Here is a 288,358-nt window from a genome sequence, read left to right as displayed (position 1 = left end):
TCAGGAGTGCTGTGAAAGTCTATAGGTTGACAGATAATGGCGTATCGCTTCAGGTGAACTGGCCAGAGTAAGCTTGTAGATGTGACTGTTGTAAAACGGAGAGTAACTGACAGGAGTAACTATGACTCTCTTAAGGTAGCCAAATGCCTCGTCAAGAGGCGAAATACATCGGCAAACTCGAGAAGCTCCCGGCAGGAGTACTGTGACAGTCTTTATGTCGACAGATAATGGCGTATCGCTTCAGGTGACCTGGCTAGAGGAAGTTTGAAACTGTGACTGTGGTAAAACGGGGAGCAACTGACAGGAGTAACTATGACTCTCTTAAGGTATCCAAATGCCTCCTCAACAGGCGAAATACATCGGCAAACTCGAGAAGCTGCCGGCAGGAGTACTGTGAAAGACATTAGGTTGACAAACAATGGCCTATCTCGTCAGGTGAACTGGCTAGAGGAAGCTTGAAAATGTGACTGTGGAAAAACGGGGAGCAACTGACAGGAGTAACTATGACTCTCTTAAGGTAGCCAAATGCCTCGTCAACCGGAGAAATACATCGACAAACTCGAGAAGCTCCCATCAGGAGTGCTGTGAAAGTCTTTATGTTGACAGATATTGGCGTATCGCCTCTGGTAAACTGGCCAGAGTAAGCTTGTAGATGTGGCTGTTGTAAAACGGGGAGTAACTGACAGGAGTAACTATGACTCTTTTAAGGTAGCCAAATGCCTCGTCAAGAGGCGAAATACATCGGCAAACTCGAGAAGCTCCCGTCAGGAGTACTGTGACAGTCTTTATATCGACAGATAATGGCGTATCGCTTCAGGTGACCTGGCTAGAGGAAGTTTGAAAATGTGACTGTGGTAAAACGGGGAGCAACTGACAGGAGTAACTATGACTCTCTTAAGGTATCCAAATGCCTCCTCAACAGGCGAAATACATCGGCAAACTCGAGAAGCTCCCGGCAGGAGTACTGTGAAAGACATTAGATTGACAGACAATGGCGTATCGCGTCAGGTGAACTGGCTAGAGGAAGCTTGAAAATGTGACTGTGGTATAACGGGGAGCAACTGACAGGAGTAACTATGACTCACTTAAGGTAGCCAAATGCCTCGTCAACCGGAGAAATACCTCGGCAAACTCGAGAAGCTCCCATCAGGAGTGCTGTGAAAGTCTTTAGGTTGGCAGATAATTGCGTATCGCTTCAGGGGAACTGGCTAGAGGAAGCTTGAAATTGTGACTGTGGTAAAACGGGGAGCAACTGACAGGAGTAACTATGACTCTCTTAAGGTAGCCAAATGCGTGGTCAACAGGCGAAATACATCGGCAAACTCAAGAAGCTCTCGTCAGGAGTGCTGTGAAATTCTATAGGTTGACAGATAATGGCGTATCGCTTCAGGGGAACTGGCTAGAGGAAGCTTGAAATTGTGACTGTGGTAAAACGGGGAGCAACTGACAGGAGTAACTATGACTCTCTTAAGGTAGCCAAATGCGTGGTCAACAGGCGAAATACATCGGCAAACTCGAGAAGCTCCCGTCAGGAGTGCTGTGAAAGTCTATAGGTTGACAGATAATGGCGTATCGCTTCAGGTGAACTGGCCAGAGTAAGCTTGTAGATGTGACTGTTGTAAAACGGGGAGTAACTGACAGGAGTAACTATGACTCTCTTAAGGTAGCCAAATGCCTCGTCAAGAGGCGAAATACATCGGCAAACTCGAGAAGCTCCCGGCAGGAGTACTGTGACAGTCTTTATGTCGACAGATAATGGCGTATCGCTTCAGGTGACCTGGATAGAGGAAGTTTGAAACTGTGACTGTGGTAAAACGGGGAGCAACTGACAGGAGTAACTATGACTCTCTTAAGGTATCCAAATGCCTCCTCAACAGGCGAAATACATCGGCAAACTCGAGAAGCTGCCGGCAGGAGTACTGTGAAAGACATTAGGTTGACAAACAATGGCCTATCGCGTCAGGTGAACTGGCTAGAGGAAGCTTGAAAATGTGACTGTGGAAAAACGGGGAGCAACTGACAGGAGTAACTATGACTCTCTTTAGGTAGCCAAATGCCTCGTCAACCGGAGAAATACATCGACAAACTCGAGAAGCTCCCATCAGGAGTGCTGTGAAAGTCTTTATGTTGACAGATATTGGCGTATCGCCTCTGGTAAACTGGCCAGAGTAAGCTTGTAGATGTGGCTGTTGTAAAACGGGGAGTAACTGACAGGAGTAACTATGACTCTTTTAAGGTAGCCAAATGCCTCGTCAAGAGGCGAAATACATCGGCAAACTCGAGAAGCTCCCGTCAGGAGTACTGTGACAGTCTTTATATCGACAGATAATGGCGTATCGCTTCAGGTGACCTGGCTAGAGGAAGTTTGAAAATGTGACTGTGGTAAAACGGGGAGCAACTGACAGGAGTAACTATGACTCTCTTAAGGTAGCCAAATGCGTGGTCAACGGGCGAAATACATCGGCAAACTCAAGAAGCTCTCGTCAGGAGTGCTGTGAAAGTCTATAGGTTGACAGATAATGGCGCATCGCTTCAGGGGAACTGGCTAGAGGAAGCTTGAAATTGTGACTGTGGTAAAACGGGGAGCAACTGACAGGAGTAACTATGACTCTCTTAAGGTAGCCAAATGCGTGGTCAACAGGCGAAATACATCGGCAAACTCGAGAAGCTCCCGTCAGGAGTGCTGTGAAAGTCTATAGGTTTACAGATAATGGCGTATCGCTTCAGGGGAACTGGCTAAAGGAAGCTTGAAATTGTGACTGTGGTAAAACGGGGAGCAACTGACAGGAGTAACTATGACTCACTTAAGGTAGCCAAATGCGTGGTCAACAGGCGAAATACATCGGCAACCTCGAGAAGCTCCCATCAGGAGTGCTGTGAAAGTCTATAGGTTGACAGATAATGGCGTATCGCTTCAGGTGAACTGGCTAGTGAAACCTTGAAAATGTGACTGTGGTAAATCCTGGAGCAACTGACAGGAGTAACTATGACTCTCTTAAGGTAGCCAAATGCCTCGTCAGGAGGCGAAATACATCGGAAAACTCGAGAAGCTCCCATCAGGAGTGCTGTGAAAGTCTTTATGTTGACAGATATGGGCGTATCGCCTCTGGTAAACTGGCCAGAGTAAGCTTGTAGATGTGGCTGTTGTAAAACGGGTAGTCACTGACAGGAGTAACTATGACTCTCTTAAGGTAGCCAAATGCCTCGTCAAGAGGCGAAATACATCGGCAAACTCGAGAAGCTCCCGGCAGGAGTACTGTGACAGTCTTTATGTCGACAGATAATGGCGTATCGCTTCAGGTGACCTGGCTAGAGGAAGTTTGAAAATGTGACTGTATTAAAACGGGGAGCAACTGACAGGAGTAACTATGACTCTCTTAAGGTATCCAAATGCCTCCTCAACAGGCGAAATACATCGGCAAACTCGAGAAGCTCCCGGCAGGAGTACTGTGGAAGACATTAGGTTGACAGACAATGGCGTATCGCGTTAGGTGAACTGGCTAGAGGAAGCTTGAAAATGTGACTGTGGTATAACGGGGAGCAACTGACAGGAGTAACAATGACTCTCTTAAGGTAGCCAAATGCCTCGTCAACCGGAGAAATACCTCGGCAAACTCGAGAAGCTCCCATCAGGAGTGCTGTGAAAGTCTTTAGGTTGGCAGATAATGGCGTATCGCTTCAGGTGACCTGGCTAGAGGAAGTTTGAAACTGTGACTGTGGTAAAACGGGGAGCAACTGACAGGAGTAACTATGACTCTCTTAAGGTATCCAAATGCCTCCTCAACAGGCGAAATACATCGGCAAACTCGAGAAGCTGCCGGCAGGAGTACTGTGAAAGACATTAGGTTGACAAACAATGGCCTATCGCATCAGGTGAACTGGCTAGAGTAAGCTTGAAAATGTGACTGTGGAAAAACGGGGAGCAACTGACAGGAGTAACTATGACTCTCTTAAGGTAGCCAAATGCCTCGTCAACCGGAGAAATACATCGACAAACTCGAGAAGCTCCCATCAGGAGTGCTGTGAAAGTCTTTATGTTGACAGATATTGGCGTATCGCCTCTGGTAAACTGGCCAGAGTAAGCTTGTAGATGTGGCTGTTGTAAAACGGGGAGTAACTGACAGGAGTAACTATGACTCTTTTAAGGTAGCCAAATGCCTCGTCAAGAGGCGAAATACATCGGCAAACTCGAGAAGCTCCCGTCAGGAGTACTGTGACAGTCTTTATATCGACAGATAATGGCGTATCGCTTCAGGTGACCTGGCTAGAGGAAGTTTGAAACTGTGACTGTGGTAAAACAGGGAGCAACTGACAGGAGTAACTATGACTCTCTTAAGGTATCCAAATGCCTCCTCAACAGGCGAAATACATCGGCAAACTCGAGAAGCTGCCGGCAGGAGTACTGTGAAAGACATTAGGTTGACAAACAATGGCCTATCGCATCAGGTGAACTGGCTAGAGGAAGCTTGAAAATGTGACTGTGGAAAAACGGGGAGCAACTGACAGGAGTAACTATGACTCTCTTAAGGTAGCCAAATGCCTCGTCAACCGGAGAAATACATCGACAAACTCGAGAAGCTCCCATCAGGAGTGCTGTGAAAGTCTTTATGTTGACAGATATTGGCGTATCGCCTCTGGTAAACTGGCCAGAGTAAGCTTGTAGATGTGGCTGTTGTAAAACGGGGAGTAACTGACAGGAGTAACTATGACTCTTTTAAGGTAGCCAAATGCCTCGTCAAGAGGCGAAATACATCGGCAAACTCGAGAAGCTCCCGTCAGGAGTACTGTGACAGTCTTTATATCGACAGATAATGGCGTATCGCTTCAGGTGACCTGGCTAGAGGAAGTTTGAAAATGTGACTGTGGTAAAACGGGGAGCAACTGACAGGAGTAACTATGACTCTCTTAAGGTAGCCAAATGCGTGGTCAACGGGCGAAATACATCGGCAAACTCAAGAAGCTCTCGTCAGGAGTGCTGTGAAAGTCTATAGGTTGACAGATAATGGCGCATCGCTTCAGGGGAACTGGCTAGAGGAAGCTTGAAATTGTGACTGTGGTAAAACGGGGAGCAACTGACAGGAGTAACTATGACTCTCTTAAGGTAGCCAAATGCGTGGTCAACAGGCGAAATACATCGGCAAACTCGAGAAGCTCCCGTCAGGAGTGCTGTGAAAGTCTATAGGTTTACAGATAATGGCGCATCGCTTCAGGGGAACTGGCTAAAGGAAGCTTGAAATTGTGACTGTGGTAAAACGGGGAGCAACTGACAGGAGTAACTATGACTCACTTAAGGTAGCCAAATGCGTGGTCAACAGGCGAAATACATCGGCAACCTCGAGAAGCTCCCATCAGGAGTGCTGTGAAAGTCTATAGGTTGACAGATAATGGCGTATCGCTTCAGGTGAACTGGCTAGTGAAACCTTGAAAATGTGACTGTGGTAAATCCTGGAGCAACTGACAGGAGTAACTATGACTCTCTTAAGGTAGCCAAATGCCTCGTCAGGAGGCGAAATACATCGGAAAACTCGAGAAGCTCCCATCAGGAGTGCTGTGAAAGTCTTTATGTTGACAGATATGGGCGTATCGCCTCTGGTAAACTGGCCAGAGTAAGCTTGTAGATGTGGCTGTTGTAAAACGGGTAGTCACTGACAGGAGTAACTATGACTCTCTTAAGGTAGCCAAATGCCTCGTCAAGAGGCGAAATACATCGGCAAACTCGAGAAGCTCCCGGCAGGAGTACTGTGACAGTCTTTATGTCGACAGATAATGGCGTATCGCTTCAGGTGACCTGGCTAGAGGAAGTTTGAAAATGTGACTGTATTAAAACGGGGAGCAACTGACAGGAGTAACTATGACTCTCTTAAGGTATCCAAATGCCTCCTCAACAGGCGAAATACATCGGCAAACTCGAGAAGCTCCCGGCAGGAGTACTGTGGAAGACATTAGGTTGACAGACAATGGCGTATCGCGTTAGGTGAACTGGCTAGAGGAAGCTTGAAAATGTGACTGTGGTATAACGGGGAGCAACTGACAGGAGTAACAATGACTCTCTTAAGGTAGCCAAATGCCTCGTCAACCGGAGAAATACCTCGGCAAACTCGAGAAGCTCCCATCAGGAGTGCTGTGAAAGTCTTTAGGTTGGCAGATAATGGCGTATCGCTTCAGGTGACCTGGCTAGAGGAAGTTTGAAACTGTGACTGTGGTAAAACGGGGAGCAACTGACAGGAGTAACTATGACTCTCTTAAGGTATCCAAATGCCTCCTCAACAGGCGAAATACATCGGCAAACTCGAGAAGCTGCCGGCAGGAGTACTGTGAAAGACATTAGGTTGACAAACAATGGCCTATCGCATCAGGTGAACTGGCTAGAGTAAGCTTGAAAATGTGACTGTGGAAAAACGGGGAGCAACTGACAGGAGTAACTATGACTCTCTTAAGGTAGCCAAATGCCTCGTCAACCGGAGAAATACATCGACAAACTCGAGAAGCTCCCATCAGGAGTGCTGTGAAAGTCTTTATGTTGACAGATATTGGCGTATCGCCTCTGGTAAACTGGCCAGAGTAAGCTTGTAGATGTGGCTGTTGTAAAACGGGGAGTAACTGACAGGAGTAACTATGACTCTTTTAAGGTAGCCAAATGCCTCGTCAAGAGGCGAAATACATCGGCAAACTCGAGAAGCTCCCGTCAGGAGTACTGTGACAGTCTTTATATCGACAGATAATGGCGTATCGCTTCAGGTGACCTGGCTAGAGGAAGTTTGAAACTGTGACTGTGGTAAAACAGGGAGCAACTGACAGGAGTAACTATGACTCTCTTAAGGTATCCAAATGCCTCCTCAACAGGCGAAATACATCGGCAAACTCGAGAAGCTGCCGGCAGGAGTACTGTGAAAGACATTAGGTTGACAAACAATGGCCTATCGCATCAGGTGAACTGGCTAGAGGAAGCTTGAAAATGTGACTGTGGAAAAACGGGGAGCAACTGACAGGAGTAACTATGACTCTCTTAAGGTAGCCAAATGCCTCGTCAACCGGAGAAATACATCGACAAACTCGAGAAGCTCCCATCAGGAGTGCTGTGAAAGTCTTTATGTTGACAGATATTGGCGTATCGCCTCTGGTAAACTGGCCAGAGTAAGCTTGTAGATGTGGCTGTTGTAAAACGGGGAGTAACTGACAGGAGTAACTATGACTCTTTTAAGGTAGCCAAATGCCTCGTCAAGAGGCGAAATACATCGGCAAACTCGAGAAGCTCCCGTCAGGAGTACTGTGACAGTCTTTATATCGACAGATAATGGCGTATCGCTTCAGGTGACCTGGCTAGAGGAAGTTTGAAAATGTGACTGTGGTAAAACGGGGAGCAACTGACAGGAGTAACTATGACTCTCTTAAGGTAGCCAAATGCGTGGTCAACGGGCGAAATACATCGGCAAACTCAAGAAGCTCTCGTCAGGAGTGCTGTGAAAGTCTATAGGTTGACAGATAATGGCGCATCGCTTCAGGGGAACTGGCTAGAGGAAGCTTGAAATTGTGACTGTGGTAAAACGGGGAGCAACTGACAGGAGTAACTATGACTCTCTTAAGGTAGCCAAATGCGTGGTCAACAGGCGAAATACATCGGCAAACTCGAGAAGCTCCCGTCAGGAGTGCTGTGAAAGTCTATAGGTTTACAGATAATGGCGCATCGCTTCAGGGGAACTGGCTAAAGGAAGCTTGAAATTGTGACTGTGGTAAAACGGGGAGCAACTGACAGGAGTAACTATGACTCACTTAAGGTAGCCAAATGCGTGGTCAACAGGCGAAATACATCGGCAACCTCGAGAAGCTCCCATCAGGAGTGCTGTGAAAGTCTATAGGTTGACAGATAATGGCGTATCGCTTCAGGTGAACTGGCTAGTGAAACCTTGAAAATGTGACTGTGGTAAATCCTGGAGCAACTGACAGGAGTAACTATGACTCTCTTAAGGTAGCCAAATGCCTCGTCAGGAGGCGAAATACATCGGAAAACTCGAGAAGCTCCCATCAGGAGTGCTGTGAAAGTCTTTATGTTGACAGATATGGGCGTATCGCCTCTGGTAAACTGGCCAGAGTAAGCTTGTAGATGTGGCTGTTGTAAAACGGGTAGTCACTGACAGGAGTAACTATGACTCTCTTAAGGTAGCCAAATGCCTCGTCAAGAGGCGAAATACATCGGCAAACTCGAGAAGCTCCCGGCAGGAGTACTGTGACAGTCTTTATGTCGACAGATAATGGCGTATCGCTTCAGGTGACCTGGCTAGAGGAAGTTTGAAAATGTGACTGTATTAAAACGGGGAGCAACTGACAGGAGTAACTATGACTCTCTTAAGGTATCCAAATGCCTCCTCAACAGGCGAAATACATCGGCAAACTCGAGAAGCTCCCGGCAGGAGTACTGTGGAAGACATTAGGTTGACAGACAATGGCGTATCGCGTTAGGTGAACTGGCTAGAGGAAGCTTGAAAATGTGACTGTGGTATAACGGGGAGCAACTGACAGGAGTAACAATGACTCTCTTAAGGTAGCCAAATGCCTCGTCAACCGGAGAAATACCTCGGCAAACTCGAGAAGCTCCCATCAGGAGTGCTGTGAAAGTCTTTAGGTTGGCAGATAATGGCGTATCGCTTCAGGTGACCTGGCTAGAGGAAGTTTGAAACTGTGACTGTGGTAAAACGGGGAGCAACTGACAGGAGTAACTATGACTCTCTTAAGGTATCCAAATGCCTCCTCAACAGGCGAAATACATCGGCAAACTCGAGAAGCTGCCGGCAGGAGTACTGTGAAAGACATTAGGTTGACAAACAATGGCCTATCGCATCAGGTGAACTGGCTAGAGTAAGCTTGAAAATGTGACTGTGGAAAAACGGGGAGCAACTGACAGGAGTAACTATGACTCTCTTAAGGTAGCCAAATGCCTCGTCAACCGGAGAAATACATCGACAAACTCGAGAAGCTCCCATCAGGAGTGCTGTGAAAGTCTTTATGTTGACAGATATTGGCGTATCGCCTCTGGTAAACTGGCCAGAGTAAGCTTGTAGATGTGGCTGTTGTAAAACGGGGAGTAACTGACAGGAGTAACTATGACTCTTTTAAGGTAGCCAAATGCCTCGTCAAGAGGCGAAATACATCGGCAAACTCGAGAAGCTCCCGTCAGGAGTACTGTGACAGTCTTTATATCGACAGATAATGGCGTATCGCTTCAGGTGACCTGGCTAGAGGAAGTTTGAAACTGTGACTGTGGTAAAACAGGGAGCAACTGACAGGAGTAACTATGACTCTCTTAAGGTATCCAAATGCCTCCTCAACAGGCGAAATACATCGGCAAACTCGAGAAGCTGCCGGCAGGAGTACTGTGAAAGACATTAGGTTGACAAACAATGGCCTATCGCATCAGGTGAACTGGCTAGAGGAAGCTTGAAAATGTGACTGTGGAAAAACGGGGAGCAACTGACAGGAGTAACTATGACTCTCTTAAGGTAGCCAAATGCCTCGTCAACCGGAGAAATACATCGACAAACTCGAGAAGCTCCCATCAGGAGTGCTGTGAAAGTCTTTATGTTGACAGATATTGGCGTATCGCCTCTGGTAAACTGGCCAGAGTAAGCTTGTAGATGTGGCTGTTGTAAAACGGGGAGTAACTGACAGGAGTAACTATGACTCTTTTAAGGTAGCCAAATGCCTCGTCAAGAGGCGAAATACATCGGCAAACTCGAGAAGCTCCCGTCAGGAGTACTGTGACAGTCTTTATATCGACAGATAATGGCGTATCGCTTCAGGTGACCTGGCTAGAGGAAGTTTGAAAATGTGACTGTGGTAAAACGGGGAGCAACTGACAGGAGTAACTATGACTCTCTTAAGGTAGCCAAATGCGTGGTCAACAGGCGAAATACATCGGCAAACTCAAGAAGCTCTCGTCAGGAGTGCTGTGAAAGTCTATAGGTTGACAGATAATGGCGTATCGCTTCAGGGGAACTGGCTAGAGGAAGCTTGAAATTGTGACTGTGGTAAAACGGGGAGCCACTGACAGGAGTAACTATGACTCTCTTAAGGTAGCCAAATGCGTGGTCAACAGGCGAAATACATCGGCAAACTCGAGAAGCTCCCATCAGGAGTGCTGTGAAAGTCTATAGGTTGACAGATAATGGCGTATCGCTTCAGGTGAACTGGCTAGTGAAACCTTGAAAATGTGACTGTGGTAAATCCTGGAGCAACTGACAGGAGTAACTATGACTCTCTTAAGGTAGCCAAATGCCTCGTCAGGAGGCGAAATACATCGGAAAACTCGAGAAGCTCCCATCAGGAGTGCTGTGAAAGTCTTTATGTTGACAGATATGGGCGTATCGCCTCTGGTAAACTGGCCAGAGTAAGCTTGTAGATGTGGCTGTTGTAAAACGGGTAGTCACTGACAGGAGTAACTATGACTCTCTTAAGGTAGCCAAATGCCTCGTCAAGAGGCGAAATACATCGGCAAACTCGAGAAGCTCCCGGCAGGAGTACTGTGACAGTCTTTATGTCGACAGATAATGGCGTATCGCTTCAGGTGACCTGGCTAGAGGAAGTTTGAAAATGTGACTGTATTAAAACGGGGAGCAACTGACAGGAGTAACTATGACTCTCTTAAGGTATCCAAATGCCTCCTCAACAGGCGAAATACATCGGCAAACTCGAGAAGCTCCCGGCAGGAGTACTGTGGAAGACATTAGGTTGACAGACAATGGCGTATCGCGTTAGGTGAACTGGCTAGAGGAAGCTTGAAAATGTGACTGTGGTATAACGGGGAGCAACTGACAGGAGTAACAATGACTCTCTTAAGGTAGCCAAATGCCTCGTCAACCGGAGAAATACCTCGGCAAACTCGAGAAGCTCCCATCAGGAGTGCTGTGAAAGTCTTTAGGTTGGCAGATAATGGCGTATCGCTTCAGGTGACCTGGCTAGAGGAAGTTTGAAACTGTGACTGTGGTAAAACGGGGAGCAACTGACAGGAGTAACTATGACTCTCTTAAGGTATCCAAATGCCTCCTCAACAGGCGAAATACATCGGCAAACTCGAGAAGCTGCCGGCAGGAGTACTGTGAAAGACATTAGGTTGACAAACAATGGCCTATCGCATCAGGTGAACTGGCTAGAGTAAGCTTGAAAATGTGACTGTGGAAAAACGGGGAGCAACTGACAGGAGTAACTATGACTCTCTTAAGGTAGCCAAATGCCTCGTCAACCGGAGAAATACATCGACAAACTCGAGAAGCTCCCATCAGGAGTGCTGTGAAAGTCTTTATGTTGACAGATATTGGCGTATCGCCTCTGGTAAACTGGCCAGAGTAAGCTTGTAGATGTGGCTGTTGTAAAACGGGGAGTAACTGACAGGAGTAACTATGACTCTTTTAAGGTAGCCAAATGCCTCGTCAAGAGGCGAAATACATCGGCAAACTCGAGAAGCTCCCGTCAGGAGTACTGTGACAGTCTTTATATCGACAGATAATGGCGTATCGCTTCAGGTGACCTGGCTAGAGGAAGTTTGAAACTGTGACTGTGGTAAAACAGGGAGCAACTGACAGGAGTAACTATGACTCTCTTAAGGTATCCAAATGCCTCCTCAACAGGCGAAATACATCGGCAAACTCGAGAAGCTGCCGGCAGGAGTACTGTGAAAGACATTAGGTTGACAAACAATGGCCTATCGCATCAGGTGAACTGGCTAGAGGAAGCTTGAAAATGTGACTGTGGAAAAACGGGGAGCAACTGACAGGAGTAACTATGACTCTCTTAAGGTAGCCAAATGCCTCGTCAACCGGAGAAATACATCGACAAACTCGAGAAGCTCCCATCAGGAGTGCTGTGAAAGTCTTTATGTTGACAGATATTGGCGTATCGCCTCTGGTAAACTGGCCAGAGTAAGCTTGTAGATGTGGCTGTTGTAAAACGGGGAGTAACTGACAGGAGTAACTATGACTCTTTTAAGGTAGCCAAATGCCTCGTCAAGAGGCGAAATACATCGGCAAACTCGAGAAGCTCCCGTCAGGAGTACTGTGACAGTCTTTATATCGACAGATAATGGCGTATCGCTTCAGGTGACCTGGCTAGAGGAAGTTTGAAAATGTGACTGTGGTAAAACGGGGAGCAACTGACAGGAGTAACTATGACTCTCTTAAGGTAGCCAAATGCGTGGTCAACAGGCGAAATACATCGGCAAACTCAAGAAGCTCTCGTCAGGAGTGCTGTGAAAGTCTATAGGTTGACAGATAATGGCGTATCGCTTCAGGGGAACTGGCTAGAGGAAGCTTGAAATTGTGACTGTGGTAAAACGGGGAGCCACTGACAGGAGTAACTATGACTCTCTTAAGGTAGCCAAATGCGTGGTCAACAGGCGAAATACATCGGCAAACTCGAGAAGCTCCCGTCAGGAGTGCTGTGAAAGTCTATAGGTTGACAGATAATGGCGTATCGCTTCAGGTGAACTGGCCAGAGTAAGCTTGTAGATGTGACTGTTGTAAAACGGGGAGTAACTGACAGGAGTAACTATGACTCTCTTAAGGTAGCCAAATGCCTCGTCAAGAGGCGAAATACATCGGCAAACTCGAGAAGCTCCCGGCAGGAGTACTGTGACAGTCTTTATGTCGACAGATAATGGCGTATCGCTTCAGGTGACCTGGCTAGAGGAAGTTTGAAACTGTGACTGTGGTAAAACGGGGAGCAACTGACAGGAGTAACTATGACTCTCTTAAGGTATCCAAATGCCTCCTCAACAGGCGAAATACATCGGCAAACTCGAGAAGCTGCCGGCAGGAGTACTGTGAAAGACATTAGGTTGACAAACAATGGCCTATCGCGTCAGGTGAACTGGCTAGAGGAAGCTTGAAAATGTGACTGTGGAAAAACGGGGAGCAACTGACAGGAGTAACTATGACTCTCTTAAGGTAGCCAAATGCCTCGTCAACCGGAGAAATACATCGACAAACTCGAGAAGCTCCCATCAGGAGTGCTGTGAAAGACTTTATGTTGACAGATATTGGCGTATCGCCTCTGGTAAACTGGCCAGAGTAAGCTTGTAGATGTGGCTGTTGTAAAACGGGGAGTAACTGACAGGAGTAACTATGACTCTTTTAAGGTAGCCAAATGCCTCGTCAAGAGGCGAAATACATCGGCAAACTCGAGAAGCTCCCGTCAGGAGTACTGTGACAGTCTTTATATCGACAGATAATGGCGTATCGCTTCAGGTGACCTGGCTAGAGGAAGTTTGAAAATGTGACTGTGGTAAAACGGGGAGCAACTGACAGGAGTAACTATGACTCTCTTAAGGTAGCCAAATGCGTGGTCAACAGGCGAAATACATCGGCAAACTCAAGAAGCTCTCGTCAGGAGTGCTGTGAAAGTCTATAGGTTGACAGATAATGGCGTATCGCTTCAGGGGAACTGGCTAGAGGAAGCTTGAAATTGTGACTGTGGTAAAACGGGGAGCAACTGACAGGAGTAACTATGACTCTCTTAAGGTAGCCAAATGCGTGGTCAACAGGCGAAATACATCGGCAAACTCGAGAAGCTCCCGTCAGGAGTGCTGTGAAAGTCTATAGGTTGACAGATAATGGCGTATCGCTTCAGGTGAACTGGCCAGAGTAAGCTTGTAGATGTGACTGTTGTAAAACGGGGAGTAACTGACAGGAGTAACTATGACTCTCTTAAGGTAGCCAAATGCCTCGTCAAGAGGCGAAATACATCGGCAACCTCGAGAAGCTCCCGGCAGGAGTACTGTGACAGTCTTTATGTCGACAGATAATGGCGTATCGCTTCAGGTGACCTGGCTAGAGGAAGTTTGAAACTGTGACTGTGGTAAAACGGGGAGCAACTGACAGGAGTAACTATGACTCTCTTAAGGTATCCAAATGCCTCCTCAACAGGCGAAATACATCGGCAAACTCGAGAAGCTGCCGGCAGGAGTACTGTGAAAGACATTAGGTTGACAAACAATGGCCTATCGCGTCAGGTGAACTGGCTAGAGGAAGCTTGAAAATGTGACTGTGGAAAAACGGGGAGCAACTGACAGGAGTAACTATGACTCTCTTAAGGTATCCAAATGCCTCCTCAACAGGCGAAATACATCGGCAAACTCGAGAAGCTGCCGGCAGGAGTACTGTGAAAGACATTAGGTTGACAAACAATGGCCTATCGCATCAGGTGAACTGGCTAGAGTAAGCTTGAAAATGTGACTGTGGAAAAACGGGGAGCAACTGACAGGAGTAACTATGACTCTCTTAAGGTAGCCAAATGCCTCGTCAACCGGAGAAATACATCGACAAACTCGAGAAGCTCCCATCAGGAGTGCTGTGAAAGTCTTTATGTTGACAGATATTGGCGTATCGCCTCTGGTAAACTGGCCAGAGTAAGCTTGTAGATGTGGCTGTTGTAAAACGGGGAGTAACTGACAGGAGTAACTATGACTCTTTTAAGGTAGCCAAATGCCTCGTCAAGAGGCGAAATACATCGGCAAACTCGAGAAGCTCCCGTCAGGAGTACTGTGACAGTCTTTATATCGACAGATAATGGCGTATCGCTTCAGGTGACCTGGCTAGAGGAAGTTTGAAACTGTGACTGTGGTAAAACAGGGAGCAACTGACAGGAGTAACTATGACTCTCTTAAGGTATCCAAATGCCTCCTCAACAGGCGAAATACATCGGCAAACTCGAGAAGCTGCCGGCAGGAGTACTGTGAAAGACATTAGGTTGACAAACAATGGCCTATCGCATCAGGTGAACTGGCTAGAGGAAGCTTGAAAATGTGACTGTGGAAAAACGGGGAGCAACTGACAGGAGTAACTATGACTCTCTTAAGGTAGCCAAATGCCTCGTCAACCGGAGAAATACATCGACAAACTCGAGAAGCTCCCATCAGGAGTGCTGTGAAAGTCTTTATGTTGACAGATATTGGCGTATCGCCTCTGGTAAACTGGCCAGAGTAAGCTTGTAGATGTGGCTGTTGTAAAACGGGGAGTAACTGACAGGAGTAACTATGACTCTTTTAAGGTAGCCAAATGCCTCGTCAAGAGGCGAAATACATCGGCAAACTCGAGAAGCTCCCGTCAGGAGTACTGTGACAGTCTTTATATCGACAGATAATGGCGTATCGCTTCAGGTGACCTGGCTAGAGGAAGTTTGAAAATGTGACTGTGGTAAAACGGGGAGCAACTGACAGGAGTAACTATGACTCTCTTAAGGTAGCCAAATGCGTGGTCAACAGGCGAAATACATCGGCAAACTCAAGAAGCTCTCGTCAGGAGTGCTGTGAAAGTCTATAGGTTGACAGATAATGGCGTATCGCTTCAGGGGAACTGGCTAGAGGAAGCTTGAAATTGTGACTGTGGTAAAACGGGGAGCCACTGACAGGAGTAACTATGACTCTCTTAAGGTAGCCAAATGCGTGGTCAACAGGCGAAATACATCGGCAAACTCGAGAAGCTCCCGTCAGGAGTGCTGTGAAAGTCTATAGGTTGACAGATAATGGCGTATCGCTTCAGGTGAACTGGCCAGAGTAAGCTTGTAGATGTGACTGTTGTAAAACGGGGAGTAACTGACAGGAGTAACTATGACTCTCTTAAGGTAGCCAAATGCCTCGTCAAGAGGCGAAATACATCGGCAAACTCGAGAAGCTCCCGGCAGGAGTACTGTGACAGTCTTTATGTCGACAGATAATGGCGTATCGCTTCAGGTGACCTGGCTAGAGGAAGTTTGAAACTGTGACTGTGGTAAAACGGGGAGCAACTGACAGGAGTAACTATGACTCTCTTAAGGTATCCAAATGCCTCCTCAACAGGCGAAATACATCGGCAAACTCGAGAAGCTGCCGGCAGGAGTACTGTGAAAGACATTAGGTTGACAAACAATGGCCTATCGCGTCAGGTGAACTGGCTAGAGGAAGCTTGAAAATGTGACTGTGGAAAAACGGGGAGCAACTGACAGGAGTAACTATGACTCTCTTAAGGTAGCCAAATGCCTCGTCAACCGGAGAAATACATCGACAAACTCGAGAAGCTCCCATCAGGAGTGCTGTGAAAGACTTTATGTTGACAGATATTGGCGTATCGCCTCTGGTAAACTGGCCAGAGTAAGCTTGTAGATGTGGCTGTTGTAAAACGGGGAGTAACTGACAGGAGTAACTATGACTCTTTTAAGGTAGCCAAATGCCTCGTCAAGAGGCGAAATACATCGGCAAACTCGAGAAGCTCCCGTCAGGAGTACTGTGACAGTCTTTATATCGACAGATAATGGCGTATCGCTTCAGGTGACCTGGCTAGAGGAAGTTTGAAAATGTGACTGTGGTAAAACGGGGAGCAACTGACAGGAGTAACTATGACTCTCTTAAGGTAGCCAAATGCGTGGTCAACAGGCGAAATACATCGGCAAACTCAAGAAGCTCTCGTCAGGAGTGCTGTGAAAGTCTATAGGTTGACAGATAATGGCGTATCGCTTCAGGGGAACTGGCTAGAGGAAGCTTGAAATTGTGACTGTGGTAAAACGGGGAGCAACTGACAGGAGTAACTATGACTCTCTTAAGGTAGCCAAATGCGTGGTCAACAGGCGAAATACATCGGCAAACTCGAGAAGCTCCCGTCAGGAGTGCTGTGAAAGTCTATAGGTTGACAGATAATGGCGTATCGCTTCAGGTGAACTGGCCAGAGTAAGCTTGTAGATGTGACTGTTGTAAAACGGGGAGTAACTGACAGGAGTAACTATGACTCTCTTAAGGTAGCCAAATGCCTCGTCAAGAGGCGAAATACATCGGCAAACTCGAGAAGCTCCCGGCAGGAGTACTGTGACAGTCTTTATGTCGACAGATAATGGCGTATCGCTTCAGGTGACCTGGCTAGAGGAAGTTTGAAACTGTGACTGTGGTAAAACGGGGAGCAACTGACAGGAGTAACTATGACTCTCTTAAGGTATCCAAATGCCTCCTCAACAGGCGAAATACATCGGCAAACTCGAGAAGCTGCCGGCAGGAGTACTGTGAAAGACATTAGGTTGACAAACAATGGCCTATCGCGTCAGGTGAACTGGCTAGAGGAAGCTTGAAAATGTGACTGTGGAAAATCGGGGAGCAACTGACAGGAGTAACTATGACTCTCTTAAGGTAGCCAAATGCCTCGTCAACCGGAGAAATACATCGACAAACTCGAGAAGCTCCCATCAGGAGTGCTGTGAAAGACTTTATGTTGACAGATATTGGCGTATCGCCTCTGGTAAACTGGCCAGAGTAAGCTTGTAGATGTGGCTGTTGTAAAACGGGGAGTAACTGACAGGAGTAACTATGACTCTTTTAAGGTAGCCAAATGCCTCGTCAAGAGGCGAAATACATCGGCAAACTCGAGAAGCTCCCGTCAGGAGTACTGTGACAGTCTTTATATCGACAGATAATGGCGTATCGCTTCAGGTGACCTGGCTAGAGGAAGTTTGAAAATGTGACTGTGGTAAAACGGGGAGCAACTGACAGGAGTAACTATGACTCTCTTAAGGTAGCCAAATGCGTGGTCAACAGGCGAAATACATCGGCAAACTCAAGAAGCTCTCGTCAGGAGTGCTGTGAAAGTCTATAGGTTGACAGATAATGGCGTATCGCTTCAGGGGAACTGGCTAGAGGAAGCTTGAAATTGTGACTGTGGTAAAACGGGGAGCAACTGACAGGAGTAACTATGACTCTCTTAAGGTAGCCAAATGCGTGGTCAACAGGCGAAAAACATCGGCAAACTCGAGAAGCTCCCGTCAGGAGTGCTGTGAAAGTCTATAGGTTTACAGATAATGGCGTATCGCTTCAGGGGAACTGGCTAGAGGAAGCTTGAAATTGTGACTGTGGTAAAACGGGGAGCAACTGACAGGAGTAACTATGACTCACTTAAGGTAGCCAAATGCGTGGTCAACAGGCGAAATACATCGGCAACCTCGAGAAGCTCCCATCAGGAGTGCTGTGAAAGTCTATAGGTTGACAGATAATGGCGTATCGCTTCAGGTGAACTGGCTAGTGAAACCTTGAAAATGTGACTGTGGTAAATCCTGGAGCAACTGACAGGAGTAACTATGACTCTCTTAAGGTAGCCAAATGCCTCGTCAGGAGGCGAAATACATCGGAAAACTCGAGAAGCTCCCATCAGGAGTGCTGTGAAAGTCTTTATGTTGACAGATATGGGCGTATCGCCTCTGGTAAACTGGCCAGAGTAAGCTTGTAGATGTGGCTGTTGTAAAACGGGTAGTCACTGACAGGAGTAACTATGACTCTCTTAAGGTAGCCAAATGCCTCGTCAAGAGGCGAAATACATCGGCAAACTCGAGAAGCTCCCGGCAGGAGTACTGTGACAGTCTTTATGTCGACAGATAATGGCGTATCGCTTCAGGTGACCTGGCTAGAGGAAGTTTGAAAATGTGACTGTATTAAAACGGGGAGCAACTGACAGGAGTAACTATGACTCTCTTAAGGTATCCAAATGCCTCCTCAACAGGCGAAATACATCGGCAAACTCGAGAAGCTCCCGGCAGGAGTACTGTGGAAGACATTAGGTTGACAGACAATGGCGTATCGCGTTAGGTGAACTGGCTAGAGGAAGCTTGAAAATGTGACTGTGGTATAACGGGGAGCAACTGACAGGAGTAACTATGACTCACTTAAGGTAGCCAAATGCCTCGTCAACCGGAGAAATACCTCGGCAAACTCGAGAAGCTCCCATCAGGAGTGCTGTGAAAGTCTTTAGGTTGGCAGATAATGGCGTATCGCTTCAGGGGAACTGGCTAGAGGAAGCTTGAAATTGTGACTGTGGTAAAACGGGGAGCAACTGACAGGAGTAACTATGACTCTCTTAAGGTATCCAAATGCCTCCTCAACAGGCGAAATACATCGGCAAACTCGAGAAGCTGCCGGCAGGAGTACTGTGAAAGACATTAGGTTGACAAACAATGGCCTATCGCGTCAGGTGAACTGGCTAGAGGAAGCTTGAAAATGTGACTGTGGAAAAACGGGGAGCAACTGACAGGAGTAACTATGACTCTCTTAAGGTAGCCAAATGCCTCGTCAACCGGAGAAATACATCGACAAACTCGAGAAGCTCCCATCAGGAGTGCTGTGAAAGACTTTATGTTGACAGATATTGGCGTATCGCCTCTGGTAAACTGGCCAGAGTAAGCTTGTAGATGTGGCTGTTGTAAAACGGGGAGTAACTGACAGGAGTAACTATGACTCTTTTAAGGTAGCCAAATGCCTCGTCAAGAGGCGAAATACATCGGCAAACTCGAGAAGCTCCCGTCAGGAGTACTGTGACAGTCTTTATATCGACAGATAATGGCGTATCGCTTCAGGTGACCTGGCTAGAGGAAGTTTGAAAATGTGACTGTGGTAAAACGGGGAGCAACTGACAGGAGTAACTATGACTCTCTTAAGGTATCCAAATGCCTCCTCAACAGGCGAAATACATCGGCAAACTCGAGAAGCTCCCGGCAGGAGTACTGTGAAAGACATTAGATTGACAGACAATGGCGTATCGCGTCAGGTGAACTGGCTAGAGGAAGCTTGAAAATGTGACTGTGGTATAACGGGGAGCAACTGACAGGAGTAACTATGACTCACTTAAGGTAGCCAAATGCCTCGTCAACCGGAGAAATACCTCGGCAAACTCGAGAAGCTCCCATCAGGAGTGCTGTGAAAGTCTTTAGGTTGGCAGATAATTGCGTATCGCTTCAGGGGAACTGGCTAGAGGAAGCTTGAAATTGTGACTGTGGTAAAACGGGGAGCAACTGACAGGAGTAACTATGACTCTCTTAAGGTAGCCAAATGCGTGGTCAACAGGCGAAATACATCGGCAAACTCAAGAAGCTCTCGTCAGGAGTGCTGTGAAAGTCTATAGGTTGACAGATAATGGCGTATCGCTTCAGGGGAACTGGCTAGAGGAAGCTTGAAATTGTGACTGTGGTAAAACGGGGAGCAACTGACAGGAGTAACTATGACTCTCTTAAGGTAGCCAAATGCGTGGTCAACAGGCGAAAAACATCAGCAAACTCGAGAAGCTCCCGTCAGGAGTGCTGTGAAAGTCTATAGGTTTACAGATAATGGCGTATCGCTTCAGGGGAACTGGCTAGAGGAAGCTTGAAATTGTGACTGTGGTAAAACGGGGAGCAACTGACAGGAGTAACTATGACTCACTTAAGGTAGCCAAATGCGTGGTCAACAGGCGAAATACATCGGCAACCTCGAGAAGCTCCCATCAGGAGTGCTGTGAAAGTCTATAGGTTGACAGATAATGGCGTATCGCTTCAGGTGAACTGGCTAGTGAAACCTTGAAAATGTGACTGTGGTAAATCCTGGAGCAACTGACAGGAGTAACTATGACTCTCTTAAGGTAGCCAAATGCCTCGTCAGGAGGCGAAATACATCGGAAAACTCGAGAAGCTCCCATCAGGAGTGCTGTGAAAGTCTTTATGTTGACAGATATGGGCGTATCGCCTCTGGTAAACTGGCCAGAGTAAGCTTGTAGATGTGGCTGTTGTAAAACGGGTAGTCACTGACAGGAGTAACTATGACTCTCTTAAGGTAGCCAAATGCCTCGTCAAGAGGCGAAATACATCGGCAAACTCGAGAAGCTCCCGGCAGGAGTACTGTGACAGTCTTTATGTCGACAGATAATGGCGTATCGCTTCAGGTGACCTGGCTAGAGGAAGTTTGAAAATGTGACTGTATTAAAACGGGGAGCAACTGACAGGAGTAACTATGACTCTCTTAAGGTATCCAAATGCCTCCTCAACAGGCGAAATACATCGGCAAACTCGAGAAGCTCCCGGCAGGAGTACTGTGGAAGACATTAGGTTGACAGACAATGGCGTATCGCGTTAGGTGAACTGGCTAGAGGAAGCTTGAAAATGTGACTGTGGTATAACGGGGAGCAACTGACAGGAGTAACAATGACTCTCTTAAGGTAGCCAAATGCCTCGTCAACCGGAGAAATACCTCGGCAAACTCGAGAAGCTCCCATCAGGAGTGCTGTGAAAGTCTTTAGGTTGGCAGATAATGGCGTATCGCTTCAGGGGAACTGGCTAGAGGAAGCTTGAAATTGTGACTGTGGTAAAACGGGGAGCAACTGACAGGAGTAACTATGACTCTCTTAAGGTAGCCAAATGCGTGGTCAACAGGCGAAATACATCGGCAAACTCAAGAAGCTCTCGTCAGGAGTGCTGTGAAAGTCTATAGGTTGACAGATAATGGCGTATCGCTTCAGGGGAACTGGCTAGAGGAAGCTTGAAATTGTGACTGTGGTAAAACGGGGAGCAACTGACAGGAGTAACTATGACTCTCTTAAGGTAGCCAAATGCGTGGTCAACAGGCGAAAAACATCGGCAAACTCGAGAAGCTCCCGTCAGGAGTGCTGTGAAAGTCTATAGGTTTACAGATAATGGCGTATCGCTTCAGGGGAACTGGCTAGAGGAAGCTTGAAATTGTGACTGTGGTAAAACGGGGAGCAACTGACAGGAGTAACTATGACTCACTTAAGGTAGCCAAATGCGTGGTCAACAGGCGAAATACATCGGCAACCTCGAGAAGCTCCCATCAGGAGTGCTGTGAAAGTCTATAGGTTGACAGATAATGGCGTATCGCTTCAGGTGAACTGGCTAGTGAAACCTTGAAAATGTGACTGTGGTAAATCCTGGAGCAACTGACAGGAGTAACTATGACTCTCTTAAGGTAGCCAAATGCCTCGTCAGGAGGCGAAATACATCGGAAAACTCGAGAAGCTCCCATCAGGAGTGCTGTGAAAGTCTTTATGTTGACAGATATGGGCGTATCGCCTCTGGTAAACTGGCCAGAGTAAGCTTGTAGATGTGGCTGTTGTAAAACGGGTAGTCACTGACAGGAGTAACTATGACTCTCTTAAGGTAGCCAAATGCCTCGTCAAGAGGCGAAATACATCGGCAAACTCGAGAAGCTCCCGGCAGGAGTACTGTGACAGTCTTTATGTCGACAGATAATGGCGTATCGCTTCAGGTGACCTGGCTAGAGGAAGTTTGAAAATGTGACTGTATTAAAACGGGGAGCAACTGACAGGAGTAACTATGACTCTCTTAAGGTATCCAAATGCCTCCTCAACAGGCGAAATACATCGGCAAACTCGAGAAGCTCCCGGCAGGAGTACTGTGGAAGACATTAGGTTGACAGACAATGGCGTATCGCGTTAGGTGAACTGGCTAGAGGAAGCTTGAAAATGTGACTGTGGTATAACGGGGAGCAACTGACAGGAGTAACAATGACTCTCTTAAGGTAGCCAAATGCCTCGTCAACCGGAGAAATACCTCGGCAAACTCGAGAAGCTCCCATCAGGAGTGCTGTGAAAGTCTTTAGGTTGGCAGATAATGGCGTATCGCTTCAGGGGAACTGGCTAGAGGAAGCTTGAAATTGTGACTGTGGTAAAACGGGGAGCAACTGACAGGAGTAACTATGACTCTCTTAAGGTAGCCAAATGCGTGGTCAACAGGCGAAATACATCGGCAAACTCAAGAAGCTCTCGTCAGGAGTGCTGTGAAAGTCTATAGGTTGACAGATAATGGCGTATCGCTTCAGGGGAACTGGCTAGAGGAAGCTTGAAATTGTGACTGTGGTAAAACGGGGAGCAACTGACAGGAGTAACTATGACTCTCTTAAGGTAGCCAAATGCGTGGTCAACAGGCGAAAAACATCGGCAAACTCGAGAAGCTCCCGTCAGGAGTGCTGTGAAAGTCTATAGGTTTACAGATAATGGCGTATCGCTTCAGGGGAACTGGCTAGAGGAAGCTTGAAATTGTGACTGTGGTAAAACGGGGAGCAACTGACAGGAGTAACTATGACTCACTTAAGGTAGCCAAATGCGTGGTCAACAGGCGAAATACATCGGCAACCTCGAGAAGCTCCCATCAGGAGTGCTGTGAAAGTCTATAGGTTGACAGATAATGGCGTATCGCTTCAGGTGAACTGGCTAGTGAAACCTTGAAAATGTGACTGTGGTAAATCCTGGAGCAACTGACAGGAGTAACTATGACTCTCTTAAGGTAGCCAAATGCCTCGTCAGGAGGCGAAATACATCGGAAAACTCGAGAAGCTCCCATCAGGAGTGCTGTGAAAGTCTTTATGTTGACAGATATGGGCGTATCGCCTCTGGTAAACTGGCCAGAGTAAGCTTGTAGATGTGGCTGTTGTAAAACGGGTAGTCACTGACAGGAGTAACTATGACTCTCTTAAGGTAGCCAAATGCCTCGTCAAGAGGCGAAATACATCGGCAAACTCGAGAAGCTCCCGGCAGGAGTACTGTGACAGTCTTTATGTCGACAGATAATGGCGTATCGCTTCAGGTGACCTGGCTAGAGGAAGTTTGAAAATGTGACTGTATTAAAACGGGGAGCAACTGACAGGAGTAACTATGACTCTCTTAAGGTATCCAAATGCCTCCTCAACAGGCGAAATACATCGGCAAACTCGAGAAGCTCCCGGCAGGAGTACTGTGGAAGACATTAGGTTGACAGACAATGGCGTATCGCGTTAGGTGAACTGGCTAGAGGAAGCTTGAAAATGTGACTGTGGTATAACGGGGAGCAACTGACAGGAGTAACAATGACTCTCTTAAGGTAGCCAAATGCCTCGTCAACCGGAGAAATACCTCGGCAAACTCGAGAAGCTCCCATCAGGAGTGCTGTGAAAGTCTTTAGGTTGGCAGATAATGGCGTATCGCTTCAGGGGAACTGGCTAGAGGAAGCTTGAAATTGTGACTGTGGTAAAACGGGGAGCAACTGACAGGAGTAACTATGACTCTCTTAAGGTATCCAAATGCCTCCTCAACAGGCGAAATACATCGGCAAACTCGAGAAGCTGCCGGCAGGAGTACTGTGAAAGACATTAGGTTGACAAACAATGGCCTATCGCGTCAGGTGAACTGGCTAGAGGAAGCTTGAAAATGTGACTGTGGAAAAACGGGGAGCAACTGACAGGAGTAACTATGACTCTCTTAAGGTAGCCAAATGCCTCGTCAACCGGAGAAATACATCGACAAACTCGAGAAGCTCCCATCAGGAGTGCTGTGAAAGACTTTATGTTGACAGATATTGGCGTATCGCCTCTGGTAAACTGGCCAGAGTAAGCTTGTAGATGTGGCTGTTGTAAAACGGGGAGTAACTGACAGGAGTAACTATGACTCTTTTAAGGTAGCCAAATGCCTCGTCAAGAGGCGAAATACATCGGCAAACTCGAGAAGCTCCCGTCAGGAGTACTGTGACAGTCTTTATATCGACAGATAATGGCGTATCGCTTCAGGTGACCTGGCTAGAGGAAGTTTGAAAATGTGACTGTGGTAAAACGGGGAGCAACTGACAGGAGTAACTATGACTCTCTTAAGGTATCCAAATGCCTCCTCAACAGGCGAAATACATCGGCAAACTCGAGAAGCTCCCGGCAGGAGTACTGTGAAAGACATTAGATTGACAGACAATGGCATATCGCGTCAGGTGAACTGGCTAGAGGAAGCTTGAAAATGTGACTGTGGTATAACGGGGAGCAACTGACAGGAGTAACTATGACTCACTTAAGGTAGCCAAATGCCTCGTCAACCGGAGAAATACCTCGGCAAACTCGAGAAGCTGCCGGCAGGAGTACTGTGAAAGACATTAGGTTGACAAACAATGGCCTATCGCGTCAGGTGAACTGGCTAGAGGAAGCTTGAAAATGTGACTGTGGAAAAACGGGGAGCAACTGACAGGAGTAACTATGACTCTCTTAAGGTAGCCAAATGCCTCGTCAACCGGAGAAATACATCGACAAACTCGAGAAGCTCCAATCAGGAGTGCTGTGAAAGTCTTTATGTTGACAGATATTGGCGTATCGCCTCTGGTAAACTGGCCAGAGTAAGCTTGTAGATGTGGCTGTTGTAAAACGGGGAGTAACTGACAGGAGTAACTATGACTCTTTTAAGGTAGCCAAATGCCTCGTCAAGAGGCGAAATACATCGGCAAACTCGAGAAGCTCCCGTCAGGAGTACTGTGACAGTCTTTATATCGACAGATAATGGCGTATCGCTTCAGGTGACCTGGCTAGAGGAAGTTTGAAAATGTGACTGTGGTAAAACGGGGAGCAACTGACAGGAGTAACTATGACTCTCTTAAGGTAGCCAAATGCGTGGTCAACAGGCGAAATACATCGGCAAACTCAAGAAGCCCTCGTCAGGAGTGCTGTGAAAGTCTATAGGTTGACAGATAATGGCGTATCGCTTCAGGGGAACTGGCTAGAGGAAGCTTGAAATTGTGACTGTGGTAAAACGGGGAGCAACTGACAGGAGTAACTATGACTCACTTAAGGTAGCCAAATGCGTGGTCAACAGGCGAAATACATCGGCAACCTCGAGAAGCTCCCATCAGGAGTGCTGTGAAAGTCTATAGGTTGACAGATAATGGCGTATCGCTTCAGGTGAACTGGCTAGTGAAACCTTGAAAATGTGACTGTGGTAAATCCTGGAGCAACTGACAGGAGTAACTATGACTCTCTTAAGGTAGCCAAATGCCTCGTCAGGAGGCGAAATACATCGGAAAACTCGAGAAGCTCCCATCAGGAGTGCTGTGAAAGTCTTTATGTTGACAGATATGGGCGTATCGCCTCTGGTAAACTGGCCAGAGTAAGCTTGTAGATGTGGCTGTTGTAAAACGGGTAGTCACTGACAGGAGTAACTATGACTCTCTTAAGGTAGCCAAATGCCTCGTCAAGAGGCGAAATACATCGGCAAACTCGAGAAGCTCCCGGCAGGAGTACTGTGACAGTCTTTATGTCGACAGATAATGGCGTATCGCTTCAGGTGACCTGGCTAGAGGAAGTTTGAAAATGTGACTGTATTAAAACGGGGAGCAACTGACAGGAGTAACTATGACTCTCTTAAGGTATCCAAATGCCTCCTCAACAGGCGAAATACATCGGCAAACTCGAGAAGCTCCCGGCAGGAGTACTGTGGAAGACATTAGGTTGACAGACAATGGCGTATCGCGTTAGGTGAACTGGCTAGAGGAAGCTTGAAAATGTGACTGTGGTATAACGGGGAGCAACTGACAGGAGTAACAATGACTCTCTTAAGGTAGCCAAATGCCTCGTCAACCGGAGAAATACCTCGGCAAACTCGAGAAGCTCCCATCAGGAGTGCTGTGAAAGTCTTTAGGTTGGCAGATAATGGCGTATCGCTTCAGGGGAACTGGCTAGAGGAAGCTTGAAATTGTGACTGTGGTAAAACGGGGAGCAACTGACAGGAGTAACTATGACTCTCTTAAGGTATCCAAATGCCTCCTCAACAGGCGAAATACATCGGCAAACTCGAGAAGCTGCCGGCAGGAGTACTGTGAAAGACATTAGGTTGACAAACAATGGCCTATCGCGTCAGGTGAACTGGCTAGAGGAAGCTTGAAAATGTGACTGTGGAAAAACGGGGAGCAACTGACAGGAGTAACTATGACTCTCTTAAGGTAGCCAAATGCCTCGTCAACCGGAGAAATACATCGACAAACTCGAGAAGCTCCCATCAGGAGTGCTGTGAAAGACTTTATGTTGACAGATATTGGCGTATCGCCTCTGGTAAACTGGCCAGAGTAAGCTTGTAGATGTGGCTGTTGTAAAACGGGGAGTAACTGACAGGAGTAACTATGACTCTTTTAAGGTAGCCAAATGCCTCGTCAAGAGGCGAAATACATCGGCAAACTCGAGAAGCTCCCGTCAGGAGTACTGTGACAGTCTTTATATCGACAGATAATGGCGTATCGCTTCAGGTGACCTGGCTAGAGGAAGTTTGAAAATGTGACTGTGGTAAAACGGGGAGCAACTGACAGGAGTAACTATGACTCTCTTAAGGTATCCAAATGCCTCCTCAACAGGCGAAATACATCGGCAAACTCGAGAAGCTCCCGGCAGGAGTACTGTGAAAGACATTAGATTGACAGACAATGGCATATCGCGTCAGGTGAACTGGCTAGAGGAAGCTTGAAAATGTGACTGTGGTATAACGGGGAGCAACTGACAGGAGTAACTATGACTCACTTAAGGTAGCCAAATGCCTCGTCAACCGGAGAAATACCTCGGCAAACTCGAGAAGCTGCCGGCAGGAGTACTGTGAAAGACATTAGGTTGACAAACAATGGCCTATCGCGTCAGGTGAACTGGCTAGAGGAAGCTTGAAAATGTGACTGTGGAAAAACGGGGAGCAACTGACAGGAGTAACTATGACTCTCTTAAGGTAGCCAAATGCCTCGTCAACCGGAGAAATACATCGACAAACTCGAGAAGCTCCAATCAGGAGTGCTGTGAAAGTCTTTATGTTGACAGATATTGGCGTATCGCCTCTGGTAAACTGGCCAGAGTAAGCTTGTAGATGTGGCTGTTGTAAAACGGGGAGTAACTGACAGGAGTAACTATGACTCTTTTAAGGTAGCCAAATGCCTCGTCAAGAGGCGAAATACATCGGCAAACTCGAGAAGCTCCCGTCAGGAGTACTGTGACAGTCTTTATATCGACAGATAATGGCGTATCGCTTCAGGTGACCTGGCTAGAGGAAGTTTGAAAATGTGACTGTGGTAAAACGGGGAGCAACTGACAGGAGTAACTATGACTCTCTTAAGGTAGCCAAATGCGTGGTCAACAGGCGAAATACATCGGCAAACTCAAGAAGCCCTCGTCAGGAGTGCTGTGAAAGTCTATAGGTTGACAGATAATGGCGTATCGCTTCAGGGGAACTGGCTAGAGGAAGCTTGAAATTGTGACTGTGGTAAAACGGGGAGCAACTGACAGGAGTAACTATGACTCACTTAAGGTAGCCAAATGCGTGGTCAACAGGCGAAATACATCGGCAACCTCGAGAAGCTCCCATCAGGAGTGCTGTGAAAGTCTATAGGTTGACAGATAATGGCGTATCGCTTCAGGTGAACTGGCTAGTGAAACCTTGAAAATGTGACTGTGGTAAATCCTGGAGCAACTGACAGGAGTAACTATGACTCTCTTAAGGTAGCCAAATGCCTCGTCAGGAGGCGAAATACATCGGAAAACTCGAGAAGCTCCCATCAGGAGTGCTGTGAAAGTCTTTATGTTGACAGATATGGGCGTATCGCCTCTGGTAAACTGGCCAGAGTAAGCTTGTAGATGTGGCTGTTGTAAAACGGGTAGTCACTGACAGGAGTAACTATGACTCTCTTAAGGTAGCCAAATGCCTCGTCAAGAGGCGAAATACATCGGCAAACTCGAGAAGCTCCCGGCAGGAGTACTGTGACAGTCTTTATGTCGACAGATAATGGCGTATCGCTTCAGGTGACCTGGCTAGAGGAAGTTTGAAAATGTGACTGTATTAAAACGGGGAGCAACTGACAGGAGTAACTATGACTCTCTTAAGGTATCCAAATGCCTCCTCAACAGGCGAAATACATCGGCAAACTCGAGAAGCTCCCGGCAGGAGTACTGTGGAAGACATTAGGTTGACAGACAATGGCGTATCGCGTTAGGTGAACTGGCTAGAGGAAGCTTGAAAATGTGACTGTGGTATAACGGGGAGCAACTGACAGGAGTAACAATGACTCTCTTAAGGTAGCCAAATGCCTCGTCAACCGGAGAAATACCTCGGCAAACTCGAGAAGCTCCCATCAGGAGTGCTGTGAAAGTCTTTAGGTTGGCAGATAATGGCGTATCGCTTCAGGGGAACTGGCTAGAGGAAGCTTGAAATTGTGACTGTGGTAAAACGGGGAGCAACTGACAGGAGTAACTATGACTCTCTTAAGGTATCCAAATGCCTCCTCAACAGGCGAAATACATCGGCAAACTCGAGAAGCTGCCGGCAGGAGTACTGTGAAAGACATTAGGTTGACAAACAATGGCCTATCGCGTCAGGTGAACTGGCTAGAGGAAGCTTGAAAATGTGACTGTGGAAAAACGGGGAGCAACTGACAGGAGTAACTATGACTCTCTTAAGGTAGCCAAATGCCTCGTCAACCGGAGAAATACATCGACAAACTCGAGAAGCTCCCATCAGGAGTGCTGTGAAAGACTTTATGTTGACAGATATTGGCGTATCGCCTCTGGTAAACTGGCCAGAGTAAGCTTGTAGATGTGGCTGTTGTAAAACGGGGAGTAACTGACAGGAGTAACTATGACTCTTTTAAGGTAGCCAAATGCCTCGTCAAGAGGCGAAATACATCGGCAAACTCGAGAAGCTCCCGTCAGGAGTACTGTGACAGTCTTTATATCGACAGATAATGGCGTATCGCTTCAGGTGACCTGGCTAGAGGAAGTTTGAAAATGTGACTGTGGTAAAACGGGGAGCAACTGACAGGAGTAACTATGACTCTCTTAAGGTAGCCAAATGCCTCCTCAACAGGCGAAATACATCGGCAAACTCGAGAAGCTCCCGGCAGGAGTACTGTGAAAGACATTAGATTGACAGACAATGGCATATCGCGTCAGGTGAACTGGCTAGAGGAAGCTTGAAAATGTGACTGTGGTATAACGGGGAGCAACTGACAGGAGTAACTATGACTCACTTAAGGTAGCCAAATGCCTCGTCAACCGGAGAAATACCTCGGCAAACTCGAGAAGCTGCCGGCAGGAGTACTGTGAAAGACATTAGGTTGACAAACAATGGCCTATCGCGTCAGGTGAACTGGCTAGAGGAAGCTTGAAAATGTGACTGTGGAAAAACGGGGAGCAACTGACAGGAGTAACTATGACTCTCTTAAGGTAGCCAAATGCCTCGTCAACCGGAGAAATACATCGACAAACTCGAGAAGCTCCAATCAGGAGTGCTGTGAAAGTCTTTATGTTGACAGATATTGGCGTATCGCCTCTGGTAAACTGGCCAGAGTAAGCTTGTAGATGTGGCTGTTGTAAAACGGGGAGTAACTGACAGGAGTAACTATGACTCTTTTAAGGTAGCCAAATGCCTCGTCAAGAGGCGAAATACATCGGCAAACTCGAGAAGCTCCCGTCAGGAGTACTGTGACAGTCTTTATATCGACAGATAATGGCGTATCGCTTCAGGTGACCTGGCTAGAGGAAGTTTGAAAATGTGACTGTGGTAAAACGGGGAGCAACTGACAGGAGTAACTATGACTCTCTTAAGGTAGCCAAATGCGTGGTCAACAGGCGAAATACATCGGCAAACTCAAGAAGCCCTCGTCAGGAGTGCTGTGAAAGTCTATAGGTTGACAGATAATGGCGTATCGCTTCAGGGGAACTGGCTAGAGGAAGCTTGAAATTGTGACTGTGGTAAAACGGGGAGCAACTGACAGGAGTAACTATGACTCTCTTAAGGTAGCCAAATGCGTGGTCAACAGGCGAAAAACATCGGCAAACTCGAGAAGCTCCCGTCAGGAGTGCTGTGAAAGTCTATAGGTTTACAGATAATGGCGTATCGCTTCAGGGGAACTGGCTAGAGGAAGCTTGAAATTGTGACTGTGGTAAAACGGGGAGCAACTGACAGGAGTAACTATGACTCACTTAAGGTAGCCAAATGCGTGGTCAACAGGCGAAATACATCGGCAACCTCGAGAAGCTCCCATCAGGAGTGCTGTGAAAGTCTATAGGTTGACAGATAATGGCGTATCGCTTCAGGTGAACTGGCTAGTGAAACCTTGAAAATGTGACTGTGGTAAATCCTGGAGCAACTGACAGGAGTAACTATGACTCTCTTAAGGTAGCCAAATGCCTCGTCAGGAGGCGAAATACATCGGAAAACTCGAGAAGCTCCCATCAGGAGTGCTGTGAAAGTCTTTATGTTGACAGATATGGGCGTATCGCCTCTGGTAAACTGGCCAGAGTAAGCTTGTAGATGTGGCTGTTGTAAAACGGGTAGTCACTGACAGGAGTAACTATGACTCTCTTAAGGTAGCCAAATGCCTCGTCAAGAGGCGAAATACATCGGCAAACTCGAGAAGCTCCCGGCAGGAGTACTGTGACAGTCTTTATGTCGACAGATAATGGCGTATCGCTTCAGGTGACCTGGCTAGAGGAAGTTTGAAAATGTGACTGTATTAAAACGGGGAGCAACTGACAGGAGTAACTATGACTCTCTTAAGGTATCCAAATGCCTCCTCAACAGGCGAAATACATCGGCAAACTCGAGAAGCTCCCGGCAGGAGTACTGTGGAAGACATTAGGTTGACAGACAATGGCGTATCGCGTTAGGTGAACTGGCTAGAGGAAGCTTGAAAATGTGACTGTGGTATAACGGGGAGCAACTGACAGGAGTAACAATGACTCTCTTAAGGTAGCCAAATGCCTCGTCAACCGGAGAAATACCTCGGCAAACTCGAGAAGCTCCCATCAGGAGTGCTGTGAAAGTCTTTAGGTTGGCAGATAATGGCGTATCGCTTCAGGGGAACTGGCTAGAGGAAGCTTGAAATTGTGACTGTGGTAAAACGGGGAGCAACTGACAGGAGTAACTATGACTCTCTTAAGGTATCCAAATGCCTCCTCAACAGGCGAAATACATCGGCAAACTCGAGAAGCTGCCGGCAGGAGTACTGTGAAAGACATTAGGTTGACAAACAATGGCCTATCGCGTCAGGTGAACTGGCTAGAGGAAGCTTGAAAATGTGACTGTGGAAAAACGGGGAGCAACTGACAGGAGTAACTATGACTCTCTTAAGGTAGCCAAATGCCTCGTCAACCGGAGAAATACATCGACAAACTCGAGAAGCTCCCATCAGGAGTGCTGTGAAAGACTTTATGTTGACAGATATTGGCGTATCGCCTCTGGTAAACTGGCCAGAGTAAGCTTGTAGATGTGGCTGTTGTAAAACGGGGAGTAACTGACAGGAGTAACTATGACTCTTTTAAGGTAGCCAAATGCCTCGTCAAGAGGCGAAATACATCGGCAAACTCGAGAAGCTCCCGTCAGGAGTACTGTGACAGTCTTTATATCGACAGATAATGGCGTATCGCTTCAGGTGACCTGGCTAGAGGAAGTTTGAAAATGTGACTGTGGTAAAACGGGGAGCAACTGACAGGAGTAACTATGACTCTCTTAAGGTAGCCAAATGCGTGGTCAACAGGCGAAATACATCGGCAAACTCAAGAAGCCCTCGTCAGGAGTGCTGTGAAAGTCTATAGGTTGACAGATAATGGCGTATCGCTTCAGGGGAACTGGCTAGAGGAAGCTTGAAATTGTGACTGTGGTAAAACGGGGAGCAACTGACAGGAGTAACTATGACTCTCTTAAGGTAGCCAAATGCGTGGTCAACAGGCGAAAAACATCGGCAAACTCGAGAAGCTCCCGTCAGGAGTGCTGTGAAAGTCTATAGGTTTACAGATAATGGCGTATCGCTTCAGGGGAACTGGCTAGAGGAAGCTTGAAATTGTGACTGTGGTAAAACGGGGAGCAACTGACAGGAGTAACTATGACTCACTTAAGGTAGCCAAATGCGTGGTCAACAGGCGAAATACATCGGCAACCTCGAGAAGCTCCCATCAGGAGTGCTGTGAAAGTCTATAGGTTGACAGATAATGGCGGATCGCTTCAGGTGAACTGGCTAGTGAAACCTTGAAAATGTGACTGTGGTAAATCCTGGAGCAACTGACAGGAGTAACTATGACTCTCTTAAGGTAGCCAAATGCCTCGTCAGGAGGCGAAATACATCGGAAAACTCGAGAAGCTCCCATCAGGAGTGCTGTGAAAGTCTTTATGTTGACAGATATGGGCGTATCGCCTCTGGTAAACTGGCCAGAGTAAGCTTGTAGATGTGGCTGTTGTAAAACGGGTAGTCACTGACAGGAGTAACTATGACTCTCTTAAGGTAGCCAAATGCCTCGTCAAGAGGCGAAATACATCGGCAAACTCGAGAAGCTCCCGGCAGGAGTACTGTGACAGTCTTTATGTCGACAGATAATGGCGTATCGCTTCAGGTGACCTGGCTAGAGGAAGTTTGAAAATGTGACTGTATTAAAACGGGGAGCAACTGACAGGAGTAACTATGACTCTCTTAAGGTATCCAAATGCCTCCTCAACAGGCGAAATACATCGGCAAACTCGAGAAGCTCCCGGCAGGAGTACTGTGGAAGACATTAGGTTGACAGACAATGGCGTATCGCGTTAGGTGAACTGGCTAGAGGAAGCTTGAAAATGTGACTGTGGTATAACGGGGAGCAACTGACAGGAGTAACAATGACTCTCTTAAGGTAGCCAAATGCCTCGTCAACCGGAGAAATACCTCGGCAAACTCGAGAAGCTCCCATCAGGAGTGCTGTGAAAGTCTTTAGGTTGGCAGATAATGGCGTATCGCTTCAGGGGAACTGGCTAGAGGAAGCTTGAAATTGTGACTGTGGTAAAACGGGGAGCAACTGACAGGAGTAACTATGACTCTCTTAAGGTATCCAAATGCCTCCTCAACAGGCGAAATACATCGGCAAACTCGAGAAGCTGCCGGCAGGAGTACTGTGAAAGACATTAGGTTGACAAACAATGGCCTATCGCGTCAGGTGAACTGGCTAGAGGAAGCTTGAAAATGTGACTGTGGAAAAACGGGGAGCAACTGACAGGAGTAACTATGACTCTCTTAAGGTAGCCAAATGCCTCGTCAACCGGAGAAATACATCGACAAACTCGAGAAGCTCCCATCAGGAGTGCTGTGAAAGACTTTATGTTGACAGATATTGGCGTATCGCCTCTGGTAAACTGGCCAGAGTAAGCTTGTAGATGTGGCTGTTGTAAAACGGGGAGTAACTGACAGGAGTAACTATGACTCTTTTAAGGTAGCCAAATGCCTCGTCAAGAGGCGAAATACATCGGCAAACTCGAGAAGCTCCCGTCAGGAGTACTGTGACAGTCTTTATATCGACAGATAATGGCGTATCGCTTCAGGTGACCTGGCTAGAGGAAGTTTGAAAATGTGACTGTGGTAAAACGGGGAGCAACTGACAGGAGTAACTATGACTCTCTTAAGGTATCCAAATGCCTCCTCAACAGGCGAAATACATCGGCAAACTCGAGAAGCTCCCGGCAGGAGTACTGTGAAAGACATTAGATTGACAGACAATGGCATATCGCGTCAGGTGAACTGGCTAGAGGAAGCTTGAAAATGTGACTGTGGTATAACGGGGAGCAACTGACAGGAGTAACTATGACTCACTTAAGGTAGCCAAATGCCTCGTCAACCGGAGAAATACCTCGGCAAACTCGAGAAGCTGCCGGCAGGAGTACTGTGAAAGACATTAGGTTACAAACAATGGCCTATCGCGTCAGGTGAACTGGCTAGAGGAAGCTTGAAAATGTGACTGTGGAAAAACGGGGAGCAACTGACAGGAGTAACTATGACTCTCTTAAGGTAGCCAAATGCCTCGTCAACCGGAGAAATACATCGACAAACTCGAGAAGCTCCAATCAGGAGTGCTGTGAAAGTCTTTATGTTGACAGATATTGGCGTATCGCCTCTGGTAAACTGGCCAGAGTAAGCTTGTAGATGTGGCTGTTGTAAAACGGGGAGTAACTGACAGGAGTAACTATGACTCTTTTAAGGTAGCCAAATGCCTCGTCAAGAGGCGAAATACATCGGCAAACTCGAGAAGCTCCCGTCAGGAGTACTGTGACAGTCTTTATATCGACAGATAATGGCGTATCGCTTCAGGTGACCTGGCTAGAGGAAGTTTGAAAATGTGACTGTGGTAAAACGGGGAGCAACTGACAGGAGTAACTATGACTCTCTTAAGGTAGCCAAATGCGTGGTCAACAGGCGAAATACATCGGCAAACTCAAGAAGCCCTCGTCAGGAGTGCTGTGAAAGTCTATAGGTTGACAGATAATGGCGTATCGCTTCAGGGGAACTGGCTAGAGGAAGCTTGAAATTGTGACTGTGGTAAAACGGGGAGCAACTGACAGGAGTAACTATGACTCTCTTAAGGTAGCCAAATGCGTGGTCAACAGGCGAAAAACATCGGCAAACTCGAGAAGCTCCCGTCAGGAGTGCTGTGAAAGTCTATAGGTTTACAGATAATGGCGTATCGCTTCAGGGGAACTGGCTAGAGGAAGCTTGAAATTGTGACTGTGGTAAAACGGGGAGCAACTGACAGGAGTAACTATGACTCACTTAAGGTAGCCAAATGCGTGGTCAACAGGCGAAATACATCGGCAACCTCGAGAAGCTCCCATCAGGAGTGCTGTGAAAGTCTATAGGTTGACAGATAATGGCGGATCGCTTCAGGTGAACTGGCTAGTGAAACCTTGAAAATGTGACAGTGGTAAATCCTGGAGCAACTGACAGGAGTAACTATGACTCTCTTAAGGTAGCCAAATGCCTCGTCAGGAGGCGAAATACATCGGAAAACTCGAGAAGCTCCCATCAGGAGTGCTGTGAAAGTCTTTATGTTGACAGATATGGGCGTATCGCCTCTGGTAAACTGGCCAGAGTAAGCTTGTAGATGTGGCTGTTGTAAAACGGGTAGTCACTGACAGGAGTAACTATGACTCTCTTAAGGTAGCCAAATGCCTCGTCAAGAGGCGAAATACATCGGCAAACTCGAGAAGCTCCCGGCAGGAGTACTGTGACAGTCTTTATGTCGACAGATAATGGCGTATCGCTTCAGGTGACCTGGCTAGAGGAAGTTTGAAAATGTGACTGTATTAAAACGGGGAGCAACTGACAGGAGTAACTATGACTCTCTTAAGGTATCCAAATGCCTCCTCAACAGGCGAAATACATCGGCAAACTCGAGAAGCTCCCGGCAGGAGTACTGTGGAAGACATTAGGTTGACAGACAATGGCGTATCGCGTTAGGTGAACTGGCTAGAGGAAGCTTGAAAATGTGACTGTGGTATAACGGGGAGCAACTGACAGGAGTAACAATGACTCTCTTAAGGTAGCCAAATGCCTCGTCAACCGGAGAAATACCTCGGCAAACTCGAGAAGCTCCCATCAGGAGTGCTGTGAAAGTCTTTAGGTTGGCAGATAATGGCGTATCGCTTCAGGGGAACTGGCTAGAGGAAGCTTGAAATTGTGACTGTGGTAAAACGGGGAGCAACTGACAGGAGTAACTATGACTCTCTTAAGGTAGCCAAATGCGTGGTCAACAGGCGAAATACATCGGCAAACTCAAGAAGCTCTCGTCAGGAGTGCTGTGAAAGTCTATAGGTTGACAGATAATGGCGTATCGCTTCAGGGGAACTGGCTAGAGGAAGCTTGAAATTGTGACTGTGGTAAAACGGGGAGCAACTGACAGGAGTAACTATGACTCTCTTAAGGTAGCCAAATGCGTGGTCAACAGGCGAAATACATCGGCAAACTCGAGAAGCTCCCGTCAGGAGTACTGTGACAGTCTTTATATCGACAGATAATGGCGTATCGCTTCAGGTGACCTGGCTAGAGGAAGTTTGAAAATGTGACTGTGGTAAAACGGGGAGCAACTGACAGGAGTAACTATGACTCTCTTAAGGTAGCCAAATGCGTGGTCAACAGGCGAAATACATCGGCAAACTCAAGAAGCTCTCGTCAGGAGTGCTGTGAAAGTCTATAGGTTGACAGATAATGGCGTATCGCTTCAGGGGAACTGGCTAGAGGAAGCTTGAAATTGTGACTGTGGTAAAACGGGGAGCAACTGACAGGAGTAACTATGACTCTCTTAAGGTAGCCAAATGCGTGGTCAACAGGCGAAATACATCGGCAAACTCGAGAAGCTCCCGTCAGGAGTGCTGTGAAAGTCTATAGGTTTACAGATAATGGCGTATCGCTTCAGGGGAACTGGCTAGAGGAAGCTTGAAATTGTGACTGTGGTAAAACGGGGAGCAACTGACAGGAGTAACTATGACTCACTTAAGGTAGCCAAATGCGTGGTCAACAGGCGAAATACATCGGCAACCTCGAGAAGCTCCCATCAGGAGTGCTGTGAAAGTCTATAGGTTGACAGATAATGGCGTATCGCTTCAGGTGAACTGGCTAGTGAAACCTTGAAAATGTGACTGTGATAAATCCTGGAGCAACTGACAGGAGTAACTATGACTCTCTTAAGGTAGCCAAATGCCTCGTCAGGAGGCGAAATACATCGGAAAACTCGAGAAGCTCCCATCAGGAGTGCTGTGAAAGTCTTTATGTTGACAGATATGGGCGTATCGCCTCTGGTAAACTGGCCAGAGTAAGCTTGTAGATGTGGCTGTTGTAAAACGGGTAGTCACTGACAGGAGTAACTATGACTCTCTTAAGGTAGCCAAATGCCTCGTCAAGAGGCGAAATACATCGGCAAACTCGAGAAGCTCCCGGCAGGAGTACTGTGACAGTCTTTATGTCGACAGATAATGGCGTATCGCTTCAGGTGACCTGGCTAGAGGAAGTTTGAAAATGTGACTGTATTAAAACGGGGAGCAACTGACAGGAGTAACTATGACTCTCTTAAGGTATCCAAATGCCTCCTCAACAGGCGAAATACATCGGCAAACTCGAGAAGCTCCCGGCAGGAGTACTGTGGAAGACATTAGGTTGACAGACAATGGCGTATCGCGTTAGGTGAACTGGCTAGAGGAAGCTTGAAAATGTGACTGTGGTATAACGGGGAGCAACTGACAGGAGTAACAATGACTCTCTTAAGGTAGCCAAATGCCTCGTCAACCGGAGAAATACCTCGGCAAACTCGAGAAGCTCCCATCAGGAGTGCTGTGAAAGTCTTTAGGTTGGCAGATAATGGCGTATCGCTTCAGGGGAACTGGCTAGAGGAAGCTTGAAATTGTGACTGTGGTAAAACGGGGAGCAACTGACAGGAGTAACTATGACTCTCTTAAGGTAGCCAAATGCGTGGTCAACAGGCGAAATACATCGGCAAACTCAAGAAGCTCTCGTCAGGAGTGCTGTGAAAGTCTATAGGTTGACAGATAATGGCGTATCGCTTCAGGGGAACTGGCTAGAGGAAGCTTGAAATTGTGACTGTGGTAAAACGGGGAGCAACTGACAGGAGTAACTATGACTCTCTTAAGGTAGCCAAATGCGTGGTCAACAGGCGAAATACATCGGCAAACTCGAGAAGCTCCCGTCAGGAGTGCTGTGAAAGTCTATAGGTTGACAGATAATGGCGTATCGCTTCAGGGGAACTGGCTAGAGGAAGCTTGAAATTGTGACTGTGGTAAAACGGGGAGCAACTGACAGGAGTAACTATGACTCTCTTAAGGTAGCCAAATGCGTGGTCAACAGGCGAAATACATCGGCAAACTCGAGAAGCTCCCGTCAGGAGTGCTGTGAAAGTCTATAGGTTGACAGATAATGGCGTATCGCTTCAGGGGAACTGGCTAGAGGAAGCTTGAAATTGTGACTGTGGTAAAACGGGGAGCAACTGACAGGAGTAACTATGACTCACTTAAGGTAGCCAAATGCGTGGTCAACAGGCGAAATACATCGGCAACCTCGAGAAGCTCCCATCAGGAGTGCTGTGAAAGTCTATAGGTTGACAGATAATGGCGGATCGCTTCAGGTGAACTGGCTAGTGAAACCTTGAAAATGTGACTGTGGTAAATCCTGGAGCAACTGACAGGAGTAACTATGACTCTCTTAAGGTAGCCAAATGCCTCGTCAGGAGGCGAAATACATCGGAAAACTCGAGAAGCTCCCATCAGGAGTGCTGTGAAAGTCTTTATGTTGACAGATATGGGCGTATCGCCTCTGGTAAACTGGCCAGAGTAAGCTTGTAGATGTGGCTGTTGTAAAACGGGTAGTCACTGACAGGAGTAACTATGACTCTCTTAAGGTAGCCAAATGCCTCGTCAAGAGGCGAAATACATCGGCAAACTCGAGAAGCTCCCGGCAGGAGTACTGTGACAGTCTTTATGTCGACAGATAATGGCGTATCGCTTCAGGTGACCTGGCTAGAGGAAGTTTGAAAATGTGACTGTATTAAAACGGGGAGCAACTGACAGGAGTAACTATGACTCTCTTAAGGTATCCAAATGCCTCCTCAACAGGCGAAATACATCGGCAAACTCGAGAAGCTCCCGGCAGGAGTACTGTGGAAGACATTAGGTTGACAGACAATGGCGTATCGCGTTAGGTGAACTGGCTAGAGGAAGCTTGAAAATGTGACTGTGGTATAACGGGGAGCAACTGACAGGAGTAACAATGACTCTCTTAAGGTAGCCAAATGCCTCGTCAACCGGAGAAATACCTCGGCAAACTCGAGAAGCTCCCATCAGGAGTGCTGTGAAAGTCTTTAGGTTGGCAGATAATGGCGTATCGCTTCAGGGGAACTGGCTAGAGGAAGCTTGAAATTGTGACTGTGGTAAAACGGGGAGCAACTGACAGGAGTAACTATGACTCTCTTAAGGTAGCCAAATGCGTGGTCAACAGGCGAAATACATCGGCAAACTCAAGAAGCTCTCGTCAGGAGTGCTGTGAAAGTCTATAGGTTGACAGATAATGGCGTATCGCTTCAGGGGAACTGGCTAGAGGAAGCTTGAAATTGTGACTGTGGTAAAACGGGGAGCAACTGACAGGAGTAACTATGACTCTCTTAAGGTAGCCAAATGCGTGGTCAACAGGCGAAATACATCGGCAAACTCGAGAAGCTCCCGTCAGGAGTGCTGTGAAAGTCTATAGGTTGACAGATAATGGCGTATCGCTTCAGGGGAACTGGCTAGAGGAAGCTTGAAATTGTGACTGTGGTAAAACGGGGAGCAACTGACAGGAGTAACTATGACTCTCTTAAGGTAGCCAAATGCGTGGTCAACAGGCGAAATACATCGGCAAACTCGAGAAGCTCCCGTCAGGAGTGCTGTGAAAGTCTATAGGTTGACAGATAATGGCGTATCGCTTCAGGGGAACTGGCTAGAGGAAGCTTGAAATTGTGACTGTGGTAAAACGGGGAGCAACTGACAGGAGTAACTATGACTCACTTAAGGTAGCCAAATGCGTGGTCAACAGGCGAAATACATCGGCAACCTCGAGAAGCTCCCATCAGGAGTGCTGTGAAAGTCTATAGGTTGACAGATAATGGCGGATCGCTTCAGGTGAACTGGCTAGTGAAACCTTGAAAATGTGACTGTGGTAAATCCTGGAGCAACTGACAGGAGTAACTATGACTCTCTTAAGGTAGCCAAATGCCTCGTCAGGAGGCGAAATACATCGGAAAACTCGAGAAGCTCCCATCAGGAGTGCTGTGAAAGTCTTTATGTTGACAGATATGGGCGTATCGCCTCTGGTAAACTGGCCAGAGTAAGCTTGTAGATGTGGCTGTTGTAAAACGGGTAGTCACTGACAGGAGTAACTATGACTCTCTTAAGGTAGCCAAATGCCTCGTCAAGAGGCGAAATACATCGGCAAACTCGAGAAGCTCCCGGCAGGAGTACTGTGACAGTCTTTATGTCGACAGATAATGGCGTATCGCTTCAGGTGACCTGGCTAGAGGAAGTTTGAAAATGTGACTGTATTAAAACGGGGAGCAACTGACAGGAGTAACTATGACTCTCTTAAGGTATCCAAATGCCTCCTCAACAGGCGAAATACATCGGCAAACTCGAGAAGCTCCCGGCAGGAGTACTGTGGAAGACATTAGGTTGACAGACAATGGCGTATCGCGTTAGGTGAACTGGCTAGAGGAAGCTTGAAAATGTGACTGTGGTATAACGGGGAGCAACTGACAGGAGTAACAATGACTCTCTTAAGGTAGCCAAATGCCTCGTCAACCGGAGAAATACCTCGGCAAACTCGAGAAGCTCCCATCAGGAGTGCTGTGAAAGTCTTTAGGTTGGCAGATAATGGCGTATCGCTTCAGGGGAACTGGCTAGAGGAAGCTTGAAATTGTGACTGTGGTAAAACGGGGAGCAACTGACAGGAGTAACTATGACTCTCTTAAGGTAGCCAAATGCGTGGTCAACAGGCGAAATACATCGGCAAACTCAAGAAGCTCTCGTCAGGAGTGCTGTGAAAGTCTATAGGTTGACAGATAATGGCGTATCGCTTCAGGGGAACTGGCTAGAGGAAGCTTGAAATTGTGACTGTGGTAAAACGGGGAGCAACTGACAGGAGTAACTATGACTCTCTTAAGGTAGCCAAATGCGTGGTCAACAGGCGAAATACATCGGCAAACTCGAGAAGCTCCCGTCAGGAGTGCTGTGAAAGTCTATAGGTTGACAGATAATGGCGTATCGCTTCAGGGGAACTGGCTAGAGGAAGCTTGAAATTGTGACTGTGGTAAAACGGGGAGCAACTGACAGGAGTAACTATGACTCTCTTAAGGTAGCCAAATGCGTGGTCAACAGGCGAAATACATCGGCAAACTCAAGAAGCTCTCGTCAGGAGTGCTGTGAAAGTCTATAGGTTGACAGATAATGGCGTATCGCTTCAGGGGAACTGGCTAGAGGAAGCTTGAAATTGTGACTGTGGTAAAACGGGGAGCAACTGACAGGAGTAACTATGACTCTCTTAAGGTAGCCAAATGCGTGGTCAACAGGCGAAATACATCGGCAAACTCGAGAAGCTCCCGTCAGGAGTGCTGTGAAAGTCTATAGGTTGACAGATAATGGCGTATCGCTTCAGGGGAACTGGCTAGAGGAAGCTTGAAATTGTGACTGTGGTAAAACGGGGAGCAACTGACAGGAGTAACTATGACTCTCTTAAGGTAGCCAAATGCGTGGTCAACAGGCGAAATACATCGGCAAACTCGAGAAGCTCCCGTCAGGAGTGCTGTGAAAGTCTATAGGTTGACAGATAATGGCGTATCGCTTCAGGGGAACTGGCTAGAGGAAGCTTGAAATTGTGACTGTGGTAAAACGGGGAGCAACTGACAGGAGTAACTATGACTCACTTAAGGTAGCCAAATGCGTGGTCAACAGGCGAAATACATCGGCAACCTCGAGAAGCTCCCATCAGGAGTGCTGTGAAAGTCTATAGGTTGACAGATAATGGCGGATCGCTTCAGGTGAACTGGCTAGTGAAACCTTGAAAATGTGACTGTGGTAAATCCTGGAGCAACTGACAGGAGTAACTATGACTCTCTTAAGGTAGCCAAATGCCTCGTCAGGAGGCGAAATACATCGGAAAACTCGAGAAGCTCCCATCAGGAGTGCTGTGAAAGTCTTTATGTTGACAGATATGGGCGTATCGCCTCTGGTAAACTGGCCAGAGTAAGCTTGTAGATGTGGCTGTTGTAAAACGGGTAGTCACTGACAGGAGTAACTATGACTCTCTTAAGGTAGCCAAATGCCTCGTCAAGAGGCGAAATACATCGGCAAACTCGAGAAGCTCCCGGCAGGAGTACTGTGACAGTCTTTATGTCGACAGATAATGGCGTATCGCTTCAGGTGACCTGGCTAGAGGAAGTTTGAAAATGTGACTGTATTAAAACGGGGAGCAACTGACAGGAGTAACTATGACTCTCTTAAGGTATCCAAATGCCTCCTCAACAGGCGAAATACATCGGCAAACTCGAGAAGCTCCCGGCAGGAGTACTGTGGAAGACATTAGGTTGACAGACAATGGCGTATCGCGTTAGGTGAACTGGCTAGAGGAAGCTTGAAAATGTGACTGTGGTATAACGGGGAGCAACTGACAGGAGTAACAATGACTCTCTTAAGGTAGCCAAATGCCTCGTCAACCGGAGAAATACCTCGGCAAACTCGAGAAGCTCCCATCAGGAGTGCTGTGAAAGTCTTTAGGTTGGCAGATAATGGCGTATCGCTTCAGGGGAACTGGCTAGAGGAAGCTTGAAATTGTGACTGTGGTAAAACGGGGAGCAACTGACAGGAGTAACTATGACTCTCTTAAGGTAGCCAAATGCGTGGTCAACAGGCGAAATACATCGGCAAACTCAAGAAGCTCTCGTCAGGAGTGCTGTGAAAGTCTATAGGTTGACAGATAATGGCGTATCGCTTCAGGGGAACTGGCTAGAGGAAGCTTGAAATTGTGACTGTGGTAAAACGGGGAGCAACTGACAGGAGTAACTATGACTCTCTTAAGGTAGCCAAATGCGTGGTCAACAGGCGAAATACATCGGCAAACTCGAGAAGCTCCCGTCAGGAGTGCTGTGAAAGTCTATAGGTTGACAGATAATGGCGTATCGCTTCAGGGGAACTGGCTAGAGGAAGCTTGAAATTGTGACTGTGGTAAAACGGGGAGCAACTGACAGGAGTAACTATGACTCTCTTAAGGTAGCCAAATGCGTGGTCAACAGGCGAAATACATCGGCAAACTCAAGAAGCTCTCGTCAGGAGTGCTGTGAAAGTCTATAGGTTGACAGATAATGGCGTATCGCTTCAGGGGAACTGGCTAGAGGAAGCTTGAAATTGTGACTGTGGTAAAACGGGGAGCAACTGACAGGAGTAACTATGACTCTCTTAAGGTAGCCAAATGCGTGGTCAACAGGCGAAATACATCGGCAAACTCGAGAAGCTCCCGTCAGGAGTGCTGTGAAAGTCTATAGGTTGACAGATAATGGCGTATCGCTTCAGGGGAACTGGCTAGAGGAAGCTTGAAATTGTGACTGTGGTAAAACGGGGAGCAACTGACAGGAGTAACTATGACTCTCTTAAGGTAGCCAAATGCGTGGTCAACAGGCGAAATACATCGGCAAACTCGAGAAGCTCCCGTCAGGAGTGCTGTGAAAGTCTATAGGTTGACAGATAATGGCGTATCGCTTCAGGGGAACTGGCTAGAGGAAGCTTGAAATTGTGACTGTGGTAAAACGGGGAGCAACTGACAGGAGTAACTATGACTCACTTAAGGTAGCCAAATGCGTGGTCAACAGGCGAAATACATCGGCAACCTCGAGAAGCTCCCATCAGGAGTGCTGTGAAAGTCTATAGGTTGACAGATAATGGCGGATCGCTTCAGGTGAACTGGCTAGTGAAACCTTGAAAATGTGACTGTGGTAAATCCTGGAGCAACTGACAGGAGTAACTATGACTCTCTTAAGGTAGCCAAATGCCTCGTCAGGAGGCGAAATACATCGGAAAACTCGAGAAGCTCCCATCAGGAGTGCTGTGAAAGTCTTTATGTTGACAGATATGGGCGTATCGCCTCTGGTAAACTGGCCAGAGTAAGCTTGTAGATGTGGCTGTTGTAAAACGGGTAGTCACTGACAGGAGTAACTATGACTCTCTTAAGGTAGCCAAATGCCTCGTCAAGAGGCGAAATACATCGGCAAACTCGAGAAGCTCCCGGCAGGAGTACTGTGACAGTCTTTATGTCGACAGATAATGGCGTATCGCTTCAGGTGACCTGGCTAGAGGAAGTTTGAAAATGTGACTGTATTAAAACGGGGAGCAACTGACAGGAGTAACTATGACTCTCTTAAGGTATCCAAATGCCTCCTCAACAGGCGAAATACATCGGCAAACTCGAGAAGCTCCCGGCAGGAGTACTGTGGAAGACATTAGGTTGACAGACAATGGCGTATCGCGTTAGGTGAACTGGCTAGAGGAAGCTTGAAAATGTGACTGTGGTATAACGGGGAGCAACTGACAGGAGTAACAATGACTCTCTTAAGGTAGCCAAATGCCTCGTCAACCGGAGAAATACCTCGGCAAACTCGAGAAGCTCCCATCAGGAGTGCTGTGAAAGTCTTTAGGTTGGCAGATAATGGCGTATCGCTTCAGGGGAACTGGCTAGAGGAAGCTTGAAATTGTGACTGTGGTAAAACGGGGAGCAACTGACAGGAGTAACTATGACTCTCTTAAGGTAGCCAAATGCGTGGTCAACAGGCGAAATACATCGGCAAACTCAAGAAGCTCTCGTCAGGAGTGCTGTGAAAGTCTATAGGTTGACAGATAATGGCGTATCGCTTCAGGGGAACTGGCTAGAGGAAGCTTGAAATTGTGACTGTGGTAAAACGGGGAGCAACTGACAGGAGTAACTATGACTCTCTTAAGGTAGCCAAATGCGTGGTCAACAGGCGAAATACATCGGCAAACTCGAGAAGCTCCCGTCAGGAGTGCTGTGAAAGTCTATAGGTTGACAGATAATGGCGTATCGCTTCAGGGGAACTGGCTAGAGGAAGCTTGAAATTGTGACTGTGGTAAAACGGGGAGCAACTGACAGGAGTAACTATGACTCTCTTAAGGTAGCCAAATGCGTGGTCAACAGGCGAAATACATCGGCAAACTCGAGAAGCTCCCGTCAGGAGTGCTGTGAAAGTCTATAGGTTGACAGATAATGGCGTATCGCTTCAGGGGAACTGGCTAGAGGAAGCTTGAAATTGTGACTGTGGTAAAACGGGGAGCAACTGACAGGAGTAACTATGACTCACTTAAGGTAGCCAAATGCGTGGTCAACAGGCGAAATACATCGGCAACCTCGAGAAGCTCCCATCAGGAGTGCTGTGAAAGTCTATAGGTTGACAGATAATGGCGGATCGCTTCAGGTGAACTGGCTAGTGAAACCTTGAAAATGTGACTGTGGTAAATCCTGGAGCAACTGACAGGAGTAACTATGACTCTCTTAAGGTAGCCAAATGCCTCGTCAGGAGGCGAAATACATCGGAAAACTCGAGAAGCTCCCATCAGGAGTGCTGTGAAAGTCTTTATGTTGACAGATATGGGCGTATCGCCTCTGGTAAACTGGCCAGAGTAAGCTTGTAGATGTGGCTGTTGTAAAACGGGTAGTCACTGACAGGAGTAACTATGACTCTCTTAAGGTAGCCAAATGCCTCGTCAAGAGGCGAAATACATCGGCAAACTCGAGAAGCTCCCGGCAGGAGTACTGTGACAGTCTTTATGTCGACAGATAATGGCGTATCGCTTCAGGTGACCTGGCTAGAGGAAGTTTGAAAATGTGACTGTATTAAAACGGGGAGCAACTGACAGGAGTAACTATGACTCTCTTAAGGTATCCAAATGCCTCCTCAACAGGCGAAATACATCGGCAAACTCGAGAAGCTCCCGGCAGGAGTACTGTGGAAGACATTAGGTTGACAGACAATGGCGTATCGCGTTAGGTGAACTGGCTAGAGGAAGCTTGAAAATGTGACTGTGGTATAACGGGGAGCAACTGACAGGAGTAACAATGACTCTCTTAAGGTAGCCAAATGCCTCGTCAACCGGAGAAATACCTCGGCAAACTCGAGAAGCTCCCATCAGGAGTGCTGTGAAAGTCTTTAGGTTGGCAGATAATGGCGTATCGCTTCAGGGGAACTGGCTAGAGGAAGCTTGAAATTGTGACTGTGGTAAAACGGGGAGCAACTGACAGGAGTAACTATGACTCTCTTAAGGTAGCCAAATGCGTGGTCAACAGGCGAAATACATCGGCAAACTCAAGAAGCTCTCGTCAGGAGTGCTGTGAAAGTCTATAGGTTGACAGATAATGGCGTATCGCTTCAGGGGAACTGGCTAGAGGAAGCTTGAAATTGTGACTGTGGTAAAACGGGGAGCAACTGACAGGAGTAACTATGACTCTCTTAAGGTAGCCAAATGCGTGGTCAACAGGCGAAATACATCGGCAAACTCGAGAAGCTCCCGTCAGGAGTACTGTGACAGTCTTTATATCGACAGATAATGGCGTATCGCTTCAGGTGACCTGGCTAGAGGAAGTTTGAAAATGTGACTGTGGTAAAACGGGGAGCAACTGACAGGAGTAACTATGACTCTCTTAAGGTAGCCAAATGCGTGGTCAACAGGCGAAATACATCGGCAAACTCAAGAAGCTCTCGTCAGGAGTGCTGTGAAAGTCTATAGGTTGACAGATAATGGCGTATCGCTTCAGGGGAACTGGCTAGAGGAAGCTTGAAATTGTGACTGTGGTAAAACGGGGAGCAACTGACAGGAGTAACTATGACTCTCTTAAGGTAGCCAAATGCGTGGTCAACAGGCGAAATACATCGGCAAACTCGAGAAGCTCCCGTCAGGAGTGCTGTGAAAGTCTATAGGTTTACAGATAATGGCGTATCGCTTCAGGGGAACTGGCTAGAGGAAGCTTGAAATTGTGACTGTGGTAAAACGGGGAGCAACTGACAGGAGTAACTATGACTCACTTAAGGTAGCCTAATGCGTGGTCAACAGGCGAAATACATCGGCAACCTCGAGAAGCTCCCATCAGGAGTGCTGTGAAAGTCTATAGGTTGACAGATAATGGCGTATCGCTTCAGGTGAACTGGCTAGTGAAACCTTGAAAATGTGACTGTGATAAATCCTGGAGCAACTGACAGGAGTAACTATGACTCTCTTAAGGTAGCCAAATGCCTCGTCAGGAGGCGAAATACATCGGAAAACTCGAGAAGCTCCCATCAGGAGTGCTGTGAAAGTCTTTATGTTGACAGATATGGGCGTATCGCCTCTGGTAAACTGGCCAGAGTAAGCTTGTAGATGTGGCTGTTGTAAAACGGGTAGTCACTGACAGGAGTAACTATGACTCTCTTAAGGTAGCCAAATGCCTCGTCAAGAGGCGAAATACATCGGCAAACTCGAGAAGCTCCCGGCAGGAGTACTGTGACAGTCTTTATGTCGACAGATAATGGCGTATCGCTTCAGGTGACCTGGCTAGAGGAAGTTTGAAAATGTGACTGTATTAAAACGGGGAGCAACTGACAGGAGTAACTATGACTCTCTTAAGGTATCCAAATGCCTCCTCAACAGGCGAAATACATCGGCAAACTCGAGAAGCTCCCGGCAGGAGTACTGTGGAAGACATTAGGTTGACAGACAATGGCGTATCGCGTTAGGTGAACTGGCTAGAGGAAGCTTGAAAATGTGACTGTGGTATAACGGGGAGCAACTGACAGGAGTAACAATGACTCTCTTAAGGTAGCCAAATGCCTCGTCAACCGGAGAAATACCTCGGCAAACTCGAGAAGCTCCCATCAGGAGTGCTGTGAAAGTCTTTAGGTTGGCAGATAATGGCGTATCGCTTCAGGGGAACTGGCTAGAGGAAGCTTGAAATTGTGACTGTGGTAAAACGGGGAGCAACTGACAGGAGTAACTATGACTCTCTTAAGGTAGCCAAATGCGTGGTCAACAGGCGAAATACATCGGCAAACTCAAGAAGCTCTCGTCAGGAGTGCTGTGAAAGTCTATAGGTTGACAGATAATGGCGTATCGCTTCAGGGGAACTGGCTAGAGGAAGCTTGAAATTGTGACTGTGGTAAAACGGGGAGCAACTGACAGGAGTAACTATGACTCTCTTAAGGTAGCCAAATGCGTGGTCAACAGGCGAAATACATCGGCAAACTCGAGAAGCTCTCGTCAGGAGTGCTGTGAAAGTCTATAGGTTGACAGATAATGGCGTATCGCTTCAGGGGAACTGGCTAGAGGAAGCTTGAAATTGTGACTGTGGTAAAACGGGGAGCAACTGACAGGAGTAACTATGACTCTCTTAAGGTAGCCAAATGCGTGGTCAACAGGCGAAATACATCGGCAAACTCAAGAAGCTCTCGTCAGGAGTGCTGTGAAAGTCTATAGGTTGACAGATAATGGCGTATCGCTTCAGGGGAACTGGCTAGAGGAAGCTTGAAATTGTGACTGTGGTAAAACGGGGAGCAACTGACAGGAGTAACTATGACTCTCTTAAGGTAGCCAAATGCGTGGTCAACAGGCGAAATACATCGGCAAACTCGAGAAGCTCCCGTCAGGAGTACTGTGACATTCTTTATATCGACAGATAATGGCGTATCGCTTCAGGTGACCTGGCTAGAGGAAGTTTGAAAATGTGACTGTGGTAAAACGGGGAGCAACTGACAGGAGTAACTATGACTCTCTTAAGGTAGCCAAATGCGTGGTCAACAGGCGAAATACATCGGCAAACTCGAGAAGCTCCCGTCAGGAGTGCTGTGAAAGTCTATAGGTTTACAGATAATGGCGTATCGCTTCAGGGGAACTGGCTAGAGGAAGCTTGAAATTGTGACTGTGGTAAAACGGGGAGCAACTGACAGGAGTAACTATGACTCACTTAAGGTAGCCAAATGCGTGGTCAACAGGCGAAATACATCGGCAACCTCGAGAAGCTCCCATCAGGAGTGCTGTGAAAGTCTATAGGTTGACAGATAATGGCGTATCGCTTCAGGTGAACTGGCTAGTGAAACCTTGAAAATGTGACTGTGATAAATCCTGGAGCAACTGACAGGAGTAACTATGACTCTCTTAAGGTAGCCAAATGCCTCGTCAGGAGGCGAAATACATCGGAAAACTCGAGAAGCTCCCATCAGGAGTGCTGTGAAAGTCTTTATGTTGACAGATATGGGCGTATCGCCTCTGGTAAACTGGCCAGAGTAAGCTTGTAGATGTGGCTGTTGTAAAACGGGTAGTCACTGACAGGAGTAACTATGACTCTCTTAAGGTAGCCAAATGCCTCGTCAAGAGGCGAAATACATCGGCAAACTCGAGAAGCTCCCGGCAGGAGTACTGTGACAGTCTTTATGTCGACAGATAATGGCGTATCGCTTCAGGTGACCTGGCTAGAGGAAGTTTGAAAATGTGACTGTATTAAAACGGGGAGCAACTGACAGGAGTAACTATGACTCTCTTAAGGTATCCAAATGCCTCCTCAACAGGCGAAATACATCGGCAAACTCGAGAAGCTCCCGGCAGGAGTACTGTGGAAGACATTAGGTTGACAGACAATGGCGTATCGCGTTAGGTGAACTGGCTAGAGGAAGCTTGAAAATGTGACTGTGGTATAACGGGGAGCAACTGACAGGAGTAACAATGACTCTCTTAAGGTAGCCAAATGCCTCGTCAACCGGAGAAATACCTCGGCAAACTCGAGAAGCTCCCATCAGGAGTGCTGTGAAAGTCTTTAGGTTGGCAGATAATGGCGTATCGCTTCAGGCGAACTGGCTAGAGGAAGCTTGAAATTGTGACTGTGGTAAAACGGGGAGCAACTGACAGGAGTAACTATGACTCTCTTAAGGTAGCCAAATGCGTGGTCAACAGGCGAAATACATCGGCAAACTCAAGAAGCTCTCGTCAGGAGTGCTGTGAAAGTCTATAGGTTGACAGATAATGGCGTATCGCTTCAGGGGAACTGGCTAGAGGAAGCTTGAAATTGTGACTGTGGTAAAACGGGGAGCAACTGACAGGAGTAACTATGACTCTCTTAAGGTAGCCAAATGCGTGGTCAACAGGCGAAATACATCGGCAAACTCGAGAAGCTCCCGTCAGGAGTACTGTGACAGTCTTTATATCGACAGATAATGGCGTATCGCTTCAGGTGACCTGGCTAGAGGAAGTTTGAAAATGTGACTGTGGTAAAACGGGGAGCAACTGACAGGAGTAACTATGACTCTCTTAAGGTAGCCAAATGCGTGGTCAACAGGCGAAATACATCGGCAAACTCAAGAAGCTCTCGTCAGGAGTGCTGTGAAAGTCTATAGGTTGACAGATAATGGCGTATCGCTTCAGGGGAACTGGCTAGAGGAAGCTTGAAATTGTGACTGTGGTAAAACGGGGAGCAACTGACAGGAGTAACTATGACTCTCTTAAGGTAGCCAAATGCGTGGTCAACAGGCGAAATACATCGGCAAACTCGAGAAGCTCCCGTCAGGAGTGCTGTGAAAGTCTATAGGTTTACAGATAATGGCGTATCGCTTCAGGGGAACTGGCTAGAGGAAGCTTGAAATTGTGACTGTGGTAAAACGGGGAGCAACTGACAGGAGTAACTATGACTCACTTAAGGTAGCCTAATGCGTGGTCAACAGGCGAAATACATCGGCAACCTCGAGAAGCTCCCATCAGGAGTGCTGTGAAAGTCTATAGGTTGACAGATAATGGCGTATCGCTTCAGGTGAACTGGCTAGTGAAACCTTGAAAATGTGACTGTGATAAATCCTGGAGCAACTGACAGGAGTAACTATGACTCTCTTAAGGTAGCCAAATGCCTCGTCAGGAGGCGAAATACATCGGAAAACTCGAGAAGCTCCCATCAGGAGTGCTGTGAAAGTCTTTATGTTGACAGATATGGGCGTATCGCCTCTGGTAAACTGGCCAGAGTTAGCTTGTAGATGTGGCTGTTGTAAAACGGGTAGTCACTGACAGGAGTAACTATGACTCTCTTAAGGTAGCCAAATGCCTCGTCAAGAGGCGAAATACATCGGCAAACTCGAGAAGCTCCCGGCAGGAGTACTGTGACAGTCTTTATGTCGACAGATAATGGCGTATCGCTTCAGGTGACCTGGCTAGAGGAAGTTTGAAAATGTGACTGTATTAAAACGGGGAGCAACTGACAGGAGTAACTATGACTCTCTTAAGGTATCCAAATGCCTCCTCAACAGGCGAAATACATCGGCAAACTCGAGAAGCTCCCGGCAGGAGTACTGTGGAAGACATTAGGTTGACAGACAATGGCGTATCGCGTTAGGTGAACTGGCTAGAGGAAGCTTGAAAATGTGACTGTGGTATAACGGGGAGCAACTGACAGGAGTAACAATGACTCTCTTAAGGTAGCCAAATGCCTCGTCAACCGGAGAAATACCTCGGCAAACTCGAGAAGCTCCCATCAGGAGTGCTGTGAAAGTCTTTAGGTTGGCAGATAATGGCGTATCGCTTCAGGGGAACTGGCTAGAGGAAGCTTGAAATTGTGACTGTGGTAAAACGGGGAGCAACTGACAGGAGTAACTATGACTCTCTTAAGGTAGCCAAATGCGTGGTCAACAGGCGAAATACATCGGCAAACTCAAGAAGCTCTCGTCAGGAGTGCTGTGAAAGTCTATAGGTTGACAGATAATGGCGTATCGCTTCAGGGGAACTGGCTAGAGGAAGCTTGAAATTGTGACTGTGGTAAAACGGGGAGCAACTGACAGGAGTAACTATGACTCTCTTAAGGTAGCCAAATGCGTGGTCAACAGGCGAAATACATCGGCAAACTCGAGAAGCTCCCGTCAGGAGTGCTGTGAAAGTCTATAGGTTGACAGATAATGGCGTATCGCTTCAGGGGAACTGGCTAGAGGAAGCTTGAAATTGTGACTGTGGTAAAACGGGGAGCAACTGACAGGAGTAACTATGACTCTCTTAAGGTAGCCAAATGCGTGGTCAACAGGCGAAATACATCGGCAAACTCAAGAAGCTCTCGTCAGGAGTGCTGTGAAAGTCTATAGGTTGACAGATAATGGCGTATCGCTTCAGGGGAACTGGCTAGAGGAAGCTTGAAATTGTGACTGTGGTAAAACGGGGAGCAACTGACAGGAGTAACTATGACTCTCTTAAGGTAGCCAAATGCGTGGTCAACAGGCGAAATACATCGGCAAACTCGAGAAGCTCCCGTCAGGAGTACTGTGACATTCTTTATATCGACAGATAATGGCGTATCGCTTCAGGTGACCTGGCTAGAGGAAGTTTGAAAATGTGACTGTGGTAAAACGGGGAGCAACTGACAGGAGTAACTATGACTCTCTTAAGGTAGCCAAATGCGTGGTCAACAGGCGAAATACATCGGCAAACTCAAGAAGCTCTCGTCAGGAGTGCTGTGAAAGTCTATAGGTTGACAGATAATGGCGTATCGCTTCAGGGGAACTGGCTAGAGGAAGCTTGAAATTGTGACTGTGGTAAAACGGGGAGCAACTGACAGGAGTAACTATGACTCTCTTAAGGTAGCCAAATGCGTGGTCAACAGGCGAAATACATCGGCAAACTCGAGAAGCTCCCGTCAGGAGTGCTGTGAAAGTCTATAGGTTTACAGATAATGGCGTATCGCTTCAGGGGAACTGGCTAGAGGAAGCTTGAAATTGTGACTGTGGTAAAACGGGGAGCAACTGACAGGAGTAACTATGACTCACTTAAGGTAGCCAAATGCGTGGTCAACAGGCGAAATACATCGGCAACCTCGAGAAGCTCCCATCAGGAGTGCTGTGAAAGTCTATAGGTTGACAGATAATGGCGTATCGCTTCAGGTGAACTGGCTAGTGAAACCTTGAAAATGTGACTGTGATAAATCCTGGAGCAACTGACAGGAGTAACTATGACTCTCTTAAGGTAGCCAAATGCCTCGTCAGGAGGCGAAATACATCGGAAAACTCGAGAAGCTCCCATCAGGAGTGCTGTGAAAGTCTTTATGTTGACAGATATGGGCGTATCGCCTCTGGTAAACTGGCCAGAGTAAGCTTGTAGATGTGGCTGTTGTAAAACGGGTAGTCACTGACAGGAGTAACTATGACTCTCTTAAGGTAGCCAAATGCCTCGTCAAGAGGCGAAATACATCGGCAAACTCGAGAAGCTCCCGGCAGGAGTACTGTGACAGTCTTTATGTCGACAGATAATGGCGTATCGCTTCAGGTGACCTGGCTAGAGGAAGTTTGAAAATGTGACTGTATTAAAACGGGGAGCAACTGACAGGAGTAACTATGACTCTCTTAAGGTATCCAAATGCCTCCTCAACAGGCGAAATACATCGGCAAACTCGAGAAGCTCCCGGCAGGAGTACTGTGGAAGACATTAGGTTGACAGACAATGGCGTATCGCGTTAGGTGAACTGGCTAGAGGAAGCTTGAAAATGTGACTGTGGTATAACGGGGAGCAACTGACAGGAGTAACAATGACTCTCTTAAGGTAGCCAAATGCCTCGTCAACCGGAGAAATACCTCGGCAAACTCGAGAAGCTCCCATCAGGAGTGCTGTGAAAGTCTTTAGGTTGGCAGATAATGGCGTATCGCTTCAGGGGAACTGGCTAGAGGAAGCTTGAAATTGTGACTGTGGTAAAACGGGGAGCAACTGACAGGAGTAACTATGACTCTCTTAAGGTAGCCAAATGCGTGGTCAACAGGCGAAATACATCGGCAAACTCAAGAAGCTCTCGTCAGGAGTGCTGTGAAAGTCTATAGGTTGACAGATAATGGCGTATCGCTTCAGGGGAACTGGCTAGAGGAAGCTTGAAATTGTGACTGTGGTAAAACGGGGAGCAACTGACAGGAGTAACTATGACTCTCTTAAGGTAGCCAAATGCGTGGTCAACAGGCGAAATACATCGGCAAACTCGAGACGCTCCCGTCAGGAGTGCTGTGAAAGTCTATAGGTTGACAGATAATGGCGTATCGCTTCAGGTGAACTGGCCAGAGTAAGCTTGTAGATGTGACTGTTGTAAAACGGGGAGTAACTGACAGGAGTAACTATGACTCTCTTAAGGTAGCCAAATGCCTCGTCAAGAGGCGAAATACATCGGCAAACTCGAGAAGCTCCCGGCAGGAGTACTGTGACAGTCTTTATGTCGACAGATAATGGCGTATCGCTTCAGGTGACCTGGCTAGAGGAAGTTTGAAACTGTGACTGTGGTAAAACGGGGAGCAACTGACAGGAGTAACTATGACTCTCTTAAGGTATCCAAATGCCTCCTCAACAGGCGAAATACATCGGCAAACTCGAGAAGCTGCCGGCAGGAGTACTGTGAAAGACATTAGGTTGACAAACAATGGCCTATCGCGTCAGGTGAACTGGCTAGAGGAAGCTTGAAAATGTGACTGTGGAAAAACGGGGAGCAACTGACAGGAGTAATTATGACTCTCTTAAGGTAGCCAAATGCCTCGTCAACCGGAGAAATACATCGACAAACTCGAGAAGCTCCCATCAGGAGTGCTGTGAAAGTCTTTATGTTGACAGATATTGGCGTATCGCCTCTGGTAAACTGGCCAGAGTAAGCTTGTAGATGTGGCTGTTGTAAAACGGGGAGTAACTGACAGGAGTAACTATGACTCTTTTAAGGTAGCCAAATGCCTCGTCAAGAGGCGAAATACATCGGCAAACTCGAGAAGCTCCCGTCAGGAGTACTGTGACAGTCTTTATATCGACAGATAATGGCGTATCGCTTCAGGTGACCTGGCTAGAGGAAGTTTGAAAATGTGACTGTGGTAAAACGGGGAGCAACTGACAGGAGTAACTATGACTCTCTTAAGGTATCCAAATGCCTCCTCAACAGGCGAAATACATCGGCAAACTCGAGAAGCTCCCGGCAGGAGTACTGTGAAAGACATTAGATTGACAGACAATGGCGTATCGCGTCAGGTGAACTGACTAGAGGAAGCTTGAAAATGTGACTGTGGTATAACGGGGAGCAACTGACAGGAGTAACTATGACTCACTTAAGGTAGCCAAATGCCTCGTCAACCGGAGAAATACCTCGGCAAACTCGAGAAGCTCCCATCAGGAGTGCTGTGAAAGTCTTTAGGTTGGCAGATAATTGCGTATCGCTTCAGGGGAACTGGCTAGAGGAAGCTTGAAATTGTGACTGTGGTAAAACGGGGAGCAACTGACAGGAGTAACTATGACTCTCTTAAGGTAGCCAAATGCGTGGTCAACAGGCGAAATACATCGGCAAACTCAAGAAGCTCTCGTCAGGAGTGCTGTGAAAGTCTATAGGTTGACAGATAATGGCGTATCGCTTCAGGGGAACTGGCTAGAGGAAGCTTGAAATTGTGACTGTGGTAAAACGGGGAGCACCTGACAGGAGTAACTATGACTCTCTTAAGGTAGCCAAATGCGTGGTCAACAGGCGAAATACATCGGCAAACTCGAGAAGCTCCCGTCAGGAGTGCTGTGAAAGTCTATAGGTTGACAGATAATGGCGTATCGCTTCAGGTGAACTGGCTAGTGAAACCTTGAAAATGTGACTGTGATAAATCCTGGAGCAACTGACAGGAGTAACTATGACTCTCTTAAGGTAGCCAAATGCCTCGTCAGGAGGCGAAATACATCGGAAAACTCGAGAAGCTCCCATCAGGAGTGCTGTGAAAGTCTTTATGTTGACAGATATGGGCGTATCGCCTCTGGTAAACTGGCCAGAGTAAGCTTGTAGATGTGGCTGTTGTAAAACGGGTAGTCACTGACAGGAGTAACTATGACTCTCTTAAGGTAGCCAAATGCCTCGTCAAGAGGCGAAATACATCGGCAAACTCGAGAAGCTCCCGGCAGGAGTACTGTGACAGTCTTTATGTCGACAGATAATGGCGTATCGCTTCAGGTGACCTGGCTAGAGGAAGTTTGAAAATGTGACTGTATTAAAACGGGGAGCAACTGACAGGAGTAACTATGACTCTCTTAAGGTATCCAAATGCCTCCTCAACAGGCGAAATACATCGGCAAACTCGAGAAGCTCCCGGCAGGAGTACTGTGGAAGACATTAGGTTGACAGACAATGGCGTATCGCGTTAGGTGAACTGGCTAGAGGAAGCTTGAAAATGTGACTGTGGTATAACGGGGAGCAACTGACAGGAGTAACAATGACTCTCTTAAGGTAGCCAAATGCCTCGTCAACCGGAGAAATACCTCGGCAAACTCGAGAAGCTCCCATCAGGAGTGCTGTGAAAGTCTTTAGGTTGGCAGATAATGGCGTATCGCTTCAGGGGAACTGGCTAGAGGAAGCTTGAAATTGTGACTGTGGCAAAACGGGGAGCAACTGACAGGAGTAACTATGACTCTCTTAAGGTAGCCAAATGCGTGGTCAACAGGCGAAATACATCGGCAAACTCAAGAAGCTCTCGTCAGGAGTGCTGTGAAAGTCTATAGGTTGACAGATAATGGCGTATCGCTTCAGGGGAACTGGCTAGAGGAAGCTTGAAATTGTGACTGTGGTAAAACGGGGAGCAACTGACAGGAGTAACTATGACTCTCTTAAGGTAGCCAAATGCGTGGTCAACAGGCGAAATACATCGGCAAACTCGAGAAGCTCCCGTCAGGAGTGCTGTGAAAGTCTATAGTTTGACAGATAATGGCGTATCGCTTCAGGTGAACTGGCCAGAGTAAGCTTGTAGATGTGACTGTTGTAAAACGGGGAGTAACTGACAGGAGTAACTATGACTCTCTTAAGGTAGCCAAATGCCTCGTCAAGAGGCGAAATACATCGGCAAACTCGAGAAGCTCCCGGCAGGAGTACTGTGACAGTCTTTATGTCGACAGATAATGGCGTATCGCTTCAGGTGACCTGGCTAGAGGAAGTTTGAAACTGTGACTGTGGTAAAACGGGGAGCAACTGACAGGAGTAACTATGACTCTCTTAAGGTATCCAAATGCCTCCTCAACAGGCGAAATACATCGGCAAACTATAGAAGCTGCCGGCAGGAGTACTGTGAAAGACATTAGGTTGACAAACAATGGCCTATCGCGTCAGGTGAACTGGCTAGAGGAAGCTTGAAAATGTGACTGTGGAAAAACGGGGAGCAACTGACAGGAGTAACTATGACTCTCTTAAGGTAGCCAAATGCCTCGTCAACCGGAGAAATACATCGACAAACTCGAGAAGCTCCCATCAGGAGTGCTGTGAAAGTCTTTATGTTGACAGATATTGGCGTATCGCCTCTGGTAAACTGGCCAGAGTAAGCTTGTAGATGTGGCTGTTGTAAAACGGGGAGTAACTGACAGGAGTAACTATGACTCTTTTAAGGTAGCCAAATGCCTCGTCAAGAGGCGAAATACATCGGCAAACTCGAGAAGCTCCCGTCAGGAGTACTGTGACAGTCTTTATATCGACAGATAATGGCGTATCGCTTCAGGTGACCTGGCTAGAGGAAGTTTGAAAATGTGACTGTGGTAAAACGGGGAGCAACTGACAGGAGTAACTATGACTCTCTTAAGGTATCCAAATGCCTCCTCAACAGGCGAAATACATCGGCAAACTCGAGAAGCTCCCGGCAGGAGTACTGTGAAAGACATTAGATTGACAGACAATGGCGTATCGCGTCAGGTGAACTGGCTAGAGGAAGCTTGAAAATGTGACTGTGGTATAACGGGGAGCAACTGACAGGAGTAACTATGACTCACTTAAGGTAGCCAAATGCCTCGTCAACCGGAGAAATACCTCGGCAAACTCGAGAAGCTCCCATCAGGAGTGCTGTGAAAGTCTTTAGGTTGGCAGATAATTGCGTATCGCTTCAGGGGAACTGGCTAGAGGAAGCTTGAAATTGTGACTGTGGTAAAACGGGGAGCAACTGACAGGAGTAACTATGACTCTCTTAAGGTAGCCAAATGCGTGGTCAACAGGCGAAATACATCGGCAAACTCAAGAAGCTCTCGTCAGGAGTGCTGTGAAAGTCTATAGGTTGACAGATAATGGCGTATCGCTTCAGGGGAACTGGCTAGAGGAAGCTTGAAATTGTGACTGTGGTAAAACGGGGAGCACCTGACAGGAGTAACTATGACTCTCTTAAGGTAGCCAAATGCGTGGTCAACAGGCGAAATACATCGGCAAACTCGAGAAGCTCCCGTCAGGAGTGCTGTGAAAGTCTATAGGTTGACAGATAATGGCGTATCGCTTCAGGTGAACTGGCTAGTGAAACCTTGAAAATGTGACTGTGATAAATCCTGGAGCAACTGACAGGAGTAACTATGACTCTCTTAAGGTAGCCAAATGCCTCGTCAGGAGGCGAAATACATCGGAAAACTCGAGAAGCTCCCATCAGGAGTGCTGTGAAAGTCTTTATGTTGACAGATATGGGCGTATCGCCTCTGGTAAACTGGCCAGAGTAAGCTTGTAGATGTGGCTGTTGTAAAACGGGTAGTCACTGACAGGAGTAACTATGACTCTCTTAAGGTAGCCAAATGCCTCGTCAAGAGGCGAAATACATCGGCAAACTCGAGAAGCTCCCGGCAGGAGTACTGTGACAGTCTTTATGTCGACAGATAATGGCGTATCGCTTCAGGTGACCTGGCTAGAGGAAGTTTGAAAATGTGACTGTATTAAAACGGGGAGCAACTGACAGGAGTAACTATGACTCTCTTAAGGTATCCAAATGCCTCCTCAACAGGCGAAATACATCGGCAAACTCGAGAAGCTCCCGGCAGGAGTACTGTGGAAGACATTAGGTTGACAGACAATGGCGTATCGCGTTAGGTGAACTGGCTAGAGGAAGCTTGAAAATGTGACTGTGGTATAACGGGGAGCAACTGACAGGAGTAACAATGACTCTCTTAAGGTAGCCAAATGCCTCGTCAACCGGAGAAATACCTCGGCAAACTCGAGAAGCTCCCATCAGGAGTGCTGTGAAAGTCTTTAGGTTGGCAGATAATGGCGTATCGCTTCAGGGGAACTGGCTAGAGGAAGCTTGAAATTGTGACTGTGGCAAAACGGGGAGCAACTGACAGGAGTAACTATGACTCTCTTAAGGTAGCCAAATGCGTGGTCAACAGGCGAAATACATCGGCAAACTCAAGAAGCTCTCGTCAGGAGTGCTGTGAAAGTCTATAGGTTGACAGATAATGGCGTATCGCTTCAGGGGAACTGGCTAGAGGAAGCTTGAAATTGTGACTGTGGTAAAACGGGGAGCAACTGACAGGAGTAACTATGACTCTCTTAAGGTAGCCAAATGCGTGGTCAACAGGCGAAATACATCGGCAAACTCGAGAAGCTCCCGTCAGGAGTGCTGTGAAAGTCTATAGTTTGACAGATAATGGCGTATCGCTTCAGGTGAACTGGCCAGAGTAAGCTTGTAGATGTGACTGTTGTAAAACGGGGAGTAACTGACAGGAGTAACTATGACTCTCTTAAGGTAGCCAAATGCCTCGTCAAGAGGCGAAATACATCGGCAAACTCGAGAAGCTCCCGGCAGGAGTACTGTGACAGTCTTTATGTCGACAGATAATGGCGTATCGCTTCAGGTGACCTGGCTAGAGGAAGTTTGAAACTGTGACTGTTGTAAAACGGGGAGCAACTGACAGGAGTAACTATGACTCTCTTAAGGTATCCAAATGCCTCCTCAACAGGCGAAATACATCGGCAAACTATAGAAGCTGAAGGCAGGAGTACTGTGAAAGACATTAGGTTGACAAACAATGGCCTATCGCGTCAGGTGAACTGGCTAGAGGAAGCTTGAAAATGTGACTGTGGAAAAACGGGGAGCAACTGACAGGAGTAACTATGACTCTCTTAAGGTAGCCAAATGCCTCGTCAACCGGAGAAATACATCGACAAACTCGAGAAGCTCCCATCAGGAGTGCTGTGAAAGTCTTTATGTTGACAGATATTGGCGTATCGCCTCTGGTAAACTGGCCAGAGTAAGCTTGTAGATGTGGCTGTTGTAAAACGGGGAGTAACTGACAGGAGTAACTATGACTCTTTTAAGGTAGCCAAATGCCTCGTCAAGAGGCGAAATACATCGGCAAACTCGAGAAGCTCCCGTCAGGAGTACTGTGACAGTCTTTATATCGACAGATAATGGCGTATCGCTTCAGGTGACCTGGCTAGAGGAAGTTTGAAAATGTGACTGTGGTAAAACGGGGAGCAACTGACAGGAGTAACTATGACTCTCTTAAGGTATCCAAATGCCTCCTCAACAGGCGAAATACATCGGCAAACTCGAGAAGCTCCCGGCAGGAGTACTGTGAAAGACATTAGATTGACAGACAATGGCGTATCGCGTCAGGTGAACTGGCTAGAGGAAGCTTGAAAATGTGACTGTGGTATAACGGGGAGCAACTGACAGGAGTAACTATGACTCACTTAAGGTAGCCAAATGCCTCGTCAACCGGAGAAATACCTCGGCAAACTCGAGAAGCTCCCATCAGGAGTGCTGTGAAAGTCTTTAGGTTGGCAGATAATTGCGTATCGCTTCAGGGGAACTGGCTAGAGGAAGCTTGAAATTGTGACTGTGGTAAAACGGGGAGCAACTGACAGGAGTAACTATGACTCTCTTAAGGTAGCCAAATGCGTGGTCAACAGGCGAAATACATCGGCAAACTCAAGAAGCTCTCGTCAGGAGTGCTGTGAAAGTCTATAGGTTGACAGATAATGGCGTATCGCTTCAGGGGAACTGGCTAGAGGAAGCTTGAAATTGTGACTGTGGTAAAACGGGGAGCAACTGACAGGAGTAACTATGACTCTCTTAAGGTAGCCAAATGCGTGGTCAACAGGCGAAATACATCGGCAAACTCGAGAAGCTCCCGTCAGGAGTGCTGTGAAAGTCTATAGGTTGACAGATAATGGCGTATCGCTTCAGGTGAACTGGCCAGAGTAAGCTTGTAGATGTGACTGTTGTAAAACGGGGAGTAACTGACAGGAGTAACTATGACTCTCTTAAGGTAGCCAAATGCCTCGTCAAGAGGCGAAATACATCGGCAAACTCGAGAAGCTCCCGGCAGGAGTACTGTGACAGTCTTTATGTCGACAGATAATGGCGTATCGCTTCAGGTGACCTGGCTAGAGGAAGTTTGAAACTGTGACTGTGGTAAAACGGGGAGCAACTGACAGGAGTAACTATGACTCTCTTAAGGTATCCAAATGCCTCCTCAACAGGCGAAATACATCGGCAAACTCGAGAAGCTGCCGGCAGGAGTACTGTGAAAGACATTAGGTTGACAAACAATGGCCTATCGCGTCAGGTGAACTGGCTAGAGGAAGCTTGAAAATGTGACTGTGGAAAAACGGGGAGCAACTGACAGGAGTAACTATGACTCTCTTAAGGTAGCCAAATGCCTCGTCAACCGGAGAAATACATCGACAAACTCGAGAAGCTCCCATCAGGAGTGCTGTGAAAGTCTTTATGTTGACAGATATTGGCGTATCGCCTCTGGTAAACTGGCCAGAGTAAGCTTGTAGATGTGGCTGTTGTAAAACGGGGAGTAACTGACAGGAGTAACTATGACTCTTTTAAGGTAGCCAAATGCCTCGTCAAGAGGCGAAATACATCGGCAAACTCGAGAAGCTCCCGTCAGGAGTACTGTGACAGTCTTTATATCGACAGATAATGGCGTATCGCTTCAGGTGACCTGGCTAGAGGAAGTTTGAAAATGTGACTGTGGTAAAACGGGGAGCAACTGACAGGAGTAACTATGACTCACTTAAGGTAGCCAAATGCGTGGTCAACAGGCGAAATACATCGGCAACCTCGAGAAGCTGCCGGCAGGAGTACTGTGAAAGACATTAGGTTGACAAACAATGGCCTATCGCGTCAGGTGAACTGGCTAGAGGAAGCTTGAAAATGTGACTGTGGAAAAACGGGGAGCAACTGACAGGAGTAATTATGACTCTCTTAAGGTAGCCAAATGCCTCGTCAACCGGAGAAATACATCGACAAACTCGAGAAGCTCCCATCAGGAGTGCTGTGAAAGTCTATAGGTTGACAGATAATGGCGTATCGCTTCAGGTGAACTGGCTAGTGAAACCTTGAAAATGTGACTGTGGTAAATCCTGGAGCAACTGACAGGAGTAACTATGACTCTCTTAAGGTAGCCAAATGCCTCGTCAGGAGGCGAAATACATCGGAAAACTCGAGAAGCTCCCATCAGGAGTGCTGTGAAAGTCTTTATGTTGACAGATATGGGCGTATCGCCTCTGGTAAACTGGCCAGAGTAAGCTTGTAGATGTGGCTGTTGTAAAACGGGTAGTCACTGACAGGAGTAACTATGACTCTCTTAAGGTAGCCAAATGCCTCGTCAAGAGGCGAAATACATCGGCAAACTCGAGAAGCTCCCGGCAGGAGTACTGTGACAGTCTTTATGTCGACAGATAATGGCGTATCGCTTCAGGTGACCTGGCTAGAGGAAGTTTGAAAATGTGACTGTATTAAAACGGGGAGCAACTGACAGGAGTAACTATGACTCTCTTAAGGTATCCAAATGCCTCCTCAACAGGCGAAATACATCGGCAAACTCGAGAAGCTCCCGGCAGGAGTACTGTGGAAGACATTAGGTTGACAGACAATGGCGTATCGCGTTAGGTGAACTGGCTAGAGGAAGCTTGAAAATGTGACTGTGGTAAAACGGGGAGCAACTGACAGGAGTAACTATGACTCTCTTAAGGTAGCCAAATGCGTGGTCAACAGGCGAAATACATCGGCAAACTCAAGAAGCTCTCGTCAGGAGTGCTGTGAAAGTCTATAGGTTGACAGATAATGGCGTATCGCTTCAGGGGAACTGGCTAGAGGAAGCTTGAAATTGTGACTGTGGTAAAACGGGGAGCAACTGACAGGAGTAACTATGACTCTCTTAAGGTAGCCAAATGCGTGGTCAACAGGTGAAATACATCGGCAAACTCGAGAAGCTCCCGTCAGGAGTACTGTGACAGTCTTTATATCGACAGATAATGGCGTATCGCTTCAGGTGACCTGGCTAGAGGAAGTTTGAAAATGTGACTGTGGTGAAACGGGGAGCAACTGACAGGAGTAACTATGACTCTCTTAAGGTAGCCAAATGCGTGGTCAACAGGCGAAATACATCGGCAAACTCAAGAAGCTCTCGTCAGGAGTGCTGTGAAAGTCTATAGGTTGACAGATAATGGCGTATCGCTTCAGGGGAACTGGCTAGAGGAAGCTTGAAATTGTGACTGTGGTAAAACGGGGAGCAACTGACAGGAGTAACTATGACTCTCTTAAGGTAGCCAAATGCGTGGTCAACAGGCGAAATACATCGGCAAACTCGAGAAGCTCCCGTCAGGAGTGCTGTGAAAGTCTATAGGTTGACAGATAATGGCGTATCGCCTCTGGTAAACTGGCCAGAGTAAGCTTGTAGATGTGGCTGTTGTAAAACGGGGAGTAACTGACAGGAGTAACTATGACTCTCTTAAGGTAGCCAAATGCGTGGTCAACAGGCGAAATACATCGGCAAACTCGAGAAGCTCCCGTCAGGAGTGCTGTGAAAGTCTATAGGTTGACAGATAATGGCGTATCGCTTCAGGTGAACTGGCCAGAGTAAGCTTGTAGATGTGACTGTTGTAAAACGGGGAGTAACTGACAGGAGTAACTATGACTCTCTTAAGGTAGCCAAATGCCTCGTCAAGAGGCGAAATACATCGGCAAACTCGAGAAGCTCCCGGCAGGAGTACTGTGACAGTCTTTATGTCGACAGATAATGGCGTATCGCTTCAGGTGACCTGGCTAGAGGAAGTTTGAAACTGTGACTGTGGTAAAACGGGGAGCAACTGACAGGAGTAACTATGACTCTCTTAAGGTATCCAAATGCCTCCTCAACAGGCGAAATACATCGGCAAACTCGAGAAGCTGCCGGCAGGAGTACTGTGAAAGACATTAGGTTGACAAACAATGGCCTATCGCGTCAGGTGAACTGGCTAGAGGAAGCTTGAAAATGTGACTGTGGAAAAACGGGGAGCAACTGACAGGAGTAACTATGACTCTCTTAAGGTAGCCAAATGCCTCGTCAACCGGAGAAATACATCGACAAACTCGAGAAGCTCCCATCAGGAGTGCTGTGAAAGTCTTTATGTTGACAGATATTGGCGTATCGCCTCTGGTAAACTGGCCAGAGTAAGCTTGTAGATGTGGCTGTTGTAAAACGGGGAGTAACTGACAGGAGTAACTATGACTCTTTTAAGGTAGCCAAATGCCTCGTCAAGAGGCGAAATACATCGGCAAACTCGAGAAGCTCCCGTCAGGAGTACTGTGACAGTCTTTATATCGACAGATAATGGCGTATCGCTTCAGGTGACCTGGCTAGAGGAAGTTTGAAAATGTGACTGTGGTAAAACGGGGAGCAACTGACAGGAGTAACTATGACTCTCTTAAGGTATCCAAATGCCTCCTCAACAGGCGAAATACATCGGCAAACTCGAGAAGCTCCCGGCAGGAGTACTGTGAAAGACATTAGATTGACAGACAATGGCGTATCGCGTCAGGTGAACTGGCTAGAGGAAGCTTGAAAATGTGACTGTGGTATAACGGGGAGCAACTGACAGGAGTAACTATGACTCACTTAAGGTAGCCAAATGCCTCGTCAACCGGAGAAATACCTCGGCAAACTCGAGAAGCTCCCATCAGGAGTGCTGTGAAAGTCTTTAGGTTGGCAGATAATTGCGTATCGCTTCAGGGGAACTGGCTAGAGGAAGCTTGAAATTGTGACTGTGGTAAAACGGGGAGCAACTGACAGGAGTAACTATGACTCTCTTAAGGTAGCCAAATGCGTGGTCAACAGGCGAAATACATCGGCAAACTCAAGAAGCTCTCGTCAGGAGTGCTGTGAAAGTCTATAGGTTGACAGATAATGGCGTATCGCTTCAGGGGAACTAGCTAGAGGAAGCTTGAAATTGTGACTGTGGTAAAACGGGGAGCAACTGACAGGAGTAACTATGACTCTCTTAAGGTAGCCAAATGCGTGGTCAACAGGCGAAATACATCGGCAAACTCGAGAAGCTCCCGTCAGGAGTGCTGTGAAAGTCTATAGGTTGACAGATAATGGCGTATCGCTTCAGGTGAACTGGCCAGAGTAAGCTTGTAGATGTGACTGTTGTAAAACGGGGAGTAACTGACAGGAGTAACTATGACTCTCTTAAGGTAGCCAAATGCCTCGTCAAGAGGCGAAATACATCGGCAAACTCGAGAAGCTCCCGGCAGGAGTACTGTGACAGTCTTTATGTCGACAGATAATGGCGTATCGCTTCAGGTGACCTGGCTAGAGGAAGTTTGAAACTGTGACTGTGGTAAAACGGGGAGCAACTGACAGGAGTAACTATGACTCTCTTAAGGTATCCAAATGCCTCCTCAACAGGCGAAATACATCGGCAAACTCGAGAAGCTGCCGGCAGGAGTACTGTGAAAGACATTAGGTTGACAAACAATGGCCTATCGCGTCAGGTGAACTGGCTAGAGGAAGCTTGAAAATGTGACTGTGGAAAAACGGGGAGCAACTGACAGGAGTAATTATGACTCTCTTAAGGTAGCCAAATGCCTCGTCAACCGGAGAAATACATCGACAAACTCGAGAAGCTCCCATCAGGAGTGCTGTGAAAGTCTTTATGTTGACAGATATTGGCGTATCGTCTCTGGTAAACTGGCCAGAGTAAGCTTGTAGATGTGGCTGTTGTAAAACGGGGAGTAACTGACAGGAGTAACTATGACTCTTTTAAGGTAGCCAAATGCCTCGTCAAGAGGCGAAATACATCGGCAAACTCGAGAAGCTCCCGTCAGGAGTACTGTGACAGTCTTTATATCGACAGATAATGGCGTATCGCTTCAGGTGACCTGGCTAGAGGAAGTTTGAAAATGTGACTGTGGTAAAACGGGGAGCAACTGACAGGAGTAACTATGACTCTCTTAAGGTAGCCAAATGCCTCGTCAGGAGGCGAAATACATCGGCAAACTCAAGAAGCTCTCGTCAGGAGTGCTGTGAAAGTCTATAGGTTGACAGATAATGGCGTATCGCTTCAGGGGAACTGGCTAGAGGAAGCTTGAAATTGTGACTGTGGTAAAACGGGGAGCAACTGACAGGAGTAACTATGACTCACTTAAGGTAGCCAAATGCGTGGTCAACAGGCGAAATACATCGGCAACCTCGAGAAGCTGCCGGCAGGAGTACTGTGAAAGACATTAGGTTGACAAACAATGGCCTATCGCGTCAGGTGAACTGGCTAGAGGAAGCTTGAAAATGTGACTGTGGAAAAACGGGGAGCAACTGACAGGAGTAATTATGACTCTCTTAAGGTAGCCAAATGCCTCGTCAACCGGAGAAATACATCGACAAACTCGAGAAGCTCCCATCAGGAGTGCTGTGAAAGTCTTTATGTTGACAGATATTGGCGTATCGCCTCTGGTAAACTGGCCAGAGTAAGCTTGTAGATGTGGCTGTTGTAAAACGGGGAGTAACTGACAGGGGTAACTATGACTCTCTTAAGGTAGCCAAATGCGTGGTCAACAGGCGAAATACATCGGCAAACTCGAGAAGCTCCCGTCAGGAGTGCTGTGAAAGTCTATAGGTTTACAGATAATGGCGTATCGCTTCAGGGGAACTGGCTAGAGGAAGCTTGAAATTGTGACTGTGGTAAAACGGGGAGCAACTGACAGGAGTAACTATGACTCACTTAAGGTAACCAAATGCGTGGTCAACAGGCGAAATACATCGGCAACCTCGAGAAGCTCCCATCAGGAGTGCTGTGAAAGTCTATAGGTTGACAGATAATGGCGTATCGCTTCAGGTGAACTGGCTAGTGAAACCTTGAAAATGTGACTGTGGTAAATCCTGGAGCAACTGACAGGAGTAACTATGACTCTCTTAAGGTAGCCAAATGCCTCGTCAGGAGGCGAAATACATCGGAAAACTCGAGAAGCTCCCATCAGGAGTGCTGTGAAAGTCTTTATGTTGACAGATATGGGCGTATCGCCTCTGGTAAACTGGCCAGAGTAAGCTTGTAGATGTGGCTGTTGTAAAACGGGTAGTCACTGACAGGAGTAACTATGACTCTCTTAAGGTAGCCAAATGCCTCGTCAAGAGGCGAAATACATCGGCAAACTCGAGAAGCTCCCGGCAGGAGTACTGTGACAGTCTTTATGTCGACAGATAATGGCGTATCGCTTCAGGTGACCTGGCTAGAGGAAGTTTGAAAATGTGACTGTATTAAAACGGGGAGCAACTGACAGGAGTAACTATGACTCTCTTAAGGTATCCAAATGCCTCCTCAACAGGCGAAATACATCGGCAAACTCGAGAAGCTCCCGGCAGGAGTACTGTAGAAGACATTAGGTTGACAGACAATGGCGTATCGCGTTAGGTGAACTGGCTAGAGGAAGCTTGAAAATGTGACTGTGGTATATCGGGGAGCAACTGACAGGAGTAACAATGACTCTCTTAAGGTAGCCAAATGCCTCGTCAACCGGAGAAATACCTCGGCAAACTCGAGAAGCTCCCATCAGGAGTGCTGTGAAAGTCTTTAGGTTGGCAGATAATGGCGTATCGCTTCAGGGGAACTGGCCAGAGTAAGCTTGTAGATGTGACTGTTGTAAAACGGGGAGTAACTGACAGGAGTAACTATGACTCTCTTAAGGTAGCCAAATGCGTGGTCAACAGGCGAAATACATCGGCAAACTCGAGAAGCTCCCGTCAGGAGTGCTGTGAAAGTCTATAGGTTGACAGATAATGGCGTATCGCTTCAGGTGAACTGGCCAGAGTAAGCTTGTAGATGTGACTGTTGTAAAACGGGGAGTAACTGACAGGAGTAACTATGACTCTCTTAAGGTAGCCAAATGCCTCGTCAAGAGGCGAAATACATCGGCAAACTCGAGAAGCTCCCGGCAGGAGTACTGTGACAGTCTTTATGTCGACAGATAATGGCGTATCGCTTCAGGTGACCTGGCTAGAGGAAGTTTGAAACTGTGACTGTGGTAAAACGGGGAGCAACTGACAGGAGTAACTATGACTCTCTTAAGGTATCCAAATGCCTCCTCAACAGGCGAAATACATCGGCAAACTCGAGAAGCTGCCGGCAGGAGTACTGTGAAAGACATTAGGTTGACAAACAATGGCCTATCGCGTCAGGTGAACTGGCTAGAGGAAGCTTGAAAATGTGACTGTGGAAAAACGGGGAGCAACTGACAGGAGTAACTATGACTCTCTTAAGGTAGCCAAATGCCTCGTCAACCGGAGAAATACATCGACAAACTCGAGAAGCTCCCATCAGGAGTGCTGTGAAAGTCTTTATGTTGACAGATATTGGCGTATCGCCTCTGGTAAACTGGCCAGAGTAAGCTTGTAGATGTGGCTGTTGTAAAACGGGGAGTAACTGACAGGAGTAACTTTGACTCTTTTAAGGTAGCCAAATGCCTCGTCAAGAGGCGAAATACATCGGCAAACTCGAGAAGCTCCCGTCAGGAGTACTGTGACAGTCTTTATATCGACAGATAATGGCGTATCGCTTCAGGTGACCTGGCTAGAGGAAGTTTGAAAATGTGACTGTGGTAAAACGGGGAGCAACTGACAGGAGTAACTATGACTCTCTTAAGGTATCCAAATGCCTCCTCAACAGGCGAAATACATCGGCAAACTCGAGAAGCTCCCGGCAGGAGTACTGTGAAAGACATTAGATTGACAGACAATGGCGTATCGCGTCAGGTGAACTGGCTAGAGGAAGCTTGAAATTGTGACTGTGGTAAAACGGGGAGCAACTGACAGGAGTAACTATGACTCTCTTAAGGTAGCCAAATGCGTGGTCAACAGGCGAAATACATCGGCAAACTCAAGAAGCTCTCGTCAGGAGTGCTGTGAAAGTCTATAGGTTGACAGATAATGGCGTATCGCTTCAGGGGAACTAGCTAGAGGAAGCTTGAAATTGTGACTGTGGTAAAACGGGGAGCAACTGACAGGAGTAACTATGACTCTCTTAAGGTAGCCAAATGCGTGGTCAACAGGCGAAATACATCGGCAAACTCGAGAAGCTCCCGTCAGGAGTGCTGTGAAAGTCTATAGGTTGACAGATAATGGCGTATCGCTTCAGGTGAACTGGCCAGAGTAAGCTTGTAGATGTGACTGTTGTAAAACGGGGAGTAACTGACAGGAGTAACTATGACTCTCTTAAGGTAGCCAAATGCCTCGTCAAGAGGCGAAATACATCGGCAAACTCGAGAAGCTCCCGGCAGGAGTACTGTGACAGTCTTTATGTCGACAGATAATGGCGTATCGCTTCAGGTGACCTGGCTAGAGGAAGTTTGAAACTGTGACTGTGGTAAAACGGGGAGCAACTGACAGGAGTAACTATGACTCTCTTAAGGTATCCAAATGCCTCCTCAACAGGCGAAATACATCGGCAAACTCGAGAAGCTGCCGGCAGGAGTACTGTGAAAGACATTAGGTTGACAAACAATGGCCTATCGCGTCAGGTGAACTGGCTAGAGGAAGCTTGAAAATGTGACTGTGGAAAAACGGGGAGCAACTGACAGGAGTAATTATGACTCTCTTAAGGTAGCCAAATGCCTCGTCAACCGGAGAAATACATCGACAAACTCGAGAAGCTCCCATCAGGAGTGCTGTGAAAGTCTTTATGTTGACAGATATTGGCGTATCGCCTCTGGTAAACTGGCCAGAGTAAGCTTGTAGATGTGGCTGTTGTAAAACGGGGAGTAACTGACAGGAGTAACTATGACTCTTTTAAGGTAGCCAAATGCCTCGTCAAGAGGCGAAATACATCGGCAAACTCGAGGAGCTCCCGTCAGGAGTACTGTGACAGTCTTTATATCGACAGATAATGGCGTATCGCTTCAGGTGACCTGGCTAGAGGAAGTTTGAAAATGTGACTGTGGTAAAACGGGGAGCAACTGACAGGAGTAACTATGACTCTCTTAAGGTAGCCAAATGCGTGGTCAACAGGCGAAATACATCGGCAAACTCAAGAAGCTCTCGTCAGGAGTGCTGTGAAAGTCTATAGGTTGACAGATAATGGCGTATCGCTTCAGGGGAACTGGCTAGAGGAAGCTTGAAATTGTGACTGTGGTAAAACGGGGAGCAACTGACAGGAGTAACTATGACTCACTTAAGGTAGCCAAATGCGTGGTCAACAGGCGAAATACATCGGCAACCTCGAGAAGCTGCCGGCAGGAGTACTGTGAAAGACATTAGGTTGACAAACAATGGCCTATCGCGTCAGGTGAACTGGCTAGAGGAAGCTTGAAAATGTGACTGTGGAAAAACGGGGAGCAACTGACAGGAGTAATTATGACTCTCTTAAGGTAGCCAAATGCCTCGTCAACCGGAGAAATACATCGACAAACTCGAGAAGCTCCCATCAGGAGTGCTGTGAAAGTCTTTATGTTGACAGATATTGGCGTATCGCCTCTGGTAAACTGGCCAGAGTAAGCTTGTAGATGTGGCTGTTGTAAAACGGGGAGTAACTGACAGGGGTAACTATGACTCTCTTAAGGTAGCCAAATGCGTGGTCAACAGGCGAAATACATCGGCAAACTCGAGAAGCTCCCGTCAGGAGTGCTGTGAAAGTCTATAGGTTTACAGATAATGGCGTATCGCTTCAGGGGAACTGGCTAGAGGAAGCTTGAAATTGTGACTGTGGTAAAACGGGGAGCAACTGACAGGAGTAACTATGACTCACTTAAGGTAGCCAAATGCGTGGTCAACAGGCGAAATACATCGGCAACCTCGAGAAGCTCCCATCAGGAGTGCTGTGAAAGTCTATAGGTTGACAGATAATGGCGTATCGCTTCAGGTGAACTGGCTAGTGAAACCTTGAAAATGTGACTGTGGTAAATCCTGGAGCAACTGACAGGAGTAACTATGACTCTCTTAAGGTAGCCAAATGCCTCGTCAGGAGGCGAAATACATCGGAAAACTCGAGAAGCTCCCATCAGGAGTGCTGTGAAAGTCTTTATGTTGACAGATATGGGCGTATCGCCTCTGGTAAACTGGCCAGAGTAAGCTTGTAGATGTGGCTGTTGTAAAACGGGTAGTCACTGACAGGAGTAACTATGACTCTCTTAAGGTATCCAAATGCCTCCTCAACAGGCGAAATACATCGGCAAACTCGAGAAGCTCCCGGCAGGAGTACTGTAGAAGACATTAGGTTGACAGACAATGGCGTATCGCGTTAGGTGAACTGGCTAGAGGAAGCTTGAAAATGTGACTGTGGTATATCGGGGAGCAACTGACAGGAGTAACAATGACTCTCTTAAGGTAGCCAAATGCCTCGTCAACCGGAGAAATACCTCGGCAAACTCGAGAAGCTCCCATCAGGAGTGCTGTGAAAGTCTTTAGGTTGGCAGATAATGGCGTATCGCTTCAGGGGAACTGGCTAGAGGAAGCTTGAAATTGTGACTGTGGTAAAACGGGGAGCAACTGACAGGAGTAACTATGACTCTCTTAAGGTAGCCAAATGCGTGGTCAACAGGCGAAATACATCGGCAAACTCAAGAAGCTCTCGTCAGGAGTGCTGTGAAAGTCTATAGGTTGACAGATAATGGCGTATCGCTTCAGGGGAACTGGCTAGAGGAAGCTTGAAATTGTGACTGTGGTAAAACGGGGAGCAACTGACAGGAGTAACTATGACTCACTTAAGGTAGCCAAATGCGTGGTCAACAGGCGAAATACATCGGCAACCTCGAGAAGCTGCCGGCAGGAGTACTGTGAAAGACATTAGGTTGACAAACAATGGCCTATCGCGTCAGGTGAACTGGCTAGAGGAAGCTTGAAAATGTGACTGTGGAAAAACGGGGAGCAACTGACAGGAGTAATTATGACTCTCTTAAGGTAGCCAAATGCCTCGTCAACCGGAGAAATACATCGACAAACTCGAGAAGCTCCCATCAGGAGTGCTGTGAAAGTCTTTATGTTGACAGATATGGGCGTATCGCCTCTGGTAAACTGGCCAGAGTAAGCTTGTAGATGTGGCTGTTGTAAAACGGGTAGTCACTGACAGGAGTAACTATGACTCTCTTAAGGTATCCAAATGCCTCCTCAACAGGCGAAATACATCGGCAAACTCGAGAAGCTCCCGGCAGGAGTACTGTAGAAGACATTAGGTTGACAGACAATGGCGTATCGCGTTAGGTGAACTGGCTAGAGGAAGCTTGAAAATGTGACTGTGGTATATCGGGGAGCAACTGACAGGAGTAACAATGACTCTCTTAAGGTAGCCAAATGCCTCGTCAACCGGAGAAATACCTCGGCAAACTCGAGAAGCTCCCATCAGGAGTGCTGTGAAAGTCTTTAGGTTGGCAGATAATGGCGTATCGCTTCAGGGGAACTGGCTAGAGGAAGCTTGAAATTGTGACTGTGGTAAAACGGGGAGCAACTGACAGGAGTAACTATGACTCTCTTAAGGTAGCCAAATGCGTGGTCAACAGGCGAAATACATCGGCAAACTCAAGAAGCTCTCGTCAGGAGTGCTGTGAAAGTCTATAGGTTGACAGATAATGGCGTATCGCTTCAGGGGAACTGGCTAGAGGAAGCTTGAAATTGTGACTGTGGTAAAACGGGGAGCAACTGACAGGAGTAACTATGACTCTCTTAAGGTAGCCAAATGCGTGGTCAACAGGCGAAATACATCGGCAAACTCGAGAAGCTCCCGTCAGGAGTGCTGTGAAAGTCTATAGGTTTACAGATAATGGCGTATCGCTTCAGGGGAACTGGCTAGAGGAAGCTTGAAATTGTGACTGTGGTAAAACGGGGAGCAACTGACAGGAGTAACTATGACTCACTTAAGGTAGCCAAATGCGTGGTCAACAGGCGAAATACATCGGCAACCTCGAGAAGCTCCCATCAGGAGTGCTGTGAAAGTCTATAGGTTGACAGATAATGGCGTATCGCTTCAGGTGAACTGGCTAGTGAAACCTTGAAATGTGACTGTGGTAAATCCTGGAGCAACTGACAGGAGTAACTATGACTCTCTTAAGGTAGCCAAATGCCTCGTCAGGAGGCGAAATACATCGGAAAACTCGAGAAGCTCCCATCAGGAGTGCTGTGAAAGTCTTTATGTTGACAGATATGGGCGTATCGCCTCTGGTAAACTGGCCAGAGTAAGCTTGTAGATGTGGCTGTTGTAAAACGGGTAGTCACTGACAGGAGTAACTATGACTCTCTTAAGGTATCCAAATGCCTCCTCAACAGGCGAAATACATCGGCAAACTCGAGAAGCTCCCGGCAGGAGTACTGTAGAAGACATTAGGTTGACAGACAATGGCGTATCGCGTTAGGTGAACTGGCTAGAGGAAGCTTGAAAATGTGACTGTGGTATATCGGGGAGCAACTGACAGGAGTAACAATGACTCTCTTAAGGTAGCCAAATGCCTCGTCAACCGGAGAAATACCTCGGCAAACTCGAGAAGCTCCCATCAGGAGTGCTGTGAAAGTCTTTAGGTTGGCAGATAATGGCGTATCGCTTCAGGGGAACTGGCTAGAGGAAGCTTGAAATTGTGACTGTGGTAAAACGGGGAGCAACTGACAGGAGTAACTATGACTCTCTTAAGGTAGCCAAATGCGTGGTCAACAGGCGAAATACATCGGCAAACTCAAGAAGCTCTCGTCAGGAGTGCTGTGAAAGTCTATAGGTTGACAGATAATGGCGTATCGCTTCAGGGGAACTGGCTAGAGGAAGCTTGAAATTGTGACTGTGGTAAAACGGGGAGCAACTGACAGGAGTAACTATGACTCTCTTAAGGTAGCCAAATGCGTGGTCAACAGGCGAAATACATCGGCAAACTCGAGAAGCTCCCGTCAGGAGTACTGTGACAGTCTTTATATCGACAGATAATGGCGTATCGCTTCAGGTGACCTGGCTAGAGGAAGTTTGAAAATGTGACTGTGGTAAAACGGGGAGCAACTGACAGGAGTAACTATGACTCTCTTAAGGTAGCCAAATGCGTGGTCAACAGGCGAAATACATCGGCAAACTCAAGAAGCTCTCGTCAGGAGTGCTGTGAAAGTCTATAGGTTGACAGATAATGGCGTATCGCTTCAGGGGAACTGGCTAGAGGAAGCTTGAAATTGTGACTGTGGTAAAACGGGGAGCAACTGACAGGAGTAACTATGACTCTCTTAAGGTAGCCAAATGCGTGGTCAACAGGCGAAATACATCGGCAAACTCGAGAAGCTCCCGTCAGGAGTGCTGTGAAAGTCTATAGGTTTACAGATAATGGCGTATCGCTTCAGGGGAACTGGCTAGAGGAAGCTTGAAATTGTGACTGTGGTAAAACGGGGAGCAACTGACAGGAGTAACTATGACTCACTTAAGGTAGCCAAATGCGTGGTCAACAGGCGAAATACATCGGCAACCTCGAGAAGCTCCCATCAGGAGTGCTGTGAAAGTCTATAGGTTGACAGATAATGGCGTATCGCTTCAGGTGAACTGGCTAGTGAAACCTTGAAAATGTGACTGTGGTAAATCCTGGAGCAACTGACAGGAGTAACTATGACTCTCTTAAGGTAGCCAAATGCGTGGTCAACAGGCGAAATACATCGGCAAACTCGAGAAGCTCCCGTCAGGAGTTCTGTGAAAGTCAATAGGTTGACAGATAATGGCGTATCGCTTCAGGTGAACTGGCCAGAGTAAGCTTGTAGATGTGACTGTTGTAAAACGGGGAGTAACTGACAGGAGTAACTATGCCTCTCTTAATGTAGCCAAATGCCTCGTCAAGAGGCGAAATACATCGGCAATCTCGAGAAGCTCCCGGCAGGAGTACTGTGACAGTCTTTATGTCGACAGATAATGGCGTATCGCTTCATGTGACCTGGCTAGAGGAAGTTTGAAACTGTGACTGTGGTAAAACGGGGAGCAACTGACAGGAGTAACTATGACTCTCTTAAGGTATCCAAATGCCTCCTCAACATGCGAAATACATCGGCAAACTCGAGAAGCTGCCGGCAGGAGTACTGTGAAAGACATTAGGTTGACAAACAATGGCCTATCGCGTCAGGTGAACTGGCTAGAGGAAGCTTGAAAATGTGACTGTGGAAAAACGGGGAGCAACTGACAGGAGTAACTATGACTCTCTTAAGGTAGCCAAATGCCTCGTCAACCGGAGAAATACATCGACAAACTCGAGAAGCTCCCATCAGGAGTGCTGTGAAAGTCTTTATGTTGACAGATATTGGCGTATCGCCTCTGGTAAACTGGCCAGAGTAAGCTTGTAGATGTGGCTGTTGTAAAACGGGGAGTAACTGACAGGAGTAACTATGACTCTTTTAAGGTAGCCAAATGCCTCGTCAAGAGGCGAAATACATCGGCAAACTCGAGAAGCTCCCGTCAGGAGTACTGTGACAGTCTTTATATCGACAGATAATGGCGTATCGCTTCAGGTGACCTGGCTAGAGGAAGTTTGAAAATGTGACTGTGGTAAAACGGGGAGCAACTGACAGGAGTAACTATGACTCTCTTAAGGTATCCAAATGCCCCCTCAACAGGCGAAATACATCGGCAAACTCGAGAAGCTCCCGGCAGGAGTACTGTGAAAGACATTAGATTGACAGACAATGGCGTATCGCGTCAGGTGAACTGGCTAGAGGAAGCTTGAAAATGTGACTGTGGTATAACGGGGAGCAACTGACAGGAGTAACTATGACTCTCTTAAGGTAGCCAAATGCCTCGTCAACCGGAGAAATACCTCGGCAAACTCGAGAAGCTCCCATCAGGAGTGCTGTGAAAGTCTATAGGTTGACAGATAATGGCGTATCGCTTCAGGTGAACTGGCTAGTGAAACCTTGAAAATGTGACTGTGGTAAAACGGGGAGCAACTGACAGGAGTAACTATGACTCTCTTAAGGTAGCCAAATGCGTGGTCAACAGGCGAAATACATCGGCAAACTCGAGAAGCTCCCGGCAGGAGTACTGTGACAGTCTTTATGTCGACAGATAATGGCGTATCGCTTCAGGTGACCTGGCTAGAGGAAGTTTGAAACTGTGACTGTGGTAAAACGGGGAGCAACTGACAGGAGTAACTATGACTCTCTTAAGGTATCCAAATGCCTCCTCAACAGGCGAAATACATCAACAAACTCGAGAAGCTGCCGGCAGGAGTACTGTGAAAGACATTAGGTTGACAAACAATGGCCTATCGCGTCAGGTGAACTGGCTAGATGAAGCTTGAAAATGTGACTGTGGAAAAACGGGGAGCAACTGACAGGAGTAACTATGACTCTCTTAAGGTAGCCAAATGCCTCGTCAACCGGAGAAATACATCGACAAACTCGAGAAGCTCCCATCAGGAGTGCTGTGAAAGTCTTTATGTTGACAGATATTGGCGTATCGCCTCTGGTAAACTGGCCAGAGTAAGCTTGTAGATGTGGCTGTTGTAAAACGGGGAGTAACTGACAGGAGTAACTATGACTCTTTTAAGGTAGCCAAATGCCTCGTCAAGAGGCGAAATACATCGGCAAACTCGAGAAGCTCCCGTCAGGAGTACTGTGACAGTCTTTATATCGACAGATAATGGCGTATCGCTTCAGGTGACCTGGCTAGAGGAAGTTTGAAAATGTGACTGTGGTAAAACGGGGAGCAACTGACAGGAGTAACTATGACTCTCTTAAGGTATCCAGATGCCTCCTCAACAGGCGAAATACATCGGCAAACTCGAGAAGCTCCCGGCAGGAGTACTGTGAAAGACATTAGATTGACAGACAATGGCGTATCGCGTCAGGTGAACTGGCTAGAGGAAGCTTGTAAATGTGACTGTGGTATAACGGGGAGCAACTGACAGGAGTAACTATGACTCTCTTAAGGTAGCCAAATGCCTCGTCAACCGGAGAAATACCTCGGCAAACTCGAGAAGCTCCCATCAGGAGTGCTGTGAAAGTCTATAGGTTGACAGATAATGGCGTATCGCTTCAGGTGAACTGGCCAGAGTAAGCTTGTAGATGTGACTGTTGTAAAACGGGGAGTAACTGACAGGAGTAACTATGACTCTCTTAAGGTAGCCAAATGCCTCGTCAAGAGGCGAAATACATCGGCAAACTCGAGAAGCTCCCGGCAGGAGTACTGTGACAGTCTTTATGTCGACAGATAATGGCGTATCGCTTCAGGTGACCTGGCTAGAGGAAGTTTGAAACTGTGACTGTGGTAAAACGGGGAGCAACTGACAGGAGTAACTATGACTCTCTTAAGGTATCCAAATGCCTCCTCAACAGGCGAAATACATCGGCAAACTCGAGAAGCTGCCGGCAGGAGTACTGTGAAAGACATTAGGTTGACAAACAATGGCCTATCGCGTCAGGTGAACTGGCTAGAGGAAGCTTGAAAATGTGACTGTGGAAAAACGGGGAGCAACTGACAGGAGTAACTATGACTCTCTTAAGGTAGCCAAATGCCTCGTCAACCGGAGAAATACATCGACAAACTCGAGAAGCTCCCATCAGGAGTGCTGTGAAAGTCTTTATGTTGACAGATATTGGCGTATCGCCTCTGGTAAACTGGCCAGAGTAAGCTTGTAGATGTGGCTGTTGTAAAACGGGGAGTAACTGACAGGAGTAACTATGACTCTCTTAAGGTAGCCAAATGCGTGGTCAACAGGCGAAATACATCGGCAAACTCGAGAAGCTCCCGTCAGGAGTGCTGTGAAAGTCTATAGGTTTACAGATAATGGCGTATCGCTTCAGGGGAACTGGCTAGAGGAAGCTTGAAATTGTGACTGTGGTAAAACGGGGAGCAACTGACAGGAGTAACTATGACTCACTTAAGGTAGCCAAATGCGTGGTCAACAGGCGAAATACATCGGCAACCTCGAGAAGCTCCCATCAGGAGTGCTGTGAAAGTCTATAGGTTGACAGATAATGGCGTATCGCTTCAGGTGAACTGGCTAGTGAAACCTTGAAAATGTGACTGTGGTAAATCCTGGAGCAACTGACAGGAGTAACTATGACTCTCTTAAGGTAGCCAAATGCCTCGTCAGGAGGCGAAATACATCGGAAAACTCGAGAAGCTCCCATCAGGAGTGCTGTGAAAGTCTTTATGTTGACAGATATGGGCGTATCGCCTCTGGTAAACTGGCCAGAGTAAGCTTGTAGATGTGGCTGTTGTAAAACGGGTAGTCACTGACAGGAGTAACTATGACTCTCTTAAGGTAGCCAAATGCCTCGTCAAGAGGCGAAATACATCGGCAAACTCGAGAAGCTCCCGGCAGGAGTACTGTGACAGTCTTTATGTCGACAGATAATGGCGTATCGCTTCAGGTGACCTGGCTAGAGGAAGTTTGAAAATGTGACTGTATTAAAACGGGGAGCAACTGACAGGAGTAACTATGACTCTCTTAAGGTATCCAAATGCCTCCTCAACAGGCGAAATACATCGGCAAACTCGAGAAGCTCCCGGCAGGAGTACTGTAGAAGGCATTAGGTTGACAGACAATGGCGTATCGCGTTAGGTGAACTGGCTAGAGGAAGCTTGAAAATGTGACTGTGGTATATCGGGGAGCAACTGACAGGAGTAACAATGACTCTCTTAAGGTAGCCAAATGCCTCGTCAACCGAAGAAATACCTCGGCAAACTCGAGAAGCTCCCATCAGGAGTGCTGTGAAAGTCTTTAGGTTGGCAGATAATGGCGTATCGCTTCAGGGGAACTGGCTAGAGGAAGCTTGAAATTGTGACTGTGGTAAAACGGGGAGCAACTGACAGGAGTAACTATGACTCTCTTAAGGTAGCCAAATGCGTGGTCAACAGGCGAAATACATCGGCAAACTCAAGAAGCTCTCGTCAGGAGTGCTGTGAAAGTCTATAGGTTGACAGATAATGGCGTATCGCTTCAGGGGAACTGGCTAGAGGAAGCTTGAAATTGTGACTGTGGTAAAACGGGGAGCAACTGACAGGAGTAACTATGACTCTCTTAAGGTAGCCAAATGCGTGGTCAACAGGCGAAATACATCGGCAAACTCGAGAAGCTCCCGTCAGGAGTACTGTGACAGTCTTTATATCGACAGATAATGGCGTATCGCTTCAGGTGACCTGGCTAGAGGAAGTTTGAAAATGTGACTGTGGTAAAACGGGGAGCAATTGACAGGAGTAACTATGACTCTCTTAAGGTAGCCAAATGCGTGGTCAACAGGCGAAATACATCGGCAAACTCAAGAAGCTCTCGTCAGGAGTGCTGTGAAAGTCTATAGGTTGACAGATAATGGCGTATCGCTTCAGGGGAACTGGCTAGAGGAAGCTTGAAATTGTGACTGTGGTAAAACGGGGAGCAACTGACAGGAGTAACTATGACTCTCTTAAGGTAGCCAAATGCGTGGTCAACAGGCGAAATACATCGGCAAACTCGAGAAGCTCCCGTCAGGAGTGCTGTGAAAGTCTATAGGTTTACAGATAATGGCGTATCGCTTCAGGGGAACTGGCTAGAGGAAGCTTGAAATTGTGACTGTGGTAAAACGGGGAGCAACTGACAGGAGTAACTATGACTCTCTTAAGGTAGCCAAATGCGTGGTCAACAGGCGAAATACATCGGCAACCTCGAGAAGCTCCCATCAGGAGTGCTGTGAAAGTCTATAGGTTGACAGATAATGGCGTATCGCTTCAGGTGAACTGGCTAGTGAAACCTTGAAAATGTGACTGTGGTAAATCCTGGAGCAACTGACAGGAGTAACTATGACTCTCTTAAGGTAGCCAAATGCCTCGTCAGGAGGCGAAATACATCGGAAAACTCGAGAAGCTCCCATCAGGAGTGCTGTGAAAGTCTTTATGTTGACAGATATGGGCGTATCGCCTCTGGTAAACTGGCCAGAGTAAGCTTGTAGATGTGGCTGTTGTAAAACGGGTAGGCACTGACAGGAGTAACTATGACTCTCTTAAGGTAGCCAAATGCCTCGTCAAGAGGCGAAATACATCGGCAAACTCGAGAAGCTCCCGGCAGGAGTACTGTGACAGTCTTTATGTCGACAGATAATGGCGTATCGCTTCAGGTGACCTGGCTAGAGGAAGTTTGAAGATGTGACTGTATTAAAACGGGGAGCAACTGACAGGAGTAACTATGACTCTCTTAAGGTATCCAAATGCCTCCTCAACAGGCGAAATACATCGGCAAACTCGAGAAGCTCCCGGCAGGAGTACTGTGGAAGACATTAGGTTGACAGACAATGGCGTATCGCGTTAGGTGAACTGGCTAGAGGAAGCTTGAAAATGTGACTGTGGTATAACGGGGAGCAACTGACAGGAGTAACAATGACTCTCTTAAGGTAGCCAAATGCCTCGTCAACCGGAGAAATACCTCGGCAAACTCGAGAAGCTCCCATCAGGAGTGCTGTGAAAGTCTTTAGGTTGGCAGATAATGGCGTATCGCTTCAGGGGAACTGGCTAGAGGAAGCTTGAAATTGTGACTGTGGTAAAACGGGGAGCAACTGACAGGAGTAACTATGACTCTCTTAAGGTAGCCAAATGCGTGGTCAACAGGCGAAATACATCGGCAAACTCAAGAAGCTCTCGTCAGGAGTGCTGTGAAAGTCTATAGGTTGACAGATAATGGCGTATCGCTTCAGGGGAACTGGCTAGAGGAAGCTTGAAATTGTGACTGTGGTAAAACGGGGAGCAACTGACAGGAGTAACTATGACTCTCTTAAGGTAGCCAAATGCGTGGTCAACAGGCGAAATACATCGGCAAACTCGAGAAGCTCCCGTCAGGAGTGCTGTGAAAGTCAATAGGTTGACAGATAATGGCGTATCGCTTCAGGTGAACTGGCCAGAGTAAGCTTGTAGATGTGACTGTTGTAAAACGGGGAGTAACTGACAGGAGTAACTATGCCTCTCTTAAGGTAGCCAAATGCCTCGTCAAGAGGCGAAATACATCGGCAATCTCGAGAAGCTCCCGGCAGGAGTACTGTGACAGTCTTTATGTCGACAGATAATGGCGTATCGCTTCAGGTGACCTGGCTAGAGGAAGTTTGAAACTGTGACTGTGGTAAAACGGGGAGCAACTGACAGGAGTAACTATGACTCTCTTAAGGTATCCAAATGCCTCCTCAACATGCGAAATACATCGGCAAACTCGAGAAGCTGCCGGCAGGAGTACTGTGAAAGACATTAGGTTGACAAACAATGGCCTATCGCGTCAGGTGAACTGGCTAGAGGAAGCTTGAAAATGTGACTGTGGAAAAACGGGGAGCAACTGACAGGAGTAACTATGACTCTCTTAAGGTAGCCAAATGCCTCGTCAACCGGAGAAATACATCGACAAACTCGAGAAGCTCCCATCAGGAGTGCTGTGAAAGTCTTTATGTTGACAGATATTGGCGTATCGCCTCTGGTAAACTGGCCAGAGTAAGCTTGTAGATGTGGCTGTTGTAAAACGGGGAGTAACTGACAGGAGTAACTATGACTCTTTTAAGGTAGCCAAATGCCTCGTCAAGAGGCGAAATACATCGGCAAACTCGAGAAGCTCCCGTCAGGAGTACTGTGACAGTCTTTATATCGACAGATAATGGCGTATCGCTTCAGGTGACCTGGCTAGATGAAGTTTGAAAATGTGACTGTGGTAAAACGGGGAGCAACTGACAGGAGTAACTATGACTCTCTTAAGGTATCCAAATGCCCCCTCAACAGGCGAAATACATCGGCAAACTCGAGAAGCTCCCGGCAGGAGTACTGTGAAAGACATTAGATTGACAGACAATGGCGTATCGCGTCAGGTGAACTGGCTAGAGGAAGCTTGAAAATGTGACTGTGGTATAACGGGGAGCAACTGACAGGAGTAACTATGACTCTCTTAAGGTAGCCAAATGCCTCGTCAACCGGAGAAATACCTCGGCAAACTCGAGAAGCTCCCATCAGGAGTGCTGTGAAAGTCTATAGGTTGACAGATAATGGCGTATCGCTTCAGGTGAACTGGCTAGTGAAACCTTGAAAATGTGACTGTGGTAAAACGGGGAGCAACTGACAGGAGTAACTATGACTCTCTTAAGGTAGCCAAATGCGTGGTCAACAGGCGAAATACATCGGCAAACTCGAGAAGCTCCCGGCAGGAGTACTGTGACAGTCTTTATGTCGACAGATAATGGCGTATCGCTTCAGGTGACCTGGCTAGAGGAAGTTTGAAACTGTGACTGTGGTAAAACGGGGAGCAACTGACAGGAGTAACTATGACTCTCTTAAGGTATCCAAATGCCTCCTCAACAGGCGAAATACATCAACAAACTCGAGAAGCTGCCGGCAGGAGTACTGTGAAAGACATTAGGTTGACAAACAATGGCCTATCGCGTTAGGTGAACTGGCTAGAGGAAGCTTGAAAATGTGACTGTGGAAAAACGGGGAGCAACTGACAGGAGTAACTATGACTCTCTTAAGGTAGCCAAATGCCTCGTCAACCGGAGAAATACATCGACAAACTCGAGAAGCTCCCATCAGGAGTGCTGTGAAAGTCTTTATGTTGACAGATATTGGCGTATCGCCTCTGGTAAACTGGCCAGAGTAAGCTTGTAGATGTGGCTGTTGTAAAACGGGGAGTAACTGACAGGAGTAACTATGACTCTTTTAAGGTAGCCAAATGCCTCGTCAAGAGGCGAAATACATCGGCAAACTCGAGAAGCTCCCGTCAGGAGTACTATGACAGTCTTTATATCGACAGATAATGGCGTATCGCTTCAGGTGACCTGGCTAGAGGAAGTCTGAAAATGTGACTGTGGTAAAACGGGGAGCAACTGACAGGAGTAACTATGACTCTCTTAAGGTATCCAGATGCCTCCTCAACAGGCGAAATACATCGGCAAACTCGAGAAGCTCCCGGCAGGAGTACTGTGAAAGACATTAGATTGACAGACAATGGCGTATCGCGTCAGGTGAACTGGCTAGAGGAAGCTTGAAAATGTGACTGTGGTATAACGGGGAGCAACTGACAGGAGTAACTATGACTCTCTTAAGGTAGCCAAATGCCTCGTCAACCGGAGAAATACCTCGGCAAACTCGAGAAGCTCCCATCAGGAGTGCTGTGAAAGTCTATAGGTTGACAGATAATGGCGTATCGCTTCAGGTGAACTGGCTAGTGAAACCTTGAAAATGTGACTGTGGTAAAACGGGGAGCAACTGACAGGAGTAACTATGACTCTCTTAAGGTAGCCAAATGCGTGGTCAACAGGCGAAATACATCGGCAAACTCGAGAAGCTCCCGGCAGGAGTACTGTGACAGTCTTTATGTCGACAGATAATGGCGTATCGCTTCAGGTGACCTGGCTAGAGGAAGTTTGAAACTGTGACTGTGGTAAAACGGGGAGCAACTGACAGGAGTAACTATGACTCTCTTAAGGTATCCAAATGCCTCCTCAACAGGCGAAATACATCAACAAACTCGAGAAGCTGCCGGCAGGAGTACTGTGAAAGACATTAGGTTGACAAACAATGGCCTATCGCGTTAGGTGAACTGGCTAGAGGAAGCTTGAAAATGTGACTGTGGAAAAACGGGGAGCAACTGACAGGAGTAACTATGACTCTCTTAAGGTAGCCAAATGCCTCGTCAACCGGAGAAATACATCGACAAACTCGAGAAGCTCCCATCAGGAGTGCTGTGAAAGTCTTTATGTTGACAGATATTGGCGTATCGCCTCTGGTAAACTGGCCAGAGTAAGCTTGTAGATGTGGCTGTTGTAAAACGGGGAGTAACTGACAGGAGTAACTATGACTCTTTTAAGGTAGCCAAATGCCTCGTCAAGAGGCGAAATACATCGGCAAACTCGAGAAGCTCCCGTCAGGAGTACTGTGACAGTCTTTATATCGACAGATAATGGCGTATCGCTTCAGGTGACCTGGCTAGAGGAAGTTTGAAAATGTGACTGTGGTAAAACGGGGAGCAACTGACAGGAGTAACTATGACTCTCTTAAGGTATCCAGATGCCTCCTCAACAGGCGAAATACATCGGCAAACTCGAGAAGCTCCCGGCAGGAGTACTGTGAAAGACATTAGATTGACAGACAATGGCGTATCGCGTCAGGTGAACTGGCTAGAGGAAGCTTGAAAATGTGACTGTGGTATAACGGGGAGCAACTGACAGGAGTAACTATGACTCTCTTAAGGTAGCCAAATGCCTCGTCAACCGGAGAAATACCTCGGCAAACTCGAGAAGCTCCCATCAGGAGTGCTGTGAAAGTCTATAGGTTGACAGATAATGGCGTATCGCTTCAGGTGAACTGGCTAGTGAAACCTTGAAAATGTGAGTGTGGTAAAACGGGGAGCAACTGACAGGAGTAACTATGACTCTCTTAAGGTAGCCAAATGCGTGGTCAACAGGCGAAATACATCGGCAAACTCGAGAAGCTCCCGTCAGGAGTACTGTGACAGTCTTTATATCGACAGATAATGGCGTATCGCTTCAGGTGACCTGGCTAGAGGAAGTTTGAAAATGTGACTGTGGTAAAACGGGGAGCAACTGACAGGAGTAACTATGACTCTCTTAAGGTATCCAAATGCCCCCTCAACAGGCGAAATACATCGGCAAACTCGAGAAGCTCCCGGCAGGAGTACTGTGAAAGACATTAGATTGACAGACAATGGCGTATCGCGTCAGGTGAACTGGCTAGAGGAAGCTTGAAAATGTGACTGTGGTATAACGGGGAGCAACTGACAGGAGTAACTATGACTCTCTTAAGGTAGCCAAATGCCTCGTCAACCGGAGAAATACCTCGGCAAACTCGAGAAGCTCCCATCAGGAGTGCTGTGAAAGTCTATAGGTTGACAGATAATGGCGTATCGCTTCAGGTGAACTGGCTAGTGAAACCTTGAAAATGTGACTGTGGTAAAACGGGGAGCAACTGACAGGAGTAACTATGACTCTCTTAAGGTAGCCAAATGCGTGGTCAACAGGCGAAATACATCGGCAAACTCGAGAAGCTCCCGTCAGGAGTACTGTGACAGTCTTTATATCGACAGATAATGGCGTATCGCTTCAGGTGACCTGGCTAGAGGAAGTTTGAAAATGTGACTGTGGTAAAACGGGGAGCAACTGACAGGAGTAACTATGACTCTCTTAAGGTATCCAAATGCCCCCTCAACAGGCGAAATACATCGGCAAACTCGAGAAGCTCCCGGCAGGAGTACTGTGAAAGACATTAGATTGACAGACAATGGCGTATCGCGTCAGGTGAACTGGCTAGAGGAAGCTTGAAAATGTGACTGTGGTATAACGGGGAGCAACTGACAGGAGTAACTATGACTCTCTTAAGGTAGCCAAATGCCTCGTCAACCGGAGAAATACCTCGGCAAACTCGAGAAGCTCCCATCAGGAGTGCTGTGAAAGTCTATAGGTTGACAGATAATGGCGTATCGCTTCAGGTGAACTGGCTAGTGAAACCTTGAAAATGTGACTGTGGTAAAACGGGGAGCAACTGACAGGAGTAACTATGACTCTCTTAAGGTAGCCAAATGCGTGGTCAACAGGCGAAATACATCGGCAAACTCGAGAAGCTCCCGGCAGGAGTACTGTGACAGTCTTTATGTCGACAGATAATGGCGTATCGCTTCAGGTGACCTGGCTAGAGGAAGTTTGAAACTGTGACTGTGGTAAAACGGGGAGCAACTGACAGGAGTAACTATGACTCTCTTAAGGTATCCAAATACCTCCTCAACAGGCGAAATACATCAACAAACTCGAGAAGCTGCCGGCAGGAGTACTGTGAAAGACATTAGGTTGACAAACAATGGCCTATCGCGTTAGGTGAACTGGCTAGAGGAAGCTTGAAAATGTGACTGTGGAAAAACGGGGAGCAACTGACAGGAGTAACTATGACTCTCTTAAGGTAGCCAAATGCCTCGTCAACCGGAGAAATACATCGACAAACTCGAGAAGCTCCCATCAGGAGTGCTGTGAAAGTCTTTATGTTGACAGATATTGGCGTATCGCCTCTGGTAAACTGGCCAGAGTAAGCTTGCAGATGTGGCTGTTGTAAAACGGGGAGTAACTGACAGGAGTAACTATGACTCTTTTAAGGTAGCCAAATGCCTCGTCAAGAGGCGAAATACATCGGCAAACTCGAGAAGCTCCCGTCAGGAGTACTATGACAGTCTTTATATCGACAGATAATGGCGTATCGCTTCAGGTGACCTGGCTAGAGGAAGTTTGAAAATGTGACTGTGGTAAAACGGGGAGCAACTGACAGGAGTAACTATGACTCTCTTAAGGTATCCAGATGCCTCCTCAACAGGCGAAATACATCGGCAAACTCGAGAAGCTCCCGGCAGGAGTACTGTGAAAGACATTAGATTGACAGACAATGGCGTATCGCGTCAGGTGAACTGGCTAGAGGAAGCTTGAAAATGTGACTGTGGTATAACGGGGAGCAACTGACAGGAGTAACTATGACTCTCTTAAGGTAGCCAAATGCCTCGTCAACCGGAGAAATACCTCGGCAAACTCGAGAAGCTCCCATCAGGAGTGCTGTGAAAGTCTATAGGTTGACAGATAATGGCGTATCGCTTCAGGTGAACTGGCTAGTGAAACCTTGAAAATGTGACTGTGGTAAAACGGGGAGCAACTGACAGGAGTAACTATGACTCTCTTAAGGTATCCAAATGCCTCCTCAACAGGCGAAATACATCAACAAACTCGAGAAGCTGCCGGCAGGAGTACTGTGAAAGACATTAGGTTGACAAACAATGGCCTATCGCGTTAGGTGAACTGGCTAGAGGAAGCTTGAAAATGTGACTGTGGAAAAACGGGGAGCAACTGACAGGAGTAACTATGACTCTCTTAAGGTAGCCAAATGCCTCGTCAACCGGAGAAATACATCGACAAACTCGAGAAGCTCCCATCAGGAGTGCTGTGAAAGTCTTTATGTTGACAGATATTGGCGTATCGCCTCTGGTAAACTGGCCAGAGTAAGCTTGTAGATGTGGCTGTTGTAAAACGGGGAGTAACTGACAGGAGTAACTATGACTCTTTTAAGGTAGCCAAATGCCTCGTCAAGAGGCGAAATACATCGGCAAACTCGAGAAGCTCCCGTCAGGAGTACTGTGACAGTCTTTATATCGACAGATAATGGCGTATCGCTTAAGGTGACCTGGCTAGAGGAAGTTTGAAAATGTGACTGTGGTAAAACGGGGAGCAACTGACAGGAGTAACTATGACTCTCTTAAGGTATCCAGATGCCTCCTCAACAGGCGAAATACATCGGCAAACTCGAGAAGCTCCCGGCAGGAGTACTGTGAAAGACATTAGATTGACAGACAATGGCGTATCGCGTCAGGTGAACTGGCTAGAGGAAGCTTGAAAATGTGACTGTGGTATAACGGGGAGCAACTGACAGGAGTAACTATGACTCTCTTAAGGTAGCCAAATGCCTCGTCAACCGGAGAAATACCTCGGCAAACTCGAGACGCTCCCATCAGGAGTGCTGTGAAAGTCTATAGGTTGACAGATAATGGCGTATCGCTTCAGGTGAACTGGCCAGAGTAAGCTTGTAGATGTGACTGTTGTAAAACGGGGAGTAACTGACAGGAGTAACTATGACTCTCTTAAGGTAGCCAAATGCCTCGTCAAGAGGCGAAATACATCGGCAAACTCGAGAAGCTCCCGGCAGGAGTACTGTGACAGTCTTTATGTCGACAGATAATGGCGTATCGCTTCAGGTGACCTGGCTAGAGGAAGTTTGAAACTGTGACTGTGGTAAAACGGGGAGCAACTGACAGGAAAAACTATGACTCTCTTAAGGTATCCAAATGCCTCCTCAACAGGCGAAATACATCGGCAAACTCGAGAAGCTGCCGGCAGGAGTACTGTGAAAGACATTAGGTTGACAAACAATGGCCTATCGCGTCAGGTGAACTGGCTAGAGGAAGCTTGAAAATGTGACTGTGGAAAAACGGGGAGCAACTGACAGGAGTAACTATGACTCTCTTAAGGTAGCCAAATGCCTCGTCAACCGGAGAAATACATCGACAAACTCGAGAAGCTCCCATCAGGAGTGCTGTGAAAGTCTTTATGTTGACAGATATTGGCGTATCGCCTCTGGTAAACTGGCCAGAGTAAGCTTGCAGATGTGGCTGTTGTAAAACGGGGAGTAACTGACAGGAGTAACTATGACTCTTTTAAGGTAGCCAAATGCCTCGTCAAGAGGCGAAATACATCGGCAAACTCGAGAAGCTCCCGTCAGGAGTACTATGACAGTCTTTATATCGACAGATAATGGCGTATCGCTTCAGGTGACCTGGCTAGAGGAAGTTTGAAAATGTGACTGTGGTAAAACGGGGAGCAACTGACAGGAGTAACTATGACTCTCTTAAGGTATCCAGATGCCTCCTCAACAGGCGAAATACATCGGCAAACTCGAGAAGCTCCCGGCAGGAGTACTGTGAAAGACATTAGATTGACAGACAATGGCGTATCGCGTCAGGTTAACTGGCTAGAGGAAGCTTGAAAATGTGACTGTGGTATAACGGGGAGCAACTGACAGGAGTAACTATGACTCTCTTAAGGTAGCCAAATGCCTCGTCAACCGGAGAAATACCTCGGCAAACTCGAGAAGCTCCCATCAGGAGTGCTGTGAGAGTCTATAGGTTGACAGATAATGGCGTATCGCTTCAGGTGAACTGGCTAGTGAAACCTTGAAAATGTGACTGTGGTAAAACGGGGAGCAACTGACAGGAGTAACTATGACTCTCTTAAGGTAGCCAAATGCGTGGTCAACAGGCGAAATACATCGGCAAACTCGAGAAGCTCCCGGCAGGAGTACTGTGACAGTCTTTATGTCGACAGATAATGGCGTATCGCTTCAGGTGACCTGGCTAGAGGAAGTTTGAAACTGTGACTGTGGTAAAACGGGGAGCAACTGACAGGAGTAACTATGACTCTCTTAAGGTATCCAAATGCCTCCTCAACAGGCGAAATACATCAACAAACTCGAGAAGCTGCCGGCAGGAGTACTGTGAAAGACATTAGGTTGACAAACAATGGCCTATCGCGTTAGGTGAACTGGCTAGAGGAAGCTTGAAAATGTGACTGTGGAAAAACGGGGAGCAACTGACAGGAGTAACTATGACTCTCTTAAGGTAGCCAAATGCCTCGTCAACCGGAGAAATACATCGACAAACTCGAGAAGCTCCCATCAGGAGTGCTGTGAAAGTCTTTATGTTGACAGATATTGGCGTATCGCCTCTGGTAAACTGGCCAGAGTAAGCTTGTAGATGTGGCTGTTGTAAAACGGGGAGTAACTGACAGGAGTAACTATGACTCTTTTAAGGTAGCCAAATGCCTCGTCAAGAGGCGAAATACATCGGCAAACTCGAGAAGCTCCCGTCAGGAGTACTGTGACAGTCTTTATATCGACAGATAATGGCGTATCGCTTCAGGTGACCTGGCTAGAGGAAGTTTGAAAATGTGACTGTGGTAAAACGGGGAGCAACTGACAGGAGTAACTATGACTCTCTTAAGGTATCCAGATGCCTCCTCAACAGGCGAAATACATCGGCAAACTCGAGAAGCTCCCGGCAGGAGTACTGTGAAAGACATTAGATTGACAGACAATGGCGTATCGCGTCAGGTGAACTGGCTAGAGGAAGCTTGAAAATGTGACTGTGGTATAACGGGGAGCAACTGACAGGAGTAACTATGACTCTCTTAAGGTAGCCAAATGCCTCGTCAACCGGAGAAATACCTCGGCAAACTCGAGAAGCTCCCATCAGGAGTGCTGTGAAAGTCTATAGGTTGACAGATAATGGCGTATCGCTTCAGGTGAACTGGCTAGTGAAACCTTGAAAATGTGACTGTGGTAAAACGGGGAGCAACTGACAGGAGTAACTATGACTCTCTTAAGGTAGCCAAATGCGTGGTCAACAGGCGAAATACATCGGCAAACTCGAGAAGCTCCCGTCAGGAGTACTGTGACAGTCTTTATATCGACAGATAATGGCGTATCGCTTCAGGTGACCTGGCTAGAGGAAGTTTGAAAATGTGACTGTGGTAAAACGGGGAGCAACTGACAGGAGTAACTATGACTCTCTTAAGGTATCCAAATGCCCCCTCAACAGGCGAAATACATCGGCAAACTCGAGAAGCTCCCGGCAGGAGTACTGTGAAAGACATTAGATTGACAGACAATGGCGTATCGCGTCAGGTGAACTGGCTAGAGGAAGCTTGAAAATGTGACTGTGGTATAACGGGGAGCAACTGACAGGAGTAACTATGACTCTCTTAAGGTAGCCAAATGCCTCGTCAACCGGAGAAATACCTCGGCAAACTCGAGAAGCTCCCATCAGGAGTGCTGTGAAAGTCTATAGGTTGACAGATAATGGCGTATCGCTTCAGGTGAACTGGCTAGTGAAACCTTGAAAATGTGACTGTGGTAAAACGGGGAGCAACTGACAGGAGTAACTATGACTCTCTTAAGGTAGCCAAATGCGTGGTCAACAGGCGAAATACATCGGCAAACTCGAGAAGCTCCCGGCAGGAGTACTGTGACAGTCTTTATGTCGACAGATAATGGCGTATCGCTTCAGGTGACCTGGCTAGAGGAAGTTTGAAACTGTGACTGTGGTAAAACGGGGAGCAACTGACAGGAGTAACTATGACTCTCTTAAGGTATCCAAATGCCTCCTCAACAGGCGAAATACATCAACAAACTCGAGAAGCTGCCGGCAGGAGTACTGTGAAAGACATTAGGTTGACAAACAATGGCCTATCGCGTTAGGTGAACTGGCTAGAGGAAGCTTGAAAATGTGACTGTGGAAAAACGGGGAGCAACTGACAGGAGTAACTATGACTCTCTTAAGGTAGCCAAATGCCTCGTCAACCGGAGAAATACATCGACAAACTCGAGAAGCTCCCATCAGGAGTGCTGTGAAAGTCTTTATGTTGACAGATATTGGCGTATCGCCTCTGGTAAACTGGCCAGAGTAAGCTTGCAGATGTGGCTGTTGTAAAACGGGGAGTAACTGACAGGAGTAACTATGACTCTTTTAAGGTAGCCAAATGCCTCGTCAAGAGGCGAAATACATCGGCAAACTCGAGAAGCTCCCGTCAGGAGTACTATGACAGTCTTTATATCGACAGATAATGGCGTATCGCTTCAGGTGACCTGGCTAGAGGAAGTTTGAAAATGTGACTGTGGTAAAACGGGGAGCAACTGACAGGAGTAACTATGACTCTCTTAAGGTATCCAGATGCCTCCTCAACAGGCGAAATACATCGGCAAACTCGAGAAGCTCCCGGCAGGAGTACTGTGAAAGACATTAGATTGACAGACAATGGCGTATCGCGTCAGGTGAACTGGCTAGAGGAAGCTTGAAAATGTGACTGTGGTATAACGGGGAGCAACTGACAGGAGTAACTATGACTCTCTTAAGGTAGCCAAATGCCTCGTCAACCGGAGAAATACCTCGGCAAACTCGAGAAGCTCCCATCAGGAGTGCTGTGAAAGTCTATAGGTTGACAGATAATGGCGTATCGCTTCAGGTGAACTGGCTAGTGAAACCTTGAAAATGTGACTGTGGTAAAACGGGGAGCAACTGACAGGAGTAACTATGACTCTCTTAAGGTATCCAAATGCCTCCTCAACAGGCGAAATACATCAACAAACTCGAGAAGCTGCCGGCAGGAGTACTGTGAAAGACATTAGGTTGACAAACAATGGCCTATCGCGTTAGGTGAACTGGCTAGAGGAAGCTTGAAAATGTGACTGTGGAAAAACGGGGAGCAACTGACAGGAGTAACTATGACTCTCTTAAGGTAGCCAAATGCCTCGTCAACCGGAGAAATACATCGACAAACTCGAGAAGCTCCCATCAGGAGTGCTGTGAAAGTCTTTATGTTGACAGATATTGGCGTATCGCCTCTGGTAAACTGGCCAGAGTAAGCTTGTAGATGTGGCTGTTGTAAAACGGGGAGTAACTGACAGGAGTAACTATGACTCTTTTAAGGTAGCCAAATGCCTCGTCAAGAGGCGAAATACATCGGCAAACTCGAGAAGCTCCCGTCAGGAGTACTGTGACAGTCTTTATATCGACAGATAATGGCGTATCGCTTAAGGTGACCTGGCTAGAGGAAGTTTGAAAATGTGACTGTGGTAAAACGGGGAGCAACTGACAGGAGTAACTATGACTCTCTTAAGGTATCCAGATGCCTCCTCAACAGGCGAAATACATCGGCAAACTCGAGAAGCTCCCGGCAGGAGTACTGTGAAAGACATTAGATTGACAGACAATGGCGTATCGCGTCAGGTGAACTGGCTAGAGGAAGCTTGAAAATGTGACTGTGGTATAACGGGGAGCAACTGACAGGAGTAACTATGACTCTCTTAAGGTAGCCAAATGCCTCGTCAACCGGAGAAATACCTCGGCAAACTCGAGACGCTCCCATCAGGAGTGCTGTGAAAGTCTATAGGTTGACAGATAATGGCGTATCGCTTCAGGTGAACTGGCCAGAGTAAGCTTGTAGATGTGACTGTTGTAAAACGGGGAGTAACTGACAGGAGTAACTATGACTCTCTTAAGGTAGCCAAATGCCTCGTCAAGAGGCGAAATACATCGGCAAACTCGAGAAGCTCCCGGCAGGAGTACTGTGACAGTCTTTATGTCGACAGATAATGGCGTATCGCTTCAGGTGACCTGGCTAGAGGAAGTTTGAAACTGTGACTGTGGTAAAACGGGGAGCAACTGACAGGAAAAACTATGACTCTCTTAAGGTATCCAAATGCCTCCTCAACAGGCGAAATACATCGGCAAACTCGAGAAGCTGCCGGCAGGAGTACTGTGAAAGACATTAGGTTGACAAACAATGGCCTATCGCGTCAGGTGAACTGGCTAGAGGAAGCTTGAAAATGTGACTGTGGAAAAACGGGGAGCAACTGACAGGAGTAACTATGACTCTCTTAAGGTAGCCAAATGCCTCGTCAACCGGAGAAATACATCGACAAACTCGAGAAGCTCCCATCAGGAGTGCTGTGAAAGTCTTTATGTTGACAGATATTGGCGTATCGCCTCTGGTAAACTGGCCAGAGTAAGCTTGCAGATGTGGCTGTTGTAAAACGGGGAGTAACTGACAGGAGTAACTATGACTCTTTTAAGGTAGCCAAATGCCTCGTCAAGAGGCGAAATACATCGGCAAACTCGAGAAGCTCCCGTCAGGAGTACTATGACAGTCTTTATATCGACAGATAATGGCGTATCGCTTCAGGTGACCTGGCTAGAGGAAGTTTGAAAATGTGACTGTGGTAAAACGGGGAGCAACTGACAGGAGTAACTATGACTCTCTTAAGGTATCCAGATGCCTCCTCAACAGGCGAAATACATCGGCAAACTCGAGAAGCTCCCGGCAGGAGTACTGTGAAAGACATTAGATTGACAGACAATGGCGTATCGCGTCAGGTTAACTGGCTAGAGGAAGCTTGAAAATGTGACTGTGGTATAACGGGGAGCAACTGACAGGAGTAACTATGACTCTCTTAAGGTAGCCAAATGCCTCGTCAACCGGAGAAATACCTCGGCAAACTCGAGAAGCTCCCATCAGGAGTGCTGTGAGAGTCTATAGGTTGACAGATAATGGCGTATCGCTTCAGGTGAACTGGCTAGTGAAACCTTGAAAATGTGACTGTGGTAAAACGGGGAGCAACTGACAGGAGTAACTATGACTCTCTTAAGGTAGCCAAATGCGTGGTCAACAGGCGAAATACATCGGCAAACTCGAGAAGCTCCCGGCAGGAGTACTGTGACAGTCTTTATGTCGACAGATAATGGCGTATCGCTTCAGGTGACCTGGCTAGAGGAAGTTTGAAACTGTGACTGTGGTAAAACGGGGAGCAACTGACAGGAGTAACTATGACTCTCTTAAGGTATCCAAATGCCTCCTCAACAGGCGAAATACATCAACAAACTCGAGAAGCTGCCGGCAGGAGTACTGTGAAAGACATTAGGTTGACAAACAATGGCCTATCGCGTTAGGTGAACTGGCTAGAGGAAGCTTGAAAATGTGACTGTGGAAAAACGGGGAGCAACTGACAGGAGTAACTATGACTCTCTTAAGGTAGCCAAATGCCTCGTCAACCGGAGAAATACATCGACAAACTCGAGAAGCTCCCATCAGGAGTGCTGTGAAAGTCTTTATGTTGACAGATATTGGCGTATCGCCTCTGGTAAACTGGCCAGAGTAAGCTTGTAGATGTGGCTGTTGTAAAACGGGGAGTAACTGACAGGAGTAACTATGACTCTTTTAAGGTAGCCAAATGCCTCGTCAAGAGGCGAAATACATCGGCAAACTCGAGAAGCTCCCGTCAGGAGTACTGTGACAGTCTTTATATCGACAGATAATGGCGTATCGCTTCAGGTGACCTGGCTAGAGGAAGTTTGAAAATGTGACTGTGGTAAAACGGGGAGCAACTGACAGGAGTAACTATGACTCTCTTAAGGTATCCAGATGCCTCCTCAACAGGCGAAATACATCGGCAAACTCGAGAAGCTCCCGGCAGGAGTACTGTGAAAGACATTAGATTGACAGACAATGGCGTATCGCGTCAGGTGAACTGGCTAGAGGAAGCTTGAAAATGTGACTGTGGTATAACGGGGAGCAACTGACAGGAGTAACTATGACTCTCTTAAGGTAGCCAAATGCCTCGTCAACCGGAGAAATACCTCGGCAAACTCGAGAAGCTCCCATCAGGAGTGCTGTGAAAGTCTATAGGTTGACAGATAATGGCGTATCGCTTCAGGTGAACTGGCCAGAGTAAGCTTGTAGATGTGACTGTTGTAAAACGGGGAGTAACTGACAGGAGTAACTATGACTCTCTTAAGGTAGCCAAATGCCTCGTCAAGAGGCGAAATACATCGGCAAACTCGAGAAGCTCCCGGCAGGAGTACTGTGACAGTCTTTATGTCGACAGATAATGGCGTATCGCTTCAGGTGACCTGGCTAGAGGAAGTTTGAAACTGTGACTGTGGTAAAACGGGGAGCAACTGACAGGAGTAACTATGACTCTCTTAAGGTATCCAAATGCCTCCTCAACAGGCGAAATACATCGGCAAACTCGAGAAGCTGCCGGCAGGAGTACTGTGAAAGACATTAGGTTGACAAACAATGGCCTATCGCGTCAGGTGAACTGGCTAGAGGAAGCTTGAAAATGTGACTGTGGAAAAACGGGGAGCAACTGACAGGAGTAACTATGACTCTCTTAAGGTAGCCAAATGCCTCGTCAACCGGAGAAATACATCGACAAACTCGAGAAGCTCCCATCAGGAGTGCTGTGAAAGTCTTTATGTTGACAGATATTGGCGTATCGCCTCTGGTAAACTGGCCAGAGTAAGCTTGCAGATGTGGCTGTTGTAAAACGGGGAGTAACTGACATGAGTAACTATGACTCTTTTAAGGTAGCCAAATGCCTCGTCAAGAGGCGAAATACATCGGCAAACTCGAGAAGCTCCCGTCAGGAGTACTGTGACAGTCTTTATATCGACAGATAATGGCGTATCGCTTCAGGTGACCTGGCTAGAGGAAGTTTGAAAATGTGACTGTGGTAAAACGGGGAGCAACTGACAGGAGTAACTATGACTCTCTTAAGGTAGCCAAATGCGTGGTCAACAGGCGAAATACATCGGCAAACTCAAGAAGCTCTCGTCAGGAGTGCTGTGAAAGTTTATAGGTTGACAGATAAAGGCGTATCGCTTCAGGGGAACTGGCTAGAGGAAGCTTGAAATTGTGACTGTGGTAAAACGGGGAGCAACTGACAGGAGTAACTATGACTCTCTTAAGGTAGCCAAATGCCTCGTCAACCGGAGAAATACATCGACAAACTCGAGAAGCTCCCATCAGGAGTGCTGTGAAAGTCTTTATGTTGACAGATATTGGCGTATCGCCTCTGGTAAACTGGCCAGAGTAAGCTTGTAGATGTGGCTGTTGTAAAACGGGGAGTAACTGACAGGAGTAACTATGACTCTTTTAAGGTAGCCAAATGCCTCGTCAACCGGAGAAATACCTCGGCAAACTCGAGAAGCTCCCATCAGGAGTGCTGTGAAAGTCTATAGGTTGACAGATAATGGCGTATCGCTTCAGGTGAACTGGCTAGTGAAACCTTGAAAATGTGACTGTGGTAAAACGGGGAGCAACTGACAGGAGTAACTATGACTCTCTTAAGGTAGCCAAATGCGTGGTCAACAGGCGAAATACATCGGCAAACTCGAGAAGCTCCCGTCAGGAGTACTGTGACAGTCTTTATATCGACAGATAATGGCGTATCGCTTCAGGTGACCTGGCTAGAGGAAGTTTGAAACTGTGACTGTGGTAAAACGGGGAGCAACTGACAGGAGTAACTATGACTCTCTTAAGGTATCCAAATGCCTCCTCAACAGGCGAAATACATCGGCAAACTCGAGAAGCTGCCGGCAGGAGTACTGTGAAAGACATTAGGTTGACAAACAATGGCCTATCGCGTCAGGTGAACTGGCTAGAGGAAGCTTGAAAATGTGACTGTGGAAAAACGGGGAGCAACTGACAGGAGTAACTATGACTCTCTTAAGGTAGCCAAATGCCTCGTCAACCGGAGAAATACCTCGGCAAACTCGAGAAGCTCCCATCAGGAGTGCTGTGAAAGTCTATAGGTTGACAGATAATGGCGTATCGCTTCAGGTGAACTGGCCAGAGTAAGCTTGTAGATGTGACTGTTGTAAAACGGGGAGTAACTGACAGGAGTAACTATGACTCTCTTAAGGTAGCCAAATGCCTCGTCAAGAGGCGAAATACATCGGCAAACTCGAGAAGCTCCCGGCAGGAGTACTGTGACAGTCTTTATGTCGACAGATAATGGCGTATCGCTTCAGGTGACCTGGCTAGAGGAAGTTTGAAACTGTGACTGTGGTAAAACGGGGAGCAACTGACAGGAGTAACTATGACTCTCTTAAGGTATCCAAATGCCTCCTCAACAGGCGAAATACATCGGCAAACTCGAGAAGCTGCCGGCAGGAGTACTGTGAAAGACATTAGGTTGACAAACAATGGCCTATCGCGTCAGGTGAACTGGCTAGAGGAAGCTTGAAAATGTGACTGTGGAAAAACGGGGAGCAACTGACAGGAGTAACTATGACTCTCTTAAGGTAGCCAAATGCCTCGTCAACCGGAGAAATACATCGACAAACTCGAGAAGCTCCCATCAGGAGTGCTGTGAAAGTCTTTATGTTGACAGATATTGGCGTATCGCCTCTGGTAAACTGGCCAGAGTAAGCTTGCAGATGTGGCTGTTGTAAAACGGGGAGTAACTGACATGAGTAACTATGACTCTTTTAAGGTAGCCAAATGCCTCGTCAAGAGGCGAAATACATCGGCAAACTCGAGAAGCTCCCGTCAGGAGTACTGTGACAGTCTTTATATCGACAGATAATGGCGTATCGCTTCAGGTGACCTGGCTAGAGGAAGTTTGAAAATGTGACTGTGGTAAAACGGGGAGCAACTGACAGGAGTAACTATGACTCTCTTAAGGTAGCCAAATGCGTGGTCAACAGGCGAAATACATCGGCAAACTCAAGAAGCTCTCGTCAGGAGTGCTGTGAAAGTTTATAGGTTGACAGATAAAGGCGTATCGCTTCAGGGGAACTGGCTAGAGGAAGCTTGAAATTGTGACTGTGGTAAAACGGGGAGCAACTGACAGGAGTAACTATGACTCTCTTAAGGTAGCCAAATGCCTCGTCAACCGGAGAAATACATCGACAAACTCGAGAAGCTCCCATCAGGAGTGCTGTGAAAGTCTTTATGTTGACAGATATTGGCGTATCGCCTCTGGTAAACTGGCCAGAGTAAGCTTGTAGATGTGGCTGTTGTAAAACGGGGAGTAACTGACAGGAGTAACTATGACTCTTTTAAGGTAGCCAAATGCCTCGTCAACCGGAGAAATACCTCGGCAAACTCGAGAAGCTCCCATCAGGAGTGCTGTGAAAGTCTATAGGTTGACAGATAATGGCGTATCGCTTCAGGTGAACTGGCTAGTGAAACCTTGAAAATGTGACTGTGGTAAAACGGGGAGCAACTGACAGGAGTAACTATGACTCTCTTAAGGTAGCCAAATGCGTGGTCAACAGGCGAAATACATCGGCAAACTCGAGAAGCTCCCGTCAGGAGTACTGTGACAGTCTTTATATCGACAGATAATGGCGTATCGCTTCAGGTGACCTGGCTAGAGGAAGTTTGAAACTGTGACTGTGGTAAAACGGGGAGCAACTGACAGGAGTAACTATGACTCTCTTAAGGTATCCAAATGCCTCCTCAACAGGCGAAATACATCGGCAAACTCGAGAAGCTGCCGGCAGGAGTACTGTGAAAGACATTAGGTTGACAAACAATGGCCTATCGCGTCAGGTGAACTGGCTAGAGGAAGCTTGAAAATGTGACTGTGGAAAAACGGGGAGCAACTGACAGGAGTAACTATGACTCTCTTAAGGTAGCCAAATGCCTCGTCAACCGGAGAAATACATCGACAAACTCGAGAAGCTCCCATCAGGAGTGCTGTGAAAGTCTTTATGTTGACAGATATTGGCGTATCGCCTCTGGTAAACTGGCCAGAGTAAGCTTGCAGATGTGGCTGTTGTAAAACGGGGAGTAACTGACATGAGTAACTATGACTCTTTTAAGGTAGCCAAATGCCTCGTCAAGAGGCGAAATACATCGGCAAACTCGAGAAGCTCCCGTCAGGAGTACTGTGACAGTCTTTATATCGACAGATAATGGCGTATCGCTTCAGGTGACCTGGCTAGAGGAAGTTTGAAAATGTGACTGTGGTAAAACGGGGAGCAACTGACAGGAGTAACTATGACTCTCTTAAGGTAGCCAAATGCGTGGTCAACAGGCGAAATACATCGGCAAACTCAAGAAGCTCTCGTCAGGAGTGCTGTGAAAGTTTATAGGTTGACAGAAAAAGGCGTATCGCTTCAGGGGAACTGGCTAGAGGAAGCTTGAAATTGTGACTGTGGTAAAACGGGGAGCAACTGACAGGAGTAACTATGACTCTCTTAAGGTAGCCAAATGCCTCGTCAACCGGAGAAATACATCGACAAACTCGAGAAGCTCCCATCAGGAGTGCTGTGAAAGTCTTTATGTTGACAGATATTGGCGTATCGCCTCTGGTAAACTGGCCAGAGTAAGCTTGTAGATGTGGCTGTTGTAAAACGGGGAGTAACTGACAGGAGTAACTATGACTCTTTTAAGGTAGCCAAATGCCTCGTCAACCGGAGAAATACCTCGGCAAACTCGAGAAGCTCCCATCAGGAGTGCTGTGAAAGTCTATAGGTTGACAGATAATGGCGTATCGCTTCAGGTGAACTGGCTAGTGAAACCTTGAAAATGTGACTGTGGTAAAACGGGGAGCAACTGACAGGAGTAACTATGACTCTCTTAAGGTAGCCAAATGCGTGGTCAACAGGCGAAATACATCGGCAAACTCGAGAAGCTCCCGTCAGGAGTACTGTGACAGTCTTTATATCGACAGATAATGGCGTATCGCTTCAGGTGACCTGGCTAGAGGAAGTTTGAAAATGTGACTGTGGTAAAACGGGGAGCAACTGACAGGAGTAACTATGACTCTCTTAAGGTATCCAAATGCCCCCTCAACAGGCGAAATACATCGGCAAACTCGAGAAGCTCCCGGCAGGAGTACTGTGAAAGACATTAGATTGACAGACAATGGCGTATCGCGTCAGGTGAACTGGCTAGAGGAAGCTTGAAAATGTGACTGTGGTATAACGGGGAGCAACTGACAGGAGTAACTATGACTCTCTTAAGGTAGCCAAATGCCTCGTCAACCGGAGAAATACCTCGGCAAACTCGAGAAGCTCCCATCAGGAGTGCTGTGAAAGTCTATAGGTTGACAGATAATGGCGTATCGCTTCAGGTGAACTGGCTAGTGAAACCTTGAAAATGTGACTGTGGTAAAACGGGGAGCAACTGACAGGAGTAACTATGACTCTCTTAAGGTAGCCAAATGCGTGGTCAACAGGCGAAATACATCGGCAAACTCGAGAAGCTCCCGGCAGGAGTACTGTGACAGTCTTTATGTCGACAGATAATGGCGTATCGCTTCAGGTGACCTGGCTAGAGGAAGTTTGAAACTGTGACTGTGGTAAAACGGGGAGCAACTGACAGGAGTAACTATGACTCTCTTAAGGTATCCAAATGCCTCCTCAACAGGCGAAATACATCAACAAACTCGAGAAGCTGCCGGCAGGAGTACTGTGAAAGACATTAGGTTGACAAACAATGGCCTATCGCGTTAGGTGAACTGGCTAGAGGAAGCTTGAAAATGTGACTGTGGAAAAACGGGGAGCAACTGACAGGAGTAACTATGACTCTCTTAAGGTAGCCAAATGCCTCGTCAACCGGAGAAATACATCGACAAACTCGAGAAGCTCCCATCAGGAGTGCTGTGAAAGTCTTTATGTTGACAGATATTGGCGTATCGCCTCTGGTAAACTGGCCAGAGTAAGCTTGCAGATGTGGCTGTTGTAAAACGGGGAGTAACTGACAGGAGTAACTATGACTCTTTTAAGGTAGCCAAATGCCTCGTCAAGAGGCGAAATACATCGGCAAACTCGAGAAGCTCCCGTCAGGAGTACTATGACAGTCTTTATATCGACAGATAATGGCGTATCGCTTCAGGTGACCTGGCTAGAGGAAGTTTGAAAATGTGACTGTGGTAAAACGGGGAGCAACTGACAGGAGTAACTATGACTCTCTTAAGGTATCCAGATGCCTCCTCAACAGGCGAAATACATCGGCAAACTCGAGAAGCTCCCGGCAGGAGTACTGTGAAAGACATTAGATTGACAGACAATGGCGTATCGCGTCAGGTGAACTGGCTAGAGGAAGCTTGAAAATGTGACTGTGGTATAACGGGGAGCAACTGACAGGAGTAACTATGACTCTCTTAAGGTAGCCAAATGCCTCGTCAACCGGAGAAATACCTCGGCAAACTCGAGAAGCTCCCATCAGGAGTGCTGTGAAAGTCTATAGGTTGACAGATAATGGCGTATCGCTTCAGGTGAACTGGCTAGTGAAACCTTGAAAATGTGACTGTGGTAAAACGGGGAGCAACTGACAGGAGTAACTATGACTCTCTTAAGGTATCCAAATGCCTCCTCAACAGGCGAAATACATCAACAAACTCGAGAAGCTGCCGGCAGGAGTACTGTGAAAGACATTAGGTTGACAAACAATGGCCTATCGCGTTAGGTGAACTGGCTAGAGGAAGCTTGAAAATGTGACTGTGGAAAAACGGGGAGCAACTGACAGGAGTAACTATGACTCTCTTAAGGTAGCCAAATGCCTCGTCAACCGGAGAAATACATCGACAAACTCGAGAAGCTCCCATCAGGAGTGCTGTGAAAGTCTTTATGTTGACAGATATTGGCGTATCGCCTCTGGTAAACTGGCCAGAGTAAGCTTGTAGATGTGGCTGTTGTAAAACGGGGAGTAACTGACAGGAGTAACTATGACTCTTTTAAGGTAGCCAAATGCCTCGTCAAGAGGCGAAATACATCGGCAAACTCGAGAAGCTCCCGTCAGGAGTACTGTGACAGTCTTTATATCGACAGATAATGGCGTATCGCTTAAGGTGACCTGGCTAGAGGAAGTTTGAAAATGTGACTGTGGTAAAACGGGGAGCAACTGACAGGAGTAACTATGACTCTCTTAAGGTATCCAGATGCCTCCTCAACAGGCGAAATACATCGGCAAACTCGAGAAGCTCCCGGCAGGAGTACTGTGAAAGACATTAGATTGACAGACAATGGCGTATCGCGTCAGGTGAACTGGCTAGAGGAAGCTTGAAAATGTGACTGTGGTATAACGGGGAGCAACTGACAGGAGTAACTATGACTCTCTTAAGGTAGCCAAATGCCTCGTCAACCGGAGAAATACCTCGGCAAACTCGAGACGCTCCCATCAGGAGTGCTGTGAAAGTCTATAGGTTGACAGATAATGGCGTATCGCTTCAGGTGAACTGGCCAGAGTAAGCTTGTAGATGTGACTGTTGTAAAACGGGGAGTAACTGACAGGAGTAACTATGACTCTCTTAAGGTAGCCAAATGCCTCGTCAAGAGGCGAAATACATCGGCAAACTCGAGAAGCTCCCGGCAGGAGTACTGTGACAGTCTTTATGTCGACAGATAATGGCGTATCGCTTCAGGTGACCTGGCTAGAGGAAGTTTGAAACTGTGACTGTGGTAAAACGGGGAGCAACTGACAGGAAAAACTATGACTCTCTTAAGGTATCCAAATGCCTCCTCAACAGGCGAAATACATCGGCAAACTCGAGAAGCTGCCGGCAGGAGTACTGTGAAAGACATTAGGTTGACAAACAATGGCCTATCGCGTCAGGTGAACTGGCTAGAGGAAGCTTGAAAATGTGACTGTGGAAAAACGGGGAGCAACTGACAGGAGTAACTATGACTCTCTTAAGGTAGCCAAATGCCTCGTCAACCGGAGAAATACATCGACAAACTCGAGAAGCTCCCATCAGGAGTGCTGTGAAAGTCTTTATGTTGACAGATATTGGCGTATCGCCTCTGGTAAACTGGCCAGAGTAAGCTTGCAGATGTGGCTGTTGTAAAACGGGGAGTAACTGACAGGAGTAACTATGACTCTTTTAAGGTAGCCAAATGCCTCGTCAAGAGGCGAAATACATCGGCAAACTCGAGAAGCTCCCGTCAGGAGTACTATGACAGTCTTTATATCGACAGATAATGGCGTATCGCTTCAGGTGACCTGGCTAGAGGAAGTTTGAAAATGTGACTGTGGTAAAACGGGGAGCAACTGACAGGAGTAACTATGACTCTCTTAAGGTATCCAGATGCCTCCTCAACAGGCGAAATACATCGGCAAACTCGAGAAGCTCCCGGCAGGAGTACTGTGAAAGACATTAGATTGACAGACAATGGCGTATCGCGTCAGGTGAACTGGCTAGAGGAAGCTTGAAAATGTGACTGTGGTATAACGGGGAGCAACTGACAGGAGTAACTATGACTCTCTTAAGGTAGCCAAATGCCTCGTCAACCGGAGAAATACCTCGGCAAACTCGAGAAGCTCCCATCAGGAGTGCTGTGAGAGTCTATAGGTTGACAGATAATGGCGTATCGCTTCAGGTGAACTGGCTAGTGAAACCTTGAAAATGTGACTGTGGTAAAACGGGGAGCAACTGACAGGAGTAACTATGACTCTCTTAAGGTAGCCAAATGCGTGGTCAACAGGCGAAATACATCGGCAAACTCGAGAAGCTCCCGGCAGGAGTACTGTGACAGTCTTTATGTCGACAGATAATGGCGTATCGCTTCAGGTGACCTGGCTAGAGGAAGTTTGAAACTGTGACTGTGGTAAAACGGGGAGCAACTGACAGGAGTAACTATGACTCTCTTAAGGTATCCAAATGCCTCCTCAACAGGCGAAATACATCAACAAACTCGAGAAGCTGCCGGCAGGAGTACTGTGAAAGACATTAGGTTGACAAACAATGGCCTATCGCGTTAGGTGAACTGGCTAGAGGAAGCTTGAAAATGTGACTGTGGAAAAACGGGGAGCAACTGACAGGAGTAACTATGACTCTCTTAAGGTAGCCAAATGCCTCGTCAACCGGAGAAATACATCGACAAACTCGAGAAGCTCCCATCAGGAGTGCTGTGAAAGTCTTTATGTTGACAGATATTGGCGTATCGCCTCTGGTAAACTGGCCAGAGTAAGCTTGTAGATGTGGCTGTTGTAAAACGGGGAGTAACTGACAGGAGTAACTATGACTCTTTTAAGGTAGCCAAATGCCTCGTCAAGAGGCGAAATACATCGGCAAACTCGAGAAGCTCCCGTCAGGAGTACTGTGACAGTCTTTATATCGACAGATAATGGCGTATCGCTTCAGGTGACCTGGCTAGAGGAAGTTTGAAAATGTGACTGTGGTAAAACGGGGAGCAACTGACAGGAGTAACTATGACTCTCTTAAGGTATCCAGATGCCTCCTCAACAGGCGAAATACATCGGCAAACTCGAGAAGCTCCCGGCAGGAGTACTGTGAAAGACATTAGATTGACAGACAATGGCGTATCGCGTCAGGTGAACTGGCTAGAGGAAGCTTGAAAATGTGACTGTGGTATAACGGGGAGCAACTGACAGGAGTAACTATGACTCTCTTAAGGTAGCCAAATGCCTCGTCAACCGGAGAAATACCTCGGCAAACTCGAGAAGCTCCCATCAGGAGTGCTGTGAAAGTCTATAGGTTGACAGATAATGGCGTATCGCTTCAGGTGAACTGGCCAGAGTAAGCTTGTAGATGTGACTGTTGTAAAACGGGGAGTAACTGACAGGAGTAACTATGACTCTCTTAAGGTAGCCAAATGCCTCGTCAAGAGGCGAAATACATCGGCAAACTCGAGAAGCTCCCGGCAGGAGTACTGTGACAGTCTTTATGTCGACAGATAATGGCGTATCGCTTCAGGTGACCTGGCTAGAGGAAGTTTGAAACTGTGACTGTGGTAAAACGGGGAGCAACTGACAGGAGTAACTATGACTCTCTTAAGGTATCCAAATGCCTCCTCAACAGGCGAAATACATCGGCAAACTCGAGAAGCTGCCGGCAGGAGTACTGTGAAAGACATTAGGTTGACAAACAATGGCCTATCGCGTCAGGTGAACTGGCTAGAGGAAGCTTGAAAATGTGACTGTGGAAAAACGGGGAGCAACTGACAGGAGTAACTATGACTCTCTTAAGGTAGCCAAATGCCTCGTCAACCGGAGAAATACATCGACAAACTCGAGAAGCTCCCATCAGGAGTGCTGTGAAAGTCTTTATGTTGACAGATATTGGCGTATCGCCTCTGGTAAACTGGCCAGAGTAAGCTTGCAGATGTGGCTGTTGTAAAACGGGGAGTAACTGACATGAGTAACTATGACTCTTTTAAGGTAGCCAAATGCCTCGTCAAGAGGCGAAATACATCGGCAAACTCGAGAAGCTCCCGTCAGGAGTACTGTGACAGTCTTTATATCGACAGATAATGGCGTATCGCTTCAGGTGACCTGGCTAGAGGAAGTTTGAAAATGTGACTGTGGTAAAACGGGGAGCAACTGACAGGAGTAACTATGACTCTCTTAAGGTAGCCAAATGCGTGGTCAACAGGCGAAATACATCGGCAAACTCAAGAAGCTCTCGTCAGGAGTGCTGTGAAAGTTTATAGGTTGACAGATAAAGGCGTATCGCTTCAGGGGAACTGGCTAGAGGAAGCTTGAAATTGTGACTGTGGTAAAACGGGGAGCAACTGACAGGAGTAACTATGACTCTCTTAAGGTAGCCAAATGCCTCGTCAACCGGAGAAATACATCGACAAACTCGAGAAGCTCCCATCAGGAGTGCTGTGAAAGTCTTTATGTTGACAGATATTGGCGTATCGCCTCTGGTAAACTGGCCAGAGTAAGCTTGTAGATGTGGCTGTTGTAAAACGGGGAGTAACTGACAGGAGTAACTATGACTCTTTTAAGGTAGCCAAATGCCTCGTCAAGAGGCGAAATACATCGGCAAACTCGAGAAGCTCCCGTCAGGAGTACTGTGACAGTCTTTATATCGACAGATAATGGCGTATCGCTTCAGGTGACCTGGCTAGAGGAAGTTTGAAAATGTGACTGTGGTAAAACGGGGAGCAACTGACAGGAGTAACTATGACTCTCTTAAGGTATCCAGATGCCTCCTCAACAGGCGAAATACATCGGCAAACTCGAGAAGCTCCCGGCAGGAGTACTGTGAAAGACATTAGATTGACAGACAATGGCGTATCGCGTCAGGTGAACTGGCTAGAGGAAGCTTGAAAATGTGACTGTGGTATAACGGGGAGCAACTGACAGGAGTAACTATGACTCTCTTAAGGTAGCCAAATGCCTCGTCAACCGGAGAAATACCTCGGCAAACTCGAGAAGCTCCCATCAGGAGTGCTGTGAAAGTCTATAGGTTGACAGATAATGGCGTATCGCTTCAGGTGAACTGGCCAGAGTAAGCTTGTAGATGTGACTGTTGTAAAACGGGGAGTAACTGACAGGAGTAACTATGACTCTCTTAAGGTAGCCAAATGCCTCGTCAAGAGGCGAAATACATCGGCAAACTCGAGAAGCTCCCGGCAGGAGTACTGTGACAGTCTTTATGTCGACAGATAATGGCGTATCGCTTCAGGTGACCTGGCTAGAGGAAGTTTGAAACTGTGACTGTGGTAAAACGGGGAGCAACTGACAGGAGTAACTATGACTCTCTTAAGGTATCCAAATGCCTCCTCAACAGGCGAAATACATCGGCAAACTCGAGAAGCTGCCGGCAGGAGTACTGTGAAAGACATTAGGTTGACAAACAATGGCCTATCGCGTCAGGTGAACTGGCTAGAGGAAGCTTGAAAATGTGACTGTGGAAAAACGGGGAGCAACTGACAGGAGTAACTATGACTCTCTTAAGGTAGCCAAATGCCTCGTCAACCGGAGAAATACATCGACAAACTCGAGAAGCTCCCATCAGGAGTGCTGTGAAAGTCTTTATGTTGACAGATATTGGCGTATCGCCTCTGGTAAACTGGCCAGAGTAAGCTTGCAGATGTGGCTGTTGTAAAACGGGGAGTAACTGACATGAGTAACTATGACTCTTTTAAGGTAGCCAAATGCCTCGTCAAGAGGCGAAATACATCGGCAAACTCGAGAAGCTCCCGTCAGGAGTACTGTGACAGTCTTTATATCGACAGATAATGGCGTATCGCTTCAGGTGACCTGGCTAGAGGAAGTTTGAAAATGTGACTGTGGTAAAACGGGGAGCAACTGACAGGAGTAACTATGACTCTCTTAAGGTAGCCAAATGCGTGGTCAACAGGCGAAATACATCGGCAAACTCAAGAAGCTCTCGTCAGGAGTGCTGTGAAAGTTTATAGGTTGACAGATAAAGGCGTATCGCTTCAGGGGAACTGGCTAGAGGAAGCTTGAAATTGTGACTGTGGTAAAACGGGGAGCAACTGACAGGAGTAACTATGACTCTCTTAAGGTAGCCAAATGCCTCGTCAACCGGAGAAATACATCGACAAACTCGAGAAGCTCCCATCAGGAGTGCTGTGAAAGTCTTTATGTTGACAGATATTGGCGTATCGCCTCTGGTAAACTGGCCAGAGTAAGCTTGTAGATGTGGCTGTTGTAAAACGGGGAGTAACTGACAGGAGTAACTATGACTCTTTTAAGGTAGCCAAATGCCTCGTCAAGAGGCGAAATACATCGGCAAACTCGAGAAGCTCCCGTCAGGAGTACTGTGACAGTCTTTATATCGACAGATAATGGCGTATCGCTTCAGGTGACCTGGCTAGAGGAAGTTTGAAAATGTGACTGTGGTAAAACGGGGAGCAACTGACAGGAGTAACTATGACTCTCTTAAGGTATCCAGATGCCTCCTCAACAGGCGAAATACATCGGCAAACTCGAGAAGCTCCCGGCAGGAGTACTGTGAAAGACATTAGATTGACAGACAATGGCGTATCGCGTCAGGTGAACTGGCTAGAGGAAGCTTGAAAATGTGACTGTGGTATAACGGGGAGCAACTGACAGGAGTAACTATGACTCTCTTAAGGTAGCCAAATGCCTCGTCAACCGGAGAAATACCTCGGCAAACTCGAGAAGCTCCCATCAGGAGTGCTGTGAAAGTCTATAGGTTGACAGATAATGGCGTATCGCTTCAGGTGAACTGGCCAGAGTAAGCTTGTAGATGTGACTGTTGTAAAACGGGGAGTAACTGACAGGAGTAACTATGACTCTCTTAAGGTAGCCAAATGCCTCGTCAAGAGGCGAAATACATCGGCAAACTCGAGAAGCTCCCGGCAGGAGTACTGTGACAGTCTTTATGTCGACAGATAATGGCGTATCGCTTCAGGTGACCTGGCTAGAGGAAGTTTGAAACTGTGACTGTGGTAAAACGGGGAGCAACTGACAGGAGTAACTATGACTCTCTTAAGGTATCCAAATGCCTCCTCAACAGGCGAAATACATCGGCAAACTCGAGAAGCTGCCGGCAGGAGTACTGTGAAAGACATTAGGTTGACAAACAATGGCCTATCGCGTCAGGTGAACTGGCTAGAGGAAGCTTGAAAATGTGACTGTGGAAAAACGGGGAGCAACTGACAGGAGTAACTATGACTCTCTTAAGGTAGCCAAATGCCTCGTCAACCGGAGAAATACATCGACAAACTCGAGAAGCTCCCATCAGGAGTGCTGTGAAAGTCTTTATGTTGACAGATATTGGCGTATCGCCTCTGGTAAACTGGCCAGAGTAAGCTTGCAGATGTGGCTGTTGTAAAACGGGGAGTAACTGACATGAGTAACTATGACTCTTTTAAGGTAGCCAAATGCCTCGTCAAGAGGCGAAATACATCGGCAAACTCGAGAAGCTCCCGTCAGGAGTACTGTGACAGTCTTTATATCGACAGATAATGGCGTATCGCTTCAGGTGACCTGGCTAGAGGAAGTTTGAAAATGTGACTGTGGTAAAACGGGGAGCAACTGACAGGAGTAACTATGACTCTCTTAAGGTAGCCAAATGCGTGGTCAACAGGCGAAATACATCGGCAAACTCAAGAAGCTCTCGTCAGGAGTGCTGTGAAAGTTTATAGGTTGACAGATAAAGGCGTATCGCTTCAGGGGAACTGGCTAGAGGAAGCTTGAAATTGTGACTGTGGTAAAACGGGGAGCAACTGACAGGAGTAACTATGACTCTCTTAAGGTAGCCAAATGCCTCGTCAACCGGAGAAATACATCGACAAACTCGAGAAGCTCCCATCAGGAGTGCTGTGAAAGTCTTTATGTTGACAGATATTGGCGTATCGCCTCTGGTAAACTGGCCAGAGTAAGCTTGTAGATGTGGCTGTTGTAAAACGGGGAGTAACTGACAGGAGTAACTATGACTCTTTTAAGGTAGCCAAATGCCTCGTCAAGAGGCGAAATACATCGGCAAACTCGAGAAGCTCCCGTCAGGAGTACTGTGACAGTCTTTATATCGACAGATAATGGCGTATCGCTTCAGGTGACCTGGCTAGAGGAAGTTTGAAAATGTGACTGTGGTAAAACGGGGAGCAACTGACAGGAGTAACTATGACTCTCTTAAGGTATCCAGATGCCTCCTCAACAGGCGAAATACATCGGCAAACTCGAGAAGCTCCCGGCAGGAGTACTGTGAAAGACATTAGATTGACAGACAATGGCGTATCGCGTCAGGTGAACTGGCTAGAGGAAGCTTGAAAATGTGACTGTGGTATAACGGGGAGCAACTGACAGGAGTAACTATGACTCTCTTAAGGTAGCCAAATGCCTCGTCAACCGGAGAAATACCTCGGCAAACTCGAGAAGCTCCCATCAGGAGTGCTGTGAAAGTCTATAGGTTGACAGATAATGGCGTATCGCTTCAGGTGAACTGGCCAGAGTAAGCTTGTAGATGTGACTGTTGTAAAACGGGGAGTAACTGACAGGAGTAACTATGACTCTCTTAAGGTAGCCAAATGCCTCGTCAAGAGGCGAAATACATCGGCAAACTCGAGAAGCTCCCGGCAGGAGTACTGTGACAGTCTTTATGTCGACAGATAATGGCGTATCGCTTCAGGTGACCTGGCTAGAGGAAGTTTGAAACTGTGACTGTGGTAAAACGGGGAGCAACTGACAGGAGTAACTATGACTCTCTTAAGGTATCCAAATGCCTCCTCAACAGGCGAAATACATCGGCAAACTCGAGAAGCTGCCGGCAGGAGTACTGTGAAAGACATTAGGTTGACAAACAATGGCCTATCGCGTCAGGTGAACTGGCTAGAGGAAGCTTGAAAATGTGACTGTGGAAAAACGGGGAGCAACTGACAGGAGTAACTATGACTCTCTTAAGGTAGCCAAATGCCTCGTCAACCGGAGAAATACATCGACAAACTCGAGAAGCTCCCATCAGGAGTGCTGTGAAAGTCTTTATGTTGACAGATATTGGCGTATCGCCTCTGGTAAACTGGCCAGAGTAAGCTTGCAGATGTGGCTGTTGTAAAACGGGGAGTAACTGACATGAGTAACTATGACTCTTTTAAGGTAGCCAAATGCCTCGTCAAGAGGCGAAATACATCGGCAAACTCGAGAAGCTCCCGTCAGGAGTACTGTGACAGTCTTTATATCGACAGATAATGGCGTATCGCTTCAGGTGACCTGGCTAGAGGAAGTTTGAAAATGTGACTGTGGTAAAACGGGGAGCAACTGACAGGAGTAACTATGACTCTCTTAAGGTAGCCAAATGCGTGGTCAACAGGCGAAATACATCGGCAAACTCAAGAAGCTCTCGTCAGGAGTGCTGTGAAAGTTTATAGGTTGACAGATAAAGGCGTATCGCTTCAGGGGAACTGGCTAGAGGAAGCTTGAAATTGTGACTGTGGTAAAACGGGGAGCAACTGACAGGAGTAACTATGACTCTCTTAAGGTAGCCAAATGCGTGGTCAACAGGCGAAATACATCGGCAAACTCGAGAAGCTCCCGTCAGGAGTGCTGTGAAAGTCTATAGGTTGACAGATAATGGCGTATCGCTTCACGTGAACTGGCCAGAGTAAGCTTGTAGATGTGACTGTTGTAAAACGGGGAGTAACTGACAGGAGTAACTATGACTCTCTTAAGGTAGCCAAATGCCTCGTCAAGAGGCGAAATACATCGGCAAACTCGAGAAGCTCCCGGCAGGAGTACTGTGACAGTCTTTATGTCGACAGATAATGGCGTATCGCTTCAGGTGACCTGGCTAGAGGAAGTTTGAAACTGTGACTGTGGTAAAACGGGGAGCAACTGACAGGAGTAACTATGACTCTCTTAAGGTATCCAAATGCCTCCTCAACAGGCGAAATACATCGGCAAACTCGAGAAGCTGCCGGCAGGAGTACTGTGAAAGACATTAGGTTGACAAACAATGGCCTATCGCGTCAGGTGAACTGGCTAGAGGAAGCTTGAAAATGTGACTGTGGAAAAACGGGGAGCAACTGACAGGAGTAACTATGACTCTCTTAAGGTAGCCAAATGCCTCGTCAACCGGAGAAATACATCGACAAACTCGAGAAGCTCCCATCAGGAGTGCTGTGAAAGTCTTTATGTTGACAGATATTGGCGTATCGCCTCTGGTAAACTGGCCAGAGTAAGCTTGTAGATGTGGCTGTTGTAAAACGGGGAGTAACTGACAGGAGTAACTATGACTCTTTTAAGGTAGCCAAATGCCTCGTCAAGAGGCGAAATACATCGGCAAACTCGAGAAGCTCCCGTCAGGAGTACTGTGACAGTCTTTATATCGACAGATAATGGCGTATCGCTTCAGGTGACCTGGCTAGAGGAAGTTTGAAAATGTGACTGTGGTAAAACGGGGAGCAACTGACAGGAGTAACTATGACTCTCTTAAGGTATCCAAATGCCTCCTCAACAGGCGAAATACATCGGCAAACTCGAGAAGCTCCCGGCAGGAGTACTGTGAAAGACATTAGATTGACAGACAATGGCGTATCGCGTCAGGTGAACTGGCTAGAGGAAGCTAGAAAATGTGACTGTGGTATAACGGGGAGCAACTGACAGGAGTAACTATGACTCTCTTAAGGTAGCCAAATGCCTCGTCAACCGGAGAAATACCTCGGCAAACTCGAGAAGCTCCCATCAGGAGTGCTGTGAAAGTCTATAGGTTGACAGATAATGGCATATCGCTTCAGGTGAACTGGCTAGTGAAACCTTGAAAATGTGACTGTGGTAAAACGGGGAGCAACTGACAGGAGTAACTATGACTCTCTTAAGGTAGCCAAATGCGTGGTCAACAGGCGAAATACATCGGCAAACTCGAGAAGCTCCCGGCAGGAGTACTGTGACAGTCTTTATGTCGACAGATAATGGCGTATCGCTTCAGGTGACCTGGCTAGAGGAAGTTTGAAACTGTGACTGTGGTAAAACGGAGAGCAACTGACAGGAGTAACTATGACTCTCTTAAGGTATCCAAATGCCTCCTCAACAGGCGAAATACATCGGCAAACTCGAGAAGCTGCCGGCAGGAGTACTGTGAAAGACATTAGGTTGACAAACAATGGCCTATCGCGTCAGGTGAACTGGCTAGAGGAAGCTTGAAAATGTGACTGTGGAAAAACGGGGAGCAACTGACAGGAGTAACTATGACTCTCTTAAGGTAGCCAAATGCCTCGTCAACCGGAGAAATACATCGACAAACTCGAGAAGCTCCCATCAGGAGTGCTGTGAAAGTCTTTATGTTGACAGATATTGGCGTATCGCCTCTGGTAAACTGGCCAGAGTAAGCTTGTAGATGTGGCTGTTGTAAAACGGGGAGTAACTGACAGGAGTAACTATGACTCTTTTAAGGTAGCCAAATGCCTCGTCAAGAGGCGAAATACATCGGCAAACTCGAGAAGCTCCCGTCAGGAGTACTGTGACAGTCTTTATATCGACAGATAATGGCGTATCGCTTCAGGTGACCTGGCTAGAGGAAGTTTGAAAATGTGACTGTGGTAAAACGGGGAGCAACTGACAGGAGTAACTATGACTCTCTTAAGGTATCCAAATGCCTCCTCAACAGGCGAAATACATCGGCAAACTCGAGAAGCTCCCGGCAGGAGTACTGTGAAAGACATTAGATTGACAGACAATGGCGTATCGCGTCAGGTGAACTGGCTAGAGGAAGCTTGAAAATGTGACTGTGGTATAACGGGGAGCAACTGACAGGAGTAACTATGACTCTCTTAAGGTAGCCAAATGCCTCGTCAACCGGAGAAATACCTCGGCAAACTCGAGAAGCTCCCATCAGGAGTGCTGTGAAAGTCTATAGGTTGACAGATAATGGCGTATCGCTTCAGGTGAACTGGCCAGAGTAAGCTTGTAGATGTGGCTGTTGTAAAACGGGGAGTAACTGACAGGAGTAACTATGACTCTCTTAAGGTAGCCAAATGCCTCGTCAAGAGGCGAAATACATCGGCAAACTCGAGAAGCTCCCGTCAGGAGTACTGTGACAGTCTTTATATCGACAGATAATGGCGTATCGCTTCAGGTGACCTGGCTAGAGGAAGTTTGAAAATCTGACTGTGGTAAAACGGGGAGCAACTGACAGGAGTAACTATGACTCTCTTAAGGTAGCCAAATGCGTGGTCAACAGGCGAAATACATCGGCAAACTCAAGAAGCTCTCGTCAGGAGTGCTGTGAAAGTTTATAGGTTGACAGATAAAGGCGTATCGCTTCAGGGGAACTGGCTAGAGGAAGCTTGAAATTGTGACTGTGGTAAAACGGGGAGCAACTGACAGGAGTAACTATGACTCTCTTAAGGTAGCCAAATGCGTGGTCAACAGGCGAAATACATCGGCAAACTCGAGAAGCTCCCGTCAGGAGTGCTGTGAAAGTCTATAGGTTGACAGATAATGGCGTATCGCTTCAGGTGAACTGGCCAGAGTAAGCTTGTAGATGTGACTGTTGTAAAACGGGGAGTAACTGACAGGAGTAACTATGACTCTCTTAAGGTATCCAGATGCCTCCTCAACAGGCGAAATACATCGGCAAACTCGAGAAGCTCCCGGCAGGAGTACTGTGAAAGACATTAGATTGACAGACAATGGCGTATCGCGTCAGGTGAACTGGCTAGAGGAAGCTTGAAAATGTGACTGTGGAAAAACGGGGAGCAACTGACAGGAGTAACTATGACTCTCTTAAAGTAGCCAAATGCCTCGTCAACCGGAGAAATACCTCGGCAAACTCGAGAAGCTCCCATCAGGAGTGCTGTGAAAGTCTATAGGTTGACAGATAATGGCATATCGCTTCAGGTGAACTGGCTAGTGAAACCTTGAAAATGTGACTGTGGTAAAACGGGGAGCAACTGACAGGAGTAACTATGACTCTCTGAAGGTAGCCAAATGCGTGGTCAACAGGCGAAATACATCGGCAAACTCGAGAAGCTCCCGGCAGGAGTACTGTGACAGTCTTTATATCGACAGATAATGGCGTATCGCTTCAGGTGACCTGGCTAGAGGAAGTTTGAAAATGTGACTGTGGTAAAACGGGGAGCAACTGACAGGAGTAACTATGACTCTCTTAAGGTAGCCAAATGCGTGGTCAACAGGCGAAATACATCGGCAAACTCAAGAAGCTCTCGTCAGGAGTGCTGTGAAAGTTTATAGGTTGACAGATAAAGGCGTATCGCTTCAGGGGAACTGGCTAGAGGAAGCTTGAAATTGTGACTGTGGTAAAACGGGGAGCAACTGACAGGAGTAACTATGACTCTCTTAAGGTAGCCAAATGCGTGGTCAACAGGCGAAATACATCGGCAAACTCGAGAAGCTCCCGTCAGGAGTGCTGTGAAAGTCTATAGGTTGACAGATAATGGCGTATCGCTTCAGGTGAACTGGCCAGAGTAAGCTTGTAGATGTGACTGTTGTAAAACGGGGAGTAACTGACAGGAGTAACTATGACTCTCTTAAGGTATCCAGATGCCTCCTCAACAGGCGAAATACATCGGCAAACTCGAGAAGCTCCCGGCAGGAGTACTGTGAAAGACATTAGATTGACAGACAATGGCGTATCGCGTCAGGTGAACTGGCTAGAGGAAGCTTGAAAATGTGACTGTGGAAAAACGGGGAGCAACTGACAGGAGTAACTATGACTCTCTTAAAGTAGCCAAATGCCTCGTCAACCGGAGAAATACCTCGGCAAACTCGAGAAGCTCCCATCAGGAGTGCTGTGAAAGTCTATAGGTTGACAGATAATGGCATATCGCTTCAGGTGAACTGGCTAGTGAAACCTTGAAAATGTGACTGTGGTAAAACGGGGAGCAACTGACAGGAGTAACTATGACTCTCTGAAGGTAGCCAAATGCGTGGTCAACAGGCGAAATACATCGGCAAACTCGAGAAGCTCCCGGCAGGAGTACTGTGACAGTCTTTATGTCGACAGATAATGGCGTATCGCTTCAGGTGACCTGGCTAGAGGAAGTTTGAAACTGTGACTGTGGTAAAACGGGGAGCAACTGACAGGAGTAACTATGACTCTCTTAAGGTATCCAAATGCCTCCTCAACAGGCGAAATACATCGGCAAACTCGAGAAGCTGCCGGCAGGAGTACTGTGAAAGACATTAGGTTGACAAACAATGGCCTATCGCGTCAGGTGAACTGGCTAGAGGAAGCTTGAAAATGTGACTGTGGAAAAACGGGGAGCAACTGACAGGAGTAACTATGACTCTCTTAAGGTAGCCAAATGCCTCGTCAACCGGAGAAATACATCGACAAACTCGAGAAGCTCCCATCAGGAGTGCTGTGAAAGTCTTTATGTTGACAGATATTGGCGTATCGCCTCTGGTAAACTGGCCAGAGTAAGCTTGTAGATGTGGCTGTTGTAAAACGGGGAGTAACTGACAGGAGTAACTATGACTCTTTTAAGGTAGCCAAATGCCTCGTCAAGAGGCGAAATACATCGGCAAACTCGAGAAGCTCCCGTCAGGAGTACTGTGACAGTCTTTATATCGACAGATAATGGCGTATCGCTTCAGGTGACCTGGCTAGAGGAAGTTTGAAAATGTGACTGTGGTAAAACGGGGAGCAACTGACAGGAGTAACTATGACTCTCTTAAGGTATCCAAATGCCTCCTCAACAGGCGAAATACATCGGCAAACTCGAGAAGCTCCCGGCAGGAGTACTGTGAAAGACATTAGATTGACAGACAATGGCGTATCGCGTCAGGTGAACTGGCTAGAGGAAGCTTGAAAATGTGACTGTGGTATAACGGGGAGCAACTGACAGGAGTAACTATGACTCTCTTAAGGTAGCCAAATGCCTCGTCAACCGGAGAAATACCTCGGCAAACTCGAGAAGCTCCCATCAGGAGTGCTGTGAAAGTCTATAGGTTGACAGATAATGGCGTATCGCTTCAGGTGAACTGGCCAGAGTAAGCTTGTAGATGTGGCTGTTGTAAAACGGGGAGTAACTGACAGGAGTAACTATGACTCTCTTAAGGTAGCCAAATGCCTCGTCAAGAGGCGAAATACATCGGCAAACTCGAGAAGCTCCCGTCAGGAGTACTGTGACAGTCTTTATATCGACAGATAATGGCGTATCGCTTCAGGTGACCTGGCTAGAGGAAGTTTGAAAATGTGACTGTGGTAAAACGGGGAGCAACTGACAGGAGTAACTATGACTCTCTTAAGGTAGCCAAATGCGTGGTCAACAGGCGAAATACATCGGCAAACTCAAGAAGCTCTCGTCAGGAGTGCTGTGAAAGTTTATAGGTTGACAGATAAAGGCGTATCGCTTCAGGGGAACTGGCTAGAGGAAGCTTGAAATTGTGACTGTGGTAAAACGGGGAGCAACTGACAGGAGTAACTATGACTCTCTTAAGGTAGCCAAATGCGTGGTCAACAGGCGAAATACATCGGCAAACTCGAGAAGCTCCCGTCAGGAGTGCTGTGAAAGTCTATAGGTTGACAGATAATGGCGTATCGCTTCAGGTGAACTGGCCAGAGTAAGCTTGTAGATGTGACTGTTGTAAAACGGGGAGTAACTGACAGGAGTAACTATGACTCTCTTAAGGTATCCAGATGCCTCCTCAACAGGCGAAATACATCGGCAAACTCGAGAAGCTCCCGGCAGGAGTACTGTGAAAGACATTAGATTGACAGACAATGGCGTATCGCGTCAGGTGAACTGGCTAGAGGAAGCTTGAAAATGTGACTGTGGAAAAACGGGGAGCAACTGACAGGAGTAACTATGACTCTCTTAAGGTAGCCAAATGCCTCGTCAACCGGAGAAATACCTCGGCAAACTCGAGAAGCTCCCATCAGGAGTGCTGTGAAAGTCTATAGGTTGACAGATAATGGCATATCGCTTCAGGTGAACTGGCTAGTGAAACCTTGAAAATGTGACTGTGGTAAAACGGGGAGCAACTGACAGGAGTAACTATGACTCTCTGAAGGTAGCCAAATGCGTGGTCAACAGGCGAAATACATCGGCAAACTCGAGAAGCTCCCGGCAGGAGTACTGTGACAGTCTTTATGTCGACAGATAATGGCGTATCGCTTCAGGTGACCTGGCTAGAGGAAGTTTGAAACTGTGACTGTGGTAAAACGGGGAGCAACTGACAGGAGTAACTATGACTCTCTTAAGGTATCCAAATGCCTCCTCAACAGGCGAAATACATCGGCAAACTCGAGAAGCTGCCGGCAGGAGTACTGTGAAAGACATTAGGTTGACAAACAATGGCCTATCGCGTCAGGTGAACTGGCTAGAGGAAGCTTGAAAATGTGACTGTGGAAAAACGGGGAGCAACTGACAGGAGTAACTATGACTCTCTTAAGGTAGCCAAATGCCTCGTCAACCGGAGAAATACATCGACAAACTCGAGAAGCTCCCATCAGGAGTGCTGTGAAAGTCTTTATGTTGACAGATATTGGCGTATCGCCTCTGGTAAACTGGCCAGAGTAAGCTTGTAGATGTGGCTGTTGTAAAACGGGGAGTAACTGACAGGAGTAACTATGACTCTTTTAAGGTAGCCAAATGCCTCGTCAAGAGGCGAAATACATCGGCAAACTCGAGAAGCTCCCGTCAGGAGTACTGTGACAGTCTTTATATCGACAGATAATGGCGTATCGCTTCAGGTGACCTGGCTAGAGGAAGTTTGAAAATGTGACTGTGGTAAAACGGGGAGCAACTGACAGGAGTAACTATGACTCTCTTAAGGTATCCAAATGCCTCCTCAACAGGCGAAATACATCGGCAAACTCGAGAAGCTCCCGGCAGGAGTACTGTGAAAGACATTAGATTGACAGACAATGGCGTATCGCGTCAGGTGAACTGGCTAGAGGAAGCTTGAAAATGTGACTGTGGTATAACGGGGAGCAACTGACAGGAGTAACTATGACTCTCTTAAGGTAGCCAAATGCCTCGTCAACCGGAGAAATACCTCGGCAAACTCGAGAAGCTCCCATCAGGAGTGCTGTGAAAGTCTATAGGTTGACAGATAATGGCGTATCGCTTCAGGTGAACTGGCCAGAGTAAGCTTGTAGATGTGGCTGTTGTAAAACGGGGAGTAACTGACAGGAGTAACTATGACTCTCTTAAGGTAGCCAAATGCCTCGTCAAGAGGCGAAATACATCGGCAAACTCGAGAAGCTCCCGTCAGGAGTACTGTGACAGTCTTTATATCGACAGATAATGGCGTATCGCTTCAGGTGACCTGGCTAGAGGAAGTTTGAAAATGTGACTGTGGTAAAACGGGGAGCAACTGACAGGAGTAACTATGACTCTCTTAAGGTAGCCAAATGCGTGGTCAACAGGCGAAATACATCGGCAAACTCAAGAAGCTCTCGTCAGGAGTGCTGTGAAAGTTTATAGGTTGACAGATAAAGGCGTATCGCTTCAGGGGAACTGGCTAGAGGAAGCTTCAAATTGTGACTGTGGTAAAACGGGGAGCAACTGACAGGAGTAACTATGACTCTCTTAAGGTAGCCAAATGCGTGGTCAACAGGCGAAATACATCGGCAAACTCGAGAAGCTCCCGTCAGGAGTGCTGTGAAAGTCTATAGGTTGACAGATAATGGCGTATCGCTTCAGGTGAACTGGCCAGAGTAAGCTTGTAGATGTGACTGTTGTAAAACGGGGAGTAACTGACAGGAGTAACTATGACTCTCTTAAGGTATCCAGATGCCTCCTCAACAGGCGAAATACATCGGCAAACTCGAGAAGCTCCCGGCAGGAGTACTGTGAAAGACATTAGATTGACAGACAATGGCGTATCGCGTCAGGTGAACTGGCTAGAGGAAGCTTGAAAATGTGACTGTGGAAAAACGGGGAGCAACTGACAGGAGTAACTATGACTCTCTTAAGGTAGCCAAATGCCTCGTCAACCGGAGAAATACCTCGGCAAACTCGAGAAGCTCCCATCAGGAGTGCTGTGAAAGTCTATAGGTTGACAGATAATGGCGTATCGCTTCAGGTGAACTGGCCAGAGTAAGCTTGTAGATGTGACTGTTGTAAAACGGGGAGTAACTGACAGGAGTAACTATGACTCTCTTAAGGTAGCCAAATGCCTCGTCAAGAGGCGAAATACATCGGCAAACTCGAGAAGCTCCCGGCAGGAGTACTGTGACAGTCTTTATGTCGACAGATAATGGCGTATCGCTTCAGGTGACCTGGCTAGAGGAAGTTTGAAACTGTGACTGTGGTAAAACGGGGAGCAACTGACAGGAGTAACTATGACTCTCTTAAGGTATCCAAATGCCTCCTCAACAGGCGAAATACATCGGCAAACTCGAGAAGCTGCCGGCAGGAGTACTGTGAAAGACATTAGGTTGTCAAACAATGGCCTATCGCGTCAGGTGAACTGGCTAGAGGAAGCTTGAAAATGTGACTGTGGAAAAACGGGGAGCAACTGACAGGAGTAACTATGACTCTCTTAAGGTAGCCAAATGCCTCGTCAACCGGAGAAATACATCGACAAACTCGAGAAGCTCCCATCAGGAGTGCTGTGAAAGTCTTTATGTTGACAGATATTGGCGTATCGCCTCTGGTAAACTGGCCAGAGTAAGCTTGCAGATGTGGCTGTTGTAAAACGGGGAGTAACTGACAGGAGTAACTATGACTCTTTTAAGGTAGCCAAATGCCTCGTCAAGAGGCGAAATACATCGGCAAACTCGAGAAGCTCCCGTCAGGAGTACTGTGACAGTCTTTATATCGACAGATAATGGCGTATCGCTTCAGGTGACCTGGCTAGAGGAAGTTTGAAAATGTGACTGTGGTAAAACGGGGAGCAACTGAAAGGAGTAACTATGACTCTCTTAAGGTAGCCAAATGCGTGGTCAACAGGCGAAATACATCGGCAAACTCAAGAAGCTCTCGTCAGGAGTGCTGTGAAAGTTTATAGGTTGACAGATAAAGGCGTATCGCTTCAGGGGAACTGGCTAGAGGAAGCTTGAAATTGTGACTGTGGTAAAACGGGGAGCAACTGACAGGAGTAACTATGACTCTCTTAAGGTAGCCAAATGCCTCGTCAACCGGAGAAATACATCGACAAACTCGAGAAGCTCCCATCAGGAGTGCTGTGAAAGTCTTTATGTTGACAGATATTGGCGTATCGCCTCTGGTAAACTGGCCAGAGTAAGCTTGTAGATGTGGCTGTTGTAAAACGGGGAGTAACTGACAGGAGTAACTATGACTCTTTTAAGGTAGCCAAATGCCTCGTCAAGAGGCGAAATACATCGGCAAACTCGAGAAGCTCCCGTCAGGAGTACTGTGACAGTCTTTATATCGACAGATAATGGCGTATCGCTTCAGGTGACCTGGCTAGAGGAAGTTTGAAAATGTGGATGTGGTAAAACGGGGAGCAACTGACAGGAGTAACTATGACTCTCTTAAGGTATCCAGATGCCTCCTCAACAGGCGAAATACATCGGCAAACTCGAGAAGCTCCCGGCAGGAGTACTGTGAAAGACATTAGATTGACAGACAATGGCGTATCGCGTCAGGTGAACTGGCTAGAGGAAGCTTGAAAATGTGACTGTGGTATAACGGGGAGCAACTGACAGGAGTAACTATGACTCTCTTAAGGTAGCCAAATGCCTCGTCAACCGGAGAAATACCTCGGCAAACTCGAGAAGCTCCCATCAGGAGTGCTGTGAAAGTCTATAGGTTGACAGATAATGGCGTATCGCTTCAGGTGAACTGGCCAGAGTAAGCTTGTAGATGTGACTGTTGTAAAACGGGGAGTAACTGACAGGAGTAACTATGACTCTCTTAAGGTAGCCAAATGCCTCGTCAAGAGGCGAAATACATCGGCAAACTCGAGAAGCTCCCGGCAGGAGTACTGTGACAGTCTTTATGTCGACAGATAATGGCGTATCGCTTCAGGTGACCTGGCTAGAGGAAGTTTGAAACTGTGACTGTGGTAAAACGGGGAGCAACTGACAGGAGTAACTATGACTCTCTTAAGGTATCCAAATGCCTCCTCAACAGGCGAAATACATCGGCAAACTCGAGAAGCTGCCGGCAGGAGTACTGTGAAAGACATTAGGTTGACAAACAATGGCCTATCGCGTCAGGTGAACTGGCTAGAGGAAGCTTGAAAATGTGACTGTGGAAAAACGGGGAGCAACTGACAGGAGTAACTATGACTCTCTTAAGGTAGCCAAATGCCTCGTCAACCGGAGAAATACATCGACAAACTCGAGAAGCTCCCATCAGGAGTGCTGTGAAAGTCTTTATGTTGACAGATATTGGCGTATCGCCTCTGGTAAACTGGCCAGAGTAAGCTTGCAGATGTGGCTGTTGTAAAACGGGGAGTAACTGACAGGAGTAACTATGACTCTTTTAAGGTAGCCAAATGCCTCGTCAAGAGGCGAAATACATCGGCAAACTCGAGAAGCTCCCGTCAGGAGTACTGTGACAGTCTTTATATCGACAGATAATGGCGTATCGCTTCAGGTGACCTGGCTAGAGGAAGTTTGAAAATGTGACTGTGGTAAAACGGGGAGCAACTGACAGGAGTAACTATGACTCTCTTAAGGTAGCCAAATGCGTGGTCAACAGGCGAAATACATCGGCAAACTCAAGAAGCTCTCGTCAGGAGTGCTGTGAAAGTTTATAGGTTGACAGATAAAGGCGTATCGCTTCAGGGGAACTGGCTAGAGGAAGCTTGAAATTGTGACTGTGGTAAAACGGGGAGCAACTGACAGGAGTAACTATGACTCTCTTAAGGTAGCCAAATGCGTGGTCAACAGGCGAAATACATCGGCAAACTCGAGAAGCTCCCGTCAGGAGTACTGTGACAGTCTTTATATCGACAGATAATGGCGTATCGCTTCAGGTGACCTGGCTAGAGGAAGTTTGAAAATGTGACTGTGGTAAAACGGGGAGCAACTGACAGGAGTAACTATGACTCTCTTAAGGTATCCAGATGCCTCCTCAACAGGCGAAATACATCGGCAAACTCGAGAAGCTCCCGGCAGGAGTACTGTGAAAGACATTAGATTGACAGACAATGGCGTATCGCGTCAGGTGAACTGGCTAGAGGAAGCTTGAAAATGTGACTGTGGTATAACGGGGAGCAACTGACAGGAGTAACTATGACTCTCTTAAGGTAGCCAAATGCCTCGTCAACCGGAGAAATACCTCGGCAAACTCGAGAAGCTCCCATCAGGAGTGCTGTGAAAGTCTATAGGTTGACAGATAATGGCGTATCGCTTCAGGTGAACTGGCCAGAGTAAGCTTGTAGATGTGACTGTTGTAAAACGGGGAGTAACTGACAGGAGTAACTATGACTCTCTTAAGGTAGCCAAATGCCTCGTCAAGAGGCGAAATACATCGGCAAACTCGAGAAGCTCCCGGCAGGAGTACTGTGACAGTCTTTATGTCGACAGATAATGGCGTATCGCTTCAGGTGACCTGGCTAGAGGAAGTTTGAAACTGTGACTGTGGTAAAACGGGGAGCAACTGACAGGAGTAACTATGACTCTCTTAAGGTATCCAAATGCCTCCTCAACAGGCGAAATACATCGGCAAACTCGAGAAGCTGCCGGCAGGAGTACTGTGAAAGACATTAGGTTGACAAACAATGGCCTATCGCGTCAGGTGAACTGGCTAGAGGAAGCTTGAAAATGTGACTGTGGAAAAACGGGGAGCAACTGACAGGAGTAACTATGACTCTCTTAAGGTAGCCAAATGCCTCGTCAACCGGAGAAATACATCGACAAACTCGAGAAGCTCCCATCAGGAGTGCTGTGAAAGTCTTTATGTTGACAGATATTGGCGTATCGCCTCTGGTAAACTGGCCAGAGTAAGCTTGCAGATGTGGCTGTTGTAAAACGGGGAGTAACTGACAGGAGTAACTATGACTCTTTTAAGGTAGCCAAATGCCTCGTCAAGAGGCGAAATACATCGGCAAACTCGAGAAGCTCCCGTCAGGAGTACTGTGACAGTCTTTATATCGACAGATAATGGCGTATCGCTTCAGGTGACCTGGCTAGAGGAAGTTTGAAAATGTGACTGTGGTAAAACGGGGAGCAACTGACAGGAGTAACTATGACTCTCTTAAGGTAGCCAAATGCGTGGTCAACAGGCGAAATACATCGGCAAACTCAAGAAGCTCTCGTCAGGAGTGCTGTGAAAGTTTATAGGTTGACAGATAAAGGCGTATCGCTTCAGGGGAACTGGCTAGAGGAAGCTTGAAATTGTGACTGTGGTAAAACGGGGAGCAACTGACAGGAGTAACTATGACTCTCTTAAGGTAGCCAAATGCGTGGTCAACAGGCGAAATACATCGGCAAACTCGAGAAGCTCCCGTCAGGAGTGCTGTGAAAGTCTATAGGTTGACAGATAATGGCGTATCGCTTCACGTGAACTGGCCAGAGTAAGCTTGTAGATGTGACTGTTGTAAAACGGGGAGTAACTGACAGGAGTAACTATGACTCTCTTAAGGTAGCCAAATGCCTCGTCAAGAGGCGAAATACATCGGCAAACTCGAGAAGCTCCCGGCAGGAGTACTGTGACAGTCTTTATGTCGACAGATAATGGCGTATCGCTTCAGGTGACCTGGCTAGAGGAAGTTTGAAACTGTGACTGTGGTAAAACGGGGAGCAACTGACAGGAGTAACTATGACTCTCTTAAGGTATCCAAATGCCTCCTCAACAGGCGAAATACATCGGCAAACTCGAGAAGCTGCCGGCAGGAGTACTGTGAAAGACATTAGGTTGACAAACAATGGCCTATCGCGTCAGGTGAACTGGCTAGAGGAAGCTTGAAAATGTGACTGTGGAAAAACGGGGAGCAACTGACAGGAGTAACTATGACTCTCTTAAGGTAGCCAAATGCCTCGTCAACCGGAGAAATACATCGACAAACTCGAGAAGCTCCCATCAGGAGTGCTGTGAAGGTCTTTATGTTGACAGATATTGGCGTATCGCCTCTGGTAAACTGGCCAGAGTAAGCTTGTAGATGTGGCTGTTGTAAAACGGGGAGTAACTGACAGGAGTAACTATGACTCTTTTAAGGTAGCCAAATGCCTCGTCAAGAGGCGAAATACATCGGCAAACTCGAGAAGCTCCCGTCAGGAGTACTGTGACAGTCTTTATATCGACAGATAATGGCGTATCGCTTCAGGTGACCTGGCTAGAGGAAGTTTGAAAATGTGACTGTGGTAAAACGGGGAGCAACTGACAGGAGTAACTATGACTCTCTTAAGGTATCCAAATGCCTCCTCAACAGGCGAAATACATCGGCAAACTCGAGAAGCTCCCGGCAGGAGTACTGTGAAAGACATTAGATTGACAGACAATGGCGTATCGCGTCAGGTGAACTGGCTAGAGGAAGCTTGAAAATGTGACTGTGGTATAACGGGGAGCAACTGACAGGAGTAACTATGACTCTCTTAAGGTAGCCAAATGCCTCGTCAACCGGAGAAATACCTCGGCAAACTCGAGAAGCTCCCATCAGGAGTGCTGTGAAAGTCTATAGGTTGACAGATAATGGCATATCGCTTCAGGTGAACTGGCTAGTGAAACCTTGAAAATGTGACTGTGGTAAAACGGGGAGCAACTGACAGGAGTAACTATGACTCTCTTAAGGTAGCCAAATGCGTGGTCAACAGGCGAAATACATCGGCAAACTCGAGAAGCTCCCGGCAGGAGTACTGTGACAGTCTTTATGTCGACAGATAATGGCGTATCGCTTCAGGTGACCTGGCTAGAGGAAGTTTGAAACTGTGACTGTGGTAAAACGGAGAGCAACTGACAGGAGTAACTATGACTCTCTTAAGGTATCCAAATGCCTCCTCAACAGGCGAAATACATCGGCAAACTCGAGAAGCTGCCGGCAGGAGTACTGTGAAAGACATTAGGTTGACAAACAATGGCCTATCGCGTCAGGTGAACTGGCTAGAGGAAGCTTGAAAATGTGACTGTGGAAAAACGGGGAGCAACTGACAGGAGTAACTATGACTCTCTTAAGGTAGCCAAATGCCTCGTCAACCGGAGAAATACATCGACAAACTCGAGAAGCTCCCATCAGGAGTGCTGTGAAAGTCTTTATGTTGACAGATATTGGCGTATCGCCTCTGGTAAACTGGCCAGAGTAAGCTTGTAGATGTGGCTGTTGTAAAACGGGGAGTAACTGACAGGAGTAACTATGACTCTTTTAAGGTAGCCAAATGCCTCGTCAAGAGGCGAAATACATCGGCAAACTCGAGAAGCTCCCGTCAGGAGTACTGTGACAGTCTTTATATCGACAGATAATGGCGTATCGCTTCAGGTGACCTGGCTAGAGGAAGTTTGAAAATGTGACTGTGGTAAAACGGGGAGCAACTGACAGGAGTAACTATGACTCTCTTAAGGTATCCAAATGCCTCCTCAACAGGCGAAATACATCGGCAAACTCGAGAAGCTCCCGGCAGGAGTACTGTGAAAGACATTAGATTGACAGACAATGGCGTATCGCGTCAGGTGAACTGGCTAGAGGAAGCTTGAAAATGTGACTGTGGTATAACGGGGAGCAACTGACAGGAGTAACTATGACTCTCTTAAGGTAGCCAAATGCCTCGTCAACCGGAGAAATACCTCGGCAAACTCGAGAAGCTCCCATCAGGAGTGCTGTGAAAGTCTATAGGTTGACAGATAATGGCGTATCGCTTCAGGTGAACTGGCCAGAGTAAGCTTGTAGATGTGGCTGTTGTAAAACGGGGAGTAACTGACAGGAGTAACTATGACTCTCTTAAGGTAGCCAAATGCCTCGTCAAGAGGCGAAATACATCGGCAAACTCGAGAAGCTCCCGTCAGGAGTACTGTGACAGTCTTTATATCGACAGATAATGGCGTATCGCTTCAGGTGACCTGGCTAGAGGAAGTTTGAAAATGTGACTGTGGTAAAACGGGGAGCAACTGACAGGAGTAACTATGACTCTCTTAAGGTAGCCAAATGCGTGGTCAACAGGCGAAATACATCGGCAAACTCAAGAAGCTCTCGTCAGGAGTGCTGTGAAAGTTTATAGGTTGACAGATAAAGGCGTATCGCTTCAGGGGAACTGGCTAGAGGAAGCTTGAAATTGTGACTGTGGTAAAACGGGGAGCAACTGACAGGAGTAACTATGACTCTCTTAAGGTAGCCAAATGCGTGGTCAACAGGCGAAATACATCGGCAAACTCGAGAAGCTCCCGTCAGGAGTGCTGTGAAAGTCTATAGGTTGACAGATAATGGCGTATCGCTTCAGGTGAACTGGCCAGAGTAAGCTTGTAGATGTGACTGTTGTAAAACGGGGAGTAACTGACAGGAGTAACTATGACTCTCTTAAGGTATCCAGATGCCTCCTCAACAGGCGAAATACATCGGCAAACTCGAGAAGCTCCCGGCAGGAGTACTGTGAAAGACATTAGATTGACAGACAATGGCGTATCGCGTCAGGTGAACTGGCTAGAGGAAGCTTGAAAATGTGACTGTGGAAAAACGGGGAGCAACTGACAGGAGTAACTATGACTCTCTTAAGGTAGCCAAATGCCTCGTCAACCGGAGAAATACCTCGGCAAACTCGAGAAGCTCCCATCAGGAGTGCTGTGAAAGTCTATAGGTTGACAGATAATGGCATATCGCTTCAGGTGAACTGGCTAGTGAAACCTTGAAAATGTGACTGTGGTAAAACGGGGAGCAACTGACAGGAGTAACTATGACTCTCTGAAGGTAGCCAAATGCGTGGTCAACAGGCGAAATACATCGGCAAACTCGAGAAGCTCCCGGCAGGAGTACTGTGACAGTGTTTATGTCGACAGATAATGGCGTATCGCTTCAGGTGACCTGGCTAGAGGAAGTTTGAAACTGTGACTGTGGTAAAACGGGGAGCAACTGACAGGAGTAACTATGACTCTCTTAAGGTATCCAAATGCCTCCTCAACAGGCGAAATACATCGGCAAACTCGAGAAGCTGCCGGCAGGAGTACTGTGAAAGACATTAGGTTGACAAACAATGGCCTATCGCGTCAAGTGAACTGGCTAGAGGAAGCTTGAAAATGTGACTGTGGAAAAACGGGGAGCAACTGACAGGAGTAACTATGACTCTCTTAAGGTAGCCAAATGCCTCGTCAACCGGAGAAATACATCGACAAACTCGAGAAGCTCCCATCAGGAGTGCTGTGAAAGTCTTTATGTTGACAGATATTGGCGTATCGCCTCTGGTAAACTGGCCAGAGTAAGCTTGTAGATGTGGCTGTTGTAAAACGGGGAGTAACTGACAGGAGTAACTATGACTCTTTTAAGGTAGCCAAATGCCTCGTCAAGAGGCGAAATACATCGGCAAACTCGAGAAGCTCCCGTCAGGAGTACTGTGACAGTCTTTATATCGACAGATAATGGCGTATCGCTTCAGGTGACCTGGCTAGAGGAAGTTTGAAAATGTGACTGTGGTAAAACGGGGAGCAACTGACAGGAGTAACTATGACTCTCTTAAGGTATCCAAATGCCTCCTCAACAGGCGAAATACATCGGCAAACTCGAGAAGCTCCCGGCAGGAGTACTGTGAAAGACATTAGATTGACAGACAATGGCGTATCGCGTCAGGTGAACTGGCTAGAGGAAGCTTGAAAATGTGACTGTGGTATAACGGGGAGCAACTGACAGGAGTAACTATGACTCTCTTAAGGTAGCCAAATGCCTCGTCAACCGGAGAAATACCTCGGCAAACTCGAGAAGCTCCCATCAGGAGTGCTGTGAAAGTCTATAGGTTGACAGATAATGGCGTATCGCTTCAGGTGAACTGGCCAGAGTAAGCTTGTAGATGTGGCTGTTGTAAAACGGGGAGTAACTGACAGGAGTAACTATGACTCTCTTAAGGTAGCCAAATGCCTCGTCAAGAGGCGAAATACATCGGCAAACTCGAGAAGCTCCCGTCAGGAGTACTGTGACAGTCTTTATATCGACAGATAATGGCGTATCGCTTCAGGTGACCTGGCTAGAGGAAGTTTGAAAATGTGACTGTGGTAAAACGGGGAGCAACTGACAGGAGTAACTATGACTCTCTTAAGGTAGCCAAATGCGTGGTCAACAGGCGAAATACATCGGCAAACTCAAGAAGCTCTCGTCAGGAGTGCTGTGAAAGTTTATAGGTTGACAGATAAAGGCGTATCGCTTCAGGGGAACTGGCTAGAGGAAGCTTCAAATTGTGACTGTGGTAAAACGGGGAGCAACTGACAGGAGTAACTATGACTCTCTTAAGGTAGCCAAATGCGTGGTCAACAGGCGAAATACATCGGCAAACTCGAGAAGCTCCCGTCAGGAGTGCTGTGAAAGTCTATAGATTGACAGATAATGGCGTATCGCTTCAGGTGAACTGGCCAGAGTAAGCTTGTAGATGTGACTGTTGTAAAACGGGGAGTAACTGACAGGAGTAACTATGACTCTCTTAAGGTATCCAGATGCCTCCTCAACAGGCGAAATACATCGGCAAACTCGAGAAGCTCCCGGCAGGAGTACTGTGAAAGACATTAGATTGACAGACAATGGCGTATCGCGTCAGGTGAACTGGCTAGAGGAAGCTTGAAAATGTGACTGTGGAAAAACGGGGAGCAACTGACAGGAGTAACTATGACTCTCTTAAGGTAGCCAAATGCCTCGTCAACCGGAGAAATACCTCGGCAAACTCGAGAAGCTCCCATCAGGAGTGCTGTGAAAGTCTATAGGTTGACAGATAATGGCGTATCGCTTCAGGTGAACTGGCCAGAGTAAGCTTGTAGATGTGACTGTTGTAAAACGGGGAGTAACTGACAGGAGTAACTATGACTCTCTTAAGGTAGCCAAATGCCTCGTCAAGAGGCGAAATACATCGGCAAACTCGAGAAGCTCCCGGCAGGAGTACTGTGACAGTCTTTATGTCGACAGATAATGGCGTATCGCTTCAGGTGACCTGGCTAGAGGAAGTTTGAAACTGTGACTGTGGTAAAACGGGGAGCAACTGACAGGAGTAACTATGACTCTCTTAAGGTATCCAAATGCCTCCTCAACAGGCGAAATACATCGGCAAACTCGAGAAGCTGCCGGCAGGAGTACTGTGAAAGACATTAGGTTGACAAACAATGGCCTATCGCGTCAAGTGAACTGGCTAGAGGAAGCTTGAAAATGTGACTGTGGAAAAACGGGGAGCAACTGACAGGAGTAACTATGACTCTCTTAAGGTAGCCAAATGCCTCGTCAACCGGAGAAATACATCGACAAACTCGAGAAGCTCCCATCAGGAGTGCTGTGAAAGTCTTTATGTTGACAGATATTGGCGTATCGCCTCTGGTAAACTGGCCAGAGTAAGCTTGTAGATGTGGCTGTTGTAAAACGGGGAGTAACTGACAGGAGTAACTATGACTCTTTTAAGGTAGCCAAATGCCTCGTCAAGAGGCGAAATACATCGGCAAACTCGAGAAGCTCCCGTCAGGAGTACTGTGACAGTCTTTATATCGACAGATAATGGCGTATCGCTTCAGGTGACCTGGCTAGAGGAAGTTTGAAAATGTGACTGTGGTAAAACGGGGAGCAACTGACAGGAGTAACTATGACTCTCTTAAGGTATCCAAATGCCTCCTCAACAGGCGAAATACATCGGCAAACTCGAGAAGCTCCCGGCAGGAGTACTGTGAAAGACATTAGATTGACAGACAATGGCGTATCGCGTCAGGTGAACTGGCTAGAGGAAGCTTGAAAATGTGACTGTGGTATAACGGGGAGCAACTGACAGGAGTAACTATGACTCTCTTAAGGTAGCCAAATGCCTCGTCAACCGGAGAAATACCTCGGCAAACTCGAGAAGCTCCCATCAGGAGTGCTGTGAAAGTCTATAGGTTGACAGATAATGGCGTATCGCTTCAGGTGAACTGGCCAGAGTAAGCTTGTAGATGTGGCTGTTGTAAAACGGGGAGTAACTGACAGGAGTAACTATGACTCTCTTAAGGTAGCCAAATGCCTCGTCAAGAGGCGAAATACATCGGCAAACTCGAGAAGCTCCCGTCAGGAGTACTGTGACAGTCTTTATATCGACAGATAATGGCGTATCGCTTCAGGTGACCTGGCTAGAGGAAGTTTGAAAATGTGACTGTGGTAAAACGGGGAGCAACTGACAGGAGTAACTATGACTCTCTTAAGGTAGCCAAATGCGTGGTCAACAGGCGAAATACATCGGCAAACTCAAGAAGCTCTCGTCAGGAGTGCTGTGAAAGTTTATAGGTTGACAGATAAAGGCGTATCGCTTCAGGGGAACTGGCTAGAGGAAGCTTCAAATTGTGACTGTGGTAAAACGGGGAGCAACTGACAGGAGTAACTATGACTCTCTTAAGGTAGCCAAATGCGTGGTCAACAGGCGAAATACATCGGCAAACTCGAGAAGCTCCCGTCAGGAGTGCTGTGAAAGTCTATAGGTTGACAGATAATGGCGTATCGCTTCAGGTGAACTGGCCAGAGTAAGCTTGTAGATGTGACTGTTGTAAAACGGGGAGTAACTGACAGGAGTAACTATGACTCTCTTAAGGTATCCAGATGCCTCCTCAACAGGCGAAATACATCGGCAAACTCGAGAAGCTCCCGGCAGGAGTACTGTGAAAGACATTAGATTGACAGACAATGGCGTATCGCGTCAGGTGAACTGGCTAGAGGAAGCTTGAAAATGTGACTGTGGAAAAACGGGGAGCAACTGACAGGAGTAACTATGACTCTCTTAAGGTAGCCAAATGCCTCGTCAACCGGAGAAATACCTCGGCAAACTCGAGAAGCTCCCATCAGGAGTGCTGTGAAAGTCTATAGGTTGACAGATAATGGCGTATCGCTTCAGGTGAACTGGCCAGAGTAAGCTTGTAGATGTGACTGTTGTAAAACGGGGAGTAACTGACAGGAGTAACTATGACTCTCTTAAGGTAGCCAAATGCCTCGTCAAGAGGCGAAATACATCGGCAAACTCGAGAAGCTCCCGGCAGGAGTACTGTGACAGTCTTTATGTCGACAGATAATGGCGTATCGCTTCAGGTGACCTGGCTAGAGGAAGTTTGAAACTGTGACTGTGGTAAAACGGGGAGCAACTGACAGGAGTAACTATGACTCTCTTAAGGTATCCAAATGCCTCCTCAACAGGCGAAATACATCGGCAAACTCGAGAAGCTGCCGGCAGGAGTACTGTGAAAGACATTAGGTTGTCAAACAATGGCCTATCGCGTCAGGTGAACTGGCTAGAGGAAGCTTGAAAATGTGACTGTGGAAAAACGGGGAGCAACTGACAGGAGTAACTATGACTCTCTTAAGGTAGCCAAATGCCTCGTCAACCGGAGAAATACATCGACAAACTCGAGAAGCTCCCATCAGGAGTGCTGTGAAAGTCTTTATGTTGACAGATATTGGCGTATCGCCTCTGGTAAACTGGCCAGAGTAAGCTTGCAGATGTGGCTGTTGTAAAACGGGGAGTAACTGACAGGAGTAACTATGACTCTTTTAAGGTAGCCAAATGCCTCGTCAAGAGGCGAAATACATCGGCAAACTCGAGAAGCTCCCGTCAGGAGTACTGTGACAGTCTTTATATCGACAGATAATGGCGTATCGCTTCAGGTGACCTGGCTAGAGGAAGTTTGAAAATGTGACTGTGGTAAAACGGGGAGCAACTGAAAGGAGTAACTATGACTCTCTTAAGGTAGCCAAATGCGTGGTCAACAGGCGAAATACATCGGCAAACTCAAGAAGCTCTCGTCAGGAGTGCTGTGAAAGTTTATAGGTTGACAGATAAAGGCGTATCGCTTCAGGGGAACTGGCTAGAGGAAGCTTGAAATTGTGACTGTGGTAAAACGGGGAGCAACTGACAGGAGTAACTATGACTCTCTTAAGGTAGCCAAATGCCTCGTCAACCGGAGAAATACATCGACAAACTCGAGAAGCTCCCATCAGGAGTGCTGTGAAAGTCTTTATGTTGACAGATATTGGCGTATCGCCTCTGGTAAACTGGCCAGAGTAAGCTTGTAGATGTGGCTGTTGTAAAACGGGGAGTAACTGACAGGAGTAACTATGACTCTTTTAAGGTAGCCAAATGCCTCGTCAAGAGGCGAAATACATCGGCAAACTCGAGAAGCTCCCGTCAGGAGTACTGTGACAGTCTTTATATCGACAGATAATGGCGTATCGCTTCAGGTGACCTGGCTAGAGGAAGTTTGAAAATGTGACTGTGGTAAAACGGGGAGCAACTGACAGGAGTAACTATGACTCTCTTAAGGTAGCCAAATGCGTGGTCAACAGGCGAAATACATCGGCAAACTCAAGAAGCTCTCGTCAGGATTGCTGTGAAAGTTTATAGGTTGACAGATAAAGGCGTATCGCTTCAGGGGAACTGGCTAGAGGAAGCTTGAAATTGTGACTGTGGTAAAACGGGGAGCAACTGACAGGAGTAACTATGACTCTCTTAAGGTAGCCAAATGCGTGGTCAACAGGCGAAATACATCGGCAAACTCGAGAAGCTCCCGTCAGGAGTGCTGTGAAAGTCTATAGGTTGACAGATAATGGCGTATCGCTTCAGGTGAACTGGCCAGAGTAAGCTTGTAGATGTGACTGTTGTAAAACGGGGAGTAACTGACAGGAGTAACTATGACTCTCTTAAGGTAGCCAAATGCCTCGTCAAGAGGCGAAATACATCGGCAAACTCGAGAAGCTCCCGGCAGGAGTACTGTGACAGTCTTTATGTCGACAGATAATGGCGTATCGCTTCAGGTGACCTGGCTAGAGGAAGTTTGAAACTGTGACTGTGGTAAAACGGGGAGCAACTGACAGGAGTAACTATGACTCTCTTAAGGTATCCAAATGCCTCCTCAACAGGCGAAATACATCGGCAAACTCGAGAAGCTGCCGGCAGGAGTACTGTGAAAGACATTAGGTTGTCAAACAATGGCCTATCGCGTCAGGTGAACTGGCTAGAGGAAGCTTGAAAATGTGACTGTGGAAAAACGGGGAGCAACTGACAGGAGTAACTATGACTCTCTTAAGGTAGCCAAATGCCTCGTCAACCGGAGAAATACATCGACAAACTCGAGAAGCTCCCATCAGGAGTGCTGTGAAAGTCTTTATGTTGACAGATATTGGCGTATCGCCTCTGGTAAACTGGCCAGAGTAAGCTTGCAGATGTGGCTGTTGTAAAACGGGGAGTAACTGACAGGAGTAACTATGACTCTTTTAAGGTAGCCAAATGCCTCGTCAAGAGGCGAAATACATCGGCAAACTCGAGAAGCTCCCGTCAGGAGTACTGTGACAGTCTTTATATCGACAGATAATGGCGTATCGCTTCAGGTGACCTGGCTAGAGGAAGTTTGAAAATGTGACTGTGGTAAAACGGGGAGCAACTGAAAGGAGTAACTATGACTCTCTTAAGGTAGCCAAATGCGTGGTCAACAGGCGAAATACATCGGCAAACTCAAGAAGCTCTCGTCAGGAGTGCTGTGAAAGTTTATAGGTTGACAGATAAAGGCGTATCGCTTCAGGGGAACTGGCTAGAGGAAGCTTGAAATTGTGACTGTGGTAAAACGGGGAGCAACTGACAGGAGTAACTATGACTCTCTTAAGGTAGCCAAATGCCTCGTCAACCGGAGAAATACATCGACAAACTCGAGAAGCTCCCATCAGGAGTGCTGTGAAAGTCTTTATGTTGACAGATATTGGCGTATCGCCTCTGGTAAACTGGCCAGAGTAAGCTTGTAGATGTGGCTGTTGTAAAACGGGGAGTAACTGACAGGAGTAACTATGACTCTTTTAAGGTAGCCAAATGCCTCGTCAAGAGGCGAAATACATCGGCAAACTCGAGAAGCTCCCGTCAGGAGTACTGTGACAGTCTTTATATCGACAGATAATGGCGTATCGCTTCAGGTGACCTGGCTAGAGGAAGTTTGAAAATGTGACTGTGGTAAAACGGGGAGCAACTGACAGGAGTAACTATGACTCTCTTAAGGTATCCAGATGCCTCCTCAACAGGCGAAATACATCGGCAAACTCGAGAAGCTCCCGGCAGGAGTACTGTGAAAGACATTAGATTGACAGACAATGGCGTATCGCGTCAGGTGAACTGGCTAGAGGAAGCTTGAAAATGTGACTGTGGTATAACGGGGAGCAACTGACAGGAGTAACTATGACTCTCTTAAGGTAGCCAAATGCCTCGTCAACCGGAGAAATACCTCGGCAAACTCGAGAAGCTCCCATCAGGAGTGCTGTGAAAGTCTATAGGTTGACAGATAATGGCGTATCGCTTCAGGTGAACTGGCCAGAGTAAGCTTGTAGATGTGACTGTTGTAAAACGGGGAGTAACTGACAGGAGTAACTATGACTCTCTTAAGGTAGCCAAATGCCTCGTCAAGAGGCGAAATACATCGGCAAACTCGAGAAGCTCCCGGCAGGAGTACTGTGACAGTCTTTATGTCGACAGATAATGGCGTATCGCTTCAGGTGACCTGGCTAGAGGAAGTTTGAAACTGTGACTGTGGTAAAACGGGGAGCAACTGACAGGAGTAACTATGACTCTCTTAAGGTATCCAAATGCCTCCTCAACAGGCGAAATACATCGGCAAACTCGAGAAGCTCCCGGCAGGAGTACTGTGAAAGACATTAGATTGACAGACAATGGCGTATCGCGTCAGGTGAACTGGCTAGAGGAAGCTTGAAAATGTGACTGTGGTATAACGGGGAGCAACTGACAGGAGTAACTATGACTCTCTTAAGGTAGCCAAATGCCTCGTCAACCGGAGAAATACCTCGGCAAACTCGAGAAGCTCCCATCAGGAGTGCTGTGAAAGTCTATAGGTTGACAGATAATGGCGTATCGCTTCAGGTGAACTGGCCAGAGTAAGCTTGTAGATGTGGCTGTTGTAAAACGGGGAGTAACTGACAGGAGTAACTATGACTCTCTTAAGGTAGCCAAATGCCTCGTCAAGAGGCGAAATACATCGGCAAACTCGAGAAGCTCCCGTCAGGAGTACTGTGACAGTCTTTATATCGACAGATAATGGCGTATCGCTTCAGGTGACCTGGCTAGAGGAAGTTTGAAAATGTGACTGTGGTAAAACGGGGAGCAACTGACAGGAGTAACTATGACTCTCTTAAGGTAGCCAAATGCGTGGTCAACAGGCGAAATACATCGGCAAACTCAAGAAGCTCTCGTCAGGATTGCTGTGAAAGTTTATAGGTTGACAGATAAAGGCGTATCGCTTCAGGGGAACTGGCTAGAGGAAGCTTGAAATTGTGACTGTGGTAAAACGGGGAGCAACTGACAGGAGTAACTATGACTCTCTTAAGGTAGCCAAATGCGTGGTCAACAGGCGAAATACATCGGCAAACTCGAGAAGCTCCCGTCAGGAGTGCTGTGAAAGTCTATAGGTTGACAGATAATGGCGTATCGCTTCAGGTGAACTGGCCAGAGTAAGCTTGTAGATGTGACTGTTGTAAAACGGGGAGTAACTGACAGGAGTAACTATGACTCTCTTAAGGTATCCAGATGCCTCCTCAACAGGCGAAATACATCGGCAAACTCGAGAAGCTCCCGGCAGGAGTACTGTGAAAGACATTAGATTGACAGACAATGGCGTATCGCGTCAGGTGAACTGGCTAGAGGAAGCTTGAAAATGTGACTGTGGTATAACGGGGAGCAACTGACAGGAGTAACTATGACTCTCTTAAGGTAGCCAAATGCCTCGTCAACCGGAGAAATACCTCGGCAAACTCGAGAAGCTCCCATCAGGAGTGCTGTGAAAGTCTATAGGTTGACAGATAATGGCGTATCGCTTCAGGTGAACTGGCCAGAGTAAGCTTGTAGATGTGACTGTTGTAAAACGGGGAGTAACTGACAGGAGTAACTATGACTCTCTTAAGGTAGCCAAATGCCTCGTCAAGAGGCGAAATACATCGGCAAACTCGAGAAGCTCCCGGCAGGAGTACTGTGACAGTCTTTATGTCGACAGATAATGGCGTATCGCTTCAGGTGACCTGGCTAGAGGAAGTTTGAAACTGTGACTGTGGTAAAACGGGGAGCAACTAACAGGAGTAACTATGACTCTCTTAAGGTATCCAAATGCCTCCTCAACAGGCGAAATACATCGGCAAACTCGAGAAGCTGCCGGCAGGAGTACTGTGAAAGACATTAGGTTGACAAACAATGGCCTATCGCGTCAGGTGAACTGGCTAGAGGAAGCTTGAAAATGTGACTGTGGAAAAACGGGGAGCAACTGACAGGAGTAACTATGACTCTCTTAAGGTAGCCAAATGCCTCGTCAACCGGAGAAATACATCGACAAACTCGAGAAGCTCCCATCAGGAGTGCTGTGAAAGTCTTTATGTTGACAGATATTGGCGTATCGCCTCTGGTAAACTGGCCAGAGTAAGCTTGTAGATGTGGCTGTTGTAAAACGGGGAGTAACTGACAGGAGTAACTATGACTCTTTTAAGGTAGCCAAATGCCTCGTCAAGAGGCGAAATACATCGGCAAACTCGAGAAGCTCCCGTCAGGAGTACTGTGACAGTCTTTATATCGACAGATAATGGCGTATCGCTTCAGGTGACCTGGCTAGAGGAAGTTTGAAAATGTGACTGTGGTAAAACGGGGAGCAACTGACAGGAGTAACTATGACTCTCTTAAGGTATCCAAATGCCTCCTCAACAGGCGAAATACATCGGCAAACTCGAGAAGCTCCCGGCAGGAGTACTGTGAAAGACATTAGATTGACAGACAATGGCGTATCGCGTCAGGTGAACTGGCTAGAGGAAGCTTGAAAATGTGACTGTGGTATAACGGGGAGCAACTGACAGGAGTAACTATGACTCTCTTAAGGTAGCCAAATGCCTCGTCAACCGGAGAAATACCTCGGCAAACTCGAGAAGCTCCCATCAGGAGTGCTGTGAAAGTCTATAGGTTGACAGATAATGGCATATCGCTTCAGGTGAACTGGCTAGTGAAACCTTGAAAATGTGACTGTGGTAAAACGGGGAGCAACTGACAGGAGTAACTATGACTCTCTTAAGGTAGCCAAATGCGTGGTCAACAGGCGAAATACATCGGCAAACTCGAGAAGCTCCCGGCAGGAGTACTGTGACAGTCTTTATGTCGACAGATAATGGCGTATCGCTTCAGGTGACCTGGCTAGAGGAAGTTTGAAACTGTGACTGTGGTAAAACGGGGAGCAACTGACAGGAGTAACTATGACTCTCTTAAGGTATCCAAATGCCTCCTCAACAGGCGAAATACATCGGCAAACTCGAGAAGCTGCCGGCAGGAGTACTGTGAAAGACATTAGGTTGACAAACAATGGCCTATCGCGTCAGGTGAACTGGCTAGAGGAAGCTTGAAAATGTGACTGTGGAAAAACGGGGAGCAACTGACAGGAGTAACTATGACTCTCTTAAGGTAGCCAAATGCCTCGTCAACCGGAGAAATACATCGACAAACTCGAGAAGCTCCCATCAGGAGTGCTGTGAAAGTCTTTATGTTGACAGATATTGGCGTATCGCCTCTGGTAAACTGGCCAGAGTAAGCTTGTAGATGTGGCTGTTGTAAAACGGGGAGTAACTGACAGGAGTAACTATGACTCTTTTAAGGTAGCCAAATGCCTCGTCAAGAGGCGAAATACATCGGCAAACTCGAGAAGCTCCCGTCAGGAGTACTGTGACAGTCTTTATATCGACAGATAATGGCGTATCGCTTCAGGTGACCTGGCTAGAGGAAGTTTGAAAATGTGACTGTGGTAAAACGGGGAGCAACTGACAGGAGTAACTATGACTCTCTTAAGGTATCCAAATGCCTCCTCAACAGGCGAAATACATCGGCAAACTCGAGAAGCTCCCGGCAGGAGTACTGTGAAAGACATTAGATTGACAGACAATGGCGTATCGCGTCAGGTGAACTGGCTAGAGGAAGCTTGAAAATGTGACTGTGGTATAACGGGGAGCAACTGACAGGAGTAACTATGACTCTCTTAAGGTAGCCAAATGCCTCGTCAACCGGAGAAATACCTCGGCAAACTCGAGAAGCTCCCATCAGGAGTGCTGTGAAAGTCTATAGGTTGACAGATAATGGCGTATCGCTTCAGGTGAACTGGCCAGAGTAAGCTTGTAGATGTGGCTGTTGTAAAACGGGGAGTAACTGACAGGAGTAACTATGACTCTCTTAAGGTAGCCAAATGCCTCGTCAAGAGGCGAAATACATCGGCAAACTCGAGAAGCTCCCGTCAGGAGTACTGTGACAGTCTTTATATCGACAGATAATGGCGTATCGCTTCAGGTGACCTGGCTAGAGGAAGTTTGAAAATGTGACTGTGGTAAAACGGGGAGCAACTGACAGGAGTAACTATGACTCTCTTAAGGTAGCCAAATGCGTGGTCAACAGGCGAAATACATCGGCAAACTCAAGAAGCTCTCGTCAGGAGTGCTGTGAAAGTTTATAGGTTGACAGATAAAGGCGTATCGCTTCAGGGGAACTGGCTAGAGGAAGCTTGAAATTGTGACTGTGGTAAAACGGGGAGCAACTGACAGGAGTAACTATGACTCTCTTAAGGTAGCCAAATGCGTGGTCAACAGGCGAAATACATCGGCAAACTCGAGAAGCTCCCGTCAGGAGTGCTGTGAAAGTCTATAGGTTGACAGATAATGGCGTATCGCTTCAGGTGAACTGGCCAGAGTAAGCTTGTAGATGTGACTGTTGTAAAACGGGGAGTAACTGACAGGAGTAACTATGACTCTCTTAAGGTATCCAGATGCCTCCTCAACAGGCGAAATACATCGGCAAACTCGAGAAGCTCCCGGCAGGAGTACTGTGAAAGACATTAGATTGACAGACAATGGCGTATCGCGTCAGGTGAACTGGCTAGAGGAAGCTTGAAAATGTGACTGTGGAAAAACGGGGAGCAACTGACAGGAGTAACTATGACTCTCTTAAGGTAGCCAAATGCCTCGTCAACCGGAGAAATACCTCGGCAAACTCGAGAAGCTCCCATCAGGAGTGCTGTGAAAGTCTATAGGTTGACAGATAATGGCATATCGCTTCAGGTGAACTGGCTAGTGAAACCTTGAAAATGTGACTGTGGTAAAACGGGGAGCAACTGACAGGAGTAACTATGACTCTCTGAAGGTAGCCAAATGCGTGGTCAACAGGCGAAATACATCGGCAAACTCGAGAAGCTCCCGGCAGGAGTACTGTGACAGTCTTTATGTCGACAGATAATGGCGTATCGCTTCAGGTGACCTGGCTAGAGGAAGTTTGAAACTGTGACTGTGGTAAAACGGGGAGCAACTGACAGGAGTAACTATGACTCTCTTAAGGTATCCAAATGCCTCCTCAACAGGCGAAATACATCGGCAAACTCGAGAAGCTGCCGGCAGGAGTACTGTGAAAGACATTAGGTTGACAAACAATGGCCTATCGCGTCAGGTGAACTGGCTAGAGGAAGCTTGAAAATGTGACTGTGGAAAAACGGGGAGCAACTGACAGGAGTAACTATGACTCTCTTAAGGTAGCCAAATGCCTCGTCAACCGGAGAAATACATCGACAAACTCGAGAAGCTCCCATCAGGAGTGCTGTGAAAGTCTTTATGTTGACAGATATTGGCGTATCGCCTCTGGTAAACTGGCCAGAGTAAGCTTGTAGATGTGGCTGTTGTAAAACGGGGAGTAACTGACAGGAGTAACTATGACTCTTTTAAGGTAGCCAAATGCCTCGTCAAGAGGCGAAATACATCGGCAAACTCGAGAAGCTCCCGTCAGGAGTACTGTGACAGTCTTTATATCGACAGATAATGGCGTATCGCTTCAGGTGACCTGGCTAGAGGAAGTTTGAAAATGTGACTGTGGTAAAACGGGGAGCAACTGACAGGAGTAACTATGACTCTCTTAAGGTATCCAAATGCCTCCTCAACAGGCGAAATACATCGGCAAACTCGAGAAGCTCCCGGCAGGAGTACTGTGAAAGACATTAGATTGACAGACAATGGCGTATCGCGTCAGGTGAACTGGCTAGAGGAAGCTTGAAAATGTGACTGTGGTATAACGGGGAGCAACTGACAGGAGTAACTATGACTCTCTTAAGGTAGCCAAATGCCTCGTCAACCGGAGAAATACCTCGGCAAACTCGAGAAGCTCCCATCAGGAGTGCTGTGAAAGTCTATAGGTTGACAGATAATGGCGTATCGCTTCAGGTGAACTGGCCAGAGTAAGCTTGTAGATGTGGCTGTTGTAAAACGGGGAGTAACTGACAGGAGTAACTATGACTCTCTTAAGGTAGCCAAATGCCTCGTCAAGAGGCGAAATACATCGGCAAACTCGAGAAGCTCCCGTCAGGAGTACTGTGACAGTCTTTATATCGACAGATAATGGCGTATTGCTTCAGGTGACCTGGCTAGAGGAAGTTTGAAAATGTGACTGTGGTAAAACGGGGAGCAACTGACAGGAGTAACTATGACTCTCTTAAGGTAGCCAAATGCGTGGTCAACAGGCGAAATACATCGGCAAACTCAAGAAGCTCTCGTCAGGAGTGCTGTGAAAGTTTATAGGTTGACAGATAAAGGCGTATCGCTTCAGGGGAACTGGCTAGAGGAAGCTTCAAATTGTGACTGTGGTAAAACGGGGAGCAACTGACAGGAGTAACTATGACTCTCTTAAGGTAGCCAAATGCGTGGTCAACAGGCGAAATACATCGGCAAACTCGAGAAGCTCCCGTCAGGAGTGCTGTGAAAGTCTATAGGTTGACAGATAATGGCGTATCGCTTCAGGTGAACTGGCCAGAGTAAGCTTGTAGATGTGACTGTTGTAAAACGGGGAGTAACTGACAGGAGTAACTATGACTCTCTTAAGGTATCCAGATGCCTCCTCAACAGGCGAAATACATCGGCAAACTCGAGAAGCTCCCGGCAGGAGTACTGTGAAAGACATTAGATTGACAGACAATGGCGTATCGCGTCAGGTGAACTGGCTAGAGGAAGCTTGAAAATGTGACTGTGGAAAAACGGGGAGCAACTGACAGGAGTAACTATGACTCTCTTAAGGTAGCCAAATGCCTCGTCAACCGGAGAAATACCTCTGCAAACTCGAGAAGCTCCCATCAGGAGTGCTGTGAAAGTCTATAGGTTGACAGATAATGGCGTATCGCTTCAGGTGAACTGGCCAGAGTAAGCTTGTAGATGTGACTGTTGTAAAACGGGGAGTAACTGACAGGAGTAACTATGACTCTCTTAAGGTAGCCAAATGCCTCGTCAAGAGGCGAAATACATCGGCAAACTCGAGAAGCTCCCGGCAGGAGTACTGTGACAGTCTTTATGTCGACAGATAATGGCGTATCGCTTCAGGTGACCTGGCTAGAGGAAGTTTGAAACTGTGACTGTGGTAAAACGGGGAGCAACTGACAGGAGTAACTATGACTCTCTTAAGGTATCCAAATGCCTCCTCAACAGGCGAAATACATCGGCAAACTCGAGAAGCTGCCGGCAGGAGTACTGTGAAAGACATTAGGTTGTCAAACAATGGCCTATCGCGTCAGGTGAACTGGCTAGAGGAAGCTTGAAAATGTGACTGTGGAAAAACGGGGAGCAACTGACAGGAGTAACTATGACTCTCTTAAGGTAGCCAAATGCCTCGTCAACCGGAGAAATACATCGACAAACTCGAGAAGCTCCCATCAGGAGTGCTGTGAAAGTCTTTATGTTGACAGATATTGGCGTATCGCCTCTGGTAAACTGGCCAGAGTAAGCTTGCAGATGTGGCTGTTGTAAAACGGGGAGTAACTGACAGGAGTAACTATGACTCTTTTAAGGTAGCCAAATGCCTCGTCAAGAGGCGAAATACATCGGCAAACTCGAGAAGCTCCCGTCAGGAGTACTGTGACAGTCTTTATATCGACAGATAATGGCGTATCGCTTCAGGTGACCTGGCTAGAGGAAGTTTGAAAATGTGACTGTGGTAAAACGGGGAGCAACTGACAGGAGTAACTATGACTCTCTTAAGGTAGCCAAATGCGTGGTCAACAGGCGAAATACATCGGCAAACTCAAGAAGCTCTCGTCAGGAGTGCTGTGAAAGTTTATAGGTTGACAGATAAAGGCGTATCGCTTCAGGGGAACTGGCTAGAGGAAGCTTGAAATTGTGACTGTGGTAAAACGGGGAGCAACTGACAGGAGTAACTATGACTCTCTTAAGGTAGCCAAATGCGTGGTCAACAGGCGAAATACATCGGCAAACTCGAGAAGCTCCCGTCAGGAGTGCTGTGAAAGTCTATAGGTTGACAGATAATGGCGTATCGCTTCACGTGAACTGGCCAGAGTAAGCTTGTAGATGTGACTGTTGTAAAACGGGGAGTAACTGACAGGAGTAACTATGACTCTCTTAAGGTAGCCAAATGCCTCGTCAAGAGGCGAAATACATCGGCAAACTCGAGAAGCTCCCGGCAGGAGTACTGTGACAGTCTTTATGTCGACAGATAATGGCGTATCGCTTCAGGTGACCTGGCTAGAGGAAGTTTGAAACTGTGACTGTGGTAAAACGGGGAGCAACTGACAGGAGTAACTATGACTCTCTTAAGGTATCCAAATGCCTCCTCAACAGGCGAAATACATCGGCAAACTCGAGAAGCTGCCGGCAGGAGTACTGTGAAAGACATTAGGTTGACAAACAATGGCCTATCGCGTCAGGTGAACTGGCTAGAGGAAGCTTGAAAATGTGACTGTGGAAAAACGGGGAGCAACTGACAGGAGTAACTATGACTCTCTTAAGGTAGCCAAATGCCTCGTCAACCGGAGAAATACATCGACAAACTCGAGAAGCTCCCATCAGGAGTGCTGTGAAAGTCTTTATGTTGACAGATATTGGCGTATCGCCTCTGGTAAACTGGCCAGAGTAAGCTTGTAGATGTGGCTGTTGTAAAACGGGGAGTAACTGACAGGAGTAACTATGACTCTTTTAAGGTAGCCAAATGCCTCGTCAAGAGGCGAAATACATCGGCAAACTCGAGAAGCTCCCGTCAGGAGTACTGTGACAGTCTTTATATCGACAGATAATGGCGTATCGCTTCAGGTGACCTGGCTAGAGGAAGTTTGAAAATGTGACTGTGGTAAAACGGGGAGCAACTGACAGGAGTAACTATGACTCTCTTAAGGTATCCAAATGCCTCCTCAACAGGCGAAATACATCGGCAAACTCGAGAAGCTCCCGGCAGGAGTACTGTGAAAGACATTAGATTGACAGACAATGGCGTATCGCGTCAGGTGAACTGGCTAGAGGAAGCTTGAAAATGTGACTGTGGTATAACGGGGAGCAACTGACAGGAGTAACTATGACTCTCTTAAGGTAGCCAAATGCCTCGTCAACCGGAGAAATACCTCGGCAAACTCGAGAAGCTCCCATCAGGAGTGCTGTGAAAGTCTATAGGTTGACAGATAATGGCATATCGCTTCAGGTGAACTGGCTAGTGAAACCTTGAAAATGTGACTGTGGTAAAACGGGGAGCAACTGACAGGAGTAACTATGACTCTCTTAAGGTAGCCAAATGCGTGGTCAACAGGCGAAATACATCGGCAAACTCGAGAAGCTCCCGGCAGGAGTACTGTGACAGTCTTTATGTCGACAGATAATGGCGTATCGCTTCAGGTGACCTGGCTAGAGGAAGTTTGAAACTGTGACTGTGGTAAAACGGGGAGCAACTGACAGGAGTAACTATGACTCTCTTAAGGTATCCAAATGCCTCCTCAACAGGCGAAATACATCGGCAAACTCGAGAAGCTGCCGGCAGGAGTACTGTGAAAGACATTAGGTTGACAAACAATGGCCTATCGCGTCAGGTGAACTGGCTAGAGGAAGCTTGAAAATGTGACTGTGGAAAAACGGGGAGCAACTGACAGGAGTAACTATGACTCTCTTAAGGTAGCCAAATGCCTCGTCAACCGGAGAAATACATCGACAAACTCGAGAAGCTCCCATCAGGAGTGCTGTGAAAGTCTTTATGTTGACAGATATTGGCGTATCGCCTCTGGTAAACTGGCCAGAGTAAGCTTGTAGATGTGGCTGTTGTAAAACGGGGAGTAACTGACAGGAGTAACTATGACTCTTTTAAGGTAGCCAAATGCCTCGTCAAGAGGCGAAATACATCGGCAAACTCGAGAAGCTCCCGTCAGGAGTACTGTGACAGTCTTTATATCGACAGATAATGGCGTATCGCTTCAGGTGACCTGGCTAGAGGAAGTTTGAAAATGTGACTGTGGTAAAACGGGGAGCAACTGACAGGAGTAACTATGACTCTCTTAAGGTATCCAAATGCCTCCTCAACAGGCGAAATACATCGGCAAACTCGAGAAGCTCCCGGCAGGAGTACTGTGAAAGACATTAGATTGACAGACAATGGCGTATCGCGTCAGGTGAACTGGCTAGAGGAAGCTTGAAAATGTGACTGTGGTATAACGGGGAGCAACTGACAGGAGTAACTATGACTCTCTTAAGGTAGCCAAATGCCTCGTCAACCGGAGAAATACCTCGGCAAACTCGAGAAGCTCCCATCAGGAGTGCTGTGAAAGTCTATAGGTTGACAGATAATGGCGTATCGCTTCAGGTGAACTGGCCAGAGTAAGCTTGTAGATGTGGCTGTTGTAAAACGGGGAGTAACTGACAGGAGTAACTATGACTCTCTTAAGGTAGCCAAATGCCTCGTCAAGAGGCGAAATACATCGGCAAACTCGAGAAGCTCCCGTCAGGAGTACTGTGACAGTCTTTATATCGACAGATAATGGCGTATCGCTTCAGGTGACCTGGCTAGAGGAAGTTTGAAAATGTGACTGTGGTAAAACGGGGAGCAACTGACAGGAGTAACTATGACTCTCTTAAGGTAGCCAAATGCGTGGTCAACAGGCGAAATACATCGGCAAACTCGAGAAGCTCCCGTCAGGAGTGCTGTGAAAGTCTATAGGTTGACAGATAATGGCGTATCGCTTCAGGTGAACTGGCCAGAGTAAGCTTGTAGATGTGACTGTTGTAAAACGGGGAGTAACTGACAGGAGTAACTATGACTCTCTTAAGGTATCCAGATGCCTCCTCAACAGGCGAAATACATCGGCAAACTCGAGAAGCTCCCGGCAGGAGTACTGTGAAAGACATTAGATTGACAGACAATGGCGTATCGCGTCAGGTGAACTGGCTAGAGGAAGCTTGAAAATGTGACTGTGGAAAAACGGGGAGCAACTGACAGGAGTAACTATGACTCTCTTAAGGTAGCCAAATGCCTCGTCAACCGGAGAAATACCTCGGCAAACTCGAGAAGCTCCCATCAGGAGTGCTGTGAAAGTCTATAGGTTGACAGATAATGGCATATCGCTTCAGGTGAACTGGCTAGTGAAACCTTGAAAATGTGACTGTGGTAAAACGGGGAGCAACTGACAGGAGTAACTATGACTCTCTGAAGGTAGCCAAATGCGTGGTCAACAGGCGAAATACATCGGCAAACTCGAGAAGCTCCCGGCAGGAGTACTGTGACAGTCTTTATGTCGACAGATAATGGCGTATCGCTTCAGGTGACCTGGCTAGAGGAAGTTTGAAACTGTGACTGTGGTAAAACGGGGAGCAACTGACAGGAGTAACTATGACTCTCTTAAGGTATCCAAATGCCTCCTCAACAGGCGAAATACATCGGCAAACTCGAGAAGCTGCCGGCAGGAGTACTGTGAAAGACATTAGGTTGACAAACAATGGCCTATCGCGTCAGGTGAACTGGCTAGAGGAAGCTTGAAAATGTGACTGTGGAAAAACGGGGAGCAACTGACAGGAGTAACTATGACTCTCTTAAGGTAGCCAAATGCCTCGTCAACCGGAGAAATACATCGACAAACTCGAGAAGCTCCCATCAGGAGTGCTGTGAAAGTCTTTATGTTGACAGATATTGGCGTATCGCCTCTGGTAAACTGGCCAGAGTAAGCTTGTAGATGTGGCTGTTGTAAAACGGGGAGTAACTGACAGGAGTAACTATGACTCTTTTAAGGTAGCCAAATGCCTCGTCAAGAGGCGAAATACATCGGCAAACTCGAGAAGCTCCCGTCAGGAGTACTGTGACAGTCTTTATATCGACAGATAATGGCGTATCGCTTCAGGTGACCTGGCTAGAGGAAGTTTGAAAATGTGACTGTGGTAAAACGGGGAGCAACTGACAGGAGTAACTATGACTCTCTTAAGGTATCCAAATGCCTCCTCAACAGGCGAAATACATCGGCAAACTCGAGAAGCTCCCGGCAGGAGTACTGTGAAAGACATTAGATTGACAGACAATGGCGTATCGCGTCAGGTGAACTGGCTAGAGGAAGCTTGAAAATGTGACTGTGGTATAACGGGGAGCAACTGACAGGAGTAACTATGACTCTCTTAAGGTAGCCAAATGCCTCGTCAACCGGAGAAATACCTCGGCAAACTCGAGAAGCTCCCATCAGGAGTGCTGTGAAAGTCTATAGGTTGACAGATAATGGCGTATCGCTTCAGGTGAACTGGCCAGAGTAAGCTTGTAGATGTGGCTGTTGTAAAACGGGGAGTAACTGACAGGAGTAACTATGACTCTCTTAAGGTAGCCAAATGCCTCGTCAAGAGGCGAAATACATCGGCAAACTCGAGAAGCTCCCGTCAGGAGTACTGTGACAGTCTTTATATCGACAGATAATGGCGTATCGCTTCAGGTGACCTGGCTAGAGGAAGTTTGAAAATGTGACTGTGGTAAAACGGGGAGCAACTGACAGGAGTAACTATGACTCTCTTAAGGTAGCCAAATGCGTGGTCAACAGGCGAAATACATCGGCAAACTCAAGAAGCTCTCGTCAGGAGTGCTGTGAAAGTTTATAGGTTGACAGATAAAGGCGTATCGCTTCAGGGGAACTGGCTAGAGGAAGCTTGAAATTGTGACTGTGGTAAAACGGGGAGCAACTGACAGGAGTAACTATGACTCTCTTAAGGTAGCCAAATGCGTGGTCAACAGGCGAAATACATCGGCAAACTCGAGAAGCTCCCGTCAGGAGTGCTGTGAAAGTCTATAGGTTGACAGATAATGGCGTATCGCTTCAGGTGAACTGGCCAGAGTAAGCTTGTAGATGTGACTGTTGTAAAACGGGGAGTAACTGACAGGAGTAACTATGACTCTCTTAAGGTATCCAGATGCCTCCTCAACAGGCGAAATACATCGGCAAACTCGAGAAGCTCCCGGCAGGAGTACTGTGAAAGACATTAGATTGACAGACAATGGCGTATCGCGTCAGGTGAACTGGCTAGAGGAAGCTTGAAAATGTGACTGTGGAAAAACGGGGAGCAACTGACAGGAGTAACTATGACTCTCTTAAGGTAGCCAAATGCCTCGTCAACCGGAGAAATACCTCGGCAAACTCGAGAAGCTCCCATCAGGAGTGCTGTGAAAGTCTATAGGTTGACAGATAATGGCATATCGCTTCAGGTGAACTGGCTAGTGAAACCTTGAAAATGTGACTGTGGTAAAACGGGGAGCAACTGACAGGAGTAACTATGACTCTCTGAAGGTAGCCAAATGCGTGGTCAACAGGCGAAATACATCGGCAAACTCGAGAAGCTCCCGGCAGGAGTACTGTGACAGTCTTTATGTCGACAGATAATGGCGTATCGCTTCAGGTGACCTGGCTAGAGGAAGTTTGAAACTGTGACTGTGGTAAAACGGGGAGCAACTGACAGGAGTAACTACGACTCTCTTAAGGTATCCAAATGCCTCCTCAACAGGCGAAATACATCGGCAAACTCGAGAAGCTGCCGGCAGGAGTACTGTGAAAGACATTAGGTTGACAAACAATGGCCTATCGCGTCAGGTGAACTGGCTAGAGGAAGCTTGAAAATGTGACTGTGGAAAAACGGGGAGCAACTGACAGGAGTAACTATGACTCTCTTAAGGTAGCCAAATGCCTCGTCAACCGGAGAAATACATCGACAAACTCGAGAAGCTCCCATCAGGAGTGCTGTGAAAGTCTTTATGTTGACAGATATTGGCGTATCGCCTCTGGTAAACTGGCCAGAGTAAGCTTGTAGATGTGGCTGTTGTAAAACGGGGAGTAACTGACAGGAGTAACTATGACTCTTTTAAGGTAGCCAAATGCCTCGTCAAGAGGCGAAATACATCGGCAAACTCGAGAAGCTCCCGTCAGGAGTACTGTGACAGTCTTTATATCGACAGATAATGGCGTATCGCTTCAGGTGACCTGGCTAGAGGAAGTTTGAAAATGTGACTGTGGTAAAACGGGGAGCAACTGACAGGAGTAACTATGACTCTCTTAAGGTATCCAAATGCCTCCTCAACAGGCGAAATACATCGGCAAACTCGAGAAGCTCCCGGCAGGAGTACTGTGAAAGACATTAGATTGACAGACAATGGCGTATCGCGTCAGGTGAACTGGCTAGAGGAAGCTTGAAATTGTGACTGTGGTAAAACGGGGAGCAACTGACAGGAGTAACTATGACTCTCTTAAGGTAGCCAAATGCGTGGTCAACAGGCGAAATACATCGGCAAACTCGAGAAGCTCCCGTCAGGAGTGCTGTGAAAGTCTATAGGTTGACAGATAATGGCGTATCGCTTCAGGTGAACTGGCCAGAGTAAGCTTGTAGATGTGACTGTTGTAAAACGGGGAGTAACTGACAGGAGTAACTATGACTCTCTTAAGGTATCCAGATGCCTCCTCAACAGGCGAAATACATCGGCAAACTCGAGAAGCTCCCGGCAGGAGTACTGTGAAAGACATTAGATTGACAGACAATGGCGTATCGCGTCAGGTGAACTGGCTAGAGGAAGCTTGAAAATGTGACTGTGGAAAAACGGGGAGCAACTGACAGGAGTAACTATGACTCTCTTAAGGTAGCCAAATGCCTCGTCAACCGGAGAAATACCTCGGCAAACTCGAGAAGCTCCCATCAGGAGTGCTGTGAAAGTCTATAGGTTGACAGATAATGGCATATCGCTTCAGGTGAACTGGCTAGTGAAACCTTGAAAATGTGACTGTGGTAAAACGGGGAGCAACTGACAGGAGTAACTATGACTCTCTGAAGGTAGCCAAATGCGTGGTCAACAGGCGAAATACATCGGCAAACTCGAGAAGCTCCCGGCAGGAGTACTGTGACAGTCTTTATGTCGACAGATAATGGCGTATCGCTTCAGGTGACCTGGCTAGAGGAAGTTTGAAACTGTGACTGTGGTAAAACGGGGAGCAACTGACAGGAGTAACTACGACTCTCTTAAGGTATCCAAATGCCTCCTCAACAGGCGAAATACATCGGCAAACTCGAGAAGCTGCCGGCAGGAGTACTGTGAAAGACATTAGGTTGACAAACAATGGCCTATCGCGTCAGGTGAACTGGCTAGAGGAAGCTTGAAAATGTGACTGTGGAAAAACGGGGAGCAACTGACAGGAGTAACTATGACTCTCTTAAGGTAGCCAAATGCCTCGTCAACCGGAGAAATACATCGACAAACTCGAGAAGCTCCCATCAGGAGTGCTGTGAAAGTCTTTATGTTGACAGATATTGGCGTATCGCCTCTGGTAAACTGGCCAGAGTAAGCTTGTAGATGTGGCTGTTGTAAAACGGGGAGTAACTGACAGGAGTAACTATGACTCTTTTAAGGTAGCCAAATGCCTCGTCAAGAGGCGAAATACATCGGCAAACTCGAGAAGCTCCCGTCAGGAGTACTGTGACAGTCTTTATATCGACAGATAATGGCGTATCGCTTCAGGTGACCTGGCTAGAGGAAGTTTGAAAATGTGACTGTGGTAAAACGGGGAGCAACTGACAGGAGTAACTATGACTCTCTTAAGGTATCCAAATGCCTCCTCAACAGGCGAAATACATCGGCAAACTCGAGAAGCTCCCGGCAGGAGTACTGTGAAAGACATTAGATTGACAGACAATGGCGTATCGCGTCAGGTGAACTGGCTAGAGGAAGCTTGAAAATGTGACTGTGGTATAACGGGGAGCAACTGACAGGAGTAACTATGACTCCTTTAAGGTAGCCAAATGCCTCGTCAACCGGAGAAATACCTCGGCAAACTCGAGAAGCTCCCATCAGGAGTGCTGTGAAAGTCTATAGGTTGACAGATAATGGCGTATCGCTTCAGGTGAACTGGCCAGAGTAAGCTTGTAGATGTGGCTGTTGTAAAACGGGGAGTAACTGACAGGAGTAACTATGACTCTCTTAAGGTAGCCAAATGCCTCGTCAAGAGGCGAAATACATCGGCAAACTCGAGAAGCTCCCGTCAGGAGTACTGTGACAGTCTTTATATCGACAGATAATGGCGTATCGCTTCAGGTGACCTGGCTAGAGGAAGTTTGAAAATGTGACTGTGGTAAAACGGGGAGCAACTGACAGGAGTAACTATGACTCTCTTAAGGTAGCCAAATGCGTGGTCAACAGGCGAAATACATCGGCAAACTCAAGAAGCTCTCGTCAGGAGTGCTGTGAAAGTTTATAGGTTGACAGATAAAGGCGTATCGCTTCAGGGGAACTGGCTAGAGGAAGCTTCAAATTGTGACTGTGGTAAAACGGGGAGCAACTGACAGGAGTAACTATGACTCTCTTAAGGTAGCCAAATGCGTGGTCAACAGGCGAAATACATCGGCAAACTCGAGAAGCTCCCGTCAGGAGTGCTGTGAAAGTCTATAGGTTGACAGATAATGGCGTATCGCTTCAGGTGAACTGGCCAGAGTAAGCTTGTAGATGTGGCTGTTGTAAAACGGGGAGTAACTGACAGGAGTAACTATGACTCTCTTAAGGTAGCCAAATGCCTCGTCAAGAGGCGAAATACATCGGCAAACTCGAGAAGCTCCCGTCAGGAGTACTGTGACAGTCTTTATATCGACAGATAATGGCGTATCGCTTCAGGTGACCTGGCTAGAGGAAGTTTGAAAATGTGACTGTGGTAAAACGGGGAGCAACTGACAGGAGTAACTATGACTCTCTTAAGGTAGCCAAATGCGTGGTCAACAGGCGAAATACATCGGCAAACTCAAGAAGCTCTCGTCAGGAGTGCTGTGAAAGTTTATAGGTTGACAGATAAAGGCGTATCGCTTCAGGGGAACTGGCTAGAGGAAGCTTGAAATTGTGACTGTGGTAAAACGGGGAGCAACTGACAGGAGTAACTATGACTCTCTTAAGGTAGCCAAATGCGTGGTCAACAGGCGAAATACATCGGCAAACTCGAGAAGCTCCCGTCAGGAGTGCTGTGAAAGTCTATAGGTTGACAGATAATGGCGTATCGCTTCAGGTGAACTGGCCAGAGTAAGCTTGTAGATGTGACTGTTGTAAAACGGGGAGTAACTGACAGGAGTAACTATGACTCTCTTAAGGTATCCAGATGCCTCCTCAACAGGCGAAATACATCGGCAAACTCGAGAAGCTCCCGGCAGGAGTACTGTGAAAGACATTAGATTGACAGACAATGGCGTATCGCGTCAGGTGAACTGGCTAGAGGAAGCTTGAAAATGTGACTGTGGAAAAACGGGGAGCAACTGACAGGAGTAACTATGACTCTCTTAAGGTAGCCAAATGCCTCGTCAACCGGAGAAATACCTCGGCAAACTCGAGAAGCTCCCATCAGGAGTGCTGTGAAAGTCTATAGGTTGACAGATAATGGCATATCGCTTCAGGTGAACTGGCTAGTGAAACCTTGAAAATGTGACTGTGGTAAAACGGGGAGCAACTGACAGGAGTAACTATGACTCTCTGAAGGTAGCCAAATGCGTGGTCAACAGGCGAAATACATCGGCAAACTCGAGAAGCTCCCGGCAGGAGTACTGTGACAGTCTTTATGTCGACAGATAATGGCGTATCGCTTCAGGTGACCTGGCTAGAGGAAGTTTGAAACTGTGACTGTGGTAAAACGGGGAGCAACTGACAGGAGTAACTATGACTCTCTTAAGGTATCCAAATGCCTCCTCAACAGGCGAAATACATCGGCAAACTCGAGAAGCTGCCGGCAGGAGTACTGTGAAAGACATTAGGTTGACAAACAATGGCCTATCGCGTCAGGTGAACTGGCTAGAGGAAGCTTGAAAATGTGACTGTGGAAAAACGGGGAGCAACTGACAGGAGTAACTATGACTCTCTTAAGGTAGCCAAATGCCTCGTCAACCGGAGAAATACATCGACAAACTCGAGAAGCTCCCATCAGGAGTGCTGTGAAAGTCTTTATGTTGACAGATATTGGCGTATCGCCTCTGGTAAACTGGCCAGAGTAAGCTTGTAGATGTGGCTGTTGTAAAACGGGGAGTAACTGACAGGAGTAACTATGACTCTTTTAAGGTAGCCAAATGCCTCGTCAAGAGGCGAAATACATCGGCAAACTCGAGAAGCTCCCGTCAGGAGTACTGTGACAGTCTTTATATCGACAGATAATGGCGTATCGCTTCAGGTGACCTGGCTAGAGGAAGTTTGAAAATGTGACTGTGGTAAAACGGGGAGCAACTGACAGGAGTAACTATGACTCTCTTAAGGTATCCAAATGCCTCCTCAACAGGCGAAATACATCGGCAAACTCGAGAAGCTCCCGGCAGGAGTACTGTGAAAGACATTAGATTGACAGACAATGGCGTATCGCGTCAGGTGAACTGGCTAGAGGAAGCTTGAAAATGTGACTGTGGTATAACGGGGAGCAACTGACAGGAGTAACTATGACTCTCTTAAGGTAGCCAAATGCCTCGTCAACCGGAGAAATACCTCGGCAAACTCGAGAAGCTCCCATCAGGAGTGCTGTGAAAGTCTATAGGTTGACAGATAATGGCGTATCGCTTCAGGTGAACTGGCCAGAGTAAGCTTGTAGATGTGGCTGTTGTAAAACGGGGAGTAACTGACAGGAGTAACTATGACTCTCTTAAGGTAGCCAAATGCCTCGTCAAGAGGCGAAATACATCGGCAAACTCGAGAAGCTCCCGTCAGGAGTACTGTGACAGTCTTTATATCGACAGATAATGGCGTATCGCTTCAGGTGACCTGGCTAGAGGAAGTTTGAAAATGTGACTGTGGTAAAACGGGGAGCAACTGACAGGAGTAACTATGACTCTCTTAAGGTAGCCAAATGCGTGGTCAACAGGCGAAATACATCGGCAAACTCAAGAAGCTCTCGTCAGGAGTGCTGTGAAAGTTTATAGGTTGACAGATAAAGGCGTATCGCTTCAGGGGAACTGGCTAGAGGAAGCTTGAAATTGTGACTGTGGTAAAACGGGGAGCAACTGACAGGAGTAACTATGACTCTCTTAAGGTAGCCAAATGCGTGGTCAACAGGCGAAATACATCGGCAAACTCGAGAAGCTCCCGTCAGGAGTGCTGTGAAAGTCTATAGGTTGACAGATAATGGCGTATCGCTTCAGGTGAACTGGCCAGAGTAAGCTTGTAGATGTGACTGTTGTAAAACGGGGAGTAACTGACAGGAGTAACTATGACTCTCTTAAGGTATCCAGATGCCTCCTCAACAGGCGAAATACATCGGCAAACTCGAGAAGCTCCCGGCAGGAGTACTGTGAAAGACATTAGATTGACAGACAATGGCGTATCGCGTCAGGTGAACTGGCTAGAGGAAGCTTGAAAATGTGACTGTGGAAAAACGGGGAGCAACTGACAGGAGTAACTATGACTCTCTTAAGGTAGCCAAATGCCTCGTCAACCGGAGAAATACCTCGGCAAACTCGAGAAGCTCCCATCAGGAGTGCTGTGAAAGTCTATAGGTTGACAGATAATGGCATATCGCTTCAGGTGAACTGGCTAGTGAAACCTTGAAAATGTGACTGTGGTAAAACGGGGAGCAACTGACAGGAGTAACTATGACTCTCTGAAGGTAGCCAAATGCGTGGTCAACAGGCGAAATACATCGGCAAACTCGAGAAGCTCCCGGCAGGAGTACTGTGACAGTCTTTATGTCGACAGATAATGGCGTATCGCTTCAGGTGACCTGGCTAGAGGAAGTTTGAAACTGTGACTGTGGTAAAACGGGGAGCAACTGACAGGAGTAACTATGACTCTCTTAAGGTATCCAAATGCCTCCTCAACAGGCGAAATACATCGGCAAACTCGAGAAGCTGCCGGCAGGAGTACTGTGAAAGACATTAGGTTGACAAACAATGGCCTATCGCGTCAGGTGAACTGGCTAGAGGAAGCTTGAAAATGTGACTGTGGAAAAACGGGGAGCAACTGACAGGAGTAACTATGACTCTCTTAAGGTAGCCAAATGCCTCGTCAACCGGAGAAATACATCGACAAACTCGAGAAGCTCCCATCAGGAGTGCTGTGAAAGTCTTTATGTTGACAGATATTGGCGTATCGCCTCTGGTAAACTGGCCAGAGTAAGCTTGTAGATGTGGCTGTTGTAAAACGGGGAGTAACTGACAGGAGTAACTATGACTCTTTTAAGGTAGCCAAATGCCTCGTCAAGAGGCGAAATACATCGGCAAACTCGAGAAGCTCCCGTCAGGAGTACTGTGACAGTCTTTATATCGACAGATAATGGCGTATCGCTTCAGGTGACCTGGCTAGAGGAAGTTTGAAAATGTGACTGTGGTAAAACGGGGAGCAACTGACAGGAGTAACTATGACTCTCTTAAGGTAGCCAAATGCGTGGTCAACAGGCGAAATACATCGGCAAACTCAAGAAGCTCTCGTCAGGAGTGCTGTGAAAGTTTATAGGTTGACAGATAAAGGCGTATCGCTTCAGGGGAACTGGCTAGAGGAAGCTTCAAATTGTGACTGTGGTAAAACGGGGAGCAACTGACAGGAGTAACTATGACTCTCTTAAGGTAGCCAAATGCGTGGTCAACAGGCGAAATACATCGGCAAACTCGAGAAGCTCCCGTCAGGAGTGCTGTGAAAGTCTATAGGTTGACAGATAATGGCGTATCGCTTCAGGTGAACTGGCCAGAGTAAGCTTGTAGATGTGACTGTTGTAAAACGGGGAGTAACTGACAGGAGTAACTATGACTCTCTTAAGGTATCCAGATGCCTCCTCAACAGGCGAAATACATCGGCAAACTCGAGAAGCTCCCGGCAGGAGTACTGTGAAAGACATTAGATTGACAGACAATGGCGTATCGCGTCAGGTGAACTGGCTAGAGGAAGCTTGAAAATGTGACTGTGGAAAAACGGGGAGCAACTGACAGGAGTAACTATGACTCTCTTAAGGTAGCCAAATGCCTCGTCAACCGGAGAAATACCTCGGCAAACTCGAGAAGCTCCCATCAGGAGTGCTGTGAAAGTCTATAGGTTGACAGATAATGGCGTATCGCTTCAGGTGAACTGGCCAGAGTAAGCTTGTAGATGTGACTGTTGTAAAACGGGGAGTAACTGACAGGAGTAACTATGACTCTCTTAAGGTAGCCAAATGCCTCGTCAAGAGGCGAAATACATCGGCAAACTCGAGAAGCTCCCGGCAGGAGTACTGTGACAGTCTTTATGTCGACAGATAATGGCGTATCGCTTCAGGTGACCTGGCTAGAGGAAGTTTGAAACTGTGACTGTGGTAAAACGGGGAGCAACTGACAGGAGTAACTATGACTCTCTTAAGGTATCCAAATGCCTCCTCAACAGGCGAAATACATCGGCAAACTCGAGAAGCTGCCGGCAGGAGTACTGTGAAAGACATTAGGTTGTCAAACAATGGCCTATCGCGTCAGGTGAACTGGCTAGAGGAAGCTTGAAAATGTGACTGTGGAAAAACGGGGAGCAACTGACAGGAGTAACTATGACTCTCTTAAGGTAGCCAAATGCCTCGTCAACCGGAGAAATACATCGACAAACTCGAGAAGCTCCCATCAGGAGTGCTGTGAAAGTCTTTATGTTGACAGATATTGGCGTATCGCCTCTGGTAAACTGGCCAGAGTAAGCTTGCAGATGTGGCTGTTGTAAAACGGGGAGTAACTGACAGGAGTAACTATGACTCTTTTAAGGTAGCCAAATGCCTCGTCAAGAGGCGAAATACATCGGCAAACTCGAGAAGCTCCCGTCAGGAGTACTGTGACAGTCTTTATATCGACAGATAATGGCGTATCGCTTCAGGTGACCTGGCTAGAGGAAGTTTGAAAATGTGACTGTGGTAAAACGGGGAGCAACTGACAGGAGTAACTATGACTCTCTTAAGGTAGCCAAATGCGTGGTCAACAGGCGAAATACATCGGCAAACTCAAGAAGCTCTCGTCAGGAGTGCTGTGAAAGTTTATAGGTTGACAGATAAAGGCGTATCGCTTCAGGGGAACTGGCTAGAGGAAGCTTGAAATTGTGACTGTGGTAAAACGGGGAGCAACTGACAGGAGTAACTATGACTCTCTTAAGGTAGCCAAATGCCTCGTCAACCGGAGAAATACATCGACAAACTCGAGAAGCTCCCATCAGGAGTGCTGTGAAAGTCTTTATGTTGACAGATATTGGCGTATCGCCTCTGGTAAACTGGCCAGAGTAAGCTTGTAGATGTGGCTGTTGTAAAACGGGGAGTAACTGACAGGAGTAACTATGACTCTTTTAAGGTAGCCAAATGCCTCGTCAAGAGGCGAAATACATCGGCAAACTCGAGAAGCTCCCGTCAGGAGTACTGTGACAGTCTTTATATCGACAGATAATGGCGTATCGCTTCAGGTGACCTGGCTAGAGGAAGTTTGAAAATGTGACTGTGGTAAAACGGGGAGCAACTGACAGGAGTAACTATGACTCTCTTAAGGTATCCAGATGCCTCCTCAACAGGCGAAATACATCGGCAAACTCGAGAAGCTCCCGGCAGGAGTACTGTGAAAGACATTAGATTGACAGACAATGGCGTATCGCGTCAGGTGAACTGGCTAGAGGAAGCTTGAAAATGTGACTGTGGTATAACGGGGAGCAACTGACAGGAGTAACTATGACTCTCTTAAGGTAGCCAAATGCCTCGTCAACCGGAGAAATACCTCGGCAAACTCGAGAAGCTCCCATCAGGAGTGCTGTGAAAGTCTATAGGTTGACAGATAATGGCGTATCGCTTCAGGTGAACTGGCCAGAGTAAGCTTGTAGATGTGGCTGTTGTAAAACGGGGAGTAACTGACAGGAGTAACTATGACTCTCTTAAGGTAGCCAAATGCCTCGTCAAGAGGCGAAATACATCGGCAAACTCGAGAAGCTCCCGTCAGGAGTACTGTGACAGTCTTTATATCGACAGATAATGGCGTATCGCTTCAGGTGACCTGGCTAGAGGAAGTTTGAAAATGTGACTGTGGTAAAACGGGGAGCAACTGACAGGAGTAACTATGACTCTCTTAAGGTAGCCAAATGCGTGGTCAACAGGCGAAATACATCGGCAAACTCAAGAAGCTCTCGTCAGGAGTGCTGTGAAAGTTTATAGGTTGACAGATAAAGGCGTATCGCTTCAGGGGAACTGGCTAGAGGAAGCTTCAAATTGTGACTGTGGTAAAACGGGGAGCAACTGACAGGAGTAACTATGACTCTCTTAAGGTAGCCAAATGCGTGGTCAACAGGCGAAGTACATCGGCAAACTCGAGAAGCTCCCGTCAGGAGTGCTGTGAAAGTCTATAGGTTGACAGATAATGGCGTATCGCTTCAGGTGAACTGGCCAGAGTAAGCTTGTAGATGTGACTGTTGTAAAACGGGGAGTAACTGACAGGAGTAACTATGACTCTCTTAAGGTATCCAGATGCCTCCTCAACAGGCGAAATACATCGGCAAACTCGAGAAGCTCCCGGCAGGAGTACTGTGAAAGACATTAGATTGACAGACAATGGCGTATCGCGTCAGGTGAACTGGCTAGAGGAAGCTTGAAAATGTGACTGTGGAAAAACGGGGAGCAACTGACAGGAGTAACTATGACTCTCTTAAGGTAGCCAAATGCCTCGTCAACCGGAGAAATACCTCGGCAAACTCGAGAAGCTCCCATCAGGAGTGCTGTGAAAGTCTATAGGTTGACAGATAATGGCGTATCGCTTCAGGTGAACTGGCCAGAGTAAGCTTGTAGATGTGACTGTTGTAAAACGGGGAGTAACTGACAGGAGTAACTATGACTCTCTTAAGGTAGCCAAATGCCTCGTCAAGAGGCGAAATACATCGGCAAACTCGAGAAGCTCCCGGCAGGAGTACTGTGACAGTCTTTATGTCGACAGATAATGGCGTATCGCTTCAGGTGACCTGGCTAGAGGAAGTTTGAAACTGTGACTGTGGTAAAACGGGGAGCAACTGACAGGAGTAACTATGACTCTCTTAAGGTATCCAAATGCCTCCTCAACAGGCGAAATACATCGGCAAACTCGAGAAGCTGCCGGCAGGAGTACTGTGAAAGACATTAGGTTGTCAAACAATGGCCTATCGCGTCAGGTGAACTGGCTAGAGGAAGCTTGAAAATGTGACTGTGGAAAAACGGGGAGCAACTGACAGGAGTAACTATGACTCTCTTAAGGTAGCCAAATGCCTCGTCAACCGGAGAAATACATCGACAAACTCGAGAAGCTCCCATCAGGAGTGCTGTGAAAGTCTTTATGTTGACAGATATTGGCGTATCGCCTCTGGTAAACTGGCCAGAGTAAGCTTGCAGATGTGGCTGTTGTAAAACGGGGAGTAACTGACAGGAGTAACTATGACTCTTTTAAGGTAGCCAAATGCCTCGTCAAGAGGCGAAATACATCGGCAAACTCGAGAAGCTCCCGTCAGGAGTACTGTGACAGTCTTTATATCGACAGATAATGGCGTATCGCTTCAGGTGACCTGGCTAGAGGAAGTTTGAAAATGTGACTGTGGTAAAACGGGGAGCAACTGACAGGAGTAACTATGACTCTCTTAAGGTAGCCAAATGCGTGGTCAACAGGCGAAATACATCGGCAAACTCAAGAAGCTCTCGTCAGGAGTGCTGTGAAAGTTTATAGGTTGACAGATAAAGGCGTATCGCTTCAGGGGAACTGGCTAGAGGAAGCTTGAAATTGTGACTGTGGTAAAACGGGGAGCAACTGACAGGAGTAACTATGACTCTCTTAAGGTAGCCAAATGCCTCGTCAACCGGAGAAATACATCGACAAACTCGAGAAGCTCCCATCAGGAGTGCTGTGAAAGTCTTTATGTTGACAGATATTGGCGTATCGCCTCTGGTAAACTGGCCAGAGTAAGCTTGTAGATGTGGCTGTTGTAAAACGGGGAGTAACTGACAGGAGTAACTATGACTCTTTTAAGGTAGCCAAATGCCTCGTCAAGAGGCGAAATACATCGGCAAACTCGAGAAGCTCCCGTCAGGAGTACTGTGACAGTCTTTATATCGACAGATAATGGCGTATCGCTTCAGGTGACCTGGCTAGAGGAAGTTTGAAAATGTGACTGTGGTAAAACGGGGAGCAACTGACAGGAGTAACTATGACTCTCTTAAGGTATCCAGATGCCTCCTCAACAGGCGAAATACATCGGCAAACTCGAGAAGCTCCCGGCAGGAGTACTGTGAAAGACATTAGATTGACAGACAATGGCGTATCGCGTCAGGTGAACTGGCTAGAGGAAGCTTGAAAATGTGACTGTGGTATAACGGGGAGCAACTGACAGGAGTAACTATGACTCTCTTAAGGTAGCCAAATGCCTCGTCAACCGGAGAAATACCTCGGCAAACTCGAGAAGCTCCCATCAGGAGTGCTGTGAAAGTGTATAGGTTGACAGATAATGGCGTATCGCTTCAGGTGAACTGGCCAGAGTAAGCTTGTAGATGTGACTGTTGTAAAACGGGGAGTAACTGACAGGAGTAACTATGACTCTCTTAAGGTAGCCAAATGCCTCGTCAAGAGGCGAAATACATCGGCAAACTCGAGAAGCTCCCGGCAGGAGTACTGTGACAGTCTTTATGTCGACAGATAATGGCGTATCGCTTCAGGTGACCTGGCTAGAGGAAGTTTGAAACTGTGACTGTGGTAAAACGGGGAGCAACTGACAGGAGTAACTATGACTCTCTTAAGGTATCCAAATGCCTCCTCAACAGGCGAAATACATCGGCAAACTCGAGAAGCTCCCGGCAGGAGTACTGTGAAAGACATTAGATTGACAGACAATGGCGTATCGCGTCAGGTGAACTGGCTAGAGGAAGCTTGAAAATGTGACTGTGGTATAACGGGGAGCAACTGACAGGAGTAACTATGACTCTCTTAAGGTAGCCAAATGCCTCGTCAACCGGAGAAATACCTCGGCAAACTCGAGAAGCTCCCATCAGGAGTGCTGTGAAAGTCTATAGGTTGACAGATAATGGCGTATCGCTTCAGGTGAACTGGCCAGAGTAAGCTTGTAGATGTGGCTGTTGTAAAACGGGGAGTAACTGACAGGAGTAACTATGACTCTCTTAAGGTAGCCAAATGCCTCGTCAAGAGGCGAAATACATCGGCAAACTCGAGAAGCTCCCGTCAGGAGTACTGTGACAGTCTTTATATCGACAGATAATGGCGTATCGCTTCAGGTGACCTGGCTAGAGGAAGTTTGAAAATGTGACTGTGGTAAAACGGGGAGCAACTGACAGGAGTAACTATGACTCTCTTAAGGTAGCCAAATGCGTGGTCAACAGGCGAAATACATCGGCAAACTCAAGAAGCTCTCGTCAGGAGTGCTGTGAAAGTTTATAGGTTGACAGATAAAGGCGTATCGCTTCAGGGGAACTGGCTAGAGGAAGCTTGAAATTGTGACTGTGGTAAAACGGGGAGCAACTGACAGGAGTAACTATGACTCTCTTAAGGTAGCCAAATGCGTGGTCAACAGGCGAAATACATCGGCAAACTCGAGAAGCTCCCGTCAGGAGTGCTGTGAAAGTCTATAGGTTGACAGATAATGGCGTATCGCTTCAGGTGAACTGGCCAGAGTAAGCTTGTAGATGTGACTGTTGTAAAACGGGGAGTAACTGACAGGAGTAACTATGACTCTCTTAAGGTATCCAGATGCCTCCTCAACAGGCGAAATACATCGGCAAACTCGAGAAGCTCCCGGCAGGAGTACTGTGAAAGACATTAGATTGACAGACAATGGCGTATCGCGTCAGGTGAACTGGCTAGAGGAAGCTTGAAAATGTGACTGTGGTATAACGGGGAGCAACTGACAGGAGTAACTATGACTCTCTTAAGGTAGCCAAATGCCTCGTCAACCGGAGAAATACCTCGGCAAACTCGAGAAGCTCCCATCAGGAGTGCTGTGAAAGTCTATAGGTTGACAGATAATGGCGTATCGCTTCAGGTGAACTGGCCAGAGTAAGCTTGTAGATGTGACTGTTGTAAAACGGGGAGTAACTGACAGGAGTAACTATGACTCTCTTAAGGTAGCCAAATGCCTCGTCAAGAGGCGAAATACATCGGCAAACTCGAGAAGCTCCCGGCAGGAGTACTGTGACAGTCTTTATGTCGACAGATAATGGCGTATCGCTTCAGGTGACCTGGCTAGAGGAAGTTTGAAACTGTGACTGTGGTAAAACGGGGAGCAACTGACAGGAGTAACTATGACTCTCTTAAGGTATCCAAATGCCTCCTCAACAGGCGAAATACATCGGCAAACTCGAGAAGCTCCCGGCAGGAGTACTGTGAAAGACATTAGATTGACAGACAATGGCGTATCGCGTCAGGTGAACTGGCTAGAGGAAGCTTGAAAATGTGACTGTGGTATAACGGGGAGCAACTGACAGGAGTAACTATGACTCTCTTAAGGTAGCCAAATGCCTCGTCAACCGGAGAAATACCTCGGCAAACTCGAGAAGCTCCCATCAGGAGTGCTGTGAAAGTCTATAGGTTGACAGATAATGGCGTATCGCTTCAGGTGAACTGGCCAGAGTAAGCTTGTAGATGTGGCTGTTGTAAAACGGGGAGTAACTGACAGGAGTAACTATGACTCTCTTAAGGTAGCCAAATGCCTCGTCAAGAGGCGAAATACATCGGCAAACTCGAGAAGCTCCCGTCAGGAGTACTGTGACAGTCTTTATATCGACAGATAATGGCGTATCGCTTCAGGTGACCTGGCTAGAGGAAGTTTGAAAATGTGACTGTGGTAAAACGGGGAGCAACTGACAGGAGTAACTATGACTCTCTTAAGGTAGCCAAATGCGTGGTCAACAGGCGAAATACATCGGCAAACTCAAGAAGCTCTCGTCAGGAGTGCTGTGAAAGTTTATAGGTTGACAGATAAAGGCGTATCGCTTCAGGGGAACTGGCTAGAGGAAGCTTCAAATTGTGACTGTGGTAAAACGGGGAGCAACTGACAGGAGTAACTATGACTCTCTTAAGGTAGCCAAATGCGTGGTCAACAGGCGAAATACATCGGCAAACTCGAGAAGCTCCCGTCAGGAGTGCTGTGAAAGTCTATAGGTTGACAGATAATGGCGTATCGCTTCAGGTGAACTGGCCAGAGTAAGCTTGTAGATGTGACTGTTGTAAAACGGGGAGTAACTGACAGGAGTAACTATGACTCTCTTAAGGTATCCAGATGCCTCCTCAACAGGCGAAATACATCGGCAAACTCGAGAAGCTCCCGGCAGGAGTACTGTGAAAGACATTAGATTGACAGACAATGGCGTATCGCGTCAGGTGAACTGGCTAGAGGAAGCTTGAAAATGTGACTGTGGAAAAACGGGGAGCAACTGACAGGAGTAACTATGACTCTCTTAAGGTAGCCAAATGCCTCGTCAACCGGAGAAATACCTCGGCAAACTCGAGAAGCTCCCATCAGGAGTGCTGTGAAAGTCTATAGGTTGACAGATAATGGCGTATCGCTTCAGGTGAACTGGCCAGAGTAAGCTTGTAGATGTGACTGTTGTAAAACGGGGAGTAACTGACAGGAGTAACTATGACTCTCTTAAGGTAGCCAAATGCCTCGTCAAGAGGCGAAATACATCGGCAAACTCGAGAAGCTCCCGGCAGGAGTACTGTGACAGTCTTTATGTCGACAGATAATGGCGTATCGCTTCAGGTGACCTGGCTAGAGGAAGTTTGAAACTGTGACTGTGGTAAAACGGGGAGCAACTGACAGGAGTAACTATGACTCTCTTAAGGTATCCAAATGCCTCCTCAACAGGCGAAATACATCGGCAAACTCGAGAAGCTGCCGGCAGGAGTACTGTGAAAGACATTAGGTTGTCAAACAATGGCCTATCGCGTCAGGTGAACTGGCTAGAGGAAGCTTGAAAATGTGACTGTGGAAAAACGGGGAGCAACTGACAGGAGTAACTATGACTCTCTTAAGGTAGCCAAATGCCTCGTCAACCGGAGAAATACATCGACAAACTCGAGAAGCTCCCATCAGGAGTGCTGTGAAAGTCTTTATGTTGACAGATATTGGCGTATCGCCTCTGGTAAACTGGCCAGAGTAAGCTTGCAGATGTGGCTGTTGTAAAACGGGGAGTAACTGACAGGAGTAACTATGACTCTTTTAAGGTAGCCAAATGCCTCGTCAAGAGGCGAAATACATCGGCAAACTCGAGAAGCTCCCGTCAGGAGTACTGTGACAGTCTTTATATCGACAGATAATGGCGTATCGCTTCAGGTGACCTGGCTAGAGGAAGTTTGAAAATGTGACTGTGGTAAAACGGGGAGCAACTGACAGGAGTAACTATGACTCTCTTAAGGTAGCCAAATGCGTGGTCAACAGGCGAAATACATCGGCAAACTCAAGAAGCTCTCGTCAGGAGTGCTGTGAAAGTTTATAGGTTGACAGATAAAGGCGTATCGCTTCAGGGGAACTGGCTAGAGGAAGCTTGAAATTGTGACTGTGGTAAAACGGGGAGCAACTGACAGGAGTAACTATGACTCTCTTAAGGTAGCCAAATGCCTCGTCAACCGGAGAAATACATCGACAAACTCGAGAAGCTCCCATCAGGAGTGCTGTGAAAGTCTTTATGTTGACAGATATTGGCGTATCGCCTCTGGTAAACTGGCCAGAGTAAGCTTGTAGATGTGGCTGTTGTAAAACGGGGAGTAACTGACAGGAGTAACTATGACTCTTTTAAGGTAGCCAAATGCCTCGTCAAGAGGCGAAATACATCGGCAAACTCGAGAAGCTCCCGTCAGGAGCACTGTGACAGTCTTTATATCGACAGATAATGGCGTATCGCTTCAGGTGACCTGGCTAGAGGAAGTTTGAAAATGTGACTGTGGTAAAACGGGGAGCAACTGACAGGAGTAACTATGACTCTCTTAAGGTATCCAGATGCCTCCTCAACAGGCGAAATACATCGGCAAACTCGAGAAGCTCCCGGCAGGAGTACTGTGAAAGACATTAGATTGACAGACAATGGCGTATCGCGTCAGGTGAACTGGCTAGAGGAAGCTTGAAAATGTGACTGTGGTATAACGGGGAGCAACTGACAGGAGTAACTATGACTCTCTTAAGGTAGCCAAATGCCTCGTCAACCGGAGAAATACCTCGGCAAACTCGAGAAGCTCCCATCAGGAGTGCTGTGAAAGTCTATAGGTTGACAGATAATGGCGTATCGCTTCAGGTGAACTGGCCAGAGTAAGCTTGTAGATGTGACTGTTGTAAAACGGGGAGTAACTGACAGGAGTAACTATGACTCTCTTAAGGTAGCCAAATGCCTCGTCAAGAGGCGAAATACATCGGCAAACTCGAGAAGCTCCCGGCAGGAGTACTGTGACAGTCTTTATGTCGACAGATAATGGCGTATCGCTTCAGGTGACCTGGCTAGAGGAAGTTTGAAACTGTGACTGTGGTAAAACGGGGAGCAACTGACAGGAGTAACTATGACTCTCTTAAGGTATCCAAATGCCTCCTCAACAGGCGAAATACATCGGCAAACTCGAGAAGCTCCCGGCAGGAGTACTGTGAAAGACATTAGATTGACAGACAATGGCGTATCGCGTCAGGTGAACTGGCTAGAGGAAGCTTGAAAATGTGACTGTGGTATAACGGGGAGCAACTGACAGGAGTAACTATGACTCTCTTAAGGTAGCCAAATGCCTCGTCAACCGGAGAAATACCTCGGCAAACTCGAGAAGCTCCCATCAGGAGTGCTGTGAAAGTCTATAGGTTGACAGATAATGGCGTATCGCTTCAGGTGAACTGGCCAGAGTAAGCTTGTAGATGTGGCTGTTGTAAAACGGGGAGTAACTGACAGGAGTAACTATGACTCTCTTAAGGTAGCCAAATGCCTCGTCAAGAGGCGAAATACATCGGCAAACTCGAGAAGCTCCCGTCAGGAGTACTGTGACAGTCTTTATATCGACAGATAATGGCGTATCGCTTCAGGTGACCTGGCTAGAGGAAGTTTGAAAATGTGACTGTGGTAAAACGGGGAGCAACTGACAGGAGTAACTATGACTCTCTTAAGGTAGCCAAATGCGTGGTCAACAGGCGAAATACATCGGCAAACTCAAGAAGCTCTCGTCATGAGTGCTGTGAAAGTTTATAGGTTGACAGATAAAGGCGTATCGCTTCAGGGGAACTGGCTAGAGGAAGCTTGAAATTGTGACTGTGGTAAAACGGGGAGCAACTGACAGGAGTAACTATGACTCTCTTAAGGTAGCCAAATGCGTGGTCAACAGGCGAAATACATCGGCAAACTCGAGAAGCTCCCGTCAGGAGTGCTGTGAAAGTCTATAGGTTGACAGATAATGGCGTATCGCTTCAGGTGAACTGGCCAGAGTAAGCTTGTAGATGTGACTGTTGTAAAACGGGGAGTAACTGACAGGAGTAACTATGACTCTCTTAAGGTATCCAGATGCCTCCTCAACAGGCGAAATACATCGGCAAACTCGAGAAGCTCCCGGCAGGAGTACTGTGAAAGACATTAGATTGACAGACAATGGCGTATCGCGTCAGGTGAACTGGCTAGAGGAAGCTTGAAAATGTGACTGTGGAAAAACGGGGAGCAACTGACAGGAGTAACTATGACTCTCTTAAGGTAGCCAAATGCCTCGTCAACCGGAGAAATACCTCGGCAAACTCGAGAAGCTCCCATCAGGAGTGCTGTGAAAGTCTATAGGTTGACAGATAATGGCGTATCGCTTCAGGTGAACTGGCCAGAGTAAGCTTGTAGATGTGACTGTTGTAAAACGGGGAGTAACTGACAGGAGTAACTATGACTCTCTTAAGGTAGCCAAATGCCTCGTCAAGAGGCGAAATACATCGGCAAACTCGAGAAGCTCCCGGCAGGAGTACTGTGACAGTCTTTATGTCGACAGATAATGGCGTATCGCTTCAGGTGACCTGGCTAGAGGAAGTTTGAAACTGTGACTGTGGTAAAACGGGGAGCAACTGACAGGAGTAACTATAACTCTCTTAAGGTATCCAAATGCCTCCTCAACAGGCGAAATACATCGGCAAACTCGAGAAGCTGCCGGCAGGAGTACTGTGAAAGACATTAGGTTGTCAAACAATGGCCTATCGCGTCAGGTGAACTGGCTAGAGGAAGCTTGAAAATGTGACTGTGGAAAAACGGGGAGCAACTGACAGGAGTAACTATGACTCTCTTAAGGTAGCCAAATGCCTCGTCAACCGGAGAAATACATCGACAAACTCGAGAAGCTCCCATCAGGAGTGCTGTGAAAGTCTTTATGTTGACAGATATTGGCGTATCGCCTCTGGTAAACTGGCCAGAGTAAGCTTGCAGATGTGGCTGTTGTAAAACGGGGAGTAACTGACAGGAGTAACTATGACTCTTTTAAGGTAGCCAAATGCCTCGTCAAGAGGCGAAATACATCGGCAAACTCGAGAAGCTCCCGTCAGGAGTACTGTGACAGTCTTTATATCGACAGATAATGGCGTATCGCTTCAGGTGACCTGGCTAGAGGAAGTTTGAAAATGTGACTGTGGTAAAACGGGGAGCAACTGACAGGAGTAACTATGACTCTCTTAAGGTAGCCAAATGCGTGGTCAACAGGCGAAATACATCGGCAAACTCGAGAAGCTCCCGTCAGGAGTGCTGTGAAAGTCTATAGGTTGACAGATAATGGCGTATCGCTTCAGGTGAACTGGCCAGAGTAAGCTTGTAGATGTGACTGTTGTAAAACGGGGAGTAACTGACAGGAGTAACTATGACTCTCTTAAGGTATCCAGATGCCTCCTCAACAGGCGAAATACATCGGCAAACTCGAGAAGCTCCCGGCAGGAGTACTGTGAAAGACATTAGATTGACAGACAATGGCGTATCGCGTCAGGTGAACTGGCTAGAGGAAGCTTGAAAATGTGACTGTGGAAAAACGGGGAGCAACTGACAGGAGTAACTATGACTCTCTTAAGGTAGCCAAATGCCTCGTCAACCGGAGAAATACCTCGGCAAACTCGAGAAGCTCCCATCAGGAGTGCTGTGAAAGTCTATAGGTTGACAGATAATGGCGTATCGCTTCAGGTGAACTGGCCAGAGTAAGCTTGTAGATGTGACTGTTGTAAAACGGGGAGTAACTGACAGGAGTAACTATGACTCTCTTAAGGTAGCCAAATGCCTCGTCAAGAGGCGAAATACATCGGCAAACTCGAGAAGCTCCCGGCAGGAGTACTGTGACAGTCTTTATGTCGACAGATAATGGCGTATCGCTTCAGGTGACCTGGCTAGAGGAAGTTTGAAACTGTGACTGTGGTAAAACGGGGAGCAACTGACAGGAGTAACTATGACTCTCTTAAGGTATCCAAATGCCTCCTCAACAGGCGAAATACATCGGCAAACTCGAGAAGCTGCCGGCAGGAGTACTGTGAAAGACATTAGGTTGTCAAACAATGGCCTATCGCGTCAGGTGAACTGGCTAGAGGAAGCTTGAAAATGTGACTGTGGAAAAACGGGGAGCAACTGACAGGAGTAACTATGACTCTCTTAAGGTAGCCAAATGCCTCGTCAACCGGAGAAATACATCGACAAACTCGAGAAGCTCCCATCAGGAGTGCTGTGAAAGTCTTTATGTTGACAGATATTGGCGTATCGCCTCTGGTAAACTGGCCAGAGTAAGCTTGCAGATGTGGCTGTTGTAAAACGGGGAGTAACTGACAGGAGTAACTATGACTCTTTTAAGGTAGCCAAATGCCTCGTCAGGAGGCGAAATACATCGGCAAACTCGAGAAGCTCCCGTCAGGAGTACTGTGACAGTCTTTATATCGACAGATAATGGCGTATCGCTTCAGGTGACCTGGCTAGAGGAAGTTTGAAAATGTGACTGTGGTAAAACGGGGAGCAACTGACAGGAGTAACTATGACTCTCTTAAGGTAGCCAAATGCGTGGTCAACAGGCGAAATACATCGGCAAACTCAAGAAGCTCTCGTCAGGAGTGCTGTGAAAGTTTATAGGTTGACAGATAAAGGCGTATCGCTTCAGGGGAACTGGCTAGAGGAAGCTTGAAATTGTGACTGTGGTAAAACGGGGAGCAACTGACAGGAGTAACTATGACTCTCTTAAGGTAGCCAAATGCCTCGTCAACCGGAGAAATACATCGACAAACTCGAGAAGCTCCCATCAGGAGTGCTGTGAAAGTCTTTATGTTGACAGATATTGGCGTATCGCCTCTGGTAAACTGGCCAGAGTAAGCTTGTAGATGTGGCTGTTGTAAAACGGGGAGTAACTGACAGGAGTAACTATGACTCTTTTAAGGTAGCCAAATGCCTCGTCAAGAGGCGAAATACATCGGCAAACTCGAGAAGCTCCCGTCAGGAGTACTGTGACAGTCTTTATATCGACAGATAATGGCGTATCGCTTCAGGTGAACTGGCCAGAGTAAGCTTGTAGATGTGGCTGTTGTAAAACGGGGAGTAACTGACAGGAGTAACTATGACTCTCTTAAGGTAGCCAAATGCCTCGTCAAGAGGCGAAATACATCGGCAAACTCGAGAAGCTCCCGTCAGGAGTACTGTGACAGTCTTTATATCGACAGATAATGGCGTATCGCTTCAGGTGACCTGGCTAGAGGAAGTTTGAAAATGTGACTGTGGTAAAACGGGGAGCAACTGACAGGAGTAACTATGACTCTCTTAAGGTAGCCAAATGCGTGGTCAACAGGCGAAATACATCGGCAAACTCAAGAAGCTCTCGTCAGGAGTGCTGTGAAAGTTTATAGGTTGACAGATAAAGGCGTATCGCTTCAGGGGAACTGGCTAGAGGAAGCTTGAAATTGTGACTGTGGTAAAACGGGGAGCAACTGACAGGAGTAACTATGACTCTCTTAAGGTAGCCAAATGCGTGGTCAACAGGCGAAATACATCGGCAAACTCGAGAAGCTCCCGTCAGGAGTGCTGTGAAAGTCTATAGGTTGACAGATAATGGCGTATCGCTTCAGGTGAACTGGCCAGAGTAAGCTTGTAGATGTGACTGTTGTAAAACGGGGAGTAACTGACAGGAGTAACTATGACTCTCTTAAGGTATCCAGATGCCTCCTCAACAGGCGAAATACATCGGCAAACTCGAGAAGCTCCCGGCAGGAGTACTGTGAAAGACATTAGATTGACAGACAATGGCGTATCGCGTCAGGTGAACTGGCTAGAGGAAGCTTGAAAATGTGACTGTGGTATAACGGGGAGCAACTGACAGGAGTAACTATGACTCTCTTAAGGTAGCCAAATGCCTCGTCAACCGGAGAAATACCTCGGCAAACTCGAGAAGCTCCCATCAGGAGTGCTGTGAAAGTCTATAGGTTGACAGATAATGGCGTATCGCTTCAGGTGAACTGGCCAGAGTAAGCTTGTAGATGTGACTGTTGTAAAACGGGGAGTAACTGACAGGAGTAACTATGACTCTCTTAAGGTAGCCAAATGCCTCGTCAAGAGGCGAAATACATCGGCAAACTCGAGAAGCTCCCGGCAGGAGTACTGTGACAGTCTTTATGTCGACAGATAATGGCGTATCGCTTCAGGTGACCTGGCTAGAGGAAGTTTGAAACTGTGACTGTGGTAAAACGGGGAGCAACTGACAGGAGTAACTATGACTCTCTTAAGGTATCCAAATGCCTCCTCAACAGGCGAAATACATCGGCAAACTCGAGAAGCTCCCGGCAGGAGTACTGTGAAAGACATTAGATTGACAGACAATGGCGTATCGCGTCAGGTGAACTGGCTAGAGGAAGCTTGAAAATGTGACTGTGGTATAACGGGGAGCAACTGACAGGAGTAACTATGACTCTCTTAAGGTAGCCAAATGCCTCGTCAACCGGAGAAATACCTCGGCAAACTCGAGAAGCTCCCATCAGGAGTGCTGTGAAAGTCTATAGGTTGACAGATAATGGCGTATCGCTTCAGGTGAACTGGCCAGAGTAAGCTTGTAGATGTGGCTGTTGTAAAACGGGGAGTAACTGACAGGAGTAACTATGACTCTCTTAAGGTAGCCAAATGCCTCGTCAAGAGGCGAAATACATCGGCAAACTCGAGAAGCTCCCGTCAGGAGTACTGTGACAGTCTTTATATCGACAGATAATGGCGTATCGCTTCAGGTGACCTGGCTAGAGGAAGTTTGAAAATGTGACTGTGGTAAAACGGGGAGCAACTGACAGGAGTAACTATGACTCTCTTAAGGTAGCCAAATGCGTGGTCAACAGGCGAAATACATCGGCAAACTCAAGAAGCTCTCGTCAGGAGTGCTGTGAAAGTTTATAGGTTGACAGATAAAGGCGTATCGCTTCAGGGGAACTGGCTAGAGGAAGCTTCAAATTGTGACTGTGGTAAAACGGGGAGCAACTGACAGGAGTAACTATGACTCTCTTAAGGTAGCCAAATGCGTGGTCAACAGGCGAAATACATCGGCAAACTCGAGAAGCTCCCGTCAGGAGTGCTGTGAAAGTCTATAGGTTGACAGATAATGGCGTATCGCTTCAGGTGAACTGGCCAGAGTAAGCTTGTAGATGTGACTGTTGTAAAACGGGGAGTAACTGACAGGAGTAACTATGACTCTCTTAAGGTATCCAGATGCCTCCTCAACAGGCGAAATACATCGGCAAACTCGAGAAGCTCCCGGCAGGAGTACTGTGAAAGACATTAGATTGACAGACAATGGCGTATCGCGTCAGGTGAACTGGCTAGAGGAAGCTTGAAAATGTGACTGTGGAAAAACGGGGAGCAACTGACAGGAGTAACTATGACTCTCTTAAGGTAGCCAAATGCCTCGTCAACCGGAGAAATACCTCGGCAAACTCGAGAAGCTCCCATCAGGAGTGCTGTGAAAGTCTATAGGTTGACAGATAATGGCGTATCGCTTCAGGTGAACTGGCCAGAGTAAGCTTGTAGATGTGACTGTTGTAAAACGGGGAGTAACTGACAGGAGTAACTATGACTCTCTTAAGGTAGCCAAATGCCTCGTCAAGAGGCGAAATACATCGGCAAACTCGAGAAGCTCCCGGCAGGAGTACTGTGACAGTCTTTATGTCGACAGATAATGGCGTATCGCTTCAGGTGACCTGGCTAGAGGAAGTTTGAAACTGTGACTGTGGTAAAACGGGGAGCAACTGACAGGAGTAACTATGACTCTCTTAAGGTATCCAAATGCCTCCTCAACAGGCGAAATACATCGGCAAACTCGAGAAGCTGCCGGCAGGAGTACTGTGAAAGACATTAGGTTGTCAAACAATGGCCTATCGCGTCAGGTGAACTGGCTAGAGGAAGCTTGAAAATGTGACTGTGGAAAAACGGGGAGCAACTGACAGGAGTAACTATGACTCTCTTAAGGTAGCCAAATGCCTCGTCAACCGGAGAAATACATCGACAAACTCGAGAAGCTCCCATCAGGAGTGCTGTGAAAGTCTTTATGTTGACAGATATTGGCGTATCGCCTCTGGTAAACTGGCCAGAGTAAGCTTGCAGATGTGGCTGTTGTAAAACGGGGAGTAACTGACAGGAGTAACTATGACTCTTTTAAGGTAGCCAAATGCCTCGTCAAGAGGCGAAATACATCGGCAAACTCGAGAAGCTCCCGTCAGGAGTACTGTGACAGTCTTTATATCGACAGATAATGGCGTATCGCTTCAGGTGACCTGGCTAGAGGAAGTTTGAAAATGTGACTGTGGTAAAACGGGGAGCAACTGACAGGAGTAACTATGACTCTCTTAAGGTAGCCAAATGCGTGGTCAACAGGCGAAATACATCGGCAAACTCAAGAAGCTCTCGTCAGGAGTGCTGTGAAAGTTTATAGGTTGACAGATAAAGGCGTATCGCTTCAGGGGAACTGGCTAGAGGAAGCTTGAAATTGTGACTGTGGTAAAACGGAGAGCAACTGACAGGAGTAACTATGACTCTCTTAAGGTAGCCAAATGCCTCGTCAACCGGAGAAATACATCGACAAACTCGAGAAGCTCCCATCAGGAGTGCTGTGAAAGTCTTTATGTTGACAGATATTGGCGTATCGCCTCTGGTAAACTGGCCAGAGTAAGCTTGTAGATGTGGCTGTTGTAAAACGGGGAGTAACTGACAGGAGTAACTATGACTCTTTTAAGGTAGCCAAATGCCTCGTCAAGAGGCGAAATACATCGGCAAACTCGAGAAGCTCCCGTCAGGAGTACTGTGACAGTCTTTATATCGACAGATAATGGCGTATCGCTTCAGGTGACCTGGCTAGAGGAAGTTTGAAAATGTGACTGTGGTAAAACGGGGAGCAACTGACAGGAGTAACTATGACTCTCTTAAGGTATCCAGATGCCTCCTCAACAGGCGAAATACATCGGCAAACTCGAGAAGCTCCCGGCAGGAGTACTGTGAAAGACATTAGATTGACAGACAATGGCGTATCGCGTCAGGTGAACTGGCTAGAGGAAGCTTGAAAATGTGACTGTGGTATAACGGGGAGCAACTGACAGGAGTAACTATGACTCTCTTAAGGTAGCCAAATGCCTCGTCAACCGGAGAAATACCTCGGCAAACTCGAGAAGCTCCCATCAGGAGTGCTGTGAAAGTCTATAGGTTGACAGATAATGGCGTATCGCTTCAGGTGAACTGGCCAGAGTAAGCTTGTAGATGTGACTGTTGTAAAACGGGGAGTAACTGACAGGAGTAACTATGACTCTCTTAAGGTAGCCAAATGCCTCGTCAAGAGGCGAAATACATCGGCAAACTCGAGAAGCTCCCGGCAGGAGTACTGTGACAGTCTTTATGTCGACAGATAATGGCGTATCGCTTCAGGTGACCTGGCTAGAGGAAGTTTGAAACTGTGACTGTGGTAAAACGGGGAGCAACTGACAGGAGTAACTATGACTCTCTTAAGGTATCCAAATGCCTCCTCAACAGGCGAAATACATCGGCAAACTCGAGAAGCTCCCGGCAGGAGTACTGTGAAAGACATTAGATTGACAGACAATGGCGTATCGCGTCAGGTGAACTGGCTAGAGGAAGCTTGAAAATGTGACTGTGGTATAACGGGGAGCAACTGACAGGAGTAACTATGACTCTCTTAAGGTAGCCAAATGCCTCGTCAACCGGAGAAATACCTCGGCAAACTCGAGAAGCTCCCATCAGGAGTGCTGTGAAAGTCTATAGGTTGACAGATAATGGCGTATCGCTTCAGGTGAACTGGCCAGAGTAAGCTTGTAGATGTGGCTGTTGTAAAACGGGGAGTAACTGACAGGAGTAACTATGACTCTCTTAAGGTAGCCAAATGCCTCGTCAAGAGGCGAAATACATCGGCAAACTCGAGAAGCTCCCGTCAGGAGTACTGTGACAGTCTTTATATCGACAGATAATGGCGTATCGCTTCAGGTGACCTGGCTAGAGGAAGTTTGAAAATGTGACTGTGGTAAAACGGGGAGCAACTGACAGGAGTAACTATGACTCTCTTAAGGTAGCCAAATGCGTGGTCAACAGGCGAAATACATCGGCAAACTCAAGAAGCTCTCGTCAGGAGTGCTGTGAAAGTTTATAGGTTGACAGATAAAGGCGTATCGCTTCAGGGGAACTGGCTAGAGGAAGCTTGAAATTGTGACTGTGGTAAAACGGGGAGCAACTGACAGGAGTAACTATGACTCTCTTAAGGTAGCCAAATGCGTGGTCAACAGGCGAAATACATCGGCAAACTCGAGAAGCTCCCGTCAGGAGTGCTGTGAAAGTCTATAGGTTGACAGATAATGGCGTATCGCTTCAGGTGAACTGGCCAGAGTAAGCTTGTAGATGTGACTGTTGTAAAACTGGGAGTAACTGACAGGAGTAACTATGACTCTCTTAAGGTATCCAGATGCCTCCTCAACAGGCGAAATACATCGGCAAACTCGAGAAGCTCCCGGCAGGAGTACTGTGAAAGACATTAGATTGACAGACAATGGCGTATCGCGTCAGGTGAACTGGCTAGAGGAAGCTTGAAAATGTGACTGTGGTATAACGGGGAGCAACTGACAGGAGTAACTATGACTCTCTTAAGGTAGCCAAATGCCTCGTCAACCGGAGAAATACCTCGGCAAACTCGAGAAGCTCCCATCAGGAGTGCTGTGAAAGTCTATAGGTTGACAGATAATGGCGTATCGCTTCAGGTGAACTGGCCAGAGTAAGCTTGTAGATGTGACTGTTGTAAAACGGGGAGTAACTGACAGGAGTAACTATGACTCTCTTAAGGTAGCCAAATGCCTCGTCAAGAGGCGAAATACATCGGCAAACTCGAGAAGCTCCCAGCAGGAGTACTGTGACAGTCTTTATGTCGACAGATAATGGCGTATCGCTTCAGGTGACCTGGCTATAGGAAGTTTGAAACTGTGACTGTGGTAAAACGGGGAGCAACTGACAGGAGTAACTATGACTCTCTTAAGGTATCCAAATGCCTCCTCAACAGGCGAAATACATCGGCAAACTCGAGAAGCTCCCGGCAGGAGTACTGTGAAAGACATTAGATTGACAGACAATGGCGTATCGCGTCAGGTGAACTGGCTAGAGGAAGCTTGAAAATGTGACTGTGGTATAACGGGGAGCAACTGACAGGAGTAACTATGACTCTCTTAAGGTAGCCAAATGCCTCGTCAACCGGAGAAATACCTCGGCAAACTCGAGAAGCTCCCATCAGGAGTGCTGTGAAAGTCTATAGGTTGACAGATAATGGCGTATCGCTTCAGGTGAACTGGCCAGAGTAAGCTTGTAGATGTGACTGTTGTAAAACGGGGAGTAACTGACAGGAGTAACTATGACTCTCTTAAGGTAGCCAAATGCCTCGTCAAGAGGCGAAATACATCGGCAAACTCGAGAAGCTCCCGGCAGGAGTACTGTGACAGTCTTTATGTCGACAGATAATGGCGTATCGCTTCAGGTGACCTGGCTAGAGGAAGTTTGAAACTGTGACTGTGGTAAAACGGGGAGCAACTGACAGGAGTAACTATGACTCTCTTAAGGTATCCAAATGCCTCCTCAACAGGCGAAATACATCGGCAAACTCGAGAAGCTCCCGGCAGGAGTACTGTGAAAGACATTAGATTGACAGACAATGGCGTATCGCGTCAGGTGAACTGGCTAGAGGAAGCTTGAAAATGTGACTGTGGTATAACGGGGAGCAACTGACAGGAGTAACTATGACTCTCTTAAGGTAGCCAAATGCCTCGTCAACCGGAGAAATACCTCGGCAAACTCGAGAAGCTCCCATCAGGAGTGCTGTGAAAGTCTATAGGTTGACAGATAATGGCGTATCGCTTCAGGTGAACTGGCCAGAGTAAGCTTGTAGATGTGGCTGTTGTAAAACGGGGAGTAACTGACAGGAGTAACTATGACTCTCTTAAGGTAGCCAAATGCCTCGTCAAGAGGCGAAATACATCGGCAAACTCGAGAAGCTCCCGTCAGGAGTACTGTGACAGTCTTTATATCGACAGATAATGGCGTATCGCTTCAGGTGACCTGGCTAGAGGAAGTTTGAAAATGTGACTGTGGTAAAACGGGGAGCAACTGACAGGAGTAACTATGACTCTCTTAAGGTAGCCAAATGCGTGGTCAACAGGCGAAATACATCGGCAAACTCAAGAAGCTCTCGTCAGGAGTGCTGTGAAAGTTTATAGGTTGACAGATAAAGGCGTATCGCTTCAGGGGAACTGGCTAGAGGAAGCTTGAAATTGTGACTGTGGTAAAACGGGGAGCAACTGACAGGAGTAACTATGACTCTCTTAAGGTAGCCAAATGCGTGGTCAACAGGCGAAATACATCGGCAAACTCGAGAAGCTCCCGTCAGGAGTGCTGTGAAAGTCTATAGGTTGACAGATAATGGCGTATCGCTTCAGGTGAACTGGCCAGAGTAAGCTTGTAGATGTGACTGTTGTAAAACTGGGAGTAACTGACAGGAGTAACTATGACTCTCTTAAGGTATCCAGATGCCTCCTCAACAGGCGAAATACATCGGCAAACTCGAGAAGCTCCCGGCAGGAGTACTGTGAAAGACATTAGATTGACAGACAATGGCGTATCGCGTCAGGTGAACTGGCTAGAGGAAGCTTGAAAATGTGACTGTGGTATAACGGGGAGCAACTGACAGGAGTAACTATGACTCTCTTAAGGTAGCCAAATGCCTCGTCAACCGGAGAAATACCTCGGCAAACTCGAGAAGCTCCCATCAGGAGTGCTGTGAAAGTCTATAGGTTGACAGATAATGGCGTATCGCTTCAGGTGAACTGGCCAGAGTAAGCTTGTAGATGTGACTGTTGTAAAACGGGGAGTAACTGACAGGAGTAACTATGACTCTCTTAAGGTAGCCAAATGCCTCGTCAAGAGGCGAAATACATCGGCAAACTCGAGAAGCTCCCAGCAGGAGTACTGTGACAGTCTTTATGTCGACAGATAATGGCGTATCGCTTCAGGTGACCTGGCTATAGGAAGTTTGAAACTGTGACTGTGGTAAAACGGGGAGCAACTGACAGGAGTAACTATGACTCTCTTAAGGTATCCAAATGCCTCCTCAACAGGCGAAATACATCGGCAAACTCGAGAAGCTCCCGGCAGGAGTACTGTGAAAGACATTAGATTGACAGACAATGGCGTATCGCGTCAGGTGAACTGGCTAGAGGAAGCTTGAAAATGTGACTGTGGTATAACGGGGAGCAACTGACAGGAGTAACTATGACTCTCTTAAGGTAGCCAAATGCCTCGTCAACCGGAGAAATACCTCGGCAAACTCGAGAAGCTCCCATCAGGAGTGCTGTGAAAGTCTATAGGTTGACAGATAATGGCGTATCGCTTCAGGTGAACTGGCCAGAGTAAGCTTGTAGATGTGGCTGTTGTAAAACGGGGAGTAACTGACAGGAGTAACTATGACTCTCTTAAGGTAGCCAAATGCCTCGTCAAGAGGCGAAATACATCGGCAAACTCGAGAAGCTCCCGTCAGGAGTACTGTGACAGTCTTTATATCGACAGATAATGGCGTATCGCTTCAGGTGACCTGGCTAGAGGAAGTTTGAAAATGTGACTGTGGTAAAACGGGGAGCAACTGACAGGAGTAACTATGACTCTCTTAAGGTAGCCAAATGCGTGGTCAACAGGCGAAATACATCGGCAAACTCAAGAAGCTCTCGTCAGGAGTGCTGTGAAAGTTTATAGGTTGACAGATAAAGGCGTATCGCTTCAGGGGAACTGGCTAGAGGAAGCTTGAAATTGTGACTGTGGTAAAACGGGGAGCAACTGACAGGAGTAACTATGACTCTCTTAAGGTAGCCAAATGCGTGGTCAACAGGCGAAATACATCGGCAAACTCGAGAAGCTCCCGTCAGGAGTGCTGTGAAAGTCTATAGGTTGACAGATAATGGCGTATCGCTTCAGGTGAACTGGCCAGAGTAAGCTTGTAGATGTGACTGTTGTAAAACGGGGAGTAACTGACAGGAGTAACTATGACTCTCTTAAGGTATCCAGATGCCTCCTCAACAGGCGAAATACATCGGCAAACTCGAGAAGCTCCCGGCAGGAGTACTGTGAAAGACATTAGATTGACAGACAATGGCGTATCGCGTCAGGTGAACTGGCTAGAGGAAGCTTGAAAATGTGACTGTGGAAAAACGGGGAGCAACTGACAGGAGTAACTATGACTCTCTTAAGGTAGCCAAATGCCTCGTCAACCGGAGAAATACCTCGGCAAACTCGAGAAGCTCCCATCAGGAGTGCTGTGAAAGTCTATAGGTTGACAGATAATGGCGTATCGCTTCAGGTGAACTGGCCAGAGTAAGCTTGTAGATGTGACTGTTGTAAAACGGGGAGTAACTGACAGGAGTAACTATGACTCTCTTAAGGTAGCCAAATGCCTCGTCAAGAGGCGAAATACATCGGCAAACTCGAGAAGCTCCCGGCAGGAGTACTGTGACAGTCTTTATGTCGACAGATAATGGCGTATCGCTTCAGGTGACCTGGCTAGAGGAAGTTATAAACTGTGACTGTGGTAAAACGGGGAGCAACTGACAGGAGTAACTATGACTCTCTTAAGGTATCCAAATGCCTCCTCAACAGGCGAAATACATCGGCAAACTCGAGAAGCTGCCGGCAGGAGTACTGTGAAAGACATTAGGTTGACAAACAATGGCCTATCGCGTCAGGTGAACTGGCTAGAGGAAGCTTGAAAATGTGACTGTGGAAAAACGGGGAGCAACTGACAGGAGTAACTATGACTCTCTTAAGGTAGCCAAATGCCTCGTCAACCGGAGAAATACATCGACAAACTCGAGAAGCTCCCATCAGGAGTGCTGTGAAAGTCTTTATGTTGACAGATATTGGCGTATCGCCTCTGGTAAACTGGCCAGAGTAAGCTTGCAGATGTGGCTGTTGTAAAACGGGGAGTAACTGACAGGAGTAACTATGACTCTTTTAAGGTAGCCAAATGCCTCGTCAAGAGGCGAAATACATCGGCAAACTCGAGAAGCTCCCGTCAGGAGTACTGTGACAGTCTTTATATCGACAGATAATGGCGTATCGCTTCAGGTGACCTGGCTAGAGGAAGTTTGAAAATGTGACTGTGGTAAAACGGGGAGCAACTGACAGGAGTAACTATGACTCTCTTAAGGTAGCCAAATGCGTGGTCAACAGGCGAAATACATCGGCAAACTCAAGAAGCTCTCGTCAGGAGTGCTGTGAAAGTTTATAGGTTGACAGATAAAGGCGTATCGCTTCAGGGGAACTGGCTAGAGGAAGCTTGAAATTGTGACTGTGGTAAAACGGGGAGCAACTGACAGGAGTAACTATGACTCTCTTAAGGTAGCCAAATGCCTCGTCAACCGGAGAAATACATCGACAAACTCGAGAAGCTCCCATCAGGAGTGCTGTGAAAGTCTTTATGTTGACAGATATTGGCGCATCGCCTCTGGTAAACTGGCCAGAGTAAGCTTGTAGATGTGGCTGTTGTAAAACGGGGAGTAACTGACAGGAGTAACTATGACTCTTTTAAGGTAGCCAAATGCCTCGTCAAGAGGCGAAATACATCGGCAAACTCGAGAAGCTCCCGTCAGGAGTACTGTGACAGTCTTTATATCGACAGATAATGGCGTATCGCTTCAGGTGACCTGGCTAGAGGAAGTTTGAAAATGTGACTGTGGTAAAACGGGGAGCAACTGACAGGAGTAACTATGACTCTCTTAAGGTATCCAGATGCCTCCTCAACAGGCGAAATACATCGGCAAACTCGAGAAGCTCCCGGCAGGAGTACTGTGAAAGACATTAGATTGACAGACAATGGCGTATCGCGTCAGGTGAACTGGCTAGAGGAAGCTTGAAAATGTGACTGTGGTATAACGGGGAGCAACTGACAGGAGTAACTATGACTCTCTTAAGGTAGCCAAATGCCTCGTCAACCGGAGAAATACCTCGGCAAACTCGAGAAGCTCCCATCAGGAGTGCTGTGAAAGTCTATAGGTTGACAGATAATGGCGTATCGCTTCAGGTGAACTGGCCAGAGTAAGCTTGTAGATGTGGCTGTTGTAAAACGGGGAGTAACTGACAGGAGTAACTATGACTCTCTTAAGGTAGCCAAATGCCTCGTCAAGAGGCGAAATACATCGGCAAACTCGAGAAGCTCCCGTCAGGAGTACTGTGACAGTCTTTATATCGACAGATAATGGCGTATCGCTTCAGGTGACCTGGCTAGAGGAAGTTTGAAAATGTGACTGTGGTAAAACGGGGAGCAACTGACAGGAGTAACTATGACTCTCTTAAGGTAGCCAAATGCGTGGTCAACAGGCGAAATACATCGGCAAACTCAAGAAGCTCTCGTCAGGAGTGCTGTGAAAGTTTATAGGTTGACAGATAAAGGCGTATCGCTTCAGGGGAACTGGCTAGAGGAAGCTTGAAATTGTGACTGTGGTAAAACGGGGAGCAACTGACAGGAGTAACTATGACTCTCTTAAGGTAGCCAAATGCGTGGTCAACAGGCGAAATACATCGGCAAACTCGAGAAGCTCCCGTCAGGAGTGCTGTGAAAGTCTATAGGTTGACAGATAATGGCGTATCGCTTCAGGTGAACTGGCCAGAGTAAGCTTGTAGATGTGACTGTTGTAAAACGGGGAGTAACTGACAGGAGTAACTATGACTCTCTTAAGGTAACCAGATGCCTCCTCAACAGGCGAAATACATCGGCAAACTCGAGAAGCTCCCGGCAGGAGTACTGTGAAAGACATTAGATTGACAGACAATGGCGTATCGCGTCAGGTGAACTGGCTAGAGGAAGCTTGAAAATGTGACTGTGGAAAAACGGGGAGCAACTGACAGGAGTAACTATGACTCTCTTAAGGTAGCCAAATGCCTCGTCAACCGGAGAAATACCTCGGCAAACTCGAGAAGCTCCCATCAGGAGTGCTGTGAAAGTCTATAGGTTGACAGATAATGGCGTATCGCTTCAGGTGAACTGGCCAGAGTAAGCTTGTAGATGTGACTGTTGTAAAACGGGGAGTAACTGACAGGAGTAACTATGACTCTCTTAAGGTAGCCAAATGCCTCGTCAAGAGGCGAAATACATCGGCAAACTCGAGAAGCTCCCGGCAGGAGTACTGTGACAGTCTTTATGTCGACAGATAATGGCGTATCGCTTCAGGTGACCTGGCTAGAGGAAGTTTGAAACTGTGACTGTGGTAAAACGGGGAGCAACTGACAGGAGTAACTATGACTCTCTTAAGGTATCCAAATGCCTCCTCAACAGGCGAAATACATCGGCAAACTCGAGAAGCTGCCGGCAGGAGTACTGTGAAAGACATTAGGTTGACAAACAATGGCCTATCGCGTCAGGTGAACTGGCTAGAGGAAGCTTGAAAATGTGACTGTGGAAAAACGGGGAGCAACTGACAGGAGTAACTATGACTCTCTTAAGGTAGCCAAATGCCTCGTCAACCGGAGAAATACATCGACAAACTCGAGAAGCTCCCATCAGGAGTGCTGTGAAAGTCTTTATGTTGACAGATATTGGCGTATCGCCTCTGGTAAACTGGCCAGAGTAAGCTTGCAGATGTGGCTGTTGTAAAACGGGGAGTAACTGACAGGAGTAACTATGACTCTTTTAAGGTAGCCAAATGCCTCGTCAAGAGGCGAAATACATCGGCAAACTCGAGAAGCTCCCGTCAGGAGTACTGTGACAGTCTTTATATCGACAGATAATGGCGTATCGCTTCAGGTGACCTGGCTAGAGGAAGTTTGAAAATGTGACTGTGGTAAAACGGGGAGCAACTGACAGGAGTAACTATGACTCTCTTAAGGTAGCCAAATGCGTGGTCAACAGGCGAAATACATCGGCAAACTCAAGAAGCTCTCGTCAGGAGTGCTGTGAAAGTTTATAGGTTGACAGATAAAGGCGTATCGCTTCAGGGGAACTGGCTAGAGGAAGCTTGAAATTGTGACTGTGGTAAAACGGGGAGCAACTGACAGGAGTAACTATGACTCTCTTAAGGTAGCCAAATGCCTCGTCAACCGGAGAAATACATCGACAAACTCGAGAAGCTCCCATCAGGAGTGCTGTGAAAGTCTTTATGTTGACAGATATTGGCGCATCGCCTCTGGTAAACTGGCCAGAGTAAGCTTGTAGATGTGGCTGTTGTAAAACGGGGAGTAACTGACAGGAGTAACTATGACTCTTTTAAGGTAGCCAAATGCCTCGTCAAGAGGCGAAATACATCGGCAAACTCGAGAAGCTCCCGTCAGGAGTACTGTGACAGTCTTTATATCGACAGATAATGGCGTATCGCTTCAGGTGACCTGGCTAGAGGAAGTTTGAAAATGTGACTGTGGTAAAACGGGGAGCAACTGACAGGAGTAACTATGACTCTCTTAAGGTATCCAGATGCCTCCTCAACAGGCGAAATACATCGGCAAACTCGAGAAGCTCCCGGCAGGAGTACTGTGAAAGACATTAGATTGACAGACAATGGCGTATCGCGTCAGGTGAACTGGCTAGAGGAAGCTTGAAAATGTGACTGTGGTATAACGGGGAGCAACTGACAGGAGTAACTATGACTCTCTTAAGGTAGCCAAATGCCTCGTCAACCGGAGAAATACCTCGGCAAACTCGAGAAGCTCCCATCAGGAGTGCTGTGAAAGTCTATAGGTTGACAGATAATGGCGTATCGCTTCAGGTGAACTGGCCAGAGTAAGCTTGTAGATGTGGCTGTTGTAAAACGGGGAGTAACTGACAGGAGTAACTATGACTCTCTTAAGGTAGCCAAATGCCTCGTCAAGAGGCGAAATACATCGGCAAACTCGAGAAGCTCCCGTCAGGAGTACTGTGACAGTCTTTATATCGACAGATAATGGCGTATCGCTTCAGGTGACCTGGCTAGAGGAAGTTTGAAAATGTGACTGTGGTAAAACGGGGAGCAACTGACAGGAGTAACTATGACTCTCTTAAGGTAGCCAAATGCGTGGTCAACAGGCGAAATACATCGGCAAACTCAAGAAGCTCTCGTCAGGAGTGCTGTGAAAGTTTATAGGTTGACAGATAAAGGCGTATCGCTTCAGGGGAACTGGCTAGAGGAAGCTTGAAATTGTGACTGTGGTAAAACGGGGAGCAACTGACAGGAGTAACTATGACTCTCTTAAGGTAGCCAAATGCGTGGTCAACAGGCGAAATACATCGGCAAACTCGAGAAGCTCCCGTCAGGAGTGCTGTGAAAGTCTATAGGTTGACAGATAATGGCGTATCGCTTCAGGTGAACTGGCCAGAGTAAGCTTGTAGATGTGACTGTTGTAAAACGGGGAGTAACTGACAGGAGTAACTATGACTCTCTTAAGGTATCCAGATGCCTCCTCAACAGGCGAAATACATCGGCAAACTCGAGAAGCTCCCGGCAGGAGTACTGTGAAAGACATTAGATTGACAGACAATGGCGTATCGCGTCAGGTGAACTGGCTAGAGGAAGCTTGAAAATGTGACTGTGGAAAAACGGGGAGCAACTGACAGGAGTAACTATGACTCTCTTAAGGTAGCCAAATGCCTCGTCAACCGGAGAAATACCTCGGCAAACTCGAGAAGCTCCCATCAGGAGTGCTGTGAAAGTCTATAGGTTGACAGATAATGGCGTATCGCTTCAGGTGAACTGGCCAGAGTAAGCTTGTAGATGTGACTGTTGTAAAACGGGGAGTAACTGACAGGAGTAACTATGACTCTCTTAAGGTAGCCAAATGCCTCGTCAAGAGGCGAAATACATCGGCAAACTCGAGAAGCTCCCGGCAGGAGTACTGTGACAGTCTTTATGTCGACAGATAATGGCGTATCGCTTCAGGTGACCTGGCTAGAGGAAGTTTGAAACTGTGACTGTGGTAAAACGGGGAGCAACTGACAGGAGTAACTATGACTCTCTTAAGGTATCCAAATGCCTCCTCAACAGGCGAAATACATCGGCAAACTCGAGAAGCTGCCGGCAGGAGTACTGTGAAAGACATTAGGTTGACAAACAATGGCCTATCGCGTCAGGTGAACTGGCTAGAGGAAGCTTGAAAATGTGACTGTGGAAAAACGGGGAGCAACTGACAGGAGTAACTATGACTCTCTTAAGGTAGCCAAATGCCTCGTCAACCGGAGAAATACATCGACAAACTCGAGAAGCTCCCATCAGGAGTGCTGTGAAAGTCTTTATGTTGACAGATATTGGCGTATCGCCTCTGGTAAACTGGCCAGAGTAAGCTTGCAGATGTGGCTGTTGTAAAACGGGGAGTAACTGACAGGAGTAACTATGACTCTTTTAAGGTAGCCAAATGCCTCGTCAAGAGGCGAAATACATCGGCAAACTCGAGAAGCTCCCGTCAGGAGTACTGTGACAGTCTTTATATCGACAGATAATGGCGTATCGCTTCAGGTGACCTGGCTAGAGGAAGTTTGAAAATGTGACTGTGGTAAAACGGGGAGCAACTGACAGGAGTAACTATGACTCTCTTAAGGTAGCCAAATGCGTGGTCAACAGGCGAAATACATCGGCAAACTCAAGAAGCTCTCGTCAGGAGTGCTGTGAAAGTTTATAGGTTGACAGATAAAGGCGTATCGCTTCAGGGGAACTGGCTAGAGGAAGCTTGAAATTGTGACTGTGGTAAAACGGGGAGCAACTGACAGGAGTAACTATGACTCTCTTAAGGTAGCCAAATGCCTCGTCAACCGGAGAAATACATCGACAAACTCGAGAAGCTCCCATCAGGAGTGCTGTGAAAGTCTTTATGTTGACAGATATTGGCGCATCGCCTCTGGTAAACTGGCCAGAGTAAGCTTGTAGATGTGGCTGTTGTAAAACGGGGAGTAACTGACAGGAGTAACTATGACTCTTTTAAGGTAGCCAAATGCCTCGTCAAGAGGCGAAATACATCGGCAAACTCGAGAAGCTCCCGTCAGGAGTACTGTGACAGTCTTTATATCGACAGATAATGGCGTATCGCTTCAGGTGACCTGGCTAGAGGAAGTTTGAAAATGTGACTGTGGTAAAACGGGGAGCAACTGACAGGAGTAACTATGACTCTCTTAAGGTATCCAGATGCCTCCTCAACAGGCGAAATACATCGGCAAACTCGAGAAGCTCCCGGCAGGAGTACTGTGAAAGACATTAGATTGACAGACAATGGCGTATCGCGTCAGGTGAACTGGCTAGAGGAAGCTTGAAAATGTGACTGTGGTATAACGGGGAGCAACTGACAGGAGTAACTATGACTCTCTTAAGGTAGCCAAATGCCTCGTCAACCGGAGAAATACCTCGGCAAACTCGAGAAGCTCCCATCAGGAGTGCTGTGAAAGTCTATAGGTTGACAGATAATGGCGTATCGCTTCAGGTGAACTGGCCAGAGTAAGCTTGTAGATGTGACTGTTGTAAAACGGGGAGTAACTGACAGGAGTAACTATGACTCTCTTAAGGTAGCCAAATGCCTCGTCAAGAGGCGAAATACATCGGCAAACTCGAGAAGCTCCCGGCAGGAGTACTGTGACAGTCTTTATGTCGACAGATAATGGCGTATCGCTTCAGGTGACCTGGCTAGAGGAAGTTTGAAACTGTGACTGTGGTAAAACGGGGAGCAACTGACAGGAGTAACTATGACTCTCTTAAGGTATCCAAATGCCTCCTCAACAGGCGAAATACATCGGCAAACTCGAGAAGCTGCCGGCAGGAGTACTGTGAAAGACATTAGGTTGACAAACAATGGCCTATCGCGTCAGGTGAACTGGCTAGAGGAAGCTTGAAAATGTGACTGTGGAAAAACGGGGAGCAACTGACAGGAGTAACTATGACTCTCTTAAGGTAGCCAAATGCCTCGTCAACCGGAGAAATACATCGACAAACTCGAGAAGCTCCCATCAGGAGTGCTGTGAAAGTCTTTATGTTGACAGATATTGGCGTATCGCCTCTGGTAAACTGGCCAGAGTAAGCTTGCAGATGTGGCTGTTGTAAAACGGGGAGTAACTGACAGGAGTAACTATGACTCTTTTAAGGTAGCCAAATGCCTCGTCAAGAGGCGAAATACATCGGCAAACTCGAGAAGCTCCCGTCAGGAGTACTGTGACAGTCTTTATATCGACAGATAATGGCGTATCGCTTCAGGTGACCTGGCTAGAGGAAGTTTGAAAACGTGACTGTGGTAAAACGGGGAGCAACTGACAGGAGTAACTATGACTCTCTTAAGGTAGCCAAATGCGTGGTCAACAGGCGAAATACATCGGCAAACTCAAGAAGCTCTCGTCAGGAGTGCTGTGAAAGTTTATAGGTTGACAGATAAAGGCGTATCGCTTCAGGGGAACTGGCTAGAGGAAGCTTGAAATTGTGACTGTGGTAAAACGGGGAGCAACTGACAGGAGTAACTATGACTCTCTTAAGGTAGCCAAATGCGTGGTCAACAGGCGAAATACATCGGCAAACTCGAGAAGCTCCCGTCAGGAGTGCTGTGAAAGTCTATAGGTTGACAGATAATGGCGTATCGCTTCACGTGAACTGGCCAGAGTAAGCTTGTAGATGTGACTGTTGTAAAACGGGGAGTAACTGACAGGAGTAACTATGACTCTCTTAAGGTAGCCAAATGCCTCGTCAAGAGGCGAAATACATCGGCAAACTCGAGAAGCTCCCGGCAGGAGTACTGTGACAGTCTTTATGTCGACAGATAATGGCGTATCGCTTCAGGTGACCTGGCTAGAGGAAGTTTGAAACTGTGACTGTGGTAAAACGGGGAGCAACTGACAGGAGTAACTATGACTCTCTTAAGGTATCCAAATGCCTCCTCAACAGGCGAAATACATCGGCAAACTCGAGAAGCTGCCGGCAGGAGTACTGTGAAAGACATTAGGTTGACAAACAATGGCCTATCGCGTCAGGTGAACTGGCTAGAGGAAGCTTGAAAATGTGACTGTGGAAAAACGGGGAGCAACTGACAGGAGTAACTATGACTCTCTTAAGGTAGCCAAATGCCTCGTCAACCGGAGAAATACATCGACAAACTCGAGAAGCTCCCATCAGGAGTGCTGTGAAAGTCTTTATGTTGACAGATATTGGCGTATCGCCTCTGGTAAACTGGCCAGAGTAAGCTTGCAGATGTGGCTGTTGTAAAACGGGGAGTAACTGACAGGAGTAACTATGACTCTTTTAAGGTAGCCAAATGCCTCGTCAAGAGGCGAAATACATCGGCAAACTCGAGAAGCTCCCGTCAGGAGTACTGTGACAGTCTTTATATCGACAGATAATGGCGTATCGCTTCAGGTGACCTGGCTAGAGGAAGTTTGAAAATGTGACTGTGGTAAAACGGGGAGCAACTGACAGGAGTAACTATGACTCTCTTAAGGTAGCCAAATGCGTGGTCAACAGGCGAAATACATCGGCAAACTCAAGAAGCTCTCGTCAGGAGTGCTGTGAAAGTTTATAGGTTGACAGATAAAGGCGTATCGCTTCAGGGGAACTGGCTAGAGGAAGCTTGAAATTGTGACTGTGGTAAAACGGGGAGCAACTGACAGGAGTAACTATGACTCTCTTAAGGTAGCCAAATGCCTCGTCAACCGGAGAAATACATCGACAAACTCGAGAAGCTCCCATCAGGAGTGCTGTGAAAGTCTTTATGTTGACAGATATTGGCGCATCGCCTCTGGTAAACTGGCCAGAGTAAGCTTGTAGATGTGGCTGTTGTAAAACGGGGAGTAACTGACAGGAGTAACTATGACTCTTTTAAGGTAGCCAAATGCCTCGTCAAGAGGCGAAATACATCGGCAAACTCGAGAAGCTCCCGTCAGGAGTACTGTGACAGTCTTTATATCGACAGATAATGGCGTATCGCTTCAGGTGACCTGGCTAGAGGAAGTTTGAAAATGTGACTGTGGTAAAACGGGGAGCAACTGACAGGAGTAACTATGACTCTCTTAAGGTATCCAGATGCCTCCTCAACAGGCGAAATACATCGGCAAACTCGAGAAGCTCCCGGCAGGAGTACTGTGAAAGACATTAGATTGACAGACAATGGCGTATCGCGTCAGGTGAACTGGCTAGAGGAAGCTTGAAAATGTGACTGTGGTATAACGGGGAGCAACTGACAGGAGTAACTATGACTCTCTTAAGGTAGCCAAATGCCTCGTCAACCGGAGAAATACCTCGGCAAACTCGAGAAGCTCCCATCAGGAGTGCTGTGAAAGTCTATAGGTTGACAGATAATGGCGTATCGCTTCAGGTGAACTGGCCAGAGTAAGCTTGTAGATGTGACTGTTGTAAAACGGGGAGTAACTGACAGGAGTAACTATGACTCTCTTAAGGTAGCCAAATGCCTCGTCAAGAGGCGAAATACATCGGCAAACTCGAGAAGCTCCCGGCAGGAGTACTGTGACAGTCTTTATGTCGACAGATAATGGCGTATCGCTTCAGGTGACCTGGCTAGAGGAAGTTTGAAACTGTGACTGTGGTAAAACGGGGAGCAACTGACAGGAGTAACTATGACTCTCTTAAGGTATCCAGATGCCTCCTCAACAGGCGAAATACATCGGCAAACTCGAGAAGCTCCCGGCAGGAGTACTGTGAAAGACATTAGATTGACAGACAATGGCGTATCGCGTCAGGTGAACTGGCTAGAGGAAGCTTGAAAATGTGACTGTGGAAAAACGGGGAGCAACTGACAGGAGTAACTATGACTCTCTTAAGGTAGCCAAATGCCTCGTCAACCGGAGAAATACCTCGGCAAACTCGAGAAGCTCCCATCAGGAGTGCTGTGAAAGTCTATAGGTTGACAGATAATGGCGTATCGCTTCAGGTGAACTGGCCAGAGTAAGCTTGTAGATGTGACTGTTGTAAAACGGGGAGTAACTGACAGGAGTAACTATGACTCTCTTAAGGTAGCCAAATGCCTCGTCAAGAGGCGAAATACATCGGCAAACTCGAGAAGCTCCCGGCAGGAGTACTGTGACAGTCTTTATGTCGACAGATAATGGCGTATCGCTTCAGGTGACCTGGCTAGAGGAAGTTTGAAACTGTGACTGTGGTAAAACGGGGAGCAACTGACAGGAGTAACTATGACTCTCTTAAGGTATCCAAATGCCTCCTCAACAGGCGAAATACATCGGCAAACTCGAGAAGCTGCCGGCAGGAGTACTGTGAAAGACATTAGGTTGACAAACAATGGCCTATCGCGTCAGGTGAACTGGCTAGAGGAAGCTTGAAAATGTGACTGTGGAAAAACGGGGAGCAACTGACAGGAGTAACTATGACTCTCTTAAGGTAGCCAAATGCCTCGTCAACCGGAGAAATACATCGACAAACTCGAGAAGCTCCCATCAGGAGTGCTGTGAAAGTCTTTATGTTGACAGATATTGGCGTATCGCCTCTGGTAAACTGGCCAGAGTAAGCTTGCAGATGTGGCTGTTGTAAAACGGGGAGTAACTGACAGGAGTAACTATGACTCTTTTAAGGTAGCCAAATGCCTCGTCAAGAGGCGAAATACATCGGCAAACTCGAGAAGCTCCCGTCAGGAGTACTGTGACAGTCTTTATATCGACAGATAATGGCGTATCGCTTCAGGTGACCTGGCTAGAGGAAGTTTGAAAATGTGACTGTGGTAAAACGGGGAGCAACTGACAGGAGTAACTATGACTCTCTTAAGGTAGCCAAATGCGTGGTCAACAGGCGAAATACATCGGCAAACTCAAGAAGCTCTCGTCAGGAGTGCTGTGAAAGTTTATAGGTTGACAGATAAAGGCGTATCGCTTCAGGGGAACTGGCTAGAGGAAGCTTGAAATTGTGACTGTGGTAAAACGGGGAGCAACTGACAGGAGTAACTATGACTCTCTTAAGGTAGCCAAATGCCTCGTCAACCGGAGAAATACATCGACAAACTCGAGAAGCTCCCATCAGGAGTGCTGTGAAAGTCTTTATGTTGACAGATATTGGCGCATCGCCTCTGGTAAACTGGCCAGAGTAAGCTTGTAGATGTGGCTGTTGTAAAACGGGGAGTAACTGACAGGAGTAACTATGACTCTTTTAAGGTAGCCAAATGCCTCGTCAAGAGGCGAAATACATCGGCAAACTCGAGAAGCTCCCGTCAGGAGTACTGTGACAGTCTTTATATCGACAGATAATGGCGTATCGCTTCAGGTGACCTGGCTAGAGGAAGTTTGAAAATGTGACTGTGGTAAAACGGGGAGCAACTGACAGGAGTAACTATGACTCTCTTAAGGTATCCAGATGCCTCCTCAACAGGCGAAATACATCGGCAAACTCGAGAAGCTCCCGGCAGGAGTACTGTGAAAGACATTAGATTGACAGACAATGGCGTATCGCGTCAGGTGAACTGGCTAGAGGAAGCTTGAAAATGTGACTGTGGTATAACGGGGAGCAACTGACAGGAGTAACTATGACTCTCTTAAGGTAGCCAAATGCCTCGTCAACCGGAGAAATACCTCGGCAAACTCGAGAAGCTCCCATCAGGAGTGCTGTGAAAGTCTATAGGTTGACAGATAATGGCGTATCGCTTCAGGTGAACTGGCCAGAGTAAGCTTGTAGATGTGACTGTTGTAAAACGGGGAGTAACTGACAGGAGTAACTATGACTCTCTTAAGGTAGCCAAATGCCTCGTCAAGAGGCGAAATACATCGGCAAACTCGAGAAGCTCCCGGCAGGAGTACTGTGACAGTCTTTATGTCGACAGATAATGGCGTATCGCTTCAGGTGACCTGGCTAGAGGAAGTTTGAAACTGTGACTGTGGTAAAACGGGGAGCAACTGACAGGAGTAACTATGACTCTCTTAAGGTATCCAAATGCCTCCTCAACAGGCGAAATACATCGGCAAACTCGAGAAGCTGCCGGCAGGAGTACTGTGAAAGACATTAGGTTGACAAACAATGGCCTATCGCGTCAGGTGAACTGGCTAGAGGAAGCTTGAAAATGTGACTGTGGAAAAACGGGGAGCAACTGACAGGAGTAACTATGACTCTCTTAAGGTAGCCAAATGCCTCGTCAACCGGAGAAATACATCGACAAACTCGAGAAGCTCCCATCAGGAGTGCTGTGAAAGTCTTTATGTTGACAGATATTGGCGTATCGCCTCTGGTAAACTGGCCAGAGTAAGCTTGCAGATGTGGCTGTTGTAAAACGGGGAGTAACTGACAGGAGTAACTATGACTCTTTTAAGGTAGCCAAATGCCTCGTCAAGAGGCGAAATACATCGGCAAACTCGAGAAGCTCCCGTCAGGAGTACTGTGACAGTCTTTATATCGACAGATAATGGCGTATCGCTTCAGGTGACCTGGCTAGAGGAAGTTTGAAAACGTGACTGTGGTAAAACGGGGAGCAACTGACAGGAGTAACTATGACTCTCTTAAGGTAGCCAAATGCGTGGTCAACAGGCGAAATACATCGGCAAACTCAAGAAGCTCTCGTCAGGAGTGCTGTGAAAGTTTATAGGTTGACAGATAAAGGCGTATCGCTTCAGGGGAACTGGCTAGAGGAAGCTTGAAATTGTGACTGTGGTAAAACGGGGAGCAACTGACAGGAGTAACTATGACTCTCTTAAGGTAGCCAAATGCGTGGTCAACAGGCGAAATACATCGGCAAACTCGAGAAGCTCCCGTCAGGAGTGCTGTGAAAGTCTATAGGTTGACAGATAATGGCGTATCGCTTCACGTGAACTGGCCAGAGTAAGCTTGTAGATGTGACTGTTGTAAAACGGGGAGTAACTGACAGGAGTAACTATGACTCTCTTAAGGTAGCCAAATGCCTCGTCAAGAGGCGAAATACATCGGCAAACTCGAGAAGCTCCCGGCAGGAGTACTGTGACAGTCTTTATGTCGACAGATAATGGCGTATCGCTTCAGGTGACCTGGCTAGAGGAAGTTTGAAACTGTGACTGTGGTAAAACGGGGAGCAACTGACAGGAGTAACTATGACTCTCTTAAGGTATCCAAATGCCTCCTCAACAGGCGAAATACATCGGCAAACTCGAGAAGCTGCCGGCAGGAGTACTGTGAAAGACATTAGGTTGACAAACAATGGCCTATCGCGTCAGGTGAACTGGCTAGAGGAAGCTTGAAAATGTGACTGTGGAAAAACGGGGAGCAACTGACAGGAGTAACTATGACTCTCTTAAGGTAGCCAAATGCCTCGTCAACCGGAGAAATACATCGACAAACTCGAGAAGCTCCCATCAGGAGTGCTGTGAAAGTCTTTATGTTGACAGATATTGGCGTATCGCCTCTGGTAAACTGGCCAGAGTAAGCTTGCAGATGTGGCTGTTGTAAAACGGGGAGTAACTGACAGGAGTAACTATGACTCTTTTAAGGTAGCCAAATGCCTCGTCAAGAGGCGAAATACATCGGCAAACTCGAGAAGCTCCCGTCAGGAGTACTGTGACAGTCTTTATATCGACAGATAATGGCGTATCGCTTCAGGTGACCTGGCTAGAGGAAGTTTGAAAATGTGACTGTGGTAAAACGGGGAGCAACTGACAGGAGTAACTATGACTCTCTTAAGGTAGCCAAATGCGTGGTCAACAGGCGAAATACATCGGCAAACTCAAGAAGCTCTCGTCAGGAGTGCTGTGAAAGTTTATAGGTTGACAGATAAAGGCGTATCGCTTCAGGGGAACTGGCTAGAGGAAGCTTGAAATTGTGACTGTGGTAAAACGGGGAGCAACTGACAGGAGTAACTATGACTCTCTTAAGGTAGCCAAATGCGTGGTCAACAGGCGAAATACATCGGCAAACTCGAGAAGCTCCCGTCAGGAGTGCTGTGAAAGTCTATAGGTTGACAGATAATGGCGTATCGCTTCACGTGAACTGGCCAGAGTAAGCTTGTAGATGTGACTGTTGTAAAACGGGGAGTAACTGACAGGAGTAACTATGACTCTCTTAAGGTAGCCAAATGCCTCGTCAAGAGGCGAAATACATCGGCAAACTCGAGAAGCTCCCGGCAGGAGTACTGTGACAGTCTTTATGTCGACAGATAATGGCGTATCGCTTCAGGTGACCTGGCTAGAGGAAGTTTGAAACTGTGACTGTGGTAAAACGGGGAGCAACTGACAGGAGTAACTATGACTCTCTTAAGGTATCCAAATGCCTCCTCAACAGGCGAAATACATCGGCAAACTCGAGAAGCTGCCGGCAGGAGTACTGTGAAAGACATTAGGTTGACAAACAATGGCCTATCGCGTCAGGTGAACTGGCTAGAGGAAGCTTGAAAATGTGACTGTGGAAAAACGGGGAGCAACTGACAGGAGTAACTATGACTCTCTTAAGGTAGCCAAATGCCTCGTCAACCGGAGAAATACATCGACAAACTCGAGAAGCTCCCATCAGGAGTGCTGTGAAAGTCTTTATGTTGACAGATATTGGCGTATCGCCTCTGGTAAACTGGCCAGAGTAAGCTTGTAGATGTGGCTGTTGTAAAACGGGGAGTAACTGACAGGAGTAACTATGACTCTTTTAAGGTAGCCAAATGCCTCGTCAAGAGGCGAAATACATCGGCAAACTCGAGAAGCTCCCGTCAGGAGTACTGTGACAGTCTTTATATCGACAGATAATGGCGTATCGCTTCAGGTGACCTGGCTAGAGGAAGTTTGAAAATGTGACTGTGGTAAAACGGGGAGCAACTGACAGGAGTAACTATGACTCTCTTAAGGTATCCAAATGCCTCCTCAACAGGCGAAATACATCGGCAAACTCGAGAAGCTCCCGGCAGGAGTACTGTGAAAGACATTAGATTGACAGACAATGGCGTATCGCGTCAGGTGAACTGGCTAGAGGAAGCTTGAAAATGTGACTGTGGTATAACGGGGAGCAACTGACAGGAGTAACTATGACTCTCTTAAGGTAGCCAAATGCCTCGTCAACCGGAGAAATACCTCGGCAAACTCGAGAAGCTCCCATCAGGAGTGCTGTGAAAGTCTATAGGTTGACAGATAATGGCATATCGCTTCAGGTGAACTGGCTAGTGAAACCTTGAAAATGTGACTGTGGTAAAACGGGGAGCAACTGACAGGAGTAACTATGACTCTCTTAAGGTAGCCAAATGCGTGGTCAACAGGCGAAATACATCGGCAAACTCGAGAAGCTCCCGGCAGGAGTACTGTGACAGTCTTTATGTCGACAGATAATGGCGTATCGCTTCAGGTGACCTGGCTAGAGGAAGTTTGAAACTGTGACTGTGGTAAAACGGGGAGCAACTGACAGGAGTAACTATGACTCTCTTAAGGTATCCAAATGCCTCCTCAACAGGCGAAATACATCGGCAAACTCGAGAAGCTGCCGGCAGGAGTACTGTGAAAGACATTAGGTTGACAAACAATGGCCTATCGCGTCAGGTGAACTGGCTAGAGGAAGCTTGAAAATGTGACTGTGGAAAAACGGGGAGCAACTGACAGGAGTAACTATGACTCTCTTAAGGTAGCCAAATGCCTCGTCAACCGGAGAAATACATCGACAAACTCGAGAAGCTCCCATCAGGAGTGCTGTGAAAGTCTTTATGTTGACAGATATTGGCGTATCGCCTCTGGTAAACTGGCCAGAGTAAGCTTGTAGATGTGGCTGTTGTAAAACGGGGAGTAACTGACAGGAGTAACTATGACTCTTTTAAGGTAGCCAAATGCCTCGTCAAGAGGCGAAATACATCGGCAAACTCGAGAAGCTCCCGTCAGGAGTACTGTGACAGTCTTTATATCGACAGATAATGGCGTATCGCTTCAGGTGACCTGGCTAGAGGAAGTTTGAAAATGTGACTGTGGTAAAACGGGGAGCAACTGACAGGAGTAACTATGACTCTCTTAAGGTATCCAAATGCCTCCTCAACAGGCGAAATACATCGGCAAACTCGAGAAGCTCCCGGCAGGAGTACTGTGAAAGACATTAGATTGACAGACAATGGCGTATCGCGTCAGGTGAACTGGCTAGAGGAAGCTTGAAAATGTGACTGTGGTATAACGGGGAGCAACTGACAGGAGTAACTATGACTCTCTTAAGGTAGCCAAATGCCTCGTCAACCGGAGAAATACCTCGGCAAACTCGAGAAGCTCCCATCAGGAGTGCTGTGAAAGTCTATAGGTTGACAGATAATGGCATATCGCTTCAGGTGAACTGGCTAGTGAAACCTTGAAAATGTGACTGTGGTAAAACGGGGAGCAACTGACAGGAGTAACTATGACTCTCTTAAGGTAGCCAAATGCGTGGTCAACAGGCGAAATACATCGGCAAACTCGAGAAGCTCCCGGCAGGAGTACTGTGACAGTCTTTATGTCGACAGATAATGGCGTATCGCTTCAGGTGACCTGGCTAGAGGAAGTTTGAAACTGTGACTGTGGTAAAACGGGGAGCAACTGACAGGAGTAACTATGACTCTCTTAAGGTATCCAAATGCCTCCTCAACAGGCGAAATACATCGGCAAACTCGAGAAGCTGCCGGCAGGAGTACTGTGAAAGACATTAGGTTGACAAACAATGGCCTATCGCGTCAGGTGAACTGGCTAGAGGAAGCTTGAAAATGTGACTGTGGAAAAACGGGGAGCAACTGACAGGAGTAACTATGACTCTCTTAAGGTAGCCAAATGCCTCGTCAACCGGAGAAATACATCGACAAACTCGAGAAGCTCCCATCAGGAGTGCTGTGAAAGTCTTTATGTTGACAGATATTGGCGTATCGCCTCTGGTAAACTGGCCAGAGTAAGCTTGTAGATGTGGCTGTTGTAAAACGGGGAGTAACTGACAGGAGTAACTATGACTCTTTTAAGGTAGCCAAATGCCTCGTCAAGAGGCGAAATACATCGGCAAACTCGAGAAGCTCCCGTCAGGAGTACTGTGACAGTCTTTATATCGACAGATAATGGCGTATCGCTTCAGGTGACCTGGCTAGAGGAAGTTTGAAAATGTGACTGTGGTAAAACGGGGAGCAACTGACAGGAGTAACTATGACTCTCTTAAGGTATCCAAATGCCTCCTCAACAGGCGAAATACATCGGCAAACTCGAGAAGCTCCCGGCAGGAGTACTGTGAAAGACATTAGATTGACAGACAATGGCGTATCGCGTCAGGTGAACTGGCTAGAGGAAGCTTGAAAATGTGACTGTGGTATAACGGGGAGCAACTGACAGGAGTAACTATGACTCTCTTAAGGTAGCCAAATGCCTCGTCAAGAGGCGAAATACATCGGCAAACTCGAGAAGCTCCCGTCAGGAGTACTGTGACAGTCTTTATATCGACAGATAATGGCGTATCGCTTCAGGTGACCTGGCTAGAGGAAGTTTGAAAATGTGACTGTGGTAAAACGGGGAGCAACTGACAGGAGTAACTATGACTCTCTTAAGGTAGCCAAATGCGTGGTCAACAGGCGAAATACATCGGCAAACTCAAGAAGCTCTCGTCAGGAGTGCTGTGAAAGTTTATAGGTTGACAGATAAAGGCGTATCGCTTCAGGGGAACTGGCTAGAGGAAGCTTGAAATTGTGACTGTGGTAAAACGGGGAGCAACTGACAGGAGTAACTATGACTCTCTTAAGGTAGCCAAATGCGTGGTCAACAGGCGAAATACATCGGCAAACTCGAGAAGCTCCCGTCAGGAGTGCTGTGAAAGTCTATAGGTTGACAGATAATGGCGTATCGCTTCAGGTGAACTGGCCAGAGTAAGCTTGTAGATGTGACTGTTGTAAAACGGGGAGTAACTGACAGGAGTAACTATGACTCTCTTAAGGTATCCAGATGCCTCCTCAACAGGCGAAATACATCGGCAAACTCGAGAAGCTCCCGGCAGGAGTACTGTGAAAGACATTAGATTGACAGACAATGGCGTATCGCGTCAGGTGAACTGGCTAGAGGAAGCTTGAAAATGTGACTGTGGAAAAACGGGGAGCAACTGACAGGAGTAACTATGACTCTCTTAAGGTAGCCAAATGCCTCGTCAACCGGAGAAATACCTCGGCAAACTCGAGAAGCTCCCATCAGGAGTGCTGTGAAAGTCTATAGGTTGACAGATAATGGCGTATCGCTTCAGGTGAACTGGCCAGAGTAAGCTTGTAGATGTGACTGTTGTAAAACGGGGAGTAACTGACAGGAGTAACTATGACTCTCTTAAGGTAGCCAAATGCCTCGTCAAGAGGCGAAATACATCGGCAAACTCGAGAAGCTCCCGGCAGGAGTACTGTGACAGTCTTTATGTCGACAGATAATGGCGTATCGCTTCAGGTGACCTGGCTAGAGGAAGTTTGAAACTGTGACTGTGGTAAAACGGGGAGCAACTGACAGGAGTAACTATGACTCTCTTAAGGTATCCAAATGCCTCCTCAACAGGCGAAATACATCGGCAAACTCGAGAAGCTGCCGGCAGGAGTACTGTGAAAGACATTAGGTTGACAAACAATGGCCTATCGCGTCAGGTGAACTGGCTAGAGGAAGCTTGAAAATGTGACTGTGGAAAAACGGGGAGCAACTGACAGGAGTAACTATGACTCTCTTAAGGTAGCCAAATGCCTCGTCAACCGGAGAAATACATCGACAAACTCGAGAAGCTCCCATCAGGAGTGCTGTGAAAGTCTTTATGTTGACAGATATTGGCGTATCGCCTCTGGTAAACTGGCCAGAGTAAGCTTGCAGATGTGGCTGTTGTAAAACGGGGAGTAACTGACAGGAGTAACTATGACTCTTTTAAGGTAGCCAAATGCCTCGTCAAGAGGCGAAATACATCGGCAAACTCGAGAAGCTCCCGTCAGGAGTACTGTGACAGTCTTTATATCGACAGATAATGGCGTATCGCTTCAGGTGACCTGGCTAGAGGAAGTTTGAAAATGTGACTGTGGTAAAACGGGGAGCAACTGACAGGAGTAACTATGACTCTCTTAAGGTATCCAGATGCCTCCTCAACAGGCGAAATACATCGGCAAACTCGAGAAGCTCCCGGCAGGAGTACTGTGAAAGACATTAGATTGACAGACAATGGCGTATCGCGTCAGGTGAACTGGCTAGAGGAAGCTTGAAAATGTGACTGTGGTATAACGGGGAGCAACTGACAGGAGTAACTATGACTCTCTTAAGGTAGCCAAATGCCTCGTCAACCGGAGAAATACCTCGGCAAACTCGAGAAGCTCCCATCAGGAGTGCTGTGAAAGTCTATAGGTTGACAGATAATGGCGTATCGCTTCAGGTGAACTGGCCAGAGTAAGCTTGTAGATGTGGCTGTTGTAAAACGGGGAGTAACTGACAGGAGTAACTATGACTCTCTTAAGGTAGCCAAATGCCTCGTCAAGAGGCGAAATACATCGGCAAACTCGAGAAGCTCCCGGCAGGAGTACTGTGACAGTCTTTATGTCGACAGATAATGGCGTATCGCTTCAGGTGACCTGGCTAGAGGAAGTTTGAAACTGTGACTGTGGTAAAACGGGGAGCAACTGACAGGAGTAACTATGACTCTCTTAAGGTATCCAAATGCCTCCTCAACAGGCGAAATACATCGGCAAACTCGAGAAGCTGCCGGCAGGAGTACTGTGAAAGACATTAGGTTGACAAACAATGGCCTATCGCGTCAGGTGAACTGGCTAGAGGAAGCTTGAAAATGTGACTGTGGAAAAACGGGGAGCAACTGACAGGAGTAACTATGACTCTCTTAAGGTAGCCAAATGCCTCGTCAACCGGAGAAATACATCGACAAACTCGAGAAGCTCCCATCAGGAGTGCTGTGAAAGTCTTTATGTTGACAGATATTGGCGTATCGCCTCTGGTAAACTGGCCAGAGTAAGCTTGTAGATGTGGCTGTTGTAAAACGGGGAGTAACTGACAGGAGTAACTATGACTCTTTTAAGGTAGCCAAATGCCTCGTCAAGAGGCGAAATACATCGGCAAACTCGAGAAGCTCCCGTCAGGAGTACTGTGACAGTCTTTATATCGACAGATAATGGCGTATCGCTTCAGGTGACCTGGCTAGAGGAAGTTTGAAAATGTGACTGTGGTAAAACGGGGAGCAACTGACAGGAGTAACTATGACTCTCTTAAGGTATCCAAATGCCTCCTCAACAGGCGAAATACATCGGCAAACTCGAGAAGCTCCCGGCAGGAGTACTGTGAAAGACATTAGATTGACAGACAATGGCGTATCGCGTCAGGTGAACTGGCTAGAGGAAGCTTGAAAATGTGACTGTGGTATAACGGGGAGCAACTGACAGGAGTAACTATGACTCTCTTAAGGTAGCCAAATGCCTCGTCAACCGGAGAAATACCTCGGCAAACTCGAGAAGCTCCCATCAGGAGTGCTGTGAAAGTCTATAGGTTGACAGATAATGGCATATCGCTTCAGGTGAACTGGCTAGTGAAACCTTGAAAATGTGACTGTGGTAAAACGGGGAGCAACTGACAGGAGTAACTATGACTCTCTTAAGGTAGCCAAATGCGTGGTCAACAGGCGAAATACATCGGCAAACTCGAGAAGCTCCCGGCAGGAGTACTGTGACAGTCTTTATGTCGACAGATAATGGCGTATCGCTTCAGGTGACCTGGCTAGAGGAAGTTTGAAACTGTGACTGTGGTAAAACGGGGAGCAACTGACAGGAGTAACTATGACTCTCTTAAGGTATCCAAATGCCTCCTCAACAGGCGAAATACATCGGCAAACTCGAGAAGCTGCCGGCAGGAGTACTGTGAAAGACATTAGGTTGACAAACAATGGCCTATCGCGTCAGGTGAACTGGCTAGAGGAAGCTTGAAAATGTGACTGTGGAAAAACGGGGAGCAACTGACAGGAGTAACTATGACTCTCTTAAGGTAGCCAAATGCCTCGTCAACCGGAGAAATACATCGACAAACTCGAGAAGCTCCCATCAGGAGTGCTGTGAAAGTCTTTATGTTGACAGATATTGGCGTATCGCCTCTGGTAAACTGGCCAGAGTAAGCTTGTAGATGTGGCTGTTGTAAAACGGGGAGTAACTGACAGGAGTAACTATGACTCTTTTAAGGTAGCCAAATGCCTCGTCAAGAGGCGAAATACATCGGCAAACTCGAGAAGCTCCCGTCAGGAGTACTGTGACAGTCTTTATATCGACAGATAATGGCGTATCGCTTCAGGTGACCTGGCTAGAGGAAGTTTGAAAATGTGACTGTGGTAAAACGGGGAGCAACTGACAGGAGTAACTATGACTCTCTTAAGGTATCCAAATGCCTCCTCAACAGGCGAAATACATCGGCAAACTCGAGAAGCTCCCGGCAGGAGTACTGTGAAAGACATTAGATTGACAGACAATGGCGTATCGCGTCAGGTGAACTGGCTAGAGGAAGCTTGAAAATGTGACTGTGGTATAACGGGGAGCAACTGACAGGAGTAACTATGACTCTCTTAAGGTAGCCAAATGCCTCGTCAACCGGAGAAATACCTCGGCAAACTCGAGAAGCTCCCATCAGGAGTGCTGTGAAAGTCTATAGGTTGACAGATAATGGCATATCGCTTCAGGTGAACTGGCTAGTGAAACCTTGAAAATGTGACTGTGGTAAAACGGGGAGCAACTGACAGGAGTAACTATGACTCTCTTAAGGTAGCCAAATGCGTGGTCAACAGGCGAAATACATCGGCAAACTCGAGAAGCTCCCGGCAGGAGTACTGTGACAGTCTTTATGTCGACAGATAATGGCGTATCGCTTCAGGTGACCTGGCTAGAGGAAGTTTGAAACTGTGACTGTGGTAAAACGGGGAGCAACTGACAGGAGTAACTATGACTCTCTTAAGGTATCCAAATGCCTCCTCAACAGGCGAAATACATCGGCAAACTCGAGAAGCTGCCGGCAGGAGTACTGTGAAAGACATTAGGTTGACAAACAATGGCCTATCGCGTCAGGTGAACTGGCTAGAGGAAGCTTGAAAATGTGACTGTGGAAAAACGGGGAGCAACTGACAGGAGTAACTATGACTCTCTTAAGGTAGCCAAATGCCTCGTCAACCGGAGAAATACATCGACAAACTCGAGAAGCTCCCATCAGGAGTGCTGTGAAAGTCTTTATGTTGACAGATATTGGCGTATCGCCTCTGGTAAACTGGCCAGAGTAAGCTTGTAGATGTGGCTGTTGTAAAACGGGGAGTAACTGACAGGAGTAACTATGACTCTTTTAAGGTAGCCAAATGCCTCGTCAAGAGGCGAAATACATCGGCAAACTCGAGAAGCTCCCGTCAGGAGTACTGTGACAGTCTTTATATCGACAGATAATGGCGTATCGCTTCAGGTGACCTGGCTAGAGGAAGTTTGAAAATGTGACTGTGGTAAAACGGGGAGCAACTGACAGGAGTAACTATGACTCTCTTAAGGTATCCAAATGCCTCCTCAACAGGCGAAATACATCGGCAAACTCGAGAAGCTCCCGGCAGGAGTACTGTGAAAGACATTAGATTGACAGACAATGGCGTATCGCGTCAGGTGAACTGGCTAGAGGAAGCTTGAAAATGTGACTGTGGTATAACGGGGAGCAACTGACAGGAGTAACTATGACTCTCTTAAGGTAGCCAAATGCCTCGTCAACCGGAGAAATACCTCGGCAAACTCGAGAAGCTCCCATCAGGAGTGCTGTGAAAGTCTATAGGTTGACAGATAATGGCGTATCGCTTCAGGTGAACTGGACAGAGTAAGCTTGTAGATGTGGCTGTTGTAAAACGGGGAGTAACTGACAGGAGTAACTATGACTCTCTTAAGGTAGCCAAATGCCTCGTCAAGAGGCGAAATACATCGGCAAACTCGAGAAGCTCCCGTCAGGAGTACTGTGACAGTCTTTATATCGACAGATAATGGCGTATCGCTTCAGGTGACCTGGCTAGAGGAAGTTTGAAAATGTGACTGTGGTAAAACGGGGAGCAACTGACAGGAGTAACTATGACTCTCTTAAGGTAGCCAAATGCGTGGTCAACAGGCGAAATACATCGGCAAACTCAAGAAGCTCTCGTCAGGAGTGCTGTGAAAGTTTATAGGTTGACAGATAAAGGCGTATCGCTTCAGGGGAACTGGCTAGAGGAAGCTTGAAATTGTGACTGTGGTAAAACGGGGAGCAACTGACAGGAGTAACTATGACTCTCTTAAGGTAGCCAAATGCGTGGTCAACAGGCGAAATACATCGGCAAACTCGAGAAGCTCCCGTCAGGAGTGCTGTGAAAGTCTATAGGTTGACAGATAATGGCGTATCGCTTCAGGTGAACTGGCCAGAGTAAGCTTGTAGATGTGACTGTTGTAAAACGGGGAGTAACTGACAGGAGTAACTATGACTCTCTTAAGGTATCCAGATGCCTCCTCAACAGGCGAAATACATCGGCAAACTCGAGAAGCTCCCGGCAGGAGTACTGTGAAAGACATTAGATTGACAGACAATGGCGTATCGCGTCAGGTGAACTGGCTAGAGGAAGCTTGAAAATGTGACTGTGGAAAAACGGGGAGCAACTGACAGGAGTAACTATGACTCTCTTAAGGTATCCAAATGCCTCCTCAACAGGCGAAATACATCGGCAAACTCGAGAAGCTGCCGGCAGGAGTACTGTGAAAGACATTAGGTTGACAAACAATGGCCTATCGCGTCAGGTGAACTGGCTAGAGGAAGCTTGAAAATGTGACTGTGGAAAAACGGGGAGCAACTGACAGGAGTAACTATGACTCTCTTAAGGTAGCCAAATGCCTCGTCAACCGGAGAAATACATCGACAAACTCGAGAAGCTCCCATCAGGAGTGCTGTGAAAGTCTTTATGTTGACAGATATTGGCGTATCGCCTCTGGTAAACTGGCCAGAGTAAGCTTGCAGATGTGGCTGTTGTAAAACGGGGAGTAACTGACAGGAGTAACTATGACTCTTTTAAGGTAGCCAAATGCCTCGTCAAGAGGCGAAATACATCGGCAAACTCGAGAAGCTCCCGTCAGGAGTACTGTGACAGTCTTTATATCGACAGATAATGGCGTATCGCTTCAGGTGACCTGGCTAGAGGAAGTTTGAAAATGTGACTGTGGTAAAACGGGGAGCAACTGACAGGAGTAACTATGACTCTCTTAAGGTATCCAGATGCCTCCTCAACAGGCGAAATACATCGGCAAACTCGAGAAGCTCCCGGCAGGAGTACTGTGAAAGACATTAGATTGACAGACAATGGCGTATCGCGTCAGGTGAACTGGCTAGAGGAAGCTTGAAAATGTGACTGTGGTATAACGGGGAGCAACTGACAGGAGTAACTATGACTCTCTTAAGGTAGCCAAATGCCTCGTCAACCGGAGAAATACCTCGGCAAACTCGAGAAGCTCCCATCAGGAGTGCTGTGAAAGTCTATAGGTTGACAGATAATGGCGTATCGCTTCAGGTGAACTGGCCAGAGTAAGCTTGTAGATGTGGCTGTTGTAAAACGGGGAGTAACTGACAGGAGTAACTATGACTCTCTTAAGGTAGCCAAATGCCTCGTCAAGAGGCGAAATACATCGGCAAACTCGAGAAGCTCCCGTCAGGAGTACTGTGACAGTCTTTATATCGACAGATAATGGCGTATCGCTTCAGGTGACCTGGCTAGAGGAAGTTTGAAAATGTGACTGTGGTAAAACGGGGAGCAACTGACAGGAGTAACTATGACTCTCTTAAGGTAGCCAAATGCGTGGTCAACATGCGAAATACATCGGCAAACTCAAGAAGCTCTCGTCAGGAGTGCTGTGAAAGTTTATAGGTTGACAGATAAAGGCGTATCGCTTCAGGGGAACTGGCTAGAGGAAGCTTGAAATTGTGACTGTGGTAAAACGGGGAGCAACTGACAGGAGTAACTATGACTCTCTTAAGGTAGCCAAATGCGTGGTCAACAGGCGAAATACATCGGCAAACTCGAGAAGCTCCCGTCAGGAGTGCTGTGAAAGTCTATAGGTTGACAGATAATGGCGTATCGCTTCAGGTGAACTGGCCAGAGTAAGCTTGTAGATGTGACTGTTGTAAAACGGGGAGTAACTGACAGGAGTAACTATGACTCTCTTAAGGTATCCAGATGCCTCCTCAACAGGCGAAATACATCGGCAAACTCGAGAAGCTCCCGGCAGGAGTACTGTGAAAGACATTAGATTGACAGACAATGGCGTATCGCGTCAGGTGAACTGGCTAGAGGAAGCTTGGAAATGTGACTGTGGAAAAACGGGGAGCAACTGACAGGAGTAACTATGACTCTCTTAAGGTAGCCAAATGCCTCGTCAACCGGAGAAATACCTCGGCAAACTCGAGAAGCTCCCATCAGGAGTGCTGTGAAAGTCTATAGGTTGACAGATAATGGCGTATCGCTTCAGGTGAACTGGCCAGAGTAAGCTTGTAGATGTGACTGTTGTAAAACGGGGAGTAACTGACAGGAGTAACTATGACTCTCTTAAGGTAGCCAAATGCCTCGTCAAGAGGCGAAATACATCGGCAAACTCGAGAAGCTCCCGGCAGGAGTACTGTGACAGTCTTTATGTCGACAGATAATGGCGTATCGCTTCAGGTGACCTGGCTAGAGGAAGTTTGAAACTGTGACTGTGGTAAAACGGGGAGCAACTGACAGGAGTAACTATGACTCTCTTAAGGTATCCAAATGCCTCCTCAACAGGCGAAATACATCGGCAAACTCGAGAAGCTGCCGGCAGGAGTACTGTGAAAGACATTAGGTTGACAAACAATGGCCTATCGCGTCAGGTGAACTGGCTAGAGGAAGCTTGAAAATGTGACTGTGGAAAAACGGGGAGCAACTGACAGGAGTAACTATGACTCTCTTAAGGTAGCCAAATGCCTCGTCAACCGGAGAAATACATCGACAAACTCGAGAAGCTCCCATCAGGAGTGCTGTGAAAGTCTTTATGTTGACAGATATTGGCGTATCGCCTCTGGTAAACTGGCCAGAGTAAGCTTGCAGATGTGGCTGTTGTAAAACGGGGAGTAACTGACAGGAGTAACTATGACTCTTTTAAGGTAGCCAAATGCCTCGTCAAGAGGCGAAATACATCGGCAAACTCGAGAAGCTCCCGTCAGGAGTACTGTGACAGTCTTTATATCGACAGATAATGGCGTATCGCTTCAGGTGACCTGGCTAGAGGAAGTTTGAAAATGTGACTGTGGTAAAACGGGGAGCAACTGACAGGAGTAACTATGACTCTCTTAAGGTATCCAGATGCCTCCTCAACAGGCGAAATACATCGGCAAACTCGAGAAGCTCCCGGCAGGAGTACTGTGAAAGACATTAGATTGACAGACAATGGCGTATCGCGTCAGGTGAACTGGCTAGAGGAAGCTTGAAAATGTGACTGTGGTATAACGGGGAGCAACTGACAGGAGTAACTATGACTCTCTTAAGGTAGCCAAATGCCTCGTCAACCGGAGAAATACCTCGGCAAACTCGAGAAGCTCCCATCAGGAGTGCTGTGAAAGTCTATAGGTTGACAGATAATGGCGTATCGCTTCAGGTGAACTGGCCAGAGTAAGCTTGTAGATGTGACTGTTGTAAAACGGGGAGTAACTGACAGGAGTAACTATGACTCTCTTAAGGTAGCCAAATGCCTCGTCAAGAGGCGAAATACATCGGCAAACTCGAGAAGCTCCCGGCAGGAGTACTGTGACAGTCTTTATGTAGACAGATAATGGCGTATCGCTTCAGGTGACCTGGCTAGAGGAAGTTTGAAACTGTGACTGTGGTAAAACGGGGAGCAACTGACAGGAGTAACTATGACTCTCTTAAGGTATCCAAATGCCTCCTCAACAGGCGAAATACATCGGCAAACTCGAGAAGCTCCCGGCAGGAGTACTGTGAAAGACATTAGATTGACAGACAATGGCGTATCGCGTCAGGTGAACTGGCTAGAGGAAGCTTGAAAATGTGACTGTGGTATAACGGGGAGCAACTGACAGGAGTAACTATGACTCTCCTAAGGTAGCCAAATGCCTCGTCAACCGGAGAAATACCTCGGCAAACTCGAGAAGCTCCCATCAGGAGAGCTGTGAAAGTCTATAGGTTGACAGATAATGGCGTATCGCTTCAGGTGAACTGGCCAGAGTAAGCTTGCAGATGTGGCTGTTGTAAAACGGGGAGTAACTGACAGGAGTAACTATGACTCTTTTAAGGTAGCCAAATGCCTCGTCAAGAGGCGAAATACATCGGCAAACTCGAGAAGCTCCCGTCAGGAGTATTGTGACAGTCTTTATATCGACAGATAATGGCGTATCGCTTCAGGTGACCTGGCTAGAGGAAGTTTGAAAATGTGACTGTGGTAAAACGGGGAGCAACTGACAGGAGTAACTATGACTCTCTTAAGGTAGCCAAATGCGTGGTCAACAGGCGAAATACATCGGCAAACTCAAGAAGCTCTCGTCAGGAGTGCTGTGAAAGTTTATAGGTTGACAGATAAAGGCGTATCGCTTCAGGGGAACTGGCTAGAGGAAGCTTGAAATTGTGACTGTGGTAAAACGGGGAGCAACTGACAGGAGTAACTATGACTCTCTTAAGGTAGCCAAATGCGTGGTCAACAGGCGAAATACATCGGCAAACTCGAGAAGCTCCCGTCAGGAGTGCTGTGAAAGTCTATAGGTTGACAGATAATGGCGTATCGCTTCACGTGAACTGGCCAGAGTAAGCTTGTAGATGTGACTGTTGTAAAACGGGGAGTAACTGACAGGAGTAACTATGACTCTCTTAAGGTAGCCAAATGCCTCGTCAAGAGGCGAAATACATCGGCAAACTCGAGAAGCTCCCGGCAGGAGTACTGTGACAGTCTTTATGTCGACAGATAATGGCGTATCGCTTCAGGTGACCTGGCTAGAGGAAGTTTGAAACTGTGACTGTGGTAAAACGGGGAGCAACTGACAGGAGTAACTATGACTCTCTTAAGGTATCCAAATGCCTCCTCAACAGGCGAAATACATCGGCAAACTCGAGAAGCTGCCGGCAGGAGTACTGTGAAAGACATTAGGTTGACAAACAATGGCCTATCGCGTCAGGTGAACTGGCTAGAGGAAGCTTGAAAATGTGACTGTGGAAAAACGGGGAGCAACTGACAGGAGTAACTATGACTCTCTTAAGGTAGCCAAATGCCTCGTCAACCGGAGAAATACATCGACAAACTCCAGAAGCTCCCATCAGGAGTGCTGTGAAAGTCTTTATGTTGACAGATATTGGCGTATCGCCTCTGGTAAACTGGCCAGAGTAAGCTTGTAGATGTGGCTGTTGTAAAACGGGGAGTAACTGACAGGAGTAACTATGACTCTTTTAAGGTAGCCAAATGCCTCGTCAAGAGGCGAAATACATCGGCAAACTCGAGAAGCTCCCGTCAGGAGTACTGTGACAGTCTTTATATCGACAGATAATGGCGTATCGCTTCAGGTGACCTGGCTAGAGGAAGTTTGAAAATGTGACTGTGGTAAAACGGGGAGCAACTGACAGGAGTAACTATGACTCTCTTAAGGTATCCAAATGCCTCCTCAACAGGCGAAATACATCGGCAAACTCGAGAAGCTCCCGGCAGGAGTACTGTGAAAGACATTAGATTGACAGACAATGGCGTATCGCGTCAGGTGAACTGGCTAGAGGAAGCTTGAAAATGTGACTGTGGTATAACGGGGAGCAACTGACAGGAGTAACTATGACTCTCTTAAGGTAGCCAAATGCCTCGTCAACCGGAGAAATACCTCGGCAAACTCGAGAAGCTCGAATCAGGAGTGCTGTGAAAGTCTATAGGTTGACAGATAATGGCATATCGCTTCAGGTGAACTGGCTAGTGAAACCTTGAAAATGTGACTGTGGTAAAACGGGGAGCAACTGACAGGAGTAACTATGACTCTCTTAAGGTAGCCAAATGCGTGGTCAACAGGCGAAATACATCGGCAAACTCGAGAAGCTCCCGGCAGGAGTACTGTGACAGTCTTTATGTCGACAGATAATGGCGTATCGCTTCAGGTGACCTGGCTAGAGGAAGTTTGAAACTGTGACTGTGGTAAAACGGGGAGCAACTGACAGGAGTAACTATGACTCTCTTAAGGTATCCAAATGCCTCCTCAACAGGCGAAATACATCGGCAAACTCGAGAAGCTGCCGGCAGGAGTACTGTGAAAGACATTAGGTTGACAAACAATGGCCTATCGCGTCAGGTGAACTGGCTAGAGGAAGCTTGAAAATGTGACTGTGGAAAAACGGGGAGCAACTGACAGGAGTAACTATGACTCTCTTAAGGTAGCCAAATGCCTCGTCAACCGGAGAAATACATCGACAAACTCGAGAAGCTCCCATCAGGAGTGCTGTGAAAGTCTTTATGTTGACAGATATTGGCGTATCGCCTCTGGTAAACTGGCCAGAGTAAGCTTGTAGATGTGGCTGTTGTAAAACGGGGAGTAACTGACAGGAGTAACTATGACTCTTTTAAGGTAGCCAAATGCCTCGTCAAGAGGCGAAATACATCGGCAAACTCGAGAAGCTCCCGTCAGGAGTACTGTGACAGTCTTTATATCGACAGATAATGGCGTATCGCTTCAGGTGACCTGGCTAGAGGAAGTTTGAAAATGTGACTGTGGTAAAACGGGGAGCAACTGACAGGAGTAACTATGACTCTCTTAAGGTATCCAAATGCCTCCTCAACAGGCGAAATACATCGGCAAACTCGAGAAGCTCCCGGCAGGAGTACTGTGAAAGACATTAGATTGACAGACAATGGCGTATCGCGTCAGGTGAACTGGCTAGAGGAAGCTTGAAAATGTGACTGTGGTATAACGGGGAGCAACTGACAGGAGTAACTATGACTCTCTTAAGGTAGCCAAATGCCTCGTCAACCGGAGAAATACCTCGGCAAACTCGAGAAGCTCCCATCAGGAGTGCTGTGAAAGTCTATAGGTTGACAGATAATGGCGTATCGCTTCAGGTGAACTGGCCAGAGTAAGCTTGTAGATGTGGCTGTTGTAAAACGGGGAGTAACTGACAGGAGTAACTATGACTCTCTTAAGGTAGCCAAATGCCTCGTCAAGAGGCGAAATACATCGGCAAACTCGAGAAGCTCCCGTCAGGAGTACTGTGACAGTCTTTATATCGACAGATAATGGCGTATCGCTTCAGGTGACCTGGCTAGAGGAAGTTTGAAAATGTGACTGTGGTAAAACGGGGAGCAACTGACAGGAGTAACTATGACTCTCTTAAGGTAGCCAAATGCGTGGTCAACAGGCGAAATACATCGGCAAACTCAAGAAGCTCTCGTCAGGAGTGCTGTGAAAGTTTATAGGTTGACAGATAAAGGCGTATCGCTTCAGGGGAACTGGCTAGAGGAAGCTTGAAATTGTGACTGTGGTAAAACGGGGAGCAACTGACAGGAGTAACTATGACTCTCTTAAGGTAGCCAAATGCGTGGTCAACAGGCGAAATACATCGGCAAACTCGAGAAGCTCCCGTCAGGAGTGCTGTGAAAGTCTATAGGTTGACAGATAATGGCGTATCGCTTCAGGTGAACTGGCCAGAGTAAGCTTGTAGATGTGACTGTTGTAAAACGGGGAGTAACTGACAGGAGTAACTATGACTCTCTTAAGGTAGCCAAATGCCTCGTCAAGAGGCGAAATACATCGGCAAACTCGAGAAGCTCCCGGCAGGAGTACTGTGACAGTCTTTATGTCGACAGATAATGGCGTATCGCTTCAGGTGACCTGGCTAGAGGAAGTTTGAAACTGTGACTGTGGTAAAACGGGGAGCAACTGACAGGAGTAACTATGACTCTCTTAAGGTATCCAAATGCCTCCTCAACAGGCGAAATACATCGGCAAACTCGAGAAGCTGCCGGCAGGAGTACTGTGAAAGACATTAGGTTGACAAACAATGGCCTATCGCGTCAGGTGAACTGGCTAGAGGAAGCTTGAAAATGTGACTGTGGAAAAACGGGGAGCAACTGACAGGAGTAACTATGACTCTCTTAAGGTAGCCAAATGCCTCGTCAACCGGAGAAATACATCGACAAACTCGAGAAGCTCCCATCAGGAGTGCTGTGAAAGTCTTTATGTTGACAGATATTGGCGTATCGCCTCTGGTAAACTGGCCAGAGTAAGCTTGTAGATGTGGCTGTTGTAAAACGGGGAGTAACTGACAGGAGTAACTATGACTCTTTTAAGGTAGCCAAATGCCTCGTCAAGAGGCGAAATACATCGGCAAACTCGAGAAGCTCCCGTCAGGAGTACTGTGACAGTCTTTATATCGACAGATAATGGCGTATCGCTTCAGGTGACCTGGCTAGAGGAAGTTTGAAAATGTGACTGTGGTAAAACGGGGAGCAACTGACAGGAGTAACTATGACTCTCTTAAGGTATCCAAATGCCTCCTCAACAGGCGAAATACATCGGCAAACTCGAGAAGCTCCCGGCAGGAGTACTGTGAAAGACATTAGATTGACAGACAATGGCGTATCGCGTCAGGTGAACTGGCTAGAGGAAGCTTGAAAATGTGACTGTGGTATAACGGGGAGCAACTGACAGGAGTAACTATGACTCTCTTAAGGTAGCCAAATGCCTCGTCAACCGGAGAAATACCTCGGCAAACTCGAGAAGCTCCCATCAGGAGTGCTGTGAAAGTCTATAGGTTGACAGATAATGGCGTATCGCTTCAGGTGAACTGGCCAGAGTAAGCTTGTAGATGTGGCTGTTGTAAAACGGGGAGTAACTGACAGGAGTAACTATGACTCTCTTAAGGTAGCCAAATGCCTCGTCAAGAGGCGAAATACATCGGCAAACTCGAGAAGCTCCCGTCAGGAGTACTGTGACAGTCTTTATATCGACAGATAATGGCGTATCGCTTCAGGTGACCTGGCTAGAGGAAGTTTGAAAATGTGACTGTGGTAAAACGGGGAGCAACTGACAGGAGTAACTATGACTCTCTTAAGGTAGCCAAATGCGTGGTCAACAGGCGAAATACATCGGCAAACTCAAGAAGCTCTCGTCAGGAGTGCTGTGAAAGTTTATAGGTTGACAGATAAAGGCGTATCGCTTCAGGGGAACTGGCTAGAGGAAGCTTGAAATTGTGACTGTGGTAAAACGGGGAGCAACTGACAGGAGTAACTATGACTCTCTTAAGGTAGCCAAATGCGTGGTCAACAGGCGAAATACATCGGCAAACTCGAGAAGCTCCCGTCAGGAGTGCTGTGAAAGTCTATAGGTTGACAGATAATGGCGTATCGCTTCAGGTGAACTGGCCAGAGTAAGCTTGTAGATGTGACTGTTGTAAAACGGGGAGTAACTGACAGGAGTAACTATGACTCTCTTAAGGTAGCCAAATGCCTCGTCAAGAGGCGAAATACATCGGCAAACTCGAGAAGCTCCCGGCAGGAGTACTGTGACAGTCTTTATGTCGACAGATAATGGCGTATCGCTTCAGGTGACCTGGCTAGAGGAAGTTTGAAACTGTGACTGTGGTAAAACGGGGAGCAACTGACAGGAGTAACTATGACTCTCTTAAGGTATCCAAATGCCTCCTCAACAGGCGAAATACATCGGCAAACTCGAGAAGCTGCCGGCAGGAGTACTGTGAAAGACATTAGGTTGACAAACAATGGCCTATCGCGTCAGGTGAACTGGCTAGAGGAAGCTTGAAAATGTGACTGTGGAAAAACGGGGAGCAACTGACAGGAGTAACTATGACTCTCTTAAGGTAGCCAAATGCCTCGTCAACCGGAGAAATACATCGACAAACTCGAGAAGCTCCCATCAGGAGTGCTGAGAAAGTCTTTATGTTGACAGATATTGGCGTATCGCCTCTGGTAAACTGGCCAGAGTAAGCTTGCAGATGTGGCTGTTGAAAAACGGGGAGTAACTGACAGGAGTAACTATGACTCTCTTAAGGTAGCCAAATGCCTCGTCAAGAGGCGAAATACATCGGCAAACTCGAGAAGCTCCCGTCAGGAGTACTGTGACAGTCTTTATATCGACAGATAATGGCGTATCGCTTCAGGTGACCTGGCTAGAGGAAGTTTGAAAATGTGACTGTGGTAAAACGGGGAGCAACTGACAGGAGTAACTATGACTCTCTTAAGGTAGCCAAATGCGTGGTCAACAGGCGAAATACATCGGCAAACTCAAGAAGCTCTCGTCAGGAGTGCTGTGAAAGTTTATAGGTTGACAGATAAAGGCGTATCGCTTCTGGGGAACTGGCTAGAGGAAGCTTGAAATTGTGACTGTGGTAAAACGGGGAGCAACTGACAGGAGTAACTATGACTCTCTTAAGGTAGCCAAATGCCTCGTCAACCGGAGAAATACATCGACAAACTCGAGAAGCTCCCATCAGGAGTGCTGTGAAAGTCTTTATGTTGACAGATATTGGCGTATCGCCTCTGGTAAACTGGCCAGAGTAAGCTTGCAGATGTGGCTGTTGAAAAACGGGGAGTAACTGACAGGAGTAACTATGACTCTCTTAAGGTAGCCAAATGCCTCGTCAAGAGGCGAAATACATCGGCAAACTCGAGAAGCTCCCGTCAGGAGTACTGTGACAGTCTTTATATCGACAGATAATGGCGTATCGCTTCAGGTGACCTGGCTAGAGGAAGTTTGAAAATGTGACTGTGGTAAAACGGGGAGCAACTGACAGGAGTAACTATGACTCTCTTAAGGTAGCCAAATGCGTGGTCAACAGGCGAAATACATCGGCAAACTCAAGAAGCTCTCGTCAGGAGTGCTGTGAAAGTTTATAGGTTGACAGATAAAGGCGTATCGCTTCTGGGGAACTGGCTAGAGGAAGCTTGAAATTGTGACTGTGGTAAAACGGGGAGCAACTGACAGGAGTAACTATGACTCTCTTAAGGTAGCCAAATGCCTCGTCAACCGGAGAAATACATCGACAAACTCGAGAAGCTCCCATCAGGAGTGCTGTGAAAGTCTTTATGTTGACAGATATTGGCGTATCGCCTCTGGTAAACTGGCCAGAGTAAGCTTGTAGATGTGGCTGTTGTAAAACGGGGAGTAACTGACAGGAGTAACTATGACTCTTTTAAGGTAGCCAAATGCCTCGTCAAGAGGCGAAATACATCGGCAAACTCGAGAAGCTCCCGTCAGGAGTACTGTGACAGTCTTTATATCGACAGATGATGGCGTATCGCTTCAGGTGACCTGGCTAGAGGAAGTTTGAAAATGTGACTGTGGTAAAACGGGGAGCAACTGACAGGAGTAACTATGACTCTCTTAAGGTATCCAGATGCCTCCTCAACAGGCGAAATACATCGGCAAACTCGAGAAGCTCCCGGCAGGAGTACTGTGAAAGACATTAGATTGACAGACAATGGCGTATCGCGTCAGGTGAACTGGCTAGAGGAAGCTTGAAAATGTGACTGTGGTATAACGGGGAGCAACTGACAGGAGTAACTATGACTCTCTTAAGGTAGCCAAATGCCTCGTCAACCGGAGAAATACCTCGGCAAACTCGAGAAGCTCCCATCAGGAGTGCTGTGAAAGTCTATAGGTTGACAGATAATGGCGTATCGCTTCAGGTGAACTGGCTAGAGGAAGCTTGAAATTGTGACTGTGGTAAAACGGGGAGCAACTGACAGGAGTAACTATGACTCTCTTAAGGTAGCCAAATGCGTGGTCAACAGGCGAAATACATCGGCAAACTCAAGAAGCTCTCGTCAGGAGTGCTGTGAAAGTTTATAGGTTGACAGATAAAGGCGTATCGCTTCAGGGGAACTGGCTAGAGGAAGCTTGAAATTGTGACTGTGGTAAAACGGGGAGCAACTGACAGGAGTAACTATGACTCTCTTAAGGTAGCCAAATGCGTGGTCAACAGGCGAAATACATCGGCAAACTCGAGAAGCTCCCGTCAGGAGTGCTGTGAAAGTCTATAGGTTGACAGATAATGGCGTATCGCTTCAGGTGAACTGGCCAGAGTAAGCTTGTAGATGTGACTGTTGTAAAACGGGGAGTAACTGACAGGAGTAACTATGACTCTCTTAAGGTAGCCAAATGCCTCGTCAAGAGGCGAAATACATCGGCAAACTCGAGAAGCTCCCGGCAGGAGCACTGTGACAGTCTTTATGTCGACAGATAATGGCGTATCGCTTCAGGTGACCTGGCTAGAGGAAGTTTGAAACTGTGACTGTGGTAAAACGGGGAGCAACTGACAGGAGTAACTATGACTCTCTTAAGGTATCCAAATGCCTCCTCAACAGGCGAAATACATCGGCAAACTCGAGAAGCTGCCGGCAGGAGTACTGTGAAAGACATTAGGTTGACAAACAATGGCCTATCGCGTCAGGTGAACTGGCTAGAGGAAGCTTGAAAATGTGACTGTGGAAAAACGGGGAGCAACTGACAGGAGTAACTATGACTCTCTTAAGGTAGCCAAATGCCTCGTCAACCGGAGAAATACATCGACAAACTCGAGAAGCTCCCATCAGGAGTGCTGAGAAAGTCTTTATGTTGACAGATATTGGCGTATCGCCTCTGGTAAACTGGCCAGAGTAAGCTTGCAGATGTGGCTGTTGTAAAACGGGGAGTAACTGACAGGAGTAACTATGACTCTTTTAAGGTAGCCAAATGCCTCGTCAAGAGGCGAAATACATCGGCAAACTCGAGAAGCTCCCGTCAGGAGTACTGTGACAGTCTTTATATCGACAGATAATGGCGTATCGCTTCAGGTGACCTGGCTAGAGGAAGTTTGAAAATGTGACTGTGGTAAAACGGGGAGCAACTGACAGGAGTAACTATGACTCTCTTAAGGTAGCCAAATGCGTGGTCAACAGGCGAAATACATCGGCAAACTCAAGAAGCTCTCGTCAGGAGTGCTGTGAAAGTTTATAGGTTGACAGATAAAGGCGTATCGCTTCTGGGGAACTGGCTAGAGGAAGCTTGAAATTGTGACTGTGGTAAAACGGGGAGCAACTGACAGGAGTAACTATGACTCTCTTAAGGTAGCCAAATGCCTCGTCAACCGGAGAAATACATCGACAAACTCGAGAAGCTCCCATCAGGAGTGCTGTGAAAGTCTTTATGTTGACAGATATTGGCGTATCGCCTCTGGTAAACTGGCCAGAGTAAGCTTGTAGATGTGGCTGTTGTAAAACGGGGAGTAACTGACAGGAGTAACTATGACTCTTTTAAGGTAGCCAAATGCCTCGTCAAGAGGCGAAATACATCGGCAAACTCGAGAAGCTCCCGTCAGGAGTACTGTGACAGTCTTTATATCGACAGATAATGGCGTATCGCTTCAGGTGACCTGGCTAGAGGAAGTTTGAAAATGTGACTGTGGTAAAACGGGGAGCAACTGACAGGAGTAACTATGACTCTCTTAAGGTATCCAGATGCCTCCTCAACAGGCGAAATACATCGGCAAACTCGAGAAGCTCCCGGCAGGAGTACTGTGAAAGACATTAGATTGACAGACAATGGCGTATCGCGTCAGGTGAACTGGCTAGAGGAAGCTTGAAAATGTGACTGTGGTATAACGGGGAGCAACTGACAGGAGTAACTATGACTCTCTTAAGGTAGCCAAATGCCTCGTCAACCGGAGAAATACCTCGGCAAACTCGAGAAGCTCCCATCAGGAGTGCTGTGAAAGTCTATAGGTTGACAGATAATGGCGTATCGCTTCAGGTGACCTGGCTAGAGGAAGTTTGAAACTGTGACTGTGGTAAAACGGGGAGCAACTGACAGGAGTAACTATGACTCTCTTAAGGTATCCAAATGCCTCCTCAACAGGCGAAATACATCGGCAAACTCGAGAAGCTCCCGGCAGGAGTACTGTGAAAGACATTAGATTGACAGACAATGGCGTATCGCGTCAGGTGAACTGGCTAGAGGAAGCTTGAAAATGTGACTGTGGTATAACGGGGAGCAACTGACAGGAGTAACTATGACTCTCTTAAGGTAGCCAAATGCCTCGTCAACCGGAGAAATACCTCGGCAAACTCGAGAAGCTCCCATCAGGAGTGCTGTGAAAGTCTATAGGTTGACAGATAATGGCGTATCGCTTCAGGTGAACTGGCCAGAGTAAGCTTGTAGATGTGACTGTTGTAAAACGGGGAGTAACTGACAGGAGTAACTATGACTCTCTTAAGGTATCCAGATGCCTCCTCAACAGGCGAAATACATCGGCAAACTCGAGAAGCTCCCGGCAGGAGTACTGTGAAAGACATTAGATTGACAGACAATGGCGTATCGCGTCAGGTGAACTGGCTAGAGGAAGCTTGAAAATGTGACTGTGGAAAAACGGGGAGCAACTGACAGGAGTAACTATGACTCTCTTAAGGTAGCCAAATGAATCGTCAACCGGAGAAATACCTCGGCAAACTCGAGAAGCTCCCATCAGGAGTGCTGTGAAAGTCTATAGGTTGACAGATAATGGCGTATCGCTTCAGGTGAACTGGCCAGAGTAAGCTTGTAGATGTGACTGTTGTAAAACGGGGAGTAACTGACAGGAGTAACTATGACTCTCTTAAGGTAGCCAAATGCCTCGTCAAGAGGCGAAATACATCGGCAAACTCGAGAAGCTCCCGGCAGGAGTACTGTGACAGTCTTTATGTCGACAGATAATGGCGTATCGCTTCAGGTGACCTGGCTAGAGGAAGTTTGAAACTGTGACTGTGGTAAAACGGGGAGCAACTGACAGGAGTAACTATGACTCTCTTAAGGTATCCAAATGCCTCCTCAACAGGCGAAATACATCGGCAAACTCGAGAAGCTGCCGGCAGGAGTACTGTGAAAGACATTAGGTTGACAAACAATGGCCTATCGCGTCAGGTGAACTGGCTAGAGGAAGCTTGAAAATGTGACTGTGGAAAAACGGGGAGCAACTGACAGGAGTAACTATGACTCTCTTAAGGTAGCCAAATGCCTCGTCAACCGGAGAAATACATCGACAAACTCGAGAAGCTCCCATCAGGAGTGCTGAGAAAGTCTTTATGTTGACAGATATTGGCGTATCGCCTCTGGTAAACTGGCCAGAGTAAGCTTGCAGATGTGGCTGTTGTAAAACGGGGAGTAACTGACAGGAGTAACTATGACTCTTTTAAGGTAGCCAAATGCCTCGTCAAGAGGCAAAATACATCGGCAAACTCGAGAAGCTCCCGTCAGGAGTACTGTGACAGTCTTTATATCGACAGATAATGGCGTATCGCTTCAGGTGACCTGGCTAGAGGAAGTTTGAAAATGTGACTGTGGTAAAACGGGGAGCAACTGACAGGAGTAACTATGACTCTCTTAAGGTAGCCAAATGCGTGGTCAACAGGCGAAATACATCGGCAAACTCAAGAAGCTCTCGTCAGGAGTGCTGTGAAAGTTTATAGGTTGACAGATAAAGGCGTATCGCTTCTGGGGAACTGGCTAGAGGAAGCTTGAAATTGTGACTGTGGTAAAACGGGGAGCAACTGACAGGAGTAACTATGACTCTCTTAAGGTAGCCAAATGCCTCGTCAACCGGAGAAATACATCGACAAACTCGAGAAGCTCCCATCAGGAGTGCTGTGAAAGTCTTTATGTTGACAGATATTGGCGTATCGCCTCTGGTAAACTGGCCAGAGTAAGCTTGTAGATGTGGCTGTTGTAAAACGGGGAGTAACTGACAGGAGTAACTATGACTCTTTTAAGGTAGCCAAATGCCTCGTCAAGAGGCGAAATACATCGGCAAACTCGAGAAGCTCCCGTCAGGAGTACTGTGACAGTCTTTATATCGACAGATAATGGCGTATCGCTTCAGGTGACCTGGCTAGAGGAAGTTTGAAAATGTGACTGTGGTAAAACGGGGAGCAACTGACAGGAGTAACTATGACTCTCTTAAGGTATCCAGATGCCTCCTCAACAGGCGAAATACATCGGCAAACTCGAGAAGCTCCCGGCAGGAGTACTGTGAAAGACATTAGATTGACAGACAATGGCGTATCGCGTCAGGTGAACTGGCTAGAGGAAGCTTGAAAATGTGACTGTGGTATAACGGGGAGCAACTGACAGGAGTAACTATGACTCTCTTAAGGTAGCCAAATGCCTCGTCAACCGGAGAAATACCTCGGCAAACTCGAGAAGCTCCCATCAGGAGTGCTGTGAAAGTCTATAGGTTGACAGATAATGGCGTATCGCTTCAGGTGAACTGGCCAGAGTAAGCTTGTAGATGTGACTGTTGTAAAACGGGGAGTAACTGACAGGAGTAACTATGACTCTCTTAAGGTAGCCAAATGCCTCGTCAAGAGGCGAAATACATCGGCTAACTCGAGAAGCTCCCGGCAGGAGTACTGTGACAGTCTTTATGTCGACAGATAATGGCGTATCGCTTCAGGTGACCTGGCTAGAGGAAGTTTGAAACTGTGACTGTGGTAAAACGGGGAGCAACTGACAGGAGTAACTATGACTCTCTTAAGGTATCCAAATGCCTCCTCAACAGGCGAAATACATCGGCAAACTCGAGAAGCTCCCGGCAGGAGTACTGTGAAAGACATTAGATTGACAGACAATGGCGTATCGCGTCAGGTGAACTGGCTAGAGGAAGCTTGAAAATGTGACTGTGGTATAACGGGGAGCAACTGACAGGAGTAACTATGACTCTCTTAAGGTAGCCAAATGCCTCGTCAACCGGAGAAATACCTCGGCAAACTCGAGAAGCTCCCATCAGGAGTGCTGTGAAAGTCTATAGGTTGACAGATAATGGCGTATCGCTTCAGGTGAACTGGCCAGAGTAAGCTTGTAGATGTGACTGTTGTAAAACGGGGAGTAACTGACAGGAGTAACTATGACTCTCTTAAGGTATCCAGATGCCTCCTCAACAGGCGAAATACATCGGCAAACTCGAGAAGCTCCCGGCAGGAGTACTGTGAAAGACATTAGATTGACAGACAATGGCGTATCGCGTCAGGTGAACTGGCTAGAGGAAGCTTGAAAATGTGACTGTGGAAAAACGGGGAGCAACTGACAGGAGTAACTATGACTCTCTTAAGGTAGCCAAATGAATCGTCAACCGGAGAAATACCTCGGCAAACTCGAGAAGCTCCCATCAGGAGTGCTGTGAAAGTCTATAGGTTGACAGATAATGGCGTATCGCTTCAGGTGAACTGGCCAGAGTAAGCTTGTAGATGTGACTGTTGTAAAACGGGGAGTAACTGACAGGAGTAACTATGACTCTCTTAAGGTAGCCAAATGCCTCGTCAAGAGGCGAAATACATCGGCAAACTCGAGAAGCTCCCGGCAGGAGTACTGTGACAGTCTTTATGTCGACAGATAATGGCGTATCGCTTCAGGTGACCTGGCTAGAGGAAGTTTGAAACTGTGACTGTGGTAAAACGGGGAGCAACTGACAGGAGTAACTATGACTCTCTTAAGGTATCCAAATGCCTCCTCAACAGGCGAAATACATCGGCAAACTCGAGAAGCTGCCGGCAGGAGTACTGTGAAAGACATTAGGTTGACAAACAATGGCCTATCGCGTCAGGTGAACTGGCTAGAGGAAGCTTGAAAATGTGACTGTGGAAAAACGGGGAGCAACTGACAGGAGTAACTATGACTCTCTTAAGGTAGCCAAATGCCTCGTCAACCGGAGAAATACATCGACAAACTCGAGAAGCTCCCATCAGGAGTGCTGAGAAAGTCTTTATGTTGACAGATATTGGCGTATCGCCTCTGGTAAACTGGCCAGAGTAAGCTTGCAGATGTGGCTGTTGTAAAACGGGGAGTAACTGACAGGAGTAACTATGACTCTTTTAAGGTAGCCAAATGCCTCGTCAAGAGGCAAAATACATCGGCAAACTCGAGAAGCTCCCGTCAGGAGTACTGTGACAGTCTTTATATCGACAGATAATGGCGTATCGCTTCAGGTGACCTGGCTAGAGGAAGTTTGAAAATGTGACTGTGGTAAAACGGGGAGCAACTGACAGGAGTAACTATGACTCTCTTAAGGTAGCCAAATGCGTGGTCAACAGGCGAAATACATCGGCAAACTCAAGAAGCTCTCGTCAGGAGTGCTGTGAAAGTTTATAGGTTGACAGATAAAGGCGTATCGCTTCTGGGGAACTGGCTAGAGGAAGCTTGAAATTGTGACTGTGGTAAAACGGGGAGCAACTGACAGGAGTAACTATGACTCTCTTAAGGTAGCCAAATGCCTCGTCAACCGGAGAAATACATCGACAAACTCGAGAAGCTCCCATCAGGAGTGCTGTGAAAGTCTTTATGTTGACAGATATTGGCGTATCGCCTCTGGTAAACTGGCCAGAGTAAGCTTGTAGATGTGGCTGTTGTAAAACGGGGAGTAACTGACAGGAGTAACTATGACTCTTTTAAGGTAGCCAAATGCCTCGTCAAGAGGCGAAATACATCGGCAAACTCGAGAAGCTCCCGTCAGGAGTACTGTGACAGTCTTTATATCGACAGATAATGGCGTATCGCTTCAGGTGACCTGGCTAGAGGAAGTTTGAAAATGTGACTGTGGTAAAACGGGGAGCAACTGACAGGAGTAACTATGACTCTCTTAAGGTATCCAGATGCCTCCTCAACAGGCGAAATACATCGGCAAACTCGAGAAGCTCCCGGCAGGAGTACTGTGAAAGACATTAGATTGACAGACAATGGCGTATCGCGTCAGGTGAACTGGCTAGAGGAAGCTTGAAAATGTGACTGTGGTATAACGGGGAGCAACTGACAGGAGTAACTATGACTCTCTTAAGGTAGCCAAATGCCTCGTCAACCGGAGAAATACCTCGGCAAACTCGAGAAGCTCCCATCAGGAGTGCTGTGAAAGTCTATAGGTTGACAGATAATGGCGTATCGCTTCAGGTGAACTGGCCAGAGTAAGCTTGTAGATGTGACTGTTGTAAAACGGGGAGTAACTGACAGGAGTAACTATGACTCTCTTAAGGTAGCCAAATGCCTCGTCAAGAGGCGAAATACATCGGCTAACTCGAGAAGCTCCCGGCAGGAGTACTGTGACAGTCTTTATGTCGACAGATAATGGCGTATCGCTTCAGGTGACCTGGCTAGAGGAAGTTTGAAACTGTGACTGTGGTAAAACGGGGAGCAACTGACAGGAGTAACTATGACTCTCTTAAGGTATCCAAATGCCTCCTCAACAGGCGAAATACATCGGCAAACTCGAGAAGCTCCCGGCAGGAGTACTGTGAAAGACATTAGATTGACAGACAATGGCGTATCGCGTCAGGTGAACTGGCTAGAGGAAGCTTGAAAATGTGACTGTGGTATAACGGGGAGCAACTGACAGGAGTAACTATGACTCTCTTAAGGTAGCCAAATGCCTCGTCAACCGGAGAAATACCTCGGCAAACTCGAGAAGCTCCCATCAGGAGTGCTGTGAAAGTCTATAGGTTGACAGATAATGGCGTATCGCTTCAGGTGAACTGGCCAGAGTAAGCTTGTAGATGTGGCTGTTGTAAAACGGGGAGTAACTGACAGGAGTAACTATGACTCTCTTAAGGTAGCCAAATGCCTCGTCAAGAGGCGAAATACATCGGCAAACTCGAGAAGCTCCCGTCAGGAGTACTGTGACAGTCTTTATATCGACAGATAATGGCGTATCGCTTCAGGTGACCTGGCTAGAGGAAGTTTGAAAATGTGACTGTGGTAAAACGGGGAGCAACTGACAGGACTAACTATGACTCTCTTAAGGTAGCCAAATGCGTGGTCAACAGGCGAAATACATCGGCAAACTCAAGAAGCTCTCGTCAGGAGTGCTGTGAAAGTTTATAGGTTGACAGATAAAGGCGTATCGCTTCAGGGGAACTGGCTAGAGGAAGCTTGAAATTGTGACTGTGGTAAAACGGGGAGCAACTGACAGGAGTAACTATGACTCTCTTAAGGTAGCCAAATGCGTGGTCAACAGGCGAAATACATCGGCAAACTCGAGAAGCTCCCGTCAGGAGTGCTGTGAAAGTCTATAGGTTGACAGATAATGGCGTATCGCTTCAGGTGAACTGGCCAGAGTAAGCTTGTAGATGTGACTGTTGTAAAACGGGGAGTAACTGACAGGAGTAACTATGACTCTCTTAAGGTATCCAGATGCCTCCTCAACAGGCGAAATACATCGGCAAACTCGAGAAGCTCCCGGCAGGAGTACTGTGAAAGACATTAGATTGACAGACAATGGCGTATCGCGTCAGGTGAACTGGCTAGAGGAAGCTTGAAAATGTGACTGTGGAAAAACGGGGAGCAACTGACAGGAGTAACTATGACTCTCTTAAGGTAGCCAAATGCCTCGTCAACCGGAGAAATACCTCGGCAAACTCGAGAAGCTCCCATCAGGAGTGCTGTGAAAGTCTATAGGTTGACAGATAATGGCGTATCGCTTCAGGTGAACTGGCCAGAGTAAGCTTGTAGATGTGACTGTTGTAAAACGGGGAGTAACTGACAGGAGTAACTATGACTCTCTTAAGGTAGCCAAATGCCTCGTCAAGAGGCGAAATACATCGGCAAACTCGAGAAGCTCCCGGCAGGAGTACTGTGACAGTCTTTATGTCGACAGATAATGGCGTATCGCTTCAGGTGACCTGGCTAGAGGAAGTTTGAAACTGTGACTGTGGTAAAACGGGGAGCAACTGACAGGAGTAACTATGACTCTCTTAAGGTATCCAAATGCCTCCTCAACAGGCGAAATACATCGGCAAACTCGAGAAGCTGCCGGCAGGAGTACTGTGAAAGACATTAGGTTGACAAACAATGGCCTATCGCGTCAGGTGAACTGGCTAGAGGAAGCTTGAAAATGTGACTGTGGAAAAACGGGGAGCAACTGACAGGAGTAACTATGACTCTCTTAAGGTAGCCAAATGCCTCGTCAACCGGAGAAATACATCGACAAACTCGAGAAGCTCCCATCAGGAGTGCTGTGAAAGTCTTTATGTTGACAGATATTGGCGTATCGCCTCTGGTAAACTGGCCAGAGTAAGCTTGCAGATGTGGCTGTTGTAAAACGGGGAGTAACTGACAGGAGTAACTATGACTCTTTTAAGGTAGCCAAATGCCTCGTCAAGAGGCGAAATACATCGGCAAACTCGAGAAGCTCCCGTCAGGAGTACTGTGACAGTCTTTATATCGACAGATAATGGCGTATCGCTTCAGGTGACCTGGCTAGAGGAAGTTTGAAAATGTGACTGTGGTAAAACGGGGAGCAACTGACAGGAGTAACTATGACTCTCTTAAGGTAGCCAAATGCGTGGTCAACAGGCGAAATACATCGGCAAACTCAAGAAGCTCTCGTCAGGAGTGCTGTGAAAGTTTATAGGTTGACAGATAAAGGCGTATCGCTTCAGGGGAACTGGCTAGAGGAAGCTTGAAATTGTGACTGTGGTAAAACGGGGAGCAACTGACAGGAGTAACTATGACTCTCTTAAGGTAGCCAAATGCCTCGTCAACCGGAGAAATACATCGACAAACTCGAGAAGCTCCCATCAGGAGTGCTGTGAAAGTCTTTATGTTGACAGATATTGGCGTATCGCCTCTGGTAAACTGGCCAGAGTAAGCTTGTAGATGTGGCTGTTGTAAAACGGGGAGTAACTGACAGGAGTAACTATGACTCTTTTAAGGTAGCCAAATGCCTCGTCAAGAGGCGAAATACATCGGCAAACTCGAGAAGCTCCCGTCAGGAGTACTGTGACAGTCTTTATATCGACAGATAATGGCGTATCGCTTCAGGTGACCTGGCTAGAGGAAGTTTGAAAATGTGACTGTGGTAAAACGGGGAGCAACTGACAGGAGTAACTATGACTCTCTTAAGGTATCCAGATGCCTCCTCAACAGGCGAAATACATCGGCAAACTCGAGAAGCTCCCGGCAGGAGTACTGTGAAAGACATTAGATTGACAGACAATGGCGTATCGCGTCAGGTGAACTGGCTAGAGGAAGCTTGAAAATGTGACTGTGGTATAACGGGGAGCAACTGACAGGAGTAACTATGACTCTCTTAAGGTAGCCAAATGCCTCGTCAACCGGAGAAATACCTCGGCAAACTCGAGAAGCTCCCATCAGGAGTGCTGTGAAAGTCTATAGGTTGACAGATAATGGCGTATCGCTTCAGGTGAACTGGCCAGAGTAAGCTTGTAGATGTGACTGTTGTAAAACGGGGAGTAACTGACAGGAGTAACTATGACTCTCTTAAGGTAGCCAAATGCCTCGTCAAGAGGCGAAATACATCGGCAAACTCGAGAAGCTCCCGGCAGGAGTACTGTGACAGTCTTTATGTCGACAGATAATGGCGTATCGCTTCAGGTGACCTGGCTAGAGGAAGTTTGAAACTGTGACTGTGGTAAAACGGGGAGCAACTGACAGGAGTAACTATGACTCTCTTAAGGTATCCAAATGCCTCCTCAACAGGCGAAATACATCGGCAAACTCGAGAAGCTGCCGGCAGGAGTACTGTGAAAGACATTAGGTTGACAAACAATGGCCTATCGCGTCAGGTGAACTGGCTAGAGGAAGCTTGAAAATGTGACTGTGGAAAAACGGGGAGCAACTGACAGGAGTAACTATGACTCTCTTAAGGTAGCCAAATGCCTCGTCAACCGGAGAAATACCTCGGCAAACTCGAGAAGCTCCCATCAGGAGTGCTGTGAAAGTCTATAGGTTGACAGATAATGGCGTATCGCTTCAGGTGAACTGGCCAGAGTAAGCTTGTAGATGTGACTGTTGTAAAACGGGGAGTAACTGACAAGAGTAACTATGACTCTCTTAAGGTAGCCAAATGCCTCGTCAAGAGGCGAAATACATCGGCAAACTCGAGAAGCTCCCGGCAGGAGTACTGTGACAGTCTTTATGTCGACAGATAATGGCGTATCGCTTCAGGTGACCTGGCTAGAGGAAGTTTGAAACTGTGACTGTGGTAAAACGGGGAGCAACTGACAGGAGTAACTATGACTCTCTTAAGGTATCCAAATGCCTCCTCAACAGGCGAAATACATCGGCAAACTCGAGAAGCTGCCGGCAGGAGTACTGTGAAAGACATTAGGTTGACAAACAATGGCCTATCGCGTCAGGTGAACTGGCTAGAGGAAGCTTGAAAATGTGACTGTGGAAAAACGGGGAGCAACTGACAGGAGTAACTATGACTCTCTTAAGGTAGCCAAATGCCTCGTCAACCGGAGAAATACATCGACAAACTCGAGAAGCTCCCATCAGGAGTGCTGAGAAAGTCTTTATGTTGACAGATATTGGCGTATCGCCTCTGGTAAACTGGCCAGAGTAAGCTTGCAGATGTGGCTGTTGTAAAACGGGGAGTAACTGACAGGAGTAACTATGACTCTTTTAAGGTAGCCAAATGCCTCGTCAAGAGGCGAAATACATCGGCAAACTCGAGAAGCTCCCGTCAGGAGTACTGTGACAGTCTTTATATCGACAGATAATGGCGTATCGCTTCAGGTGACCTGGCTAGAGGACGTTTGAAAATGTGACTGTGGTAAAACGGGGAGCAACTGACAGGAGTAACTATGACTCTCTTAAGGTAGCCAAATGCGTGGTCAACAGGCGAAATACATCGGCAAACTCAAGAAGCTCTCGTCAGGAGTGCTGTGAAAGTTTATAGGTTGACAGATAAAGGCGTATCGCTTCTGGGGAACTGGCTAGAGGAAGCTTGAAATTGTGACTGTGGTAAAACGGGGAGCAACTGACAGGAGTAACTATGACTCTCTTAAGGTAGCCAAATGCCTCGTCAACCGGAGAAATACATCGACAAACTCGAGAAGCTCCCATCAGGAGTGCTGTGAAAGTCTTTATGTTGACAGATATTGGCGTATCGCCTCTGGTAAACTGGCCAGAGTAAGCTTGTAGATGTGGCTGTTGTAAAACGGGGAGTAACTGACAGGAGTAACTATGACTCTTTTAAGGTAGCCAAATGCCTCGTCAAGAGGCGAAATACATCGGCAAACTCGAGAAGCTCCCGTCAGGAGTACTGTGACAGTCTTTATATCGACAGATAATGGCGTATCGCTTCAGGTGACCTGGCTAGAGGAAGTTTGAAAATGTGACTGTGGTAAAACGGGGAGCAACTGACAGGAGTAACTATGACTCTCTTAAGGTATCCAAATGCCTCCTCAACAGGCGAAATACATCGGCAAACTCGAGAAGCTCCCGGCAGGAGTACTGTGAAAGACATTAGATTGACAGACAATGGCGTATCGCGTCAGGTGAACTGGCTAGAGGAAGCTTGAAAATGTGACTGTGGTATAACGGGGAGCAACTGACAGGAGTAACTATGACTCTCTTAAGGTAGCCAAATGCCTCGTCAACCGGAGAAATACCTCGGCAAACTCGAGAAGCTCCCATCAGGAGTGCTGTGAAAGTCTATAGGTTGACAGATAATGGCGTATCGCTTCAGGTGAACTGGCCAGAGTAAGCTTGTAGATGTGGCTGTTGTAAAACGGGGAGTAACTGACAGGAGTAACTATGACTCTCTTAAGGTAGCCAAATGCCTCGTCAAGAGGCGAAATACATCGGCAAACTCGAGAAGCTCCCGTCAGGAGTACTGTGACAGTCTTTATATCGACAGATAATGGCGTATCGCTTCAGGTGACCTGGCTAGAGGAAGTTTGAAAATGTGACTGTGGTAAAACGGGGAGCAACTGACAGAAGTAACTATGACTCTCTTAAGGTAGCCAAATGCGTGGTCAACAGGCGAAATACATCGGCAAACTCAAGAAGCTCTCGTCAGGAGTGCTGTGAAAGTTTATAGGTTGACAGATAAAGGCGTATCGCTTCAGGGGAACTGGCTAGAGGAAGCTTGAAATTGTGACTGTGGTAAAACGGGGAGCAACTGACAGGAGTAACTATGACTCTCTTAAGGTAGCCAAATGCGTGGTCAACAGGCGAAATACATCGGCAAACTCGAGAAGCTCCCGTCAGGAGTGCTGTGAAAGTCTATAGGTTGACAGATAATGGCGTATCGCTTCAGGTGAACTGGCCAGAGTAAGCTTGTAGATGTGACTGTTGTAAAACGGGGAGTAACTGACAGGAGTAACTATGACTCTCTTAAGGTATCCAGATGCCTCCTCAACAGGCGAAATACATCGGCAAACTCGAGAAGCTCCCGGCAGGAGTACTGTGAAAGACATTAGATTGACAGACAATGGCGTATCGCGTCAGGTGAACTGGCTAGAGGAAGCTTGAAAATGTGACTGTGGAAAAACGGGGAGCAACTGACAGGAGTAACTATGACTCTCTTAAGGTAGCCAAATGCCTCGTCAACCGGAGAAATACCTCGGCAAACTCGAGAAGCTCCCATCAGGAGTGCTGTGAAAGTCTATAGGTTGACAGATAATGGCGTATCGCTTCAGGTGAACGCCAGAGTAAGCTTGTAGATGTGATTGTTGTAAAACGGGGAGTAACTGACAGGAGTAACTATGACTCTCTTAAGGTAGCCAAATGCCTCGTCAAGAGGCGAAATACATCGGCAAACTCGAGAAGCTCCCGGCAGGAGTACTGTGACAGTCTTTATGTCGACAGATAATGGCGTATCGCTTCAGGTGACCTGGCTAGAGGAAGTTTGAAACTGTGACTGTGGTAAAACGGGGAGCAACTGACAGGAGTAACTATGACTCTCTTAAGGTATCCAAATGCCTCCTCAACAGGCGAAATACATCGGCAAACTCGAGAAGCTGCCGGCAGGAGTACTGTGAAAGACATTAGGTTGACAAACAATGGCCTATCGCGTCAGGTGAACTGGCTAGAGGAAGCTTGAAAATGTGACTGTGGAAAAACGGGGAGCAACTGACAGGAGTAACTATGACTCTCTTAAGGTAGCCAAATGCCTCGTCAACCGGAGAAATACATCGACAAACTCGAGAAGCTCCCATCAGGAGTGCTGAGAAAGTCTTTATGTTGACAGATATTGGCGTATCGCCTCTGGTAAACTGGCCAGAGTAAGCTTGCAGATGTGGCTGTTGTAAAACGGGGAGTAACTGACAGGAGTAACTATGACTCTTTTAAGGTAGCCAAATGCCTCGTCAAGAGGCGAAATACATCGGCAAACTCGAGAAGCTCCCGTCAGGAGTACTGTGACAGTCTTTATATCGACAGATAATGGCGTATCGCTTCAGGTGACCTGGCTAGAGGAAGTTTGAAAATGTGACTGTGGTAAAACGGGGAGCAACTGACAGGAGTAACTATGACTCTCTTAAGGTAGCCAAATGCGTGGTCAACAGGCGAAATACATCGGCAAACTCAAGAAGCTCTCGTCAGGAGTGCTGTGAAAGTTTATAGGTTGACAGATAAAGGCGTATCGCTTCTGGGGAACTGGCTAGAGGAAGCTTGAAATTGTGACTGTGGTAAAACGGGGAGCAACTGACAGGAGTAACTATGACTCTCTTAAGGTAGCCAAATGCCTCGTCAACCGGAGAAATACATCGACAAACTCGAGAAGCTCCCATCAGGAGTGCTGTGAAAGTCTTTATGTTGACAGATATTGGCGTATCCCCTCTGGTAAACTGGCCAGAGTAAGCTTGTAGATGTGGCTGTTGTAAAACGGGGAGTAACTGACAGGAGTAACTATGACTCTTTTAAGGTAGCCAAATGCCTCGTCAAGAGGCGAAATACATCGGCAAACTCGAGAAGCTCCCGTCAGGAGTACTGTGACAGTCTTTATATCGACAGATAATGGCGTATCGCTTCAGGTGACCTGGCTAGAGGAAGTTTGAAAATGTGACTGTGGTAAAACGGGGAGCAACTGACAGGAGTAACTATGACTCTCTTAAGGTATCCAGATGCCTCCTCAACAGGCGAAATACATCGGCAAACTCGAGAAGCTCCCGGCAGGAGTACTGTGAAAGACATTAGATTGACAGACAATGGCGTATCGCGTCAGGTGAACTGGCTAGAGGAAGCTTGAAAATGTGACTGTGGTATAACGGGGAGCAACTGACAGGAGTAACTATGACTCTCTTAAGGTAGCCAAATGCCTCGTCAACCGGAGAAATACCTCGGCAAACTCGAGAAGCTCCCATCAGGAGTGCTGTGAAAGTCTATAGGTTGACAGATAATGGCGTATCGCTTCAGGTGAACTGGCCAGAGTAAGCTTGTAGATGTGACTGTTGTAAAACGGGGAGTAACTGACAGGAGTAACTATGACTCTCTTAAGGTAGCCAAATGCCTCGTCAAGAGGCGAAATACATCGGCAAACTCGAGAAGCTCCCGGCAGGAGTACTGTGACAGTCTTTATGTCGACAGATAATGGCGTATCGCTTCAGGTGACCTGGCTAGAGGAAGTTTGAAACTGTGACTGTGGTAAAACGGGGAGCAACTGACAGGAGTAACTATGACTCTCTTAAGGTATCCAAATGCCTCCTCAACAGGCGAAATACATCGGCAAACTCGAGAAGCTCCCGGCAGGAGTACTGTGAAAGACATTAGATTGACAGACAATGGCGTATCGCGTCAGGTGAACTGGCTAGAGGAAGCTTGAAAATGTGACTGTGGTATAACGGGGAGCAACTGACAGGAGTAACTATGACTCTCTTAAGGTAGCCAAATGCCTCGTCAACCGGAGAAATACCTCGGCAAACTCGAGAAGCTCCCATCAGGAGTGCTGTGAAAGTCTATAGGTTGACAGATAATGGCGTATCGCTTCAGGTGAACTGGCCAGAGTAAGCTTGTAGATGTGGCTGTTGTAAAACGGGGAGTAACTGACAGGAGTAACTATGACTCTCTTAAGGTAGCCAAATGCCTCGTCAAGAGGCGAAATACATCGGCAAACTCGAGAAGCTCCCGTCAGGAGTACTGTGACAGTCTTTATATCGACAGATAATGGCGTATCGCTTCAGGTGACCTGGCTAGAGGAAGTTTGAAAATGTGACTGTGGTAAAACGGGGAGCAACTGACAGGAGTAACTATGACTCTCTTAAGGTAGCCAAATGCGTGGTCAACAGGCGAAATACATCGGCAAACTCAAGAAGCTCTCGTCAGGAGTGCTGTGAAAGTTTATAGGTTGACAGATAAAGGCGTATCGCTTCAGGGGAACTGGCTAGAGGAAGCTTGAAATTGTGACTGTGGTAAAACGGGGAGCAACTGACAGGAGTAACTATGACTCTCTTAAGGTAGCCAAATGCGTGGTCAACAGGCGAAATACATCGGCAAACTCGAGAAGCTCCCGTCAGGAGTGCTGTGAAAGTCTATAGGTTGACAGATAATGGCGTATCGCTTCAGGTGAACTGGCCAGAGTAAGCTTGTAGATGTGACTGTTGTAAAACGGGGAGTAACTGACAGGAGTAACTATGACTCTCTTAAGGTATCCAGATGCCTCCTCAACAGGCGAAATACATCGGCAAACTCGAGAAGCTCCCGGCAGGAGTACTGTGAAAGACATTAGATTGACAGACAATGGCGTATCGCGTCAGGTGAACTGGCTAGAGGAAGCTTGAAAATGTGACTGTGGAAAAACGGGGAGCAACTGACAGGAGTAACTATGACTCTCTTAAGGTAGCCAAATGCCTCGTCAACCGGAGAAATACCTCGGCAAACTCGAGAAGCTCCCATCAGGAGTGCTGTGAAAGTCTATAGGTTGACAGATAATGGCGTATCGCTTCAGGTGAACTGGCCAGAGTAAGCTTGTAGATGTGACTGTTGTAAAACGGGGAGTAACTGACAGGAGTAACTATGACTCTCTTAAGGTAGCCAAATGCCTCGTCAAGAGGCGAAATACATCGGCAAACTCGAGAAGCTCCCGGCAGGAGTACTGTGACAGTCTTTATGTCGACAGATAATGGCGTATCGCTTCAGGTGACCTGGCTAGAGGAAGTTTGAAACTGTGACTGTGGTAAAACGGGGAGCAACTGACAGGAGTAACTATGACTCTCTTAAGGTATCCAAATGCCTCCTCAACAGGCGAAATACATCGGCAAACTCGAGAAGCTGCCGGCAGGAGTACTGTGAAAGACATTAGGTTGACAAACAATGGCCTATCGCGTCAGGTGAACTGGCTAGAGGAAGCTTGAAAATGTGACTGTGGAAAAACGGGGAGCAACTGACAGGAGTAACTATGACTCTCTTAAGGTAGCCAAATGCCTCGTCAACCGGAGAAATACATCGACAAACTCGAGAAGCTCCCATCAGGAGTGCTGTGAAAGTCTTTATGTTGACAGATATTGGCGTATCGCCTCTGGTAAACTGGCCAGAGTAAGCTTGCAGATGTGGCTGTTGTAAAACGGGGAGTAACTGACAGGAGTAACTATGACTCTTTTAAGGTAGCCAAATACCTCGTCAAGAGGCGAAATACATCGGCAAACTCGAGAAGCTCCCGTCAGGAGTACTGTGACAGTCTTTATATCGACAGATAATGGCGTATCGCTTCAGGTGACCTGGCTAGAGGAAGTTTGAAAATGTGACTGTGGTAAAACGGGGAGCAACTGACAGGAGTAACTATGACTCTCTTAAGGTATCCAGATGCCTCCTCAACAGGCGAAATACATCGGCAAACTCGAGAAGCTCCCGGCAGGAGTACTGTGAAAGACATTAGATTGACAGACAATGGCGTATCGCGTCAGGTGAACTGGCTAGAGGAAGCTTGAAAATGTGACTGTGGTATAACGGGGAGCAACTGACAGGAGTAACTATGACTCTCTTAAGGTAGCCAAATGCCTCGTCAACCGGAGAAATACCTCGGCAAACTCGAGAAGCTCCCATCAGGAGTGCTGTGAAAGTCTATAGGTTGACAGATAATGGCGTATCGCTTCAGGTGAACTGGCCAGAGTAAGCTTGTAGATGTGACTGTTGTAAAACGGGGAGTAACTGACAGGAGTAACTATGACTCTCTTAAGGTAGCCAAATGCCTCGTCAAGAGGCGAAATACATCGGCAAACTCGAGAAGCTCCCGGCAGGAGTACTGTGACAGTCTTTATGTCGACAGATAATGGCGTATCGCTTCAGGTGACCTGGCTAGAGGAAGTTTGAAACTGTGACTGTGGTAAAACGGGGAGCAACTGACAGGAGTAACTATGACTCTCTTAAGGTAGCCAAATGCGTGGTCAACAGGCGAAATACATCGGCAAACTCGAGAAGCTCCCGGCAGGAGTACTGTGAAAGACATTAGATTGACAGACAATGGCGTATCGCGTCAGGTGAACTGGCTAGAGGAAGCTTGAAAATGTGACTGTGGTATAACGGGGAGCAACTGACAGGAGTAACTATGACTCTCTTAAGGTAGCCAAATGCCTCGTCAACCGGAGAAATACCTCGGCAAACTCGAGAAGCTCCCATCAGGAGTGCTGTGAAAGTCTATAGGTTGACAGATAATGGCGTATCGCTTCAGGTGAACTGGCCAGAGTAAGCTTGTAGATGTGGCTGTTGTAAAACGGGGAGTAACTGACAGGAGTAACTATGACTCTCTTAAGGTAGCCAAATGCCTCGTCAAGAGGCGAAATACATCAGCAAAATCGAGAAGCTCCCGTCAGGAGTACTGTGACAGTCTTTATATCGACAGATAATGGCGTATCGCTTCAGGTGACCTGGCTAGAGGAAGTTTGAAAATGTGACTGTGGTAAAACGGGGAGCAACTGACAGGAGTAACTATGACTCTCTTAAGGTAGCCAAATGCGTGGTCAACAGGCGAAATACATCGGCAAACTCAAGAAGCTCTCGTCAGGAGTGCTGTGAAAGTTTATAGGTTGACAGATAAAGGCGTATCGCTTCAGGGGAACTGGCTAGAGGAAGCTTGAAATTGTGACTGTGGTAAAACGGGGAGCAACTGACAGGAGTAACTATGACTCTCTTAAGGTAGCCAAATGCGTGGTCAACAGGCGAAATACATCGGCAAACTCGAGAAGCTCCCGTCAGGAGTGCTGTGAAAGTCTATAGGTTGACAGATAATGGCGTATCGCTTCAGGTGAACTGGCCAGAGTAAGCTTGTAGATGTGACTGTTGTAAAACGGGGAGTAACTGACAGGAGTAACTATGACTCTCTTAAGGTATCCAGATGCCTCCTCAACAGGCGAAATACATCGGCAAACTCGAGAAGCTCCCGGCAGGAGTACTGTGAAAGACATTAGATTGACAGACAATGGCGTATCGCGTCAGGTGAACTGGCTAGAGGAAGCTTGAAAATGTGACTGTGGAAAAACGGGGAGCAACTGACAGGAGTAACTATGACTCTCTTAAGGTAGCCAAATGCCTCGTCAACCGGAGAAATACCTCGGCAAACTCGAGAAGCTCCCATCAGGAGTGCTGTGAAAGTCTATAGGTTGACAGATAATGGCGTATCGCTTCAGGTGAACTGGCCAGAGTAAGCTTGTAGATGTGACTGTTGTAAAACGGGGAGTAACTGACAGGAGTAACTATGACTCTCTTAAGGTAGCCAAATGCCTCGTCAAGAGGCGAAATACATCGGCAAACTCGAGAAGCTCCCGGCAGGAGTACTGTGACAGTCTTTATGTCGACAGATAATGGCGTATCGCTTCAGGTGACCTGGCAAGAGGAAGTTTGAAACTGTGACTGTGGTAAAACGGGGAGCAACTGACAGGAGTAACTATGACTCTCTTAAGGTATCCAAATGCCTCCTCAACAGGCGAAATACATCGGCAAACTCGAGAAGCTGCCGGCAGGAGTACTGTGAAAGACATTAGGTTGACAAACAATGGCCTATCGCGTCAGGTGAACTGGCTAGAGGAAGCTTGAAAATGTGACTGTGGAAAAACGGGGAGCAACTGACAGGAGTAACTATGACTCTCTTAAGGTAGCCAAATGCCTCGTCAACCGGAGAAATACATCGACAAACTCGAGAAGCTCCCATCAGGAGTGCTGTGAAAGTCTTTATGTTGACAGATATTGGCGTATCGCCTCTGGTAAACTGGCCAGAGTAAGCTTGCAGATGTGGCTGTTGTAAAACGGGGAGTAACTGACAGGAGTAACTATGACTCTTTTAAGGTAGCCAAATGCCTCGTCAAGAGGCGAAATACATCGGCAAACTCGAGAAGCTCCCGTCAGGAGTACTGTGACAGTCTTTATATCGACAGATAATGGCGTATCGCTTCAGGTGACCTGGCTAGAGGAAGTTTGAAAATGTGACTGTGGTAAAACGGGGAGCAACTGACAGGAGTAACTATGACTCTCTTAAGGTAGCCAAATGCGTGGTCAACAGGCGAAATACATCGGCAAACTCAAGAAGCTCTCGTCAGGAGTGCTGTGAAAGTTTATAGGTTGACAGATAAAGGCGTATCGCTTCAGGGGAACTGGCTAGAGGAAGCTTGAAATTGTGACTGTGGTAAAACGGGGAGCAACTGACAGGAGTAACTATGACTCTCTTAAGGTAGCCAAATGCCTCGTCAACCGGAGAAATACATCGACAAACTCGAGAAGCTCCCATCAGGAGTGCTGTGAAAGTCTTTATGTTGACAGATATTGGCGTATCGCCTCTGGTAAACTGGCCAGAGTAAGCTTGTAGATGTGGCTGTTGTAAAACGGGGAGTAACTGACAGGAGTAACTATGACTCTTTTAAGGTAGCCAAATGCCTCGTCAAGAGGCGAAATACATCGGCAAACTCGAGAAGCTCCCGTCAGGAGTACTGTGACAGTCTTTATATCGACAGATAATGGCGTATCGCTTCAGGTGACCTGGCTAGAGGAAGTTTGAAAATGTGACTGTGGTAAAACGGGGAGCAACTGACAGGAGTAACTATGACTCTCTTAAGGTATCCAGATGCCTCCTCAACAGGCGAAATACATCGGCAAACTCGAGAAGCTCCCGGCAGGAGTACTGTGAAAGACATTAGATTGACAGACAATGGCGTATCGCGTCAGGTGAACTGGCCAGAGTAAGCTTGTAGATGTGGCTGTTGTAAAACGGGGAGTAACTGACAGGAGTAACTATGACTCTCTTAAGGTAGCCAAATGCCTCGTCAAGAGGCGAAATACATCGGCAAACTCGAGAAGCTCCCGTCAGGAGTACTGTGACAGTCTTTATATCGACAGATAATGGCGTATCGCTTCAGGTGACCTGGCTAGAGGAAGTTTGAAAATGTGACTGTGGTAAAACGGGGAGCAACTGACAGGAGTAACTATGACTCTCTTAAGGTAGCCAAATGCGTGGTCAACAGGCGAAATACATCGGCAAACTCAAGAAGCTCTCGTCAGGAGTGCTGTGAAAGTTTATAGGTTGACAGATAAAGGCGTATCGCTTCAGGGGAACTGGCTAGAGGAAGCTTGAAATTGTGACTGTGGTAAAACGGGGAGCAACTGACAGGAGTAACTATGACTCTCTTAAGGTAGCCAAATGCCTCGTCAACCGGAGAAATACATCGACAAACTCGAGAAGCTCCCATCAGGAGTGCTGTGAAAGTCTATAGGTTGACAGATAATGGCGTATCGCTTCAGGTGAACTGGCCAGAGTAAGCTTGTAGATGTGGCTGTTGTAAAACGGGGAGTAACTGACAGGAGTAACTATGACTCTCTTAAGGTAGCCAAATGCCTCGTCAAGAGGCGAAATACATCGGCAAACTCGAGAAGCTCCCGTCAGGAGTACTGTGACAGTCTTTATATCGACAGATAATGGCGTATCGCTTCAGGTGACCTGGCTAGAGGAAGTTTGAAAATGTGACTGTGGTAAAACGGGGAGCAACTGACAGGAGTAACTATGACTCTCTTAAGGTAGCCAAATGCGTGGTCAACAGGCGAAATACATCGGCAAACTCAAGAAGCTCTCGTCAGGAGTGCTGTGAAAGTTTATAGGTTGACAGATAAAGGCGTATCGCTTCAGGGGAACTGGCTAGAGGAAGCTTGAAATTGTGACTGTGGTAAAACGGGGAGCAACTGACAGGAGTAACTATGACTCTCTTAAGGTAGCCAAATGCCTCGTCAACCGGAGAAATACATCGACAAACTCGAGAAGCTCCCATCAGGAGTGCTGTGAAAGTCTTTATGTTGACAGATATTGGCGTATCGCCTCTGGTAAACTGGCCAGAGTAAGCTTGTAGATGTGGCTGTTGTAAAACGGGGAGTAACTGACAGGAGTAACTATGACTCTTTTAAGGTAGCCAAATGCCTCGTCAAGAGGCGAAATACATCGGCAAACTCGAGAAGCTCCCGTCAGGAGTACTGTGACAGTCTTTATATCGACAGATAATGGCGTATCGCTTCAGGTGACCTGGCTAGAGGAAGTTTGAAAATGTGACTGTGGTAAAACGGGGAGCAACTGACAGGAGTAACTATGACTCTCTTAAGGTATCCAGATGCCTCCTCAACAGGCGAAATACATCGGCAAACTCGAGAAGCTCCCGGCAGGAGTACTGTGAAAGACATTAGATTGACAGACAATGGCGTATCGCGTCAGGTGAACTGGCTAGAGGAAGCTTGAAAATGTGACTGTGGTATAACGGGGAGCAACTGACAGGAGTAACTATGACTCTCTTAAGGTAGCCAAATGCCTCGTCAACCGGAGAAATACCTCGGCAAACTCGAGAAGCTCCCATCAGGAGTGCTGTGAAAGTCTATAGGTTGACAGATAATGGCGTATCGCTTCAGGTGAACTGGCCAGAGTAAGCTTGTAGATGTGACTGTTGTAAAACGGGGAGTAACTGACAGGAGTAACTATGACTCTCTTAAGGTAGCCAAATGCCTCGTCAAGAGGCGAAATACATCGGCAAACTCGAGAAGCTCCCGGCAGGAGTACTGTGACAGTCTTTATGTCGACAGATAATGGCGTATCGCTTCAGGTGACCTGGCTAGAGGAAGTTTGAAACTGTGACTGTGGTAAAACGGGGAGCAACTGACAGGAGTAACTATGACTCTCTTAAGGTATCCAAATGCCTCCTCAACAGGCGAAATACATCGGCAAACTCGAGAAGCTGCCGGCAGGAGTACTGTGAAAGACATTAGGTTGACAAACAATGGCCTATCGCGTCAGGTGAACTGGCTAGAGGAAGCTTGAAAATGTGACTGTGGAAAAACGGGGAGCAACTGACAGGAGTAACTATGACTCTCTTAAGGTAGCCAAATGCCTCGTCAACCGGAGAAATACATCGACAAACTCGAGAAGCTCCCATCAGGAGTGCTGTGAAAGTCTTTATGTTGACAGATATTGGCGTATCGCCTCTGGTAAACTGGCCAGAGTAAGCTTGCAGATGTGGCTGTTGTAAAACGGGGAGTAACTGACAGGAGTAACTATGACTCTTTTAAGGTAGCCAAATGCCTCGTCAAGAGGCGAAATACATCGGCAAACTCGAGAAGCTCCCGTCAGGAGTACTGTGACAGTCTTTATATCGACAGATAATGGCGTATCGCTTCAGGTGACCTGGCTACAGGAAGTTTGAAAATGTGACTGTGGTAAAACGGGGAGCAACTGACAGGAGTAACTATGACTCTCTTAAGGTAGCCAAATGCGTGGTCAACAGGCGAAATACATCGGCAAACTCAAGAAGCTCTCGTCAGGAGTGCTGTGAAAGTTTATAGGTTGACAGATAAAGGCGTATCGCTTCAGGGGAACTGGCTAGAGGAAGCTTGAAATTGTGACTGTGGTAAAACGGGGAGCAACTGACAGGAGTAACTATGACTCTCTTAAGGTAGCCAAATGCGTGGTCAACAGGCGAAATACATCGGCAAACTCGAGAAGCTCCCGTCAGGAGTGCTGTGAAAGTCTATAGGTTGACAGATAATGGCGTATCGCTTCACGTGAACTGGCCAGAGTAAGCTTGTAGATGTGACTGTTGTAAAACGGGGAGTAACTGACAGGAGTAACTATGACTCTCTTAAGGTAGCCAAATGCCTCGTCAAGAGGCGAAATACATCGGCAAACTCGAGAAGCTCCCGGCAGGAGTACTGTGACAGTCTTTATGTCGACAGATAATGGCGTATCGCTTCAGGTGACCTGGCTAGAGGAAGTTTGAAACTGTGACTGTGGTAAAACGGGGAGCAACTGACAGGAGTAACTATGACTCTCTTAAGGTATCCAAATGCCTCCTCAACAGGCGAAATACATCGGCAAACTCGAGAAGCTGCCGGCAGGAGTACTGTGAAAGACATTAGGTTGACAAACAATGGCCTATCGCGTCAGGTGAACTGGCTAGAGGAAGCTTGAAAATGTGACTGTGGAAAAACGGGGAGCAACTGACAGGAGTAACTATGACTCTCTTAAGGTAGCCAAATGCCTCGTCAACCGGAGAAATACATCGACAAACTCGAGAAGCTCCCATCAGGAGTGCTGTGAAAGTCTTTATGTTGACAGATATTGGCGTATCGCCTCTGGTAAACTGGCCAGAGTAAGCTTGTAGATGTGGCTGTTGTAAAACGGGGAGTAACTGACAGGAGTAACTATGACTCTTTTAAGGTAGCCAAATGCCTCGTCAAGAGGCGAAATACATCGGCAAACTCGAGAAGCTCCCGTCAGGAGTACTGTGACAGTCTTTATATCGACAGATAATGGCGTATCGCTTCAGGTGACCTGGCTAGAGGAAGTTTGAAAATGTGACTGTGGTAAAACGGGGAGCAACTGACAGGAGTAACAATGACTCTCTTAAGGTATCCAAATGCCTCCTCAACAGGCGAAATACATCGGCAAACTCGAGAAGCTCCCGGCAGGAGTACTGTGAAAGACATTAGATTGACAGACAATGGCGTATCGCGTCAGGTGAACTGGCTAGAGGAAGCTTGAAAATGTGACTGTGGTATAACGGGGAGCAACTGACAGGAGTAACTATGACTCTCTTAAGGTAGCCAAATGCCTCGTCAACCGGAGAAATACCTCGGCAAACTCGAGAAGCTCCCATCAGGAGTGCTGTGAAAGTCTATAGGTTGACAGATAATGGCGTATCGCTTCAGGTGAACTGGCCAGAGTAAGCTTGTAGATGTGGCTGTTGTAAAACGGGGAGTAACTGACAGGAGTAACTATGACTCTCTTAAGGTAGCCAAATGCCTCGTCAAGAGGCGAAATACATCGGCAAACTCGAGAAGCTCCCGTCAGGAGTACTGTGACAGTCTTTATATCGACAGATAATGGCGTATCGCTTCAGGTGACCTGGCTAGAGGAAGTTTGAAAATGTGACTGTGGTAAAACGGGGAGCAACTGACAGGAGTAACTATGACTCTCTTAAGGTAGCCAAATGCGTGGTCAACAGGCGAAATACATCGGCAAACTAAAGAAGCTCTCGTCAGGAGTGCTGTGAAAGTTTATAGGTTGACAGATAAAGGCGTATCGCTTCAGGGGAACTGGCTAGAGGAAGCTTGAAATTGTGACTGTGGTAAAACGGGGAGCAACTGACAGGAGTAACTATGACTCTCTTAAGGTAGCCAAATGCGTGGTCAACAGGCGAAATACATCGGCAAACTCGAGAAGCTCCCGTCAGGAGTGCTGTGAAAGTCTATAGGTTGACAGATAATGGCGTATCGCTTCAGGTGAACTGGCCAGAGTAAGCTTGTAGATGTGACTGTTGTAAAACGGGGAGTAACTGACAGGAGTAACTATGACTCTCTTAAGGTAGCCAAATGCCTCGTCAAGAGGCGAAATACATCGGCAAACTCGAGAAGCTCCCGGCAGGAGTACTGTGACAGTCTTTATGTCGACAGATAATGGCGTATCGCTTCAGGTGACCTGGCTAGAGGAAGTTTGAAACTGTGACTGTGGTAAAACGGGGAGCAACTGACAGGAGTAACTATGACTCTCTTAAGGTATCCAAATGCCTCCTCAACAGGCGAAATACATCGGCAAACTCGAGAAGCTGCCGGCAGGAGTACTGTGAAAGACATTAGGTTGACAAACAATGGCCTATCGCGTCAGGTGAACTGGCTAGAGGAAGCTTGAAAATGTGACTGTGGAAAAACGGGGAGCAACTGACAGGAGTAACTATGACTCTCTTAAGGTAGCCAAATGCCTCGTCAACCGGAGAAATACATCGACAAACTCGAGAAGCTCCCATCAGGAGTGCTGTGAAAGTCTTTATGTTGACAGATATTGGCGTATCGCCTCTGGTAAACTGGCCAGAGTAAGCTTGTAGATGTGGCTGTTGTAAAACGGGGAGTAACTGACAGGAGTAACTATGACTCTTTTAAGGTAGCCTAATGCCTCGTCAAGAGGCGAAATACATCGGCAAACTCGAGAAGCTCCCGTCAGGAGTACTGTGACAGTCTTTATATCGACAGATAATGGCGTATCGCTTCAGGTGACCTGGCTAGAGGAAGTTTGAAAATGTGACTGTGGTAAAACGGGGAGCAACTGACAGGAGTAACTATGACTCTCTTAAGGTAGCCAAATGCGTGGTCAACAGGCGAAATACATCGGCAAACTCAAGAAGCTCTCGTCAGGAGTGCTGTGAAAGTTTATAGGTTGACAGATAAAGGCGTATCGCTTCAGGGGAACTGGCTAGAGGAAGCTTGAAATTGTGACTGTGGTAAAACGGGGAGCAACTGACAGGAGTAACTATGACTCTCTTAAGGTAGCCAAATGCGTGGTCAACAGGCGAAATACATCGGCAAACTCGAGAAGCTCCCGTCAGGAGTGCTGTGAAAGTCTATAGGTTGACAGATAATGGCGTATCGCTTCAGGTGAACTGGCTAGTGAAACCTTGAAAATGTGACTGTGGTAAAACGGGGAGCAACTGACAGGAGTAACTATGACTCTCTTAAGGTAGCCAAATGCGTGGTCAACAGGCGAAATACATCGGCAAACTCGAGAAGCTCCCGGCAGGAGTACTGTGACAGTCTTTATGTCGACAGATAATGGCGTATCGCTTCAGGTGACCTGGCTAGAGGAAGTTTGAAACTGTGACTGTGGTAAAACGGGGAGCAACTGACAGGAGTAACTATGACTCTCTTAAGGTATCCAAATGCCTCCTCAACAGGCGAAATACATCGGCAAACTCGAGAAGCTGCCGGCAGGAGTACTGTGAAAGACATTAGGTTGACAAACAATGGCCTATCGCGTCAGGTGAACTGGCTAGAGGAAGCTTGAAAATGTGACTGTGGAAAAACGGGGAGCAACTGACAGGAGTAACTATGACTCTCTTAAGGTAGCCAAATGCCTCGTCAACCGGAGAAATACATCGACAAACTCGAGAAGCTCCCATCAGGAGTGCTGTGAAAGTCTATAGGTTGACAGATAATGGCGTATCGCTTCAGGTGAACTGGCCAGAGTAAGCTTGTAGATGTGGCTGTTGTAAAACGGGGAGTAACTGACAGGAGTAACTATGACTCTCTTAAGGTAGCCAAATGCCTCGTCAAGAGGCGAAATACATCGGCAAACTCGAGAAGCTCCCGTCAGGAGTACTGTGACAGTCTTTATATCGACAGATAATGGCGTATCGCTTCAGGTGACCTGGCTAGAGGAAGTTTGAAAATGTGACTGTGGTAAAACGGGGAGCAACTGACAGGAGTAACTATGACTCTCTTAAGGTAGCCAAATGCGTGGTCAACAGGCGAAATACATCGGCAAACTCAAGAAGCTCTCGTGAGGAGTGCTGTGAAAGTTTATAGGTTGACAGATAAAGGCGTATCGCTTCAGGGGAACTGGCTAGAGGAAGCTTGAAATTGTGACTGTGGTAAAACGGGGAGCAACTGACAGGAGTAACTATGACTCTCTTAAGGTAGCCAAATGCGTGGTCAACAGGCGAAATACATCGGCAAACTCGAGAAGCTCCCGTCAGGAGTGCTGTGAAAGTCTATAGGTTGACAGATAATGGCGTATCGCTTCAGGTGAACTGGCCAGAGTAAGCTTGTAGATGTGGCTGTTGTAAAACGGGGAGTAACTGACAGGAGTAACTATGACTCTCTTAAGGTAGCCAAATGCCTCGTCAAGAGGCGAAATACATCGGCAAACTCGAGAAGCTCCCGTCAGGAGTACTGTGACAGTCTTTATATCGACAGATAATGGCGTATCGCTTCAGGTGACCTGGCTAGAGGAAGTTTGAAAATGTGACTGTGGTAAAACGGGGAGCAACTGACAGGAGTAACTATGACTCTCTTAAGGTAGCCAAATGCCTCGTCAAGAGGCGAAATACATCGGCAAACTCGAGAAGCTCCCATCAGGAGTACTGTGACAGTCTTTATGTCGACAGATAATGGCGTATCGCTTCAGGTGACCTGGCTAGAGGAAGTTTGAAACTGTGACTGTGGTAAAACGGGGAGCAACTGACAGGAGTAACTATGACTCTCTTAAGGTATCCAAATGCCTCCTCAACAGGCGAAATACATCGGCAAACTCGAGAAGCTGCCGGCAGGAGTACTGTGAAAGACATTAGGTTGACAAACAATGGCCTATCGCGTCAGGTGAACTGGCTAGAGGAAGCTTGAAAATGTGACTGTGGAAAAACGGGGAGCAACTGACAGGAGTAACTATGACTCTCTTAAGGTAGCCAAATGCCTCGTCAACCGGAGAAATACATCGACAAACTCGAGAAGCTCCCATCAGGAGTGCTGTGAAAGTCTTTATGTTGACAGATATTGGCGTATCGCCTCTGGTAAACTGGCCAGAGTAAGCTTGCAGATGTGGCTGTTGTAAAACGGGGAGTAACTGACAGGAGTAACTAGACTCTTTTAAGGTAGCCAAATGCCTCGTCAAGAGGCGACATACATCGGCAAACTCGAGAAGCTCCCGTCAGGAGTACTGTGACAGTCTTTATATCGACAGATAATGGCGTATCGCTTCAGGTGACCTGGCTAGAGGAAGTTTGAAAATGTGACTGTGGTAAAACGGGGAGCAACTGACAGGAGTAACTATGACTCTCTTAAGGTAGCCAAATGCGTGGTCAACAGGCGAAATACATCGGCAAACTCAAGAAGCTCTCGTCAGGAGTGCTGTGAAAGTTTATAGGTTGACAGATAAAGGCGTATCGCTTCAGGGGAACTGGCCAGAGTAAGCTTGTAGATGTGACTGTTGTAAAACGGGGAGTAACTGACAGGAGTAACTATGACTCTCTTAAGGTAGCCAAATGCCTCGTCAAGAGGCGAAATACATCGGCAAACTCGAGAAGCTCCCGGCAGGAGTACTGTGACAGTCTTTATGTCGACAGATAATGGCGTATCGCTTCAGGTGACCTGGCTAGAGGAAGTTTGAAACTGTGACTGTGGTAAAACGGGGAGCAACTGACAGGAGTAACTATGACTCTCTTAAGGTATCCAAATGCCTCCTCAACAGGCGAAATACATCGGCAAACTCGAGAAGCTGCCGGCAGGAGTACTGTGAAAGACATTAGGTTGACAAACAATGGCCTATCGCGTCAGGTGAACTGGCTAGAGGAAGCTTGAAAATGTGACTGTGGAAAAACGGGGAGCAACTGACAGGAGTAACTATGACTCTCTTAAGGTAGCCAAATGCCTCGTCAACCGGAGAAATACATCGACAAACTCGAGAAGCTCCCATCAGGAGTGCTGTGAAAGTTTATAGGTTGACAGATATTGGCGTATCGCCTCTGGTAAACTGGCCAGAGTAAGCTTGTAGATGTGGCTGTTGTAAAACGGGGAGTAACTGACAGGAGTAACTATGACTCTTTTAAGGTAGCCAAATGCCTCGTCAAGAGGCGAAATACATCGGCAAACTCGAGAAGCTCCCGTCAGGAGTACTGTGACAGTCTTTATATCGACAGATAATGGCGTATCGCTTCAGGTGACCTGGCTAGAGGAAGTTTGAGAATGTGACTGTGGTAAAACGGGGAGCAACTGACAGGAGTAACTATGACTCTGTTAAGGTATCCAAATGCCTCCTCAACAGGCGAAATACATCGGCAAACTCGAGAAGCTCCCGGCAGGAGTACTGTGAAAGACATTAGATTGACAGACAATGGCGTATCGCGTCAGGTGAACTGGCTAGAGGAAGCTTGAAAATGTGACTGTGGTATAACGGGGAGCAACTGACAGGAGTAACTATGACTCTCTTAAGGTAGCCAAATGCCTCGTCAACCGGAGAAATACCTCGGCAAACTCGAGAAGCTCCCATCAGGAGTGCTGTGAAAGTCTATAGGTTGACAGATAATGGCATATCGCTTCAGGTGAACTGGCTAGTGAAACCTTGAAAATGTGACTGTGGTAAAACGGGGAGCAACTGACAGGAGTAACTATGACTCTCTTAAGGTAGCCAAATGCGTGGTCAACAGGCGAAATACATCGGCAAACTCGAGAAGCTCCCGGCAGGAGTACTGTGACAGTCTTTATGTCGACAGATAATGGCGTATCGCTTCAGGTGACCTGGCTAGAGGAAGTTTGAAACTGTGACTGTGGTAAAACGGGGAGCAACTGACAGGAGTAACTATGACTCTGTTAAGGTATCCAAATGCCTCCTCAACAGGCGAAATACATCGGCAAACTCGAGAAGCTGCCGGCAGGAGTACTGTGAAAGACATTAGGTTGACAAACAATGGCGTATCGCGTCAGGTGAACTGGCTAGAGGAAGCTTGAAAATGTGACTGTGGAAAAACGGGGAGCAACTGACAGGAGTAACTATGACTCTCTTAAGGTAGCCAAATGCCTCGTCAACCGGAGAAATACATCGACAAACTCGAGAAGCTCCCATCAGGAGTGCTGTGAAAGTCTTTATGTTGACAGATATTGGCGTATCGCCTCTGGTAAACTGGCCAGAGTAAGCTTGTAGATGTGGCTGTTGTAAAACGGGGAGTAACTGACAGGAGTAACTATGACTCTTTTAAGGTAGCCAAATGCCTCGTCAAGAGGCGAAATACATCGGCAAACTCGAGAAGCTCCCGTCAGGAGTGCTGTGAAAGTCTTTATGTTGACAGATATTGGCGTATCGCCTCTGGTAAACTGGCCAGAGTAAGCTTGTAGATGTGGCTGTTGTAAAACGGGGAGTAACTGACAGGAGTAACTATGACTCTTTTAAGGTAGCCAAATGCCTCGTCAAGAGGCGAAATACATCGGCAAACTCGAGAAGCTCCCGGCAGGAGTACTGTGACAGTCTTTATGTCGACAGATAATGGCGTATCGCTTCAGGTGACCTGGCTAGAGGAAGTTTGAAACTGTGACTGTGGTAAAACGGGGAGCAACTGACAGGAGTAACTATGACTCTCTTAAGGTATCCAAATGCCTCCTCAACAGGCGAAATACATCGGCAAACTCGAGAAGCTGCCGGCAGGAGTACTGTGAAAGACATTAGGTTGACAAACAATGGCCTATCGCGTCAGGTGAACTGGCTAGAGGAAGCTTGAAAATGTGACTGTGGAAAAACGGGGAGCAACTGACAGGAGTAACTATGACTCTCTTAAGGTAGCCAAATGCCTCGTCAACCGGAGAAATACATCGACAAACTCGAGAAGCTCCCATCAGGAGTGCTGTGAAAGTTTATAGGTTGACAGATATTGGCGTATCGCCTCTGGTAAACTGGCCAGAGTAAGCTTGTAGATGTGGCTGTTGTAAAACGGGGAGTAACTGACAGGAGTAACTATGACTCTTTTAAGGTAGCCAAATGCCTCGTCAAGAGGCGAAATACATCGGCAAACTCGAGAAGCTCCCGTCAGGAGTACTGTGACAGTCTTTATATCGACAGATAATGGCGTATCGCTTCAGGTGACCTGGCTAGAGGAAGTTTGAGAATGTGACTGTGGTAAAACGGGGAGCAACTGACAGGAGTAACTATGACTCTGTTAAGGTATCCAAATGCCTCCTCAACAGGCGAAATACATCGGCAAACTCGAGAAGCTCCCGGCAGGAGTACTGTGAAAGACATTAGATTGACAGACAATGGCGTATCGCGTCAGGTGAACTGGCTAGAGGAAGCTTGAAAATGTGACTGTGGTATAACGGGGAGCAACTGACAGGAGTAACTATGACTCTCTTAAGGTAGCCAAATGCCTCGTCAAGCGGAGAAATACCTCGGCAAACTCGAGAAGCTCCCATCAGGAGTGCTGTGAAAGTCTATAGGTTGACAGATAATGGCATATCGCTTCAGGTGAACTGGCTAGTGAAACCTTGAAAATGTGACTGTGGTAAAACGGGGAGCAACTGACAGGAGTAACTATGACTCTCTTAAGGTAGCCAAATGCGTGGTCAACAGGCGAAATACATCGGCAAACTCGAGAAGCTCCCGGCAGGAGTACTGTGACAGTCTTTATGTCGACAGATAATGGCGTATCGCTTCAGGTGACCTGGCTAGAGGAAGTTTGAAACTGTGACTGTGGTAAAACGGGGAGCAACTGACAGGAGTAACTATGACTCTCTTAAGGTATCCAAATGCCTCCTCAACAGGCGAAATACATCGGCAAACTCGAGAAGCTGCCGGCAGGAGTACTGTGAAAGACATTAGGTTGACAAACAATGGCGTATCGCGTCAGGTGAACTGGCTAGAGGAAGCTTGAAAATGTGACTGTGGAAAAACGGGGAGCAACTGACAGGAGTAACTATGACTCTCTTAAGGTAGCCAAATGCCTCGTCAACCGGAGAAATACATCGACAAACTCGAGAAGCTCCCATCAGGAGTGCTGTGAAAGTCTTTATGTTGACAGATATTGGCGTATCGCCTCTGGTAAACTGGCCAGAGTAAGCTTGTAGATGTGGCTGTTGTAAAACGGGGAGTAACTGACAGGAGTAACTATGACTCTTTTAAGGTAGCCAAATGCCTCGTCAAGAGGCGAAATACATCGGCAAACTCGAGAAGCTCCCGTCAGGAGTACTGTGACAGTCTTTATATCGACAGATAATGGCGTATCGCTTCAGGTGACCTGGCTAGAGGAAGTTTGAAAATGTGACTGTGGTAAAACGGGGAGCAACTGACAGGAGTAACTATGACTCTCTTAAGGTATCCAAATGCCTCCTCAACAGGCGAAATACATCGGCAAACTCGAGAAGCTCCCGGCATGAGTACTGTGAAAGACATTAGATTGACAGACAATGGCGTATCGCGTCAGGTGAACTGGCTAGAGGAAGCTTGAAAATGTGACTGTGGTATAACGGGGAGCAACTGACAGGAGTAACTATGACTCTCTTAAGGTAGCCAAATGCCTCGTCAACCGGAGAAATACCTCGGCAAACTCGAGAAGCTCCCATCAGGAGTGCTGTGAAAGTCTATAGGTTGACAGATAATGGCGTATCGCTTCAGGTGAACTGGCCAGAGTAAGCTTGTAGATGTGGCTGTTGTAAAACGGGGAGTAACTGACAGGAGTAACTATGACTCTCTTAAGGTAGCCAAATGCCTCGTCAAGAGGCGAAATACATCGGCAAACTCGAGAAGCTCCCGTCAGGAGTACTGTGACAGTCTTTATATCGACAGATAATGGCGTATCGCTTCAGGTGACCTGGCTAGAGGAAGTTTGAAAATGTGACTGTGGTAAAACGGGGAGCAACTGACAGGAGTAACTATGACTCTCTTAAGGTAGCCAAATGCGTGGTCAACAGGCGAAATACATCGGCAAACTCAAGAAGCTCTCGTGAGGAGTGCTGTGAAAGTTTATAGGTTGACAGATAAAGGCGTATCGCTTCAGGGGAACTGGCTAGAGGAAGCTTGAAATTGTGACTGTGGTAAAACGGGGAGCAACTGACAGGAGTAACTATGACTCTCTTAAGGTAGCCAAATGCGTGGTCAACAGGCGAAATACATCGGCAAACTCGAGAAGCTCCCGTCAGGAGTGCTGTGAAAGTCTATAGGTTGACAGATAATGGCGTATCGCTTCAGGTGAACTGGCCAGAGTAAGCTTGTAGATGTGACTGTTGTAAAACGGGGAGTAACTGACAGGAGTAACAATGACTCTCTTAAGGTAGCCAAATGCCTCGTCAAGAGGCGAAATACATCGGCAAACTCGAGAAGCTCCCGGCAGGAGTACTGTGACAGTCTTTATGTCGACAGATAATGGCGTATCGCTTCAGGTGACCTGGCTAGAGGAAGTTTGAAACTGTGACTGTGGTAAAACGGGGAGCAACTGACAGGAGTAACTATGACTCTCTTAAGGTATCCAAATGCCTCCTCAACAGGCGAAATACATCGGCAAACTCGAGAAGCTGCCGGCAGGAGTACTGTGAAAGACATTAGGTTGACAAACAATGGCCTATCGCGTCAGGTGAACTGGCTAGAGGAAGCTTGAAAATGTGACTGTGGAAAAACGGGGAGCAACTGACAGGAGTAACTATGACTCTCTTAAGGTAGCCAAATGCCTCGTCAACCGGAGAAATACGACAAACTCGAGAAGCTCCCATCAGGAGTGCTGTGAAAGTCTTTATGTTGACAGATATTGGCGTATCGCCTCTGGTAAACTGGCCAGAGTAAGCTTGTAGATGTGGCTGTTGTAAAACGGGGAGTAACTGACAGGAGTAACTATGACTCTTTTAAGGTAGCCAAATGCCTCGTCAAGAGGCGAAATACATCGGCAAACTCGAGAAGCTCCCGTCAGGAGTACTGTGACAGTCTTTATATCGACAGATAATGGCGTATCGCTTCAGGTGACCTGGCTAGAGGAAGTTTGAAAATGTGACTGTGGTAAAACGGGGAGCAACTGACAGGAGTAACTATGACTCTCTTAAGGTATCCAAATGCCTCCTCAACAGGCGAAATACATCGGCAAACTCGAGAAGCTCCCGGCAGGAGTACTGTGAAAGACATTAGATTGACAGACAATGGCGTATCGCGTCAGGTGAACTGGCTAGAGGAAGCTTGAAAATGTGACTGTGGTATAACGGGGAGCAACTGACAGGAGTAACTATGACTCTCTTAAGGTAGCCAAATGCCTCGTCAACCGGAGAAATACCTCGGCAAACTCGAGAAGCTCCCATCAGGAGTGCTGTGAAAGTCTATAGGTTGACAGATAATGGCATATCGCTTCAGGTGAACTGGCTAGTGAAACCTTGAAAATGTGACTGTGGTAAAACGGGGAGCAACTGACAGGAGTAACTATGACTCTCTTAAGGTATCCAAATGCCTCCTCAACAGGCGAAATACATCGGCAAACTCGAGAAGCTGCCGGCAGGAGTACTGTGAAAGACATTAGGTTGACAAACAATGGCCTATCGCGTCAGGTGAACTGGCTAGAGGAAGCTTGAAAATGTGACTGTGGAAAAACGGGGAGCAACTGACAGGAGTAACTATGACTCTCTTAAGGTAGCCAAATGCCTCGTCAACCGGAGAAATACATCGACAAACTCGAGAAGTTCCCATCAGGAGTGCTGTGAAAGTCTTTATGTTGACAGATATTGGCGTATCGCCTCTGGTAAACTGGCCAGAGTAAGCTTGTAGATGTGGCTGTTGTAAAACGGGGAGTAACTGACAGGAGTAACTATGACTCTTTTAAGGTAGCCAAATGCCTCGTCAAGAGGCGAAATACATCGGCAAACTCGAGAAGCTCCCGTCAGGAGTACTGTGACAGTCTTTATATCGACAGATAATGGCGTATCGCTTCAGGTGACCTGGCTAGAGGAAGTTTGAAAATGTGACTGTGGTAAAACGGGGAGCAACTGACAGGAGTAACTATGACTCTCTTAAGGTATCCAAATGCCTCCTCAACAGGCGAAATACATCGGCAAACTCGAGAAGCTCCCGGCAGGAGTACTGTGAAAGACATTAGATTGACAGACAATGGCGTATCGCGTCAGGTGAACTGGCTAGAGGAAGCTTGAAAATGTGACTGTGGTATAACGGGGAGCAACTGACAGGAGTAACTATGACTCTCTTAAGGTAGCCAAATGCCTCGTCAACCGGAGAAATACCTCGGCAAACTCGAGAAGCTCCCATCAGGAGTGCTGTGAAAGTCTATAGGTTGAGAGATAATGGCGTATCGCTTCAGGTGAACTGGCCAGAGTAAGCTTGTAGATGTGGCTGTTGTAAAACGGGGAGTAACTGACAGGAGTAACTATGACTCTCTTAAGGTAGCCAAATGCCTCGTCAAGAGGCGAAATACATCGGCAAACTCGAGAAGCTCCCGTCAGGAGTACTGTGACAGTCTTTATATCGACAGATAATGGCGTATCGCTTCAGGTGACCTGGCTAGAGGAAGTTTGAAAATGTGACTGTGGTAAAACGGGGAGCAACTGACAGGAGTAACTATGACTCTCTTAAGGTAGCCAAATGCGTGGTCAACAGGCGAAATACATCGGCAAACTCAAGAAGCTCTCGTCAGGAGTGCTGTGAAAGTTTATAGGTTGACAGATAAAGGCGTATCGCTTCAGGGGAACTGGCTAGAGGAAGCTTGAAATTGTGACTGTGGTAAAACGGGGAGCAACTGACAGGAGTAACTATGACTCTCTTAAGGTAGCCAAATGCGTGGTCAACAGGCGAAATACATCGGCAAACTCGAGAAGCTCCCGTCAGGAGTGCTGTGAAAGTCTATAGGTTGACAGATAATGGCGTATCGCTTCAGGTGAACTGGCCAGAGTAAGCTTGTAGATGTGACTGTTGTAAAACGGGGAGTAACTGACAGGAGTAACTATGACTCTCTTAAGGTAGCCAAATGCCTCGTCAAGAGGCGAAATACATCGGCAAACTCGAGAAGCTCCCGGCAGGAGTACTGTGACAGTCTTTATGTCGACAGATAATGGCGTATCGCTTCAGGTGACCTGGCTAGAGGAAGTTTGAAACTGTGACTGTGGTAAAACGGGGAGCAACTGACAGGAGTAACTATGACTCTCTTAAGGTATCCAAATGCCTCCTCAACAGGCGAAATACATCGGCAAACTCGAGAAGCTGCCGGCAGGAGTACTGTGAAAGACATTAGGTTGACAAACAATGGCCTATCGCGTCAGGTGAACTGGCTAGAGGAAGCTTGAAAATGTGACTGTGGAAAAACGGGGAGCAACTGACAGGAGTAACTATGACTCTCTTAAGGTAGCCAAATGCCTCGTCAACCGGAGAAATACATCGACAAACTCGAGAAGCTCCCATCAGGAGTGCTGTGAAAGTCTTTATGTTGACAGATATTGGCGTATCGCCTCTGGTAAACTGGCCAGAGTAAGCTTGTAGATGTGGCTGTTGTAAAACGGGGAGTAACTGACAGGAGTAACTATGACTCTTTTAAGGTAGCCAAATGCCTCGTCAAGAGGCGAAATACATCGGCAAACTCGAGAAGCTCCCGTCAGGAGTACTGTGACAGTCTTTATATCGACAGATAATGGCGTATCGCTTCAGGTGACCTGGCTAGAGGAAGTTTGAAAATGTGACTGTGGTAAAACGGGGAGCAACTGACAGGAGTAACTATGACTCTCTTAAGGTATCCAAATGCCTCCTCAACAGGCGAAATACATCGGCAAACTCGAGAAGCTCCCGGCAGGAGTACTGTGAAAGACATTAGATTGACAGACAATGGCGTATCGCGTCAGGTGAACTGGCTAGAGGAAGCTTGAAAATGTGACTGTGGTATAACGGGGAGCAACTGACAGGAGTAACTATGACTCTCTTAAGGTAGCCAAATGCCTCGTCAACCAGAGAAATACCTCGGCAAACTCGAGAAGCTCCCATCAGGAGTGCTGTGAAAGTCTATAGGTTGACAGATAATGGCGTATCGCTTCAGGTGAACTGGCCAGAGTAAGCTTGTAGATGTGGCTGTTGTAAAACGGGGAGTAACTGACAGGAGTAACTATGACTCTCTTAAGGTAGCCAAATGCCTCGTCAAGAGGCGAAATACATCGGCAAACTCGAGAAGCTCCCGTCAGGAGTACTGTGACAGTCTTTATATCGACAGATAATGGCGTATCGCTTCAGGTGACCTGGCTAGAGGAAGTTTGAAAATGTGACTGTGGTAAAACGGGGAGCAACTGACAGGAGTAACTATGACTCTCTTAAGGTAGCCAAATGCGTGGTCAACAGGCGAAATACATCGGCAAACTCAAGAAGCTCTCGTGAGGAGTGCTGTGAAAGTTTATAGGTTGACAGATAAAGGCGTATCGCTTCAGGGGAACTGGCTAGAGGAAGCTTGAAATTGTGACTGTGGTAAAACGGGGAGCAACTGACAGGAGTAACTATGACTCTCTTAAGGTAGCCAAATGCGTGGTCAACAGGCGAAATACATCGGCAAACTCGAGAAGCTCCCGTCAGGAGTGCTGTGAAAGTCTATAGGTTGACAGATAATGGCGTATCGCTTCAGGTGAACTGGCCAGAGTAAGCTTGTAGATGTGACTGTTGTAAAACGGGGAGTAACTGACAGGAGTAACAATGACTCTCTTAAGGTAGCCAAATGCCTCGTCAAGAGGCGAAATACATCGGCAAACTCGAGAAGCTCCCGGCAGGAGTACTGTGACAGTCTTTATGTCGACAGATAATGGCGTATCGCTTCAGGTGACCTGGCTAGAGGAAGTTTGAAACTGTGACTGTGGTAAAACGGGGAGCAACTGACAGGAGTAACTATGACTCTCTTAAGGTATCCAAATGCCTCCTCAACAGGCGAAATACATCGGCAAACTCGAGAAGCTGCCGGCAGGAGTACTGTGAAAGACATTAGGTTGACAAACAATGGCCTATCGCGTCAGGTGAACTGGCTAGAGGAAGCTTGAAAATGTGACTGTGGAAAAACGGGGAGCAACTGACAGGAGTAACTATGACTCTCTTAAGGTAGCCAAATGCCTCGTCAACCGGAGAAATACATCGACAAACTCGAGAAGCTCCCATCAGGAGTGCTGTGAAAGTCTTTATGTTGACAGATATTGGCGTATCGCCTCTGGTAAACTGGCCAGAGTAAGCTTGTAGATGTGGCTGTTGTAAAACGGGGAGTAACTGACAGGAGTAACTATGACTCTTTTAAGGTAGCCAAATGCCTCGTCAAGAGGCGAAATACATCGGCAAACTCGAGAAGCTCCCGTCAGGAGTACTGTGACAGTCTTTATATCGACAGATAATGGCGTATCGCTTCAGGTGACCTGGCTAGAGGAAGTTTGAAAATGTGACTGTGGTAAAACGGGGAGCAACTGACAGGAGTAACTATGACTCTCTTAAGGTATCCAAATGCCTCCTCAACAGGCGAAATACATCGGCAAACTCGAGAAGCTCCCGGCAGGAGTACTGTGAAAGACATTAGATTGACAGACAATGGCGTATCGCGTCAGGTGAACTGGCTAGAGGAAGCTTGAAAATGTGACTGTGGTATAACGGGGAGCAACTGACAGGAGTAACTATGACTCTCTTAAGGTAGCCAAATGCCTCGTCAACCGGAGAAATACCTCGGCAAACTCGAGAAGCTCCCATCAGGAGTGCTGTGAAAGTCTATAGGTTGACAGATAATGGCATATCGCTTCAGGTGAACTGGCTAGTGAAACCTTGAAAATGTGACTGTGGTAAAACGGGGAGCAACTGACAGGAGTAACTATGACTCTCTTAAGGTATCCAAATGCCTCCTCAACAGGCGAAATACATCGGCAAACTCGAGAAGCTGCCGGCAGGAGTACTGTGAAAGACATTAGGTTGACAAACAATGGCCTATCGCGTCAGGTGAACTGGCTAGAGGAAGCTTGAAAATGTGACTGTGGAAAAACGGGGAGCAACTGACAGGAGTAACTATGACTCTCTTAAGGTAGCCAAATGCCTCGTCAACCGGAGAAATACATCGACAAACTCGAGAAGTTCCCATCAGGAGTGCTGTGAAAGTCTTTATGTTGACAGATATTGGCGTATCGCCTCTGGTAAACTGGCCAGAGTAAGCTTGTAGATGTGGCTGTTGTAAAACGGGGAGTAACTGACAGGAGTAACTATGACTCTTTTAAGGTAGCCAAATGCCTCGTCAAGAGGCGAAATACATCGGCAAACTCGAGAAGCTCCCGTCAGGAGTACTGTGACAGTCTTTATATCGACAGATAATGGCGTATCGCTTCAGGTGACCTGGCTAGAGGAAGTTTGAAAATGTGACTGTGGTAAAACGGGGAGCAACTGACAGGAGTAACTATGACTCTCTTAAGGTATCCAAATGCCTCCTCAACAGGCGAAATACATCGGCAAACTCGAGAAGCTCCCGGCAGGAGTACTGTGAAAGACATTAGATTGACAGACAATGGCGTATCGCGTCAGGTGAACTGGCTAGAGGAAGCTTGAAAATGTGACTGTGGTATAACGGGGAGCAACTGACAGGAGTAACTATGACTCTCTTAAGGTAGCCAAATGCCTCGTCAACCGGAGAAATACCTCGGCAAACTCGAGAAGCTCCCATCAGGAGTGCTGTGAAAGTCTATAGGTTGAGAGATAATGGCGTATCGCTTCAGGTGAACTGGCCAGAGTAAGCTTGTAGATGTGGCTGTTGTAAAACGGGGAGTAACTGACAGGAGTAACTATGACTCTCTTAAGGTAGCCAAATGCCTCGTCAAGAGGCGAAATACATCGGCAAACTCGAGAAGCTCCCGTCAGGAGTACTGTGACAGTCTTTATATCGACAGATAATGGCGTATCGCTTCAGGTGACCTGGCTAGAGGAAGTTTGAAAATGTGACTGTGGTAAAACGGGGAGCAACTGACAGGAGTAACTATGACTCTCTTAAGGTAGCCAAATGCGTGGTCAACAGGCGAAATACATCGGCAAACTCAAGAAGCTCTCGTCAGGAGTGCTGTGAAAGTTTATAGGTTGACAGATAAAGGCGTATCGCTTCAGGGGAACTGGCTAGAGGAAGCTTGAAATTGTGACTGTGGTAAAACGGGGAGCAACTGACAGGAGTAACTATGACTCTCTTAAGGTAGCCAAATGCGTGGTCAACAGGCGAAATACATCGGCAAACTCGAGAAGCTCCCGTCAGGAGTGCTGTGAAAGTCTATAGGTTGACAGATAATGGCGTATCGCTTCAGGTGAACTGGCCAGAGTAAGCTTGTAGATGTGACTGTTGTAAAACGGGGAGTAACTGACAGGAGTAACTATGACTCTCTTAAGGTAGCCAAATGCCTCGTCAAGAGGCGAAATACATCGGCAAACTCGAGAAGCTCCCGGCAGGAGTACTGTGACAGTCTTTATGTCGACAGATAATGGCGTATCGCTTCAGGTGACCTGGCTAGAGGAAGTTTGAAACTGTGACTGTGGTAAAACGGGGAGCAACTGACAGGAGTAACTATGACTCTCTTAAGGTATCCAAATGCCTCCTCAACAGGCGAAATACATCGGCAAACTAGAGAAGCTGCCGGCAGGAGTACTGTGAAAGACATTAGGTTGACAAACAATGGCCTATCGCGTCAGGTGAACTGGCTAGAGGAAGCTTGAAAATGTGACTGTGGAAAAACGGGGAGCAACTGACAGGAGTAACTATGACTCTCTTAAGGTAGCCAAATGCCTCGTCAACCGGAGAAATACATCGACAAACTCGAGAAGCTCCCATCAGGAGTGCTGTGAAAGTCTTTATGTTGACAGATATTGGCGTATCGCCTCTGGTAAACTGGCCAGAGTAAGCTTGTAGATGTGGCTGTTGTAAAACGGGGAGTAACTGACAGGAGTAACTATGACTCTTTTAAGGTAGCCAAATGCCTCGTCAAGAGGCGAAATACATCGGCAAACTCGAGAAGCTCCCGTCAGGAGTACTGTGACAGTCTTTATATCGACAGATAATGGCGTATCGCTTCAGGTGACCTGGCTAGAGGAAGTTTGAAAATGTGACTGTGGTAAAACGGGGAGCAACTGACAGGAGTAACTATGACTCTCTTAAGGTATCCAAATGCCTCCTCAACAGGCGAAATACATCGGCAAACTCGAGAAGCTCCCGGCAGGAGTACTGTGAAAGACATTAGATTGACAGACAATGGCGTATCGCGTCAGGTGAACTGGCTAGAGGAAGCTTGAAAATGTGACTGTGGTATAACGGGGAGCAACTGACAGGAGTAACTATGACTCTCTTAAGGTAGCCAAATGCCTCGTCAACCGGAGAAATACCTCGGCAAACTCGAGAAGCTCCCATCAGGAGTGCTGTGAAAGTCTATAGGTTGAGAGATAATGGCGTATCGCTTCAGGTGAACTGGCCAGAGTAAGCTTGTAGATGTGGCTGTTGTAAAACGGGGAGTAACTGACAGGAGTAACTATGACTCTCTTAAGGTAGCCAAATGCCTCGTCAAGAGGCGAAATACATCGGCAAACTCGAGAAGCTCCCGTCAGGAGTACTGTGACAGTCTTTATATCGACAGATAATGGCGTATCGCTTCAGGTGACCTGGCTAGAGGAAGTTTGAAAATGTGACTGTGGTAAAACGGGGAGCAACTGACAGGAGTAACTATGACTCTCTTAAGGTAGCCAAATGCGTGGTCAACAGGCGAAATACATCGGCAAACTCAAGAAGCTCTCGTCAGGAGTGCTGTGAAAGTTTATAGGTTGACAGATAAAGGCGTATCGCTTCAGGGGAACTGGCTAGAGGAAGCTTGAAATTGTGACTGTGGTAAAACGGGGAGCAACTGACAGGAGTAACTATGACTCTCTTAAGGTAGCCAAATGCGTGGTCAACAGGCGAAATACATCGGCAAACTCGAGAAGCTCCCGTCAGGAGTGCTGTGAAAGTCTATAGGTTGACAGATAATGGCGTATCGCTTCAGGTGAACTGGCCAGAGTAAGCTTGTAGATGTGACTGTTGTAAAACGGGGAGTAACTGACAGGAGTAACTATGACTCTCTTAAGGTAGCCAAATGCCTCGTCAAGAGGCGAAATACATCGGCAAACTCGAGAAGCTCCCGGCAGGAGTACTGTGACAGTCTTTATGTCGACAGATAATGGCGTATCGCTTCAGGTGACCTGGCTAGAGGAAGTTTGAAACTGTGACTGTGGTAAAACGGGGAGCAACTGACAGGAGTAACTATGACTCTCTTAAGGTATCCAAATGCCTCCTCAACAGGCGAAATACATCGGCAAACTCGAGAAGCTGCCGGCAGGAGTACTGTGAAAGACATTAGGTTGACAAACAATGGCCTATCGCGTCAGGTGAACTGGCTAGAGGAAGCTTGAAAATGTGACTGTGGAAAAACGGGGAGCAACTGACAGGAGTAACTATGACTCTCTTAAGGTAGCCAAATGCCTCGTCAACCGGAGAAATACATCGACAAACTCGAGAAGCTCCCATCAGGAGTGCTGTGAAAGTCTTTATGTTGACAGATATTGGCGTATCGCCTCTGGTAAACTGGCCAGAGTAAGCTTGTAGATGTGGCTGTTGTAAAACGGGGAGTAACTGACAGGAGTAACTATGACTCTTTTAAGGTAGCCTAATGCCTCGTCAAGAGGCGAAATACATCGGCAAACTCGAGAAGCTCCCGTCAGGAGTACTGTGACAGTCTTTATATCGACAGATAATGGCGTATCGCTTCAGGTGACCTGGCTAGAGGAAGTTTGAAAATGTGACTGTGGTAAAACGGGGAGCAACTGACAGGAGTAACTATGACTCTCTTAAGGTAGCCAAATGCGTGGTCAACAGGCGAAATACATCGGCAAACTCGAGAAGCTCCCGGCAGGAGTACTGTGAAAGACATTAGATTGACAGACAATGGCGTATCGCGTCAGGTGAACTGGCTAGAGGAAGCTTGAAAATGTGACTGTGGTATAACGGGGAGCAACTGACAGGAGTAACTATGACTCTCTTAAGGTAGCCAAATGCCTCGTCAACCGGAGAAATACCTCGGCAAACTCGAGAAGCTCCCATCAGGAGTGCTGTGAAAGTCTATAGGTTGACAGATAATGGCATATCGCTTCAGGTGAACTGGCTAGTGAAACCTTGAAAATGTGACTGTGGTAAAACGGGGAGCAACTGACAGGAGTAACTATGACTCTCTTAAGGTATCCAAATGCCTCCTCAACAGGCGAAATACATCGGCAAACTCGAGAAGCTGCCGGCAGGAGTACTGTGAAAGACATTAGGTTGACAAACAATGGCCTATCGCGTCAGGTGAACTGGCTAGAGGAAGCTTGAAAATGTGACTGTGGAAAAACGGGGAGCAACTGACAGGAGTAACTATGACTCTCTTAAGGTAGCCAAATGCCTCGTCAACCGGAGAAATACCTCGGCAAACTCGAGAAGCTCCCATCAGGAGTGCTGTGAAAGTCTATAGGTTGAGAGATAATGGCGTATCGCTTCAGGTGAACTGGCCAGAGTAAGCTTGTAGATGTGGCTGTTGTAAAACGGGGAGTAACTGACAGGAGTAACTATGACTCTCTTAAGGTAGCCAAATGCCTCGTCAAGAGGCGAAATACATCGGCAAACTCGAGAAGCTCCCGTCAGGAGTACTGTGACAGTCTTTATATCGACAGATAATGGCGTATCGCTTCAGGTGACCTGGCTAGAGGAAGTTTGAAAATGTGACTGTGGTAAAACGGGGAGCAACTGACAGGAGTAACTATGACTCTCTTAAGGTAGCCAAATGCGTGGTCAACAGGCGAAATACATCGGCAAACTCAAGAAGCTCTCGTCAGGAGTGCTGTGAAAGTTTATAGGTTGACAGATAAAGGCGTATCGCTTCAGGGGAACTGGCTAGAGGAAGCTTGAAATTGTGACTGTGGTAAAACGGGGAGCAACTGACAGGAGTAACTATGACTCTCTTAAGGTAGCCAAATGCGTGGTCAACAGGCGAAATACATCGGCAAACTCGAGAAGCTCCCGTCAGGAGTGCTGTGAAAGTCTATAGGTTGACAGATAATGGCGTATCGCTTCAGGTGAACTGGCCAGAGTAAGCTTGTAGATGTGACTGTTGTAAAACGGGGAGTAACTGACAGGAGTAACTATGACTCTCTTAAGGTAGCCAAATGCCTCGTCAAGAGGCGAAATACATCGGCAAACTCGAGAAGCTCCCGGCAGGAGTACTGTGACAGTCTTTATGTCGACAGATAATGGCGTATCGCTTCAGGTGACCTGGCTAGAGGAAGTTTGAAACTGTGACTGTGGTAAAACGGGGAGCAACTGACAGGAGTAACTATGACTCTCTTAAGGTATCCAAATGCCTCCTCAACAGGCGAAATACATCGGCAAACTCGAGAAGCTGCCGGCAGGAGTACTGTGAAAGACATTAGGTTGACAAACAATGGCCTATCGCGTCAGGTGAACTGGCTAGAGGAAGCTTGAAAATGTGACTGTGGAAAAACGGGGAGCAACTGACAGGAGTAACTATGACTCTCTTAAGGTAGCCAAATGCCTCGTCAACCGGAGAAATACATCGACAAACTCGAGAAGCTCCCATCAGGAGTGCTGTGAAAGTCTTTATGTTGACAGATATTGGCGTATCGCCTCTGGTAAACTGGCCAGAGTAAGCTTGTAGATGTGGCTGTTGTAAAACGGGGAGTAACTGACAGGAGTAACTATGACTCTTTTAAGGTAGCCTAATGCCTCGTCAAGAGGCGAAATACATCGGCAAACTCGAGAAGCTCCCGTCAGGAGTACTGTGACAGTCTTTATATCGACAGATAATGGCGTATCGCTTCAGGTGACCTGGCTAGAGGAAGTTTGAAAATGTGACTGTGGTAAAACGGGGAGCAACTGACAGGAGTAACTATGACTCTCTTAAGGTAGCCAAATGCGTGGTCAACAGGCGAAATACATCGGCAAACTCAAGAAGCTCTCGTCAGGAGTGCTGTGAAAGTTTATAGGTTGACAGATAAAGGCGTATCGCTTCAGGGGAACTGGCTAGAGGAAGCTTGAAATTGTGACTGTGGTAAAACGGGGAGCAACTGACAGGAGTAACTATGACTCTCTTAAGGTAGCCAAATGCGTGGTCAACAGGCGAAATACATCGGCAAACTCGAGAAGCTCCCGTCAGGAGTGCTGTGAAAGTCTATAGGTTGACAGATAATGGCGTATCGCTTCAGGTGAACTGGCCAGAGTAAGCTTGTAGATGTGACTGTTGTAAAACGGGGAGTAACTGACAGGAGTAACTATGACTCTCTTAAGGTAGCCAAATGCCTCGTCAAGAGGCGAAATACATCGGCAAACTCGAGAAGCTCCCGGCAGGAGTACTGTGACAGTCTTTATGTCGACAGATAATGGCGTATCGCTTCAGGTGACCTGGCTAGAGGAAGTTTGAAACTGTGACTGTGGTAAAACGGGGAGCAACTGACAGGAGTAACTATGACTCTCTTAAGGTATCCAAATGCCTCCTCAACAGGCGAAATACATCGGCAAACTCGAGAAGCTGCCGGCAGGAGTACTGTGAAAGACATTAGGTTGACAAACAATGGCCTATCGCGTCAGGTGAACTGGCTAGAGGAAGCTTGAAAATGTGACTGTGGAAAAACGGGGAGCAACTGACAGGAGTAACTATGACTCTCTTAAGGTAGCCAAATGCCTCGTCAACCGGAGAAATACATCGACAAACTCGAGAAGCTCCCATCAGGAGTGCTGTGAAAGTCTTTATGTTGACAGATATTGGCGTATCGCCTCTGGTAAACTGGCCAGAGTAAGCTTGTAGATGTGGCTGTTGTAAAACGGGGAGTAACTGACAGGAGTAACTATGACTCTTTTAAGGTAGCCTAATGCCTCGTCAAGAGGCGAAATACATCGGCAAACTCGAGAAGCTCCCGTCAGGAGTACTGTGACAGTCTTTATATCGACAGATAATGGCGTATCGCTTCAGGTGACCTGGCTAGAGGAAGTTTGAAAATGTGACTGTGGTAAAACGGGGAGCAACTGACAGGAGTAACTATGACTCTCTTAAGGTAGCCAAATGCGTGGTCAACAGGCGAAATACATCGGTAAACTCAAGAAGCTCTCGTCAGGAGTGCTGTGAAAGTTTATAGGTTGACAGATAAAGGCGTATCGCTTCAGGGGAACTGGCTAGAGGAAGCTTGAAATTGTGACTGAGGTAAAACGGGGAGCAACTGACAGGAGTAACTATGACTCTCTTAAGGTAGCCAAATGCGTGGTCAACAGGCGAAATACATCGGCAAACTCGAGAAGCTCCCGTCAGGAGTGCTGTGAAAGTCTATAGGTTGACCGATAATGGCGTATCGCTTCAGGTGAACTGGCCAGAGTAAGCTTGTAGATGTGACAGTTGTAAAACGGGGAGTAACTGACAGGAGTAACTATGACTCTCTTAAGGTAGCCAAATGCCTCGTCAAGAGGCGAAATACATCGGCAAACTCGAGAAGCTCCCGGCAGGAGTACTGTGACAGTCTTTATGTCGACAGATAATGGCGTATCGCTTCAGGTGACCTGGCTAGAGGAAGTTTGAAACTGTGACTGTGGTAAAACGGGGAGCAACTGACAGGAGTAACTATGACTCTCTTAAGGTATCCAAATGCCTCCTCAACAGGCGAAATACATCGGCAAACTCGAGAAGCTGCCGGCAGGAGTACTGTGAAAGACATTAGGTTGACAAACAATGGCCTATCGCGTCAGGTGAACTGGCTAGAGGAAGCTTGAAAATGTGACTGTGGAAAAACGGGGAGCAACTGACAGGAGTAACTATGACTCTCTTAAGGTAGCCAAATGCCTCGTCAACCGGAGAAATACATCGACAAACTCGAGAAGCTCCCATCAGGAGTGCTGTGAAAGTTTATAGGTTGACAGATATTGGCGTATCGCCTCTGGTAAACTGGCCAGAGTAAGCTTGTAGATGTGGCTGTTGTAAAACGGGGAGTAACTGACAGGAGTAACTATGACTCTTTTAAGGTAGCCAAATGCCTCGTCAAGAGGCGAAATACATCGGCAAACTCGAGAAGCTCCCGTCAGGAGTACTGTGACAGTCTTTATATCGACAGATAATGGCGTATCGCTTCAGGTGACCTGGCTAGAGGAAGTTTGAAAATGTGACTGTGGTAAAACGGGGAGCAACTGACAGGAGTAACTATGACTCTCTTAAGGTATCCAAATGCCTCCTCAACAGGCGAAATACATCGGCAAACTCGAGAAGCTCCCGGCAGGAGTACTGTGAAAGACATTAGATTGACAGACAATGGCGTATCGCGTCAGGTGAACTGGCTAGAGGAAGCTTGAAAATGTGACTGTGGTATAACGGGGAGCAACTGACAGGAGTAACTATGACTCTCTTAAGGTAGCCAAATGCCTCGTCAACCGGAGAAATACCTCGGCAAACTCGAGAAGCTCCCATCAGGAGTGCTGTGAAAGTCTATAGGTTGACAGATAATGGCATATCGCTTCAGGTGAACTGGCTAGTGAAACCTTGAAAATGTGACTGTGGTAAAACGGGGAGCAACTGACAGGAGTAACTATGACTCTCTTAAGGTAGCCAAATGCGTGGTCAACAGGCGAAATACATCGGCAAACTCGAGAAGCTCCCGGCAGGAGTACTGTGACAGTCTTTATGTCGACAGATAATGGCGTATCGCTTCAGGTGACCTGGCTAGAGGAAGTTTGAAACTGTGACTGTGGTAAAACGGGGAGCAACTGACAGGAGTAACTATGACTCTCTTAAGGTATCCAAATGCCTCCTCAACAGGCGAAATACATCGGCAAACTCGAGAAGCTGCCGGCAGGAGTACTGTGAAAGACATTAGGTTGACAAACAATGGCCTATCGCGTCAGGTGAACTGGCTAGAGGAAGCTTGAAAATGTGACTGTGGAAAAACGGGGAGCAACTGACAGGAGTAACTATGACTCTCTTAAGGTAGCCAAATGCCTCGTCAACCGGAGAAATACATCGACAAACTCGAGAAGCTCCCATCAGGAGTGCTGTGAAAGTCTTTATGTTGACAGATATTGGCGTATCGCCTCTGGTAAACTGGCCAGAGTAAGCTTGTAGATGTGGCTGTTGTAAAACGGGGAGTAACTGACAGGAGTAACTATGACTCTTTTAAGGTAGCCAAATGCCTCGTCAAGAGGCGAAATACATCGGCAAACTCGAGAAGCTCCCGTCAGGAGTACTGTGACAGTCTTTATATCGACAGATAATGGCGTATCGCTTCAGGTGACCTGGCTAGAGGAAGTTTGAAAATGTGACTGTGGTAAAACGGGGAGCAACTGACAGGAGTAACTATGACTCTCTTAAGGTAGCCAAATGCGTGGTCAACAGGCGAAATACATCGGCAAACTCAAGAAGCTCTCGTCAGGAGTGCTGTGAAAGTTTATAGGTTGACAGATAAAGGCGTATCGCTTCAGGGGAACTGGCTAGAGGAAGCTTGAAATTGTGACTGTGGTAAAACGGGGAGCAACTGACAGGAGTAACTATGACTCTCTTAAGGTAGCCAAATGCCTCGTCAACCGGAGAAATACATCGACAAACTCGAGAAGCTCCCATCAGGAGTGCTGTGAAAGTTTATAGGTTGACAGATATTGGCGTATCGCCTCTGGTAAACTGGCCAGAGTAAGCTTGTAGATGTGGCTGTTGTAAAACGGGGAGTAACTGACAGGAGTAACTATGACTCTTTTAAGGTAGCCAAATGCCTCGTCAAGAGGCGAAATACATCGGCAAACTCGAGAAGCTCCCGTCAGGAGTACTGTGACAGTCTTTATATCGACAGATAATGGCGTATCGCTTCAGGTGACCTGGCTAGAGGAAGTTTGAAAATGTGACTGTGGTAAAACGGGGAGCAACTGACAGGAGTAACTATGACTCTCTTAAGGTATCCAAATGCCTCCTCAACAGGCGAAATACATCGGCAAACTCGAGAAGCTCCCGGCAGGAGTACTGTGAAAGACATTAGATTGACAGACAATGGCGTATCGCGTCAGGTGAACTGGCTAGAGGAAGCTTGAAAATGTGACTGTGGTATAACGGGGAGCAACTGACAGGAGTAACTATGACTCTCTTAAGGTAGCCAAATGCCTCGTCAACCGGAGAAATACCTCGGCAAACTCGAGAAGCTCCCATCAGGAGTGCTGTGAAAGTCTATAGGTTGACAGATAATGGCATATCGCTTCAGGTGAACTGGCTAGTGAAACCTTGAAAATGTGACTGTGGTAAAACGGGGAGCAACTGACAGGAGTAACTATGACTCTCTTAAGGTAGCCAAATGCGTGGTCAACAGGCGAAATACATCGGCAAACTCGAGAAGCTCCCGGCAGGAGTACTGTGACAGTCTTTATGTCGACAGATAATGGCGTATCGCTTCAGGTGACCTGGCTAGAGGAAGTTTGAAACTGTGACTGTGGTAAAACGGGGAGCAACTGACAGGAGTAACTATGACTCTCTTAAGGTATCCAAATGCCTCCTCAACAGGCGAAATACATCGGCAAACTCGAGAAGCTGCCGGCAGGAGTACTGTGAAAGACATTAGGTTGACAAACAATGGCGTATCGCGTCAGGTGAACTGGCTAGAGGAAGCTTGAAAATGTGACTGTGGAAAAACGGGGAGCAACTGACAGGAGTAACTATGACTCTCTTAAGGTAGCCAAATGCCTCGTCAACCGGAGAAATACATCGACAAACTCGAGAAGCTCCCATCAGGAGTGCTGTGAAAGTCTTTATGTTGACAGATATTGGCGTATCGCCTCTGGTAAACTGGCCAGAGTAAGCTTGTAGATGTGGCTGTTGTAAAACGGGGAGTAACTGACAGGAGTAACTATGACTCTTTTAAGGTAGCCTAATGCCTCGTCAAGAGGCGAAATACATCGGCAAACTCGAGAAGCTCCCGTCAGGAGTACTGTGACAGTCTTTATATCGACAGATAATGGCGTATCGCTTCAGGTGACCTGGCTAGAGGAAGTTTGAAAATGTGACTGTGGTAAAACGGGGAGCAACTGACAGGAGTAACTATGACTCTCTTAAGGTAGCCAAATGCGTGGTCAACAGGCGAAATACATCGGTAAACTCAAGAAGCTCTCGTCAGGAGTGCTGTGAAAGTTTATAGGTTGACAGATAAAGGCGTATCGCTTCAGGGGAACTGGCTAGAGGAAGCTTGAAATTGTGACTGAGGTAAAACGGGGAGCAACTGACAGGAGTAACTATGACTCTCTTAAGGTAGCCAAATGCGTGGTCAACAGGCGAAATACATCGGCAAACTCGAGAAGCTCCCGTCAGGAGTGCTGTGAAAGTCTATAGGTTGACAGATAATGGCGTATCGCTTCAGGTGAACTGGCCAGAGTAAGCTTGTAGATGTGACAGTTGTAAAACGGGGAGTAACTGACAGGAGTAACTATGACTCTCTTAAGGTAGCCAAATGCCTCGTCAAGAGGCGAAATACATCGGCAAACTCGAGAAGCTCCCGGCAGGAGTACTGTGACAGTCTTTATGTCGACAGATAATGGCGTATCGCTTCAGGTGACCTGGCTAGAGGAAGTTTGAAACTGTGACTGTGGTAAAACGGGGAGCAACTGACAGGAGTAACTATGACTCTCTTAAGGTATCCAAATGCCTCCTCAACAGGCGAAATACATCGGCAAACTCGAGAAGCTGCCGGCAGGAGTACTGTGAAAGACATTAGGTTGACAAACAATGGCCTATCGCGTCAGGTGAACTGGCTAGAGGAAGCTTGAAAATGTGACTGTGGAAAAACGGGGAGCAACTGACAGGAGTAACTATGACTCTCTTAAGGTAGCCAAATGCCTCGTCAACCGGAGAAATACATCGACAAACTCGAGAAGCTCCCATCAGGAGTGCTGTGAAAGTTTATAGGTTGACAGATATTGGCGTATCGCCTCTGGTAAACTGGCCAGAGTAAGCTTGTAGATGTGGCTGTTGTAAAACGGGGAGTAACTGACAGGAGTAACTATGACTCTTTTAAGGTAGCCAAATGCCTCGTCAAGAGGCGAAATACATCGGCAAACTCGAGAAGCTCCCGTCAGGAGTACTGTGACAGTCTTTATATCGACAGATAATGGCGTATCGCTTCAGGTGACCTGGCTAGAGGAAGTTTGAAAATGTGACTGTGGTAAAACGGGGAGCAACTGACAGGAGTAACTATGACTCTCTTAAGGTATCCAAATGCCTCCTCAACAGGCGAAATACATCGGCAAACTCGAGAAGCTCCCGGCAGGAGTACTGTGAAAGACATTAGATTGACAGACAATGGCGTATCGCGTCAGGTGAACTGGCTAGAGGAAGCTTGAAAATGTGACTGTGGTATAACGGGGAGCAACTGACAGGAGTAACTATGACTCTCTTAAGGTAGCCAAATGCCTCGTCAACCGGAGAAATACCTCGGCAAACTCGAGAAGCTCCCATCAGGAGTGCTGTGAAAGTCTATAGGTTGACAGATAATGGCATATCGCTTCAGGTGAACTGGCTAGTGAAACCTTGAAAATGTGACTGTGGTAAAACGGGGAGCAACTGACAGGAGTAACTATGACTCTCTTAAGGTAGCCAAATGCGTGGTCAACAGGCGAAATACATCGGCAAACTCGAGAAGCTCCCGGCAGGAGTACTGTGACAGTCTTTATGTCGACAGATAATGGCGTATCGCTTCAGGTGACCTGGCTAGAGGAAGTTTGAAACTGTGACTGTGGTAAAACGGGGAGCAACTGACAGGAGTAACTATGACTCTCTTAAGGTATCCAAATGCCTCCTCAACAGGCGAAATACATCGGCAAACTCGAGAAGCTGCCGGCAGGAGTACTGTGAAAGACATTAGGTTGACAAACAATGGCCTATCGCGTCAGGTGAACTGGCTAGAGGAAGCTTGAAAATGTGACTGTGGAAAAACGGGGAGCAACTGACAGGAGTAACTATGACTCTCTTAAGGTAGCCAAATGCCTCGTCAACCGGAGAAATACATCGACAAACTCGAGAAGCTCCCATCAGGAGTGCTGTGAAAGTCTTTATGTTGACAGATATTGGCGTATCGCCTCTGGTAAACTGGCCAGAGTAAGCTTGTAGATGTGGCTGTTGTAAAACGGGGAGTAACTGACAGGAGTAACTATGACTCTTTTAAGGTAGCCAAATGCCTCGTCAAGAGGCGAAATACATCGGCAAACTCGAGAAGCTCCCGTCAGGAGTACTGTGACAGTCTTTATATCGACAGATAATGGCGTATCGCTTCAGGTGACCTGGCTAGAGGAAGTTTGAAAATGTGACTGTGGTAAAACGGGGAGCAACTGACAGGAGTAACTATGACTCTCTTAAGGTAGCCAAATGCGTGGTCAACAGGCGAAATACATCGGCAAACTCAAGAAGCTCTCGTCAGGAGTGCTGTGAAAGTTTATAGGTTGACAGATAAAGGCGTATCGCTTCAGGGGAACTGGCTAGAGGAAGCTTGAAATTGTGACTGTGGTAAAACGGGGAGCAACTGACAGGAGTAACTATGACTCTCTTAAGGTAGCCAAATGCCTCGTCAGCCGGAGAAATACATCGACAAACTCGAGAAGCTCCCATCAGGAGTGCTGTGAAAGTTTATAGGTTGACAGATATTGGCGTATCGCCTCTGGTAAACTGGCCAGAGTAAGCTTGTAGATGTGGCTGTTGTAAAACGGGGAGTAACTGACAGGAGTAACTATGACTCTTTTAAGGTAGCCAAATGCCTCGTCAAGAGGCGAAATACATCGGCAAACTCGAGAAGCTCCCGTCAGGAGTACTGTGACAGTCTTTATATCGACAGATAATGGCGTATCGCTTCAGGTGACCTGGCTAGAGGAAGTTTGAAAATGTGACTGTGGTAAAACGGGGAGCAACTGACAGGAGTAACTATGACTCTCTTAAGGTATCCAAATGCCTCCTCAACAGGCGAAATACATCGGCAAACTCGAGAAGCTCCCGGCAGGAGTACTGTGAAAGACATTAGATTGACAGACAATGGCGTATCGCGTCAGGTGAACTGGCTAGAGGAAGCTTGAAAATGTGACTGTGGTATAACGGGGAGCAACTGACAGGAGTAACTATGACTCTCTTAAGGTAGCCAAATGCCTCGTCAACCGGAGAAATACCTCGGCAAACTCGAGAAGCTCCCATCAGGAGTGCTGTGAAAGTCTATAGGTTGACAGATAATGGCATATCGCTTCAGGTGAACTGGCTAGTGAAACCTTGAAAATGTGACTGTGGTAAAACGGGGAGCAACTGACAGGAGTAACTATGACTCTCTTAAGGTAGCCAAATGCGTGGTCAACAGGCGAAATACATCGGCAAACTCGAGAAGCTCCCGGCAGGAGTACTGTGACAGTCTTTATGTCGACAGATAATGGCGTATCGCTTCAGGTGACCTGGCTAGAGGAAGTTTGAAACTGTGACTGTGGTAAAACGGGGAGCAACTGACAGGAGTAACTATGACTCTCTTAAGGTATCCAAATGCCTCCTCAACAGGCGAAATACATCGGCAAACTCGAGAAGCTGCCGGCAGGAGTACTGTGAAAGACATTAGGTTGACAAACAATGGCGTATCGCGTCAGGTGAACTGGCTAGAGGAAGCTTGAAAATGTGACTGTGGAAAAACGGGGAGCAACTGACAGGAGTAACTATGACTCTCTTAAGGTAGCCAAATGCCTCGTCAACCGGAGAAATACATCGACAAACTCGAGAAGCTCCCATCAGGAGTGCTGTGAAAGTCTTTATGTTGACAGATATTGGCGTATCGCCTCTGGTAAACTGGCCAGAGTAAGCTTGTAGATGTGGCTGTTGTAAAACGGGGAGTAACTGACAGGAGTAACTATGACTCTTTTAAGGTAGCCTAATGCCTCGTCAAGAGGCGAAATACATCGGCAAACTCGAGAAGCTCCCGTCAGGAGTACTGTGACAGTCTTTATATCGACAGATAATGGCGTATCGCTTCAGGTGACCTGGCTAGAGGAAGTTTGAAAATGTGACTGTGGTAAAACGGGGAGCAACTGACAGGAGTAACTATGACTCTCTTAAGGTAGCCAAATGCGTGGTCAACAGGCGAAATACATCGGTAAACTCAAGAAGCTCTCGTCAGGAGTGCTGTGAAAGTTTATAGGTTGACAGATAAAGGCGTATCGCTTCAGGGGAACTGGCTAGAGGAAGCTTCAAATTGTGACTGTGGTAAAACGGGGAGCAACTGACAGGAGTAACTATGACTCTCTTAAGGTAGCCAAATGCGTGGTCAACAGGCGAAATACATCGGCAAACTCGAGAAGCTCCCGTCAGGAGTGCTGTGAAAGTCTATAGGTTGTCAGATAATGGCGTATCGCTTCAGGTGAACTGGCCAGAGTAAGCTTGTAGATGTGACAGTTGTAAAACGGGGAGTAACTGACAGGAGTAACTATGACTCTCTTAAGGTAGCCAAATGCCTCGTCAAGAGGCGAAATACATCGGCAAACTCGAGAAGCTCCCGGCAGGAGTACTGTGACAGTCTTTATGTCGACAGATAATGGCGTATCGCTTCAGGTGACCTGGCTAGAGGAAGTTTGAAACTGTGACTGTGGTAAAACGGGGAGCAACTGACAGGAGTAACTATGACTCTCTTAAGGTATCCAAATGCCTCCTCAACAGGCGAAATACATCGGCAAACTCGAGAAGCTGCCGGCAGGAGTACTGTGAAAGACATTAGGTTGACAAACAATGGCCTATCGCGTCAGGTGAACTGGCTAGAGGAAGCTTGAAAATGTGACTGTGGAAAAACGGGGAGCAACTGACAGGAGTAACTATGACTCTCTTAAGGTAGCCAAATGCCTCGTCAACCGGAGAAATACATCGACAAACTCGAGAAGCTCCCATCAGGAGTGCTGTGAAAGTTTATAGGTTGACAGATATTGGCGTATCGCCTCTGGTAAACTGGCCAGAGTAAGCTTGTAGATGTGGCTGTTGTAAAACGGGGAGTAACTGACAGGAGTAACTATGACTCTTTTAAGGTAGCCAAATGCCTCGTCAAGAGGCGAAATACATCGGCAAACTCGAGAAGCTCCCGTCAGGAGTACTGTGACAGTCTTTATATCGACAGATAATGGCGTATCGCTTCAGGTGACCTGGCTAGAGGAAGTTTGAAAATGTGACTGTGGTAAAACGGGGAGCAACTGACAGGAGTAACTATGACTCTCTTAAGGTATCCAAATGCCTCCTCAACAGGCGAAATACATCGGCAAACTCGAGAAGCTCCCGGCAGGAGTACTGTGAAAGACATTAGATTGACAGACAATGGCGTATCGCGTCAGGTGAACTGGCTAGAGGAAGCTTGAAAATGTGACTGTGGTATAACGGGGAGCAACTGACCAGAGTAACTAGGACTCTCTTAAGGTAGCCAAATGCCTCGTCAACCGGAGAAATACCTCGGCAAACTCGAGAAGCTCCCATCAGGAGTGCTGTGAAAGTCTATAGGTTGACAGATAATGGCATATCGCTTCAGGTGAACTGGCTAGTGAAACCTTGAAAATGTGACTGTGGTAAAACGGGGAGCAACTGACAGGAGTAACTATGACTCTCTTAAGGTAGCCAAATGCGTGGTCAACAGGCGAAATACATCGGCAAACTCGAGAAGCTCCCGGCAGGAGTACTGTGACAGTCTTTATGTCGACAGATAATGGCGTATCGCTTCAGGTGACCTGGCTAGAGGAAGTTTGAAACTGTGACTGTGGTAAAACGGGGAGCAACTGACAGGAGTAACTATGACTCTCTTAAGGTATCCAAATGCCTCCTCAACAGGCGAAATACATCGGCAAACTCGAGAAGCTGCCGGCAGGAGTACTGTGAAAGACATTAGGTTGACAAACAATGGCCTATCGCGTCAGGTGAACTGGCTAGAGGAAGCTTGAAAATGTGACTGTGGAAAAACGGGGAGCAACTGACAGGAGTAACTATGACTCTCTTAAGGTAGCCAAATGCCTCGTCAACCGGAGAAATACATCGACAAACTCGAGAAGCTCCCATCAGGAGTGCTGTGAAAGTCTTTATGTTGACAGATATTGGCGTATCGCCTCTGGTAAACTGGCCAGAGTAAGCTTGTAGATGTGGCTGTTGTAAAACGGGGAGTAACTGACAGGAGTAACTATGACTCTTTTAAGGTAGCCTAATGCCTCGTCAAGAGGCGAAATACATCGGCAAACTCGAGAAGCTCCCGTCAGGAGTACTGTGACAGTCTTTATATCGACAGATAATGGCGTATCGCTTCAGGTGACCTGGCTAGAGGAAGTTTGAAAATGTGACTGTGGTAAAACGGGGAGCAACTGACAGGAGTAACTATGACTCTCTTAAGGTAGCCAAATGCGTGGTCAACAGGCGAAATACATCGGCAAACTCAAGAAGCTCTCGTCAGGAGTGCTGTGAAAGTTTATAGGTTGACAGATAAAGGCGTATCGCTTCAGGGGAACTGGCTAGAGGAAGCTTGAAATTGTGACTGTGGTAAAACGGGGAGCAACTGACAGGAGTAACTATGACTCTCTTAAGGTAGCCAAATGCGTGGTCAACAGGCGAAATACATCGGCAAACTCGAGAAGCTCCCGTCAGGAGTGCTGTGAAAGTCTATAGGTTGACAGATAATGGCGTATCGCTTCTGGTGAACTGGCCAGAGTAAGCTTGTAGATGTGACTGTTGTAAAACGGGGAGTAACTGACAGGAGTAACTATGACTCTCTTAAGGTAGCCAAATGCCTCGTCAAGAGGCGAAATACATCGGCAAACTCGAGAAGCTCCCGGCAGGAGTACTGTGACAGTCTTTATGTCGACAGATAATGGCGTATCGCTTCAGGTGACCTGGCTAGAGGAAGTTTGAAACTGTGACTGTGGTAAAACGGGGAGCAACTGACAGGAGTAACTATGACTCTCTTAAGGTATCCAAATGCCTCCTCAACAGGCGAAATACATCGGCAAACTCGAGAAGCTGCCGGCAGGAGTACTGTGAAAGACATTAGGTTGACAAACAATGGCCTATCGCGTCAGGTGAACTGGCTAGAGGAAGCTTGAAAATGTGACTGTGGAAAAACGGGGAGCAACTGACAGGAGTAACTATGACTCTCTTAAGGTAGCCAAATGCCTCGTCAACCGGAGAAATACATCGACAAACTCGAGAAGCTCCCATCAGGAGTGCTGTGAAAGTTTATAGGTTGACAGATATTGGCGTATCGCCTCTGGTAAACTGGCCAGAGTAAGCTTGTAGATGTGGCTGTTGTAAAACGGGGAGTAACTGACAGGAGTAACTATGACTCTTTTAAGGTAGCCAAATGCCTCGTCAAGAGGCGAAATACATCGGCAAACTCGAGAAGCTCCCGTCAGGAGTACTGTGACAGTCTTTATATCGACAGATAATGGCGTATCGCTTCAGGTGACCTGGCTAGAGGAAGTTTGAAAATGTGACTGTGGTAAAACGGGGAGCAACTGACAGGAGTAACTATGACTCTCTTAAGGTATCCAAATGCCTCCTCAACAGGCGAAATACATCGGCAAACTCGAGAAGCTCCCGGCAGGAGTACTGTGAAAGACATTAGATTGACAGACAATGGCGTATCGCGTCAGGTGAACTGGCTAGAGGAAGCTTGAAAATGTGACTGTGGTATAACGGGGAGCAACTGACCAGAGTAACTAGGACTCTCTTAAGGTAGCCAAATGCCTCGTCAACCGGAGAAATACCTCGGCAAACTCGAGAAGCTCCCATCAGGAGTGCTGTGAAAGTCTATAGGTTGACAGATAATGGCATATCGCTTCAGGTGAACTGGCTAGTGAAACCTTGAAAATGTGACTGTGGTAAAACGGGGAGCAACTGACAGGAGTAACTATGACTCTCTTAAGGTAGCCAAATGCGTGGTCAACAGGCGAAATACATCGGCAAACTCGAGAAGCTCCCGGCAGGAGTACTGTGACAGTCTTTATGTCGACAGATAATGGCGTATCGCTTCAGGTGACCTGGCTAGAGGAAGTTTGAAACTGTGACTGTGGTAAAACGGGGAGCAACTGACAGGAGTAACTATGACTCTCTTAAGGTATCCAAATGCCTCCTCAACAGGCGAAATACATCGGCAAACTCGAGAAGCTGCCGGCAGGAGTACTGTGAAAGACATTAGGTTGACAAACAATGGCCTATCGCGTCAGGTGAACTGGCTAGAGGAAGCTTGAAAATGTGACTGTGGAAAAACGGGGAGCAACTGACAGGAGTAACTATGACTCTCTTAAGGTAGCCAAATGCCTCGTCAACCGGAGAAATACATCGACAAACTCGAGAAGCTCCCATCAGGAGTGCTGTGAAAGTCTTTATGTTGACAGATATTGGCGTATCGCCTCTGGTAAACTGGCCAGAGTAAGCTTGTAGATGTGGCTGTTGTAAAACGGGGAGTAACTGACAGGAGTAACTATGACTCTTTTAAGGTAGCCTAATGCCTCGTCAAGAGGCGAAATACATCGGCAAACTCGAGAAGCTCCCGTCAGGAGTACTGTGACAGTCTTTATATCGACAGATAATGGCGTATCGCTTCAGGTGACCTGGCTAGAGGAAGTTTGAAAATGTGACTGTGGTAAAACGGGGAGCAACTGACAGGAGTAACTATGACTCTCTTAAGGTAGCCAAATGCGTGGTCAACAGGCGAAATACATCGGCAAACTCAAGAAGCTCTCGTCAGGAGTGCTGTGAAAGTTTATAGGTTGACAGATAAAGGCGTATCGCTTCAGGGGAACTGGCTAGAGGAAGCTTGAAATTGTGACTGTGGTAAAACGGGGAGCAACTGACAGGAGTAACTATGACTCTCTTAAGGTAGCCAAATGCGTGGTCAACAGGCGAAATACATCGGCAAACTCGAGAAGCTCCCGTCAGGAGTGCTGTGAAAGTCTATAGGTTGACAGATAATGGCGTATCGCTTCAGGTGAACTGGCCAGAGTAAGCTTGTAGATGTGACTGTTGTAAAACGGGGAGTAACTGACAGGAGTAACTATGACTCTCTTAAGGTAGCCAAATGCCTCGTCAAGAGGCGAAATACATCGGCAAACTCGAGAAGCTCCCGGCAGGAGTACTGTGACAGTCTTTATGTCGACAGATAATGGCGTATCGCTTCAGGTGACCTGGCTAGAGGAAGTTTGAAACTGTGACTGTGGTAAAACGGGGAGCAACTGACAGGAGTAACTATGACTCTCTTAAGGTATCCAAATGCCTCCTCAACAGGCGAAATACATCGGCAAACTCGAGAAGCTGCCGGCAGGAGTACTGTGAAAGACATTAGGTTGACAAACAATGGCCTATCGCGTCAGGTGAACTGGCTAGAGGAAGCTTGAAAATGTGACTGTGGAAAAACGGGGAGCAACTGACAGGAGTAACTATGACTCTCTTAAGGTAGCCAAATGCCTCGTCAACCGGAGAAATACATCGACAAACTCGAGAAGCTCCCATCAGGAGTGCTGTGAAAGTCTTTATGTTGACAGATATTGGCGTATCGCCTCTGGTAAACTGGCCAGAGTAAGCTTGTAGATGTGGCTGTTGTAAAACGGGGAGTAACTGACAGGAGTAACTATGACTCTTTTAAGGTAGCCTAATGCCTCGTCAAGAGGCGAAATACATCGGCAAACTCGAGAAGCTCCCGTCAGGAGTACTGTGACAGTCTTTATATCGACAGATAATGGCGTATCGCTTCAGGTGACCTGGCTAGAGGAAGTTTGAAAATGTGACTGTGGTAAAACGGGGAGCAACTGACAGGAGTAACTATGACTCTCTTAAGGTAGCCAAATGCGTGGTCAACAGGCGAAATACATCGGCAAACTCAAGAAGCTCTCGTCAGGAGTGCTGTGAAAGTTTATAGGTTGACAGATAAAGGCGTATCGCTTCAGGGGAACTGGCTAGAGGAAGCTTGAAATTGTGACTGTGGTAAAACGGGGAGCAACTGACAGGAGTAACTATGACTCTCTTAAGGTAGCCAAATGCGTGGTCAACAGGCGAAATACATCGGCAAACTCGAGAAGCTCCCGTCAGGAGTGCTGTGAAAGTCTATAGGTTGACAGATAATGGCGTATCGCTTCAGGTGAACTGGCCAGAGTAAGCTTGTAGATGTGACTGTTGTAAAACGGGGAGTAACTGACAGGAGTAACTATGACTCTCTTAAGGTAGCCAAATGCCTCGTCAAGAGGCGAAATACATCGGCAAACTCGAGAAGCTCCCGGCAGGAGTACTGTGACAGTCTTTATGTCGACAGATAATGGCGTATCGCTTCAGGTGACCTGGCTAGAGGAAGTTTGAAACTGTGACTGTGGTAAAACGGGGAGCAACTGACAGGAGTAACTATGACTCTCTTAAGGTATCCAAATGCCTGCTCAACAGGCGAAATACATCGGCAAACTCGAGAAGCTGCCGGCAGGAGTACTGTGAAAGACATTAGGTTGACAAACAATGGCCTATCGCGTCAGGTGAACTGGCTAGAGGAAGCTTGAAAATGTGACTGTGGAAAAACGGGGAGCAACTGACAGGAGTAACTATGACTCTCTTAAGGTAGCCAAATGCCTCGTCAACCGGAGAAATACATCGACAAACTCGAGAAGCTCCCATCAGGAGTGCTGTGAAAGTCTTTATGTTGACAGATATTGGCGTATCGCCTCTGGTAAACTGGCCAGAGTAAGCTTGTAGATGTGGCTGTTGTAAAACGGGGAGTAACTGACAGGAGTAACTATGACTCTTTTAAGGTAGCCTAATGCCTCGTCAAGAGGCGAAATACATCGGCAAACTCGAGAAGCTCCCGTCAGGAGTACTGTGACAGTCTTTATATCGACAGATAATGGCGTATCGCTTCAGGTGACCTGGCTAGAGGAAGTTTGAAAATGTGACTGTGGTAAAACGGGGAGCAACTGACAGGAGTAACTATGACTCTCTTAAGGTAGCCAAATGCGTGGTCAACAGGCGAAATACATCGGCAAACTCAAGAAGCTCTCGTCAGGAGTGCTGTGAAAGTTTATAGGTTGACAGATAAAGGCGTATCGCTTCAGGGGAACTGGCTAGAGGAAGCTTGAAATTGTGACTGTGGTAAAACGGGGAGCAACTGACAGGAGTAACTATGACTCTCTTAAGGTAGCCAAATGCGTGGTCAACAGGCGAAATACATCGGCAAACTCGAGAAGCTCCCGTCAGGAGTGCTGTGAAAGTCTATAGGTTGACAGATAATGGCGTATCGCTTCAGGTGAACTGGCCAGAGTAAGCTTGTAGATGTGACTGTTGTAAAACGGGGAGTAACTGACAGGAGTAACTATGACTCTCTTAAGGTAGCCAAATGCCTCGTCAAGAGGCGAAATACATCGGCAAACTCGAGAAGCTCCCGGCAGGAGTACTGTGACAGTCTTTATGTCGACAGATAATGGCGTATCGCTTCAGGTGACCTGGCTAGAGGAAGTTTGAAACTGAGACTGTGGTAAAACGGGGAGCAACTGACAGGAGTAACTATGACTCTCTTAAGGTATCCAAATGCCTCCTCAACAGGCGAAATACATCGGCAAACTCGAGAAGCTGCCGGCAGGAGTACTGTGAAAGACATTAGGTTGACAAACAATGGCCTATCGCGTCAGGTGAACTGGCTAGAGGAAGCTTGAAAATGTGACTGTGGAAAAACGGGGAGCAACTGACAGGAGTAACTATGACTCTCTTAAGGTAGCCAAATGCCTCGTCAACCGGAGAAATACATCGACAAACTCGAGAAGCTCCCATCAGGAGTGCTGTGAAAGTCTTTATGTTGACAGATATTGGCGTATCGCCTCTGGTAAACTGGCCAGAGTAAGCTTGTAGATGTGGCTGTTGTAAAACGGGGAGTAACTGACAGGAGTAACTATGACTCTTTTAAGGTAGCCTAATGCCTCGTCAAGAGGCGAAATACATCGGCAAACTCGAGAAGCTCCCGTCAGGAGTACTGTGACAGTCTTTATATCGACAGATAATGGCGTATCGCTTCAGGTGACCTGGCTAGAGGAAGTTTGAAAATGTGACTGTGGTAAAACGGGGAGCAACTGACAGGAGTAACTATGACTCTCTTAAGGTAGCCAAATGCGTGGTCAACAGGCGAAATACATCGGTAAACTCAAGAAGCTCTCGTCAGGAGTGCTGTGAAAGTTTATAGGTTGACAGATAAAGGCGTATCGCTTCAGGGGAACTGGCTAGAGGAAGCTTGAAATTGTGACTGTGGTAAAACGGGGAGCAACTGACAGGAGTAACTATGACTCTCTTAAGGTAGCCAAATGCGTGGTCAACAGGCGAAATACATCGGCAAACTCGAGAAGCTCCCGTCAGGAGTGCTGTGAAAGTCTATAGGTTGACAGATAATGGCGTATCGCTTCAGGTGAACTGGCCAGAGTAAGCTTGTAGATGTGACTGTTGTAAAACGGGGAGTAACTGACAGGAGTAACTATGACTCTCTTAAGGTAGCCAAATGCCTCGTCAAGAGGCGAAATACATCGGCAAACTCGAGAAGCTCCCGGCAGGAGTACTGTGACAGTCTTTATGTCGACAGATAATGGCGTATCGCTTCAGGTGACCTGGCTAGAGGAAGTTTGAAACTGAGACTGTGGTAAAACGGGGAGCAACTGACAGGAGTAACTATGACTCTCTTAAGGTATCCAAATGCCTCCTCAACAGGCGAAATACATCGGCAAACTCGAGAAGCTGCCGGCAGGAGTACTGTGAAAGACATTAGGTTGACAAACAATGGCCTATCGCGTCAGGTGAACTGGCTAGAGGAAGCTTGAAAATGTGACTGTGGAAAAACGGGGAGCAACTGACAGGAGTAACTATGACTCTCTTAAGGTATCCAAATGCCTCCTCAACAGGCGAAATACATCGGCAAACTCGAGAAGCTGCCGGCAGGAGTACTGTGAAAGACATTAGGTTGACAAACAATGGCCTATCGCGTCAGGTGAACTGGCTAGAGGAAGCTTGAAAATGTGACTGTGGAAAAACGGGGAGCAACTGACAGGAGTAACTATGACTCTCTTAAGGTAGCCAAATGCCTCGTCAACCGGAGAAATACATCGACAAACTCGAGAAGCTCCCATCAGGAGTGCTGTGAAAGTCTTTATGTTGACAGATATTGGCGTATCGCCTCTGGTAAACTGGCCAGAGTAAGCTTGTAGATGTGGCTGTTGTAAAACGGGGAGTAACTGACAGGAGTAACTATGACTCTTTTAAGGTAGCCTAATGCCTCGTCAAGAGGCGAAATACATCGGCAAACTCGAGAAGCTCCCGTCAGGAGTACTGTGACAGTCTTTATATCGACAGATAATGGCGTATCGCTTCAGGTGACCTGGCTAGAGGAAGTTTGAAAATGTGACTGTGGTAAAACGGGGAGCAACTGACAGGAGTAACTATGACTCTCTTAAGGTAGCCAAATGCGTGGTCAACAGGCGAAATACATCGGTAAACTCAAGAAGCTCTCGTCAGGAGTGCTGTGAAAGTTTATAGGTTGACAGATAAAGGCGTATCGCTTCAGGGGAACTGGCTAGAGGAAGCTTGAAATTGTGACTGTGGTAAAACGGGGAGCAACTGACAGGAGTAACTATGACTCTCTTAAGGTAGCCAAATGCGTGGTCAACAGGCGAAATACATCGGCAAACTCGAGAAGCTCCCGTCAGGAGTGCTGTGAAAGTCTATAGGTTGACAGATAATGGCGTATCGCTTCAGGTGAACTGGCCAGAGTAAGCTTGTAGATGTGACAGTTGTAAAACGGGGAGTAACTGACAGGAGTAACTATGACTCTCTTAAGGTAGCCAAATGCCTCGTCAAGAGGCGAAATACATCGGCAAACTCGAGAAGCTCCCGGCAGGAGTACTGTGACAGTCTTTATGTCGACAGATAATGGCGTATCGCTTCAGGTGACCTGGCTAGAGGAAGTTTGAAACTGTGACTGTGGTAAAACGGGGAGCAACTGACAGGAGTAACTATGACTCTCTTAAGGTATCCAAATGCCTCCTCAACAGGCGAAATACATCGGCAAACTCGAGAAGCTGCCGGCAGGAGTACTGTGAAAGACATTAGGTTGACAAACAATGGCCTATCGCGTCAGGTGAACTGGCTAGAGGAAGCTTGAAAATGTGACTGTGGAAAAACGGGGAGCAACTGACAGGAGTAACTATGACTCTCTTAAGGTAGCCAAATGCCTCGTCAACCGGAGAAATACATCGACAAACTCGAGAAGCTCCCATCAGGAGTGCTGTGAAAGTTTATAGGTTGACAGATATTGGCGTATCGCCTCTGGTAAACTGGCCAGAGTAAGCTTGTAGATGTGGCTGTTGTAAAACGGGGAGTAACTGACAGGAGTAACTATGACTCTTTTAAGGTAGCCAAATGCCTCGTCAAGAGGCGAAATACATCGGCAAATTCGAGAAGCTCCCGTCAGGAGTACTGTGACAGTCTTTATATCGACAGATAATGGCGTATCGCTTCAGGTGACCTGGCTAGAGGAAGTTTGAAAATGTGACTGTGGTAAAACGGGGAGCAACTGACAGGAGTAACTATGACTCTCTTAAGGTATCCAAATGCCTCCTCAACAGGCGAAATACATCGGCAAACTCGAGAAGCTCCCGGCAGGAGTACTGTGAAAGACATTAGATTGACAGACAATGGCGTATCGCGTCAGGTGAACTGGCTAGAGGAAGCTTGAAAATGTGACTGTGGTATAACGGGGAGCAACTGACAGGAGTAACTATGACTCTCTTAAGGTAGCCAAATGCCTCGTCAACCGGAGAAATACCTCGGCAAACTCGAGAAGCTCCCATCAGGAGTGCTGTGAAAGTCTATAGGTTGACAGATAATGGCATATCGCTTCAGGTGAACTGGCTAGTGAAACCTTGAAAATGTGACTGTGGTAAAACGTGGAGCAACTGACAGGAGTAACTATGACTCTCTTAAGGTAGCCAAATGCGTGGTCAACAGGCGAAATACATCGGCAAACTCGAGAAGCTCCCGGCAGGAGTACTGTGACAGTCTTTATGTCGACAGATAATGGCGTATCACTTCAGGTGACCTGGCTAGAGGAAGTTTGAAAATGTGACTGTGGTAAAACGGGGAGCAACTGACAGGAGTAACTATGACTCTCTTAAGGTATCCAAATGCCTCCTCAACAGGCGAAATACATCGGCAAACTCGAGAAGCTGCCGGCAGGAGTACTGTGAAAGACATTAGGTTGACAAACAATGGCGTATCGCGTCAGGTGAACTGGCTAGAGGAAGCTTGAAAATGTGACTGTGGAAAAACGGGGAGCAACTGACAGGAGTAACTATGACTCTCTTAAGGTAGCCAAATGCCTCGTCAACCGGAGAAATACATCGACAAACTCGAGAAGCTCCCATCAGGAGTGCTGTGAAAGTCTTTATGTTGACAGATATTGGCGTATCGCCTCTGGTAAACTGGCCAGAGTAAGCTTGTAGATGTGGCTGTTGTAAAACGGGGAGTAACTGACAGGAGTAACTATGACTCTTTTAAGGTAGCCAAATGCCTCGTCAAGAGGCGAAATACATCGGCAAACTCGAGAAGCTCCCGTCAGGAGTACTGTGACAGTCTTTATATCGACAGATAATGGCGTATCGCTTCAGGTGACCTGGCTAGAGGAAGTTTGAAAATGTGACTGTGGAAAAACGGGGAGCAACTGACAGGAGTAACTATGACTCTCTTAAGGTATCCAAATGCCTCCTCAACAGGCGAAATACATCGGCAAACTCGAGAAGCTCCCGGCAGGAGTACTGTGAAAGACATTAGATTGACAGACAATGGCGTATCGCGTCAGGTGAACTGGCTAGAGGAAGCTTGAAAATGTGACTGTGGTATAACGGGGAGCAACTGACAGGAGTAACTATGACTCTCTTAAGGTAGCCAAATGCCTCGTCAACCGGAGAAATACCTCGGCAAACTCGAGAAGCTCCCATCAGGAGTGCTGTGAAAGTCTATAGGTTGACAGATAATGGCGTATCGCTTCAGGTGAACTGGCCAGAGTAAGCTTGTAGATGTGGCTGTTGTAAAACGGGGAGTAACTGACAGGAGTAACTATGAATCTCTTAAGGTAGCCAAATGCCTCGTCAAGAGGCGAAATACATCGGCAAACTCGAGAAGCTCCCGTCAGGAGTACTGTGACAGTCTTTATATCGACAGATAATGGCGTATCGCTTCAGGTGACCTGGCTAGAGGAAGTTTGAAAATGTGACTGTGGTAAAACGGGGAGCAACTGACAGGAGTAACTATGACTCTCTTAAGGTAGCCAAATGCGTGGTCAACAGGCGAAATACATCGGCAAACTCAAGAAGCTCTCGTCAGGAGTGCTGTGAAAGTTTATAGGTTGACAGATAAAGGCGTATCGCTTCAGGGGAACTGGCTAGAGGAAGCTTGAAATTGTGACTGTGGTAAAACGGGGAGCAACTGACAGGAGTAACTATGACTCTCTTAAGGTAGCCAAATGCGTGGTCAACAGGCGAAATACATCGGCAAACTCGAGAAGCTCCCGTCAGGAGTGCTGTGAAAGTCTATAGGTTGACAGATAATGGCGTATCGCTTCAGGTGAACTGGGCAGAGTAAGCTTGTAGATGTGACTGTTGTAAAACGGGGAGTAACTGACAGGAGTAACTATGACTCTCTTAAGGTAGCCAAATGCCTCGTCAAGAGGCGAAATACATCGGCAAACTCGAGAAGCTCCCGGCAGGAGTACTGTGACAGTCTTTATGTCGACAGATAATGGCGTATCGCTTCAGGTGACCTGGCTAGAGGAAGTTTGAAACTGTGACTGTGGTAAAACGGGGAGCAACTGACAGGAGTAACTATGACTCTCTTAAGGTATCCAAATGCCTCCTCAACAGGCGAAATACATCGGCAAACTCGAGAAGCTGCCGGCAGGAGTACTGTGAAAGACATTAGGTTGACAAACAATGGCCTATCGCGTCAGGTGAACTGGCTAGAGGAAGCTTGAAAATGTGACTGTGGAAAAACGGGGAGCAACTGACAGGAGTAACTATGACTCTCTTAAGGTAGCCAAATGCCTCGTCAACCGGAGAAATACATCGACAAACTCGAGAAGCTCCCATCAGGAGTGCTGTGAAAGTCTTTATGTTGACAGATATTGGCGTATCGCCTCTGGTAAACTGGCCAGAGTAAGCTTGTAGATGTGGCTGTTGTAAAACGGGGAGTAACTGACAGGAGTAACTATGACTCTTTTAAGGTAGCCTAATGCCTCGTCAAGAGGCGAAATACATCGGCAAACTCGAGAAGCTCCCGTCAGGAGTACTGTGACAGTCTTTATATCGACAGATAATGGCGTATCGCTTCAGGTGACCTGGCTAGAGGAAGTTTGAAAATGTGACTGTGGTAAAACGGGGAGCAACTGACAGGAGTAACTATGACTCTCTTAAGGTAGCCAAATGCGTGGTCAACAGGCGAAATACATCGGCAAACTCAAGAAGCTCTCGTCAGGAGTGCTGTGAAAGTTTATAGGTTGACAGATAAAGGCGTATCGCTTCAGGGGAACTGGCTAGAGGAAGCTTGAAATTGTGACTGTGGTAAAACGGGGAGCAACTGACAGGAGTAACTATGACTCTCTTAAGGTAGCCAAATGCGTGGTCAACAGGCGAAATACATCGGCAAACTCGAGAAGCTCCCGTCAGGAGTGCTGTGAAAGTCTATAGGTTGACAGATAATGGCGTATCGCTTCAGGTGAACTGGCCAGAGTAAGCTTGTAGATGTGACTGTTGTAAAACGGGGAGTAACTGACAGGAGTAACTATGACTCTCTTAAGGTAGCCAAATGCCTCGTCAAGAGGCGAAATACATCGGCAAACTCGAGAAGCTCCCGGCAGGAGTACTGTGACAGTCTTTATGTCGACAGATAATGGCGTATCGCTTCAGGTGACCTGGCTAGAGGAAGTTTGAAACTGTGACTGTGGTAAAACGGGGAGCAACTGACAGGAGTAACTATGACTCTCTTAAGGTATCCAAATGCCTCCTCAACAGGCGAAATACATCGGCAAACTCGAGAAGCTGCCGGCAGGAGTACTGTGAAAGACATTAGGTTGACAAACAATGGCCTATCGCGTCAGGTGAACTGGCTAGAGGAAGCTTGAAAATGTGACTGTGGAAAAACGGGGAGCAACTGACAGGAGTAACTATGACTCTCTTAAGGTAGCCAAATGCCTCGTCAACCGGAGAAATACATCGACAAACTCGAGAAGCTCCCATCAGGAGTGCTGTGAAAGTCTTTATGTTGACAGATATTGGCGTATCGCCTCTGGTAAACTGGCCAGAGTAAGCTTGTAGATGTGGCTGTTGTAAAACGGGGAGTAACTGACAGGAGTAACTATGACTCTTTTAAGGTAGCCTAATGCCTCGTCAAGAGGCGAAATACATCGGCAAACTCGAGAAGCTCCCGTCAGGAGTACTGTGACAGTCTTTATATCGACAGATAATGGCGTATCGCTTCAGGTGACCTGGCTAGAGGAAGCTTGAAATTGTGACTGTGGTAAAACGGGGAGCAACTGACAGGAGTAACTATGACTCTCTTAAGGTAGCCAAATGCGTGGTCAACAGGCGAAATACATCGGCAAACTCGAGAAGCTCCCGTCAGGAGTGCTGTGAAAGTCTATAGGTTGACAGATAATGGCGTATCGCTTCAGGTGAACTGGCCAGAGTAAGCTTGTAGATGTGACTGTTGTAAAACGGGGAGTAACTGACAGGAGTAACTATGACTCTCTTAAGGTAGCCAAATGCCTCGTCAAGAGGCGAAATACATCGGCAAACTCGAGAAGCTCCCGGCAGGAGTACTGTGACAGTCTTTATGTCGACAGATAATGGCGTATCGCTTCAGGTGACCTGGCTAGAGGAAGTTTGAAACTGTGACTGTGGTAAAACGGGGAGCAACTGACAGGAGTAACTATGACTCTCTTAAGGTATCCAAATGCCTCCTCAACAGGCGAAATACATCGGCAAACTCGAGAAGCTGCCGGCAGGAGTACTGTGAAAGACATTAGATTGACAGACAATGGCGTATCGCGTCAGGTGAACTGGCTAGAGGAAGCTTGAAAATGTGACTGTGGTATAACGGGGAGCAACTGACAGGAGTAACTATGACTCTCTTAAGGTAGCCAAATGCCTCGTCAACCGGAGAAATACATCGACAAACTCGAGAAGCTCCCATCAGGAGTGCTGTGAAAGTCTTTATGTTGACAGATATTGGCGTATCGCCTCTGGTAAACTGGCCAGAGTAAGCTTGTAGATGTGGCTGTTGTAAAACGGGGAGTAACTGACAGGAGTAACTATGACTCTTTTAAGGTAGCCTAATGCCTCGTCAAGAGGCGAAATACATCGGCAAACTCGAGAAGCTCCCGTCAGGAGTACTGTGACAGTCTTTATATCGACAGATAATGGCGTATCGCTTCAGGTGACCTGGCTAGAGGAAGTTTGAAAATGTGACTGTGGTAAAACGGGGAGCAACTGACAGGAGTAACTATGACTCTCTTAAGGTAGCCAAATGCGTGGTCAACAGGCGAAATACATCGGTAAACTCAAGAAGCTCTCGTCAGGAGTGCTGTGAAAGTTTATAGGTTGACAGATAAAGGCGTATCGCTTCAGGGGAACTGGCTAGAGGAAGCTTGAAATTGTGACTGTGGTAAAACGGGGAGCAACTGACAGGAGTAACTATGACTCTCTTAAGGTAGCCAAATGCGTGGTCAACAGGCGAAATACATCGGCAAACTCGAGAAGCTCCCGTCAGGAGTGCTGTGAAAGTCTATAGGTTGACAGATAATGGCGTATCGCTTCAGGTGAACTGGCCAGAGTAAGCTTGTAGATGTGACTGTTGTAAAACGGGGAGTAACTGACAGGAGTAACTATGACTCTCTTAAGGTAGCCAAATGCCTCGTCAAGAGGCGAAATACATCGGCAAACTCGAGAAGCTCCCGGCAGGAGTACTGTGACAGTCTTTATGTCGACAGATAATGGCGTATCGCTTCAGGTGACCTGGCTAGAGGAAGTTTGAAACTGTGACTGTGGTAAAACGGGGAGCAACTGACAGGAGTAACTATGACTCTCTTAAGGTATCCAAATGCCTCCTCAACAGGCGAAATACATCGGCAAACTCGAGAAGCTGCCGGCAGGAGTACTGTGAAAGACATTAGGTTGACAAACAATGGCCTATCGCGTCAGGTGAACTGGCTAGAGGAAGCTTGAAAATGTGACTGTGGAAAAACGGGGAGCAACTGACAGGAGTAACTATGACTCTCTTAAGGTAGCCAAATGCCTCGTCAACCGGAGAAATACATCGACAAACTCGAGAAGCTCCCATCAGGAGTGCTCTGAAAGTCTTTATGTTGACAGATATTGGCGTATCGCCTCTGGTAAACTGGCCAGAGTAAGCTTGTAGATGTGGCTGTTGTAAAACGGGGAGTAACTGACAGGAGTAACTATGACTCTTTTAAGGTAGCCAAATGCCTCGTCAAGAGGCGAAATACATCGGCAAACTCGAGAAGCTCCCGTCAGGAGTACTGTGACAGTCTTTATATCGACAGATAATGGCGTATCGCTTCAGGTGACCTGGCTAGAGGAAGTTTGTAAATGTGACTGTGGTAAAACGGGGAGCAACTGACAGGAGTAACTATGACTCTCTTAAGGTATCCAAATGCCTCCTCAACAGGCGAAATACATCGGCAAACTCGAGAAGCTCCCGGCAGGAGTACTGTGAAAGACATTAGATTGACAGACAATGGCGTATCGCGTCAGGTGAACTGGCTAGAGGAAGCTTGAAAATGTGACTGTGGTATAACGGGGAGCAACTGACAGGAGTAACTATGACTCTCTTAAGGTAGCCAAATGCCTCGTCAACCGGAGAAATACATCGACAAACTCGAGAAGCTCCCATCAGGAGTGCTGTGAAAGTCTTTATGTTGACAGATATTGGCGTATCGCCTCTGGTAAACTGGCCAGAGTAAGCTTGTAGATGTGGCTGTTGTAAAACGGGGAGTAACTGACAGGAGTAACTATGACTCTTTTAAGGTAGCCTAATGCCTCGTCAAGAGGCGAAATACATCGGCAAACTCGAGAAGCTCCCGTCAGGAGTACTGTGACAGTCTTTATATCGACAGATAATGGCGTATCGCTTCAGGTGACCTGGCTAGAGGAAGTTTGAAAATGTGACTGTGGTAAAACGGGGAGCAACTGACAGGAGTAACTATGACTCTCTTAAGGTAGCCAAATGCGTGGTCAACAGGCGAAATACATCGGTAAACTCAAGAAGCTCTCGTCAGGAGTGCTGTGAAAGTTTATAGGTTGACAGATAAAGGCGTATCGCTTCAGGGGAACTGGCTAGAGGAAACTTGAAATTGTGACTGTGGTAAAACGGGGAGCAACTGACAGGAGTAACTATGACTCTCTTAAGGTAGCCAAATGCGTGGTCAACAGGCGAAATACATCGGCAAACTCGAGAAGCTCCTGTCAGGAGTGCTGTGAAAGTCTATAGGTTGACAGATAATGGCGTATCGCTTCAGGTGAACTGGCCAGAGTAAGCTTGTAGATGTGACTGTTGTAAAACGGGGAGTAACTGACAGGAGTAACTATGACTCTCTTAAGGTAGCCAAATTCCTCGTCAAGAGGCGAAATACATCGGCAAACTCGAGAAGCTCCCGGCAGGAGTACTGTGACAGTCTTTATGTCGACAGATAATGGCGTATCGCTTCAGGTGACCTGGCTAGAGGAAGTTTGAAACTGTGACTGTGGTAAAACGGGGAGCAACTGACAGGAGTAACTATGACTGTCTTAAGGTAGCCAAATGCCTCGTCAACCGGAGAAATACCTCGGCAAACTCGAGAAGCTCCCATCAGGAGTGCTGTGAAAGTCTATAGGTTGACAGATAATGGCGTATCGCTTCAGGTGAACTGGCTAGTGAAACCTTGAAAATGTGACTGTGGTAAAACGGGGAGCAACTGACAGGAGTAACTATGACTCTCTTAAGGTAGCCAAATGCGTGGTCAACAGGCGAAATACATCGGCAAACTCGAGAAGCTCCCGGCAGGAGTACTGTGACAGTCTTTATGTCGACAGATAATGGCGTATCGCTTCAGGTGACCTGGCTAGAGGAAGTTTGAAACTGTGACTGTGGTAAAACGGGGAGCAACTGACAGGAGTAACTATGACTCTCTTAAGGTATCCAAATGCCTCCTCAACAGGCGAAATACATCGGCAAACTCGAGAAGCTGCCGGCAGGAGTACTGTGAAAGACATTAGGTTGACAAACAATGGCCTATCGCGTCAGGTGAACTGGCTAGAGGAAGCTTGAAAATGTGACTGTGGAAAAACGGGGAGCAACTGACAGGAGTAACTATGACTCTCTTAAGGTAGCCAAATGCCTCGTCAACCGGAGAAATACATCGACAAACTCGAGAAGCTCCCATCAGGAGTGCTGTGAAAGTCTTTATGTTGACAGATATTGGCGTATCGCCTCTGGTAAACTGGCCAGAGTAAGCTTGTAGATGTGGCTGTTGTAAAACGGGGAGTAACTGACAGGAGTAACTATGACTCTCTTAAGGTAGCCAAATGCGTGGTCAACAGGCGAAATACATCGGCAAACTCGAGAAGCTCCCGGCAGGAGTACTGTGACAGTCTTTATGTCGACAGATAATGGCGTATCGCTTCAGGTGACCTGGCTAGAGGAAGTTTGAAAATGTGACTGTGGTAAAACGGGGAGCAACTGACAGGAGTAACTATGACTCTCTTAAGGTATCCAAATGCCTCCTCAACAGGCGAAATACATCGGCAAACTCGAGAAGCTCCCGGCAGGAGTACTGTGAAAGACATTAGATTGACAGACAATGGCGTATCGCGTCAGGTGAACTGGCTAGAGGAAGCTTGAAAATGTGACTGTGGTATAACGGGGAGCAACTGACAGGAGTAACTATGACTCTCTTAAGGTAGCCAAATGCCTCGTCAACCGGAGAAATACCTCGGCAAACTCGAGAAGCTCCCATCAGGAGTGCTGTGAAAGTCTATTTGTTGACAGATAATGGCGTATCGCTTCAGGTGAACTGGCCAGAGTAAGCTTGTAGATGTGGCTGTTGTAAAACGGGGAGTAACTGACAGGAGTAACTATGACTCTTTTAAGGTAGCCAAATGCCTCGTCAAGAGGCGAAATACATCGGCAAACTCGAGAAGCTCCCGTCAGGAGTACTGTGACAGTCTTTATATCGACAGATAATGGCGTATCGCTTCAGGTGACCTGGCTAGAGGAAGTTTGAAAATGTGACTGTGGTAAAACGGGGAGCAACTGACAGGAGTAACTATGACTCTCTTAAGGTAGCCAAATGCGTGGTCAACAGGCGAAATACATCGGCAAACTCAAGAATCTCTCGTCAGGAGTGCTGTGAAAGTTTATAGGTTGACAGATAAAGGCGTATCGCTTCAGGGGAACTGGCTAGAGGAAGCTTGAAATTGTGACTGTGGTAAAACGGGGAGCAACTGACAGGAGTAACTATGACTCTCTTAAGGTAGCCAAATGCGTGGTCAACAGGCGAAATACATCGGCAAACTCGAGAAGCTCCCGTCAGGAGTGCTGTGAAAGTCTATAGGTTGACGGATAATGGCGTATCGCTTCAGGTGAACTGGCCAGAGTAAGCTTGTAGATGTGACTGTTGTAAAACGGGGAGTAACTGACAGGAGTAACTATGACTCTCTTAAGGTAGCCAAATGCCTCGTCAAGAGGCGAAATACATCGGCAAACTCGAGAAGCTCCCGGCAGGAGTACTGTGACAGTCTTTATGTCGACAGATAATGGCGTATCGCTTCAGGTGACCTGGCTAGAGGAAGTTTGAAACTGTGACTGTGGTAAAACGGGGAGCAACTGACAGGAGTAACTATGACTCTCTTAAGGTATCCAAATGCCTCCTCAACAGGCGAAATACATCGGCAAACTCGAGAAGCTGCCGGCAGGAGTACTGTGAAAGACATTAGGTTGACAAACAATGGCCTATCGCGTCAGGTGAACTGGCTAGAGGAAGCTTGAAAATGTGACTGTGGAAAAACGGGGAGCAACTGACAGGAGTAACTATGACTCTCTTAAGGTAGCCAAATGCCTCGTCAACCGGAGAAATACATCGACAAACTCGAGAAGCTCCCATCAGGAGTGCTGTGAAAGTTTATAGGTTGACAGATATTGGCGTATCGCCTCTGGTAAACTGGCCAGAGTAAGCTTGTAGATGTGGCTGTTGTAAAACGGGGAGTAACTGACAGGAGTAACTATGACTCTTTTAAGGTAGCCAAATGCCTCGTCAAGAGGCGAAATACATCGGCAAACTCGAGAAGCTCCCGTCAGGAGTACTGTGACAGTCTTTATATCGACAGATAATGGCGTATCGCTTCAGGTGACCTGGCTAGAGGAAGTTTGAGAATGTGACTGTGGTAAAACGGGGAGCAACTGACAGGAGTAACTATGACTCTGTTAAGGTATCCAAATGC

The sequence above is a fragment of the Schistocerca serialis genome, chromosome 3, assembly GCF_023864345.2.
Source record: "Schistocerca serialis cubense isolate TAMUIC-IGC-003099 chromosome 3, iqSchSeri2.2, whole genome shotgun sequence".
Classification (NCBI taxonomy): Eukaryota; Metazoa; Arthropoda; class Insecta; order Orthoptera; family Acrididae; genus Schistocerca; species Schistocerca serialis.
The sequence above is the reverse complement of the archived record's forward strand: the minus strand, read 5'-3'. Positions refer to the sequence as shown.